This window comes from Mustelus asterias, chromosome 18, assembly GCF_964213995.1.
Source record: "Mustelus asterias chromosome 18, sMusAst1.hap1.1, whole genome shotgun sequence".
NCBI lineage: Eukaryota > Metazoa > Chordata > Chondrichthyes > Carcharhiniformes > Triakidae > Mustelus > Mustelus asterias.
In genome coordinates, this window is record NC_135818.1 from 3,890,699 (window position 1) to 4,179,056 (window position 288,358).

Here is a 288,358-nt window from a genome sequence, read left to right on the forward strand (position 1 = left end):
ACCTATGCCCTCTAGTTTTAGACTCCCCTACCTTTGGGAAAAGATATTGACTATCTACCTTTTCTATGCCCCTCATTATTTTATAGACCTCTATAAGATCACCCCTCAGCCTCCTACGCTCCGGAGAGAAAAGTCCCAGTCTATTCAGTCTCTCCTTATAACTCAAACCGTCAAGTCCCAGTAGCATCCTAGTAAATCTTTCCTGCACTCTTTCTGTTTAATAATATCCTTTCTATAATAGGATGACCGGAATTGCACACAGTACTCCAAGTGTGGCCTTACCAATGTCTTGTACAACTTCAACAAGACGTCCCAACTCCTAGAAAGAACCATAGGACCATAGAAAATTACAGCTCAGAAACAGGCCTTTTGGCCCTTCTTGTCTGTGCCAAACCATTTTATGCCTAGTCTCACTGACCTGCACTTGGACCATATCCCTCCACACCCCTCTCATCCATGAACCCGTCCAAGTTTCTCTTAAATGTTAAAAGTGACCCCGCATTTACCACTTTATCCGGCAGCTCATTCCACACTCCCACCACTCTCTGCGTGAAGAAGCCCCCCCTAATATTCCCATTAAACTTTTCTCCTTTCACCCTTAACCCATGCCCTCTGGTTTTTTCCTCCCCTAGCCTCAGCGGAAAAAGCCTGCTTGCATTCACTCTATCTATACCCATCAAAATCTTATACACCTCTATCAAATCTCCCCTCAATCTTCTACGCTCCAGGGAATAAAGTCCCAACCTATTCAATCTCTCTCTGTAACTCAGCTTCTCAAGTCCCGGCAACATCCTTGTGAACCTTCTCTGCACTCTTTCAACCTTATTTACATCCTTCCTGTAACTAGGTGACCAAAACTGTACACAATACTCCAAATTCGGCCTCACCAATGCCTTATATAACCTTGATGTGGAGATGCCGGCGTTGGACTGGGGTAAGCACAGTAAGAAATCTCACAACACCAGGTTGAAGTCCAACAGGTTTATTTGGTAGCAAATACCATGGTGAGACTTCTTACTGTTATATAACCTTACCATAACACTCCAACTTTTATACTCGATACTCCGATTTATAAAGGCCAATGTACCAAAGGCACTCTTTACGACCCTATCCACCTGTGACGTCACTTTTAGGGAATTCTGTACCTGTATTCCCAGATCCCTCTGTTCAACTGCACTCTTCAGAGTCCTACCATTTACCCTGTACGTTCTACTTTGGTTTGTCCTTCCAATGTGCAATATCTCACACTTGTCTGCATTAAATTCCATTTGCCATTTTTCAGCCCATTTTTCTAGTTGGTCCAAATCCCTCTGCAAGCTTTGAAAACCTTCCTCACTGTCCACTACACCTCCAATCTTTGTATCATCAGCAAACTTGCTGATCCAATTTACCACATTATCATCCAGATCATTGATATAGATGACAAACAACAATGGACCCAACACCGATCCCTGCGGCACACCACTAGTCACAGGCCTCCACTCAGAGAAGCAATCCTCCACAACCACTCTCTGGCTTCTTCCATTGAGCCAGTGTCTAATCCAATTTACTGCCTCCCCATGTATACCTAGCGACTGAACCTTCCTAACTAACCTCCCATGAGGGACCTTGTCAAAGGCCTTGCTGAAATCCAGGTAGACAACATCCACCACCTTCCCTTCATCCACTTTCCTGGTATCCTCCTCGAAAAACTCTAATAGATTGGTCAAACATGACCTACCACGCACAAAGCCATGTTGACTCTCCCTAATAAGTCCCTGTCTATCCAAATATTTGTAGATCCTATCCCTTATCACACCTTCCAATAACTTGCCCACCACCGACGTCAAACTTACTGGCCTATAATTTCCCGGATTTCTTTTGGAACCTTTTTTAAACAACAGAACAACATGAGCCACCCTCCAATCATCCGGCACCTCCCCCATGAATACTGACATTTTAAATATGTCTTCCAGGGCCCCTGCAGGTTCAACACTAGCTTCCCTCAAGGTCCGTGGGAATACCCTGTCCGGTCTTGGGGATTTATCCACTCTGATTTGCCTCAAGACAGTGAGCACCTCCTCCCCTTTAATCTGTAAAGGTTCCATGACCTCCCTACCTGTTTGCCCTATTTCCGTAGACTCCATGCCCGTTTCCTCAGTAAATACGGATGCAAAAAAACCATTTAGTATCTCCCCCATCTCTTTTGGTTCCATACACAGTCTACCACTCTGGTCTTCAAGAGGACCAATTTTATCCCTCACTATCCTTTTGCTCCTAACATACATATAGAAGCTCTTTGGATTTTCCTTCACTCTGTCTGCCAAAGCAACCTCATGTCCTCTTTTAGCCCTCCTGATTTCCCTCTTAAGTAGCTTCTTGCACTTTTTATACTCCTCGAGCATCTGATCTGTTCCTTGCTGTCTGTACATTTCATACAACTCTCTCTTCCTCTTAATCAGTGTTACAATCTCCCTCGAGAACCAAGGTTCCTTATTCCTATTTACTTTGCCTTTAATCCTGACAGGAACATACAAACTCTGCACTCTCAAAATTTCTCCTTTGAAGGCCTCCCAATTTCCATTTACATCCTTACCAGAGAACAGCCTGTGCCAATCCACACTTCCCAGATCCCTTCTCATTTCATCAAATTTGGCCTTTTTCCAGTTCAGAACTTCAACCTGAGGACCAGATCTATCCTTATCCATGATCAGGTTGAAACTAATGGCATTATGATCACTGGATCCAAAGTGTTCCCTCACACTCACATCCATCACCTGCCCTAACTCATTTCCAAATAGGAGATCCAATATCGCATCCTCTCTAGTTGGCACCTCTATATACTGATGTAGAAAATTCTCCTGAACACATTTTACAAACTCTACCCCGTCTAAACCTTTAACAGTATGTGAGTCCCAATCTATATGTGGAAAATTAAAATCCCCTACTATCACAACTTTGTGTTTCTTGCAGTTGTCAGCTATCTCTCTGCTGATTTGCTCCTCCAATTCTTGCTGACTATTGGGTGGTCTATAATACAACCCCATTAATGTGGTCATACCTTTCCTGTTTCTCAGCTCCACCCATAGGGCCTCTGTAGACAAGCTCCCTAATTTATCCTGCCTGAGTACCGCTGTAACATTTTCCCTGACCAACAATGCCACCCCCCCACCTTTTATCCCTCTGCCTCTATCCCGCCTGAAACATTGGAACACTGGAACATTGAGCTGCCAGTCCTGCCCCTCCTGTAGCCAAGTTTCACTAATGGCTATAATGTCATATTTCCATGTGTCTATCCACGCATTCAGCTCATCTGCCTTCCCCACAATACTCCTGGCATTGAAATAGACACACCTCAAAAGATTATTTCCACCACACTCTACCCTTCCATTTGTGATTTTGCTTGAACTAACCTGTCTTTTTACCCCTGCTCCCCTATCTGCTCTGGCACTCTGGTTCCCATCCCCCTGCAAATCTAGTTTAAACGCTCCCCAATAACACTAGCAAATCTCCCTGCAAGTATATTGGTCCCCTTGTAGTTTAGGTGTAACCCGTCTCTCTTGTACAGGTCCCACCTGCCCCAGAAAACGTCCCAATGATCCAAGAATTGGAAACCCTGCCCCCTGCACCAGTTCCTCAGCCACGTGTTCATCCGCCCAAGCATCCTACTCCTGCCCTCACTGGCATGTGGCTCAGGTAGTAATCCTGAGATTACTACCCTCGGGGTCCTGCTTTTTATCTTCCTTCCAAGCTCTTTGTACTCACTCTTTAGGACCTCCTCACTCTTCCTTCCCACGTCATTTGTACCGATGTGTACCACGACATCTGGCTGATCACTTTCCCACTTTAGAATGCTGTGCACGCGATCAGAGACATCGCTGACCTTGGCACCTGGGAGGCAACAAACCATGCGGGAGTCTCTGTCCCGACCACAGAACCTCCTGTCCGTACCTCTGACCATTGAGCCCCCTATCACTACTGCTCTCCTCTTCTTCATCCCACCCTTTTGCGCTGTAGAACCAGACTCAGTATCAGAGTTCCGGCTGTCGCAGCTTGTCTCAGGTAAAGCATCTCCCACAACAGTATCCAATTCAGTATACCTGTTGTGGAGGGGTATGGCCACAGGGGAACCCTGCTCTGCCTGTCCTTTCACACTGCCATTTCCTCTCCTTACAGTAACCCAATTTCCTGTGCTCTGCTGCTTAGGTGTAACTACCTCCCTAAAGCTACTGTCTATATACTTCTCATTCTCCCGAATTAGATGGAGGTCATCAAGCTCCTTCTCCAGTTCCCTAACACGCTTTGCTAGCAGCTGCAGCTGAATGCATCTTTTGCAGGTGCTGTCGTCAGGGATACCGGCGGTCTCCCTGATCTCCCACATCCTGCAAGAGGAGCATTCAAACATCTTGCCTGGCATTTTTTTTTACGCTGGGGAAAAACAGGAATAAACTTTCTGAAAAAGAAAAAATCTACTCTCGCCTCTGCCTGTTCTCGCAGAAGCCCGTTTTGAGATAAAGCCCTTCAGCTCTCACTCCTGTATTCAATGTTCTGACCGATGAAACTAAGCATGCCGAATGCCTTCTTCACCACTCTGTCCATCTGTGACTCCACTTTCAAGGAGCTATGAACATGTACCCATAGATCTCTTTGTTCTGTAACTCTCCCCAACGCCCTACCATTAACTGAATAAGTCCTGCCCTGGTTCAATCTACCAAAATGCATCACCTCGCATTTGTCTAAATTAAACTCCATCTACCATTCGTCAGCCCACTGGCCCAATTGATCAAGATCCCACTGCAATTAGAGATAACCTTCCTCACTGTCCACCATGCCACCAATCTTAGTGTCATCTGCAAACTTACTAATGATGCCCCCTATATTCTCATCCAAATCATTAATATAAATGACAAATAACAGTGGGCCCAGCACTGATCCCTGAGGCACACCGCTGGTCACAGGCCTCCAGTTTGAAAAACAACCCTCTGCAACCACCCTCTAGCTTCTGTCAATTTAGATACCTCACCCTGGATCCCGTGAGATTTAACTTTATGCAACAACCTGCCATGCGGTACCTTGTCAAAGGCCTTGCTAAAGTCCATGTAGACAACATCAACTGCACTGCCCTCATCTACCTTCTTGGTTACCCGTTCAAAAAACTCAATTAAATTTGTGAGACATGATTTTCCACTCACAAAGCCATGCTGACTGTCCCTAATCAGTCCTTGCATCTCTAAATGCCTGTAGATCCTGTTTCTCAAAATGCCTTCTAACAATTTACCCACCACAGATGTGAGGCTCACTAGTCTGTAGTTCCCAGGCTTTTCCCTGCAGCCCTTTTCAAACAAAGGCACAACATTTGCCACTCTCCAATCTTCAGGCACCTCACCCGTGACTATCGATGATTCAAATATCTCGGCTAGGGGACCCGCAATTTCCTCCCTAGCCTCCCACAACGTCCTGGGATATACCTCATCAGGTCCCGCAGATTTATCTACCTTGATGCGCTTTAGGACTTCCAGCACCTCTTTCTCTGTAATATCTACACTCCAATATGATATTTAAATTAATCACAAATCAAGACAAGTCACGCTAAACTGTGAATTCCTCCATCAGTCAGTCAGTCAGCTTGTACTTGTTTCCCTTCCCCTGTGTCTTCAGTGTTTATTTACTGTGGTTATTGTTCTATGGCACCAGGTAATCCACAGTACTTTATCCGAATGGCAATTACTCATACATCCGCCTTTTCGGATGGCACGGTGGCACAGTGGTTAGCGTTGCTGTCTCACAGCGCTAGAGACCCGGGTTCAATAGCGGCCTTGGGTGACTGTGTGGAATTTGCACATTCTCCTTGTGTCTACGTGGGTTTCTTCCAGGTGCTCTGGTTTCCTCCCACACTCCAAAGATGTGCAGGTTAAGTGGATTGGCCCGGCTAAATTGTCCCATAGTGCCCAAAGATGTATAGGTTAGGTGGATTGGCCATGCTAAATTGTTCCTTAGTGTCCAAAGATGTGTAGGTTAGGTGGATTGGCCATGCTAAATTGTTCCTTAGTGTCCAAAGATGTGTAGGTTAGGTGGATTGGCCATGCTAAATTGTTCCTTAGTGTCCAAAGATGTGTAGGTTAGGTGGATTGGCCATGCTAAATTGTTCCTTAGTGTCCAAAGATGTGCAGGTTAGGTGGATTGGCCATGCTAAATTGTTCCTTAGTGTCCAAAGATGTGCAGGTTAGGTGGATTGGCCATGCTAAATGTGTGGGGTTATGGGGATAGGGCGGGGGTTGGGCCTGGGTAAGATGCTCATTCAGAGGGTCTGTGCAGATGTGATGGGCCAAACGGCCTCCTTCTACACAGTAGGGATTCTATGGTTTGCAATCACTACAGAACTTGCACTCATATAGCATTTTTAATTCAGTCCCAACTTAGTCAAATACAAGGTAATCACAGTCAAACCCACTGCAGTTTTCCAGCTGGCATCCATCCTCCAGCATGGGCAGAAACTCTGGCAGATTTTTCCTCTCTATAATTCACTTGGCACTTAAGTCATTGTTGACCTGAAACAACACTGACTGCGAACCCTGTGAATTAAACCCAAGGCAACTTTTTCTGATGCTCTATTGCTGCGCTTGCTAACCTGCCTTCAAAGGAACACAGATACTTTTGAGAATGTTCACAGCCGAACAACAGGGAATTTTGAGGATTCTGAACCCTGGGAGCTGACAGAATCAAACTTGTTCCTACAGATGAAAATATTAGTGAGGGTTTGTGATGCAGATCTTCATATAGTGCTGAAGGAAATGTGTAATGCAGATAAAAGCAGATTGTTGGAGATTTACCAGGATGCTGCCTGGTTTGGAGGGTACGTCTTATGAGGAAAGGTTGAGGGAGCTAGGGCTTTTCTCTTTAGAGCAGAGGAGGATGAGAGGCGACTTAATAGAGGTTTATAAGATGATGAGGGGGATAGATAGAGTGGACGTTCAGAGACTATTTCTTCGGGTGGATGTAGCTGTTACTAAGGGGCATAACTATAAGGTTCATGGTGGGAGATATAGGAGGGATGTCCGAGGTAGGTTCTTTACTCAGAGAGTGGTTGGGGTGTGGAATGGACTGCCTGTTGTGATAGTGGAGTCGGACACTTTAGGAACTTTCAAGCGGTTATTGGATAGGCACATGGAGCACACCAGAATGATAGGGAGTGGGATAGCTTGATCTTGGTTTCGGACAAAGCTCGGCACCACATCGAGGGCCGAAGGGCCTGTACTGTGCTGTACTGTTCTATGTTCTATGTTCTATGAAATGATGAGGAGACTGAGAAACATGAACATGAAATTGGTAACCGCTGGAAAAGAGTCGAAATTGGAAGAAATGTTTTGAAGAGAATATGGAATCGGGACTCATCAAAAGTAGTTCATGAATTAATTAATCAGAACTCCTTAAAGAAACTAAATATTTGAGTGAGAATAAATTACCGTTTGAAATATCTTGTTGGAAGGAGAAAACACATTAGGTTGAATGGGAAGAGAATAGAGCCAACGTTTCAATTCTAAATGATCTTTTGTCAGACTCTGAAACTACACTTGAAACATTGGCTCTGTTCCCTCCCCACAGATGCTGTCAGACCTGCTGGGATTTTCCAGTGTTTTCTGTTTTAGTTTCAGATTCCAGCACTTGCAGTATTTTGCTTTTATCTTAGGTTGAATGGTATCGTTCCATAGTTTCGTACTTGGTTGAGACTCAATATGTTTTACACAACAGTCCCAAATTCTATTTCCCTTGCACACTGCAATCATGACTAGTGTGCCGTACATATGGATTGACATTGCTACAGCTCAGTGTTACTTCATGTGCTTTTGGCTGGTTCTGTGTGAAATGCAGGAACCTCCCACCAGAATTAGGCAGGAATTTTATTAAATTATGCCAATGGCTGAAAGGGATGTCATTGAGTCTTGAGTTCTGTTTTATGAATTTTACATGCGAAGTACACTTAAGTTTATCAATGTCATGTCAGCTATGACTCACCAACTTTTACAGATGCACCATGGAAAGCATTCTTTCTGGTTGTATCACAGCTTGGTATGGCTTCTGCTCTGCCCAAGACCGCAAGGAACTACAAAAGGTCATGAGTGTAGCCCAATCCATCACGTAAACCAGCCTCCCATCCATTGACTCTGTTGACTCTTCCCGTTGCCTCAGCAAAGCAGCCAGCATAATTAAGGACCCCATGCATACTGGGCATTCTTTCTTCTACCTTCCTCTGTCACAAAAAAGATACAAAATTCTGAGGTCACGTACCAACCAACTCAAGAACAGTTTCTTCCCTGTTGCCATCAGACTTTTGAATGGACCTACCTGACATTAAGTTGATCTTTCTCTACACCCTACTATGACTGTAACACTACATTCTGCACTCTCTCGTTTCCTTCTCTATGAACAGTATGCTTTGTCTGTATAGCACGCCAGAAACAATACTTTTCACTGAATACTAATGCATGTGACAATACTAAATCAAATCAAGTCACATCAAAATCAACCTAATTTCGTCATCCAAAAGTTGCTATTTTGTACCTTTTTAGAATTTAACAGAGCAGTTGAATATTTTTCTGTCCAATTGGTTTTTGGTATTCTGTGATTTATATGGCTCAGTTCTGTGGCCTGAAACGTACTTGTGGGATGGATGTTAAGTTAACAATTTGTTAGTGGGCATGACACCTACAAAATAGGACAATGGATGATGCTACGGAATCTCTCTTTTTTTGTAACCTATGTACAGGAGGAACATAAAAATATCAGGTACATCAAAACAGCAAACCAGCCCGAACACCACCACACCCCTCCCCCAAACACCATAACCCTCCAAACAGGCACAAGTGTTTGTATCTGGGGTAAAAGGAGAAAATGCTGGAAAAACTCACCAGGACTGGCAGCATCTGTGGAGAGAGAAACAGAGCTAATGTTTCAAGTCCATATGACTCTTCTTCAGAACTGACTACCTCTCCTCAACTCTGGGGAAGAATCATATTGGACTCAAAATCTTCACCCTGTTCTTCTCCCTCCACAGTTGCTGCCAGATATGCTGGTATTTTCCAGCATTTTGATTTTCATAGAATCATAGAATCCCTACAGTGCCAGAAGGAGGCCATTCGGCCCATCAAGTCTGCACCAACAACAATCCCACCCAGCCCTCTCCACGTTACCTCACCTATTTACCCTGCTAATCCCCCTGACACTAAGGAATAATTTTGCATGACCAATCAACCTAACCCGCACATCTTTGGATTGTTTCTGATCTCCAGTATCCACAGTGTTTTGCTTTTACTGATCATAGAATCCCTACAGTGCAGAAGGAGGCCATTTGGTCCATCAAGCTTGCACCAACAACAATCCCACCCAGGCCCTATCCCCATACCTGCATGTATTTACCCTAGCTAGTCCCCCTGACAATAAGGGGCAATTTAGCTTGGCCAATCAACCGAACCCATACATCTTTGGACTGTGAGAGCACCCGGAGGAAACCCACGCAGACACGGGGAGAATGCACAAACTCCACACAGACAGTGACCTGAGGCCAGGAATCGAACCTGGATTCCTGGCGCTGTGAGGCAGCAGTGCTTACCACTGTGCCACTGTGCCGTTGATCTTGCCTGGCTGAGGAACTCTGTAGGTGTGGGCTTAGGTTCACCGGGAAGCTGTGACAGAGATGCACCTCTTTAATGACCTGAGAGGCAACCAGACTCCAGGACTGGTTCTCACATCCGTTTCAAAGCTAATTTTGTTATGTCCATGGCTCAATCCAGGCTGCCACAAGGGACATCAGTTAATATGCAGCTGGTGAATGATGCATTGTTTGCCAGAGGTAGCATTTCACATTCCCTGAAGACAACTGGCACAGCATGAGGAGGGGGACAGCAGTTTTTCAAATAGCAAGGTTACACAAGGTCCAGGGAGTTATTGATGGCACCCAAATGGCCCTGTGTGCTTCTATTGTTCATTCATGACTGCAAGGATTACTCCTCTATAATGTGTTACCATCTGCACAGGATCATACAGGTGAGTGAGTGCTGCCCACACAGCTATTCCAATGCCTTTGTATTAAGCTAATCAATCATGCCACCATTACTTGACCCAGAAAGAAGAGTGTTTGGTTCCTAAGAGACACATCCTATCCTCTGTAATTCCAGCTGCATACCTCAATAGCAAATCACGCTTGGTTATTTCTGTGCTACATGCAGCAACCTAAGTTGTTATCAAACACAGTACAGATGTGTAAAGACCTAAACAGGTCAGATAACCTCTTGCTATACCATCCAGCCAAAGTTTCCTGCCTCATCACAATCTGCTACACAACATTGCCATCCAACAAGGTGTCAACTTGAGGCAGCCAGAGAAGGAAAACCATGAACAGCAAAGAATAACCTCAAGGAGATGCAGGATGTTGAAGATGCTGGAGTATATTTGCCAATAGGTGGAACATTTCATCATGGTCTCATTGAGGTACTGACATTCGAAGTACCTATCGACACACTGCAGGAAGAATCCTCTATATTCGATTATATCCTTCTGAATGTGTCTTCATCCACACGCAGCTCTTAATGAGCTGCTGACAATGCAAAGCCTGCTGCTGGCTTTTATAGCATCCAACATCTGGACAAAGTACAACTTCAGTGCAAAGAGGCCTTATTTCCCTAAATGTGATCTGTTCTGTGCTCCTTGGTGACAGTGTGAGACAGGTGTCTTCTCTCTCCCAGTTATGCACTTCTCTACGATTCTCCAGTGACAAGTGTATGTGAACTGCTGCATATCCACTTTCTGTCCAGTTACTGTTATAACTGAAATAATGGAAGAAACCACCAATAGTGCCATTAAGAAAGACTGGCATTTATATAACATCTTTCCTAACCAATGGATACCCCAAAGCACTTTGCAGCCAATAAAGTACATTTTGAAATGTAGTCAATATTGTAAAGTAGAAAACGCTGCCAGTTTGTGCACAGCAAGCTCCCATAAACAACAATGTGATAATGATCAGATAATCTTGTTTTTTTTTGTATGTTGCTGAGGGGTAGAAATGACCAGGACTCGGAGAATAACTAGCCTGCTCTTTGCAATGGTGTCCTCCTAAGAGGCAGATAGGGCATTGCTTTAATGTCTTATTTCAAAGGTGGCACCTCCAACAGTGTAGCACTCCCTCAGTACCGCTCTGCAGCATCAAGCTTGATTTTTGTACATAAGGTCTGGAAAGGGACTTGAACCCATGATCTTGAGGCTCAGATGACAATACTATCATGATTGACACAGCATCAAGTGATGCTTGTTCACCAGTTAACCTGCTTGCTGATACATAGTTCAGGATTGTTTAGCCCCAGATTAATGTACGGCCTTAGTGAATAAATTGACAAAACAACAAGATGGAAGAGAGGGGTGAGTAACAGCCTTTAAGATCAAGACAGCATTTGACCAAGTGTGGCACCAAGGGCCCTCGAAAATTTGAGGTCCATGGGAGGTGAGGAGGAAACTTTCCAATGCCTGTTCAGACCTGACACAACAATCTTGTATTTATATAGAACCTTTAAAGTAGCAAAACGGCCCCAAGGCAACAAACATTATCCAACAAAATTTGACACTGAGCTACATAGGAGGATAATGGGGCAGATCGCTAAAAGCTTGATCAAAGGTTTGAGAGGAGAGATGCAGATACTTTAGGGAGGAGTTCCAGAATTTAAGGCCCAAGCAGGTGAAATCAGAGTCGTTAACATTGGAGAGATTGAAATAGAGAATGCACAAAACGCCAGAATTGGAGAGTTGGAGTACAGAGAAATCAGAAGGTTATAAGACTGGAGGAGATTAGGGATAGAGATAGAGGGGAGTGAGGACATGGAGGGATGTGAAAACAAGGATACAAAATTTAAAATGGAGACATTGCTCGAACAATGCGACACGGCGGCACAGTGGTTAGCACTGCTGCCTCACAGCGCTGGGGACCCAGGTTCAATTCTGGCCTTGGGTCATTGCCTGTGTGGAGTTCTCTCCGTGTCTGTGTGAGTTTCCTCCGAGTGCTCTGGTTTCCTCCCACAGTCCAAAGATGTGTCGGTTAGGTTGATTGGTCATGCTTAATTGTCCCTTAGTGTCAGGGAGACTAACTGAGTAAATACGTGGGATTAAAGGGATAGGGCTTGAGTGGGATTGTGGTCGGTGCAGGCTTGATGGGCCCAATGGCCTTTTTGTGCACTGGAGGGATTTAATGATTCTATGAATGTAGATCAATATGCCTAAAGGTGATGGCTGAACAGGATTTGGTGCGAGTTAGGATGCAGGAAACAAAGGTTTAGCTAAGTTGAGAATGTTATCTGCTTCAATGAGATCATTCCTCATTGTTCGACATTTTGGAGAATCTTTGGTCTACTCAATTTCTACTCAGTGCAATCCTTACTTATTTCAAACTCAAAAATTCTATCAGGTCTTTCCTTCATAAATCCATATTGACTTTGCCCATATTGACTTTGCCCAATCATATTATGATTTTCTAAATGTCCTCTTACACATCCCTGACAATAGATTCTAACATTTTTCCGATTGCTGATGTTAGGCTAATGAGCCTATAGATTGCTGTGTTCTTTCTCGTTCCTTTCTTCAATAGTGGGGTTATGTTATATTTCCTCCCAATCCATAGGAACTGTTCTCAAATCTTGGAAATTCTCAAAGATCAAAACAAATCCATCCACTTACCTTTTTTAAGGTGCCCGGTTACGGCCATCAGGTCCTGTGGATTTGTTGGTTTTTGATCTGTTTTTATGTCTCTTGCTGATTTAACCTCATACTCTGCTTCCTCCTTCTTTATCAGTCTTTGGTTGTCCTTTGCTGAATTCTAAAATCCTCTCAATTCTTAGGTTTCCTACTATTTTTGGCAGCATTAGAATTATCTTCCTTTAATCTAATAAATTATCCAGTTAACCATAGTTGTGTCACTTTTCCCATTGGGGTTTTTATTCCTTATATTTGTTGTGAGTGTATGAATTGGCATATATATGTTTAAAAAAGGTTACGCTGAGATTCCTGCTATAAGGAAAGCTCCAATAAGAACCATTATTGATGCCGAGAGAATGTAAATTAGTCTGACCGTGGAAATGGAGGCTGGGTCAGCACGCTAATGGTCAGATGTGTGCTAATGAAATGTTGCTAAAGTGAAGCCTTATGGAAACTTAACTGAGAACAGGATTTTTTTAAAAGAGATTCCAATTTCCATTGTGCGAACATTATATATTTATTTGTTTTAAGCATTGGTTAAACCCAAGTATAGATTCTAATTATGTAATAAAGCTTTAATACAGTTGTAGGACTAATCCAGACAAATATAAATCTAAAAAAGAAATTGCTCAGCACCTTCCCACAAAGGGATTTGAATGAGCAGATAATTGTAAATAATTTTGTTAAAATCATATTTAATGATGTTTTTGGGGAGGAGGTATTAAGTGGTATTTGCAGTATTATTAATTATACTTGCGTTCAGATGACAAGAAGAGCTGGATCAAAGAGGGAAGAGCAGGCACACAGCAAAGTGATGAGTGACTCTGAAGTGATGACAGTGATCTTAGCGAGAAAATAGAGCAGGGAAACATACCCGTACTTCCTGAATACCAGCCAGCTCTGTAGTGACCAGATTAAGTTGCAGTGGGCAAGGAATGTTCGGCATGGATCAAACTGGATTATATTTACGAAACCAAAGGTCATTTGCAGATTGGCAGGTGACCTTGAGTGAAAAGGTAAGGCCTGAGCTGGTTTTTCAACATTCTTGCTTACATCTTCTGCAACGCCACCCCCCACCCCCCTGCCACCCCTTCCATGCCTCTACAAGCACAGTGCTCAAAGTGAACACAGCATTTTTGAGATGAAATTAAGTATAAGAGTTAGGAAAATGAAAATCAAATTCTGGGGGAGGAATATCCATCAATGAGAGTCGTACAGACTTTCATTTTAACTAAACGGGTTAACTTTTCAACATTTATTGTGAAATGAGTATCAAAGGCAGATGTTTTGGAAGTAGTACTCTGCAACAAAAAATATGTAAAGGTATCCAGAATTTTGATAAATCATTCTGTTTGTGTTTCTTTCTTTCTCCCGCTTGTTTATCAATCCTTCCCTCACCATGGTTCAATAGGTGGCTTATGTGAGCAAATCACTGGCCAGTTGTTCAAGCTGTTGGACTTTTTACTCCCAAACAGAAAGTCAAAAGTTCAAATCACAGCCAGCCTGTCACTCACAGTTTCTCACCTCAGGAAGTGACTTTGGTCAGTCTTCTGCCTGATGTCCAGACGAGGTTTCTCTGGGGTTTCACTTTCCCTCCCCAGGAGCCAGTGATTGGGCTTGGGTGGTTCAAGAGATGGAACAAATGGGGTAGGTTCTGTATTGCCAACTCTTGCCTTTTCACACTTTACTTTTTTTAACGCAAGATTGTAGGAGGTACACAAAGGAAAGGGTTCCATTTACTGTTGGAACAAGGATGATAGGAAAGGAACAGCATTCTAAATCTTATCCCACTGAATTCCTGTCGGCTGCCAATGGACTAACCTGGCAGCCATGGTAGCTCTATGACATCTCTCCTTCCAGTTGGAAGGGAGTGGCATTGATGCAAAATGGTCAATATGTGGGAGAGTAAAGTTAAAAGTTAAAAGTTTATTTATTAGAGTCGCAAGTAGGCTTACATTAACACTGCAATGAAGTTACTGTCAAAATTTGAGTAAATATATCCTCAAGACTAAAAAGAAATGAGTGCATTATTTTTCCCTAAGGAACATTGCTTGATGGACCTTTGCACAATATATCAATATACAGGCAATGGCAAATTAATTAAGGTTTTCAATTAAATATTTCTGAATTTTATCTTTTGTATGTCCAATGGCAATTGAAAATGTAATTGTCCACTCAAACGTGCTCCAGAGCTGTTTATAATTTGGATCATAAACAAGGCAGAATGAAAGTATTGAGCACAGTGTTCGTTTAGCTGACATTCCTTATAAATGCATTCAGTACTTTCGTGCCTTTTTTTCCAATTTCTAGTCAGTTCTCATATATCCTTATGACATAGTCATTTAAGATTAACTTACTGTAATACCAAAATTAATGGAGCTATGGACAGCGTTGCTTTTCATGAATGGTAAGCTATCCTCTACCACTAACTGTTATTAGAAAAGTATATATTGCTGTCAGCTGCATCTCTGAAGCTTTAAAAAGTTCCTGTCACCAGCTATTGCTTTTCAGCACCAATGCTTCCGGCAGCTAATTGGGCCTCTTCGTTGCCAATGGTGGCTTCCCTTTAAAACTCTGCTTTCTCTCAACTATTTCCAGTGTATTAATTAATATCTCTTGCTGTTGTGGCGGAGGGTATGGTACTTAACATTGCTACTCAATCCTTGTAAAACATCTTTGAGATTTTCTTGTGAAGTGTCATTGACATTGAAACATCTGAGCCATTGCTTAATGGCTCATCATTGCTTCTGAATCACACAGGTTTATTTTCACCATTGAAGTGTCTTTTTTATTTTGTGAATGAAATATTCTGATCTCCTGTGCTGTTTAGGGCTCATGTCTGGATAGGTAAGCAGTCAGGTAGATTTGTCCTTTCCTCAAGGCGCCAACAAGGTTTCCAGTGCTCTGTTTAAATTTCTCTTTGCCTAGTTTATGTGTTAGCTCCAACTTTGTAAACTGCTTACACAGGCTAAACCTCAAACAGATCAAAAATGACTCTGTGGAATTCAGATATGCAAAGCAAGTAGTCTAGTTACTCTGAATTACATTTGCCACTGAAAGGTTTTGGCTTATCCTTTTTGGTAATTGCAGTATCTCAAATAACCTACAACATTTTAATCAACTTTCTTCCCAATGATACGATCAGCATTGTAGTAAGATTTTAAATATCACACTTACCTTCGCCTCCCCCCCCCCCCCCCCTCCTCAAACCATTCTCCCCTCATAATTTCAATTCTTCAAAGTCTGGTATAATCAATTCTCTGAAATCATTTCTTCCTTTTTACTCCCCCCCCCCCCCCCGCCCCATGTTTAATTCTTTCGTCGGTTTAGCATTTGTGATTTGAGTAACATCCCCTTTGTTTTTGCTCCAGATTCACTCTCATCTGATGTGTGACTGATGGGTTAATAATTTTCAAACAATTCTGACACAAGATTCGATTGTAAGGAGCTCCCACCGTCTCGGCGCAAGTGAATGATTTAAGTTTGATCTTGGCAAAACATTTCGGGGATCAAAGTTTAAAAGGTTGGCCATAACATTTTACAGAACGGTGTTTAATAATGCTTATTTATTTTCAGGGGGGGAGGGGGTGGAGGGTGAGAGGCCGGCTCGGCGCAAACAAATAAATGCAACACGTTTGCTGTTCAAATCTCTTGCTATCTCGTTACTTCTTGCATTCTACTTAATGTGGATTATTTCCCGAATACTGTATTCCCCGACAAGCCTCTACAGTTACTGCGTAAACGATAACAAAAGAATTTACTGGCTGTTTTTTTAAAGACGGGTATGGACAGCATTGTGAGTCGTTCAGCCTTAATCTGAGCGAAGATGGTGTTAAATGATCACAACGCAAGTGAAGGGCTTGGCTTAATATTTAAACGATAGAATTCTGATAATACCCAGGATATTTGCATAATGTTCACACATTGCTCGCCATTATATCAGAAAAGGGGCTGACGCCCTGCTTTCACTTTCTGCTTATCAATAGAATTGGGTGGGTCCTTTTGTGTTTTTTAATTGAATTTAACTTAACGTGTGATCTGACCATTCATTTGCCTCCGAGTGTCAGATGGAACCTGGAATCCACTCTTGTTAAGTTTTAAAATTTAAGTGAGTCTGAGAACCCATCATCTCCCCCTCCCCTAAAACACACCACCTTCCAGATATTAAGAAGTCTCAGGGTTGTGTCAGGTTGGATTTGTTATTGGTGAATTGTGTTTGAATTAACTGCAGGTAAACAGGCCACCCCCAGGAGACTGCCTGCTGCAATCTTCCAGAATATTAACTTTCCTCTGCACGGTGCCACTAACTTTCCTTTTGCCTTTTCCTCCTTCTCAGAAGCAGCAAGAAATCTTTGCTGGCGTTTACGGTAAATAGAACACGTTGCATCCCCTTTCTTTCCCAAGCCTTGTTTCCTTTCGGTTTTATTGCTTACAGGAATAAAAAAAACTGCACATTTGATGAGCCGCATTCTAATTTTCCGCCGCGTGTAAAAAAATAAATATTTAGCAATTGCAGAGCCGAATGCTGGGGGTTGTTTAAGCAGAAACATAGCTGCGGGGATAGGCTTCTTAGTAATATGATCAGATTGGAGGCTGCATTGTCCTCCCCGCTTGTGTACATATTCCAGTGTGTGTGTGTGTACATAATTGATGATTAAAGCTGTCCTGATTACAAACATTCTGCAAGAAGGGGGGGTTGCTCTTGTCTCGGACTCGCCCCCCACGTGTTGGGGCCGCCGCTCAGTTTCAGCCTGTTGGGGGCGCTCGGATGTCGCTCCATCCTTTCTGACCATCAGCCACGGTCTGTCTGATATCCACCCAGCCAGCACCCACCCAGACAGACAGCACCCAGCCATTCACCCAGCCAGCCAGCACCCAGCCAGACAGACAGCACCCAGCCATTCACCCAGCCAGCCAGCACCCAGCCAGACAGACAGCACCCAGCCAGACAGACAGCACCCAGCCATTCACCCAGCCAGCCAGCACCCAGCCAGCCATTCACCCAGCCAGCCATTCGCCCAGCCAGCCAGCAGCCAGCCAGCCAGCACCCAGCCAGACAGTACCCATCCAGACAGACAGTACCCAGCCATTCACCCAGCCAGCCAGCACCCAGCCAGACAGACAGTACCCAGCCAGCCAGCACCGAGCCAGACAGACTGTACCCAGCCAGACAGACAGTACCCAGCCATTCACCCAGCCAGCCATTCAGCCAGCCAGCCAAACAGCACCCACTCACCTGGACAGCACCCAGTCACCCAGCTAGCACCCACTCACCCATTCAAACAGCACTCACCCACTCAGACAGCACCCACTCACCCAGGCAGCACCCACTCACCCAGCCAAATAGCATCCACTCACCCAGACAGCACCCACTCACCCAGACAGCACCCACTCACCCAGCCAACAGCACCCACTCATCCAGCCAAACAACACCCACTCATCCAGCCAAACAACACCCACTCACCCAGCCAAACAGCATCCACTAACCCAAACACCACCCACTTACCCAGCCAAATAGCACCCACTCACCCAGACAGCACCCACTCACTCACCCAGCCACTAGCCCACTCACTCACTCAAACAGCACCCACTAACCCGGATACCACCCACTCACCCAGCCACTAACTCACTCACCCAGCCAGCACCAACCAACCCACCCAGCCACTCACCCACCCACTAACCCAGACACCACCCACTAACCCAGACAGCGCCCACCCACTCACCAAGCCAGCTAGTACCCAGCCAGCCAGCCAGACATACAGCACCCACTCACCCAGACACAGACAGCACCCACTCACCCAGCCAGCCAGACATACAGCACCCACTCACCCACACAGACAGCACCCACTCACCCAGCCAGCCAGCCAGACAGACAGCACCCACTCACCCAGCCAGACAGACAGCACCCACTCACCCAGCCAGACAGACAGCACCCACTTACCCAGCCAGACAGACAGCACCCACTCACCCAGCCAGACAGACAGACAGCACCCACCCACCCAGACAACTCCAGCCAGCACTCAGCTTTCTCAATCCAACACTGTTACTTACAGCTAGCATGAAATCTTTATGCAATTAATACCCACATTAGCCCTGAACTACCCGCGGGATATTTATAACCTTTCCTCCCGCCCCCCCCCCCCCTCCTTCTTGAAGAAAGAGGGGAGTTAAATATTAATGCTTTGGTGCGAAATAGCAACAATCCGTAAGGATAAATTATCAACATTTTTGCGCCTGTTAGTTCCGCTGGTTCGCGCACGATTTATCTGCGGCTCCCGGAGCGATGGTGTGTTTTATTTTTGTGTGTTACAGAATTGGTTCAAAGTTAACCTCCCCAACACCATAAAATCTGTGCTGAGAAGTTAATGAGGGGGGGGGGGGAGATTAAAAAAGGGGTATTTATTGGAGCCCGGGGCTTCTAATTAAAGTCCCAGTAGATTGAAAAATAGCCAAGATTCCCGAGACGAAAGCTCCAGGAAAGAACTTTATCAAGTTTTTATACCTTTGTTTAAAAACCCCCTTCCCTATTATCCAAGCTAGGTGCAATGCTCAAACTTGGCCGCCGTTGGGAGAAAGGATCTCATGGTCTTGCCTTTAGCGAATGTGATTTACTAATTAGAATATTTACATCATTAAATTGGAGGAGAGAGAGGGGGGCAATATCCGTCAGTCATTCTTCTAGAAGATGGGCATTGTGGAGAGTGTGGAACCGTCTCTAATTCAAAAAGCAGTCGGGCAGAAAAGGCTGTGAACATTATCCAGCTAGTTATTAATCAGAGCTTCTAATAGCTCGGCTCCTCTCCTTGTTACAACAGAATTTAATTTTTTTTTGCAATCGTCCATATAATATTGATAGTGAGTATTCTACAAATCAAGCCGCATACTTCTTTTTTTTTTGACTGGCCATGCGTATTTGTAAATCAAATTGCTAATGGGAAAATGATGCGCATTTTTAATTTTATTTGCATTTCTTTTTATAACAAAATCATCCGCAACAAGGAAAGGGAAAGGCTGTGAGACATTCACAAATAAGGAGGGAGTTTAGGGACGGGTTTGGATGGTGGTCGTTTCTCTCTCTCCTTTCTTGCCCGAGTTTGCTTTTCAAATCGGAATCTTCGCGAACCGCAAATCTTAACGTTTCAAGGTGGAAAAAAACATGCTAACAAATGATAAATAAGATTCATTTCACAATTAACCTCTCCCTGGCTGTGGGCAGTTATGCATCGGGGGATAATTGTGCAAAAATCAAAGAAATTCTCGGGAGCTTCCTGCGGGAATAATGTGTTGAGGCTTAATTTCTATATACATAATATATATTTCTAAAATGCTAGATTCGGATCGGAACTGAGAGCTGATTTGTTGAGATCCAGGAACCTGATTTTGTGTGGCTAAAAAGTACACATTTGCTAATGGAGCACTGATTGTCCAGAGTGCGAGGAATAGAATCCCCCTTTTAATCCAACCAACTAGCCGTTCCCAAATGATAGCTGGTTGCAAATTACAAACTCCGGCATGCTGCTTCATATTGTACACATCCCTATTGCAAGGTCATGTATAATGCCTGCATATATAATCCGTTAGGTAAAAGTCACTCAAGCTTTCTTCAGTGGATAGAGGAGAAAGAAAAGGCATGGCTAAAATCAGATCTGCTCTCCCCAAGCCTGCAATGAGCAGTGTGGATGATCTAAGTTTCCTTGTCTGGTTTTGAGTGTTATTATACGCACTGCCTACATGTACAGAGAAAAAAGGTGACGTCTTTATAGACTGATATTTATTGACGTCGCTTGTATTTATATATTTAATAATATTACATTTCACCTCACTTCTAACTGGCACTTTCCCCTTTATCATTTGCTATCCTGTGACTATAATGTCCCCAATACCCCGATATTGGCCGTTCTCTCAATAAGATCGGACGGACCCAAATTGTAAGCGGAATATTGTTTCCAACCCGATACAGGAAAAAAAGTGAGTTTTGTTTTTGCAAGGAAAAGACAAACACGTAAGTCGGATATAAAAGACATTCGGGGGCGCCCGGGGGGTGGTGGGAGGAAACGAACAGGAGATATTAACTAAGCTTCATCGCACTGGGCAGAGTAAAAAACCCGAACCAAGCGATAAATCTTCACCGCATAACTTGAATAAATATCACACCCATCCACAGATTGGGTCAAAAATTTGTTTTTTAAAGTACATCAGCTGGGGGGAAGCTGAAATTTGGATTTGACAAAAAAAATGTCAACCATCCCAATTCTCCCGTTGCCAATTTTCTTTTGATCCAACGGCTTCTGATAGTGTTACATGTAACTGCACAACACTTGCAAAAACTTACAGAGACCCAGGTCCGTCATTCTTCCCAAATTCATTCAGTTTTACCACAGGGGAAGATAGAGGTAAATTTTCTTTCTGCAGTTTTGCAGAGAGACAGAAAGTGTTCCAAAATCTCACGTTAAACACGTTTAGGATCCGGATCCTAATTGCGACGCATTTATTTTGAAGTGTTGAGTCATTAAATCAAAACGAATCCATCTCTTTAAATCGTTGAGAGATCCGCGTTCGTTTTTAACTGGTTAATATTTTTTGAAAGGTTATAAAAGGTTGAAAAATAAACCTTCTGAAAAGAAAAATCAAAAGAATGGACAAAAAAATAAATAAAACGCAAGACAAATGAGCAAATCAAACCTGGCAGATTCAAAGCCAAAACCCCAGAATGTGTTTTGAGCTGTTTGTATACAGAGACAGAGGCAGAGACAAGAGCATTGCCGACATTTATTATTTGCATTGATTCATTTGGCGATGAACTGAAAGCAAAGAATCCCCAGAAAGCGTTCACAAGTAATTTGTCATAACTTCCGCGAGAGACACAGTAACACAATCCGAATTGATTCCTTTTTTAGTTTTCCCCCTCCTGTTCTTATTGGGATCTTTGTTTTGTTTCAGGCGTCGGGAACAGTAAACCTTCCCGAGGCTTCGAAAATAAAAGGTGACCGTGGTTAAAAAAAAAGGCAAGAACTCAAATCGAGTTAGTTTCTGTTTGGAGGAGGGTGGGGAGGGGGGGGGGGGGAACAAAACTATCTTTTGAAAAGGGTCCAAGAAGTTTTTTTTTGTTTGGAAATGTTTTCTAATGATCCCAAGCCTGGCTGCCGTTTTCATTGATCATTCTATATGAGATAATGCAATTATAAACGGCAATAGGAGGTTGCTGCGGGAATCATTATCTCCTGACAGTGATAAATGATCTCCAGAAATAGCGGCGTTTTTTCTGACCCACACTGGGGCTCTAGGGGCTGGGATACACGCAGTCTCCATAGTAACATATTTACAACTAAAATGGTTGGTTAAAAATTCCAAAATGTATAAATGTTTGAAAGAAGAACTGGACCATTCAAATGTTGCTGCTTTTGCCTTCGCTGGTGTTATTCAATGCGAAAGGAGTTCGCAGTATAAAGAAATGCACCGCCTTGCCATTCATTTGGCCAGTAATTTATCCAGCCCGGGTTCCAGTAATCAAATCTAAAGAAATGTGATGACTTGTCTTGATTCCCCCCTCCCCTTATTTACTGCGATAAAAAAATATAGTTTTGCATTTGCAGTTGTCAATTATGCAAATGGAATTTTTGTTGGGCTTTGATTTTTTTTTATAGATTTTCACCCTTAAATTACTTTAGTGGAACTGTTTGTTTCATTGTAATCAATTTCCCCAAGAATGCATTGAACAGGGGAGTCGATAGCAAATCTAGGCTAAACTTTTCAGTATAACCAAAGCAAGGATATTACTGCCGTCAGCACAAAACACCGTCCCCCCCTTTTTTTGACTTCTCCTTAATGTGGGGTTTACTTTCTTAAAGCAACCTGAGTTTGATGTTTACAATGGACAATTCGCAAATCTCTCTCTCTGCACTTTAATGGGAGGGGGTGAAACATTGTAAGACCCAGATATTACATCAGGTTACATTTCTGTAAGAATTGGGTTAGGAAGGCTTGAAAGGGACACAAAAGGGGGAGGGGGGCTTGCAGCAAACTCGCTAGATTTGAATCATCGCTCTTTGTGATGTTATTCGAACGCAACGGGTCAAGAAACCTTTTCAGTTTTAAACTGCAACCCAGTTGCTCATTTTGCAACCGCAAACTAACAATCCCGCGGAAAGACCTGAATGTAACAATTCACCAGGCGAATAATGTCCGACCTTAAAGAACACACGGACAAAACTAATACAATGTATTGTTCGAGTTTAATAACAAGTATTTAACCCCCCCAAAAAACCCAATCTTCTGATTAATGTCGATTGTTGTCAATAAAAAAACGTCCACATGGATTTCAGTGCCCGGGTTAACGGCAAGAACATTTTCCAAGTGGTATTTTTAAAAAAACAAAAGTTTTCAGAACTTTTTTTTAACGCAGGACACAAACCCTTTATTCAGTAGAAACTCACACAGCCGCTGTACTGCACCCAGGCGCAAGTTACAAAGTTCAACATGCTCAGCCCAATATAAATGCTCGGCTGCAGTTTATCAAGGAGCAGAGAGACTGGGGGAAAAATACAACCGCTCTGAGTTTGGATTTGAGTGGGGATCTGGGGTGAGACAAACGGCAATTCGTCAATCAAAATGAGCGAGTGCTTTGGGAAGAGACCAGGAAAAGATGAAAAAAAACCGACTATTAAGTTTGAATATTGGAATCAAAGTTTAACTCCCTTGACAAATAGCCAGGTTTGGACGTAGAATGCAGCGAGCACCTTTCACACTTGCAACAGATGCTGGAATTATCTACAGCAATGCGGAGAAAATGCATCTGTGGGTGAAAGTGAGACCTGTCCCCCAAAAACGTTCCCATTAAACGCTTCAGATGGTCCAAGTGTTTGGTATTCGGAGCTCTTCAGTTCTCACAGTACAACATACATGTCCCACGTTCAAATTATTCAACATACTGAAACATGCCTGAACCCTTCAAGCCATTACTCACTGTACATAACACAGTCTAATGGTATGAACCCAGGCTCTTTTTTTTAAATAAACTTTTATTAAGAAGTTCTGTAAACAAAAAGGAGAAACCTCCAGGATTTTAAATACAATATAACTCACTTCAAATGCTGCCCAATCTGATTTTCCACATTTCTATTAAATAGGTTTATTCCCCCCCGCCCCCCCCCTCACCAATCCTGCCACCATACTGACTTTGCAAAAACTCTGGGAAAATTCAGGCTGGTCGATTTAAAGATCAGAAACACTTGTTTGAAATCAGCTGTTACTTGACAGGCTGGTTTGGGTGGGAGTCCTGTAGAAATGGAGAGAACTGTGTGAGGCATTGGCTTATTCGAAACCAGTGAAAACACAAATTCTGGGCATTGGCAGGCATGTAAACATCACGAGACGTAGATAGAGAAAGATTTTGTAAAGTTGGATATGGTGGCTCATCATTTTTCAAATTTATTTAAACTCATTACCTACTCATAAAGTTGTTCACTTGAAAGGCTGGATTTCTTACTCTCTGGGTGAGTGTTGGTGTTTGAAAACACTGTACAACGTAGATTTTTTTTTGTAGAGAAGTTACCCTGTTTTTTTCCCCCTAACGCTGTTAAAATACTCCACACGCTTCCCTTCCTTTGAGCTTATAGTTTCCAGGTGCTTTTCTGCTCATGCTACAGAAAGAAAAAAAATAACAAAAAAAAAAAATTCTCCTGCTTTTGTTTAAATTAATGGCCACATCTGAAGAAGTGACAAAGATCCACATCTTTCAAATATCACTCGGTGGTCTGGGATCAAATATAAAACTTCACATCTCAATGGATTGATTAAATGTGAACCGTACAGGACTGAACTAACCAACAAGAAGAAAAAAAACCAAAATCTTTAGCCGCAGACATTTCTGGAGGAATCTGTTTTTAAATCCCAAGAAAGTTGAAGCGATTACAGGTGTGTTATCAAACAGAAAAAAATCTAAAAATGAAATATTTATTACGGCATTTTGTGACTGAACACCTTTTAAACATACGTCACAGTCCTCATACAAGTATTATTGTAATCTGACAAAGCTCGCAAGGGGAAACAGCATTTTCCTCTTGTGACAACGTGCTGATAAGAGTAAGGAATTCATTGACATACAATACCAATTCCACAGCAGATTTGATACTAGCAAAACATTCGTTATTTCTCATTGAGGTAAACACATAGATATCTAACATGTAACAATTAATATACTGAACTCTCTGTACCAGGTATGTTACAGGATTTGTTTTGTCATTGCTTGTTCCAAGCAGTTTGAGTTCATTTAAAAAGGTCTCTATTTTGGTGCAAGACCAGCAAAAAGCAAATTTCATTAAGAAAAGTCTGCCCAAGAGCATTCGGTGTTGTTTTGTGTGACAACATTTTCTCAATGCTGCGGCCCACAGGCATAGCAGGAAGCTGCTAATACGTCCTCAGGTTCCCGTCAACGAGCTCTTTGAAGAAGAGTCGATCCAGAAGCATGATCAGACATAGGCCCCTTCACGTGGACCAAGTCGGATTTGTCACTACAGGCTGCATTGTTCCAGAAAAATCAGGTATGTTAGTGCATTCTTAAAACCTCGTGCCTGTGGCCGTATTCCAAAAAAAGTCTCCATCTTAGCTTCTTCCTCTATGGCAAGTTGGCCGGACTCGGGCAATCTGGTCTGAAATGTGGCTCCATTTGCTGTACAAGGACAACCATTTTGAGAACAACACACATAGTGTGGAAAAAGGATAACTTTCTTTCTAAAAACTATTGGAAGCAACAGAAATAGAGTGATCAACAGAAATGTACAAGTTAACTTAGTTCCTATATTTATGCTACAGTAGTAATAAATCTTTCAGTCTTTGTTTCCAGAGGAACTTTACATTGGAGTTAATTTCAGGTGAAGAAAGCTTTTGGCTTCATGTTAGCCTGGTCTTGCCATTGGTCCTCTGCTGGCATTGAGTGAAAACAAAATCACAGCTCATCTGGAATTCCATTAAGTGTCAACATCTGTTCAAAGTTTAAAAGTCTTACAATTTTTCTCATTTTTTTTCCCTTATACTATTGGGCGTGGATGTCCATAATCTGTCCCCCCACATTGGGATCTACAGGATTTAACATTGTGGGGCTTTGTGCTGAAATTGGCATTCCAGGGTGAGGTGCCGGTCCTCCATGCATCATCATGGCTGGGTGATGTGGATGACTCGGGAGATAGGAATGCATTGGGGGTCCGTGTCTTAACTGGGCAGGGTGTGGGGTCATCTGGGGAGGAGTGTAACTTGGCTGTGCCATACTCATACCCATAGGACCACCCTGAGATACATAGTCCCCTGGCATGCCTTGTAAACCTGAAAAGACAAGAACAAACTATTACAATGTGTTAATATTTTCAAAAGAAAATGCATTCCTTAAGAGCTTATTCTTATGTCTCATTAGTGGTTTTCTTATATAGTCGGCACATTTATCTCTGTGCAGATAGAGTTACAGTATTATTGATGGATAAGTGCTATTACATATTTGCAGATATTTCATAATTATAAATCAAAGGCACTAGTCACAGTGATTAATTCAATAACCATGCGTTCAATCTTACTCATAGGTCACAGGAGATACATCGGTTCATGAAAGAAAAAAGATCAAGTTTCAGGCAAAGAGAATACAGAGCCCGATAGAAAAAAAACTAAAGATTAAGCAGAACTAGAGAAGATATTGTTAAAAGAAATATGGCAAGGGACCAAGAAGACATCTATATGCAAGAAATCTGATGCGATGAGATCTCTCCCTTTCACACACACATACAGTTTATCCAGGTAAAGAAAAGTGCATAAAATTAATAGTCTTCAGGTAAAATGGGAGAATGCTTCTCAAGGCGTTTTATGGTTCTTTTTTTACAGCTGTCGTGGGACACTCTCCTCATACAAAGCTGAAACTCGAAGCAGAAAAGGGAAAGAAGAGGGTCAGGGGGTACCTGTTGCTCTAAGAGCGTGGCATGTGGGCTTTTATTGGGAAAGGCCAGTAAATATTAATCAGATCATTGATTCCATCCATCTGACTAGAACTAATTTCAATACAAAATAACTCAATATGGTTTACAATGCAGAGCTAAATTAGAGGGAATTAATTTTAACTCCATTCATCCACTAGCACTTACCTACCTAATTGCTGAACAGTTTTTAGTGACACTGTAAGCTAGTAATCTAAAGACCTGTAAGCCGTTGTCATTGTTTTAAGTAGATCAGCAGTACATTAGTAGCCACAGTGGTAAAACCATACTGAGACAATAATACTGTCTGCACTGTGTAATAAGTCTAACTCGACTCTGTTTATTCCAGCACAGCGGCATGCTCACTGGATGATGATAATTAAGTACCAAATATACCATATTGTGTGGCTCCATAATCAAATAAAAGGAGGATAATATTATCTGTATTAAGCCATTAATGTAATTGGTTATGAAGCATAAAATATGTTATGTAATTAAATAGGCCAGAAATTATATGGCCTATATTAAGAATTATCCAAGCTGAGAAAATGTTGTCTCAATGACAGTTTTAGGGAACACTGCTTTTAACATTTATTTGACTGCATTGGCATAGAAAGGAAGACAGGATATTGAGTCCGTCACTAATGTAGTAAGGCAACTCCCCATAAAGATCTCTCACAAAACTATAACCATCATTTTAAATAATCTGAAACAATCCAGTGGCATTAAGTGACTGCCGGGAAAGTCATTTTTTGTGGGTAGGATATACAACTTTGAGTACAAAAGGATTGAAGATGATTTAATAATGAAATAGTCTGCCATTCTTTCTCAAATGTAAGCATTAAGCTCAATGGTAGCAAAGAGTTTCGGTTATTAAATAAAACCTCATGCTCCGATGCTTCAGTGATGTGATGTATTGCTGTTTGCTGTATCTGAATTCCTGAAACATCGCATACATTGGACACACTCCAATTGATGGATTATTTAGACTGCAGCCAATCGGCTTCTCTGCTGATTCCATTCCTTCACTTTTAGTCATCTCATAATGTCTGTTACTGTTTAGTTTTACATTTTCTTTTCTTTTTATTTTCATCTCACACAGAAGGCGATGAATATACTTTCAGCCGTCGGGTTGGGGGGGTGGGGGCTCCCAGTTGAGGAATGCACTGTATCACCATATATCGCCATCTATCTCGGCTGCAGATTGCCAACTGCAACATTTCATTTTTGCATATAAGATCATTCATGCATCAATCGTTTCCTGACAGATTTATGTCACTCAAAGGACAGTCTCACTTCTCGTTTTTATCGCTTCATGAAGCCTGGTTAATTTCTCTCAAGTCAATTGCTGCCCTGAAGATGTTTCTTTTCCCTTAAATGTCCCAATTGTTCATTTGCTGCTTGAGTTTGATTCTCAAGGCTTCATAATTAAACAGAATTACTCCAGACCTAATTTGCTCTGTATACTGTAAATTAGTTAGCTGACCTTTTGCAGCTTGCGAAATGGTGTCAAATGTCATGCGATAAATCATTACAACTGGCCCTTTATTGGAATAGCATGCAAATAGGGGCAAGGAGGGGAAAAAAAATTGGAGTGGGGGGGGAATTTAAAAAAAATTGCACTACAGTAACAGACAGAATAAACAGCCTGATCGTACTTACTTCCCCCGTGCTTTGCGATTGGTTAACTAGATGGAGGTTACATGTAGTGCCATTGCCCATCCATGCCCATATTCATGCCCATTCCACTCATAGGTCCTAGAAGGGAGATAAAATCCAAGAAGATGCCAGAAAATCAGCAAGGTCGACTACTCGATAGTGAAAAAGATCCCTTATAATTTTTTTTTTGTATTTTAGGATCCGTGGGGTGGATAAACTCCTCACAAATCTCTTGTCTGAAGGATTTGTTTCCCCGTGGGTGCAAAGAAGACAGGCAAGGCAGGCAGCAGGCAGAAAGGAAAACCCTGTGATGGTGGGGCATGACAGGTGAAGTGGATGTGAACGATAGAGAGAGTAATGACGCTACATTGAGGGCAATGGAAGGACTACACTGGCCTTACCGGCTGGTCGGATTCCCATATGTTGCTGACCATCCAATACAAAACTTCCCATTGGTTGGCCCTCTGGACTGTACGCTGCTCCTTGGCTTACTGAAGGATCAAGAAGAAAACCTGATTGTAGTCAAACGTAGACACAGAGGAGAAAGAAAAGACATACCAAACAATCAGCAGTTACTCCTGGAACAGCAAACACAATACGTTGTCAAACACCAGAAATGTACGTGGCAAATGCCATAATTAAAGAAATAGCACCCAATACATTCACCACCGCCCCCTCGCCTTCTGCCCCCACCTCAAAACATCCCCCTTGACAGGTGGAAGGATATCAAAGCTGCAGCCATCTATTGCAAAAGGACAAACACTGTAGGAACTCATGTAAAAACTTCCCTCCCAAAGCCTAGATTATTTGGAAACTTATACAAGAATAAGACATTTCTTGTGCTTGTAGAGTCCATGGCTGCAGTTCTCCAGGCCTGCGCACTCCTGCGCAAAGCGCTGGGGCCACACAGATGCAGAGAATTGCAGAGGAGGGGGCACAGCCCAGTTAGCACCGGGAAGAACACCCTTTGGGATTCTCCCAGCCCACTGCATCAAGATGTAATCTGGTTCACATAAAGCAAGGGTGTGAACCAGATTAGTATCTTTCAATAATCATTGCCAGCGGGGCAGCGGGAACCTGCTGAGAAACACCACAAATGGAGACCAGTCATGATGGTCTTGCCGGGGGGGACTCGAAGGCCGTTGAAGCCCCCAGGTGGTTGGGGACATGGCTGGCAGTGCCCCAGGTGACTCTCATTCCTGTGTGTTGTTGGGGGTAAAGGGAGGGGGGGGGGGGCGGTGTGACCTGGACATTTAGTGATGGGGGGAATGTTACCTCTCCAGGATCAAGGGTTGGTGGTATTCCCCATATCTGCGGGGGTTGCAATGTCCATGGGGGATCTTCAACTTTACTTTGGGATCACCCTGATCTCTGAGGGGGTGGTTTTGCCAGCATCTTTAGGTCCCCACCCCAGAAAGAGTTCTAAGTGTGGGAGAAGAGAATTTCCCCAGGCATCAGAACATTTTCTAAGTGTGGTTGAATTGTGAACTGAATCGCACCAACCCTCCCAGTGGGAATTTCACTGGTTTTCCCACTGGGGACGATAGCCGGGATTCTCCAACCTCGTCCGTGGCTGGGATTATCCGGTCCCGCTGCTGTGAATGGAGTTTTGGTTAGGTGTCAAATTCTCCATTCTCGCTGGCAGCTGTGGCAACATTGGAGAATCTCGGCCAACACTTAGAAATGTTTTGGGAGAATTACGCCCCATATCTTTTTATTCAAAGGTTACAAAACGGGGCATTGTGCCCAGATTATACGTAATAGATTACCGTGACTAATTGTAAGACTTCCTTTAATTGCATTCTAAGTATAAAGACTTAATGTGGAATGTATTTATTTAAATATTAAGTTACGCAAGACTGTGTTGCACAATGCCTATAATTTCTGTGCAACAATTTAACATTGCGGTCACCAAATATAATTAATCTGGGCAGCTCCTCAGCTCCTGCACTTGTTAAATGCATATCTTTCATATGGGACTGAATTTGAGGGTTCCAGGTTCATAATAGTTGAGAAATTACAGTACAGTGAAAGGCTATTTGGCCCATTATGCATGTGCCAGCCCTCTGTTCCTATCCCATATACATTAAAATTATCTTCTAAAATATAATTAAACACTTCCTTTTAATGTCTGTTAAGGATTCAACCAATAGTCTATGTTGACCCAGGTGACCTGAGGCAAGTAAGAGGCACTACAAATGGTTTCACTATGCCTGAGCTAGGGTGAAGAGGAGAATTTGTTAAAAATTCAGCCAAGCCTCCCAGTCTTAGTTTCTTGGCAATAATACGTTTTTATGTATATGTAGATCCGGGGAATGAAAGCATTAGGTTTGACTGCGATGCTTCATACACCCGACACACCCTCTGTATAGATTCCCGCATGGAAAAAGCCACTTGGGCAAGATACTTAGCAAGCACTTGTGGATCTAAGAGGTCTTATGGCGCAGTGGGTAGCACCCAACCACTGGATCAAAAGTGCCGGGTTCAAGTCCAATGCCAGGACTTGTTGGCCACGGAAGGAGCATTCAATGTGGTTCAATGGGCTGATAATCGGCTCAGGAATCCTTCCCCCACCATTCCCCAAAGGGTAATAAACAATAAGGGTGTGAAGATACGCCAAGACCAACTTGTGCATCTATACCCCAGCTGGAGTCAGTGCTGTCAGCAGGGGGAGCGCAGAAAACGTTCTTACACTGTTTAGAATTCACTGATCTTTATTGCACATCTTTGAGATTAATTTTTAACCTGCCCAATAAAATCAGAACTCTCTCTGACTATCAGAGCACTTAAGGCAAGTGCTCTGGTTTTCCTGTTCCGTTTCACACTATAGTACCATCCCTGATCCCAGCAGAGAGGCATGTTCAGCAAGCTGCACACGATTCCCATGAATAAATAACAGCAGTGGGTGCAAATCAACATCAAATCAAAACAGTGTGAGTGAGAATCAAAACTTCAATAAAGCTTATCCCAAACCAATGCAGAAGGACAGAACTCCATGGTCAGCACAACATGCCCTTGGATTAAATATTGTGAATAAGCCAAATTAAAAACAAATCAAATTGATTTTCACATTTTTTCAATGGGGATTAATTTGCAATATATGTCATCCTGGTTAGAATTTTCATTCAAACAAATGTAACAACAAACTGGGGACTGAACTTGAGGGTTGAGGGTTCATATAATTGTGAAATTATATTAGTGAAAGGCTATTTGGCCCATTGATGAACTTTGGGAAAGGTATAAGCAGACACATTATACACTGCTTTATACTCATGCCTACATTTTCTGGGAGAATTACTGAATGGAGCAAAAGATGTTCCTGATGTTTCACCCAACCAGCTGGTAAACAGTGAGTACATTATGGTGAACTTTAATTTTTTTTTGCAAGCAATCCATGGCTATCACTAATGGGGAAATAAGTAAGCACATTCACCAAGAGGTCCTGAGCCATAGGAAAGCAATAATGGCCGGGGAAGACAGCCAGAGTGTCAGTCGCTATATCCACTTGGCAAGCTGTCTGTGGTGCAAGGCTATTAACCCAGTTACCAGCTGCTTCAGAATGCCAGGAACCCGAGTTCGATTCCCAGCTTGGGTGACTGTGCGGAGTTTGCATGGATTTCCTCCAGGTTCTCCGGTTTCCTCCCACAGTCTGAAAGACGTGCTGGTTAGGTGCATTGGTCATGCTAAATTCTCCCTCGGTGTACCCATAACTTGATTGCGGTGTTAATGGTCAGCCTACTTGTGATATTAATCAATTAACATAAATAAGTAAGTAAATAAATAAAAGCAAATTCCGTGAGAGTGAGGGGAGTCCAGTTGGCAGCAGTTTAGCTGAGATTGCATTGGGATTCTGAAGTGAAAACTCTTCCAGAATGCCAAGCTGTCAGTTTTATTTACCAGGTGAAGGAACTTGTCAGGAATAATCCGAATAGAATTTGTGCTGGCGGGATCTGAATCTAGTTACTACTTGGGACTTGCCTGCTCGATTTGATTGGTCGATCATGGGTTGTACTATCCTTCTCCTGGCGTTAATGAACCTGGAACAATAAAAAGGGTAAATTTTAATTCCTTAGTCTGAAAACTCAACTTCAGAACCCACACTTTTAATTTGTTGAAGGTGTTAAAAAAAGACACCTGCACACAAGTACATTTTGTCATCTGTTGATTTAAAGGTTACTGACATCAGCTCTTTCAAATGTTAGTGTTTAAGACGGAATGTCTGCCTGTACAAGAGTCACAAACATAGTAAAAGTTCATTGCCTTAAATAGGTTGCTTTCTCCTCATGGGGTGGTGGTGGTGGGGGGGGGGGGGGGGGTGGGGGGGGGGGGGGGGGGAGGGGGGGGCGGTTGGTGCAACTCCTGTTCCAGCTGTCCATAAATGAAGACCAGGCATTTGCCACTCTCTACTTTCACAAGGTATTGTTATGTCAGAAAGCCCATCAATTAGGCTGTCTGAAGTTTTATCACCACAGCAGCAAGTAAGTGCTGGTACAGAAAAGCTCATGCTCATTCGCAGCTCCTGCAGTTTTAGACTGTAAAGTCAAGGGGTCATTTAGAGGTTAGCGACTGGCAACAGTGACCTTTTCAACCAAGATTTCCACACCCAGGGCAGGGGGGGAAAAAAAGACAAGATGCCCTTCAGGAATGTGGGTACTAAAAGACATTTGAAAATAGATGACTTCTTTCTACAGGTCAACACAAGGTACCTTTTTATTTTTGAGGTTAACGATGCATTCAAGCACTTTGCCATTTTTGGGTAACAAATATTGGAGAAAGATCAAAAAAATGGTGTTGGTGTCATGAGTGTCTTGAAAACTAAAATTAAATAAAAGTTGGACAATCATTATTCTGGAACACCATCAAAGTGCTGCAGTTAACCTTGGATTTCAGTTCTGATTTGTCAAATTATAATGCACCTTGATGGTTCTTTAACTGTTAAGAGAAAATTGCCACTTCCCCTGCCTTCCCAAACAGCCAGTTAAAATCATTCTATAAAAGCTGAGAAATTAATCATCTCAGGCCTGTCTTTAATTTATCGGCACAAGCTAACCCTCCATCCAAAAAAAAAATCCCTCACATTTTTTGCTATCTAAAATGTTAGCAATCTCTGTGTGGAGCCAAATGTTTGCATTTGAAACAGGGCCAAGCTACTCCACTGTCTTTTATGTCCAAGTAAGTGCAAGAAAGAGAACTCATACGAATGGCATGTAACAAATGTCTCATGGTTGTGACACTGGGGGATGGGGAGAAGTGAACCAGGAGCCCAAAAAAACCCTCCTGGCCCCTGACAGATTTCTGATGCAAAATAGCCATAGTCAAATCGCTTATTATTCTAAAGAAAGCATTCCTATTTCAGAATGCACCTTCTAAGAGGATCCGCAATAATTTTGCCAATGCTTTAGCGAGTGAATTATGAATTATTTCTCAATCTATACTCAGGTTATTGGAAGGGAAATCCTCCAAAGATCTGCATTCCGCCTTTGTTGTCAACAAGATGTCACCCAACGCAATTACTTGTCTTGCCTAAGCTTCAGTTCAAAAGCTGCTCCCGGCATGAAAACTAGCTAAGCAACCGAAGAAAGAAATGTTCTTCAGGGAGATGGCGAGAGGTTTATAACAAGCAGCACTGCTATCATTAAATCAAATCGTCAGTAAACAAAGCTCTGTTCCACTGTCGGAATACACACAGTGACCCTGTTCCGAATGGGAGCCAGTTCACTTTCTGATTACGAGATCCAAACTGAATTCAATTTACCCCAATGTTCAGACTTGCCACCACACTGAATTGCATGCGGTATACACACTCTGCTATCAAGTTGCGCCGGTGACATGACTTTGTGCAGATATACTTTTGATTTCATTCAATGGACTTTAAGTTCATGTGCACTCTGAATGCATTTCACTTTTTATTTCAGCTTTTAAAACATTTCAGTTTTTAAAGAGACTTTTCATGGGTAGTTTTCAAACTGCAATTTTCAAATAAAAGTTTTTAGATTATTTTTTCCCCCCATCAATGTGAGGCATGTCACTCCAGTAACTTGTCCGGACCTTCTGAATTCACAAGTCTGAAACCTGTCTTTGACTGATACTTAAAGTGGCTGTCAGTTCTCAGGCAGGCCAGTAGATGGTGGACTTTGCAAGAGCAGCATTTAGTCACTCATCTGGAAGAAAAGAACGAGCAGGTCACGTCCCACCCACTGAATTGTGTCTCCCGTTGTCCAGCCGCAGATCAACATTCATGGCCGCAGTGGAGAACTCTGCATCTCAGTATTCTAACTCTCTTGGCTAATGGAGGAAGTGTCACACAGGTGACAAAGGGGGCCAGTCTAAAACGGGAAAAGGATAGGCAGACACTGACTCGTGTTCAGTGTCCTGCATGCAAGAGGTTCACCTTCTGAACCGAGAACCAGTAAGGAGAATCTGCACTGTCTCCCTACTGGGGGAGGGAAGATGAATGGTGAGTCCTCTTGTCCAGTTGAAACATTCACTGCGGACCCACAAGCAGGAATGATGATCTTGTGGGAGTAAGCAAACACACCCACTTTCTCAGTCACCCCGGAGGGTTTAAAGATCAGGTGAACATAAACAAGTGGTACTTATCCAAGCCACAACAACCTGCACTGATTTGGGATGTTCTGCCTGAAAGGCTGGTGGAAGCATAATCAATAGTGCCTTTGACAGATACTTAAAGAGGAACAATTTTCAGAGCTATGGCCAATGGAACGATTGGATAGTTCTTTGAAAGGTCAAGCAATCATGATGGGCTGAATGGCCTCCGACCACGCTGTATGATTCGATTATTTATTTCAGAAGAAAGAAGTTTTGGGAATGACTTTTTGTATTAAATGTCAGTGGGTATCACTTGATTTTTATTTCAGGCTCTGTATCTGTTCCTGCCAGTATGTTACCCTGCCCCAATTTCTCTCTTTGCAAACAATCCCAGACAGTGTCTATTGTGTCCAAGAGAGAAGGCTGCATCACTTGCTCCTTGCCCATTGCTGATGCCAGTTCTGGCAGAATGACTTAGCCAAATGAGGGATTAAATCTGTCTTATTAATACTCACTAGCACCAGACTGTGTCTAACCTGGAATACACTATAGCATCACTGAAACTCCTTCATTTTACTCAGCTAACATTGTCCCATTAGTGGGAATGCTAACTTCTGAGACTAATCTACCCAGTTACCAATATCATGCCACCTCCTCAGCCTCCTGACAAACTGAGCTTAAAGTGACATGACAAGGTGGGTGTTTGTATTCTGATCTAACATTGGAACACACTCACTTACATTGCCTATACTTAATAATTTGATTTTGATTAACAGCAATAGGAACGCACATCCAAATGTAACCAGTTGAACAAGCCTAGAACAAATGGTATAAAACTTGACAGGATTGCTGCATTGTAAACATTGTCCTTTCATTTCCTTTGGTTTTTAAGTTTGCATTTAACGTTTAAAATTTGTGGGTTCCTTTTCCGGATTTCAACTGGGAAAAGGTTTTGTTAGGTGTAGTGTAAATTATGCTTCAGATCTTTCGGTGTCCATACTTGCTCATTTTGAGCACTGTAACCTTCCCCATACTAGACTCACTGGCAGACTAATGTGTTGCGTCCCTTTGGGAGTTGGTTCAAAGCTCTGTAGCTACACTCCCTTTTATCAATCAGAATACGGCCAATTGAGATTATCAGACCAAGCAGATAAGACTGTTTTCTCTCCTCCCAAGAGTCGCTAATGGTGTATGCACATGACACACAAAAAGAACTCCAGAGATGAGAAGGAGACTTCATGTGCTCCTGTATCACATCACAGAGTAATGCACCCTCCTCCTTCCCTTCCCCCATTCATTTCACCCTGCCGCTCTCCAAGTAATGGGCTGGACTAAATTACTAGGTTTTTCTTTTTACCCCCAACCATTTTTATTATTTACATCTGGTAGTCTCCTTATTATAAAGTCTCTCCTGCTCCTCTCGCACACACTTGCACATAGAACTGTGCAGAGCTGCAAACCATTATAGTCCCTCACAGCATGGGAACTCCATACTGTCTTCAAACAAATAATTACAGGCAAGGTTAAGGGGTCACATGGAGGTCATATCTTTGGATACTCATCAAAATGTTTACATTAGGGTGAACAGTGGCTCATTTAACATGCAGGGATTTTAAAAGTGTTTCCAGGGGTTTAAAAAATGGGAAATGGGCACGTTAAAAGGCAAAACAGTAACGCAAATGTCCAAATAAATAACCCTGAAAGTTGAATACTCTTAGGTTTAATGCACTCACTAACTGATCCCAACAAAATCAGTAGTAATCCCTCTGCATTTACCTTTAAGAATTACACAAGACTTTATGTGTGTGTGTGTGCTTGTGTTTATGTCCCAGTTTAATGGAACTTAGTTCTCCCTTTATGCGTACCACCCTGTTTTTCTGCCTCAATGATTCAAAACCACACCTGGCAACGTCGTCCTATTTTTAGCATTCTTGCCATGAGAAATCTTAGTGCCAAATCCTATTTATCTGGAACGCAGCCCAATTCAGATCGTCACTTCTACTTAAGCAAACTATCCCCGAAAACAAAGTTGCTTAACCGGTTTGTGAAACCTTGTAGCTGATAACTGGGATTGGGCCTATTCGCTGAGTAACATGCCTATTAGGGCCTGTCACAGATACAAAAATCTTACCCAGAATATGCTGATGAACTTTTAACACTTTAAAAGAGTAAAGATTAAATTTATTTATTAGTGTCACAAGTAGGCTCACATTAACACTGCAATGAAATTACTGTGAAAATCCCCTAGTTGCCACACTCCGGTGCCTGTTCGGGTACACTGAGGGGGAATTTAGCATGGCCAGTGCACCTAACCAGCACATCTTTCAGATTGTGGGAGGAAACCGGAGCACCCGGAGGAAACCCACACAGAGAGAACTTGCAAACTCCACACAGTGACCCAAGCCGGGAATCGAACCCAGGTCCCTGTTACTGTGAGGCAGCAGTGCTAACCACTGTGCCACTGTGCAAGATGTATTTATATAGAATTATACTTCCTTTGGCTGGCTTGGATGCTGTGTGATCTGATATCTCCCCATATCAAAATATAAATGTTTGAAGCTTAAGCAAGCAGCAAGGATTAATAACCTCTGTTGAATCTTCTATTGAGTAGATCGTAACAAATACAGTTCAAACTGGAATAACATGTAATTAATTATTTACCACCAGTTCAGCTACTAGAGCTACAAGGCTCCTGTAAACTGATGGGCTGGATTTTCCAGTTTCTACTCCCAGGTCGTTTGGATCACCTGGACACAGGAAGGAGGGCTGCAAACATAGAAACCTCCCCGTAAATTAACAAAAGGAAATTTGGACAACCATCTTCAGAAAGAGAGTTCCTGACTTCTGTTTTCCTGGATTTGCTGTATCCACATAAACCAATGGCCACATTAGCCTGCTATCATTAAATGCCATCGGAAATCATAGAATCCCCACAGTGCAGAAGGAGGCCATTCGGCCTATTGAGTCTGCACCGACCACAATCCCACCCAGGCCCTATCCCCGTAACCCCATGTATTTATCCTGTTAATCCCCCTGTCGCCACGGGGCAATTTACCATGCCCAATCCACCTAACCCGCAGATCTTTGGAGTGTGGAGGAAACTGGAGTACCCAGAGAAAACCCACACGGACACGGGGAAAATGTGCCAACTCCACACACACAATGACCCAAGGCTGGAATTGAATCTGGGTCCCTAGCACTGTGAAGCAAGGTGCTAACCACCATGCCACCATGTCCGGTATACCCTTGTAGTTTAGAAGGGCTGCTAAACAAAGCACCTTGGTTATCCAGATAGGCTAAAAGAGTTAGGACTCACCACTTTAGTGAAGCATCGGTTTAGGTTAAGAATGATCTGATTGGGGTTAGTAAAATGACGAAGAGAGTAGGTTGTGCCCTAGTTGGTAGCTTGGTGTAATCTTTTCTGACACTGGCTGGATAATCCAATGAGGAACCCACAAGGGATGTCTATCCCTTGAAAGGATTTACTTTATCTTGCACCATATTGCTTCCGTTTCCCAGCCCGAGCACCCTCATGTGGCCTCTCTTTAGTTATTCTGACCCAGGTAGCATGAGGTTATGTAAAAATAAGAATGGATTGAGAATGGATTTAAATTTTCCTGTTTGCTAAGAAAGAAACCAATTTCCTGCATTAACCAATTTCAGAAAATTAATAACGCTTTGCCCATAAAATTCAGATTTTTGATTTTGATTTGATTTATTATTGTCATATGTATTAGTATACAGTGAAAAATATTGTTTCTTGCACGCTATACAGACAGAGCATACCGTTCATAGAGAAGGAAAAAAGAGTGCAGAATGTAGTGTTACAGATTCCAATTTAACATAATAAATATTAATGAATAATGAATAAGACATTCTCAGCAGACCTAAGTTTAGAGAATATTCAGCAATTAGAAAGGAATTTAATTCTACTTCTTTTCCAAGTGTTATGGATATACGGTTTGTCAGCTCATTATGCCCAGGGACTGTGACTTTAAATTCAGGTTAAAATGGAGGAGGTCATGTGACCTGCGCTGAGGTTTTCCCAATAACAGATCTTGTTGATGAGACTGCTGGAAACTAAAGGAAGGTCCAGACTGTTTTACTGGGAAGAAGGTACAAAACGAAAACACTCGGAGACATTGGCAGCAGCTACAGTGTATAGACTGTGGGTGGGATTTTTGGGTCCCGCTTGCCCCAAAACCAGAAAATTCTGCCCAAGGTCAACGGACCTTTCCATGGTCCGCCCCTCGCCCGCTACGATTCCCGAGGCGGGCAGAATGGGAAAATTCGTCCCTGTGAGTCTCCAAAATCCCAGAAAAGTGTTGGGAATGTCAGGTTATAAAATGCTGTACTTTATATTGTTTGCCTAGTTCCAAGATGGAAGAGAGTTGGGCCCTCAAGGATAGCTAATCAGCATTTCTGCCCAGATACAAGGCCCATGAGATTCACGTTGTGTCTCTTCCTTTTAGAGAGGAAGGATTGTTACTATATCCCCCCAAAAAAGAGACACAGTCTTTCAGGGTTTGAGTGAGAAAGAGAGCAGCAAGAGGCCAAAAGTCTCTATAGTCCACCATGTATGCAAGTTCACACTCAGATTGAAAAGATCAAATTGGTGGAAAAGATCAAACAAGGCTGGAAGATTCATCTAGCTTGTGCTAGAGGGATTATCTCTAGGAATACTCTCACCATGATGCATTCTTCTGTGGTTAGAAGTTATCAGACTGAGAAAGGAAAAGAACAGAAATTAACACTCAGGAGCTGAGAAGCATTTTGGGAGAACTGAATGTTTACTTAAAGGACGGTGTAAACATATTACTGTGAAGTGTGTTTTTTTGGTTGTGCTAAAAATTCTGTTTTCTGTTCTGTACTTTAAAGCATCAGTTGCCTACAAAGGTAGTATTTTGTCAATAGTGCTTTTGTTACAGTAAACGTCTTAAAAAGTGAAATCGCACCACCTCATCCTTTCAGCTTCTGGAAGTTTGAATTTCTTTTTAAAAGTTATTGGTTTCTTCGGGATTCATAACAAAAAGTGAATGATCTTCTTTCTTGTTAATGTTCTCATATATCATATGCCATTTATCAGAGTAAAAAGATCGTGCCTCGTTAGGATCTGTGGCGGACAGAATTGCAACCCCTTTATTTCCTTCAAAACCCAAGAACAGCAAATGTCAGATGAGAGAAGTGTGTGCACGCCAATGAGATGGTTCTCTTCGTAGAGTTTGTAACTTAACCAAGCTTTTTGCAAAACCTTTCCCTAAACTACAAGAAATGATTGCGCTAAGTTGCAGAATATTAATCCAACATTAAAGAAAGCACTGCTTCCATGTTAAAATCAGCACTTGTAATCAGAATGATGAAAAATTAAGATGAGGAATTCTTTCCCTGCTTGTTGAGGTAAAGCTGGAGTTATTAATATACCCTTTCACGTTTTTTTAGTTCTTTTATGGGACGCGGGTGTTGCTGGCATTTGTTGCCCATCCCTAGTTGCCCTTGAACTGAATGACTTGCTGGACCATTGCAGAGGGGCAGTTGAGAGTCAACCACATTGCTGTGGGTCTGGAGTCACGTGTAGGCCAGACCGGGTAAGAACGACAGATTTCCTTCCCTAAAGGACGTTCGTGAACCAGATGGGTTTTTCTGACAATCGACAATGGTTTCGCGGTCATCATTAAAATACAGGTTTTTACTGAATTCAAATTTCACCATTTGCCATAGTGGGATTGGAACCTAGGTCCCCAAAGCATTTACCCTGGGTCTCAGTGACAATACCACTCTGCCACCACCTCCCCCATCCTGCTATTGACATTGAAGACATAATCAGGGTGAAAATTCTGGGGCCAAAGGTGTGAATCGCTCTTCTAGTCTGGGCTGTAATGGAATTTGCACAGGATTTGACCACACTGGGCTCTTGCACCATTCCTATTGCATCCATTTTGTGTCTGGATTTTATACTATATTACACAATAATAATTGGAACAAGTGGGACAATGACATCTTCTAGATATCTTACAATTTCTGTTGCTGTTACCTCAGTACAATATATGAAGTAGACATCCTGGACACCACTGGTTTACACTTGGTGAAGGTGCAATTGACTGATTCCTCAATGTAAACTACTGTCCAACACCACAAGAAACCACAAAGGGTTATGAACGTAGCCCAATCCATCACGCAAACCAGCCTCCCATCAATTGACTCCGTCTACACTTCCTGCTGCCTCGGAAAAGCAGCCGGCATAATCAAGGACCCCATGCACCCCGGACATTCTCTCTTCCACCTTCTTCCGTCGTGTAAAAGATACAAAAGTCTGGGGTCACGTACCAACCGACTCAAGAACAGCTTCTTCCCTGCTGCTGTCAGACTTTTGAATGGACTTCTCTTGCATTAAGTTGATCTTTCTCTACACCCTAGCTATGACTGGAACACTACATTCTACATTCTCTCGTTTCCTTCTCTATGAACGGTATGTTTTGTCTGTATAGCACGCAAGAAACAATATTTTTCACTGTATGCTAACACATGTGACAATAATAAATCAAATCAAATCAAAGACAGAGTGACTGCCATTGGGGGAAAATAAACAATTAGTTGTGGTAAGGTGTTGCAATAATATCACTCCCCTCTCATCTCCATTAGCAGATGGAGACATGGGTACCTGCCTAAAGTATACTCAATTGAAATGGGTTGAGGGTACATCAGTGGAGAAGGGGGTTCCCAGTTCCCAAGAGATTCCCCCAGATATCTGCCGCAGAAACATCTGGGTTTGCCTTGTATTTTACATTAAGTTTCAGCTTCAAGCTGTTTACCACCTTGGTGTCACGTTTGACATGGAGATGAGCTTTTGACCAGATAATCCTTTCCATCACCAACACCACCCACTTCCACCTTGAATCACAGAATGGTTACAGCAGGGATGCTGGGCATTTGGCCTGTATTCTCAGTGCTGGCACTCCTGAAGAGCACCTCTGCTCACTCATCCCAGCCGCCTCCCCGCCCCTCAGGAGCCCTGCAATCTTATTCCCTTGGGTTTCTTTTGGGTGCTCCGGTTTCCTCCCACAATCCGAAAGACGTGCTGGTTAGGTTTAGCATTGGCCATGCTAAATTCTCCCCCAGTGTACCTGAACAGGCGCCGGAGTGTGGCAACTAGGGGCTTTTCACAGTAACTTCATTGCAGCGTTAATGTAAACCTACTTGTGACACTAATAAATAAACTTAAACTTACTTTCTCTTTCAATAGCTACAGCATAAGGGTCTGGCACATAATGGGCTAACATGGAACTGGGTCCAGTGCCACCCACAAAGTGATACAGAACACATGATTTGCACCTAGGGCTCAGAGTAATGTTGCGCAAGCAAGCGTGGAGACAGCTCCTAGTGTGAATCCTTTACTGTACCAATGTACACAGTTTCTAGTGGTCAATAAATACTTGCTGCCTAAGGCTACAAATAACTGAGTCAGACCCACCCAACACCTTACAACATGGTGGCAGTGAATGAAACAATTCAAACCTCAAAGAGACTGCAGAAGAAAATTAAAATTCTGGAGAAAAGCTCATTAAGCGAAGGCGCAGAAAGAAATCACCAGAGAAAAACTCCAAAGAAAGGCTTGGAAGCTGAAGGCAGAAATTAAATTCCTCAGTGCAGCAGAATCACACTGAAGTCCAACTTCAATACCCAGAATGTGCAAACTCAGCAAACCTATCAGGGGTGAGCTAAACATTTAAAATTCCTGCAAGTCCTGAAAAAAATAAAATACTGAAGTGGTCAGAAATTCTGTTTAAGTCACAGGGTTGGATTCTCCGACATTGCCCACAGCTGAGATTCTCCAGTCCCGCTGCCGTGAACGGAGATTTGGCTGAGTGCCAAATTCTCCATTCTCGCCGGCAGCAGTGGTGGGGCATGAAGGGTCGGAATTCTGGCGACAGTCTGGGAGACCCGATTTCCAAGTTGGCACCTGAACCCCCGGCAGCCGAACATAGATTAAAAAATTGTGAATTAAAAATTAACAGCAACTGAGCAGACGGATTTAAAAATGTAGGAAAATCTGGGATTGGAAGCTTCCAGAACCTGGGAGCATTGCAGCAGAGCAGGGAAAACTCTGACCAATCAATCCAGACAGAGAGGGTTGAAAATATTTAAATGCTGCGAGCAAATGCCATTACCGTGGGAGCCCGCCAAAACCATCAAGCATGGTAAAATCCTTTGTGCGGTGTCACCATCTGGGAGTTTTAGAAACCGCTTAAAGCTGAACCTGCACTTTAAGCATTTTAACTGTGGACCAGAAATCGACTCTTCCAGAACAATCACAATACTGCGACTTTGAAGAAAGGAATTCTTTAGATACAGGATTGCTTCAGGTTTAATAAAAAGACAGAGATAATTGAGTTCGTAGAATCCCTACAGTGCAGAAGGAGGCCATTCAGCCTCGAGTCTGCACTGACCACAATCCCACCCAGGCCCTATTCCCATAACACCACATATCTACCCTGCTAATCCCCCTTACACTAGGGTCAATTTAGCATGGCTAATCAACCTAACCCGCATATCTTTGGACTGTGGGAGGTAACCGGAGCATCTGGAGGAAACCCACGCAGACATGGGGAGAATGTGCACACTCCGCAGCGACAGTGACTCATGGCTGGAATTGAACCTGGGTCCCTGGCGCTATGAGGCAGCAGAGCCAATCACTGTGCCACCGTGCCGCCCACGGTGGCACAGTAGTTAATGCACCCTTTGGTAGGCCTGATAACCAATGATATCATATCTAGAATCAGTGAATTATCCGCAAAATTTAATGAAGTTTTAAAATAATTTGACATTCATTTTAACCTCAGAAGTAACAGAATCCCTGTAAGGGTTAAATTCAATAAACATTTCCAGCAGCCAGGAGAACCTGTCGACTCCTTCATAAATGAGCTATTTGGACTGGCTGAAGGCTGTGATTGCAGTGACCTGAAATCTGAGTTACTCAGGGATAGAATAGTTGTAGGAGCGGCGGCGGACAATGCTCTCTCAGACATGCTGCAAGCGAAGGATGGTCTGACCCTTGAGAAAGCCAACCAGATAGTCAGACAATCTGAAATTTGCTTGCCGCACAGATCCAGGTGAAAGGGGAGAAAGCAAACTGCGGTACAAAATAAACCCCAACATCCAGTTAGTGAAACAACACAGAAACAGAGTAGCTCTGTGGGGCGGCACGGTGGCACAGTGGTTAGCACTGCTGCCTCACAGCACCAGGGACCTGGCTTGGGTCACTGTCTATGTGGAGTCTGCACGTTCTCCCCATGTCTGTGTGGGTTTCCTCCGGGTGCTCCAGTTTTCTCCTACAGTCTGAAAGATGTGCTGGTTAGGTGCATTAGCCATGCTAAATTTTCCTTCAGTGTACCCAAACAGGTGCTAGAGTGTGGCAACTAGGGTATTTTCACAGTAACTTCATTGCAGTGTGAATGTAAGCCTTATTTGTGATACTAATAAATAAAACTCCAGGCCAAGGGAAGCAACACCCCAACCAAACTATAGACCAACCATGTGGAGCAAGGTGCCCCCACAGGAGTGATTAATGTCCAGCAATTTCAGCCCATTGCTTTCAATGTAACTGTACGGGACGCTTTACAAAGCTGTACAAACATCAAAATACACAGAAGATCCCAAGAGGATTCATGAGGTTGAGACTGCCAAGAGGACACACAACAATAACCTCGGATGAGGTCAAAGATCCTGGATTTTGATTTTGGAATGTTGCATCCCTGCTGCTGTCCCTTTCATTCCGTGGGCTTTCCCTTAGCTGCAAGCTTGTTATGTGGCACTTTTATCAAATGTCTTTTGGAAGACTGCATACACCTCATCCATCCTCTTGGTTACCTCTTTGAAAAACTCTAAAAGATTAATCAGACATGACTTCCCACGGGCAAAGCCATGCTGACTATTGTTAATCAGACCTTAACTATCCAAATGTTGGTATATCCTGCTCCTCAGAATCCCCTCCAGTAACTTTCCCACCACTCATGTCAGGCTCACCGGCCTGTAATTCCCTGGCTTGTCTTTGCTATCCTTCTTAAACAATAGAACATTAGTCACCCTCCAGTCTTCTGGAACTTTGCCAGGAGAAAGAGATGAAGCAAAGATCTCTTCAAGGACTTCTGCAATTTCTTCCCTAGCCTCCCACAAGATCCAAGGATGCACTTGATCAGGCCCCGGGGATTTATCCACCTTAGTGCGCTTTAAGGCTGCAGATACCTCCTCCCTAGTAATATGCCTGTGGCCCAAGACATCACCGCTCGTTTCCCTGATTCCTTTAGCACCAATGATTTTCTCATCAGTAAACACCGAGGAGAAATTTTCATTCAAAATCCCACCCATCTCCTGTGGTTCCACAGACAGACAGCCATGCTGATTTTACAGGGACCTATTCTCTCTCTACCCACCCTTTTACTCTTCATATACCTATAGAACCTCTTGGGATTTTCTTTAACCTTACCTGCCAGATCCAGCTCGTACCCTCTTTTTGCCCTCCTGATTTCCCTCTTCCATATTCAACCTAAGCATTTTGATACAGTGGTCATTGTCGACTAAATGTTCCCCCTAGAGACATTTGAGACAGGCATAGACACTTGGGTGACTATCTGTGTGGAGTCTGCACATTCACTCCGTGTCTGCGTGGGTTTTCTCTGGATGCTCCGGTTTCCTTCCACAGTCCAAAAATGTGCCATGTTAAATTGCCCCTTAGTCTCAGGGGGATTAGCAGGGTAAATACGTGGGGCTACGAGGATCAGGCCTGGGTGGGATTGTTGTCATTGCAGACCCTATGGGCTGAATGGCCTCTTTCTGCACTGTAGTGATTCAATGATATTTTGGTGTGAAAGGTGCTATATAAATGCAAGATATTATACACTTGATTAAGCAAAATCAGACTGAAGTACAGATTTTGTAGAATGTCAAATTAACCTCCAAACAGCTATAATTTAATTTTCACCAAAATTTCTCCCAAAAGACCAAGAAAGGACATCCAGTCAGATTGCAGAAATCCCAGCATGCATTCTCTGGCCAAAGAGGTTTTGAAAAATGACTCTATTCTGTCAATAGTGAAAACAGACTCGTGATGTTGTAATAATGGTATTGCCCCCTTCTTCTTAATGACTGTACGCATGCTGCCTCTCACATGGGTTAAACACTAGGCTGGCGACATCCAGGTTCTTACACAAGAGATTTGCATCATTTGAAAAATTCTGAATCAGTGCTCAGACACGGAAACATTGCGATGCAGTGCCAAGGACCTTGTCCCGATGGTGGTGTCGGCTCACGGAACTAGCCATATAGTTCATGATATTACGCACTGCAGGGCAATCAGCAATGGGCAACAATGCTGCTCTTGCCAGCAAAACCCACATCTCAGGAATGAATTAAAAAAACACCAGACCCTCTGATGGTGGGGACTGCATTCCACTTGATCTTCAGCGGGTTCGTGAAACAGCAAAACCTGATCTCTGTTATACTCATTGCTTGATGCAAGATCCTGACCGACCCCCTCCCCCCCATCCCCCAGCAGGGATGGTGGATATTGTTCTGCTCCTGCGACTGTATCATGACTCATCTCCCTTGATAAGTGTTATGCCTATGTGACCACTGTGTTAAAAGTGGTAATCTTCAAGTTTGCCTTTAGAAGGTTGTGATGCACTACTGTCATCTCGTCGAGTCCCCGAGGTAGAATCTCAGGCACCAGGTTGACAGAATTACAGCTACGGGCTATTATCCATCACAAAGTTGCTTGCAGTAATCATTTTCATAATGTAAGTTACTTTAAAAGATCACCACAGATTCACGGGCGCCCTGTGAGAGGCAAAGTTATACATCACGGGCATACAAGGAGATGACACACTTTGTGAGGGCAATATGTGTACAGAGCAACATTCCAAATTTGTTAATGGTCCAGATGTTCCCAATGATTTCTGCTGCATTTACCAACATAGTGACTTCAAATTAATCCATAATGGATGCAGCACTTTAGAACAACCCAAGAGATGTGATAAGGTGCTATATAAACGCAAGTTCTTTCTTCATATAACCTTGGTTTATGTTGATCCAGGAATGAAGATGACTCACACATTCTGGTCAGGTCCCAGCTTGTTGCTAATTTGTACTGGTACAGTCACTCCTGTTCTATGCAAATCTACAATTAAGCAACGTTTTTGTCTGTGCTACATGCGGGGTGTGGTGTGAATCTATTATATTTCAAAAACTTACAGATTTTGTAATAATGCTACTTGATTAATGGAAATAATATTGATAATGAAGTTATATTTTGTGATCACACACATTCGGAAAACAGCTAAAGTGACCCCAAGATTGAGGTGTTTCCAACTAAGTATTTAAAGCATTTAAACTTAGAGTCATAGGATCCCGACAGTGTAGAAGGAGGCCATTCAGCCCATCGAGACTACACCGGCTCTCCAGCACAGGCCCTATCGCCATAACCCCACAAATCTACCCCATACATCTTGAGACACTAAGGGACAATTTAGCATGGCCAGTCCACCTAACCTGCACATCTTTGGGCTGTGGGAGGAAACCAGAGCACTCACTCAGAAGATGGAACCCCATGCTGTAGAATTTACCTGATAATAATTCACCTACTCAGCATATAGTATAGCCAATCATAGTTACAAATATAAATGTTAAATTAAATAAAATTAAAGGAAATTATACTTATCCAATGCCATAATGAATTATCAATATTCCTATATCAACAATATTATAAAGCTCCTGTGAAAGTGATGTTAACATGTAAATGCGTTATTGGTTATAGATTATTTTTTCACAGATGTGAATTCAATGTTCATAGAATCCCTACAGTGCAGAAGGAGGCCATTCGGCCCATTGAGTCCGCACCGACCACAATCCCAAGGCCATATCCCCATAACCCCATGCATTTACCCTAGCTAGTCCCCCTGACACTAAGGGGCAATTTAGCATGGCCAATTCACCTAACCCGCACATCTTTGGACTGTGGGAGGAAACCGGAGCACCTGGAGGAAACCCACGCAGACACGGGGAGAACACAGACAGTGACCTAAGCCGGGAATCAAACCTGGTTCCCTGGCACTGTGAAGCAGCAGTGTTAACCACTGTGCCACCGTGCCCACCCTGTCCTGTTTGTAATTGAGAAAAAGAGTGGCAAGTAGTCAGAACAATATGAATGAACAAATAATATTAATGTTGAGAAAGAATGATATGACAGAGGCACACAATGACACTGATGTTAATAGTAAGAACTGTGAGTAAACATATACTAATGTCAAAACATCGTTTGATTGTGTCATATTTTGAGCATATTGCAAATCATATTAGATGAAGAAGAAGTCCAGTGGTCCTGGTGGCTCAGGGGGTGATCTAAGGTATTTAGTCAGCAAGGTAGCCAGAGTTTCCACTTCCGACTGTTATCCAGTGATCGCTCCTGGTAAGTATAGGCAAAGATCCCATCTGAGGACAGGATTAGATTTGGCAATGTTACCCTTCATCTTAGATAAGCCCATTCATGAATAGTCACTTGGATGAGGTAATTCAACACCCATTGATCATGCTCCGTCATGAGGCAATGGCTCCACCTATCAACACGATTCTGCCAGAGATTGGAAAAGGGATTGACACCATTGGGTTGCTGCTTCCCTACCAGGAAAAAGCAAATCTCTCTGGTGGTACGAGGGACGGGGGAGGGGTGGAGAGTGGCGGGGTGAGATGTGCACTTCTTTTGCCTGCCCTGGTTAAGTCCCACCAGTGCTTCAGAGGGGCATGTCTGGGTGTGCTCTCTGGCTAACCTGGGAATCCTACCCCACTGGTTGTCCCAGCCTACATTTGCCCCCCCCCCCCCCCCACAACAACAGGGTTTATTGCCAATGCAATGGGGGATCTCATGTCTTCATCTGCAGGCCTTGGGGTACTCTACACAGCAGGTGCCTCAGTTACACCACAACAGCCAAGAGTGAATCTTGTCTTTATTCCAGGATCTCTGTCCCTGGTATTTGGGATGGGATCGAGTGACCTCTCTGCCAGACGGGAGGACGCTCTGGTCTGCTATATTTCAAATGGTGAGACGTCACTGCCCGATTTTTAAGCTGGACAAGTTTAACTTGTGAGATGTTAGAATTTTCACAGATTTGATACGGAGACAATATGTTCTCCAGTCCCACTGGCAGCGCACCTCCACCTGTGAGTGTCCCGTCAGCGTGGAGTGACATTAATGGGAATTCCCTTTGACAGGGGTGGAACCAGAGAATTCCACCGTGAGCAAACAACGGGCCACCTCCCGCTGGCGGGAAGCACGCGCTGGAAGACCGGAAAATATCGCCCACTATTTTTAAACAACAGCTATATTGATATATTCAAACAGAAGTTTGTGAATAAATATATTTAATTTTATAAATAGGACAATTCATCAATTCAAGCTCATTTATCCTGTCTTCATATTCATTCATAAAGTAATTTTGAATCTCCCAGAAGTAATATTCATGAATTAAATTAATCAACTAAATTCACCCTGCCTTATGGAAGTTCCTTCGTTTCTTAAAAAGAGCGTTATTTCATTGATCTTTTAATTAAATGTGTTAATTACTTTTTATGTCTTTTGAATTTTGCCATGACTTCGATTTTAAATGTACTTGCATTTTAATTTGTAGATGATTACAGTTCTAATGCATTAATCAGACTTATATTTAATAAACATTCGGTGCTCCAAAATGTAATAACATCATGTATAACACCACCGCAACGCAGTTAATTAAATTGTTGCCACAGCTTTTTGTGTTAATTATTTATACGTTTTCAAAATTAACAATATATTCCAAAACTGCGGATACAGCACTAAAATGTGATGGGATCCAGCAAACCGTACCTTATAATTTGATAGGAATGGTTGAAGAATACTCTGCTTTAGCCTATTGGTGTTTAAAGATAACCATTTGTGCGGGGAAAGTATGTATTTTTTAATCCGTACCTTAGATAAGCAAGGATGAGACACAGTAATTACAGTTGTAAGGGATACAACAAATTAAATGATGTCCCGACTGGGAAAGCGTAGGTGTCCATTGAGGAGTGAACAAAAATAAAATAATTTAAACCTGAACATCTTTGCGCTAAAGGTGAATTTGATGGGACAGCACTTACGTCTCGGCTCGATAACACAAGAAGCACAAATTAGCGGATAAAGTTCCAATGTAGTTCAGTAAATGATTAGCAAGAGGAGGTAATTTAGTTCCTCCAAGGTTTGGCCTTAAAGTAAAGGCGTTTGCACAATTTAATACTTTCACTTTTCCTTTAACTATTTTTCCATTTCAAATCATGATGAATTTCCTTATTAATTCCAAACAAAAAAATAACAGTCATGGCTCAGTTGGGCAGCTGGTAGCTGTCTATCAACCACCTGAAGTGGACATGCAGACCAGGAGCGAGAATGTCACTCCTTTGATCTGGCAAAGAGCAGCTGCTGATTTATGTACCAGGACTTTGTTCTTCTGTTCTATTTTGCTCTCTTTCCTAAGGCAGAACCACAAAATCTGGTGCAAAACTGCTCTGTTCACTGCAACATCAACAAGCTCTGACAACTGCAACAGGCTTTCGTTGGCTGGGAGACAGCTCTTAGGCATCTCCTCTGATGCTCACCTTTCGAGATTCAGTTGTTATTGTTCAATTTAACTTCTGTACATTGAATGGACTGTGGCCAACACGCCTGGGGCATAAACACACCTGTATGAAAGGAGCCTTATTGTGGCAACCATCTAGTCCAACCTGCGCACACTATCCATTGCAATACCATGAAAGAATGCTCAATTCTCCCCAATGGCAAATTTTGCCTGAAGTATACTTCATTTTTCCGTTGACCTCTCAAGCCTGATTCGCAGTCAAGAACATTTTTCCTTTTTTATTTATTAAGGCTATAAGACCTAAAGAACATGGATTAAAGAGGTTATTTTATATTTGTCTACTTGTCAGTCAGAGGGGAAAAAAAATCTCTCAGGATCCCGGGAACAAATCAGAATGAAGATCCCTATTCTAGGGGAAGCTCCATTAACCCGAGTCCAAAAATGTTGACATTTGATATCTTGACATGTATATCGTTGAAGGAAAATCACCCTCTTCACTACTGCCAGATGTTACCATGTACATCACTCATTTTAGCTCGTAGCTTCCAGAGTATGGCATCAATAGATGGTTTCCATGAAATAATTTTGGATGACTGAATGTGTATCATCCCTTTATAGATAAATCTGATGTGGCTAAGATACTTTGCTATTAATCATCCATGATAATAAATGCTAAAAATAATAATCAATGCTCTACTTTCATTCAGTCGTGTTGAGTTACTCGATTGGATTCAAGATTATATTAACAGATTTAAATACAACAAATCCAGAACTCACAATTTTTGGGATGGTTTTCAATTCTTATATTTAATTTTGAGATAGGCATGATTTAACTTTGTACACAACAGCAGCGCAGGGAATGGTTTCTATTTTAATTGCAGCCTTTCATATTTTGCAACAGTAAATAATATATTTGCTTTTCCTTTGTACCTTACAAACCTTTAAAACCACCAGTTCAGGTCAATAAACTGAAGTGCCTGACCTCCAAGTACTCCTGCAAGTGTCATTTGGAATAAGAGCAGTGAATCAGGGGGCAGAGTGGAAAATATCTCAATTATGGGACTGATTGACTCCACAGAGAGTTGTTGCTCTGTCATTACAGTAGGCAGCTCAGTGCGTCGGCAGAGTTTTGAATTATTATTTGCCAGCAACAGCGGCAGGGCAATTCCATACAAGACCAGGGTAAAGTGATAATTGTTTGATCAATAACACCCAACATCATTCCCAAGCCCAACAGCCCCTACTCAAACTTCATTTTCAACATCCATTCTGCCTGAGCCTCTGTAAGTACCTCCTATACAAGGACACATCTACACAGCTAGCTAGCAAGCAATGATCATCAACAATCAAATCAAAAGAAGTACAATTGCGTCGCGTCAGAATTGAGGCTGAATTTATTCGCTGCTCCACTGTAAAATATACTTTAGGCTCTGAATGCAGAATTAAATACAAGCGTTCAACATGAAAGTGGGATCAGGAGCTATATTTGTACCTGCTGGTATAGCGCTGGGTTGAAACAACAGACCAGTCAGACTGCTCACAAATCCCAAGGCAAAAGTCACAAAGCCTAACTGTCAAGAAAGTACAAATGAAAGCAGATACTGGTTGTAGAGCTGGTGTGTCAGGTTCGTCCCGAAGGCCACTGAATCAAGTTTTCAGAGTCTTACAACATTGGTGGTGTACACTCCTCTCCAAGTGCTAACTTGTTTTAATTCACATTGAAATTCAAGAATGAGCAGCATTTGTAGGAGGCATTTAAAAAATATATATATATTCTGATGATGAGTCACTCCTCATTAACTGAGGTACCCAGACTCCTGGAGTTGATGTTAGTTTGTAAGAAACATAGTTTCTTACAAAATGATCCCCTCTCGCTCGCCAATCTCTGTCATTGAAACCAAGGTTTTGAAATTGATAGAGGAAGCTTCCTTGCTGTTAGTCTGAATGATCTGCCCAGCCATCGTGGTTTTTGAGCAGAAGAATAAATGTGATGTAATGAGGCAGTGCTGAGTCACTAACATGACTGATGGGCACCATTCAAATTGGTCTCTTCGCCACTTGCTGAAGTCACACACAGTGGATTTACACAACCACACCAGATATCAAGATTATAACGTGTGCCTGTACATCTCAGCGTCATCAAATAATGTCAATAAATTAGCTCTTTTCAATACGGCAAAATCCACTGATAATTTGTGCAAGTTTAGTCAAGGTTAAAGTGATAATAGCTGAAATATCCTAAAGGGGGCGATATTTTAGTCTTGTCAATCGCACCATGAATTCTCCTACAGGCTTCAGCTGTCCTGTAGCTGAGACTATCAAACAAATGACTTATCTTTCAGCATTTAGAGAAAAGCGAAGAAGTTGACCTACTTTGATGAAACTCTCATATCTGAGTAAAAGATAAAAGATAATGGACAACCTTGAAGTACTGAAGTTCTAAATTTCTCAATATCTTTTTTCCCAAGAAGGGATCTGGGTACAATGACAGTGCCAGCGAGTACAAATTCTAAAACAAATTCTAAACTGTAGTTAAGCATCAGAAGAGAAACTAAGCCACATTATAATTTGAGTGGTTTCCATCTTTTTTCTTGCACTGGACAAGTAGTACTTAATTTTGAATATTAAATTGTTTCTTTCCTTCTATTAATTCATTATTATCAGAGGCCAAATTTTCACACACAAGGGATCAGAAACTGGTGTCTAGACTTAACCACACAAGACAGGTGACTATTAGTCCTAGTCCCCACGGTAGTAGCTTGTTACCTAACTATCTAGCAACTCGTCATTAATATTTGCACATTTTCTCCGAAACTCTGCTCAGTCGACAATTTAAACTCAATCAGGATTATAGTGCATGGCTTCAAAAAGCCGACTGCAGTAATTTAGCAAAAAATAAAAGCCCCTGTGACCAAAAGTGACCTGATTTTGTCCATGTACGTGGTCCCCCTACCTGAATGTTGGAAATCTATAGGCAGCACTCAAGCTCAGGAAGGTTTTAATTAACACATTCACAACCCGCAGCCTCTATCAGAGTATCTGATCAGGTTTGATAACATCAGACCTTTTGTGGAATCCTCTTTAATTCAATTTATCTTCACCTTTTTGCCAAACATGGTGTCCCAGCTTAAATGCCTGCTTGCTACAAGCTGACTATCACTGGCGTCACCAATTACTCTGAAATATGCTCTCGCATGCGAAACCGGCAGGTGCTCTGGTACACAAATGCAAGCATTTCAAATTCCTTTTAGACTCTGCGCTCCTTTTTCTTTCCAACAACAGCAGGGTTGATTATTTTCCTTCCAAAATACAACACTTTATGCAATTGCTGTAGAGTATTATCTTAAGAGCAGTGAAAATATATAATGGCAGGAATCTAAAAGTGAATTGATCTGTCTGGCAATTCTATCCAATGGTACCCCGGGAGCAAAATATGCTTGAAAAGTTGCCAACTAGAACAGGTCAGCAGTTGTTTCTGGCCTGACAGGCATAAAAAAGTCTTGCTGAACTCCCAGGATTGTGACGATGAGCACTGGCTCGGAAGAGGTTCTAATCACACGGGTACACTAACCTAGAAAATCATATCCCTTCAACACCTCAAACTCGTGATGCCAGCAATACAGTTTCATCTCAATTCTGGCGTGGTTTGGAATTGGAGCATTAGGAACAGTAGTCGGACCAGTTACCCCCTCCTTGAGCCTGCCCCATTACTCAAGTTGATCACACTGCCAATCTGTACCTCAACACCCGTTACCAGACGTAGCTTCATAATCCCTTGACGCCCTAACCTATTAAAAACCTTATCAATCTCTATTTTCCCAGGGCCAACTGAGTGAGAGCCCACTGCCTATAGGTGGGAGGGGAAAACTCCAGATTTCTAATACTCTTTGTGTAATCAATCACTTCATTACGTTGCTGAATGTTCTAGTTCTAATGTTATGTCCTTGTGTTTCTAATGAAATAGGGATAAAGGATATGGGGAACAGGTGGGGAGGTGGATTTGAGACCAGGGAGAGAGCAACCATGATCTGATTGAATGGCGAGCAGGCTCAAAGGACTGAATTTGCCGACTTCTGCTCCTAATTCCTATGCTCTTGATGCCAGTAGAGGAAATATATTTTTCCACATCCAGCCGCTCAAATCTTTTCAGAATCACAGAATTCCCTACAGTTCAGAAGAAGGCCATTTGGCCCATCGGGTCTGCACTGACCACAATCCCACCCAGGCCCTACCCCCTATAACCCCATGCATTTACCCTAGCCAGTCCCCCTGACACTAAGGAGTAATTTAGCATGGCCAATCCACCTAACCTGCACATCTTTGGACTGTGGGGGGAAACCGGAGCAGCCGGAGGAAACCCACGCAGACACGGGGAGAACATGCAAACTCCACACAGACAGTGACCCAAGCTGGGAATCGAACCCAGGTCCCTGGCGCTGTGAGGCAGCAGTGCTAACCACTGTGCCACCGTACCACCACAAATCTTTTTACATTTCAATCAGAGCAGCCTTCAATCTTCTATACTCAGGGGAATGCAAGCCAGGTTTATGTAACCTATCCTCATTTTGAGGATGTTTAAGCACATCTTAAAAAATAAGAGTTCCACTGAAAATAATTCACAACCATCCAATGAAAATTTGACTTCTGAAGTCAAAGTCCTTTTTTTTTGCATAGGTCTGTTCAAGATCTCATAACACCAGGTTAAAGTCCGACAGGTTTATTTGGTAGCACGAGCTTTTGGAGTGCTGCTCCTTCATCAGGCACTCACCTGATGAAGGAGCAGTGCTCCGAAAGCTCGTGCTACCAAATAAACCTGTTGGACTTTAACCTGGCGTTGTGAGACTACTTACTGTGACCACCCCAGTCCAACGCCGGCAACTCCACATCCCATTCAAGATCTGGAAGAGGATCAGGGTTGAATGCGAGATTCCACATGTGAAGAAGGCCTATAGTGTGTTAGCTATTATTAACAGGGGGTTGGAGTTTAAGAGCCGTGGGGTTATGCTGCAACTGTACAGGGCCTTGGTGAGACCACATTTGGAATATTGTGTGCAGTTCTGGTCACCTCACTATAAGAAGGATGTGGAAACGCTGGAAAGAGTGCAGAGGAGATTTACCAGGATGCTGCCTGGTTTGGAGGGTGGGTCTTATGAGGAAAGGTTGAGGGAGCTAGGGCTGTTCTCTCTGGAGCGGAGGAGGCTGAGGGGAGACTTAATAGAGGTTGATAAAATGATGAAGGGGATAGATAGACTGAACGTTCAAAGACTATTTCCTCGGGTGGATGGAGCTATTACAAGGGGGCATAACTATAGGGTTCGTGGTGGGAGATACAGGAAGGATATCAGAGGTAGGTTCTTTACGCAGAGAGTGGTTGGGGTGTGGAATGGACTGCCTGCAGTGATAGTGGAGTCAGACACTTTAGGAACATTTAAGCGGTTATTGGGTAGGCACATGGAGCACACCAGGATGATAGGGAGTGGGATAGCTTGATCTTGGTTTCAGATAAAGCTCGGCACAACATCGTGGGCCGAAGGGCCTGTTCTGTGCTGTACTGTTCTATGTTCTATGGCATACTCTGTGGGAAGTGCCAGCTGAGACTGCAGTTATACTGCCTCAGTGATGTCAGTGTGCCCCCTAGAGGAGAGTGCATGTCGCTGAGTATGTGTATTTGGATGACACACCAGCTAAAACCTCTGCTGAAGCAAACTTTGTTGTCTGAACTACAAATCTCTGTGGATTGAGGGTGGGGGGATGGGGGGTGGTGGCGAGGTGTCGCTGTAGTGACAATTGTTGAGGAACACTTCAGCGGTCATGGGCATTCGGCCTCTGATCTTCGGGTAAGCGTTCTCCAAGGCGGCCTTCATGACACACGACAGCGCAGAGTCGCTGAGCAGAGACTGATAGCCAAGTTCTGCACACATGAGGACGGCCTCAACCGAGATCTTGGGTTCATGTCACACTATCTGTAACCTCCACGACTTGTTTGGGCTTGCAAAATCTCACTAACTGTCCTGTCTGGAGACAATACACATCTCTTTAACCTGTGCTTAACCCTCTCTCCACTCACATTGTCTGTATCTTTAAGACTTGATTACCTGTAAAGATTCGCATTCCAACCATTATTTTGTAAATTGAGCTTGTGTCTTTATATGTCCTGTTTGTGAACAGAACTCCCACTCACCTGACGAAGGAGCAGCGCTCCGAAAGCTAGTGGATTTTGCTATCAAATAAACCTGTTGGACTTTAACCTGGTGTTGTGAGACTTCTTGCTGTAGTGACACCCACACTCTGTATTTAAAAAGGAAAAGCTGGCAGCTCGTGAGAGCAGGACTATTTATTCAGTCAATAAAGCATTTCTCAAACTCGTGTGCCATATTCCACAAAGACTTCTGGTAATGCAAGTGTCATTAAATGAAAGAATATTTTATTTTACAAAATGTAGCAGATAACGCAGCAAGCCAAACAGATGCTCTTTCACCCTGCTTGAACAGTGTAAAAGCATAGCCTGCTACGCCGTTCCCCGTATCTGGTTTAGCAAGTTTTATTTTGACATTATTCCTACAGCTGTTAGTTCCAAAATATCAGCCTGACTGCCTTCCCCCACTCCCCCTAAATTGTCCCTTTTTATAGCCTTCGATGGCCTTTTCATCTGAGTGATGCACTCCTTGGTCACAAATCTCACTGCTATTCCACTATGTGACATCTTCACTCGTTTGCTGCTACTCATTAACAAACAATACTGCTGTGAAATTGGTTTAATGACAAAGTAATAAAATTGCTATTCAACTCACAGATTGCCCGAGGCTTTTTGAGCTCCTACAAGGCTTACACTGTGTGCCAAGATGCATTAAGCTGCTTATTTGTGTACACTGCATCCTTCACTCTGTTTTACTCTATTTTTCTCTGTCTATATTCAATACCGCTTCCTCGCTGCCACCCACCTTAAAATTAAAGTTGATTTATGCATGAAAGCTATGTGCCACATTGACTCAGTGTGCTCTATCATACAACTGCCGCCACTAGATATTAATAAGAAAAAAAACTTGCTACCTCAAAGACGAGAGAGAAAATCTAGCTTTAATATACAATTCCCTGCACAGATATAATAATATTGCGACATTAGCCCATAATTTTGACCTGCCTTTAAGCAACTGAATAATTTTTCTGGGTTCACTATTTTTTTAATATCATGATATAGTACTCACAAGTATTAAAGGGCCGCTGCATCGAGGTATTACAGGTTTGCAAGTCGTCACAGAACATTGATATTGCCACACTGACAATGGGAAACAGTGTGGTCTACATACAAGCAGAAATGTGCCCTGCGGTGTACAGTAAAGAAATTCGAACAATTATTTTTTTTCCAGAGCAAGTTCAGATCCAACCAGTGAGATTGTTGCCCGATAGATACTGTCATGCAATCCTTGTGGTAATGGAGGAGCATGATGTAAGCTGCCCCTAGCATCATATCAACCTCCCCTCTTTCCACCAGACCATTCTGCTGCTTGAAGTATCAGTTTGCCTTTTTTGCTTGGGCTATTTGAACATTTTATTAATGCAAGCTGCTCACGCATACCTACAAAGCTGCTTGCTTGCCACCTGTTTTTCATAATGGGTGCCCATTTCTAAAAGTACTTGGTTACCATTTCTGCAGGCCACAAACTCCCCCTGATTTACTGTTCTTGGACACCAGTGAAATAACAAAACAGCTATGTAACAGGTGGGTAATTCCTGCTAATTATAAGCAGTCAACGTTTTTATTGCTGTGACGTACAGAGAACTGTAAGTACTTTAGGGTTTTTTTTTGGTGTGGTTTCACGAAATAAGTTTTTTTTTGCCTTTCTTATAGTGGTGCCTTGCATTCGTAACAGCACTGCCCGTGGACAGAAAGGATAGCTTTTCACCTGCTTTGCAGTGGAATACAACACACCAGGAGGCCCTGAGCAAGAGGGAAATTGGTCAGGGTGAATGGGAGGGGAGGGACTGAGCGGGGTGGGCTGGCACACAGTTGAAGGGAAGGGTCTTTAGGAGACCCTTTAAGACAGGAAAGGGTTGTCATTTCTGGTGAGTGGGGTTCGTTCTTACCCTTGTATCTGAGTGAGGGTTCAGCCCCCACACCAGAGATCTGCACCCATAACCCAGATTGACATGTCCAGTGTAGTTCTGAGGGAGTGCTTCACTGTCACTGAGATGTGAAGGCATAGGACCCTTAAAAGGTGAAGGGGGAAAAGTTTGTGCGGAACTGTTAGAAATGGCGGAGCTGCTTAATGAATACTTTACCTCGGTATTCACGGTGGAAAGGGATCTGGGTGGTTGTACTGCTGGATTGCGGAGGACAGAAAGGATCGAGCATGTGGACATAAAGAAAGAGGATGTGTTGGAACTATTGAATGGCATCAAGGTTGGTAAGTCGCCGGGACCGGATGGGATGTACCCCAGGTTACTGTGGGAGGCGAGGGAGGAGATTGCGGAGCCTTTGGCGATGATCTTTGCATCGTCGATGGAGACGGGAGAGGTTCCGGAGGATTGGAGGATTGCGGATGTGGTCCCTATATTCAAGAAAGGGAACAGGGACAGCCCGGGAAATTACCGACCGGTGAGTCTAACCTCAGTGGTTGGTAAGTTGATGGAGAGGATCCTGAGAGACAGGATTTATGATCATCTAGAGAAGTTTAGTATGATCAAAAGTAGTCAGCACGGCTTTGTCAGGGGCAGGTCGTGCCTTACGAGCCTGGTTGAGTTCTTTGAAAATGTGACCAAGCACATTGACGAAGGAAGAGCGGTGGATGTGGTCTATATGGACTTCAGCAAAGCGTTCGATAAGGTCCCCCATGCAAGACTTCTTGAGAAAGTGAGAGGGCATGGGATCCAAGGGGCTGTTGCCTTGTGGATCCAGAACTGGCTTGCCTGCAGAAGGCAGAGAGTGGCTGTGGAGGGGTCTTTCTCTGCATGGAGGTCAGTGACCAGTGGAGTGCCCCAGGGATCTGTTCTGGGACCCTTGCTGTTTGTCATTTTCATAAATGACCTGGATGAGGAAGTAGAGGGATGGGTTGGTAAGTTTGCTGACGACACCAAGGTAGGTGGTGTTGTGGATAGTTTGGAGGGATGTCAGAAGTTGCAGCGAGACATAGATAGAATGCAGGACTGGGCGGAGAAGTGGCAGATGGACTTCAACCCGGATAAGTGTGTGGTGATCCATTTTGGCAGATCCAATGGGATGGAGCAGCAGTATAAAATGAAGGGTACCATTCTTAGCAGTGTAGAGGATCAGAGGGACCTTGGGGTCCGGGTCCATAGGACTCTTAAATCGGCCTCGCAGGTGGAGGATGCGGTCAAGAAGGCGTATGGCGTACTAGCCTTCATTAATCGAGGGATTGAGTTTAGGAGTCGGGAGATAATGCTGCAGCTTTATGGGACCCTGGTTAGACCCCACTTGGAGTACTGCGCGCAGTTCTGGTCACCTCATTACAGGAAAGATGTTGAAGCCATTGAAGGGGTGCAGAGGAGATTTACAAGGATGTTGCCTGGATTGGGGGGCATGCCTTATGAGGATAGGTTGAGGGAGCTTGGTCTCTTCTCCCTGGAGAGACGAAGGATGAGAGGTGACCTGATAGAGGTTTACAAGATGTTGAGGGGTCTGGATAGGGTGGACTCTCAGAGGCTATTTCCAAGGGCTGAAATGGTTGCTACGAGAGGACACAGGTTTAAGGTGCTGGGGGGTAGGTACAGGGGGGATGTCAGGGGTAAGTTTTTCACTCAGAGGGTGGTGGGTGAGTGGAATAGGCTGACGTCGGTGGTGGTGGAGGCAAACTCGTTGGGGTCTTTTAAGAGACTTCTGGATGAGTACATGGGATTTAATGGGATTGAGGGCTATAGATAGGCCTAGAGGTGGGGATGTGATCGGCGCAACTTGTGGGCCGAAGGGCCTGTTTGTGCTGTGGCTTTCTATGTTCTATGTTCTATGTCATAGAATCACAGAATCCTGACAGTGGAGAAGGAGGCCATTAGGCCCATCGAGTCTACACTGAATCTCTCACAGAGCATCTCACCAGGCCCTATCCCCATAACCCCACATATTTACCCCACAAATCCCCCTAACCTACCCACCTTGGAACACCGAGGGAGAATTAAGCATGGCCAATCCACCGAACCTGCATGTCTTTCAGACTGTGGGAGGAAACCAGAGCACCCGGAGGAAACCCACGCAGACACGAGGAGAACATGCAAACTCCACACAGACAGTGACCCAAGGCCAGAATTGAACGCAGATCCCTGGCGCTGTGAGGCAGCAGTGCCAACCACTGTGTCACTGTGAGAGGTGCCATTGTTTGAATGGGATGTCCAATCACGGCCCCTTCTGCCCTTCAGGTGAATATAAAATGTCTGAAGGAATTATTAAATGGGGTTCTCTCTGGTGTCCTCACCAATATTCATCACTCGACTGACATAACGATAAAAACTGCTGCACTAATCATTGTCGAATTGCTGTTTGCGGGAATGTGCAGATTGCCTGCCATGTTTGCCAAATTACAAGGGTGCTAAAAATACTTAACTGGCTGTAAATTACTTTGTGACATCCCGCGTTTGTGGAAGATGCTATATAAATGCAAGTCTTTACTGGGCATCGAGATGACGGGGGAGGGGGAGGATTAGAGAAATTGTGATTAAAGTTGTGAATTAGAGTTTTTTCCAACAGCAGAGCTGTGTACGGTCATGGAGGTGGAGAGAGGAATGTTTGCGAGAAAGGGAGTTCTGTAACCATTTGAACAGCGGCCTGGGTTCCACACCTCTGGATCTGCCCGAGGCAGAAGAAAAAGCGAAGGCCGAGCTTGCAGTCACAGGCAACACCCAAAGACTGTTCTGTTGATGCTGCGCTTGGCTGGGAAAAAAAACATTTGCCTCATCAAAGTCTTAACTTTGGGTGAACAATTGAAACAACAGCCATGGTTTGGATGAAGGAGGGTGAGAGAGAAAGCAAATTAGCAAATGGAAAAAATAAATAATAAAAATGAAACCAAAAAAAAACCAATGGAAAAGATTTGAAAATTCCTTACGGGTTGTCAGGCCTTTGACAGGTCAGAGGCTCATGTCCCATTCCAGAGATTTAGGCTGGAGATCTCCCATCCCGCCTGCCACGAGAATTGTAACAGGACGGGCAGAAAGTTCAACGGATCGTTTAAAGGTCCGTTGAGCTCGGGTGGGAATTTCTGGTCTTGGAGCATGCTCAACTGGAAAATCCCCCCCGCCTTGGGGACATAATCCTCTCAAGGTCCCCATGTGACCATTCAAAGCTGACTCGGGGAGGTCTCCTGTTAAAACTGACCAAGATTTATCCATCAGTCCATGTCATTGAGATCGATTATCTGGCCATTGATCTCATTGCTGCACTGCCCACAACTGACTGCCACAATTTCCTCCGTCATAAAGCGTCAGGAGTAACTCAATGGCTGCAGTTCTCTGGCTGTTCACGGTGGTGGGATCTTCTCCCACCAATGGAGCCTCACCCCCCCAGCCAGCAGGCTTGCGGAATCAGTGGGAAATCCTACTGATAGCGGTGGGACCAGAAGCTTCCACGCACAGCGAACTGCCTCGGCCCTCGAGAAACGCATGGTGGGCAGGACGGAGAATCTCCCCCATTTAACTGCAGAATGCAAGGGGATGTTTGGAGGTTTTGAGATGCAAGTTCCCTTTCTTTCTTTGTACCTCTATGAAGCGCACACTGGACTATGTATCAATATTAAAGATGCTCAACAAATGCAAGTTGTTTCAAATGTGGAGGGAGGGTTCCGATAACTTTGAACTTTCTTTGTTCTCTGCATGTTGTGTGGCAGGTTTTGCTGCTTCTGGATTGGCTGCACAGCAGAACAATAGACATCGAGTGTCCCTAGAGGGCCAAGCATGCTGGGCTTTCCTGCATCACACCTGAATTATGCCTCTTGTTTGTTCGCTATGGTTTATCATTGGAAAAGTAATGGTGCTGGACTTAAACAGACTGAGGGAAGGCAGAACAAAAACTGAATGATCTATCTCAGCTCAGCCAATCAAGGGCCAGACGATCAATTAGTGGCTGCCTAGTGGAAGGTAGCCAATTAGTGGTGTCAAAGGTCAAAGGGAGCTTCATGCCCAATTGAGCATCTCGGGTGGATGTCATGAGTTGAGACGGGGTTAGGCCGTGAACCCCAAAGGGGCTCATGGCCATCAATTTAAAGACACCTTTCCCTCTCAGCCTCTATTTATGTCTTAGGGCAGGCTCAAGACATGAAGTCACATGCAATGAAGTCAGAAGACATTCAGACACTTCCCATTTCACCACCAGACTCTGCTGCCATGGTCCAATTGGAAGGCCTTTTCGTCCCAGCTTCGTGCCACCTCCTCATGTCAGTTGTACAACATTTCCAAACATCTTCCCATCCAACGCCCATAAAATGGAGTGGGCAGCACAGGGTACAACCAGCTCCTTAACAAGCTCAATCTCACTGTATCCCAATACATGTGGCAATAATAAATCAAATCAACTCAAATATCAAATCAATCGCTTGTTACTTAGTTATTTCAAAATAACCGGTGGGATTTTGGTTTTTGCACCCACTGTCCGTAATTTCAGGTTTCCGACTTGCTGTCAACACACCTGCACTGGGGGGCGGGGCGGGGGGTGGGGGGGGGGGGGGGGGGCGGAGTGTGAAATTGCATAGAGGGGATTTCCTCTGGGTTCTCCCCGCATGCTCCAACCTCAGAGTGATTTTACGCTGGGGCAGCCAGAGGGGAAGTTTGCCCTTGCCCAAATTAAAGTCTTGGGCAAGATGCTCTTTCAGAGAGTCAGTACAGACTCACTGGGCCGAATGGCCGCCTCCTGCGCTGTAGGGATTCTACGGATTCCATCAGAGCCCTTTTCTGACTGGGGTGCACTTCCCTTAAGGCCCGATGACCTCTGGACCGCCCTTCCCTTATCCCCCGCGGCCCCATCCAGACACCCCTGGCATTACCTACCCTCCACACCTTGGAGTCCTGCCTCTTACCTGTCCTCCAGTTTCTGAGACTTAATGCCAGGCAGCAGTGCTGCAGTGCTTCTTCCGGCCACTGCAGCGCTGTTCCTGGAAGGACTGGCGGGGCTGGCGGCTCTCCAAGGTGGGACTGCCTCCTGAGTGAGGAGCAGAAGTCCCATCTGATGCCAATAATCGCTGTTTAGAGCCTAACATGGCATAGGGGCTGCTGGAATTGGTGGGGACCATAGGATCCCTACAGTGTCGAAGGAGTCCATTAGGCCCATCAAGCCTGCACCAACACTGATGTGTTCCAGGCACCAAGCCCACATCATCCTGAAAATTCAGGCTTATCTATTTCCCCAATTCAAGGGAGGCCTTTGAGTGGATTGGGATGTGTGGGTGTTGGGTGCAAACATTATGTGAATGTAAGGACATAAGCAGAGTAATATTGATGGTTAACATGCAATTCAGACTGTGCTATTCAAAAATAACCTGTATATAGCACAGTGTATGTGTGTGTGCACGTGGGTATGTGTATGTGTGTGTACATGCATGTGGGTATGTGTGCATGTGTGTACGTATGCATGTGTGTGCACACGTGTGTGTGCATCTGTATGCATGTGTGTGCACTCACGTATGTGTATGTGTGTGCATGCACCCAACATCTGAGTTTTATGGATGGAAAGCTAAAGTCTTGGAGGAAACTTTAACATGGATGACAATGGATCAAAATACAGAGTACATGATGGGGTTTGAGCTATCGGCTGTCAACATATAGCAAAGATTTTGGTACCAACAATGGTTGACAAGGGGTGCAGAGGAATGTACTAACATACTAATCATCTGGCCTGGCTAAGATGAGGTGTTTCAGTTTCTGAATAATGACACTTTAATTACATCAATTCAGGTAGAAATTATAACAGTAATTGGCAGCTATTTCTGGACCTTTTTTTCTGTAATTTACTGCTAAGATGCCATTTTTCAAAGTAATGATTACCGCAATATTAGAAGTGTATTTGTAATAGTTTTGCGGTAAAAGGACTGGGTTAACCTGAGGACTCAGCATAACGACCTAACAACAACGCAATCCCCTAATTAGCTGTCAATTAGCATTATTAAAATGAGGCAGATCATTTCATCTGCACAATGTTTCAATTTCACTGAGTGACTTTAGGTCAACTAAGTCACTACTGTAGAGTTAAGACAGTTATTATAACCTTTCGTGGCATATCCTCTCTCTCTCTCCACACACACACATACATATATCTATATGTATATCTTTTATATATATATATAGGCTTCCCACTTGGTTAGTTCTTCAGTTACTGCGAAGATATCAGTAAAGGGAATCCAAGTGCTATTTGCATCATCACAAGTTGGAGATGTAGCAGATTGTAGTCTAAACACACTGGGGTATAAGTCACTGAACTCGAGAGTTCCCCTCATAGCAAATTGATAGAATAATTTTATTACGCTCTGAACAATGACTACAGGGAATGTGGAAGATCTGCACAGCCCTCTACATATAATCCATTTGACTAAATGTAACACTTCCATTAGATGGGTGTATAATGAAAGCAGTACTAGATGCCAGCAAGGACTATAACATTTCAGTTTTCAGATCTTGTCAAAAGGGCATACAATAAATCATACATATAGCTTATTAAATGTCATAGGCAGGTGATCCAACAGGGGAGCACAAGGAGGGTGCTTATATTGCAAGATGACTTCTCCGTCATGTGATATGTATTCTTCAGAGCGATAAGGTCAGAAATTCTTTCCATGGATTTTAATAAGCTACTTATTACCGTCTTTCAATGCTAATTATTTGATATATCCTTTTGGTAACAATCTATTAATATTGAAGTGGTAGCCATATTTTAGCAATGATTGGGTAATAACAATCATTGTTCATTTTTATATAATTGATAATGTAATTCTAGTGGAAAAAATGGGAAGAATCTGTTGTCCGGGCAGAATAAAAAAGATCTAGAAAAAAAATGGTGATTAATTCCTACCCCCTATTGCAATATGTTGTGGGGATAAAATGGGACTTTTTACAATTATGATGATGTGAAGTGCTTTCTAATAACCAGGCCCTTAATATATTAAATCTCAAAAGAAAACTGTGATTAATTACCATATTAAATCTTAAAATTAAGGTTTATTATAAATATCTACGCTCCTTCACTGTCACCTTGTGTAGAGTTTGAAAAAGAGCGAATATTAGGTAACTCAGAGGCATATATTGCTGACAGGTAAATATATAAAATAAACTATCGTCAGGCACATTAGCAGGAAAGAACAATCTCATTGTACCATATTCAGCCATGCTGCACAACGCAATTTAGAGCATTAACAGTTCTGTTAACATTAACAAAGATGCATTAAGTGACCAGCTTTTTAAAAAAAAATTTGATGGCACAGTTAGCAGTTGAGACTATATACTAAGCACAGATAAACCGAATCTGTACAGGCATGCAAAATTTGGTATCTGTCATCATTCATCATATATAAGGATAAGATAAATTTGACACCATGTTGCTATTACACACGGATTCTCGCCAAAAGCCACTGCAATATTTTCCCATGAGTCATAATTGAATCTAAAGATGTTTTCACAACAATCAGATAAACTCAAAAAGAAACAGTAATTTGACTCTGTCTAGCAAAACCTCAGTATTCAGGTATCACGTGATTTAAGATCCCATCCAGTACAAAAATTCCCCAAAGTGAGCACACCCTGCAGACTTAAGTAAATCTTTCTTTCTAAATTGTGAACTGAAACAGAAGGTAAATAAGGTAAAACTGCATCTCATTATATATAAAGTGCAATTTCTTTTACCTCGGTATGTTTTTGCACAGAATCCTCCACAACACTGCTCACTTCATTTTGCCCAGCACAGTCTAAACATTGCTCGCTATCCTTTAATTGCCTCTAACAACTGAACATTAGGTAAATTCCAAGGAATCCCGGAGCTAGTGTTTCAGCTGAGCGAGAATGATGCGCTGCTTGCTAATATCAAAAACAGAGTATCCTTGTGGCTTCTCCAAGCCTTGATTGTACTGCGGAAACAAAGAAATGATTCAGCATCTCTCTTCATGTGACTGCAGGAAACTAGAAGTGACTGCTACAGTCCACTGTCACTGGCCATTAATTTGCCGATATCAAAAAAGGAAGCTGTTCAAATTGATTACAGCACTCCTGCAAAACACCCTTCAGCTTGGTAAACATGAATTTAATCCATGTGTATTTTTAGCTGCCTTTCTCATGTTTTGAAAGTGAGTGTGTGATCCCTATACCTCCGTGGTGTCCATTGAGAAGACATTCAAGTACATGAAGTGACCTGTCCAATGTTTACAGTGTGGACCCTTGCATCACCTTTGACCTTCAGCTTGCCAACCTATTCCAAATCGCTGGATGTCCCAAGTTTTTTTCTTTCGTTCAAAAATCACAATGTCAGCTGGTAAACGTGGAACCTTTAATGTTTGAGGAGCTGAGCTCTGAACGTTGCCAGTTCTTTAGGATATGCTGAATTATTAATTTGGTACAAAATGTATCATATCTAACATAATATAAACTGGCAAAATTAAAAGACTTAATGGAGTCAACAGCTTCAACTGCTCCTGAGCTCGGTCCGTTTATGAAACCTTTTCAAACATAATCGTTGCATTTTATGATTTTTAAAAAAATGTGAAACAACACAGTATTTTTTTTTGATCTTTGGTGGCGCAGTTTATTTCTGCATAAGTCACCCTGTCAGGAGCTAAGCAACTCAATTTTCTGCTCTGTAGCTAGGCACATTGCTTTCTACATAGCACTAGCATGAAAAGGCCGTGGCTAAGCTGTGGTTACTGGTGTAATTGAAATGCTATCCACACTATAGGGTGCATTAAAGTCAGATAACAGCAGTTCCTGTGGCCAATTTAAGTAGCTTGACTTCCCTAGGAAAAAAAAATTGCCTGACAGATAAGGCAGACAAACTGGCTAATTCTCCAGGCATGTCTCTCATTGTGATCCTAGAAAAATGAGAAAAAAAATGAATCACAGAACCACAAAATCAATTGACCCTCAGGTTGCTCATCAGGCACAGGGTCCGATAAACCTAAAAGCTTCGTTAACGTCTGTCTGCCTGTATCCCACAGATAGAGCACTTTGTAAATGAACCTGCTTTGATAAATATATTAAGGAAAGCTGCGAATAAAAGGAAAGTCTTCTCATTTGTAAATACAACCTCTGCTACATGGAATTATAATGATAAAATGGGGTTCCATGTAATTAAGTTTGTATAAGACCTGAAATCCGTGCAAATACCTTCCCTGAATTTTGAAAGGAAACTGTCAGTTCAATTAATCTGAACATCACCCAAGAATGTTCTGAACAAAATTAAGCTGCTGATAAAGCGCGGGCCAGTATTTTGATAAGTAATTCCTGTATCATTTCTTTGGTACTGTGATCATTTTATTTAATCCAACCTCCACATTCCCCTTGCTACCCCCACCCCCTCCATCATTCAAAGTTATGCGCTAAGCCATCTACAAAGGAACAACTAGGCTGACTGCAGTGGTGGTAATCCATTACATTACACGTGTAAAATAGGAAAAATATATATATATTTTTTTTAAATCAAAAAGGAATATCAATATCCTTTTCCGAGTGCCACTGCATTTTAAACTGAGACTATGAACACGTGTCCAGCATAGAGCCGAACTTTATTTATTTTTGTCACAAGTAGGCTGACATTAACACTGCAATGAAGTTACTGTGAAAATCCCCCAGTGCCCACACTCCGGCGCCTATTCGGGTACACTGAGGGAGAATTTAGCATGGACAATGCATCTAACCAGCACGTCTTTAAGAGTGTGGGAGAAAACCAGAGCACCCAGAGGAAACCCACGCAGACATGGGGAGAACGTGCAGACTCCGCACGATCACCCAAGCCAGGAATTGAACCCGGGTCCCTGGCACTATGAGGCAGCAGGGCTAACCACTGTGCCACCGTGCTGCCCCTTTTTGTGCATGTGCAGAATAGGCTTTATTCACCTCCAAAAAAAAAAGATGGGGTTAGTCACAAATCGAAGAGTGGCACCAAGATAGCAAAAGGCAGCTCATTCACTCACTCACCAGTTGTTCACTTGTAGGATTGTGAGTCCCGTGTCCTGGGCTAGCTGTTTCTTCTGCTCTTCTGACGGGTACGGATGCTGCGTGGAAAAAAACCCCATAAAATATCAAGTCAAGACATTGTTGAGAGCCACAAAACAAGGATTGACAGTGATTAAATTCGGTCTAACTGGAGAAGACGGCTGCTTCATTTAAAAACAAAATCTGCGCAGAGGGGGAAAAAAAGTAATGCTAACCTAATATGGATTTTTTTTTTGAAAAACGAAATAAGTTATTTTGATTGCTGGGTGTTGGCACTTTTTTGGAATGGTCTGCAGCCCTTTGAAAGGCCTGTAATTGCAATAGGCTTTCCTCATCTTACCCTGTCCATATTAATAATGACCCCTTGCTACTACTAAACCATTAATAGTTTTCAGCAGAGGCAGAAGAAATGAATAGGGATGAATCTAAATTCACAGTTGGTAATTTACATTGTATAAGGCTGCCTTATCCACTTGGACTACCCCTGGTCATCAATCGTTGGCTGTCAGGCGCTGCACTATGCCACTGTGATAAATACGCTTCCTAACACCAGAATTCATCCAAACAATGTAATTGTCCTTTATTTTCTCCTCAGTAATGAAGATAATTAATGGTTTAGACAAACAAAAAGGATGTTTCATCAGGATGAGCAGTGGGTGAAATCAAAAGACCTAAACGATCATTTTCAATGGCTGAAATATATGTTGTGGAATAATTTCTCCGTATATCTCAAGTGGCTCAGCACTGTCGCCCCAAACATATTATTTACCATACATCACCAAGAGACGTGTTTACTTTCCCTGCGCTGTCTGTCAATATTAGCTGCTTCTGTGCTGAAGCCGGTATTTCAATAAAGATGACAATATAGATGTCATTGTAAAACCAAAACTAACTATTTGTGGGGAGGGGAGGGGGGGGGGGGTTGGAGAGGGGGGAACACACCTTCAGGTGGTGAAGTTATGCTATGTATATGGCCGTTTGAAATCTCTAACTCGTTCATTTTCTGGCACAGCCATCCTGTAGCAATTGAGCTTTCCCAGTGGAATACATGCTAGAATATAGCAACAATGATGATGGATCACTTCATCACTGTGGAACCAGACTGTGGTGAATTAAGGACACAGGTCATAGGTTTGGCTGTCCTGAAACCACTCGGCACTGATGAAGCTCTCAGAGGTGTGAAATGGTAGCTACACAGTATGTACATTTTAACTAGATACTCATTTTCATCTCCCCCCGTTGCAAACGTAATGCTCTGCCTCTTTGTACTGTGGTCAATAATAACCGCCAATGATTTAGCAGTGAATACGTTCCACTGTACGGGCTTAATTATTTTAACTCTCAACTGGCTCCGTCAATTTATGCTGCGCCCGTGTGTGTTACTATTTCCTGACAACAGCCAAAGCAGGCAGGAATGCTGCCTGACTCACTTGGCCTCACAGACTTGTGCTACTAAACATGGGAGAGCGAGTGCAAAGCATTCAGATTGCTGCAAATGCCTTCACTTGCTTTGCTGTCTCAACGGTGCTTACAGGCTACAGAATAACAATGGCGGAAGCTCCAGTGAAAGGCCTCCCTGATTGAGTTTGGAGAAATAAAACAGTTATCATTTCGTACACTTCAAAGGCCAGGCTCAAAACTCAGTAGCTATGGTCGTGCTAAAGTGAGCAGGGCTCCCCCATAGAATACAGTGCTGCCCCCTCAACAATAGCTGGCTTCTCTCCTGTTCTGGCTTGGCTTCCAGCCAGATGCCTATTTGCTGCACCATTAATTTATGTTCACTGAATTGGTGCAAGGTTCTAGAGCAACATTCTTATCAAGTTGAGCCACAATTGGAGAGGTCTGAGGCCTCGCTCTGAAATCTATTAATACTGGCGTGCCAGGTTAAGGTGTGCTTTTGTCATTTCCAAGTGTGTTCATGCATGTGTGTTATGGGGAGATTCAAGTGTCCAGTTATTGTCCTAATCTAAAGTTTTAACGCAAGCGAAATTTTCACTGAATCTAGGTAACATTATCTAAATTACTTGTACTACCCTGTCATAAATTTGTAGAAAAGCACAGTGCACTCAATCAGCAAGTCCTCAGAATAAACATCAACATTAATTTAATGGCTCGTGCACACATTGTAAACTAGAGAATTTCAACAGAGGCAAATCAGATAGATCAAACAAACCCTAGCTCACACAGGAAAGATTTGTCCCTGACAAAGCTCTGACACGGGTCTCCTCATTTCCCAAAACAGTTGAAACTTTTTACCATAAGAATTTGAAAAGTGTACGCAATAAATGTTGGGGTTTTCTGATTTTGGAGGTTAACATGTTCAGGACATGTTCAGTTGCAATTTTAACAAATGGTGCTTGAAGTGTATTTTATTGTAGGTGACAACATGTTTTATTTTAAGCAATACATTCAGACATAGCAGGAGATGAAGTTACCATCGACATAAATGATTGCAACCACATACCTTATGCCCCAATTATTCTGCGTGTTTGATGTTGATGCAGTGCAATCTACTGCGCTACACCAATACCAAATGTGTGGCGGAAGTCAGCCAATTCTGCAGAAACTGCCAACTCAGCATAAAGCAGCAAATTCACCAGGGCAACCGCAGGACAAGTGGAGGGTGTAACCGCAACTGTCCATTACAATCACAGTTAAAACGCTGCACCATTTTGTGCACTTGGTATGTGGCTCCCCACCTCAAAAAAAAAACCCTGCGTTAAAACTGTCTCTCGCCAGTAAGAAAAAAAAATAGTTGCAGCGGTGAATATTACCCGCAGGAGCAAAGGAAAGTTTAAACCACCTACTGCTCGTCACTTTAAACAAAACTGATAAAAAAAACACTCAACAGAAAGCGCCAGCATCATAGATCCCAAGCACTGATGACTCGAGATGACAGTTCCATCCTGTACCCTAAATTACTGGATCAGTGTAGCCAGAATTTATGAGAGTCAGACAGTGGACCTCACATAGCTCACATATTAGACCATTAGGCATCTAACTACCTCTGAACAATTTCAATGCATTATCTCTCTTTCTCCCTGGGGCACAAACTTCACTCTTCCATACTTTTAATATATTTTGTCTGCACAAAGCAGATCGAGTTATTACATGCCAGCAGAACACAGCAAACACTAGTTCCTGGCTGTGAATGGAGGGGATGTGATTTCAGCATGCCTCCTGCACAGACAGTAAAACAGGATAAACACTGACACAGCAAACTTTATCTGGAGAAGGCCATTTTACTCCAGTGCCGTGGTTCGATTTGTCATCATTCTGACTGTAGATCAAACCTTTTCCTCGAAAGAGGGCTCATTATTTTTATTTACAAGTCATGCACACAAGGAATCCACTTATCTTAATTTCATAGAAAAACCTGCAGCAACCACAAATAGAGGAGTGGTTTCCACATGAATTATCTCAAGTCAGTGGTTACAAGGCCTTTCATCAGAAACCTCTGCTTACAGCACATCGAATAAAGAGCAAAACAGAACAATGGATTGTCAACATAAAGGATCAAATCATTATGCATCATTGTGACGACATCTTGGGTGAGGAATGTCAGACTCTGAACAACCGAATAACTTCCCAGTAAAGCTGCTCTTGACTGCCTCTCAATTTATTGAAAAACAAAATGTTTCTTCTAAAAACATCTACTGACCACAAATATAATTCTCCAGCCGCACCTGTTTTCCAAATCAGATGCCTTTAGGATTATGGCCCAAATTCCCCGGCCATTCACGCCAGCAGGATTCTCTGATCCCTCCAGTAGCGCATCCCGCCCGCGTAGGGTGGCTTCAATGGGAAATCCCATAGACAGCAGTGGGACCAGAGAATCCTGCCATCAGCGAACGGCGCGCCACCTCCCCCAGCTGAGAAACACATGGCTGGGAGATCGGAAAATCCCACCCAATATCCCAACATCTGACCGCAACGCGCAAAGTTTAGATTTGTGGGCCGGATTCTCCAACCTCGCCTACGACTGGGGGTTCTCCAATCCCGCTTCTGTGAATGGAGATTTGGCTGAGCGCCAAGTTGACTGTTCCTGCTGGCAGTGATGGAAGGGTGTGTGAGATCGGAGAATTCCGGCCTATTTTTTAAGTCAGATATTGGCCTGGCTGTACTCCTGGGGCAGAATTTTCAAAACAAAATGGCAAAGTGTCAGGTTCTGACTGCAAACTGATGTGTTTTCTTCCCAGAATCACAGCCAGTTTCTTACTCCAGATCTCAAAGAACAAAGAACAAAGAAAATTACAGCACAGGAATAGGCCCTTCGGCCCTCCAAGCCTGCACCGACCATGCTGCCCAACTTAACTAAAACCCCCGACCCTTCCGGGGACCATATCCCTCTATTCCCATCCTATTCATGTACTTGTCAAGATGCCTCTTAAAAGTCACTACCGTATCCGCTTCCACTACCTCCCCCGGCAACGAGTTCTCCTGACATATAGTAAAAAAAAAAACAACAGCAGGCGCCAGAGGGGGGGGGGGGGGTGTTTTGTGCCATGAGGGGCAAGGCCTAAATACACCGACAAGGACAGTTCCACAAGAGATAGGGGTCCCCTTTTAAAGTAAAGAGATGGACCCCGGTTCCCTCCCCCTCACAGACACTGGGACAATACCCCCGCCACCCTCACTGGCATCAGTCCCACCCCTACAGCCCCATCATCAACACACCCCCCCCCCCCCACCTGCCCAAACATAATGGGAATCCCCCTCACTGAAGTTCCTCAGAGGTCCCGCCGCCCCCCCTCTGGGCCCACTCCTTGGCAGTGCCAACCTGCCCACTAGGGGCTACACCGGCCTCCAACTCCCGGCCTGCGTGGTCATCTTGACTGTCAGAGATCAGTAGTGATTCCCGTCGGCATGATGTGACGCCACCGGAAGCAATGGCATCAAGCCATTTAAGAATATTAAAATCCACTAAAACTGATGGAAATCAGGCTCAGGCCTCTTGCGAGAGGTTGCGGCCATAACAGGATCTGCACGCCCGCGGCGGAGGGGCCCTGAAAATACCCCTCCGCCCTTCTGGGTCTTTCCCCAACAAGTTTAGCCCTCTGACATGACAGCACACCAGCACTTGATAAAGAGTCCATCCTTCTGACTGAAGAAATATATGAAATGGTGGGCCGGTGGAACCAGGAGAGGGGAGGCGAAACCCAAGGATAGCAACAAGATTTTTGATTTACTCTGGATCATTTTCCTACATCAAAGGTGCTACGCCAATGCAAGTTGTTGTTGATTATGGCAATAACAATGTAACATTCGAGCATAAACTTTGGAATGGAATACTTGGGCTGAATGATCTGTTTTTATTTGATGTGATTTAAAGAGGCTCTAACTTAGGCAACCTGGGATAGTGAACAGGCAACATGAGAGGCTCTTCTTCATCTCAGTGGGACGCAAGATTGAAATCGGGCTTGTTCACTAACTGTGACCCAATGAATAAGATTAAATACATTTAATATACGCCGAATATTTCATAATGAGTTGTAGAAAATGCTTTCTCACAATGGATCATCCAAACTTGAAACATTGGCTCGATTCTCTCTCTACAGGCCAGCTGAGATTTCCCAACATTTTCTGTTTGTGTATAGAAAATGCTTAATCATTTATATTTTAATATAGCTGTCATCAATTCAAATGGTGAAAAACAAAAGAATTATTGACACTTTGGACACAGAGGGATCGCACGGCTCTCACAGTCAATGTTGTGAGCGATCGGCATGCACATCACTTCAGCTGCCCTTGCTTTACGTGTGTATCACCTCAGCCATACTGGCAGGAAAAAAGCTACGTGGATGGAAATCAGCGAAATGTGGCAACCCTGTGCATGGGCAACAGTCAACAAAATGTCTCGTGGGGCTGCACTCAGAACCGTGATGGGCCGCATGTAGCCCCCAGGCTGCAGGTTACCCGCTGCTCATCGAACTCTAATATGAAATAAGTGCGTCAATATGTATATGGCTTGAACAATGGTTCAAAACCCACTTTGCTACTTTTATGTAAATATTTGCAAGGCAATCAACAAGGATCAATTTGTTGGATATTTGCAATAAAGTTGAAGCAAGTTGAAGGGTTCAACCTAATCTGAGTTAGAAAAATATTAAATTTAATCAAATGCAGACCATTCCAATTTGGAAATAATTTTGTCCCTTTGAAATAAAAGAAATCTAGCATGATTTGCAAGTCAACTACTTATTTATTGGCAGTATGATTTGTAATCCATTAGTCTAGAACCTTGGAATGTAAAAATCCTGCAATTTCAGATGTGGCAAGAAGGTACAAATGAAGTTTACACCATTGCTGGGAATAACACTGACTTAATGCTTTTACTAATTGGCTAGGAGCCAAAAGGAAAGAGGTATGGGTAGGTGCGAAAGGTGGAAGCAAGGTGATAAAGAGAAGAATTGGGATAAGGGATAGAAAGAGAGGGAGAGAAAGTGAAAGAGATCAGTTTAGAGACATTGTGATACAGGCACAAGTGACAGAAGCCCGGGTGCCTCTGTATATAGAACCTGGGTGAGTGTGGGGAATATGTGTGGCCATCAGACTTTTGAATGGACCTACCTCGCATTAAGTTGATTTTTCTCTACACCCTAGCTGTGACTGTAACACCACATTCTGCACTCTCTCGTTTCCGTCTCTATGAACAGTATGCTTTGTCTGTGCAGCGTGCAAGAAACAATACTTTTCACTGTATGCTAATACATGTGACAATAATAAATCAAATCAAATCAGATATAATAGAGGAACCAGAATTTGTAAGCCTTGGAGTCACTGGTGAGTGTGAGCAGGAGACAGGGCAGTACAAAGCTCACTGTCAACTTAAGGACTACAAGAGGCAAATTATTACAGCAACTGTTTTAAGTTGGAATGGCATGGTGGCACTTCTGCCTCAGAGCGCCAAGGACCCGGGTTCGATTCCGGCCTTGGGTGACAATCTGTGTGGAGTTTGTTCATTCTCTCCCCGTGTCTGTGTGGGTTTCCTCCGGGTGCTCCAGTTTCTTCCCACCGAATGAAGATGTGCAGGTTAGGTGGATTGAATATGGTAAACTGATCCTTAATGTCCAAAGATATGTAGGTTAAGCGTATTAACCATGGTAAATGTGTGGCGTTACTGGGATAGGGCGGAGGGTTGGGCTTGGGTGGGATACTCTTTTGGGGAGTCAGTGCAGACTCAATGGGACGGAGGGCCTCTTTCTGCACTGCACTATCTAAGTACTGTTACATTATGCTCACTGGATAGTGTCATCCTTGATACTTCTCTCTGGTAATGAACCCAGTGCTCGTCGACATGAATGAAATAATCAGAAAGCAGCCTCAGAACAATGACCAATAACAATTCCAGTCACTGTGGGCGGAATTCTCCCACATCCCTGCACCCCCCACCCTCACTGCTCCATAACAGATTCTCCACATCACCGGCAGGGACACACGCTGGTATGAAACACGTTTGTACAAAGGGGTGTGCAGGTGTCGGGACGCATCGGGACAATGCTTGCGGCTGCCTCTGGAGTTCAGGGTGGAGGCCACCTGCGGACCTGGACCCTGAAACACCACAGCAATGGGTGGGGGGGTGAATCTGCAGGTGGGCTTTCTAGATTCAATCCTGGAGGATCTATCTTCCAGCTTCAGAACATTCCTGGTGATCCACCTTCTTTCTCAGGAGGTCAATCTTCTGGTTTTGGAATGCTTCCAGAGATCTCTTCATTTTCAGAAGGTCCACTTTCTTTCTTCAATACTAGGCCAGTGATGTCGGACGCCTTTTCAACATGGGCATCTGGATCCGGCGGCAGACTATGCCACTGAGTACGGCGTGAAGTGCCCGGGTGAATAATTAGTGAGGTAGTGGGGGGAGGGGGGGGCAGAAAATTTGGCAGCCTCCACAGTGTCATAGAGGTTTACAGCATGGAAACAGGCCCTTCGGCCCAACCTGTCAATGCTGTCCCCTTTTTTAACACAGTAAGAGTTTTAACAACACCTGGCTAGACCCAATTATCCGCGTTTAGCCCATATCGCTCTTTCCCCATCTTACCCATGTAACTGTTTAAACGCTTTATAGCGGGAAACACTCCACGTTCCTGCCCTTGCCACTTAGGTCAGAATTCTCCGACCTTGCCCACGGTTGGGATTCTCCGGTCCCACCGCCGTGAGTGGAGATTTGGCTGAGCGCCAAATTCTCCGTTCTCGCTGGCAGCGGTGGCAGGGCGTGCGAGAAGGAGATTTCCCTTAATCTCAAGATGGGAGAATTCCGGCCTAAATGTGCAAAATGTAGTTCCAAACTCCAATCGTCACAATAAAAACCTGGGATTGCAATCCGTGCACGGTGTCATTGTTGGTGTCCCATAATTAGCTTTGTGTGAAGGAATGAGGGAAGAGAACGCCCTTCCTACTGGTGTGTACTATTCAAATCTGAAACCAGTCAGTCTAATGGAAGGGTAGTATTTGTTCTTGTGGTTGGGAGGGAGCTGATTGCTATTGTGTCAATGGAAGGTGAGGAGGGTTACGTGGTATTGTGGAATGTAAGTCTGTAGTCTTGTGCTGTGGAGATCTGATCCTTCAGAGACTCTTGAAGAGGATATACATGCAGCACAGTCCTTGAACCTTGAAGGTTAAATCAAGACTTAAATTTCAGAAGATTAAATTGTGGATTCCAAGATGTTAAAATCCTAGATTGAACCGAGCACTATTCATTGCGGGAGCAAAAACTCCCACCTCATTCTTAGCTTTCTGTAGCTATGAAGCAGAAGATCTGTATCGCACATCTTCATCTATTGCTGTTATCAGGTGCAAAGTGGAAATTCAGCACCAATACTGGACACAATACTTAACACCCTCCTCCCTACTGTGAATTGACTGAGAAATGCAATGATCAGCTCTTGGGAAAGGGATTTACTTTGGATGAGCCATACTAACAGAGGTCTCTGTGGATCTATAATTGTAAATGGGGATTATGGTGTAGCTAAAACAAATGTAATGTTGCACAAAGCTCATTTCTGTATCGTGCAATTTAATATTTAAAAACAAAAGCTCGTGGCACACAAAAGCTAGTCACGATAAAAAAAGTAAAGCATTTTAGGCATCAAAGATTCTTTGGGCATATGTGCATGGCACATATTTGAGTTCTTACCAATTACCTGACCACCGAACTACCAGCATTTGCTTGTTTTCTTTCATTAACTGTTTTCCCAGTCTAGTCGAACAGGAAGTCTAAAGTGATCTTGACTCCTCCCTGGAGACACTCATCAGCTAGTTCAGCTTACAGCAATGAAAAAAAAATGGTGACACGCCAGAGCTCTGACCCTTTGGTTTCTATCAAATTATCCTTTATTACAAAGGATAATAAAAAGAGCAACTGTCCCGCCATCCCCTTGCTAATGCTGCTGGTCACTTATGTTGCTTTGTTATTAGCATGACAATACTGATGTTCAACCATTGTGGTCATTGCCAACTCCCAGTAACGCTGAGTAAATTGTTGAGCACACCAGCAGGTCATTAGCCTTTGAGCTGGATATATAATAGGTCTGAAACAGATTTGATAAACCTCAAGTTCTTTCCTGTTGACAAGTATCTCAATTCTTTTCAACAACTTTGGGAATCATACAGGAAGAAAGGAACAAAACCGGCACCAGAGGTAGCCCAAGTCGCACAGACAGCATATGCCGAACTGCGGTTGACTAAAAGTAGAAGCCAGCTGTCGGTTTTTACTTGACATCGGAATAATTAATGAAGTAATCAAGCAATCAAACTGTAGACTATAACCAGCAGACACTGGCTTCGCTAATGCCTTCAAACCAAGCACCAGTTGTAACGGCCCCTCATGATAATAACTCTTTTCTGACGTAATAGAGTAGGTGTGCATAAAGGAAACTCAATTGTCTGAAAGTGTTATTCCTGTTTTTTTTTATTGTCTGCCTGCTGAGTTGAACAGCATTTACTGCCCTTGTAACTGCGAGCAGTTACCGTACTGTACAATATTCTGAGGTTACTAGACAGGATTTGTTGCGTTTTGATTTCTACCCATCTTGGCCTGAGCTACAGTCAGACCTGGCTGTGTTTAATTGTCATGTCTAGTTCTCCCACAAAACATCTTCTTGCTTCCTAATCAACATAAAGGTGCTTGTTATTCAAATCTCCGCATCCATCAAAAGCTATTTGAAAGATATAGTGAATTGAAAACTAACAGCAATAGGTACCGGCATCATTCATCTAAAGATTTTAAATTTGTATGCAAAATCTATCTCCGAAGGCATACTTTCATGTCATTAAGAATGATTCCCAAGCATATATTGTCAAAATCCAATGCTAATCTGATTTACAAGTCCTTTGGAAGTGATGATGCTATGCAAAGAATACTCTGCAATGGAGTGCTGTTAATTGTTGTGGTCAGTAAGAGTCTTTACATGCACCAAGGCGAAAGCTGAGCTAAGGGGAATGGTGCCTATTGTAGAATATCTTCAGGTTGTCTGGAATTGGGGCAAGCCAGCTACCACACTGCAACACTACAATGTCGAGTAGGAAATCCACGTTTGACTCTCAGTGATGTCTGATGTCGGGCGGCACGGTGGCACAGTGGTTAGCCCTGCTGCCTCACAGCGCCAGGCACCCCGGTTCGATTCCTGCTTGGGTCACTGTCTGTGCGGAGTCTGCACGTTCTCCTCGTGTCAGTGTGGGTTTCCTCCGGGTGCTCCAGTTTCCTCTCACAGCCCAAAAATGTGCGAGTTAGGTGGATTGGCCATGCTAAATTCTCCCTCAGTGTATCCGAACAGGCACCAGAGTGCGGTGACTAGGGGATTTTCACAGTAACATTGCTGCAGTGTTAATGTAAGCCTACTTGTGACTAATAAATAAACTTTAAACTTTTACTTTTATTTGAACTTGGGGCTTCCCTAAGGGGCAGGTTTGCAAGTCTTGGCCATTGGTCCACAAAAGGAACGCAAGACTGCTTGGGCAGGGAATTCCTTCCCGCTTTCCACCCTGTCTCTCCTCGTGAATCAACCAGGGAGAGATGCTGATAATGTCTGCGCCACTTCATCCTCCTGACCGTGTGTGCGTGTGTGTGTGTGGGGCGGGGAGGAGAGAAACATAGAAGATAGGAGCAGGAGGAGGCCATTCGGCCCTTCGAGCCTGCTCCGCCATTCATCACGATCATGGCTGATCGTCCAACTCAATAGCCTAATCCTGCTTTCTCCCCATAATCTTTGATCCCGTTCACTCCAAGTGCTGTATCCAGCCGCCTCTTGAATACATTCAATGTTTTGGCATCAACTACTTCCTGTGGTAATGAATTCCATGGGTGGGCAGTCCAGCAGCAAAGAGTTTTTCTTGCATTTTTAAAAAGTAAGTTGAAAATTTGTGTTCTGTGCAGACACAGAAGGTGCTGCACTCTTGGCACAATCACACAATCTCGTGTGTTCCAGAGCTAGGCAGGGCAGATTTCAGGTGATGGAATTTCAGTCAGAAAGGTCTTCACAGTTCCCCGTAACATTAGAGAAGGTTGGTTGATGCAAGTTGTCGAATCTGGGCAGGAGGAAAAGAAGCACTTGGGTCCGATAAAACCCAGAGCTGTCTTTTTTTAAAAAACTTTTCTCTTTGTCGTGTTCTTTTGTGTGACGCTGATCACACACCGTTGTAATAGGATCTCGCTGAGATTCTCCCCTGGAATGTTCAATCCCCACCTGAAAGGCAGCTCCGCTCAGTATCTCCGTCGGTGCGGTGAAGCTAAGCTAAGAGCAGGCACACAAATGTTCAGTTAGCACCCGGCAGCCCAAAGCACTCGGTGTGTCACTCGATTACTGTGCGGCTAACGCAGCAAGCAGACCGGGAGCTAAAAGTATAAATTACAATCGCTTAATGGGTTTACCTGCATGCAAGAGATAGCTGTGATTACCACCCCCCCACCCCCCCAATCCCCCTCCCCATCCACCCACCCCTCACAAAACAAACTGAACAGGGTACACACCAGGAGGCTGGAGGATGGCGAATTGCTCAACCCTACCTCACAGGCCAATGGCTTTCTGTCTTCATGTAAATCAGTGCCTGTCACTGCATGCATGATTCACTGCTCAGAGTGTACTGTTCTGTGACGAATGAGTCCTGCTTAATTTGGCAGTGATTATGCAGGTTACTAGCCTCCTAAACCCCTTTGAACTTGTAATTGCTGCTTTTTTAAATAATGAACATTAAGGGGGGGATTCAGAAAAGTGTGGATAATTACAGGCTTTTTTTCTCTCCCTCATCGCTGGCAAAGGGTTGCTGGGGTGGCTGTGAACGGTGTCATAACAGCCTGTGCAAGCTTGCTTTTGACATCAGGAAATCTCAAGAGCCTTAAGAAAGGAGGAGTTGGCATCATGAATATTCATAAGCAGTCACCTCTGTCGTTGCCCTGCTTCCTATTTTATTGGCAAAGTAAAAGCGGCCCACAAACCGGGACATACAAAGGAGCGGTTCAGCACTCGCACCACATTCCAGCCTGGATATCAAAAGTGATGTTACCGTTAAAAACAGAACCCTCGGAACAAATTCAAAGTCGGAGGTACATCCTTCAAGGTAACCGGAAAGACATTGCCAGAACCGATACGGAATGCGTCCGAATCAAAAATAGTGTCAATGCAATAGCGCAGAGTTTCATTTGGAAGTCAAAATGGTGAAGATTTATTGCAGCCCTGGCAAACCCAAACTTTAAGAGTCCCGGTGTCTGTTTTTGATTTTAGTAGTTTTCCTCCTTGCCAGAACCGCAACTCCCCCACCTCCCGCCTCTCTATGACCCTTCCAGTTCTTTGTCTGTTTGCACTTTTGCTCTGGATTTTCTTTACCCTGGTGTGAGATGAATATCAAAGGCCTGGGCTGTTTGTAGGCCTCCAGCACATAACAACATCTCAATGGTACATTTTTAGAACCTGCGTCACAACATGGCAGCCTATGATTAATGGCAACTACATTGAAAGCAGCAGCCCGTCAACAACGCCCTCCAGCAGCGCTCACAAGAAAAAAAGTACGCAATCCTGCTTTGCAAAGGTTGGCGCTGCCACAGAAGCTGGATTGTGTGGAATAAAACACCCCATCAAACCATTCCTTATCCAAGTACTTTTTACAATCTCCCTGGGATTACATCCCTTTTATCTGTGCATTATATTGCAAATAAGCAATTTTGATAGGACGCACGTGACTGAGAAATGAGTATAGATTTAGCAGTCTGGATTGTCAATGCAGATAAATGGGAGGGCCTTCATGGGAAGGTGGCTATTTGTGGGAGTCCACGTTTTTTAATCCATTGAATTTTGATCTTGCAATGTAGGAATATTAAAGAGCAGGTGCTAATTGGGAGATGCTGAGGGTTTGCAAAAATATAAAGTATTCGGTGAAAATCTAATCCTGGGAAAATACGTGGTACGGAATCGCACTTGGGCTGAAGTTTACAAAGCTCTTCTCAACATATTTTTTCAGAACATTTTTAGCTGGGATTAGAATGGGACCTCTCCAGGAACTGTGATTAATTCAGATAGATGGTTACAAATATTAAGCATGTGAAAAACTGAGATTAAAATAATCTGCGCCCTACACTTCCAAACACTTGTCTGCTTGTTTGAGAGACACGGAGTACTAAACGCGGAAAGTGCAGATTATTCTTTTCATTTCTCAAGCACTCTAAAGCGAGCCTTAGTTTCAAACATCTCCCTGAAGAAAAACCAATTGCTTGCACCGTTCCAGTCACCTTTTGTGTTTTCCAGATAAAGTCATCAATAAGCATTGTGTTTGACTTCTGCGAGTTCAAAAATATTTATGCCCTTTGAAGTGTAGCTAAGCTGGATTTGGGATTTACCTACAGTAGCATTTTAGAAAGAAGGTGATCTGTAAGGCATGAAAACATCTTAACATCTTACTATTAGATGAGAAAGAAGTATTCAAGACATGCTAATATTGCCAGCGGTATTATAATTCAAGCTTCTGCCAATCTTTGCTACTAGTCACTGTCTAAATGATTCACATACTGTACTCCGTGCATTCAAAACCAAGCTAAGGCATTAGCTGTTTTAAATGCACCTCTAAATCTGCAATAAACCAGCCTTTCCTCTAAGAGTGCATATTTATACTTTTATGGTGATCTGCTGCTGAACATTAGGATTAGATTTGCAAGTAATACTGAGAAGATGTAAGACGCAGCCAATTTGGTTTTGCGTTTAGGCTAAACATCTCCCATGTTAATTGGAGAGGCAATAGGTGCTTTCTACAGGGTGTCAGGAACATGCGGCTGGACGTTTTGGGAAAAAGCAAAATGAAAATAATGTCATTGTCTCATAAGCACCCAGTGACACACTGAAATCCTTTGATGCTTCAGCCTTGGAAAAACTACAGTAATGCTTTCTTTCTGACAATGTTAGGTCGATGTTGGCACTCATTTATTTTCAGGCAAACTTAACCTGATGGTTACATAAAGAAATATTGGGCTCAGTGGATTGTACTCACTCTGTGAACAAATCCTCCCAGCCCTACTGTGAGAAAAAGATTAAAAGTGCTGGCATGACAATTTGGCGGAAACGGCAGTCTATCACCACCTGAATATTCACAGAGCTCAAAACAATCGACAAACACTGTTTTCTGTGATGGAGGATGAAGAGGGTTTACACAAGAACATAGGAATTAGGAGCAGGAGTCGGCAAATTATGGCCTTCGAGCCTGCTCCGCCATTCAATCAGATCATGGCTGATCTCTCCCTGGTTTCAAATCCACCTCCCCACCTGTTCCCCATGTCCCTTTTTTATTAGAAATATATCTACCGCTTTCTAAAGGTTGCGTGATTGCCGGTCTTTATTTGCCTCGATAAAATATCGCCCTAAATTCTCTCCCATAATGCTGGCTGATTTCAAACAAGTGTAACTGGATTCAAACCTGGAATTTAGAGAATACATTTGCCTTGCTGTAAAGAAAAGTTGTGTTTTATACCCCGACCTGACCTAAAAAAAAATGTTGGTTATCGCAATCCTGGAGGGGTTAATATCTCCATCTCATAGCTTCATTGGCTCATGTGAGAAAGCAGGACAAAGACAACAGATGGCAGACAGTGTTGACTTCTGTCCTTTCCATTCTACAGAAAAGGCTGCGGAGAACCTTGTTTGATAAAAGCAGAGGATTTGGTGGCCTTTGCCATAATTATCTGATAGCTCTGTGACTGATGAGCTCTGGAACATTTCGTTTTCTATGGGCGCAGTCTGTGACAAGTGAACTGTCCTCCAGGTTGCTATGGGTGACCAAAGTGCTGACATCGAGTCCCTACAGCAAACAAGCACATGACAAATGAGGCTAGGAGTCTCAGTCAGTTTTGAATCTCAGTAACCCCCCACCAACACCAATCCCATTAGATAAAAAAAAAGATTCTCCAAAGGACCAGAAGGGGTTAAACCGAATTAATTCAAAATTGGAAAAAATATTGGAATTTGTATTAAAAATACACATTAAGAATAACTCAAAATACTACCGCTTTTTAAGATCTGGCTCAGAAGGTAAGATCCAGTCTTGTTTTGATGTATTATTTTCCTTCACTGAAGGGCTGATGACAGTGCAAAACGTAACTTTGGCAATTCTTAAAAAAAACAATGAACAGATGTGTCTGGCTGCACTGGCCAGCGAAACTCTGCCAACTGAGCTGCAGTGCATTCTACTGCAACAAGGCTGAATGTAATCGAGGCCCTACAGAACTTACTGCTGGAAAAACAAGGGCAGTGTCTCAAACAGGGTGCGCTCGCACCCAGGTCCACACTATAGTGGGTGGACTAGCCTTTGTGTTGAGCAAACATCCTCTCCTACGATGAGATTGCCCGTAGCCATGTGTAACATGGTTTACTGTTAGCCTAACAGCTCAAAGGCCATGTGTGTTGTCTCAAACTTAATGATAATTCTCATCACCTGAGTGTTGCCATGGTGATAGAAACAAAATTTTGCCGATGACCAAAATTTGTCACAATTTATAAATTCAAGAAACGTCAATTATTTTTCTCTTTTGGAATGACCAACTTTGCATTCTAGCAATCTTCCGGCTCACATCCTCTATGTGCAGGTGAATGAAATGAGCAAATGTATCGTGGCCTTAATATATAAACTTGTGGCTTTGCGGAACGGATTGAGGGTATTTCATTTGAGGAGACTTTCTTAAGAAAAAAAAATCCCAAAAAGGTAATGTTTTTATTCCATCAAAGTCTGTCACATTCTAATGAAGGTCTGAAAGCCTCCACACTGGAATAAAAGCCACCTCAATGTGTTTGTTGTAGCAAAGATAAGGACATCTCTCTGAAAATTGATGGGTACATTTATAGGGGAGGGGGGGGAGGAGGTCTTTGTGCACGAGCACTTCCTGTTTTCATTCTGTGACCAAATATATTCTTTGCAAACCATGCAGGAGAGTCCTTGAGAGGAAAGGCAAAGGAAGCTGAAGGGCTAATTGAATGATCTAAGGGCTTCTCAATATATCTAGTTTAAAGATCCTTCCTCTGCAGTCAATGAAAATCATTGCTGGGTCAGTCCCAGCAAGATATCTTTACATTGGGCTTTGGAGTATTTTTTAAACTCGGTCAAATCAATAGGAGTTTTTGTTTAACTCAATGGTAATGTTGCCGGGCAAAATGGGTAAAGAATGCATCGGCCTCAATGATGCTTAATTCTGCTTTCATTTGCGTGAAACAACTAGAAGGGGAATGTTAGTGTAAAATTCCAGCATCTCCTGCATCTAGCGTTAAAGCATTGCTATGTGATCCAGGCTATTCACACAACGGGGCAAAACCCGCATCTCAAAGTTCGGAAACCTGAATGGTGAGAGATCTGCATGCTTTAAAAAAAACACACCTTCTGCATATCATTACCTCCCCCGCTGCAAAACTAAAAAATCCTCTCCACACACACACACACAGTAACAAAAAAAAACTATTAAAAAAATGAACACCACTAACCCACAACGAGTGGAAACGAGACTTTGCTTTTTTGCCCCCTCTGCCGCATTAAACTAACTGCTGGGAATTACTGTGGCCAGTCTTTGTTGTTTTGTCCTTCCAAGTTGTTCAGAGGAGGTGACAATAGCCCCGGGTTGAGAACATATGTAGAAAGACCCCTGCGGTCGATGAAAAAGTTGCTCCATGCTGCTTGCTTGTTTAAAAAAAAACAACCAATGTTCCTTTCTCCCGACAAAGCTAATGAATGCATGAATGCTAGAATGCAGCATTGACCCATTCAGAGGCAAAGTCTGAGGACCCTCCCTGCAAGAGCACATCCTGCGATGATGAAATACATTTGCTTAACAAATTAAATTAATGAGATAATTCAATTAGTCTTTTTGATGTGAAAAACAATACTGCTTAAGGAAGGGATTACTGTTGTACAAGAGCAGTTTGGCCTTCACAAAGAGGGAAGCGAAAAAAACGCTTTAAAACAATGTTATTAAAAAATGGGAGGACAATGAGGAGAACTTGCATTGAATTCTACAGTGGTTTTAGTTGTAGACTTGCTTGAATTAGCATAGCCAGATGGGAAAATTCTCACATTGCTCCAGTCGCACGGTGGCACAGTGGTTAGCACTGCTGCCTCACGGTGCCAGGGATCCGGGTTCGATACCCGGCCTGGGTCACTGTCTGTGCAGAGTCTGCACGTTCTCCCTGTGTCTGCCTGGGTTTCCTCCAGGTGCTCCGGTTTCCCCCCACAGTCCAAAAGACATGCTGGTTAGGTGCATTGGCCATGCTAAATTCTGCCTCAGTGTACCCGAACAGGAGTGTGACGACTAGGGGATTTTCACAACAACTTATCATAGAATCCCTACAGTGCAGAAGGAGGCCATTCGGCCCATCGCGTCTGGACCGACCACAGTCCCACCTAGGCCTGATTCCCACATATTTAACCTGCTAATCCCCCTGACACCAGGGTCAAATCATTGCAGTGTTAATGTAAGCCTACTTGTGGCACTAATAAATAAACTTTCTAAAGTTAAAGTTTATTTATTAGTCACAAGTAGGCTTACATTAACACTGCAATGAAGTTACTGTGAAAAATCCCCTAGTCGCCACACCCCGGTGCCTGTTCGGGTACACTGAGGGAAAATTTAGCATGGCCAATTCACCTAACCAACCTAACCGTTGGACTGTGGGAGGAAATCGGAGCACCCGGAGGAAACCCACGCAGACATGGGGAGAACGTGCAAACTCCACACAGACAGTGACCTAAGCTGGGAATCGAACTTGGGTCCCTGGCGCTGTGAGGCAGCAGTGCTAGCCACTGTGCCGCCGTACCGCCCCCTTTCAACTTTCGCAGGGGGAAACGCAATCATTTGTCAATAATCTGGGAAATGTCAAGGCTGAGTACAAGATGAGCAAAGTGAAACTTTTGACTTGCATGTGGAAGGAAGGGCTGGTCTGGCTGGGCGCTCCCACCAAGGATTTTACACTAAAACACAACCAGGCCCCTGCAGGACGGGGGAACGAGAACCTCCCAGTTGCTTCTCCAACAAAATTCACTCGACTCCAAATTAAAAGCATTTTACAGGTTACTAAATCTCCAGCTGAGGTGATGTAGCAAAGAACAGCTGTGAAGTAATTTTGATAATGATGAGAATAATAAGCACATGGCAAGGTTCAGGGCTTTTCTGTTGCAGCTTCAGTGCTCCTGAATAGATAAAAGTGATTAAATACTCCTGATTATCCCTGACCAATATGTAATGGATTTACAGCCCTTTCAATTAGTCAGTATTTGCTTAGGACTCATTATTTTGTCTTTGGTTAAGTAATCAGCCTACAGACGCATGTTCTGTCTAATTCCTCTGTGCAAATGGGCACAGGGCACCTGACCTCCAAAAAGGCCATAGCTGTAAGGCAGAATACCCACTGCTTCAACAGAGCAGTGACCATTCTGGTTAATCCTGACCCTGGAGCCACAATCAATACACCTTCATTTACTAATAATGTCTTTACATCAAAGTGACAGTTTAGAAATGGGGATCCAATATTCACCTTTCCTGCGCTATCTTCCTGACTTAGGGTTTAGAAGTCTCGAGCATCAGAAAGGGTCTCGATCGTATTATAACTGTCGCTGAAACTGGAAAGTAATTTTGCCCTTTTTTTAAAAAAGAGTTGTGGCTCAGTCTCGGTTGGTGTGTGTGTTGAAAGGATTGAACTGGCAACCTTGCAGCTGAAGGGGTTGCGGGAAGTAAACAAATCCTCTGAGTTACTTGTTCCCTCCTTTCACAAAGGTCTCCGGAAAGAACAAACATTGGCGAAGGGGAAGGGGCACTGTGCTGATCTCTCCAGTGTTAATAAGGGAAATATCTGTAGGCCTCTCTTCCTCACTCTTTAGAATTGTTGATTAGAGGCAGCTCAGTTTATGTGTATCTGTTTCTCATGTGAGGCCAGGACTCTTCACTCAGGTGACATTATGAATGGATAATGTTATCAATAATTTGCTGAAACCCATCGCGTCTGGACCGACCACAGTCTCACCTAGGCCTGATTCCCACATATTTAACCTGCTAATCCCCCTGACACCAGGGTCAAATCATTGCAGTGTTAATGTAAGCCTACTTGTGGCACTAATAAATAAACTTTCTAAAGTTAAAGTTTATTTATTAGTCACAAGTAGGCTTACATTAACACTGCAATGAAGTTACTGTGAAAAATCCCCTAGTCCCCTAGAAAAATCCCATATCGTGAGAGGGGGCAGTTCCACAGGCTAGTCCCACACTCTTTCTAATCAACTGTGTTAAAGTGTAAAACAGGATAACAAGAGAAGAGTGCAACATAGTTACCTCTTGTTTCATCACTTAGGATTACAGGGCAATTAGTACAAAATACAACGGATTAAGATTTGCATGCAGGACAATTATCAAGGACATAAATGCTTCGGAAAATTTTGATTCAACAATGATGTGCATCAGTGCCATTCTCAGTGAGGGCCTTCCTTGCACAGTGAGATCAGAGCCCGCTTTAACTCCTTGTGAAATGAGCGGGTGGATAAAATGTGTACCAAAGAGATGGTGGTCGCAATATTTACTGGGAAGATGGGTGCAAGCAGGGGAAATCGGGTAGGATGTGCGTCCTGGCCGAGGACACAGAGGTAGACAGATTTCTAATCGACAATATGAGTCCAGGGTTACAGAAGACAGGCAAGAAAATGGCATTAAGGCCACAGTTAGATCCATCATGATCTTATAAAATCATGGAGGGTCACACTCGATGGGCTGAATGGCCTACTCTTGCTCCTATGTCTTCTGATCGTATTAGCATCATATTCTGAGAAATGTAGCAATGGGATCTCATTCTAACTTGCTTTTTCTCCTGCACAGTAGCAGGTTGAATCAATCGGTTTGTTAAGTAGGAGAATCACTGACAGGAAGAGGGGGCCGGGGAGATTCGGGGGTTGCGCCCAGCATTTGAGAGAGAAATGGGCATTTGGAGGGGGTGGCTGAGGGGTGAAGGGAAGCGACTACGAAAGGAAGTTGCTCAAGATCGAGGCGGGGAATGTGGTTTGGGGGGAGGAAGGAGGAGGAGAGAGATAAATGAGTAAGGGGAAAACGAGATACAGGTGCCCGAGGTCAGGGGAGGCCAGGAGAGAGAGACGTTCGGGATTCAAGGGAATGCTGGAGAGCTGTACCTGATGGAAGAAAAGCTATTGGGAAAGGGCAAGGCCAGAGGTCGTGACCTGGAGGGTGAGGGGGTGGGGGGGGGGGGACAGGACAACAACCGTAATTTCAACATAGCATGGATGTCAATGTTTACAGGAAGCTGGGGAGTTGGGAGCTCTGCGATGGAGGACAGGGAGGCTCCACTTGGCAAAGGAGAGGCTGAAGGTTTCCAAGAAAGGCTGGTGGAACCACTCCTGTGCCTCTTGGACCACATGGAGCACTTGAAAAGGCACCTACCTCATCAGCTCCCACTTCCATTCCATTGCTGCCTTTCCCAAGCCACAGGAAATCATAGAAATCCTACAGTGCTGAAGGAGGCCATTCGGCCCATTGAGTCTGCACCGACCACAATCCCACCCAGGCCCTACCCCCATATCCCTACATATTTACCCGCTAATCCCTCTAACCTACGCATCTCAGGACTCCAAGGGGCAATTTTTAGCATGGCCAATCAACCTAACCCGCACATCTTTGGACTGTGAGAGGAAACCGGAGCACCCGGAGGAAACCCACGCAGACACGAGGAAAATATGCAAACTCCACACAGACAGTGACCCAAGCCGGGAATCGAACCCAGGTCTCTGGAGCTGTGAAGCAGCAGTGCTAACCACTGTGCTACCGTGCCGCCCATAGGAACCCAGGCAACAACTGTTACATTTAAATCAACCAATGGCATCGCAGGAGACTGATTTCAATATGTTAATGCCATGTGCTGTGACACCAGTCATGGTAAAAATGGCAGCGAGTGATAAGCTACACATTAAAGACATGATCCCCATTTTAACATGACCCCCATTTTATCCCCATTTATGGGTGACACGGTGGCACAGTGGTTAGCATTGCTGCCTCACCGTGCCAGGCACCCAGATTCCATTCCTGGCTTCGGCCACTGTCTGTGCGGAGTTTGCACATTCTCCCCGTGTCTGCATGGGTTTTCTCCAGGTGCTCCGGTTTTCTCCCACAGTCTGAAAGGCATGCTGGTTAGGTGCATTGGCCGTGCTAAATTCTCCCTCAGTGTACCCGAACAGGTGCCGGGGTGTGGTGACTAGGGGCTTTTCACACTAACTTCATTGCAGTGTTAATGTAAGCCTATCTGTGACACTAATAAATAAGCTTAAAACTTAAACAACACATGAAGTCCTTTTGAAGTGTAAGCATTGCTGTACTTTAGGAAATGTGGCAGCCATTTTGTGCACAGCAAGCTCCCACAAACAACAATGCAATAATGACCAGATAATCTTTATTTTGTGATGTTGATTGGGTGATAAATATTGGACAGGACACAGAGAAAACTCCCCTGCTCTTGTTCGAATTAGCACCATTGGACTGATTACATCCACATGGAAGTGATATGGCCGCACATTAATGTCTCAATCAGAAACCACCATCTCTAACAGTGCAGCACTCGCTCTGTACTGCCCTGGAGCTTGAGTCTGCACTCAACTCTTGGGAGTGGGATTTGAACCCAAGACTCTCTGACTCAGAGGTCAGAGCACTGCCAATTGAGCCACTGCCAATCTGGCCTCCTCCCATTGTTCCTCCACCACCTCACCAGTCACCCTCGGCACTTATCAGAGGGTTGATGCTGGAAGGACGACTGTCCTGAATTAAACCCACTCACAGTTGGCCAGCGGCAGCTGGAGACACAGGAAAGGCCCGATCTCGGGTGAGCCTCCGAGTTGCACGTCATTGGTTAGTTGCCGCAAACCAATTTCCGTCCCAGTTTTATTGTTAAGTTAAACTGGGAATGATGCCACAGTGCAGACCCACCACTGGGGACACTCCTCATGGCCAGGCCCAGATGCTGATCAGCTCTGTCTGAACAGGGAGATGGGCAGTGAATTTGAATAATTAAAAGCTGAATTAGTAATGATTATTCCAGGCCACCACCCCCAACATGTGGGCAAGGTGTTAACTTTTTGGAGGGCCGAAGGGCCTGTTTCCTGTGCTGTACTGTTCTTTGTTCTTAACTTCATGTCAGTAGCCTCCCTGTGGCTGTCTGAGGGGCTACAGGAGCAGAACAATCCCTGTCGCAAAAATGGGCATGGGCAGGGAAGGTGCTGTCCCAAATTCATCCAGATCAGCCTGTCCGCTTGACCCCGCTGATCTGAAATATCTCTATTTACCTCTCCAAAGGGGCTGAGGTGCCCTCTCCTGATCCTTGACCTGCATCAGCAGTGTCCACTTCTCCCGGTGAGATTGCTGAGGTGACAGGACAACAAACCCAGAATCTACATTACCCTCCGGATACTGGAACCTGAAACAAAATCAGAAAAATGCTGGAAAATCTCAGCAGGTCTGGCAGCGTCCGTGGAGAGAGAATAGAGCCAACGTTTCATGTCTTGAGCTCTGAAGAAGCTCTGATGAATGGTCATCCAGACTCAAAACGTCGGCTCCATTCTCTCTCCACAGATGCTGCCAGACCTGTTGAGAGTTTCCAGCATTTTCTGGTTTTGTTCTATGTTCCTCTGATTGGCTGACAGGATCTACAATTCTGCCTGAAGTTCCTGAATTGGATGGCAGTCCTGGAGATGATTAATTAGCAAATCATCTCTGAGAAAGTGTCTAGGACGGTCCTGCTGTCCCTAGTGCTCGTGACCCCCACTTACCCCTCGTATCTGAATACCAGAAATCCAGACCATTGACTTACATAGAAACTAGAAACAGGAGTAGGCCATTCGGCCCTTCAAGCCTGCTCACCATTCATCTTGATCATGGCTGATCATCGAATTCAATATCCTGATTCCCCCTTCCTCCCATAACCCTTGATCTCTTTAGCCCCAAGAGCTATATCTAATTTCTTCTTGAAATCAGACAGTTTTCGCCTCAACTATATTCGATGGGAATGATTTCCACACATTCACCATCCTCTGGGTGACGAAAATTCTCCTCACCTCAGTTCTAAAAGGTTTACCCCATATCTCAAACTATGACCCCTAGTTCTGGACTCCCCCACCATCAGGAACATTCTTTCTGAATCTACCCTGTCTAACCCTGTTAGAATTTTATAAGTTTCTATGAGATCCCCTCTCACTCTTCTAAACTCCAGTGAATATAATCTTAACCAACTTAGTCTCTCCTCATATGACAGATCTGCCATCCCAGGAATCAGCCTGGTAAACCTTCGCTGCACTCCCTCTATAGCAATAACATCCTTCCTCAGATAAGGACACCAAAACTGCACACAATACTCCAGGTGTGGCCTCACCAATGCCCTGTATAATTGCAGCAAAACATCCCTATCCCTATACTCAAATCTTCTCGCTATGAAGGCCAACATACCATTTGCCTTCTTTACAGCCTGCTGTACCTGCACGCTTACTTTAACGTAGAAGATTCTTCTCTCTCCCAATCACCTGCAGAATGTCTTGCTCTACACCCACCTGTCTGCTGTTCCTTTCTACCTTCTCCTTAAGTCACCTCCATCGTGCATTGACACCCAGAATACAAAGGAGAGACAATGCAGGATATGACCCGCAAACCCGTTTCTGCATCCCATTCCGGACTGATTTCTTTCTCATTTCTGATCTTGTAGCTCCTGACTGTAAAACTATAAAATCTCCGACACAAAACACTGACAAATTGCAGCTGGTAGTTAAAGTGAAGGGTTGTTACTAAACAGTTCCATTGGTTGCTAAAACAAGTGCAAGGTTCTGCCTTAATGGGGGAAAGTACAGTGCTCTGTCCACACGGCACCGTCATTAGTGCATGTGCAAACTGTGTCTGGAGACCATTTCAATGAAAGTTTTTTACTTCACACCAACTGTGTAACAGTAAAAATCCTGTCGGAATGGGTTGATGTGGATTTTTATTGCCGTACAGGCATCGTGTGATTGTATTAATTGTATGCACGCCGATACTTGAAGTACCGATTCTAAAATTTAGCACAAATGTATTCCAGGCTGACTGATGCATTGACATATTTCATCTCTTTTCTCTGCTGAGGCAGCAGTTCATTGCTCGAGTTTGGCATCGATGACTGGCGCACCCCCCCCCTCCACCACCGCCCCCCCACTGCCCCCCACCCCCCACCACCCCCACCCCCGCCATCCTCCCGCCGGGTACCTCATCCAAACTGGCTGTTCTTCATGTGTGGGAGGTGGCCATTGTATTAGAGGTTGGGGAAGGGAACTTGGGGATGGTAGGGGGTGGGGGAGAGAGATCGCAGCTGATTCTGTCCTCACTGAATGTCTCCACATGTGCTCCATCCAGCAGGGGTTACTGCATCAGTAATCAGGAGAGGAATCCCTGGCATGTTCCCCCCACTCCCCATGAAAACCTCAGGATGTTGAAGTCAATTGGAGTGCCCTGAACACCAGCCTGCCCAAGATAAAACAAGCTCAGTACAGCCCGCAGGTTTCTCAGTGTCTGAAAGCTCGGTGTCACAAGCACACGGTGCACTATTAACCCTACTCTATTCTTAGAATTCTCCGTCATTCTTTCACAAATCGCACAAGTATTGGTCCATTGATCCTGGATTATTCACTGCAATCGCCTGAATGTTTACGTTGCTTTGTGAGAAATGATCACATTGAAGGCCAGGTCTTACATGTGGGATTCTCTGGCCGCACTTGCCCCGAGACCGGAAAACCCCACCCCAGGTCACCAGACCTTTCCATGGTCCACCCCTCGCCCGCTCCCATTCCCGTGATTGGCAGGATGGCAAATTCGCCCCTACACCTTCAGCTACTCAGCATTAAGAGTCCACAGAGAACACACATTCTATTTAACCTTCCGTTCAACTGGAGAAACTTTTTTTCAAGTTACTGATTCGCTAAAATTTGTTTGTGTGACTGTAGCTTTGCCTAAAGGTTTATCTACCAAGCTACAACACAGCGCGTTTAATTTTGCAGGTGGAAAGTACTCTTGGCAAAGTTTGGTCGCTGTAGGAATGAAAATAATTTTTTTTGATTAAAGGTATTCAGGTGATGACAGGGGCTGCACACTTGAGTGCACATGCTGTTACAGAGGAAGCAGCTGTTTACCAGCTGCAGGACTGGACTCACATACTGTACGAAGCATCTCCCAGCTTAAAGTGTGCACAAAGGCATTACGGCAACTCAACAAATGCCTCTTAGTTTGCATCTACACCTTATCTTCGTGGCTAAACAAATGTGTCAAAAACAAGGGGTTATCAGAAGGGGACAATTTTTAAAATACATAACTGTTAAGTCAGCCATGATCTCAGCACGAAAGGTTTTTTTGGTTAACTCTTTAAGCGCCAGTCGTAAGTACACTTAACAAGGTTTCCAAAACCCATCTTCTAAATCTTTAGGGTTTTTTTGCATATATTAAAACTAAACAGCAAAATACTAAAATACAGGATAAATAACAATACTACTCCTGGCTCACTGGGAACAGTGGCGTTCTGCAGAATACAGATTCCCTAACCTCGCTCGCGGCCGGGATTCTCCAGTCCCGCTGCAGCGAGCAGAGATTTCGCTGAGCGCCAAATCTACGTTCTCGCCGGCAGGGCGTGAACAGCCGGAGAATTCTGACGTTCTTGCAACCTGGGTAAAGGCGTTTCGCTTATTTACACCAATTAATTCTTTCACACGCATTATTGATTCATGTCCTTTTCCCTTCTTGACGAGTGATCAGAGCTGAGCAAGTGGAATGAAGCAATGTGGATATTGAATAAAGCCAGTCTGTTCCTCCTCCACCTGCTTAATACTGTCCCCCCTCAACAATATTTTTGACTGAGGCAATTACATCTCAGCTACAGCGGAAGCTTTAATTTGTGACATAAGACTAGAGTTTGAGACCTGCGATGACGCTTAAGGTTTGACCTTGACTAAAGCTACCCGGAAAGATCTGGCAATTTCTGTAACTGGAATTTCACTTTTCCCAATGTTAATTTGAGTCTGGGACTGAGCCAAGGGGATCTCCAGCAACCGTGATGTCGCCACATCAGTTTTTCGGGGCCAGAGATGTCATTCAGTAGTAGTTATGATAGTACATCATTAAAAAAAACCACTTCCATTTCATTAAGAAAGCATAACTCTCCGGAAGGTTTCAACTGCGATATTACACATAAAAGGGGAAGTTCTTGTCAATTCAGTGATTTCTAAAGTGTGTTGTAAAACACATCCTAAAGCACGGCCTCTCACTCTCTTAAACCTGGGATAAAAATTAAGTCTGAGCTATTAGGTAATATCTGTATAGATGAATGACATAAATCAGTGAAATATCTGTGAGTGTCCTACCACAAGGCTACAGTTAGTAACCCTGTTAAGATATAATGAAATCAACAAAAAAGAAGTTTGTATGAATTAACAAATCTGAATTGAATATTCACATTAAAACTGTACCAATAACCAGCAATGGTTTAAAGACCAATAGATACATGTACACACAGCATGTTGTAGGAGAGTATGCTTTAATTCAGACACATGGGACAGGATTTCCCACTTTAGGAGCAGGACCTCAACGTCAGGGTCAGATGGGGTCCCGACCTAGCACTGTGTTGGCAGCAATAACCTGACATCAATTTTAACCAGACTGACCAATTAGTGGCCAGAGGGCATGCGAGCCATCCAATTAAGGATGGCGGACATGTGCCTGAGGTTGGAGGGCCAATAGGAGGCCCTCCAGTCATGACGCATCACAGCAGCTCCCACCATTCAGGGTGGGAGCTGCCAAACTGCTGATACAGACAGGGAAAGAGTGAGAGAGACAGAGACAGCAAGAGAGAGACTGAGAGAGACAGAGATAGCAAGAGAGACAGACAGAGAGAGAGAGAGACAGCAAGAGAGACACAGAGAGAGAAAGTGAGAGAGACAGCAAGAGAGACACAGAGAGAGAAAGAGAGAGAGACAGCAAGAGAGACACAGCTAGAGAGAGAGAGAAACAGCAAGAGAGACCGACAGAGAGCGAGAGATAGCAAGAGAGACAGAGAGAGAGACAGCAAGAGTGACAAAGAGAGAGAGACAGAGACAGCAAGAGAGACAGAGAGAGAGACAGCAAGAGAGACACAGCAAGAGAGAGAGAGAGAGAAATAGCAAGAGAGACAGACAGAGAGAGAGAGAGAGACAGAGATAGCAAGAGAGACAGAGAGAGAGAGAGAGACAGAGACAGCAAGAGAGACACGCAGAGAGAGAATGAGACAGAGACAGCAAGAGAGCCATATAGGGAGGGAGAGAGACAGGGACAGCAAGAGAGACACAGAGAGAGAGTGAGACAGAGACAGCAAGAGAGACAGAGACAGAGAGAGAGAGAGACAACAAGAGAGACACAGAGAGAGAGAATGAGAGAGCTAGAGACAGCAAGAGAGATACACAGAGTGGGAGAAGCAGAGACAGCAAGAGAGATACACAGAGTGGGAGAAGCAGAGACAGCAAGAGAGACACAGCGAGAGTGAGAGAAACAGAGATAGCAAGAGAGACAGAGAGAGAGAGAGCCAGAGACAGCAAGAGAGACAGAGAGAGAGAGAGACAGCAAGAGAGACAGAGAGAGAGAGAGAGCCAGAGACAGCAAGAGAGACAGAGAGAGAGAGAGCCAGAGACAGCAAGAGAGACACAAAGAGAGACAGAGACAGCAAGAGACTCACAGAGAGAGAAAGGGAGAGAGACAGAGGGAGAGAGTGAGGCAGCAAGAGGGAGAGAGAAAGAAAGAGAGAAGGGTAAAAAATGTAATTGAATAAAAGGCATTGGCTGCCTGGCCATGATGCCGGTGGAGCAATATCTCCACCGAATGGCCAGTGACACGCCACCATGACAGTTTACAGGGTAGCCCCACACACGACGAGTCCAGACCAAAGAAGGATAGCAGATTTCCTTGTCTAAGGGACATGTGTGAACCAAATGTGTTGTTACAACAATCAATGATCAGTGCCAATTTGTTGTAAACAAATTGAATTTAAATTCCACCAGCAGCTTGGGTAGGATTTGAGCCCCTTCAGCATCAGCCTGGGCCTCCGGATTGCTAGTCCAGTACAACACCACGAACCCACCATTTTAAAGTAAGAGATCTCCCTTTTAAGGCAGAGATGAGGAGAATTTATTTTTCTCTCCGAGGGCCATTAGTTGGTGGAATTCTCCACTTCTCACAGGTCATCACCTGTGCCTGGTGAGGCTACGCTGTTGTCTAACCCATCACCTGTCAGACAGTGACCCATTCTCTTCCCAGAGAGCAGTGGAGGCTGGGGCATTGAATTGATTCAAGGCAGAGTTAAGACAGATTTTTGTTAGAATCGAAGGTGATGGGGTGGGGGTGGGGGTGGGGGTGTGTGTGTGTGGTGGGATGGTGGTGGTGCGGGTAAGAAAGTGGAGCTGAGACCACAACCAGATCTAGCATGATCTTACTGAATGGTGGAGCAGGCTCGAGGGACCAGATGGCCTAATCCTTCTCTGATGCCCCATGTCAAAGTTAAAGTTTAAGTTTATCTATTAGTTTCACAAGTAGACTTACATTAACACTGCAATGAAGTTACTGTGAAAATCCCCAAGTCGCCACACTCCGGCGCCTATTCGGGTACACTGAGGGAGAATTTAGCATGGCCAATGCTCCTAACCAGCACGTCTTTCGGACTGTGGGGGGAAACCGGAGCACCCGGAGGAAACCCATGCAGACATGGGGAGAACGTGCAAACTCCACACAGACAGTGACCCAAGCCGGGAATCGAACCCGGGTCCCTGGAGCTGTGAGGCAGCAGCGCTAACCACTGTGCCACCGCGGTTGATGTTTCACAAACATCGATATAGTCAAGCACACCAATATGAGTGGAACACCTAAGCACAATGGAGTGCACTGCTCACAGATTAATGAAACACTTTCTCATGAACTTTGGACACAATCTACATTAACATCAAAGCAGCAATGCTAACCAACACAAGGGGATCTCTTTCCACTGTACGTACCGTGAGGTGCTGGAAGAGCCATGCTCTCATAATATTTGTAGCTACTTTGGGGAAAATGCCTCTCTTTTTCTGTCGCTTCTTATCCTTATCTGGATCGTCGTCATCACCTGTGCCTGGTGAGGCTACGCTGTTGTCTAACCCATCACCTGAGATCGTGGAACAAAGAGAAACAAAAGATTACACATTGTGAGCATTCTGCAAATAACAAACAAGATCAATCAAATTTGATTCGCAGTGATTTGGGATAATGCAAACTGATAAAATCTCTCATTAAAATACTGGATTGTTATGTGAATAATATTTAACTCAAGGCACCATATCCCCCAATCCTGTTTTGATAAACTTCACATGAACACACATGTATCATTAATTCAATTATTGCTGTGCTTTTGACAGAGAGAAGTAGCCTTCTGTCAACCAAATTTATATTCGGTTTAAAAGCTGCAATGATAATTTTGTTTTGATCTTATTTTGCTTGCTAAGTATATGGGATGGCTTACGAGATTTCCGAACTAAACACAGACGGTGACTTAAAAAGAATCTGAACGTTGCGGGGATTTTGCATAAGGTGTAAGTAACTATGGCATGGCTCATTGCACAGAACAGAACACAGTTCATCATCGCACCCCTCCCCCAATGCATTTGCATGGGATGACACCCTCTGTCTCCCTGCATCACTGCTTTCGACTCTTATATTTACAAGAATTAGGTACATATCAAGGCAAGGTGCCTTCTTTAAATCAGGAGTTACCTCCATCCACTCTCACCACTGTTCTGTCTTTCCTTGCATTAATTGTGCATTAGCAAAAATCATTTACTTTTAACAGTCATAGTTATTTTTCTTTACCCTCCGGCAAAAATGCCTTGAAAGCCTGCCCAGAGGGCATCTAAATTATGTATCTAAAAAAACTCTGCACCAAGGCAATCCTGTACGCGTACTTTCTTAAAATTCATACGTGCTTGTCCTCCTGTTTTTGAGAGGCATCAATCAGGCACCTATATATACCATATTTCCCCATTAATATTTGAACCAATAACATTAAAAAGAAAGAAGAAAGAAAAAAGCCAAAGTATAATCAAATGCAAAATAAATGAAGGATACTGAAACAGCATCAGGATTTTTTTTTATTCAACCGGCCATGTTTCTCCCTTGCACATCATTAGCCTAAAGCCACACGAAACAAGAAAACAGAGAAGTGTAGAGTTTATGCTCCCTGCTGTTGTTTAAGAAGCTGAGGTCCTGGCAGAACATCTGGAAATTGCGCTGAGACTGTGGGTTTTGTAATTTAAGAATAGACATTCATTAGCAGTAAATGCCATAAGTCCCATGCTAAGTAAAAACCTTGTTCAGGAAAGCTTAAAACAATAAACTTCGGACTCAGTGTAGCCAGAGCCACAGAGCTTCCTGAGGAATGCTACAAGCGCAGAAGCTAATTCTACTACTGTCTTCTAGTTATATGATTACCAGGGGGTTGGTGGGACTGAACAATTATGTTAAACAAGGACTCTCTCCTTGGCAACTTTTACACACAAGTTAATTTCTCTTTTACCTTGCCGGCCACAGAAGCTGGGGAGAGAGAGAAGAGAAAAAAAAACCCACAGCAAAGAGTTGGCAGATTAATTTTATTGACATTTTCATTTTCACTGCAATGTGATACCCTCCATCATGACGATGAGGCGACCCCAGTATTTACAGACTGACAAGCCACTTCATTATAGCCAGTCAGCCCCAAGGCAGCGCAGCACCCTCCATCTGCACAACCCTTCATCTACCACTAACTTTTGCTACCTCCCCTCGAACGTGAACCATGACGGGGGGAGCCAAAAAGGTGGAAATAATCATAAAAATGATTCTGGACCAGAAACATTCTCCACAGCCTCATTACGGTTGCCGAGCGCAGAGGGCTGGTGAGTTACACCCTGCTTCCACGATGCCAGGAAGGAATGCTGCAGGGCAAATTTTCCCAAATGCTAATGGCTTCTGACTGTTCCTTGGCAACTATGGCATTACAACCTGTGTGGATGTGCACTCCAGAACAGAAACTGGAAATGTCTTATCATCTATCCATGTGACACAGATGGAGAGTGGCTATTAGGAGCCAGGCTCTGGCCCTTGGGGATCTGAGGTGCTGCGTTATAGCCTCCGGCAGCCCTGGGAAGCTATGCCTGGGGAGAGGAAAATCTACGCCTTTAAAAAAAAAAGCTGGCATCAGAAGTATGTGTGCATATTAGAAAATAAGATGAGGAAGAAAGGAAAATGAGCTCACAAAAATAAGTGTTAGGATTTAGTATTTTCACCAAAATTGTTTGCTAACTGAACCTTTATCTCCTTTGCAATTAGGCACTAATTTAATAGAATTGGAAATATATCAAATCTTAAATTGCGGTAAGTGGGCATTTTACTGTTGCATTTTCTAACGTGATATTTTTTCCCCTGTTATTTTCTTACCATGCTTCATTTGCGACACTGGGGTTAAAAATTGTTCAAAGTGTTGTTGCATTAAAAAATGCGTTACAATCCTCTTAATTTGTCTGCAACAAGCAGTACCTGAGCCTCTAATTACTGGGCTCTCTTTCCGCCCCGCTGTGCCGCATGCTCTCGCATGTTAAAATTGAATTTTTTGTTAAGATTTATTTTGAACTGACCAGATATTCAGCGGGGCAGTGGCCCCGCCGCGCTGGAGTTCTGTGTAACAGCTGCACTTTTCTTTTGTTGCATGCAACATTTACAAACTGCGTGGGCTTTCCTCCGTTAAAGAGGAGACAGTGACCCATACCACCTTCTTTACACTCAAAGGAGCACTAAAAAACACTCCTCATAGGCTTACCTCAGGCTTCTTTGGCCCAGAACAACCTCCCTCTCCCTGCAACCCCCCCTTCCTCCTCCTCCCTCCAGGCAAAAAGCAGAGAGCAAGAGAGAGCGAGAGAGAGAGAGAGTGAGAGAGAGAGAGAAAAAAGGGATTTTATGTTCCTTTCTCCTCAACTTTTCAGGCGGCATAAGCAGCATTTAGCACATTCAACCCCCAAATGGCTCTAAATGCTCTGAGCTGCAGGGGCTCATCTTTTGTTAGGCTCCTTCTATTTACTCAGGATTTACACAGGGCTCTCCAGTGAAGAGACCACATGTTACTGACAGAAAGCGGCTTCATTCACAACACATCAGACAACGGGGCTGGAGCCATTGCTGCTTCGTGCTTAGGCTGGATTAAGACTCCAGTAACACTGAGCCTAAAGACTCTGGCTAAATGGTAAACAAAATGTACCGGTTACTACTTAAACCAAATTAGGCAGACATAGATCATAATATAAACAGGCCAGCGCTAAAAAAAAGTAGATTAAGGTTTTACATCCCGTCTTTAAGCTTCACCTTCAGCTTCCAATGAAGCAATGCAGCACATCTCACCTACTTATTTATGCAAATTTCCTCCCGACTGCCTTCCCACGGCTTATTTATATCTCGATAGAGTCAGAAATGTAGACTCAATGACACAAAAATCTGCTATATTCGAGCTGTCCTTGAAGTACACCAAATGTTCTCTTTTATCCAGCAAAGGGAACAAGACAAGCAACAGATTTGGCCAATATTATCATCCACTGATCCCTCAGCTACCCTGCTTACACTTACCCCGTCACCCCGCTCCCCATAAAGTCTCCATTCCATTCTCCCAGTTTTCCCGGCTCTGTTGCATCTGTTCGGACAATGGCACCTTCCTAACCAACCTTCCCTAGGTAGGGACAGTGGTGATGTCACTGGATTAGTAACGCTGGGGCCAATGCTCTAGGGGTACATGGGTTCAAATCCCACCATGGCAGCGAGTGGAATTTAATTCAATTAATAAAATCGGGAATTGAAAGCGAGTCTCAGGCCCTAAGCACTCATCATTGATCAGGGATGGGTGATGATGCTGGGCTTGCCAGCGATGCCACATCCCATCAGAGGATGTTTTAAAAATCTTCCCCTCTGTGCCCTTTAATGGGGTCTTTAACTACCATCAAATCCCTACAGTGCGGAAGGAGGCCATTCAGCACATCAAGTCTGCACCGACTCTCCAAAAGAGCATCTCACCCAGGCCCACTCCTCCCCTGCCCTACTCCTGTAACCCCACACATTTACCATGGCTAATCCACCTAACCTACACGTCTTTGGACATTAAGGGGCAATTTAGCATGGCCAATCAACCTAACCTGCACATCTTTGGACTGTGGGAGGAAACCGAAGCACCCGGAGGAAACCCACGCAGAAACGGGGAGAACGTGCAAACTCCACACAGGCAGTGACCCGAGGCCGGAATTGAACCCGGGTCCCTGGCGCTGTGAGGTAGCAGTGCTGACCATGTCCATCAATTTTGCTCTTACCCCTTCCCATCATTCCCAAAACTATGATGGGCTGCCCCGTCCTCACCTTTTGCTCCGCTTTCAACAGGTGAACCTGCACCAGTTCTACCACCTGCAGCGTGATGCCGCCACACAACAGATCTTCCCTCGCCTCCTCCTATCAGCGTTCCAAAGGGAGCTTTCTCTTCACGACACACTGGTCCATTCCTCAATAATCCCAACAGTCCCTCCCCTCTCCACAACACCTTCCCATGCACGTGTAGAGGATGCAACACATTTTACCTCCTCGCCTCTCCCTATCAAAGGTCCCAAACTCTCCTTCATGAGGAAACCATGATTTCCTTGTACATATTATACTTTATTCACTGCTGATGATGTGGTCTCCTTTATAACAGGGGACCACGTAGACTGGGTAACTGATTTGCAGAAACCTCTGTTCGGGTTACAAACAATTACCCCCAGTTTCTAGCCGCCTGTCTTTTTAATTCTCTTCCCCACTCCCACACCGACCTCTCTGTCCTTGGTCTCTGACACTGTTCCAATGGAATTCAACATAAGCTCGCGAGGAACGGAACTGGATTTTCCAACTGGGTACTTTATACAGTTTTAGAAGTCTATATATCGGGAATAGGTAAGATAGAAGCAGGGAGGTTGTTTCCACTGGCGGGTGAAACTAGAACTAGGGGGCATAGCCTCAAAATAAGGGGGAGCAGATTTAGGACTGAGTTGAGGAGGAACTTCTTCACACAAAGGGTTGTGAATCTGTGGAATTCCCTGCCCAGTGAAGCAGTTGAGGCTACCTCATTGAATGTTTTTAAGGCAAGGATAGATACATTTTTGAACAGTAAAGGAATTAAGGGTTATGGTGAGCGGGGCAGTAAGTGGAGCTGAGTCCATGAAAAGATCAGCCATGATCTTATTGAATGGCGGAGCAGGCTCGAGGGGCCAGATGGCCAATCCTGCTCCTAATTCTTATGTTCTTAAGAACCAACATGAAGTTTAACAATTTCACATCACAACCTTAGATTGCTGACACAAGCTGTTGATGACCATTTTTTTGTTCCCACTTCACCTTCTCTAAGCCCATGTTTCGTTCCTTTACTTGTCCCATTATCATCTCTTTTTGCTCGGCACTACCTTCCCTTTTGTCACTTAATCTCGCCCGCCATCCACCCTATCATACACCTCCCCTTTTTGTCCTCCTGTCATTCCCTCCTTCCCAGCTTTGTTTTTGCTTAAAACCTGTCACATTTCTAACTTGTTCCAGGTCGCTCTTGGTGGAAATGTTAAGATTTCTTTCTCTTTCCACACAGGCTGCCTGATCTGCTGACTATTTCCAGCGCTTTCTATTTTGCATTTCTGCTTTTATATCATTGAGTCGTACTCACCTGTTCAAATGCTAAACATTTTCCAGTGCTCAATTCTTCCCGCATACATTTATATTTGGGTTGTGAATACGAGGAGTTTCACTTTTACATTCTCATTGGGTTGATACTAATTTCCACAGAAATGACTACTCAATGGCGTTAGGTCAAAGGTCAGACATGGGTCAGGTCACAGATGCCATAGTAATTATTATGAGTGAGAAGATGTTGAGAATGTGTTTATTTGTAAAGACGAGAAAAGTCTATTTTTTCAATATGAAATGATAACCAGCGCTCAGTGGGGCTCTGCTCACTTCCCAGAGGACCAGAACCTGGTCCAATTGTTTCACAGCAATATCTTGGCCAAGGCTTTAATGTCAAGTTTGCCACCAAGCCACGCATGGGTCACAAATTCTTCCCAATGAATATCAAAGGAATCAAAGCTACTGATTTGAGCCTTGCCACTATCTCCATCTCACTGCCTGCCTAGTTAAGGCTAAACCCAGACTAAGCAAAGTCTTGCCCTGGTTGACTTAGAACCGAGCTTCATTCCCCATCACAAGTCACCCCTGCAACACTAACCGTGTCCATCTGTACCTCAGCCTTCCTGTTACTAAAACCCTAATCAATGACTTGGTTACTTCTAGACTTTTCTTCAAAGTCCCTTGCTGCCGACCTCCCATACTCTACTGTTCAAAATCTCTAACTTGTCCAAAGCATGGCAGCCCAGATCCCATCCTGCACATCATTCCTCCATCCTGAACTTCACTCTTTCCTGGTTCCTCAATGGTTTAAAGTTTAAAATGCATTCTTGTCAATGAATGCACAACTTCCTCCCCACTGCTCCCCCCGCCACCCTCCACCGCCCATCTCTGCAACCTCCTCTGGCCTCACATCCCTTTCTTTTCATATATTTTACTTTGCTTTATTAAGAAAGGCATGGAAAAGAAGAACAAGCAGGACGTGCTAGAATGGTACAAAGCACTGGCCAGGATTTTTAGGTTGGACGGGTTTCCCTTCTCGCCTCCGAGCAGTCGATGGAGAACAGAGAACACATCACTGCCTTTCAACACTTTAACAAGCGTCAATTGGCTGGTGATAGGACGTCTGCCCCTCACTTGGAGGAGGTCCTGCCTCAGAGAGCTGCCAGCCAATCAGCTGCAGTGGACAGGGTTGACCCAGCAACTGATCCCCACAGGCCAAGTCCCAGGAGTCCAGGACCAGGTAAGCGTGGGGGTCTCAGGGTGGAGTGAGGTGGTGGGCGGAGGGGGTTGAGGTCTTGGTGGAGCGGCCAGGGGGAGATGGAGCACCTGCAGGGACCAGATGTTTCGGGGAGTGTGCTTGATGTTAAATGGACACTGCTGATAGATAAATAAAGCCCCATCCTTTTCCGCCCATAGCCTGAGCAGGGGCACTTTTTGGGCTTCCCCCTTTCCTCTGAACTCTTCGTTCCAGCCTGAAACTTGAGGCTGGGCAGGGAATGGCTCTCATTTGGTCAATAGTTGGTCATTTAAGGGCTTCAATTGAGGCAAGGGAGGGTGGGCTGGCCGAGGCTTCACTGTCTCAGTGTGGAAGTGCAGAGAGGTCAGAGCAGGCACGAGCCTGGTGGGAATGTTATGGCCACCCCCTCCCTACAAACCAGCCTTTGAATGAACATTAAATTCTGCCAACAAGTTTGAGCGCAGCTTGGGGACTTCCCACCAGGCTACTGCCCACCCACCCGGCCTGACCTCTTTGCAATTTTACAGTGGCACAGGTGAGGCCGAGGTCAGCCCACCCACCCTTGATCCATTTGAGGTCCCTATGGGTCAATTGTTGATGACCTAGGGGCTGTTTCCTGCCCAGTCTTTTTTCTGGACTGGCGTTTGGAGTTACAGGCTGGGCAATGCTGCTCAGGCCTTGGGTAGGAAGGGGTGGGGGAACATCCATCAGCAGCCTCTTTTTAACAATGGAGTCCCCCCCCACCACCACTTTTAACATTGCCCCCCCCCCCCCTCACAAATGGTCTGGCCCCTGCAGGTGCACCCCCACCACTGGCATCTCCACCAACACCCCAACACTCTCTGTCCTCCCCTCCCCACCACCGCACCCCCCCCCCCTCCACACCCCCAAACTCCGGCCTCACCTCATCACCTCACCCTGAGATCCCACATTGACCTGACCCTGGACCTCCCGGAAGGTAGGTTCTGGGGCCTGTTTGCACTCCCAGTCCTGTCCACTGTGGCTTCTGATGCTTCTACTAGCTAGTCAGATTGAGCAGTAGCTTTCTAAGGTGGGACTTCCTCCCAAGTAAAAGTGGGGGGGGGAGGTCGAGCTTTCACCAATTAACACACACTGACTGGAGCATGGAATGGCTGCGGGAAGGCAGTATTGGTGGGAGTTTGCTCTCCGCCAATCCCTTGGATGGCTGGAAGCTAAACTCCACCTTCCTAAAATCTTGCTTTATGTTTCTCCGCGTGGGTATGTTATGCGTCCACCCACCCCCCCATCTTGAGCGCCAAGTGGACCCATTCTACCTTGAACTATTCTCCTCATCTTCAACTCCCCATCTCTTTTCAATAACTGCTCAAAGTCCAACCTTCCACCGCGCTTTTAGTGCACCTCCCCACCCCCTGCCATCCGCCCCCCCCCCCCCCCCCACCACCACCACCCACCCCCTGCGCAGTGTCTGTCCCTTGGCACATTTCTCATACTGAAGGTACTCGATAAATGCACAGTGGTGTTGTCAAACTAGTGTCTGAACTGAAATTTTTTTTTGACAAAAGCATTTAGAAATATTCACTTTGTTGAGAGTTTATTTCCACTGAAGGAAGCTCGTGTAGTTTAGGAACATGAAGAGGGGTAAGTTATTCTACCCTTGTGTTCTACAATTCAGTTAGATTGGGGTTCATTTGGATCTTAACTCCAATTATCTACTTTGGTTCTCCATCCCTTATTCAATACTCTTAACCAGAAAAATAAACCCAACATTCTCAGTTTTAAGATTTTCAGGTGACCTTACCTCACCAGCTTTTTGGAAGAAAGTGTCAGATTTCATTGACATGTCCTGCTATTGCCTCCGAATTGCCAAACTTTAATTTGATGTCCTAGACACCCCAGGTTTATTCACCAGTGTCCACCTGTCTGAAACTGAAGTGACTTTTTCCAGCTCTGCTGTGCATATTTTTCTACATTTAAAAAAAAAACTTTGATCCTTGTATTGCACTCGTGAAAAGTTAACCTTAAATGGTTGGCTCCATTCAGTTGCCATTTTGGTTCCGGTTTTCAACCCTCTGTTTGAGTTAAAGTCGGCCTTCAAATAAGAGTGGACAAGGTTTGGAGCAGGAAGAGAACATCAGGTGCTCCTGTTTCCTCCCACACTCCAAAGATGTACGGGTTAGGTTGATTGACCATGCTAATTTGCCCCTTAGTGTTGAAGGGCATTTATACATAAATAGATGGGGTTACGGGGATAGGACCTGGGTGGGATTGTTGTCAGTACAGGCTCGATGGGCTGAAAGGCCTCCTTCTGCACTGTAGGGATTCGATGATTTTGTGGTAGTTATTGTTGGTGCAGACTCGATGGGCCGAAGGGCCTTTTCTGCACCATACACTCTATGACTATAGTGCTCTGAGGTATGGAGGAGGCGGCTACCAACTAACATCAATTGGTGGCACAAGTGAAACACATCATTAATCCTGGAATTGCAAATAAAGCCAGCGAGAAATGGGAAAGGTAACGTCATTTAATCTTTGGCCGTAGACACGGCAACATCTTTAAGTGGCTTGACACCATTTGCAGTGCGTTCTGCTTACACTGCAATGGGCTTTCCTCATTTTGTGACGGCCGTCACAGAATGAATGAGTTGATAACACTGCGTGTGCGTTGTGTCGATTCAAAATTACAGGGGAGGGGCCCCTGCGCAATAATAGCTCTAAATGTCTTAAAATTCCCCTTTAACGTAGCTCAGTGCCTAATCAGTGCCTCGGACCGAGGAACAGGGATTTTTGCAGTTTGTGATTCTTTAACAACTCCACCCCGCTCCATTCTGAGAGATGAGTGAACAATCCTGCCAATTCTACAGAAATTATACTAATTGGCCCCAAAGGTTATCTAGGTCTGCCTCTCAAAGACACCATTGTTTCCATAGCATTCAACTGAAACTCCAATATTCCAAATCTGGCCAAGGGCCCTAAAAAGCAGGTACTCTCCTGAGTAGATACTTGTGTCATCAAGTAGTGCCGTCTAATATTGGTTTTGTCATCTGATACCCTGCTTTAGTTCATAACCCACTTAGATCTGCATTTCTCCAGTGTTTTCTTTAAATATGGTTGATTCTAGGTGTTACTCTCCTAATTAGTCAGAGCAAGCCGGAGGAAGGAAATCTGGGTCATGTTAAATTAATTGAAATGAACATGAAAATTAGCACAGCAAAATGCCTCAATTTTCTGGAAAGCATTCTTGGTTCCTGCGAAGAAAAAAAGAATTGGGCATTCTGAGAAATATTAAAAGAGCAGCAGCACACACTGTGGGCTCAAATTGCTCTCTATCTGTGGTGCCAGCTATGAATCAGCAAGCAGTTTTAACCGGAACAGCCCAGTTAAATGCCAATCAGTTCTGCAAATTATGGAGCATAGTTCTGTTTTTCAAATGGTTAATAATCGGTCCTCTCCCAGGCATCTGTGAGCGAGTTATCACTTCCAAATGACTGAAATCAGTCCAAAGTAGATTTATAGACCACTGGTGTAAGTAGATACGAAGGCTTATTAATTGTGTAATTTCCTTGAAGAAATAAGGGATTAAAGTGGAGAAATAATGAATTAAGGGGTTTACAAATCAACAAGTCAACCATCAGATTCCAGACTCCAGCCTCTCTCCGCATATTCTCATCAGTTCCTGCCATGAAGTTTTCAAAAATGTCCAGAGGCAGGAACAAAGCGAGCAGAACTGATTACAGCTATGTTCACTGCTTTGCTGTCTAAACTCTGTTTGGCTTCCTAATGAGCTCACTAAAAAACCTAATTCATCTCCCATAACCCCCTCAACCCGCCTTGAAATTCACCATTATGGAAATTACAGATGAAACATTTACAGACTGTGTTCAAATTACTGTTTCTTTAACAGGCAGGTCTCTGACCCCGGAGTTGTACAATAGAGGTTTGTCCGGCTTGAAACCAATCAGTCCAGAGCCCAGTGAAAAGGAGTGGAAGAAGGTTAAGACTTTTTTTCTCATGGTGCTGGCGACCGCAGTGCTCAATCCTTCCCCTGCAGTGAACGCTGGAATGTTTTGTGGAAATGGTACGGCTTCGATAATTTATCAGATGAAACCGGCGAATGCAGAAAGGTTAAAACCACTGGCAGCGATAATAAACAGATTGAAACAGACTAATGCAAATTCCCAGACCGTTCATGAGGAGACTCCCTCAGTTCCTCATTACTTGAAGCCAAAATGATCCTAGCAGCACCTAAGCTGTAACTGAAAGATTATGGAATTGACGGCTCCTTGGTTTAAAATGCGGCTGTTTTATTCTGTTTTAGTAATTAATTCTTTTTCCAATACAGTATTGATTAAGCGTAGACCCTGATAAAGTTCAAACTGCGAAGTATCTCCAGTGGCTTCCCCAGTTGCTCGAGAGAGTCAATGAAAACTTCCTCCCATTCCACCTGCCTCCTTAGAGTGCTGATCGAGTGAACAGCACAGTTTTTTTCTCATAAATTAGTCAGGCTGTGTGGAGCTGTGTTAGCCGATCACTGCTTTTGTCTCTCTTTGCTTTTCCTACTTGCTTTTCTGTATCACTGTCCTTTGTGTTGTCAAATACAAAGTCAGTGTGCAGCTGCTTCTGCGAGTCGGAACCAACATGAAGAACACTTCATACAAACCACATTCTATCTTCTGTAGCTGCATTTCCCCCAACAAACCCCCTCTCCCCCCCCCCACCCCACCCCCCGATCAATTCAGAGCTCAGGAATACCTCAGGGGCCTCAACTAGGGCCAGAATCAGTGCTTCAGCAATGCAAGGGCATGGACAGCACTGGAAACAGTGGCCAGTGCCTTGTTACGACCCTTCACTTATCAGCCCCCTGTCACACTGGCTGGGGGAGCGAATAGCTAATATCCCTTTTTTCTCCTGCCCTGCTTTAAACTTAAAATATATATTTTTTTATTCATTTGTGGGACATGGGTGTCACTGGCTGGCCAGCATTTATTGTAAGAAGTCTCACAACACCAGGTTAAAGTCCAACATGTTTATTTGGTAGCACAAGCCGCAAGCTTTCGGAGCGCTGCCCTTTCATCAGGTGAGGGGCAGCGCTCCGAAAGCTTGCGGCTTGTGCTACCAAATAAACATGTTGGACTTTAACCTGGTGTTGTGAGACTTCTTACTGTGTTTACCCCAGTCCAACGCCGGCATCGCCACAGCATTTATTGCCCATCCCTAGTTGTCCGAGGACAGTTGAGAGTCATCCACATTGCTGTGGCTCTGGAGTCACATGTCGGCCAGACTGGGTAAGGACAGCAGATTTCCTTCCCTAAAGGACATCAGTGAACCAGATGGGTTTTTCCAACAATGGTTTCATTCTTAATTTTAGACATTTTTTATCGAATTCAAATTCCACCATCTAAGAACATAAGAAATAGGAGCAGGAGTAGGCCATCTAGCCCCTCGAGCCTGCCCCGCCATTCAATAAGGTCATGGCTGATCTGACGTGGATCAGTACCACTTACCCGCCTGATCCCCATAACCCTTAATTCCCTTACCGATCAGGAATCCATCCATCCGCGCTTTAAACATATTCAGCGAGGAAGCCTCCACCACCTCAGTGGGCAGAGAATTCCAGAGATTCACCACCCTCTGGGAGAAGAAGTTCCTCCTCAACTCTGTCTTAAACCGACCCCCCTTTATTTTGAGGCCGTGTCCTCTAGTTTTATCTTCCTTACTAAGTGGAAAGAATCTCTCCGCCTCCACCCTATCCAGCCCCCGCATTATCTTATAAGTCTCCATAAGATCCCCCCTCATCCTTCTAAACTCCAACGAGTACAAACCCAATCTCCTCAGCCTCTCCTCATAATCCAAACTCCTCATCTCCGGTATCAACCTGGTGAACCTTCTCTGCACTCCCTCCAATGCCAATATATCCTTCCTCATATAAGGGGACCAATACTGCACACAGTATTCCAGCTGCGGCCTCACCAATGCCCTGTACAGGTGCATCTGCTGTGGCGGGATTTGAACCCGTGTCCCCAGAACATTAGCTGAGTTTTTGGTTTAATAGTCTAGTGATAATACCACTAGGCCATCACCTCCCCCTCTTATTTAGGAAGAATGGCCTTTTCTACTCTCTACATCCCCCATCACCATTTGAAGACAGCATCAAACAGCAGGGCAAGTACGCCACGCAACACTGACTGACAACCAACTATTTTCTCTTAATGGTCCCAGTCTGGGTCAAACGACATTGCCCCTAAGAGTTCTCAAAAGTAATACTCCCGGCAGCTACAAGAAAATAACCTTGAGTACGGTCGGTAATGACTTAAGTAATGTTCGGCAAGAATGTAAATTCCCTAAAGAACAGGAACAATTTTGAGTAAACGTGTGCGTGTTTTAACTTGTGTATCTTTTGCACTAATAGCCATAAAGAGTGCGCATTTGACTGAGAGGCAAAAAATATTTCAGACTAAAAAGCAGGTGCCCAAATTTGCTGTAAAGCTCGTGACGTGGTTCACCTCTCACCCTAGCCATCTTCTGAACTTTAACCTTTCAATTTAAGAAGACTTTCAATTCATACGGACAAGGTTAACTTGAAAATAACCTCAGCACCAGGTATAGACATACCTCACTTTCAGAAAAAAAACTGTGCTTGGCTTATTCAGTATTTAGCCGTTTGAGAATTTTAGTGGTTTCCTCCTGTATATTATTCAATCTCCCCTCTAGGCCATAAAAAGTACTTAAATTCCCTCACCTCCAGAGCATTCTTTCCAGGTCAAAAGGTCAACATTCACAGATGTCTCCAGCAGGCACCCAATTGTCTACAGACTGTACCCCAGGATACTTGCAACTGCTCTAACCCATGGAGTATCCTCTGTACAGACGTCGCTTGATCCAAACATGTAAAATCTCACAATGTATTTTCCAAGATTTAGCAATCCTTTCTGCATTTCTAAAGGGACAGTTGAACTCACTCTAATTATTGTAATCACCTAAACTTAACCAGGTGTAAGCGTTTAAGGGCTTAATCTGCACATTTTGCTGTCAGTTAATCATTTAGTTATAGAAACAAGTATCTCCATTTTTGATTTTCTTGTGGGATCTCACGTGCTTTAAGCTTTTGAGAAAGTTAAGCTCTGACCGTTGTAAATGTAAACCAAACTCAACAGGATTTGTGATTCCTTTATACCTCCTCAACTTCAAATGGTTAACCACAAAGACTGAATGGCTGGAATTTTGCTCCAGTACATCCATGAATAAAGAGAAAATTCCATTCATAGTTCTCCTGTGTGTATCACTCAGTAGAATATTTCATAGTTTCTATAAACAAAATGCATGCAGTTGGCACTTACAAATGTTGTGCTGCTATTAATTAGGTCTTCCGAATATCTTTTGTTAGAATTTCTAGACACTTGCATGCCAATGTTTCATTGTTAAAACAAGACAGTGGGGGTGTTCTTTTTAAAAAGTGAATTCATATACTAATTAAACCTCAATAATCTAAAATGTAACACTATTTATTAAATCTGAATCTGGTGAACATCTTCTAAACACTCAAGGGTATAATTTATCACAGGTTGTTTCAAAAACACACACTACATTGTCATAAAAATGTGGAGGTTTGATTCAAAATACTTGTATACTTACAGATAACTAGGTATTGATTTATTGATAGAGTTTCTTAATGTGCAACTAAAGCTGGAGGGCTTACTTCGCATATGTAATAGGTGATTCTCAGTAAATCATAATCAAAAAGTTTGTTTTAAGTTATATGTTAACCATTATTAACATTAAAGTTGTGAATTAATTTCCATATTCAGGGTTAAAAGCACAGTGGTTAGCACTGCTGCCTCACAGCTCCAGGGACCCGGGTTCGATTCCCAGCTTGGGTCACTGTCTGTGTGGAGTTTGTACGTTCTCCCCGTGTCTGTGAGGTTTTCCTCCGGGTGCTCCGGTTTCCTCCCACAGTCCGAAAGACGTGCTGGTTAGGTGCATTGGCCGTACTAAATTCTCGCTCAGTGTACCCGAACAGGCGCCGGAGTGTGGCGACTAGGGGATTTTCACAGTGACTTCATTGCAGTGTTAATGTAAGCCTACTTGTGACACTAATAAATAAACTTAAAACTAAAAGACTGTCCATGTTGTGGTGTGAAAGATATTTTGACCTCAGGGTTAAGTTGTGCCACAGAGAATAGGAATTTACAGCGAGCTGTGGTCTCTCAGCGTATCTCATTATTTTACTCATTTAAAAAATCTTCATTTTCAGGTGTTCAATGAAATAATTTTAGGAGCCTCAAGAAGACTGGCTTATTTTCCTTTCATTAAAATTGTATCATCTTTCATTTTCCATACCAAGAAACATAAAACCAATTGCTTGATTGGATAAAACAAAGAGTACACACTACTCCAGGCAGCCTAAACTGGGCCCAAAATCATCATAGAAAGTTGCAGCACCGAAGGAGGCCATTCTGCCCCCTTATGCCTGCTGTGTTGTCCCTTTGGTAGACTCATCCAATTCGTCCCATGCTCCTGCTCTTCTCCATAGCCCTGAGAATGTTCCCCCGTCAAGTATTTATCCAACTCTCTTTCCACAGTTGCCAGTGAATCCGCTTCCACCACTCTTTCAGGCAGTGCATTCCAGACCACAATCCACTGCTTAAACAAACATTTCCTCATGTCACCTCTGGCTCTTTCCACTAATCGCCTTAAATTTGTGACCTCTGGTTACCAGCACTTTTGCCACTGGAAACGATTTCTCCTTATTTACTCCGTCGAAACCCTTCATGATTTTGGACACCTCGAACAATGCTAAGATTAATCCCACACTTCCACAGCTAGCGCAGAACTTGTTCTATTTTATTTGCTTATGGTTAAGATCACCAATATCGATACTGAACAATACAAATTCCAGTACACCTCTTGCTATAAGTTGTTGCTTTTTGTCACAGGGGACAGGAACGTTTGAGCTCTTGACTTTCTATTAAATATATTTTGCCTTAAAAATGAATGTGTGGTTTTTTAAAAAATAAATACAGTTTCTTTGAGAAACTCACTTGTTGGCTGTGACACTGCCATTGTTAGAGGTTTACAGCATGGAAACAGGCCCTTTGGCCCAACTTATCCCTTTTTTTTGGCCCATATCCCTCTATTCCCATCTTACCCATGTAACTGTCTAAATGCTTTTTAAAAGACAAAATTGTACCCCCCTCTACTACTACCTCTGGCAGCTGGTCCCAGACACTCACCACTCTCTGTGTGAAAAAATTGCCCCTCTGGACCCTTTTGGATCTCTCCCCTCTCACCTTAAACCTATGCCCATTTGTTTGTCGATCATTGTAAAGGTGGTGATCATACAAAAAAAAGAGATTGAATTGGGGTTGTTAACACACGCTAGTTAATTTTACAGTAAATACAAATGCCTCGCTCACATATGCCACCAGTTCTAACTGCACTGAGTAAAATTTCCTAGACTGACACAGTGACAAAGTAGAAATGCTGAATTTGCAAGAATGCAAAACTTTATCAGTCCCACGCAATTAGGTTTAGTATCTTTCCAGAATGCCAATTATACTCTTATTGATCTAAATAAATGAGCACCGAATGTACCAGTCTTATTTTCATCTGCAGTGAACAGCCAGTGAATTTATTTGCTTTCAGGTTAAAGCATTATCCCAATGCAACATTCTCTTCCCTTGCAAACAATATCAGTGTACTACTGTTCCCCGTTTGGCAATTCTTACAGTGTAAATTTACAATTCTTTCTGACACTCAGGAAGAAAGGCTATCTATCCTTTGAATGGTCTGTAAGGTTAGACAGCAGAAAAGGGTGTGTGTGTGATCTGGTTCCATTCAGACTGTTGCCTCACCGACTCATAAAAATTACTGAAGCAGAAATTGTTTGGGCATATTAACCGGGCTAAAGTCAAATGTGTTTATGTTTGGCTGTGCCAAAGGGATGGATTCACATCAGCTCAAGCAGCGTGTTCTCAGTGAGAGGGGGGGGAGGCGAGAGCAATTGGGTAAAATAAGCTGTTAGACTGCCCAATTTTAGGGTGGCTTTCAGCTGTGAGCTGGGGCTCGGAAACATCTACCTCCCCGGGTAAGAATCCGATTCTAATAACTGTAATCTCAGGAGGATTTCGTGTCACTGGTCAAGCTGTGGTGAAAAGGAGTCCAGAAGACTTGAGAGCAAAAAGAAAAAAAAAAACACAATTTCATTTACAACTGAAGGCTTTGTCGGAGGGTAGACAGTGTTACAGGAAGAAGCCCGGGTTGTAAGAAGGGATCTGAACAGACAGATCTACGCTGCGTAGAAAATACGGGCATAGATCAGCTAGATAGTCAACATCTTTTCTCAAAGGTAGGGGAGTCTAAAACTAGAGGGCACAGGTTTAAGGTGAGAGGGGAGAGATACAAAAGGGTCCAGAGGGGCAATTTTCTCACACAGAGAGTGGTGAGTGTCTGGAACGAGCTGCCAGAGGTAGTAGTAGAAGTTTGTCTTTTAAAAAGCATTTAGACAGTTACATGGGTAAGATTGGTATAGAGGGATATGGACCAAACGCGGGCAATTGGGACTAGCTTAGGGGTTAAAAAAAGGGCGGCATGGACAAGTTGGGCCGAAGGGCCTGTTTCCATGCTGTAAACCTCTATGATTCTTTGACATGAGATGATAGAACAGAGTTCGCATCTTAGGTTTTGTTCTTTTGGTCAAAAGGATTGTCTCTCATTTTGCCCATTTGTGAACATTTGATATTCAGAATTTCAGAACTGTAATCGAGGTTAAACGCACCTCCACAAATTTAAAAAGCAGTTCAGGCATTAGAAAGTAAATATGGGGCCATTAATTGCTTTCACTGTGGCCCTGATTCACCCTCTGTATTGATGCATGCAATTTCTTCACCATTAACACATGCAAACACGATTCTACACAGGACTAAGCACATTCTGAAATCAATATATTGTTATTATTATTTAGACTTTTGTAGTAAAGTACAGCTAAAAATCAAATGAAAAAGATCAGGAGGAAGAGCATGCAGCAGACATTTGTTTTACTTAAAAATAGCAATCAACTTTTTCACAGATATATATAAATATATATATCTTCAATAACTAGAAATATGCTACACATTTATTTTGGATTGTTACATGCATTATTATCACACTGTTGGGTATAAAACAACTGACCTAGTAGAAGATGGCAAAGATGGCTTTTCCTTTGCAGAAGGCCGAATTTATCTATCGAGCAACCAAAAAAAAACATTGTATTGGAACTCATCCTATTTTGTTAATTTTCTAGCAATAAAAATAATTCGCCTGATCATTTTTGATTGTTAAGTGACCTGGTTTGTTTCCTCAAGAGTTGCATTGCGTGCTGACTTACTGCCACTTTGCATTATTATTCTGTACAATAAGACTTAAAACACCGCAGTGGCCTTCTCTGCCAGTCATCGCACCGCCCCCCCCCCCCCCCAAAACATACTCCACAAAGACTGTTGTGGAATGGGCAGGCTGGGTTTAACTTCAGCCTGCAGGTGTTTCCTTGAATGAACTGGGCTTCTCATCCCTAACAAGGGCTAATGGAGCCCCATCAAGACATTAGAAGGCAGGTTGCCCAAGATTAGAGTGCAGGGAAAGTCTAATTATGAAGCTGGTTCTGTTTGCTCAACTGTTATCTGGAGGGACACAAGTTACATGCGGTACTAAATTTACTTGTATCACACTGTGGTATCAATTCTACTTCCTAATTACCAGCTCTGCTGAAAGATATTTTTCTTTCCCCCCCCGAAGCAGCCAAAAACCTGTTTTATTTTACTTTCCACAATACTCAAGCTCAGCTCAAGTCTTCTAAAAATATAGATTTGAATATATTATCAAATGTTTCCATTAAGCGTTCTTCCGTATAACTGAACCAGACACATATTAATTTGGCTAGCTTTTCACAAATAGATATACAACCGAGGCTTTGTACATTTTATCCCCAAGAGTTTTCTGTCAAATTAATTTCTGTCTGCATTCCCTTTTGGAGCTTCTAGAACAAATTCTAGCCACACCCCTCACAGTCTAGATTCCACCCCCCCAAGCCTGTTGTAAGAATAATTCTGATATTCTTCCCTCTGTCTAATGTAGCACAAGGGTGACCTAGTTAACATGAACTGCACTATTCTGCACAGCTACTGAGAGGCCATTTATGCAACCTGTTCATGATTACAGACCATACGGATACAAAGATGGCACAGAAGCTTGTGGGCCATCTGAATAGTGCAAAAAAAAGGATGACGTTAGCGCCTTGGCCTCAAGTCAAATGTGTTTTTCTTTTAATCCAGAGTTTTGGACATGTGACATGGCAACTAATGCTGATCAGTTTGTTTAATCACCTTTTGGAATGCGTCCAGATGGTCTCTGTTGAGAGCTGCACTAGCGGGATGAATCTCAGTGTTCACAGCACCACTGGTTTCTAACATGCCACTGGAGCTTTCTGTAAACGGCTGAGTACTGAATGCAGCAGGAGTTCATTCTCACAGCAGAGAGGAAGAGAGTTAAAAACTATATGCATTAACTTTACTTCTCCCCATAGGGTCACGTCATGAATAATTGAACTTCTCTTATGCTAATGGGATCATGAAAGTATCCTTCTCTTCAGAGTCACCACTCTCGGTATTCACCAGAAACCCCCCCCCACCGCACCAACCGCCCCACCCCCAAACCATTTTCCTTACTAGAAAGGCCAACTTCTTGACACAAAGTGGAACTCTTTTTATGTGAAGTACATTTCCTAAGCTGCTGGCTTGCATATTAGGAAATACCAGTGGTGCGGCTTCACAGCTCAAAGGGGTTCTGCAATGGATTGCAACTCGGAGAACTCAGCAGTCTCACAGCTTGTTTATTCTGAACATGGACTTTTTTTTTGGTACGTTCCCAGCACAATTACAGCAACCGGGGAAGAATGAATAGCGAGCAGTTGTTTACTCTGATCAAATTTCAGAGTGGAAAAAAAATCCACTCTGCCTTTTTCTTTCTGGCCTAGAAGACAGCTCACCTGGGGCAGGCGGGGAGTGTGGGGGGGAGGTGGCGGGGGGGAAAGACAGCTCACCTGGGGCAGGCGGGGAGTGTGGGGGAGGTAGGGGGGAAAAGACAGCTCACCTCGGGCAGGCGGGTAGTGTGGGGGGGAGGTGGCGGGGGGGAAAGACAGCTCACCTGGGGCAGGAGAGTAGTGTGCGGGGGGGGGGGGGGAGGCGGCGGGAAGGTGAGGTTACCACAAATCTCTGAAACTGGAACTTCAACAAGAAAAGAGCAATAGCTCTAGTACTTGTGTGGCGCCTTCCATGACCTCAGGGTGCCCCAACATGCTTTACAACCAAATAAAGGCTGGGATTTTCCGGGCGCTTACTCCCCACCGCCCGTGAGGACAGAGAATTTGGCACTCAGCCAAATCCCGGTTCGCTGCAGCGGGACTGGAAAATCCCTGCCCGCGTGCACGGCTGGAAAATTCCGCCCAAATATTTTTCCAGCATAGTCATTGCTGTGAGGGAAGAAGCAGAGCAACCAAATTGTGCACAGCAAGATCCCACAGACAGAAATGTGACCTTGACCAGATAATCTCTTTTGATTTTACTGATGTGTTAACAGTAATAGTGGCAGGGTGGACTTTGAGTGAGGGCAGCCTTAGTCTTGGTCATGAGGGAATCCATGGCGGAAATGACTGGCAGCGCATTGTTCCACATAAACTTTTGTGGATCGGTTTAGCTCAGTTGGTTGGACAGTTGGTTCGTGATTCAGTGTAACACCAAAGGCGTGGGTTCAATTCCTGTATGGGCTGAGGTTATTCACAAAGGCAACATAAGAACTAGGAGCAGGAGTAGGCCATCTGGCCCCTCGAGCCTGCTCTGCCTTTCAATAAGAACATGGCTGATCTTTTCATGGATTCAGCTCCACTTACCCGCCCGCTCACCATAACCCTTAATTCCTGTACTGTTCAAAAATTTATCTATCCTTGCCTTAAAAACATTCAATGAGGTAGCCTCAACTGCTTCACTGGGCAGGGAATTCCACAGATTCACAACCCTTTGTGTGAAGAAGTTCCTCCTCAACTCAGTCCTAAATCTGCTTCCCCTTATTTTGAGGCCAGGCCCCCTAGTTCTAGTTTCACCTGCCAGTGAAAACAACTTCCCTGCTTCTATCTTATCCATTCCCTTCATAATCTTGTACGTTTCTATAAGATTCCCCCCTCATTCTTCTGAATTCCAATGAGTATAGCTCCAGTCTACTCAGTCTCTCCTCATAAGCCAACCCTCTCAACTCCGGAATCAACCTAGTGAATCTCCTCTGCACCCCCTCCAGTGCCAGTATATCCTTTCTCAAGTAAGGAGACCAAAACTATGCACAGTGCTCCAGGTGCGGCCTCACCAGCACCTTATACAGCTGCAACATAACCTCGCTGTTTGCCCCTCTCTTGAGCTGTGGTGATCCTCAGGTTAAATTACCATCAGCCTATGGTCATCTGGGACTATGGCGACTTCCGTACATTTCCCACAGTGCAGAAGGAGGCCATTCGGTCCATCGAGCTTGCACTGACCACAGTCCCACCCAGGTTCTATCCCCGTAACCCCACGTATTTACCCTGTTAATCCCCCTGCCACTGGAAGGGGGGGCAAGTTTACCAACCTAACCCACACATCTTTGGAGTGTGGGAGGAAACTGGAGCACCCAGAGGAAACCCACGCAGACACGGGGAGAATATGCAGACTCCGCACAAACTGTCACCCAATTGAACCGGGGTCCCTGATGCTGTGAGGCAGCGGTGCTAACCACTTGTACTACCGAGCCATCCCTTTACACATAAAGAATACTCACTAGGGTGGGATTGCAGAGGTCTGCCATAACCAATGGGAGCTTTTGAAAGGGAGGGAATGGAATTGGCACAAAACAAAAAACTTGTTGCAAACCTGAGCAGGGGAAACAGTCTATGTTGTATTGTTATATTATTGTCATGTGAATATACACCCCGGGCTGCGACAGTCAATGCCGCGTTGGAGTCACATGTTGAGTAACAATGTATCAGTAACATTGACAGCAGGAAGAAATGCACTCGATTAGAGCTCCTGGCTCTTGAATCTAAAGGCTCATTATTTCGAACTTATGGGAACCAGCAGATATAACATGGTGGCAGAGGCTGTCTCTGAGTAAAGACCCACACATTTCAAACACATTTAACTCTGAATTAGGCTGAGAAATCAATCCACATTAGTGCTAAAGAGAGAGAAACCCAAGTGAATTGCGCAAAAAACAAAATGGCTGCCGCCAAAGCAATAAGCACATAGTTCCAGCCCCCAATGAATTAGGAGGCGAATGATCTTGTAGAGGCATTTGAGAAGTGTAGACAATAAGGCAGGATGACAGCCAATAGTTTACTAAAAGGCACTAGTTCGCCTCATTTTTTGTGGGCAGGAAAGGTTTTTTTTAAATAAATAGCTGGGAGTTGAGTAAGGATGATAGCAGAAACCCAGACAACATTTTTGAAAAATTCAGCGCACATTTCCAGCTGAAATCAAATCATCAGACCTACCATTATGAATTTCAAGACTTGAGACAGGAATCAGGTGAGCCTGCCGACAATTTTGCATTGAGAAACACGGCCAGAAAATGTACAGTTAAGGACACAGACGAAAATCTGCTGGATCAGCTCATTTGGGGCTCTGCACACTCTTGAGTACAGGAGGATTAATTGGAAAGGACAAGTTCACAAGACCAAGCTGCAGACATTGCCAGAGAACATCTGGATGGATACATGAATAGGGAGGGAATAGAGGGATACTGTCTGAGTAAGGGCAGTGGATTCTTCTTTTTAGTTTAGTTAGGGCATCATGATCGGCACAGGCTTGGAGGGCCGAAGGGCTTGTTCCTGTGCTGTGTTTTTCATTGGTAAGCAGTCTCACAATACCAGGTTAAAGTCCAACAGGTTTATTTGGGAGCACAAGCCTTCAGAGCGCTGCTCCTTCCTCAGGTGAGTACTTTTCTTTGTTCTTTGTTCTAGACATGAAGCCACAAGTAGACGGATGAAGGCACTGATTTCTGAAATGACTAACTTCCAGCTGTCAAGAGTAAGGCAGCAGGATTGACACAGTAAAAAAGGACGTGCAAGAGCTGTGGGTGATCATATGAGTTCACAAATAGAAGAAAATGACCGGCATACAGATCAAACTGCAGAGCTTGGAACGCCAAATCACTAAGAAAAGACATGCAGAATGAAGAAACACGATGGTAAAGGAATTATCGGAGACAGAGCAACAGGACGAATGAGAAAATAAACCAATATATCTATACCTTGGAAGATGACAATGATGTTTGAGGAAATGACAGACATTGGCCGAAATCTTCGGTCCTCGTTCGCGGCTGGGATTCTCTGGCGCCGCTGAAAGTGAATGGAGTTCTGGCTGGAACATCAAATTTTCCATTCTCGCTCGCAACAGGTCCCGCCACAGACGGGTCTGGAGAATCCCACCCACGTGAACCACCCGGCTGCATGATATGGTCGGATGTGACAGTTCCAGGTAAAGTACGAAAAAAACTAAAAGGAAAGCTCAAAGCATAACTCCGGGAGAGGGAAGAAAAGAAAGTGATCTCCAGAGTCACTGAGCCTATGAACTGGATAAATCCTATCACGGGGAGAGACCCATTTCTTATTACAGTCCAAAGATGTGTGGGTTAGGTTATTGGCCAGGCTACATTGCCCCTTAGTGTCAGAGGGACTAGCAGGGTAACTAGGGTTTGGGTGGGATTGTTGTTGGTGCAAGCTCGATGGGCTGAATGGCCTCCTTCTGCACTGTAGATGTGATATGATAAATGATATAACAGCCAAATGGACGGATTAGAATTTGCCTGGATCCCAAAGATTTTAATTAAGCCGTAAAAAATGGATCATTACCTGATTCCAACACTGGCAGAGATTGCCAACACTGGCAGGGGCCAAGGTTTTCAGCAAAATTGGTGTGAAAACGGGAAGCTGTGCCTGACAATGCAGCCTGACGGTTGACAACACTGAACACACCTTTGGCCAATACAAATTCCTGCATCTACCTTTCAGCTTGAAAGTGAATCAGGGTCCGTGGAGCAGGAAGTAGCTGAGATGTGCCGAAAATGCAAAGGAGCAGTCGGCACAGCTGATGATATCCACATCTACAGTATTGATGGAAAAGAACATGACCATCATTTACTTGGAAGTCATGGAGAGAACCAGGAAAACTGGGATCAGGCTCAACACAGACAAATGCACCGTGAAGGTGACAGAATGCCAGTTCTTCGGAATGGGGTACACACCTGACAGAGTGAAGCCAAATCCTGGAAAAGGGAGAACTCTCTCTGAGATGGAAGCTCCAAATGACACAATGGAGCTGAGAAGTTCCCTTGGTTTGGTTCAGTAGATGTTCTTTCGTACCTCACATGTAAGAACACTCAGCAATTCTACAAGAGCTGATGAAAGATGTCGTGTACCAGTGGTCAGAAACACATAAGAGGAGTTTCAACAAACTAAAGGAAGTAGTATGCAGAGAGACAAAGGCAGCATGGTGGCGCAGTGGATAGCACTGCTCCCTCACAGCGCCAGGGACCCCAGTTCAATTCCAGCCTTGGGTCACTGTCTGTGCGGAGTTTGCACATTCGCTGAGTGGGTTTCCTCCGGGCGCTCTGGTTTTCTTCCACAGTCCCAACGATGTGTGGGTTAGGTGGATTGGCCATGCTAAATTGCCCCTTAGTGTCTCAAGATATATAGGTTAGGAAATTAGCAGGGTAAATACGTGGGGTTATGGGGCAAGCCTGGGTAAGAGCTGGTGCAGACTTGATGAGTCGAATGGCCTCCTTCTGCACTGCAGGGATTCGATGGTTCTATGAAGTTGTGTGAGAAAGAAAGGCTGACATCAGCTAGGCCAACATAGAGAGAGAGCTTTTGGCACTCGCATATGGAGGTGAAGGATTCTGTACATATCTCTGGGAGAAAGTTCACCGTGGAGACAGATCATCTGGAGCAAATCTACAAACAGAAATCTGTGTGGAGATCCAGAAAGAGCTTAAGGTTCCTGAGGTATGATTTCATTCTGAGGAAAAATCCGGGAAGAACGATGGTGCCAGCACCATAATAAACATGAGACAAAAAAATCCAGGTACACAGATCCATCACTGAGTCGATGTAACACCACTGAAATGGAGTCAAATTAGCAATAATAGCAGCAAAGACAAAGAGTTACAGATGCTCGCTTAGCAAACGATCCAGGGATGGCCTGATAAAATACAGCAAACACAGCCAGCAATATGGCACTACTGGTCTATCAGAGATGGCATCTTGTTAGAACTTGGTGTTCTGCTAACTGGATCCAGGATAATCAGACCAAAACTATGCAGGAAAAACCTCACCCAAAAATGCAAGACGACCAGATGGAAATGAGTAAGTGTAAACTCAGAACCAGATCAGCTGCGTATTGGAGAGGCATAGACACATACATCTAAAGAATAGTGTCTGCATGTTATGTATGCAGAAGTGCAGAAATACACAGTAGAAAAAGGAGATGATAGCTACTGATGTACCACCCAGACCATGGCATTCTCTGGCAGCCAATTTATTCACACATTATCAAGAATGGTATCTCATAGTTACAGACTGTTACTCAAAATTTCCCTTATATCCAAAAGATGAAAACTTTGAGAGCAACAACATTAATCTCAGCATTACTAATAACACGAGACATGGAACCCAATTCACCTCCACAGAACAGAGGAATTCACTCAACAGAACGGGTTTAACATCACCACCACGTTACCCAAGGGGACATGGGTTTATAGAAAGCCCTCATGAAATGCTGAGAGACAAAGGGCGACACAAGTTTTGCCGTTTGTCACTCTGAGTTACACATCTCAAGGCTGACATGAAATCACCTGCACTGCTGTTCAATGGAAGAGAGTCTGAGACAACTCCACCAACTTCCTCCCAGGGACCAGGAGAAAGTAAGACAACTCACTGATTCACAGGCAGAATGAGGTCAACACGTCAACTCGCAATGCCAAATCACTGGCTGAGTTGTTGAAAGGACAAACGGTACATGGACAGGATCCAATCATGAAAAAATTGGAACTTAGCAAAAGTGCTGACGCAGGAGGATGCAAGGTCATACATCATTGAGAGTGAATCCGGTAAGCAAAGGAGAAGGAACAAGAGTCCATATTTGACCTACGCCTGATATTGGGAAAGCAGAAAGGATTATCAACAACAGCAGCATCACTCATCAGCGGGACAACATCGACAGCGTAACTAACAAACGGTGAAACATCACCAACTTCACCAGCAAGTGACAGAAAATCAGCAACATCAAGCACGACTCCAACACCAAGAACAACGCAGCGTGCTAACTCACCACTCAGAATAATGAACGTATCATCGAAGCAATACCATGAATAATATACTGAGTAAAGTAAACTATAACAGACTGTTCAGGGGTTCAGACTATTTATAAAAGTTTATTACTAGTCTTTTGGAGTTGAGAAAAAACATTAACGATTGGAACTATCTTGATCAATTGGGCTGATGAATGGCAGATGGAGTTTAATTTAGATAAATACGAGGTGATGCATTTTGGTAGATTGAACCAGGGCAGGACTTACTCAGTTAATGGTTGGGTGTTGGGGAGAGTTATGGAACAAAGAGATCTAGGGGTACATGTTTATGGCTCATTGAAAGTGGAGTCACAGGTGGACAGAGTGGTGAAGAAGGCATTCAGCATGCTTGGTTTCATTGGTCAGAACATTGAATGCAGGAGTTGGGACATCTTGTTGAAGTTGTACAAGAAATTGGTAAGGCCACACTTGGAATACTGTGTGCAGTTCTGGTCACCCTATTATAGAAAGGATATTTTTAAACTAGAAAGAGTGCAGAAAAGGTTTACTAGGATGCTACCGGGACTTGATGGTTTGAGTTAAAAGGAGAGGCTGGATAGACTGGGACTTTTTCCCTGGAGCGTAGGAGGCTGAGGGGTGATCTTACAGAGGTCTATAAAATAATGAGGGGCACAGATCAGCTAGATAGTCAATATATTTTCCCAAAGGTAGGGAAGTCTAAAACTAGAGGGCATAGGTATAAGGTGAGAGGGGAGAGATACAAAAGGGTCCAGAGGGGCAATTTGTTCACACAGAAGGTGGTGAGTGTCTGGAACAAGCTGCCAGAGGTAGTAGTAGAGGCAGGTACAATTTTGTCTTTTAAAAAACATTTAGACAGTTTTATGGGTAAGATGGGTATAGAGGGATATGGGCCAAATGCGGGCAATTGGGATTAGCTTAGTGATTAAAAAAAGGTGACATAGCAAAGTTGGGCTGAAGGGCCTGTTTCCATGCTGTAAACCTCTATGACTCTATGATACAGAACACTTTATTTTTTTGCAGAAGGAGAGGGTATTTTATTGTTATATTATTTGTAAAGAGCTCCAAGCGAAGTGTCATGTGAAAACAGGGTTCCATGTTCAATATCACACTGCAGTCATGAGCTGAATGGGAGGGAGTTCATGGCCTCGCTCGAGTGAGACCGAAAATTCCCACCCGAGATCAACGGACAATTCCTTGACAGTATACTCAGTGAAGTTCCAGAATTTTCTCATCCCACCCGCCACGGGAATCGTAGTGGGCAGGACATGGACCAATGAAAGATCCGTTGACCTTGGGCGGGAATGTCCAGTCTTGAGGCGAGCGTGGCCGGAACATCCTGCCCTGTGAGTCTAAAGTGCGTTATTTCCAACTTCTGGTAACACGAAGAAAATGGCTGTGATTCTCCGACCTCATCAGTGGCTGGGATTCTCCAGTTCCGCTGCAGAGAGTGGAGATTTGGCTGAGCGCCGAATTCTCCGTTCTCGCTGGCAGCGGTGCTGGGGCGTGTGACATTCGGAAAATTGCGGCCATAAGATTCGATAAGTGGAAAGATTCAGTTCATGTGGTCATAGCCCAAAGAGAATGAGATTAAGCTTTTCGAAATATGTGTGGCTTTTAATATTTAGAATGTTTATAGAAGAATTATTTATCATTCCAAATACAAAATGTACTTCAGTACAACTCAGCATAAGAACTCAGTTTTCCTATTTGTGGATATACTGGTAGTATATCAAAGTGCATTATCTAATACATCAGGTGTTTCATGTATGGTCACTGGTCCCCTCGTCAAAGCCACCCGATCATGTGGTCATGACTGTACTCAAGGTTGGTATCTGGACACAAGTGCTCTGTTCTGTCACATTCTAGGGGATTCTCAGGCAGGACAGCAGAGGAAGTTTTAATTCTATGTCGGTTTAAGACAACAGACACCAGGTGAAGAAGGATAATAGGTCAGGATGAACCACTGCTGGTATGTCTGTGCCAATGCTCCCACCCTCTGCCAGTGTGGTGGAGCCTGGGAATTTATGACTTGCAATCAAAGTGACCTGGAATCCATATCCTATCAATTGCCAATGAAGGGTCTAACTGCACAGCATATAGCAAGTTAAAGATTAACTTTCCTGAGGTCTTTATGATTTGCTCTTTGCAAAAATGGTGGTGAAAATGATTAGCGTGTTGTAGACCTGAATGTAGAAAAAGCCATCAGGTAGATTTCTCCCATCTGGGACAAAAGCGGGATGGGAATGTGGAGAATTTCCCACTGTGGAGGCCGGCAAGAAAACACGCCATCTTTTCTGACCCCGACCTCATTAATTGTGCCATCGGGTGTTTTGTGCTGTATTCCACCGCAGGGCAGTCCCAATGGTGCGCTGTTCACCATCCTAACTGACCGCCATATTGGAACAGCGCCTAGCATCACTGACCCACGGCAGAAGAACGAGGATGGAGCTCCTGAAAATGAAGGTGAACCTCCAGGATCACTCTGAGGGTGGGAGATATACCTCCTCAATGAGACTGAAGCATGAAGATCCACCTGTAGATGTTCCCCCCCGCACTGGTGTTCCAGGGTCACTGGCAGCCTCTGGCCTGAACTCTGGAGGCAGCCTCACTCATTGTTCAGGTGAACAATGTACACACCACATTGTTCCAGATGTGTGTTGCACTGGCGTGTTTTCCCACTGGCGTTGCGGAGAATCAAATGTGGCTGAAAGAAAGATTCCGGTTGGCCCTTAATCTATCAGTTTCACGCTGACCTCCAGCGGGTTTCCCGATCCACCATAGCTGACACCAGCGGAGGATCCCATGGGAAATTCACACTGCTGTGAAACTGATTTTTGTACTCCCATCAAATTCTTCCCCTCCCCTGCCCACCATTGAATCCATCACCCAGGCGATGGACGAATTCTGCCCATCCCCCCTTAAAGAACACACCTGTCGAAATTCTACCATCCCAACCGCCACGGAATCAGAGCAGATGAGGAGCAGACAATGGAAATGTCCGTTGTCCTCGGGCAAGATTAACCGGTCTCGCTGGAGCAAGGCCGTAAAATCCCACCCACTCTCATCCGAGGTGGCATGAAGTAGTATGGAGCACAAACTCAGAGCTGTGAATCCCTCCCCACATACTAGTTTCCCATTTCAATTAAGAACTTCTGGAAATGCCATGCCAGGGTCAAGTGTGTCCTCAGAGAAAGCGAGTGGAAGTGTAAAAGGAGATTGCCAGCAAATAGATGCAAAACACCAAAGTTGTGTGGGTTAGGTGGATTGGCCATGGTAAATTACCCCTTAGTGTCAGGGGGACTAGCAGGGTAAATGCATGGGGTTACGGGGATAGGGCATGGGTGAAATTGTGGTCAGTCCAGACTTGATGGGTCGAGTGGCCTTCTTCTGCACTGTAGAGATTCTATGATTCTATGAAATGGGCAAGTGTTGGGAGAGAAAGAACTTCAGAGGACAAAGCTTGTGTCTTCAAAGAAGAAAATTCTTCAATTTGTAACTTCCAGTATTAACGTATGTGCAAAAATGAATCGCCAGTCAAATTAACATGTTATCTGCAATTGATTGACAATCCTAAGAAATATATGAGGTAAAAAGGAAGTACTTCCCTACACCTTACTTTCTGTCAGTATATTTTTGTCACACTATCGTGGAAATCTTTCCATTGTGCAGCAAGTTGAATTCTGTGGAGAATGGGAGGGTAGGAAGGAGGGTATTGGAATAATTATGTTCAGAGATGATAGACGCAACGTGGGAAGGATGGTTCCATTAGTAGGAGTGAGTAGGATCCGAGGGCACAGCCTTCGAGTAAAGGGGCGACCGTTTGGAACTGAGATGAGGAGGAATTTCTTCAGCCAGAGGGTGGTGAATCTGTGGAACTCATTGCCACAGAGGAGGCCAGGTCATTAAGTGTCTTTAAGACAAAGATAGATAGGTTCTTGATTGGTAAGGGGACCAAAGGTTACGGGAAAAAGGTGGGAGAATGGGATTGAGAAACTTATCATCCATGATTGAATGTTGGTGCAGACTCAATGGGCCGAATGGCCTAATTCTGCTCTTATATCTTAACAACAGAGGAACTGGGGTCGGGCAACAGCATGTCATGATGCACTGGAGGCAATAAACATGTTTGCTGACAGGCAGGGTGTAGGGTTTGAAACTGATGGGGTTGAGAAAACAGGGCCCACCTAGCACCAAGCACCTTGTTAATTGTTGCCATGTCCGCTGATGGCGTCACTGACTGGAAGTGTGTGGAGGAGGAGCGGGAGGGGAACCAAGAGAGACTTTGTGGCTTTAAAAGGTGACTGTGTGGAGTGAGAAGAGAAATGACCATTAGAGATCCACCAACTGTGTTTGTATAGATGGGATGGAATCCTGTTACAGCAATTTCACAGAGCTTGACAACAGAGGAGGAGGATGGCGTGACCATCATAGCTCAACTGTGAAGGGCACAGGGAGGACCACAGTGATAGTCAAGGAGGAAATCATTTGCAACTTTGGCCAAGCTCACCTTGGTTCATTAACAGGGGAGGCAATGGCCTAGTGGTATTATCACTAGACTGTTAATCCAGAAACTCAGCTAATGTTCTGGGGACCCAGGTTCGAATCCCGCCATGGCAGATGGTGGAATTTGAATTCAATGAAAAATATCTGGAAGTAAGAATCTACAGATGACCATGAAACCATTGTCGATTGTCAGAAAAACCCATCTGGTTCACTAATGTCCTTTAGGGAAAGAAATCTGCTGTCCTTACCTGGTCTGGCCTACATGTGACTCCAGAGCCACAGCAATGGGGTTGACTCTCAACTGCCCTCCAAGGGCAACTAGGGATGGGCAATAAATGCAGGCCCAGCCAGCGACGCCCATGTCCCACAAATGAATTAAAAAAACAGGGTAAAGCAGGACTGGAGAGGTTCACACAGAGAACTTTGAGAGAGTTGGATGTGAAGTTGAGAGGCAAAGATGTCACTGAGGATCTGAGAATTGGAATGGAAGTTAGATCTGGGCTGAATGTTGGGTGAAAATGGAGGGACAGAGGGTGAGGGTGAGGTCAATGACAAGATCTTTCTCCGGGTGTTTATGTCACCTGATGAGAGCCAGAGAGTGATTGGGAAGGGGAATAAGGAGAAAGGAGGCACATTCTTGGGAGTAAAGCATTAGTGAAGGAATGAGGGCTCGAGTAGGCAGAAGGCTAGGGAGGCGGGGGAGAGGGGAGGTGGAAAATGGTACAGCAGATAGCTGTGTGGAAGGTCATAATCTAATCATAGAATCCCTACAGTGCAGAAGGAGGCCATTTGGCCCATCAAGTCTACACCGATCACAATTCCACCCAGGTCCTATACCTGTAACCCCACATACTTACCCTGCTAATCCTCCTGACACTAGGGTCAATTTAGCGTGGCCAATCAACCTATTCTGCACATCTTTGGACTGTGGGAGGAAACCAGAGCACCCGGAGGAAACCCACGCAGACACGGGGAGAACGTGCAGACTCCACACAGACGGTGACCCAAGGCTGGAATTGAACCTGGGTCGCTGGCGCTGTGAGGCAGCAGTGCTAACCACTGTGCCACTGTGTGCCCCTAATTTGTCATCCTGGTATAAAACTCTCGGAGAAACACTACCTTATTCACTTGTAAGTTTGATTAATAAAACATGAATGAGAAAGGAAATTATAAAATAGTCACAAATGTAAAATGTTTTTCTGTTCCCCTGGGGAGGGAGCATTTAGGATTAATTACAGCCTTGCTAGAACTACAGAAAGTCTTATTGCCTGCAATTCAGTGCATCTAAAATGAAGCTTCAACAGGACAGGTCATTTTAATGTGTGATAGTTGATAAGCTAGATTATCAGCTCTTTGCACGATAGTCTCAGCCTGACACCAGTCTCTGTCCATTCACAGTACGAGGGTCACTCAATTGCCACAAAGAGTACAAAATGACCTAACAAAAAAATGATTCGTAAAAATGTCCCTTTACAACAATCGAACTCCATCCCTGTCAACATCGATTGTTCTCCCATGCATAGCTAATGATTAACTAGATCTTTTTGTTTTACTATTTGTCGTAGAATCCTAAGTTCAAATTGGTGTACTGAACTTGGGGAGCAACTCCAACAGATTCCAGTATAACTATTTACCGCTACTGTCGTGCATTCACCCACCAAAATAAAACATGAAAGGATTTCACAGAACCAGACCACAGTTATCTAAAATATCTGCGCTGTGCATCTCCAGGGCTCTTATTTAATTTAAGTCGGAGGTGTTTACGTTTTAAATGTATACACACTGTGGGATTGGAGTCGATGTAAAGCATTACTGTTCGCAAATACTCAACTCAAAAACAGAAGTATTTTTTAAAGAGCCCTGTCCCACACAAGAGTTCTAAACAGAGGAAACGGACTTAAACCCAATTTTAACTTCAATAGCTAGATTTCCTCAATTTCATAGAATCATAGTCCAGTATTCATAGAATCCCTACAGTGCAGAAGGAGGCCATTTGGCCCATCGAGCCTGCACCGACCACAATCCCACCCAGCCCCAATCCCCGTAACCCCACGTCTTTACCCTGCTAGTCCCCCTAACACTAAGAACCCTGACCTGATGTCAGTGTGACCATTACGATATTTAACACTCCGCGTGGACCCAAAGCCACCTTCCCTTGCCTATAAAAAGCTTCCCCAATGTTTCAGGTCAATTACCTTTCATCAACCAAAAACATTAACTCTGATTTAAACGTTAGTTTATTTAAACAGCTTCACATTAAAATGGTGAGCAATATGGTGCTATATGAATCCGTTACAGGACCAAAAGGAAATAAATGCATCTGTAGTAATCCCCTTTAACATTTCGCAAAGATCTACACTGGAACTGTAACTGGTACAAATGACAAATACTTTGTTTGTCCAGTTGTGCAAAATTTTCACACAAGTGTTTCACAAAAATGTTTTTAAAATGCTGATTTACCCACATGGCTCGGTGTTAGAAAAGGAACATTTCTGATTCCTGCAGTTTTAAAAGAGGCTGTTCCTTAGATTGCATTTATCAATCGCGAAAAACTCGATGGCCCAGTGATGCACATGTTGTAGTCATTTAAAAACTTCAAATGTATGGCTGCAAATGTCATGAGTTTACTATTATCTGATCAATGGCGTTGGGATCCTTAAGCTTTTAAGGAGAAGGTAATCTCAGAAGACCGATTAACAGGGTAAGATTACACATAGAAAGATGATGTTCATTTTTAAAATTTAAAGTAAATCAGATCGAGCCACATCTCGAACCACTTATGGCATCGTAATAGTTGCAAATATTATGTTTTCCTGTAAGTCTATATATTTATGAAAATATTTTATTATTTGCACCAGCCTTCAACCCATAACTCAACAAATACAAACACTCGAGTCACAAATGGTACACAGAACGCTTCAATTATAGTGAGCTTGTGTATTCTCCAATTCGCTAGTACTGAGTATAAGGAATCAATGGGATCTAATGTATTGTAACAGTCCCCACCATGTTAAACTAGGATGTAAAATTGATGTTTGAAAATATGCAATTGAGTGTTGCAGTTATTTAATAAGTTATCTGGATAATGTTAATGTTGGACAAATATTCATGTCAGTGTTTTGTTTAAAGACTAACTTATCACCCGTAGCGCTGTTCAGATTAAGTTGAATAATAAAAATGTTTTCGGGCTCAGGGCTATTATATCATGAAATTCAGAAGGTAAGATTCTGCTTACTAAAGTGGATCTGTGTGGAAGTTGGCTTGTTATGAATCAGTACCGTTCGAATCTTATTTGGTCAAGAAATTTTGCAGATTGTGCTTGTCAGTTTCTGGTTGGTTTCCATCTGTAGTGATGTGTGATAACTTTGTATTCAAGTACCAATTTTAACGTCTTTAAATATATTTCCCTTCTGTCTTAATAATGTATTGCTCCTAGCCCATCACGCAATAATCAAAAAAATTATTAAGTGGATTAAGCCAGCTCCTGGGAAATAATTTTTCATTAGTTCTAATAAGTACTCAAAGATGTTTTTACTGAAGAATAATAGAGATTCAGAACGCATGCATATCTGATCATCTCCACATGCTCATGTTTAGAAATTTATAATAGGATGAGATCATGAATGACTTTTCAGTCTCTTGTAGATATTTCTTTGTCCAGATAGAATTTGATTTTGGTCCAAAGCTATGATTGTATCCCCCAGGTGCAATCAACTTGTTCCACATAGTTTTAGCTTGGAATGGAAGGCGAGCGGTTGAACTGCACAGGACATGAACTCTGTAGCAACAGGGCACAGAATAATGGTCACCACATTGCGAAGGACAATTAACCTCTCCCACAATGGATGTATTACACAGATGGTGCTGGGAATCTCTCGCTCCCAGGTATGGTAAGCAATTCTACAGAAAATTAATTTTCATTTTGGAGTTATCTTTACTTAACTTTGCATGAACATCCTGTTAGAAACAGGAGAAACTGAAACCTGTCAGGTGTTGTGCTGCACCTGAAATCATTGTTATGTTAAAGACATTAGCCGTGTTCCGTTTAATTTAGATAACTTATATGGATATTTATTCATAAAAGCACCACAGTTAGTGTATATTTTTTAATTCTTTCATGGAATGTGGGCATTTGTTGTCCATCCCTAATTTCCCCTAAACTGAGTGGCTTGCTGGACCATCTCAGAGTCAACCACATTGCTGTGGGTCTGGAGTCACATGTAGGCCAGACTAGTTAAGGACGGCAGAACTAGATGAATTTTTACGACAATGATTCCGTGGTGATCATTTTTAAATTCCAGATTTTTACTGAACTCAAATTCCAACATCTGCCATGGGATTCGAACACGGGTCCGCCGAAGCATAATCCTGGGTCTCTAGATTACAGGGAAAGTAATCAATGATCAATGGGATATTCACCGTTTCAGAGGAGGGAGAGGAAGATACAGTTCTATTCAGATTTTTAATGGGTTTTCGAGGTAATTCATTCCACGGTTTCTAACATTTTCGTCCAGTAATTTGCAGAAAGACAGAGCATGCAGCATTGGATGTGGCAAGGCTGGTGGCCTTGAAGAAAGTGTATTCCTTTCCTTCTCTTTTTATCCTTCACTCTCTTGCTCACAAAGTCAGTTTATGAACCTGGCCGTGCACTGCACTGTCACTCATCTGCTACTACTTACATTTTTCACTAGCTGTTAATCCTTGTTCCACAACCTCCTTTTATAATTCCCATTAGCTCCCTTAGGCTTAGCTGCAGTAGACGGAGTGGAGGAGAGACAGTCACTTGTGGTGGCATGGTGGCACAGTGGTTAGCATTGCTGCCTCACAGTGCCAGGAACCTGGGTTCAGTTCTGGTCTTGGGTCACTGTCTGTGTGGAGTTTGCGCATTCTCCCCATGTCTGCATGGGTTTCCTCTGGGTGCTCCGGTTTCCTCCCACACTCCAAAGATGTGCAGGTTAGGTGGATTGGCCATGCTAAGTTGTCCCTAAGTGTCCCAAGATATGTAGGTTAGGGGGATTAGCCATGGTAAATGTGTGGGATTACGGGGATAGGGTGGAGGGGAGGTTCTGAGTAAGAAGCTCTTTTGGAGAGCTGGTGCAGACTTGATGGGCTAAATGTCCTCCTTCTGTACGGAAGGAATCCTATAGTTCTATGGGCTTCCTGCTGGGTTCTTGTCTGCCCTGACATCTTGGCAATTTTATGCTGAGACACATGAGGCCTGGGATAGCCGTTACACGCCCCTCTGCCAATTGAGGCCCTTAAGTGGCCAACTGTTGACCACAAGGGCAGTTTGCCACTCAGCCTTAATTCTACGACTTGCTCTCACACTTCAATGCAGCAGTACAAATCATTGCCCTATTTTCGATAGATCCTGAGATAGAGTGAACTGGAATGGGTTAATAACTGGGCACCAGTGAGCGGGAGCAAGTGTAGGTGGAAAGGTTAGCCTTGAAATAAAACACTGGAAGGTCAGTGTGAAGAGGACGAAGACAGAACATGAGACCTTTGAAAGACAGGATACTTCCTTTGGACCCACTTGTTCAAAAGGGGAACCCCTGCCAGGGCACTTTGGCAGTACAATGGAGTGTGGGGAGAGGTTGTGTGGGGTACTGGCATGGCATTGACACTCTGCAGACATTCAGGGAATTTACAGTTCTCTCAATGAACAGATCACCTGTGCAATCCTCATGCAAGCCTGCGGGAGCCTGGGAGGGTGTCTCCAGGAGAGTGTCTGCGGCAGAGTGTCTACGGGAGAGTGCCTGCTGGAGAGTGTCTACGGGAGAGTGTCTACGAGAGAGTGTCTATGGGAGAGTGTCCACTGGAGAGTGTCTACAGGAGAGTGTCTACGAGAGAGTGTCTGCGGGTGAGTGTCTACGAGAGAGTGTCTATGGGAGAGTGTCTATGGGAGGGTGTCTACGGGAGACTGTCTATGGGTGAGTGTCTACGGGAGAGTGTCTAAGGGAGAGTGTCTACGGGGCAGTGTCTACTGGAGTGCGTCTACGGGAGAGTGTCTACAGGAGAGTGTCTACTGGGGAGTGTCTATGCGAGAGTGTCTACGTGAGAATGTCTACAAGAGAGTGTCAACAAGAGAGTGTCAATGGGAGGGTGACTACGGGAGGGTGTCTACGGGAGAGTGTCTACAGGAGAGTGTCTACGGGAGAATGTCTACGGGTGGGTGTCTACAGGGGAGTGTCTACGGAAGAGTGTCTATAGGAGAATGTCTATGGGACAGGATCTACAGGTATTTAGAGATGCAAGGACTGATTAGAGACAGTCAGAATGGCTTTGTGAGTGGAAAATCATGTCTCACAAATTTAATTGAGTTTTTTGAAGGGGTAACCAAGAAGGTAGATGAGGGCAGTGCAGTTGATGTTGTCTGCATGGACTTTAGCAAGGCCATTGACAAGGTACCGCATGGTAGGTTGTTGCATAAAGTTAAATCTCACGGGACCCAGGGTGAGGTATCGAAATGGATACAAAATTGGCTTCTTGACAGAAGCCAGAGGGTGGTTGTAGAGAATTGTTTTTCAAACTGAAGGCCTGTGACCAGCGGTGTGCCTCAGGAATCAGTGCTGGGTCCACTGTTATTTGTCATTTATATTAATGATTTGGATGAGAATAAAGGGGGCATGGTTAGTAAGTTTGCAGATGACACCAAGATTGGTGGCATAGTGGACAGTGAGGAAGGTTATCTCCAATTGCAACGGGATCTTGATCAATTGGGCCAGTGGACTGACGAATGGTAGATGGAGTTTAATTTAGACAAATGCGAGGTGATGCATTTTGGTAGATTGAACCAGGGCAGGACTTATTCAGTTAATGGTAGGGCGTTGGGGAGAGTTACAGAACAAAGAGATCTAGGGGTACATGTTCATGGCTCCTTGGAAGTGGAGTCACAGGTGGACAGAGTGGTGAAGAAGGCATTTGGCATGCTTGGTTTCATCGGTCAGCACATTGAATACAGCAGTTGGGACGTCTTGTTGAAGTTGTACAAGACATTGGTAAGGCCACACTTGGAATACTGTGTGCAATTCTGGTCACCCTATTATAGAAAGGATATTATTAAGCTAGAAATAGTGCAGAAAAGATTTACTAGGATGCTACTTGGACTTGATGGACTGAGTTATAAGGAGAGGCTGAATAGACTGGGACTTTTTTCTCTGGAGCATAGGAGGCTGAGGGGTGACCTTATAGAGGTGTATAAAATAATAGAACATAGAACATAGAACATTACAGCGCAGTACAGGCCCTTCGGCCCTCGATGTTGCGCTGACCAGTGGAACCAATCTAAAGCCCCTCTAATCTACACTATTCCAATATCATCCATATGTTTATCCAATAACCATTTGAATGCTCTTAATGTTGACGAGTCCACTACTGCTGCAGGCAGGGCATTCCACGCCCTTACTACTCTCTGAGTAAAGAACCTACCTCTAACATCTGTCCTATATCTCTCACCCCTCAATTTAAAGCTATGTCCCCTCGTGCTAGCCAACACCATCCGAGGAAAAAGGCTCTCACTATCCACCCTATCTAATCCTCTGATCATCTTGTATGCCTCTATTAAGTCACCTCTTAACCTTCTTCTCTCTAACGAAAACAACCTCAAGCCCCTCAGCCTTTCCTCATACGATTTTCCCACCGTACCAGGCAACATCCTGGTAAATCTCCTCTGCACCCTTTCTAACATTTCCACATCTTTCCTATAATACGGCTACCAGAACTGTACGCAATACTCCAAATGCGGCCGCACCAGAGTTTTGTACAGTTGCAGCATGACCTGCTGGCTCCGAAACTTAATCCCTCTACCAATAAAAGCTAACACACCGTACGCCTTAACAACCCTATCAACCTGGGTGCCAACTTTCAGGGATCTATGCACATGGACACCCAGATCCTTCTGTTCATCCACACTACCAAGTATCTTACCATTAGCCCAGTACTCTGTATTCCTGTTACTCCTTCCAAAGTGAATCACCTCACACTTTTCCGCATTAAACTCCATTTGCCACCTCTCAACCCAGCTCGGCAGCTTATCTATGTCCCTCTGTAACCTGCCACTTCCCTCCGCACTGTCTACAACTCCACCGACTTTAGTGTCATCCGCAAATTTACGAATCCATCCTTCCACGCCCTCATCCAGGTCATTAATAAAAATGACAAACAGCAGTGGCCCCAAAACAGATCCTTGCGGTACACCACTAGTAACTGAACTCCAGGATGAATATTTCCCATCAACAACCACCCTTTGTTTTCTTACAGCTAGCCAATTCCTGATCCAAACCACTAAATCACCCTCAATCCCATGTGTCCGTATTTTCTGCAAAAGCTTACCATGGGGAACCTTATCAAACGCTTTGCTGAAATCCATATACACCACATGAGGGGCATAGATCAGCTAGATAGTCAATATATTTTCCCAAAGGCACGGGAGTCTAAAACTAGAGGGCATAGGTTTAAGGTGAGAGGGGAGAGATACAAAAGTGTCCAGAGGGGCAATTTGTTCGTACAGAGGGTGGTGAGTGTCTTGAACAAGCTGCCAGAGGTAGTAGTAGAGGCGGGTACAATTTTATATTTTAAAAAGCATTTAGACAGTTACATGGGTACGGTGGATATAGAGGGATATGGGCCAAATGTGGGCAATTGGGATTAGCTTAGGGGTGTTTTTTTTTTAAATGGCGGCATGGACAAGATGGGCCAAAGGGCCTGTTTCCATGCTGTAAACCTCTATGACTCTATGAGAATGTCTATGGGAGAGTGTCTACGAGAGAGTGTCTATAAGAGAGTGTCTACAGGAGAGTGTCTACGGGAGAGTGTCTACAGGAGAGTGTCTACGGGAGAGTGTCTACAGGAGAGTGTCTACAGGAGAGTGTCTACGGGAGAGTGTCTACAGGAGAGTGTCTACGCGAGAGTGTCTATAAGAGAGTGTCTACAGGAGAGTGTCTACGGGAGAGTGTCTACAGGAGAGTGTCTACGGGAGAGTGTCTACAGGAGAGTGTCTACAGGAGAGTGTCTACGGGAGAGTGTCTACAGGAGAGTGTCTACGCGAGAGTGTCTACAGGAGAGTGTCTACGGGAGAGTGTCTACGGGAGAGTGTCTACAGGAGAGTGTCTACGGGAGAGAGTCTACAGGAGAGTGTCTACGGGAGAGTGTCTACGGGAGAGTGTCTACAGGAGAGTGTCTACAGGAGAGTGTCTACAGGAGAGTGTCTACAGGAGAGTGTCTACAGGAGAGTGTCTACAGGAGAGTGCCTACGGAAGAGTGTCTACGGAAGAGTGTCTACGGGAGAGTGTCTACGAGAGAGTGTCTACGAGAGAGTGTCTATGAGAGAGTGTCTACGGGAGAGTATCTACGGGTGGGTGTCTACAGGAGGGTATCTACGGGAGTGTGTCTACGGGTGAGTGTCTGCTGGAGTGCGTCTACGGGAGAGTGTCTAAAAGAGAGTGTCTACAAGAGAGTGCCTATGGGAGAGTGTCTACGAGAGAGTGTCTACGAGAGAGTGTCTACAAGAGAGTGTCTACGAGAGAGTGTCTACGAGAGAGTGTCTACGGGAGAGTGTCTATGGGAGGGTGTGTACGGGAGAGTGTTCACAGGAGAGTGTTCACAGGAGAGTGTCTATGAGAGAGTATCTATGAGAGAGTGTCTATGAGAGAGTATCTATGAGAGAGTGTCTACGAGAGTGTCTATGAGAGAGTATCTATGAGAGAGTGTCTACGAGAGTGTCTACAAGAGACTGTCTATAAGAGACTGTCTACGGGAGAGTGTCTACGGGAGAGTGTCTAAGGGAGAGTGTCTATGGGAGAGTGCCTACGGGAGAGTGTCTACGGGAGAGTGCCTACGGGAGAGTGCCTACGGGAGAGTGCCTACGGGAGAGTGTCTACGGGAGAGTGTCTACGGGAGAGTGTCCACGGGAGAGTGCCTACGGGAGAGTGCCTACGGGAGAGTATCTATGGGAGAGTGCCTACGGGAGAGTGTCTACAGGAGAGTGTCTACGGGAGAGTGTCTACAGGAGAGTGTCTACGCGAGAGTGTCTACAGGAGAGTGTCTACAGGAGAGTGTCTACGGGAGAGTGTCTACAGGAGAGTGTCTACGGGAGAGTGTCTACAGGAGAGTGTCTACAGGAGAGTGTCTACGGGAGAGTGTCTACAGGAGAGTGTCTACGGGAGAGTGTCTACAGGAGAGTGTCTACAGGAGAGTGTCTACGGGAGAGTGTCTACAGGAGAGTGTCTACAGGAGAGTGTCTACAGGAGAGTGTCTACAGGAGAGTGCCTACGGAAGAGTGTCTACGGAAGAGTGTCTACGGGAGAGTGTCTACGAGAGAGTGTCTACGAGAGAGTGTCTACGAGAGAGTGTCTACGGGAGAGTATCTACGGGAGAGTGTCTACGGGAGAGTGTCTACGGGAGAGTGTCTATGGGAGAGTGTCTACGGGAGGGTGTCTACGGGTGGGTGTCTACAGGAGGGTATCTACAGGAGAGTGTCTACGGGTGAGTGTCTACGGGTGGGTGTCTACGGGAGGGTATCTACGGGAGAGTGTCTACGGGTGAGTGTCTGCTGGAGTGCGTCTACGGGAGAGTGTCTACAAGAGAGTGTCTACAAGAGAGTGCCTGCGGGAGAGTGTCTACGAGAGAGTGTCTACGAGAGAGTGTCTACGAGAGAGTGTCTACGAGAGAGTGTCTACGAGAGAGTGTCTATGGGAGAGTGTCTATGGGAGGGTGTGTACGGGAGAGTGTTCACAGGAGAGTGTTCACAGGAGAGTGTCTATGAGAGAGTATCTATGAGAGAGTGTCTACGAGAGTGTCTATGAGAGAGTATCTATGAGAGAGTGTCTACGAGAGTGTCTATGAGAGGGTATCTATGAGAGAGTGTCTACGAGAGTGTCTTCAAGAGACTGTCTATAAGAGACTGTCTACGGGAGAGTGTCTACGGGAGAGTGTCTACGGGAGAGTGCCTACGGGAGAGTGTCTACGGGAGAGTGCCTGCGGGAGAGTGCCTACGGGAGAGTGTCTACGGGAGAGTGTCTACGGGAGAGTGTCCATGGGAGAGTGCCTACGGGAGAGTGCCTACGGGAGAGTGTCTACGGGAGAGTGTCTACGGGAGAGTGCCTACGGGAGAGTGTCTACGGGAGAGTGCCTGCGGGAGAGTGCCTACGGGAGATTGTCTACGGGAGAGTGCCTACGGGAGAGTGTCCACGGGAGAGTGCCTACGGGAGAGTGTTTACAGGTGATTGTCTAGGGAGAGTGTCAACATGAGAGTGTTTATGAGAGAGTTTCTATGTCCATCTGAAAGGGGAGATGTGGCTGTAAGACGAGGGAGTGCGGGTTAGAGTGGAAGGAGGTACTTGTTAACGTGGCGGGGGAGGATTGGCTGGAATGAAGCTGCCCCACGAATGGATTAACCTGTTGAAAATGTTCAAGATGAAACATCTTGTCTTCTCCCCAATATTTTACATCAAAAATTTATGAATTGTTAAATAAAAAGTGTCACTAAATTAACTCGGATGTATAATTTTTAATGGAAATAGGGAGGACTTAGCTGTTTGGTGCAGGAGAAGTAGGGAGTAGTATGTGAAAGGAGCATGTCCAGTTATTTTAGTTTTGTGTACATCTTTGATATAGTGCTTGATCTCCTGTTCATTACTATGTTTAACATTAAACTTTACACAGAGAGCATTTGATGTCTCAGGAAAGAGAAATGATAGAATAAACAGATGTGAATCATGTAATGTCATTGTTCTATAATGTCAAAATGTAATGCATGTTCAATACTTTTGCCGGTTTTATGAATATCACACTGTATCTAATTTTGAATGAAGGTGCAACGTGCTGGAGTCCCATGATGCTGCAAGCGCCTCATGGGAATAATGTAATTTATGTCTTCCATTAAAAAAATGTTTTGAAAAAAATATGAAACAGTGGCCTATGTATTATTCCACAGATCTCTGTACAGAAACCCCCACTTGGAGAGGAGTATAAAGCCAGTAATAAATGTATAACTTTTTCAGATTTAAAACTGGTTCCTTTTGATTTCCTCTTAAGTCTGTCCTGAACTTGACAAGTGTTTATCACTCAATCCATGTTGCCACTTTTTGCCTTCAAGCTTATAATATGCAAATTGCATTGTGTAGTAAAAGTCTTGAGAATCTAAATGATTACAACAGAATCTGACAAGCTTTTATAAGACTTGTTTACATTCAAATCCAGCACGGTTAGAGTGATTCACAATAAATTTGTGACAATTGAATCAATATTGGTCCAAAACTTCTGTTTTTGCTTTGACTCTCACACATGCAATATACTTTTGAAAACTATTCCCGCTTTTATGGTGCCACAAATGATTTTATCTCTGAAACCCATTGAGCGTTCCATGTTTACGGTATTCTTCAAATAGGCGCAAAACTCTGATGTTGGCTTTGCCTCACAAAATAAACTTTGCAAAATTAATTTAGTTTGTTTAAGAGGAGAGTTGCAAGGAACTATTAAAATCTGAACATCTCTGAACAGGAGAAATTGATTACACACGCACACACACACATGTACACAGACATAGACACACATACTCAGTGAAGCACCATTCCACGCCAACTGCACCCCCCCCCGCAACTCCCCCGCCCCCACCCCTACCACGGACTATCTCCACCATGGTGCAGTCTGCATCTTGCCAACATAACTCACATCAGACCCATTGCAACCAGACAGTTTTGAATTTCAAGCGACCTGCTAATGAAACTGCAGAAGGATAAGAACTCACAGTGCTGAGTTATGCCTGGTGTTCCAGGCAGACTCGGAGTCAAAAATGCTTCAAGCGTTAACATAATTGCAAGAATGTGAAAAATGAAGCATCAGGCTCCTGAGCAAAGCAGAAGGTCAAACCCGAGACTCACACAAAACAGCTCTGTGGAAGATGGCCTCCCCCTTGCTATTCAATCAGCCCCACTCTCTGTTCCCTCCATAATTTTTTAACCTATTAAAAAAACTGCAATTAACTTAAAAAAAAATACACTCTGTCTTCGATAAATGACATTCACTAGCTTTCCATGTTAAACATGATCTGTGGCATCTATGAAAAGCACTGCACTCAGCCCTGAAGACAGTCAATAAGTGCTCAGCAGATTACAGGTCACTTGAACTTATGCATATTAAATAATCAATACTTCTCAAAGATTAGGTTTTCAGGATCTTCAGAAATGACAGAGAAAACAAATGTATAAATACCAACACGATAGGAATTTTTTTGTTTCCAAACGGAATTGAATTAAAACCATGGCTTTAACGGTGCCACAGTTGCACAGCATTTATTAGTTTCAACATCACAAATAGCCGCAACAGCCCCAATACTACAATAATTTGTGTACCAAGCTGCTCATAGAGTAAAAGCAAACTGGACTGCTCTGAAAAACAGCTAAATGTTGCAAATATATATATATTATACACGTGACTTCTGTCACCCAAATATACTGGGTCTGTGTTACGGTAAAACATTATCCAGATTAAAAGACAAAAGTCTGTCATATCACTTGTCACATAACCAGTGACCACTACATTCAAATTAACTGCTATACCGTTTTCTCCATGCAACTTAGGTCACTGACTTTCTTTTAATGAAAAGAGTTGCTTTCGCTGACAGCTTTTTCTGTGATTCTGCACCCACCCTCCGATACTGGTGTTTGCACCGTGGTGCAATGTCACCAGACCGGGGGCACGGGGGGGTTTGTTCCGTCATGCCTACTTTTGGGTGAGGAGAGAATGAACCCTCTTACCTTGCTCGCTGCTGTTGTCCCCACTTTGAGAAGCATGGCCCCCACTGGAGGGTCCGGGAGTGCCGGCAGAGTGCGTCGATGTCGCGTCGTCATGGTCTCTGTTCCAAGACGATGGATTCTGATATGAAGATCGGTGCCCCCAAGGATGGTTTCCAGTTGGTATTTCCAAATCGAGTAAAAACACAGAAAACAAGAAAAGGAGATAAATTAACAAAACAAAATACAGGGAGGCAAATAATTTCCAATTGACATTTGTTTTCTCAATATCTTAGAAATAGTTGTTGAATGAACATTGTAAAGAGTTCTGTGCTGAAAGTTAGATCTGGCCTTCTCTGTAGGACCAATCTTTTTTTAATAAAAATTCAGCATAAGTTATCAAGTTTTTACTGCCAAATTAATAGGCACGGATGGTATTAGGGTCTCCAGTGAAGGCACACACACATTTACTTTTCCTTGTTTTACTGCAGTTCTTTTCTCCTTTGAGAAAGGAAGTTATAAAGTCTGTTGTCAAATGGATAAATGCGTAAGCCTGAAAGTTACAGCTCAGGGCTTGGCTGCAAAGCAGAATGTTTTCTCCTCCTGGTTCCCCTCCCCTTTCCTGGTCGTTCCCAATACCCTGCCGCTACTTAAAGGAAAACAGGATTTCTACTGTACAGGAAAGGCTTTATCAGCACCACATGAAGGCAGGGAAGAGATGGAATTTCCTCTCACAGAGGAAAAGAAGAGAATGGACACGTGAAACAGATCAGCCTTTGGGCTAGATTTGTAATACTCGACACCTGCATGCTATCACTGCTGCCAAACAGACAGTTTGGCTTGTGAGGCGCCCTGGTGTGTCAGCTCATAACAATATTGGGTTGGAAAATTAAAATAAATCAGCAAACCAATTCAATTTATAAAAATATAAACATCTTAACTGTTATGTAAAGCCAGACACTGTTAGAGGTATTCAGAACACCAAACCAAGTGCAGGAGCAAAACAGACAAATTTACACAAATCAACAGTTTTACCATTGAGCAGTTGATTGTAGAAATATAAACCAGATGAATTTGCGAAGGATGAATGTTGACTAGACACAGAACGCCTTTACCTCAGCAACAAATTAGTACAGACTTTAAAATAAAAGCAGAACCACCGCGCTTCAGGGATGCAGCAACCTCTGCCTGGGTTCTGGGTTGGTGCCTACGAGTGTCCCTTTTATCTCTGAGCGGGGAAACCACTCAAATAGCTCCAAGCTGAAGGCAAACAGTAGGCAGAGACTCTTCAGCCCACTGCAGCCTCTTAGCGTCAGCTGTTTGCCGGATGGTAATCAGATAAAGAGCTAAAAGAATTAAATGAAAAAAAGAGGAGAAACAATAGCTCCACGTGAAATTTGTCCTGCAACAATGCAGAGCTAGAACCTTTCTACAGAACCAAGACAAATGCAACACGTTTACCTCGATGATGGTTTAACGGACACACAAGGCTGGTTAATTTTATGCACTATAAGCTATTTTAAGTTGTCCATTGCTACAGCTCCCCTCTGCAGATATAAAATTTATATTAATTAACCACTAATATCTCCTCTATATTAACAAAGCTCACCATATCTTTTTTTGCAATTAATATTGTTATTTTCCTTGATTAGGATACTGGATGCAAGGAAAGGAAAATAGCTTTATTTCTACTAACAATGAGAAATATCATTTCAGAATAGGTAACTCCACATGTCAGTCTGAGCTAACTCTTACCATCAATAGGCACGGGTTCCCTTTTGCTTTAAAACACAGTAGTAACAGTTGCCTTGATACTGCATACAACATGTAATCTAAGGGTGTACAGTTCACATGTAGTAATTCACAACATTAACAAACAGCAGGCAAGAATGGCGCTCCCAACTCATTCCAAATTGAGTTAAAAAGCAGAGTTAAAGAGAAAAAGCCTTGCCAAAGAGTGAGTGCAGCACAATAATAGGGGCACAAAAATAGATACAAGAAGCTAGGTCTCCAGGGGCAGTATTTTCTATTTGCTGGTCTACAGACTCACAGCTGATAATGCAAGTTGTAATTAATATAAAAGCAGGAGACAATATGGACAAAGCTTGTACTAGCTGGGCCACAGGAGAACACTTTGCCACTATACAGTCTCTCTCATTTACACACGATATCTTCCATGGCAAATACAATTTTGCCACTGCTTTCTCTCTTCAAAAACTAGAAATTGGTTTAGCCCTGTCGCTGAAATTTTCTGAAGGAAAATTTGAAACGAAGGGGAGGATAAACTCGAGAGAGGAGAGAGAGAAAGAGAGAGCAAGTAAGAGAGAGGAATGACAAAGTCTCAGGCCAAATTGTTAAAAACTCTTCTTTAGGGCCTTTGTCAGTGCAGTGTATCCGTCTCAGTGAGAATCTGCTGCACTTTTCGGGAATAAAAAACTATCTCTGTCAATGTCTGCATCATTTGCCAATTTTTCTGATGGGACAGAATGAGACTCATCCACATTTTATCAGCCTGTGTTTCCTCTATCGTAACATTTGAGTCTACACTTTTCCAATATATCTTTCCTTTCTAATACTGATAGCACAATCAGGAATTCTGTCTTGTTCTTTACACATTTGGTAAATTCTTATTTGGCGTGGTTTTTGGAAAGCAGGTTGTTTTTAATTAAACATCTGGACAAAAGGTTACATTGGAAAAACGTTTAACTATACAGTGTAACATATTTATATACACTCTGCAGAAAAGCACCCAGTGATTTATTTCATTAACTGCTGGCAATCCTTCCAAAATAATATCAACTTCAAAATGCAAAATAGAAAAGAAATTAGCTCCGGAACCATAGAGCAGGCCTATGCAGTGCAAAGTATTTCCATCAAATGTTTAAATGTGTGAACCATTAGATGTACAGAAACTGACAAAGGACAATATATCAGTCCTTAAATAATTTTCAATCTCACGCGAATTTTTTGATAATGAATTAGCATAATACACAACTTGCCCCTAAATTACTATATGTAGTTTATATCTTACAGTAATCTCCAGCCAATAAAATATTGGTAGTACAGCACTAAAGTATAATCACATATGCCATATACATTCAAACTTTATCTGTGTTGATTTTTCACTTAAAACATAACGTCAGTGCAATGCCCCATAAAGCCATTAATAATAGTAAGGAAAGTTAAAAGTGATCTTAGGTATGCACAATATATTACAAAGAATGATTATCTGGCAATGATTTTAAGACAGTATTTCAATCTCGGGTTTCTCCAGATACTCATGAACTGTTCAAGCTTTACTCTGTGTTTATGATGTCATCATAACTATGCGATAGAATTACTGCTTTGTGCCAGTCATTTATTACCCTCGCTCTATTTTATTTTGGGGAATGGGTAGATGCTTATTAGTAAATAACACTTCTTTTCTCTCAGCCAATTTCAGTATTTAAGATGCTATCAAAATTAATAGTGTGGCAAAAGCCAAGGGTAGTTGAAATTCTAGTCCACTAATCTACATTCTTTTAAAAATTTACTTTGTCCTAATTTAATTGACTGACACTTCTAACAGTTCAAGAGCACGACAGGTAAAAGTTTTACTGTACAAATCAATTCTGATTTAAACGACATGGAACAATAATACTCTCCATGCCAAATAAGCACTTTGCTTTTGTAATTGTTAGTTTCAGCGATTTAAAGAAAGTTTAAAAAAGTTATGAATGAAATCTAACTTACAATGTTACAAATAAAAAACATTAAGTTATTTTTCTTTTTGCCTCATGCGAATTTTTTGATAATGAATTAGCATAATACACAAAGTGCTTATTAACAACCTGCCCCTAAACTATTATATCCATTTTATATCTAACAGTAATCTCCAGCCAATAAAATATTAGTCGCACAGTACTACAGTATAATCACATATGGCATGTATATTCAAGCTTATAAGTATTATCTGTGCTGCCTTTTCACTTAAAACATAATGTCGATGCAATGCCCTATAAACCCATTAATAATGGTAAGAAAAGTTAAAAGTGATCTTAGGTACTGCATAACGTAATGCCACCCCGCTCCCCCCCCCTCCCCCACCCCCAATAAAGGATATAAAATGGGGAATTTTGAAAGGTAGGTAGATTCAACAGCTGTACTTAAAAATGATCTCCAGAACATGCACTGCCCCTCCTACAGAGCACTATTTGCTGACTGCTAAATATTTCTGCTTCAGTTCTTGAATGCAAACCTGTTTTACCTTACTCAAAACTAAAGCAACAAAACTGAACTGCAACCTGACTGGCTTGGACTTTTGCACAGGGAAAATTAAACTACATGATTACAAATTCTGCTTTGGACTGTTTATTGCATTCATCCTGAACTATTTGACATTAGTATACTCTAAGCTACTCAGGAATTGAAATACAAATACAAAATTATTTACCTACATTTCTTTTTTTATATAAAAGTAACACTGTCCATAACCATGCAACAAACCTTCCTTTGCAGGTGATTTGTTACGTTGCTCCCATTTATCACTGCTATAATAAGTATTCATGAGATGAATAGTGTGGAACTCATGATCAAGCGAGGCAGAGAAAACTATTACTTTCACAGTTAAAAAGCTCCGGGAAAAACCATTTGCTTCTCTTCTGTCTACAGTGGGAGCAGCAGTGGTTTAAGCATAACCTAAACTGAACTCCCACTGCTCAAAACTAGAGTTAGCTCCAATTCCGACACAATCTAGACAGCTGCTGCCATAGACACTAATAGCCAGAGCAACATGGTTTCCCTAAACATGGCTCGGCAACTATTTTTCTTCCATTCTGTCATTTCACAAGCAACAGAACCGCCAGGCAAGTTTGCTATTTCTATCTATGCCAGTGGTATCTCTGTCTACAGTGTTAGCAACTTGGGGAGAATATGCACTGGCAAACTTTCAAAGGAATGCTACCATGCAACAGATGATTTCATGCACAACAAATTAAGTGTGTCAAGATATGCATGATCATCATCTATCTCACAGAGATTTTCATCGGTTTTTCACTGTTTAAAACAGTTTCTTGTTCTACCAATTCAAAGTTATTGAAACTATGTCTTTCAATGCTCTTTACTGATGGTTAAAACAAACATTTTCTCATCAGACTACATAAAGGTTTCATGTAATTTGAGCATGGACATAGAGAGTGTAAGCAAATTGCAATTTTACTATTTTCCTTGCTTTCAGGATTGTAAAGTGACAAGCAAGATATCGAATAGGTTGCTCAAATTAGATTAAGACCCGCATTTTGTCCCACAGGTAGAGGTTGCATTTCTCCGAAAAATTTAAGCACCAATTTTATTTTGCAGTTCTCCTGTATTTAAAATATTTTGCGATGCCTGGGTTCACTATATTGTTTGAAATTACATTGTGCCCCTCGACAACTAAATATAAATATGTATTTCAATAGTTGCACCACCCAGCATTTGATGTCCAATCAAAAGGTTACAAGTTCAAGTATCAGGGCTCCCTACTCTTTGAACTCTGCCTCTTTTGGGTGATATTTGTTACTCTTTAGGCAGACCACTAGATGGGGCGCTACATAAATCAGCAATTTATTTAATCAAAGGGAAAACATTGCTTCAAGCTTGGTGCAATCCACCTGAATCACAGAACCTGCCAAATATCAATGATGTAGCAAGGAGAATGGTTATGGCTGAGTCTGTACCCCACAAATCATCTCACGTTTCCAACTCGCACCGAATAGAACAGTCATCAACACTTCACTAAACGTTGAAGATTTTATGTCCCCCGTTAGCTCAGCTGGTCAGGAGCTGGACCATACAGTTCTGGAAGACTCCCGATTTTACCTCTGGCCAGTGATAATTAGTCAAGCTTACTGCAAAAATGTGCGCTAGGTAAAGAAGAAAAATCACCCAGGGTTCAAGTGCCTGATCTCCAACAGCGATTTTAGTTGGCAACGCCAACTAAATGTATGGATTTTGAGAATGACATGAATGGTCTTAGCTTTGAATGCCTACCATATCAGATAGCCTACCATTATGCAATATCTGGACATGTTTACGGGGAACTAGCATTTAGATGAAGGACCAGAGGATTTTAGTGACAATGGAACCTTAACCTAGCAAGGATTCAGTGACTTTAGTGGAAGAGGGCAGCAGAAATAATTAGCAGAGAAAGAGAAACAAATGTACAGATATTCTGTATTTATACTTAGACATTTATAAAATATTTCCGTGTGGGGTTAAAATTGCAGGTGAGTGCAATACCAAGAAATTACATTGATGCATAATCTGCTGTAATTGCAGACTAAAAATATTCAGATTTTAAAATACTAAGAATACTAAATAAATTGTTAAACTATTATTCAGTATATATGTAAAATTGTGTCAGTACGTGCAGTAGGCTCACATATAAGATAAGTTAATTTACTAGTATACAATTTCAGTTTACACAGTTACTGAACATTCTGAGTGATCTACTTCAGCAACAATATTATTCACCATGCTCCATTCACTGAGTTCCACAGTATTTCCCACATGCAAATCAGAGGCTGGTTAAATACAAATGGTGGGTGGAAAATGCAAAGCAAGTTTTGTTTCAAAGGAATAGTGAGCAAAGGCGACTTTTGGGATGAAGGTAGTTTGGATTTAGATGCACGTTTCTTTGGTGGGAAAATGTGGAAAGGATATTTGGAAAAAGCTCTGTTTTGCTGTTCTAGCTTAGAAAGACAGAGGAGTGCACAATTCTGTGCCTTTTATCAGGAAGTTCATGGATGAATGTACACACAATGTGGGAGCTGGGAATTAGAATTACAAGCAGTTACTTTAGGAATGCATTTCCAAAATACTAGGCGGATCATGTCTTCACCACAGTGCACAGAATGCGCTTATGCACATCTTGTGCAGAAGGTAATACAACCAATACCTCCCCATCAGTTGTAGTTTACGTGTCCACTTTATTCTTGATTGTAAAAGACAAAAACGCAGTAATTTAGGAGTGTGCGAATAATGGGAATTTGTCAATAATACATTTGAACTGCCTCTCAAGAATGAATTGATTATGAACTTATTTAAATCAATCTGTAAACACACTACATTTTTGTGGTTACAGGTCAATACTTTTACCTAAAAAGTGAAAATCAAAGCTCAATTTAAATAAAATCAAATTAAATAGAACTAAATGCAAATTTTAGCCAACACATCAAAAGTCCAGCTCAGTTGCTGCCAGGCTTGTAGAAAATATTTTTATCACCTAAGGTGTTGCACAGGCAGATGAGGATATTAAAGTTGAAATTAATAAAGAGCAAATTGAAAAGTTTACGCTTGCAGGCCAAGTATAAAGTAACAAAATAGAAGTAAAATCTCGACACTTGAAACTGAGAAATGCAATTTTACAGATTCTAAAGGGCAATGGATCACACAAGCCACTGCTTCACAACTGTGCAATAATACTGTATGTATATGCTCGCTTGTAGCTATCCCTACCCCCTCACAAAATATCTTCATAGGATTTAGTACCCATCAAGCAGTTATATCTTTCTCCCCATGTGGCAGATTGACACTGCTGAATAGGCAAGGAGAGGTGTGTGCTTTCTGGGTGTCAAGCAGCTGTCACAGATCTGTCACTTCTATAATGAAGGCAATCCTGGCTCACAACAAATTAAAACACATTTCCTTTCAATCGGCGCTATTCAAGACCTAAATCAGTTCAAACACTCTAGCCATTTCATGTGCAAATAAAACAATGCAGTACATGCATGGATAAGAATGGCTACACCCCAGGTAAACAGGCTGCCTTGAATCCTTTGAAATACTTCATCACCATCAATGCACCAACTTTCACCAATTGAGATCTAGCCTTGGGTTATGTAGTGAAAATCCATATCAAAGCATAAAGGGAGTCAAACAAAATAAATTAGCATCTTCAACTATGTGCAGTGCCCCTTTCTGTGACCGAGAAGGCACAAGAATTAGTAACAAAGAGGGCCAAAGATTTCTATTCTTTATTTGCTTTTATCTCCATTTCTTTATTGGTTTCTCTCCCCCCACCCCTTCCCTTCCCTGATCTGACAAGAGGGTCCCAGGAATTAACGTAAAACGTGCGATTAGCTTAAATGTAAAAACAATTTACAGCAAAGTGCTATGATCATCACCTTGACACCAAGTAATTTCAAAAGGTCCAAATCCAAATACTTAACCGTAAGAGTGCATATAGGCAGAACTTTAATGATATGGAGTCAAATGAGCAATGCACCAGAAATGCATTTCATCGAAGCTAGTTGGGAATAATTTTTCATAAGCTTTTCATCTCCCTGGCCCTTTGGATGTTCAAATTAGTGCCCCTTTGAAAACAAATGGCAGGGGGTTTGATGTAAAAATGTTCATAGTTGAAATCACCAGGAAATAAAGGCTCTAAATTATAATACTTAATGAAGTGATAAACTCAAACGGGTGCAAGATAAATGGGTTGTTATATTTGGTCTGTTTTGTGTTGAGAATGTTGCACTTCTGTAAGTAAAACTACAGTTATCATATTATCAAAATGTTAACCTCCCAACCCCATTCCATTATAGTGTGTAAATTAGAATTTTTTTAATGGAACGCAGTAAATTGACTATAGCATCTGCCATCTGCCAGTAACTTAAACAGGCAAGTTTATCTAATCTCCTCAGTATAAACACTGCTTCATTTCTACACATCAACCTGGAATGAAGTACACACCCCCCCCCCCCCCAGTTAAAACACAGCTAATTCCATTTTGGAAAAGCCCAAATCTGATTCCCTTCTCAATGATTATAGACTGGGAGGGGATACAAAAATTAGAATAATTTCCATGGGACATAAATTCACAATTGTGATTGAGATAAATTGTTCAACAGTCTGATCAAGTTTTGTAAAATAGATCCTGATAAAAGATTATATATTTTTTAATCATTTGATTGTTTGGTACGAGTCTTCCCCACTCTATTGTTGGAAAATAGCGAGTGCGGTTATGTCGAATATCACCGCAATGCTTTGCTGCGTTACGAGATACTGGTGAGTTTGAGAAGTGGATTTGGACTGCGGTCTCCCCTGTGACCAAGGAGGTTTCGCTAAGTACAATAACGCGATTTCCTCACCTAGGGCCTTTTCCCCAGGTAGTCTTTCAAATGCAGTTTGGAAACAGTGAGATTTCGGAGCATTGTTGCCCTGTCCGCCTCTCTGGGGAGTGTGCCTTAGCTTTCGTGGGTCGGATGTACCTATCAGTGGTGTGTGTCCCTGTGTGTGTGTGTGTGTCCAATTGCCAGTCTCACGCCAGATATTTCACATTTGCTTGCGCCTCTGCTTCCAAACGCGAATTGGAATGCGAGTGCTTTTAAAAAAAAAGAAAACCCGCCAGCTCTTTCTAATCGCCCCCCACAAAAAACCGTGAACCTTGCAAACTTCTCCAGTCACTCAACTCCGGCACAATAGAAGCCAGCACGCCGCAACCTGCCCAATGCAACCGAGCGAAAGGCAACACCAACAAAGTATCTGGCTGCAGTTTAACTTGATCCAGTATTCTTCCAGCGGCCCCCCTGTGCGGAGACTGTCAATTCCATCACTACATCCTAAAGACATTGGCCAGGTATCGATCGCTTTGGATAAATGAACACGGGAAGCATTTCAATGCCCGTCTAAACTGCTTCCAAATACTCCCTGCTCTAACCACAATCTGCACCAGAAAACACTGTGAGTGATTTAGCGCTTGCCAACACCTCCATAATGACAGATATTGTGCCACACCGCCTGTGCCAAGCTGATTTCCTCCTCCCCTTGTCAAATCCCTGCTTTAGGAAGGAATTGAGAGTTCCCCAAATCAGTGCTACCAATTCCAAAGTCTGACTCCACCTTGAGCAGTGCAAAAACCACTCCGCCTGCTAGATCTTACAATGTAAAAGTTCACAAACAGCGCTCACTCCAACAGGCCTGGCTTAAAGCCCCTTCACATTTACCTCAAACACCAACACTTGGCCAAATGTAACAGGGACACAGCACAGGTAAAAAAAAACAACGGCGACAACAACACCAAATCCAATTTCCGAAACAGCCGCTCCGAGCAAAGCAGAAAGTTGCACTCACATGTTCTGCGAGGTTGGTCGATGATCCGGACAACTCTTCGTGGTCGGATTTCGAACTTCCATCTCGCTCGTCGATGACTAAATCTATCGGCATTTTCCCTTTTAAACAGCTAATGTACCGGTGGCAGAAGTTATCACAAAGTTCGTGGACCTGTGGCGGGGGGGGGGGGGGGGGGCAGAGAATCCCAACAAACAAATCAGCCTCGGCAAGCTTGGAGAGAGAGAAAGTCAGGGATGTGTGCGGATGGGGATGGAGGTATTAGCAAGACAAGGAAACAATAGTGAAATTGTTCATGCACTTATTATTCTCCGGGGACTTGCAGCAACAAGTATTTGAAAGAGGGCAAAAAAAATGCAGTTAACATGAGCAAAAAGCTCTCCAGATGAAAGGATCCCGATCACCTTGCTGCTACTGTCTCTTTATTCCGAGTGAAATCTTACACATAGCAGAGTGGTGCCTTCAAGCGAGGCACCTATCTCTAGATTATCACCCCTACTGTAACGGGCCCAAAACCACGTGTATGTGTTTCACAGTGTTTAATCTGATTGCTTTCAGAATAATCTACGCTCCCTTGATAAAAGATTTATCCCTGGACCGTAAGCAGTAACTATTGCAAAGTGTTCGCGCTCACAGCCCTGGGAATTGGATTTGAGGCAGCGAGTTCAACGCTTCGGTTGCGACTGTAGAACAAGTTTGCAACGCTGGAGAATGATCCAACCTCTTAATTCAAAGCCACATCAAAGAAAACACTGCGATCTACAACTTGAAGCCAAATGCTTACAAACCAAATGTCCTTTTACAAAATATATATATATATATATCTATTAGGAAGGCAAGTGTGTGCAAGCCGAGAGCAATCCTTCCGAACCTGCCTGTATCAGCGGCGGCCAGAGAAAGACGCTCTCTGCATTAACAACACTGTCACTTTCTATTGTTGCAACACATCTTCCACTAATTGAACAGATAGGCTTTTGGTTTGTCTGGTCAGCAATGAAGCATATTTCTGTGCGCATTTCTAAACCATGAAACGCAGTGAGATCGAACACAAGCAACAGAAAACTTTATTTTTTTTACCTTTTCTAACTCCAAGAGGTGGAACCTTAATACTTGTATTGCTTGGATCATCTGCAAATGTATTACAAATGTTAGACACGCCGGAGAGAATTCTCAAACATCTCTGTCCAATTCCGTAGCAAAAACTCACACCAGAGACCCTGGCAAACTTTAAACAAAACCCTGTACAATCAAGTGAACTTCAAACTGTTTACTGACATCTTTCTATTAAATTGGCGGTGTAATATTTCGCGTTGTTGTAAGGTATTTTAGGGAGCACATAATGCTGAGGGGGAGGGGGTTTAAGAAAGTGAAAGCTTGGGTTGTGTAAAATAGATTTTTGAGGGAAGTTGGAGAGGGGGATTGCCAAATCTCAACGCTGCTTTTGGGATCTTTTAAAACCCAAATCACTGGCAATTTGCAAAGCGGTGGCGTGGAAAGATCTCTTCCTTGCTAAGCAGTTATTTCCAAATGAGCCCCCTCCCCACCCCCCAACTCCCCCCGCAATCCGCCCAGCTTCCTGCGGCTGGGGCACCGGGCTTTGCAAAGTCCCAGCCGGCCGTGTTAACCTGGCGTGGAGCGCCGCACAAGAAGTAAAAGGCGGCTGGCTATATTTTTTTTTGCAAGAGCAGCATTGATTAAAAAAGCAGGGGGGAAAAAGGGGCTCATCTTAGTCCTAATTATAACGGCCAGAGTTTTCTGTGTACCAACGTGCGAGAAAGATCACAAAATCGCGGCTTACCAAGTTATCCAATTCTGGATTTGAGGAGAATAGTGGCTTTTCTGCACGAACCTAGACAACATGCGAGAGGAAAGGGACTCAATGCACTGCACCAAGAGTTGGAAAACTAGCTTTAAACACTTGAGAAAAGTCTTACTGTCCCAAAAGGCACGGTGTGCTTACTAAATAAACAGCATGCGAAACACAATTAGTGCATAAATGATATGTAATTACTTGTAATTTGACACATTTATTAAAATGCTAGTGTGTTTCACCTTTGAAGACTTATTTACTGATTACATTTAAAAACAAGACTGCTTGCAAGACTATCGTCGCAATGTATTTTTCTTCCCCCCTCCCCTCCTCCTCCCAGCATATTGTAGAGAGAAGATGAGAAGAATTGTAAGACCTGCTTTGCGAATACTGCGATGTCCTCGTTAAAAGAGTCGGACGAGCAGACATCGCCGCCTGCCACGCCGGGTTCTCGGGGAGTGCAGGTCGCTAACTCACATTTTTCAAAGACCAGCGCTAAGAGAGGAAATAGAGGGTGCCTGGAAGACAAGGGAGGGGGGGTGGGGGGGTTCGGTCAATTACTCTGAGCTCTGGAGTGCACGAAAACCTGAAAAGTATGTCTGAATTTTTTTGTGCAATGAAAACAGTCTGCCTCTATCTATCCCTGTGTATAAGACAACTTCATTATTGCAATTGCCCCCAACATTTGACAAATAACAACTCTGGCCTCTGGACTGTTACTGACACATGCATCTCCAGCTAGTAACTAAAATTGGGATTTATCTTTTTATTTTTAAAAACAATTCTCTACAGTTATTCCCCCCCCCCCCCCTCACACACACCAAAGCTAAGCAACAAGACAGCAGCCATTTTGAACTAAAACATAACTTAACAGAAAACACTGCAAAGAGGGGGAGAAAAAAAGCTGCTGCTTCCGGTCACTTCACAGAGCTGTGGATGGCAACAACAACAAAACAAATATATAATGAGAAAAGCACCACTTTCACATCCAAACCCAAATGCAACAATATTCCAGCTTCCACAAGACAGTGGCACAAAGTTGAGCGTGCAGAGTAAACTTTGTAAAACACTTGCTTAGCCCCCCATTCACCACCTCTCTGAAGTTGCCAGTTTTATTTGGCTTAATATTGAGTTGCTTAAGAACTGTTTCTCTCTCTCTCTCCCCGCGGAACGTGTCAGTTTGTTCTTTTCTTTTCTCTCCCACCCCCTACAATTTTTATTACCTACCCATAAATTGCATCTTTATCTCTCTTCAGGGCATCGTTGACAGCGGATCCCATGCTGGTGGGCATGACATTGGGGTGAGGTGTATGTGGTCCGTAGTGCTGGCTGTGTAGCGGCGGCCCGTGATTGAGGTGGTGCACGGGGGGGATCGGCCGGGGAGCATGAGGGTCTCCGTACATGGACGCCGGTACCCCGACTCCATCCATCCCACCGTAATGAGGAAGTTCATCGTACTGCATCGAAGAAATCAATAGAGGAGAATGGAGAGGGGGGGAGGAGGGGGGGGAGAGAGAGAGAAATGGTAACAGAATCGCGTTAAAAATAAAAAAACAGCACAGCTACAAGAAACATGTTGGTATACACTCTAGTTGGCTAGAAAACATTCTCCTGTGTCTGTCTGTTGCTGAATAGGGCCCGCCATCAACAGCAGCAGATGAAGTGTAGCAGGACAGGCCCCATCGACACAGGATTACCCGATAGGTGAATTTTTTTGCAGATTGAAATAAAGAGACCTACCCTTTGCGCCATCAGTCTGCGCTCCCACACTCTTGGATGCTCCGTCTCTCTCTCTGTATCCCCACAAGTCCGCCTTTAGCTGTGATTCTCAACGAGATCCCTTGTTATTTTTTGGGTGGTGGTTGGGGGGGTGGGGGGAGGGTTGTGTGTGTGTGTGTGTGAGAGTTTTTCACAGAGACACGCAGTGCCCCCAATCCAGTCTCCGACTCCAGCTGTATCCTCCACTATCGCAGTCTTTAAAAAACCGGCCCAAGCAGAAAAGGAGGGGGGAGGGAAGGAGGGTAGGGGAACTTTGCCTTTTCTCTCTCTCTCTGTTTCTCCCCTCTCTCTTTTCTTTTCCAAGCTGGGGAGAGAGAGAGGGAGGAAGGGGGGAAGAGGAAAGAGAGGGGGAGAATTGTCAAGCCACCAAAAGAAAAGAAAATAAGAGAAGAAATTGTACTTGAAGATTACTAGCGGCTCGTCAACAGCCCGCTTGGCACAAAACTGTCGCCTCTCATGGCTTTTGGGACTCTCCGGTTGTCAATCAAGGCAGGATTGTCAAGATACTGAATGAATGATGTTCTGTCGCTGCAACAACTCCGCTTGCCTTTGGACCGCTATCTTACTGTGGAAAAAAAAGCGATGAGAATGTTGACCCGGAGTTAACAACAAGACAACACAAGACAAAATGAGAATAATAAAAAGCAGATAGAGAGGGAGAGAGAGAGGTGGCGGGGGAGGCGAGGGGGGGGGGGGGAGCAGCCTCGGCTTCTTTCGTAGCTTTTTTTTAGGGGGGGTTGTTTGTTTGAGTAAGTGGCTGTCAGTAAGTATTGAGGAGGTGGCTGGTTGCTTGCTTACACAGTGAATGTGTTGTCAGGAATAACGCACTGGCGGCGGCAGCGGCGGGACAATGACGGAACCCGGAAGTAGTGGTGAGCATAGCCACTCGCACGCCAAGCAGTCTCTGATATGTAGAGTATGCAATCCGGACTGCTGCAAGTCATGGGAGGGGGGGGGGGGGAGGGAGAAAACTGCGAGTGGAAATCACTCCAAACCCTCCCCCCCCCTCAACTCCCCTCAACAACCCCCTCCCCTCCCAACACACAGAGAAAAAAAAAATCAAGGTTATAAAACTAATCTTTAAATCAATCAACATTTCCCAGGCTAGATTCACTCTCTTTCTGGGTCTGTTTAAGTAGAGAGGGGAATCTTTCTCTCTCTCTCTTTCTCTCTCTCTCTCTCTGTGCCTTTCCTGTCACAACAGCCAAAAAGGAAAAGTTCTTTGGTACGGTTAAGGTTATTTCAGAACTTGCCAAAATGAGGTAAGGGCTAGAACATCCTTTGTAACATCCTTTGCTTAATATCAGCCTTCTCGCAATCTTCAGAGGTTAGGCGGTGGAAGAATTTCTGACTTGATTCAACTTCACAAGTAAAGTAGGGAACTCGTTAGTGAGACTCATCCATAACTGGTCTCCCTCCCTCTCTATAGAAGCATATATTTACATGTAGATGTGTGTGTGTGTGCTGGGGAGAATTCTTCCAGAAAGGCAGTTTTATTTAGTTAAGAAGTTCAACAGGCTTCGAATGATTATCTTTCTCGCCAGTCAGTGTGTGTGTGTGTGTGTGTGCCCCCGGTTTACTTTTGCTAGCTTTGTTGCGGTTTGCAGGGCAAAACTGAGATATTAATCGCAGTAATTCCTGATAATGATGCGTCTAATTGCATGGCGTTAACTTGGGAGAATTTAAGTGTGGTCCCTCGCACCCCCTTGAGCGAGAATGAACTTTTCCAGCGGAAAAAAAATCCTTTTGTAAAGGGGAAAGTAATTTTTTTTTGTGCACCCCGTCCAATCCCTTCGCCGCAGCCAAATTCATGCACCCAGCCGTACATCATGGCACTCAATTATCAGGCCTTCATCTGATCATCAATCACTGGGGGGGGGGGGGGGGAATGCGAGAAGTTAAGGGGAGGAGCATTGGTCGATCCATCGATTGCAGTAGTTTTCTCCCCCCCCCCCCCTCTCCCTGCACCCCCCCCCCCCCCCCGCCCCCCGTTCACAGTCCCCTGCTCACAAAGGCCAAAAGCGGACTATTGCCTTTAATATTTCGCCTTCATCAATAGACACACCGGCTTCTGTGCATGTGACATCCACATATCGATGGTTCCACTGAAATGGCAAAACACATTGTCTGCGGGATATTTGATTTCCAAAAATTAAACACGAATCACGATTTTCTCAAGGCAGACAGAATGTGTAGAGTATTTTTTCTCCCCCCCCCCCCCCCCCCCCCCCTCCTTTTTTGAGGACACATGGACACAATAATGCAACTTCAGGGGTCAATAAAGCAAAAAAAATTGAGTGATTCAGAGGATGCTGGTGATAGTGATAACCACTGCAATTAAACAGTTTGATTAAACGAGGCATCATAACAACAATGATGTTTGGGAAAACACCCCTCACATAAAAAGTAAGATAGTGCTGCGGCAGACAAATGCCGCTGGGCATTCCAATATGTTCCAGCCTCTAATACCAAGGACTGCTGACAATGTAGGAAGGACAGCATCGAAAAATCGCTCTCAAATATTTTTACGCACTGTTTCCCCCTTCTCTGTCTTAAAAAAATTGAGACGTACAACTACTGAAGATCTGCAGACTTCCCGAGACGGTCTTCAAATAAGTATTCTTCTGGTATACTCCACTGGCGACTGGTACACAGAATGATAAGTACAGCCGAGTCCTTCGCATCAAGTAAGTGCGTTTCACTAACAGGCTTTTATTCTCATACAGTGTGCAAACGGCAACGTTGCCATGGTTTTGCCTAACCGATGTAAACCACACATTTTTTTTCCTGATTGTTAATTTGGGGTGTAAGAAAAAATGGGACAAGGCAACGGACGGTGTCTGGGAGCAAGAGCGGCAGTGAGTATGAAAACAGACCAGTTTTAATTCGAAGCGAGAGCCGGCCGCCATTCCTCGTCCACAAACCCGCGAATAAAAGCCTATCTGTCGGGAGAGAAGCCGAGTTTTGGACGCTTTTGTAAATTGTGAACCCCCCCCCCCCCACCCCCCCTTACTCCGAAGCAGCAGAGCGACGAGTTGGCAGCGGCGATGAGTAGAGACTTTCTAAAGTGATAAATAAAAGGAAATGTTGTGTGACTGTCATCGGTGACTATTGAAAATGCATTTGTTCCGATTCGTTTTTTTGTGTAAATGGGTATTGCGCTGTAACTATCTCCTACTGTAAAGTGGGCGCCGGAAAATCGTGCACCCTTCTAGATTAAATATTCTAACTGTATATTGACCATTTTGCTTTGAATATCTCATCTTCGACTGATAGTCCCCGAAGTAATACGCATTGTGTGTTAAATATGTCAAATTAATTCCAGTTTGTTTTATAATACAAAGCAAAGTGCCCACTCGGATTTTCTGTGCTTTAAAAGTTTTTAAAAATTATCTCCTGCATTTGTCGTCAATATTATTAGCAAACAATTGTCGACCAAAGCGCCATTTAAACTGGGCGGCAATCAGCAAGCAAGGCACGAATTCTGCTGTGTTACAAATGATAGTCACCTCGCATTTTTATCAATAGAAATCTATTTAATAGTTAGAGTTCTTCTTCTGAATACTTGAATGTAAAACACGACGGTCTACGGTTCAATAAAGATTCGCAGACCTAGAGTACAAAATTACAGATTTTCCAAAGACAGACTGTCAGACCCAGAAGGGTATTTCTGTAAAGTGTCTCTCTGGGTTTCGCTAAGATATCAATTCCATTTCTATCTTTTAAAAAATATATATAACAATCTTAGCAGTATGATGTGCATGTCTTTCCCCCAACTTGCTTTTAAGAGGCGATTGATTTGTTTTATGTAATTTGTTTGGTGTGGGTTTTTAAAAAAGTTTACAGTTTTCAGTTATCGGGATTAACTATAGGCCAGGCTCTCCGCACCATCTACCTTCCTGAAATTCAGCCTTTTACAGGGGATTTCAATAGGGAATCAAGTCGCTGCCGTTCACATAAAGGCAAATGTGTGTCCGGTTGTGGAGTGCATCTCCATCAACAAGCAGATAGTCGGGGCTAGCCGAAGATTGCTTTAACAGCTGGTAAAATTTCATCTTCTGGTGTCAAATTGGGGTCAACTTGGGGTTAGAGCTATCAATGTTCAGAGTAAGCAGTCCAGCTGTGTTGAGATTCATTAAGAGTTCAGTATCTTTTTCAAGGAAAACAGCGCTAAGATAATCAGAGAACGAAGGATCCCGTTCCTCTTCCTGCAAGTGCAACTTACTGGCGCGAAATGGTGAACAGATCAAAACTTTAAGATTCACCCCGAGAAGCGGCAGAGACGCGCCTCACTCCTTCCCTCCCTCCATCGTGCATGTCTATACCCCCTGCACCCCCCCCCCACCCCGCATTCATCCCACAGCAGAGTTTAAAACATTGATGAGATTCCATCCTCATTTACTGATGCGAACTCATTCTGTTCAAAGTAGACACCCTTCCTGTGCAACTTGCTTTTGACACAGAAGGAGGATTGCCCGAATTATTCACCAAAAGATGAATTAAAGTGAAACGAACTCCTCCCAGAGTAGCTTTCAGACACGCGTTTAGTTGTTGGTTTAAAAACTTCGATTTGTGAATATAGAAAATGCGCAAACCAATCCCAAAATAATCCCAAATCGATTGATACAAGTTGCCGGGCTATGATCGCTCAGTTAGGAACAGACATATATAAAATCTGAATGTTATAATTTGTTTTAAATTAAGGTGTCAGTTCCCCTATGGAATGATGAAATGTGATACATAGAATAAAGCGAGGCGATATCATCAGAGGCTGCAGTTATTTGCATGTTTTGGTTATAAGGGAAACCGCGTTTGAATGTTCCTGGCTCTCACCACATTTAACCATGGGTTTTGTTTAAAACTGGTTGCCTTTCAGTCTAAGTTTGTGTGTGTGTGTATACCTTTATTCAGTTTTGGGAGCATCTCACCCCTCCCCTCCCCCCCCCCTCCACATCGTGTAAATTTGTGTAAATGTATTTAATTTGCTAACTGCAAAAGTTTTTTAAGTCTCTCTCATTGTTCGGGGAGTGAGGTGAGGCGCGGCTGCGACACTTTCGCAATGTCTTTCACCAGATTATTAATTCTTCCCGAGAATCCTATCTCCCAAAACCGACTCAGTCTTGAATTTACAGGTTGGTTTATTTGCTTTTAAAATCATGGGCTCCCAATAACCCTCCCAAACAGACCCCTCCCTCCCCAAAGAGGAAGATTTAGGGCGATTGTGTTGAACTTTTCCTGACCCCCTCCACCCCACATCCCAATGTTACCATAAAGCCCTTAAAAAAACACTTAGGTGTTTAGTGGTTACCTGCAACGCATGGAAGATTAAAACCCCTCGGATTCCCCTTCAATGTCCACCCCAACCTTGCCGCGTTACACACAAAAAAAAATCCCCAAACCGGTGGTGAACTTTGGGGCAGATGTTGAACAGCCAGATAGCTGTTTGTACAGCGGCCCTTTAGCGCTACCTGGCGGGAGTCTGGCTATAGCTTTTCCACTGCTGAGAAAACACTGTATTCAACTCCCCCCCCCCCCCCTCCCCTCCAACAATCCACCCTCTAAAATAGATCCTTGCAAAGCCGCCCTAAGTTCACCTACCAGCAGCACCGGGTCAGTGATCTGGTTTTAAATGAACACATTAAATGGTGCCAATAGAATTCATTTCAAAGGAAAACTCAGTGAGATAACCCAACGTCCAATGATCTCATTTGATTATAGAAAGAGTAAACTTTTTGTCGCCTGGCCCTCCCTGCCCAGGAAGGCTGAAAAACCACCGCCATCATCCGCTCGTTATTTCTAAATTCTTTTATCTTTCTTTCCAATGGGATCGATTTCAAGACTAATACATTTGATTTCGGGAGCTAAGGGCGGCTTATCGCTAAATTGTCACAACTGATCGCCTGCTTGTTCCTTCTTTCTGATCTGCACCTTGTTATTTTTTGATGTAAGCTATCACTCCGATGCCTATTTATTTTTGACCGGCTTGGCTGCATTTGTTGGGGGGGGGGGGGGGGAGTGGGATGGTGGGAAGAATCATCCACAAAGCCGGGAACCCGCAAGTCACCAAGCCAGAACTTCTTAATGACCGGCGCTGTTGTAGAAATGTTAATACAACACCTCGCCCACACAAGACATCTCCCGCACGCCAATTGCACACGGAAGCATTTGCAAGAACTGTTACTTTTTCGGAGATGTGTGCTAATTTAGGAACATGCCTTCTCCTTGACACATTTTAGCCGGGTTTTGTTTGAGCCAGGACGGCGTTTGCAGGCATTTAAATCGCTGATAATTCAAGCAATTTCGCCGCACACAATTTATATTTGTTTAGCCGCTCCGGAGAAAGCTGGCTTTCTAATTTTATTTGGGGGGGGGGGGGCAATGTTATTTACATTCACCGAACAATGGCAACAAAAAAGAAATCCCCCAACAAATCAGGCCGATTTAGGTAGTTATTTTAGATGTTAATAGACTATGCTTCTCTGCTTCTTAAACACAAACGAGCCATGTTTATAAGTAGTGGAATCATTTAATGAGTGTCATTAAAGCGTGTTTCATTGCAATTATCCCTGGATTAGACGCACCAAAACCAGGTTAATTTGAGAAAAAGCAATTAGTGGGTGCTGTAACAAAGCAAGGGTAAATCTTCCTCGACTTGATTGTAACAGTATCGCGATAAATTTCACCCGTTCGATATCTTATGTATCTCACCCCCCTTGAATCGCACGCGAAAAGGAAGCTTAATGTTTTTTTTCTCCATAATAGTGTTAACGCCAAGACAGTCCCCAAACAGCAGTTTTGTGATGTCCCTCGCCTTACTGATGGCTTTTATGCACACTCTGATCTGCAACAAAGCAATATTTGAGCCGTTATGTTCTGGCCGTGATTAAATGTAACTTTTTATAGGAGCGGTGTCTCGGATTTACACTGGAATTTGGTTGCTAAAATTGGGGAATAAATCGAATGCCTCCCACCCCCCCCCCCCCCCCACCTTCGTCTTTCTGCCCTCTCCTCAAAGGGGAGGGTAAGACTTCAATTAATGACACAGTCTTGAAAGGATTCTTTTCTTAAATTAAGACCAGCAAATAAGATATCGGAAAAAAATATTGTCCAGCTAGAAATATTGTGGGAGTATTCTGGGAGCAGGAAATTCGCTCCATTTTCTACCCCTGTCTCGCCTGGCATCTTTTATTACGGGCAGCACCTTTCTGGCACATTTGGATTATGCGCCGTTTCTATTATTTAAACTTAAAAAGGATGATTTCAATTGGAAGTGCTTGATCCTTAGAAGCACTGATGAAAATTAATTTTGCATTAATGATAATTATTCACTTGTTCAGTTCCATTTAGCGGTTAATGTGACTGTGAACAATGGAATCTCACTTGACTAAATTACTCTGCGGGTAACAGAGCAAGGGGGACATTACTTATTTTAGGACTGGGTTATTGACCTAAACGGGAGTGAATGTTAACCATTAATTTGCGCACCTTTTTTGGGCGATTTTATTTCCTCCGTTTTCAAAAAATCCAATATAATTTAAATAAATTTGATTAGCCACGGTATTCAAATAATAAAATGCATCACAACTTTTACAAGGAGACGAATTTGCCATTGGGGAAAATATACGCCGAATTTGCACATTGTGTGTGTGTGCCTGTATTCAATCATTACCTTTTCAAACCTGATCCCCAACTTTTTTCTTTAGACTGTGTGTGTGGAAGGGGATAGTGGCGAGCACTCGACAGCGGGGGAGCAGCAGACCTGGGAAGTCCCCCACTTTAGATGGAGAGGCGGCTTCCCGATAAAACGCCGTTAAAGAAGGAATAATGAATGTAGAGGAATGAATGCCAGGTTGTCGGGAATAAGCTACAAAGCAGTGGGCGAACTCTTGTTTTGTGGAGGTCAGATCACGGGCGAGTGTTTTTTTCGCCCGCAGATCATTAGTCATAATTGAGTATGGTTTCTGTGGACTTGGGACTTAAAAGTTAATAACAATGACCTTCTTGCGGTTGTCCTAACATTATTCATTTTTATTTTTGCCAGGACGATTTGCAAGCGATTCCCACTGACCGGAGAATACAATGACATCCTGGAAAAGTCATCACGAATGTGTTGTTTGTTCTTTAATATTATGTAAACAGATAACATTTCATCTGTGTCTCGGTGCGAATCAATCAGATTAAACCCAGGCTTCAGCGGTTAATATATTGATTCACTGAATTGGTGGGCATGGTTTCCAGGGTGTATTGTACTGCACTGGAGCAGAAAGTTAAAACATTTAAAATAAAAAAAACATTGCTGTGTTTTACCATTCGAATTTGAACCATATAGATTCATTCCCTACCCCTCCCCCCAAATGCAGATTGACATTCGCTATTGATTTAATTACTAGATGAATAAAAAATAACTTCACAAATCAATGTCTCTTTGTGTGGCACATCTCTTCCACTTGTGCGAGTTTCATCTCGTTAAGTGAACGAAATAGAAACGGAACGGCGCAAATTTACTAACATTTTCGTAAAACATGACCTCTTTAGCGTGCAATTCGTTGCAAAAGTAACATATCCGCAATTTCCCTCTTTATTTAAAGGATTTTTTTTCAATATCGCAGCACGGATTGTAAGGTAGCCCCAACGATATCTGGATGTTTCAAATATTGTGCCTAGGCAGAAAAGGGGTTAAAATACCTTTACACTAAGTTCAATCGGCTTCATTAGCTTTTAAAGATTTTGAGGAATTATTTTAATCGATTGGCGTTCTCTGTCCATAATTGAAAAAAAAACATAACGCATTATTAAACACGCTGCCGTGCCATCTGATTCTACAAATAAGAATTGGGAAACAATATCCAGTCTCACCAATGAAACGGGATTTAAATTATAAGGTAAGCTTTCACATCATTTTCCAACAGTAGCTCAATATCAAAATAATGATGGGACATGCGGGTGGAAAAAGAGACATGAGATTGTTTGGGTTTTATTTGTTAATGAGGCGGCAGGTTTTTCTTTCTGGACGTCAGCCATCCTCTCATATATTAAAGCCATCCTGGACCTTGTGAGGTTTGCTTCAGGGCGTTACTTTGCAGCCTGAGCGGGGATTGGGAAAGGGGTTGATGTTACAGTGTGCTACAGACTAACTGCTCTGTCCTGCCTCGTCACAAGTCCCTTCCCACCTCTTCTCCCCAGGAGGCTGTCACATTTCTCTGCTCCTTGCCCTGGTTATTTCCAAATAGCCCTGTGAATCCACACTCCTCCAACCACCTGTTTGTATCTTACACTGTGGCCCACAAATATCGCCACAAACCGAGAAGGGCATTTTTTAATGTTTATAAAGTTTATTTATTAATTTCACAAGTAGGCTTACATTAACACTGCAATGAAGTTACTGTGAAAATCCCCTGGTCACCACACTCGGCGCCTGTTCGGGTAGACTGAGGGAAAATTTAGCATGGCCAATATACTTAACAAGAAATGTTACCTATATCTATATCCCTAATATACCTCACAATGAAATAAGACAGGGGTAAAAATAAATGGGGATTTTTGAATGTGTTCAGTTGGTGTAAGATACATTTGATGTAAAACAATGGCAGAATTTGAGCTGTACAGGAACCGTCTGAGCCACCAGAGCTATTTCTATCCCAATGCCAGTACCCAGACACCAGGGATTGCAGCTCACATGTATCATTTCTTGTTGCTGTTGCTCTGGCTTGACCCCCTGCTCGGCAAGGCATTTCCCCCAGTTGCTGTGGTTGAGGGGTCGCCAGGCTGCAGGTCCTCCTTTGGGAGCTTCTTTCTGGAGCCAGGGTCAGGGACCTCCACCCACTGCCACCCTCCCGTCCCTCCAATGCCATTCACAGCCACTGCCACCTGCCCCCCTCCCCCCCACACCACCCTCCCCCCACCGCTCCAACTCTCCAAAGCCGCGGCACCTTCTCTCTCTCGCGCGTACCCGATCCTCCCCATTGGGAGAAAGCGGCGGCAGAGCGCGCCCGCGGGTCAGAGTGAGCGAGTGTATCTGTGTGTGTGTGTATAAGTGTGAATGTGTTTGTGTGTGTATGTATCAGTTTGTGTTTATGACTATGTGTGTGTGTATGCAGGTTTATGTCTGTGAGTGTGTGTAAATGTGGGTGTGTGTATCTGTCTGTATATGTTTGAGTGTGTGTATGTGCATGTGAATGTGTATGCATGTGTGTTTCAATGTGACTTTGTGTGCGTGTAAATGTGATTGTGTGTGTACCTGTGTGTGTATTTGAGATTGTGTCTCTGTGTGTAAGTGTGTCTGTGTGTATATTTGTGAGTGTGTGAGAGTGTGCATGTGTGTGTAAGTGTCTGAGTGTGCATGTGTGAGTGTATGTGTGTATCTGTGTGTGTGCCTGTGTGTTTAAGTGTATGTATGTTTGTGTGTGAGTGTATGTGTGTGTTTATTTGTGTTTGTGTGTTTGTGTGTGTGTGTATATGTGTGTGTGTATATGCGTGAGTGTGTGTGTTTGTGTATGTGAGTGTGTTTGTGTGAGTGTATGTGTGTGTGAGTGTGTTTATTTGTGTTTGTGTGTGTGTGTGCGAGTGTGTGTGTATGTGTGAGAGTGTGAGTGTGTGTGAGTGCATGTGTGTGTGTGTGTATTTATTTGTGTTTGTGTGTGTTTGTGTGTGTGAGCGTGTGTGTTTGTGTTTGTGTGTGTGTTTGTTTGTGTGTGAGTGTATGTGTGTGTGCGTGTTTATTTGTGTTTGTGTGTGTGTCTTTGTGTGTGTGTGTGAGTGTATGTGTCTGTGTGTGTTTGTGTTGAGTGTGTGTATTTGTGCAACAGGAGCTGTTAATGATAATTATCTTAAGTGTACCTGCAGCAGTATGTACAGGTGAATAAGATGCTAGGTGTTTAAGGGATTAGATAGATTTGGCATGGGATGTGTAGCCATTGTTGTATGTATGATTTATGTTTAAGTTACTAGATTGAGGAATTGTACCGTAATGAGATTTTAACAATTTCCCTGATCTGTGTAACTGCTGGGTGTTGGCACCAATTTATTTATGGTATTTTGTGTGTTCCTCCCTTCAACCTGCTTTCATATCTGACTCTGTCACGACATGCCTTTTGCTGCATTAACGGGTTGCAGCCAGGGAGGCAGTCCTCAGATCTCTGACGCAGTTGGTTCCTGAAAACCGCATCATAAGTCAAAACATCATAAGTTGGAACTGGTTTTCCCGTGGAAACAACGTTATAAATGGGGGCTCAGTTCCAAAACCAAGGCGCGAAACCCAGTTTTCACAGAACAGTGAAAAAGTTGTGGGATCTTGCTTCAGTATAATTGCCTCACAGTAGTGTATTTCCCATGATATAACAGTGCCTACACTTGCAAAGACTCTTCTATCCTGTATTTGAGAAGCAATTTGACCTTCCTGAGGTTGTGAGAACAAAGAACAAAGAACAAAGAACAATACAGCACAGGAACAGGCCCTTCGGCCCTCCAAGCCCGCGCCGCTCCCTGGTCCAGGATTGAATCCTGAATCCAGGATCCCCGCCCAATTTTCCAGCCTATCTACATACCAATATCCTATCCACCGAGCTGTCCCTCACAGCTACGATGCTTTGTTCATCACAACCTATTAACTCACCCCCACCCCCCCATTCCAGACCATGTGATCTCCAGGGAGAGGCGAAAACCCAGAGTGAAAAACCCCAGGGCCAATATGGGGAAAAAAAAAATCTGGGAAATTCCTCTCCGACCCCCTGAGGCGATCGAAACGAATCCAGGAGAGGCGAAACAGAAAGGAACATAACAGTTGGTAAACTGTTTACTGGCACGGTGCCGTGAAGTCAAAAGTATGAAGAGAGATTGAACAGTTTAGGCCGATACTCTCTGGAATTTAAAAGAATGAGGGGAGATCAAATTGAGGTATACAAGATGATAAAAGGTATGGATAAAGTAGACGTTGAGCGGATGCTTCCTCTTGTGGGGCATTCTAGGACGAGAGGTCATAGTCTTAGGATAAGGGGCAGCAAATTTAAAACAGAGTTGAGGAGAAACTACTTCTCCCAAAAGATTGTGAATTCACTACCCCAAAGTGTGGCGGATGCTGGGGCAGTGAGTAAATTTAAGGAGGAGATTTTTAATTGGTAATGGGTTGAAGGGTTATGGGGAGAAGGCAGGAAAATGGGGATGAGGAGCAGATCAGCCCTGGTCGAATGGCGGAGTGGGCTCGATGGGCCGAATGGCCTAATTCTGCTCCTATATCTTATGAACTTATGAGGGTGCCGATGTATAAACATAAGTGCCATTTGCCGTGGCTCAAATGTTGTAAAGTTGAGGACTGCTTGTATTACTATGTTTACCCTGTCTGACTCGAATTGTGTAGGACAGAACTCTACCTGTGCATGGTTACATACATACATACATGAAATGACTCCCCTTGTGGACAGTGCAGACAGAAACCCGCCCAAACCATGTGATTGAATTCCAGGTGTAAAATCCCCAACAGGCTCCAAGGGGGTTGACATTGTGCTGTAGTTATACCTGATGTGTCAGACCATCGCACAGTGCTTCCTCTGGGCAACCTCACCCTTCCTAAAATCACACCCCAGGATAGGCCAATCCCAGACTCGTACTAAAATAAAAGCAAAACACTGCAGCTGCTGAAAATAAGAAATAAAAAAAACAGAAGATGCTGGAAAGACTCAGCAGGTCCATCAGATTCTGTGGAGAAAGAAACAGAGTTAATGTTTCAAATCCGTTTAATACTTCTTCGAAGAAGAGTCATACGGACTCAAAACATTAACTCTTTTTCTCTCTCTACAGAATCTGATGGACCTGCTGAGTTTTCCCAGCATTTTCTGTTTTTTATTCCAGATTTGTACCACAACTTTAGTGTAATTGTGACCTCTCACACCAGCTTTTGTGCAACAGCAATATGTTTTCTGCGGAATGATAGTCAATGTAGATTTTTGCCATTGATCTCAACAGATCAGATTGGATTTGCTCAGGTAAAATCCAGGAACAGTGGAATTGCATTCCAAAATAAAGAGCCCTGATCACAATCCAGGGAATGCAGATCATAGCAAAGGTACAGCAGCAACCTGGAAACATTGAAACATAGAATATAGAAGCAGGAGTAGGCCATTCGGCCCTTTGAGCCTGCTCCACCAATCATTTTGATCATGGCTGATCATCAAATTCAATATCCTGATTCCACCCCCCTCCCACAACCCCCCCACCCGCCACCACCCCCCCCGCCCCCCATATCCCTTGCTCCCTTTAGTCCCAAGAGCTATATCTAATTTCTTCTTGAAAACACACAACGTTTTGGCCTCAACTACTTTCTGTGGTCATGAATTCCACACATTAACCACTCTCTGGGTGAATAAATTTCTCCTCACCTCAGAGGGGTAGCACGGTGGCACAGTGGTTAGCACTGCTGCCTCACCGCACCAGGGACCCGGGTTCGATTCCCGGCTTGGGTCACTGCCTGTGTGGAGTCTGCACGCTCTCCCCGTGTCTGCGTGGGTTTCCTCCGGGTGCTCCGGTTTACTCCCACAGTCAGAAAGACATGCTGGTTAGATACATTGTCCATGTTAAATTCTCCCTCAGTGTACCCGAACAGGCGCCGGAGTGTGGCGACTCGGGGATTTTCACAGTAACTTCATTGCAGTGTTAATGTAAGCGTACTTGTGAGACTAATAAATAAACTTAAACTTAAAAGGTTTACCCTCAAACAATGACACCTAGTTCTGGGCTCTCCCACCATTGGGAACTTATCCAACACCCAAGAATAATAGAAACTTAATGAAATATCTCTGGGACTTTGATTGTTACTTCCTCAGAAAATAGGAAAGAAAAATGTTTATTGCTCACAATTGTAACTGACTGTCATGTACACATAAGTTGTAATGTCATTCCACACATGTCATGATAACATCGATGGTCTGTACAGCCTTTAAACCCGAGAATTAAGATTGGTTTTTGGTGGAGCTAGCATAAATAAACTGTCCCAGTTCAAGGTAAATTTTGGAGAGGTTTGCTTCCGATAATCTAAATGATTTTAATCCCTGTATCTTTGTATTTCACTGCAAGGCTCTAAAACAAGAAACATGTTGTAAGTCATATTTTAGGGCAGCACTGTGGCACAGTGGTTAGCACTGCTGCCTCACAGCAGCAGGGACCCAGGTTCAATTCCGGACTCAGGTCACTGTCTGTTGGAGTTTGCACATTTTCCCCGTGTCTGCTTGGGTTTCCTCTGGGTGTTCTGATTTCCTCCCACAGTCCAAAGGTGTGCGGATTGACCATGCTAAATTGACGCTAATGTCAGGGGAATTAGCAGGGTAAATATGCGGAGTTATGGGAATAGAGCCTGGGTGGGATTGTGGTCAGTGCAGACACGATGGGCTGAATGGCCTCCTTCTGCATTGTAGGGATTCTATGAAGTCTGTGTAAAATTTTAGCTTGTTAATATCCAAATTGTTGATGAGCGTTGGTATGGAGTTACTGTTACAACAGAGAGAGGACATATACAGTTATCGAATGACATTAGCTTGCTTTTCTGTGTTTTAAAGGTTTTATTTTGTATCTTTTATCTTTAATAAAACATTTTTACTGTAAGATATGAGGAAGACATTTCTTCCCACTTAATAAATCATGTCTCTACTTTGCACATACTTTGCACATCTTTTTAGTGATTTCTGTAAGCAAGACCTGCATGCAAGAAGGTGATACTGTTCCAATCAGTGTTTCTAGAAAGTTTCAGACTTAAGGTATTCTTTTGTTAGGAATCTGTAGGGGTACACAGATCAGAACCACTGTTTGATAAGAGTGTGAAAAGTTGATTTGAGTATCGGAATAGGCATGTTTTGCTGCAATTGTACAGGGCATTGGTGAGGCCACACCTGGAGTATTGTGTGCAGTTTTGTGTCCTTATCTGAGGAAGGATGTTACTGCTATAGAGGGAGTACAACGAAGGTTTACCAGGCTGATTCCTGGGATGGCAGGTCTGTCATATGAGGAGAGACTAAGTCAGTTAGGATTGTATTCATTGGAGTTGAGAAGAGTGAGAGGGGATCCCATAAAAACCTATAATATTCTAGCAGGATGAGATAAAATAGATTCAGAAAGATGGTGGGGGAGTCCAGAACTCGGGGTCATAGTTTGTGGTTAAGGGGTAAACCTTTTAGGATAGAGGTGAGGAGAAATTTCTTCACCCAGAGAGTGGTGATTCTGTGGAATTCACTACCACAGAATGTAGGTGAGGCCAAGAAAAAATTTCAAGAAGAAATTAGATATAGCTCTTGGGGCTAAAGGGATCAAGTGATATGGGAGGAAGGGAGATCAGGATATTGACTTCAATGATCAGCCATGGTCAAAATGAATGGTGGAGCAGGCTGGAAGGGCTGACTGACCTACTCCTGCTTCTAGTTTCTATGAAAAGACTTGGATTTAGCCAGATCATTTGCATGGATATTCAGTAAATCATGTGAAATATCAACTGCTCATTCACAGGTTGAATAAAAAAAAATGTTTTAAAAAAGTTTATTTATCAGTCACAAGTAGGCTTACATTAACACTGCAATGAAGTGAAAATCCTCTAGTCGCCACACTCCGGTGCCTGTTCGGGCACACTGAGGGAGAATTTAGCATGGCCAATGCACCTAACCTGCACATCCTTTGGACTGTGGGAGGAAACCGGAGCACGCAGACATGGGGAGAATGTACAGACACCACACAGATAGTGACCCAAGCCAGGAATTGAACCTGGGTCCCTGGCGCTGTGAGGCAGCAGTGCCAACCACTGTGCCACTGTGATAAAACGGCTTGCAAAAATTTAGCTTCATGTACCCTTTGTTTAAAGGAAAATGTAAGGTATGATTGTTGTACAGCAAGCTCAGAGATCCTGTATCATATGAGTAATTGTTTGAATATTCAGACATAATGCCTGACGGTGTTGATTCCCTGATCTTTTTGCTGTATTAATATTGGCTTATTTTTATAAATTGGCAGAGGAGTGGATGATTGGGATACTGAATTATTGCAGGAGTGAAATGGAAGGAAAGATCGGAAAGCCTCACTTGCATTCATTTATTGGCAGATTCATGTAACAATAGATATTGGAAAAGATGGAAAACTAATGGCTAAAATGCCACCATCATACTGTGTAGAACAATGGCTGAAATAAATCACATTCAGAATAGGATGGATTGAATTGGAGCCTTTTTTTGTTAAAGTGTCATTGCTAAAGAATTATTTGTCCTCAAATAAAGGATATCATGGCTGGGGAAAACAGAACAGTTTTTCAATTCTTGTACTTTTCACTGGCACGTAGAACTCTGAATTCAAGTTTCTCACAAGTGTGGCAAAGCTGCAGTAACCTCCAGTCATCTGCTGCAACTTTGCCTGAGACGAATGTTCACAACTGCACCAGCGTGCTTTTTTTGATTTTTCTTTTGCACTAGCTATCCATATGGCCTCTCGAGAGTGAGATTCTCAATTATGTACTGAATTATGAGTCATTTTTGACACATTTCCATTTCCATTACGAGCTAGGTGTATTTCACAGAGAAGACTTGTACCTAGCACAGCAGGAGAGAGGGGGAGGAATCTTTAATCCCATCCCAGTTTTGACTGGCTTTTGAGTTAAATCCCAGCGGTGAAAGGACACAACCTGATTTTCCACATTGGCTCCTTTATAATTTTCAACAGCCGGATCCACTAAGATTTGTGCAATAAATAACTGAGATATGCAATTAAGGAAATAAAATTGCAGCCAGTTCTCTTCTTGCATTATACAGACTAATAAGGACTGAGTTTGGTAGCTGGAGAATGATTGTAAACATGAGAGTGCAGCCACTCTACATATATTAATATTCAAATTAGGTTATTGCTCACAATCAACAATGGGAAATGTACAGTAAGTAGGCAGGATGTAGCACCACAAAGATAGACTCATTTCCTGTCATAACGAGGATTATTGAAGTGTACAATGTTTATTAATTCTGAGCTAGTTTTTATAAGTAAGTTGGATAGAGGTGTTAGCACTATTCAGATATTCACCCTTACACACACAATCATGCATTAAGAAGTCTCACCGCAAAACCTTATATGCCGTCAAACTTATTAATATAATTGCAATTCTCTGTATGGTTTCCTGTGCAAACTGTTTTCAGCCACGGCATGTCTTCAGCTGTAAGCACCATGCAACAATTTTCAGAGGTAATGAGTATTTAAAGGCACAAAAGCATTTGATCATCATTTTTGGCCATTGAGGAACGGAGTTAAGGAAAAGGTCTGTATCATATTCTGGCAAGGCTAGTACTGGATTTGGAATCAGACTTGGTTTACATAGGTTTTGCAATGTGAGTTCTCTAAGGGTTGGCAACCGATCTACCCTATTACTCTTTCAAAATATTGGATTTTGTAATAAAAAGCACGCATGGAAAAACATTAAAAGTGCCCCATTTGGGAGTTATATCTCTTGGTGTATATTTTAATGGTTGCAATATATAATGTGAATATTATACTGAAAGTAATTAATACATTTTCATGTCACATAACCTAGCATGTTGACTAAGAACCAGCTGACCAAATTATTAAGACAGTTTTATGTTGCAGGGACATACCTGTGCATTGTAGCATTATTTGAAACAAGGTTTAAAGATTAAAATTTATTTATTAGTCTCACACGTAAGCTTACATTAACACTGCAATGAAGTTACTATGAAAATCCCATAGTTGCCATACTCTGGTGCCTGTTTGGGTACACTGAGGGAGCATTTAGCATGGCCAATGTACCTAACCAGCATATCTTTTGGACTGTGGAAGGAAACCAGAACATCCAGAGGAAACCCACGCAGATATGGGGAGAACGTGCACGTTCTGCACAGATAGTGATCCAAGCTGGGAATCGAACCGGGTCCCTGGTGCAGTGAGGCAGCAGTGCTCACTATCCGCTTGGCTCAGTCAGTGGTGCACCAACTTCTGAATCAGAAGGTTTAGCGTGGGCGGGAGAAGGGTGGTGGTATTGGTCTAAACTCCACTTCAGGACTGGAGATAATCTGGGTTTATACTCCAGTGCAGTAATGAGAAATGGTAGATATGCAAGTTTTCAGTGAAATGTTAGACCGAGTTCCCACCTGTTGGTTTAAGGAAGTGTAAAAAGGTTAATTGGGGCTATTTGAAAATGTGTTTGGAGTTTCCTATTCTGAGCCAAAGACTGTCCCTTAATCAACATCACCAAATCACATTCATCAGTTATTTTAGTTTGTAAATTTATTGTTGAGGTATGGCAATTGCAGCAATGCTGTGCTTATCTCTCTTGCAATCAAGCTATTCATCAACAATGATCCTTAAGATGTTAGTGGGAAGCCATTTCCCCCATGTCACTCCATAACTCCTCACGTTCCCCCAAGCCACCCATGCCCCTATACTCCCTGATAGTCTCTTGTCCCCCTCACATTCCCTCATGCCTTTTCACATTCCCTCATGCCACCTCAACGCTCCCCATGTATCCTCCATAGCCAAGCACCCAGTATGCACAATCTGTGGTCCTCAGGTGCCATCCAATAGCAATGGGAATTATTTTAATGTAATTGGAAAGTCTTCAAATGCCTAATGATGTACAAAAGCCCTGAATTAGAATTCACTGTGATTGATTCTGGGCCAAAAAATAACCCGAGTGGAAAGAAATTGTGGGCCCTTAAGTTTTAGCTTTGTAAACAGATATTATCTGTTATTATGGGCTTGTAAAGGTTTTGATAGTTTTTGGATCACATTGAGCTGAAGTTTTTGAAACACAGCCAAGCACTCATAATGGAACAGTGGTTATAAAGGAAGATTTCAGCTCCACTGGCAGAACAGATATCACTTACATTTGAACTCAGAGTGCCTGTCAATCCATGGAGTGGGGCCAGGTGCAAACCATTTCTCCTACCTTCATAAGCAGGTTATTTTTGAAAAACAGTTTGCTAGATCTGCTAGTTTACTTAAATCAGAGTACCCAATTATGACAGACAAGGACTTTTCTTTTACATTTCTGAAAACATTATGGCACTTTTTCCATTGGAAAAGTACTGTAATGCTGGTCAACGTAGGGGTCATTTCACCCTTAAAGAACAAATCTCGACAATGAATCACTGAATAACAACACAACACAGCACTGGATAGCGACATTTGAAGGTGCCAAAATATTTTACAGTTATCTCTCAGACTATTCCAGACTCTGCAGCAGGCATTCCTCAAACATTCAGACATGGTGTGGTTTCAATTGGTTTCCAAAACCCCACACCACCGGATGACAATGGTGTGTGGGCAGAAATCTGATTTTTTTGCCCCATTTAAAATGGAGAATCTGACATCCGTGGTGTTGGCTGAGAGTAATGACTCAGGAAGCTCGGCTGGAAAGGAACATAGTTTATTACAGAATGCAAAGTAAAACAACAATTATGGTCTACACACACTAGCCTCTGCCTGGAATTATAGTTCAGCAGGCCCAGTCCTTGGCCTGCTTTATAAAAGGCTCAGGTAACGAGCTCCAGCTGGGCAGGACACTGCCTGTTACCAGGGGAACTCATACTCAATGAGTCCCATAGGGAGATCAACCAGTGATTCCCCATGGACCACATGGGGGTTATCACAGTGTGCATTTAAGGGTGAGAAATTTTAGGATAGTGGGGTTTCCTTTCCCACCATCTGAAGCATTGGTGGGGAACACATCCACACCGACATTGTTTGCCCATAGCAATTTCCCCACTCCAATGAGCTTTAATTGGCTGGTGGCAGGATTTCTGCCCCTCACTCAGGAGGAAGTCCCGCCTTAGTGTAATAAGTGAATTCTAATTCAGGGTTTTAATCGATCGTTAGGCGTTTGAAGATTTTCCAATTACTTTTTAAAGTAATTCCCATTATTATTGGATGGTACCTGAGGACCACAGATAGTGCACATTGGGTGCTTGGCAATGGAGGATACATGGGGAGCATTGAGGTGGCGTAAGGCAGAAATCAGCCAACCTGATTGGTCAGCATCTCTCTAGTTGCTGCAGCACCAGAAGCAGTAGTGGACAAAACTGGAACTGCATGCGGTTCCTGGAGCCAAAGTCCCAGGATTCCAGGAAAAGGTAGGTTTTGATGGATCTCAGGGTGGACAGTGGGAGATTGACATATTGGCAGAGAGGCCGGGTTGGGTGGTATAAGGGAGGTCTTGTGGTTACCGGACTTTAAGTGGGTTGGAAGGGGGGGGGGCTGAAGTTTGGGGGCAGTTGATGAAGGTACACCCCACCCCACCCCTTCCTATCCAAGGCCTGAACCCGATTATTTTTGACCTCCCCCAAACCTCAGAACTACGTCAACCTGATAATTAAGGCTGTGGGAACCTACCCTTAAGTGGCCAACTGTTGACCACTTTCAGGAGAGGGGCGGCTGTCCCAAGTTTCACCTGCTTCAGCATAAAATTGCCAAGATGTCGGGCTATTTGGGAACCCAGTGGGAAGTCCATAAAATCCATAGGATCCCTACAGTGCAGAAGGAGGCCACTCAGCCCATCAAGTCTGCATCAGCTGTCCAAAAAGCATCTTACCTAGGCCTTCTCTCTACCCTATCCTAATCCCACGCATTTAACATGGCCTATCCATCTAACCTACACATCATGAGACACTAAGGAGCAATTTAGCATGGCCAACCCAACAAGCCTGCACATCTTTGCACCTTGGGAGGAAACCGGAACACCTGGAGGAAACTCACGCAGACACAGGGAGAATGTGCAAACTCCATTCCCAATCCACTAAAAGACTGGAGGAAAATGACACAGGGTCATTAATGTGGAGGAAAATCAGATTTCATCGAAAAACAAATCAAAGTGAAGCCATTTGTGCATCAAAATGCTCCTTCACACCCAGATGGCCACTTGGCCCCAGAACTTCCATGATGAAGACAGGTTGTATTTGCTTCAGTGCAGAAGATTGGAATAAGACGTTGAAAATGATGAAGAGATTCAATAGGGAAGAGACAGATGAACTATATGATCTTGTGAGGAAATCTAAAACAATTGGTATAGTCTTGAAATTAGAAATGCGTGCAAATATAGAAACCCAAAACACTTGCCCCAAATGGTTGTTATTGCTTGGCGAATTGAAATTTTTTAGACTGATATCGACAGGCAACAGTATCAAATGATATGAAGGAAAGGAAGATAAATGGGACTGAGGGGCAGAGAAGCCATGAACTTAGAATCATAGAATCCCTACAGTGCAGAAGGAGGCCATTCAGCCCATCGAGTCTGCAGTGACCACAATCCCACCCAGGCTCTACTCCCATGACCCCTCATATTTACCCTGCTAACCCCACCTGATACTAGGGTTAATTTAGCATGGCCAATCCACGGGTCCCTGGCGCTGTGAGGCAGCAGTGCTATCCACTGTGCCACCGTGCTGCCCCCTTATTAAAATGCAGCGTGGCATTAAGGAGATGAATGGCCTTCACTTGTTCCTATGTAATCTGTGGGATAGGAGCATAAAAATAATCACGCAAGTCCTGGATTGTTCCAGAAACATAAATGGTTCACTAATATTCTTCGGGGCAGCGAGTCTGTTGCCCCTAAATTGTTTGACCTACTTGCTTCCAATCCCACGTTAGGCAATTGCCTCTCATTGCCTGCTGAAGTCGTCTGGCAAACCACCCAGTTGTAAACAATTGCTTCAAAGTTCAATAATCTAATTTGCTGTTTATGGGACCTTGCTGCATATAAATATTGGCAATTTGCCTACAAAACAGCCAGTGCTTTAATTAGGCAATTTTTAGTATCATCCTATTGATCTGATTACAAAAGGCTATCTTGCTGAGAGTTACTGCTGGCTAAAGACAGAATTAAAACAAATTTATCTTCTTTATCTGGAATGATATAAGGACATGATACTTAAAATCTCCGCCATTTTGTCTTGTTGTTTTCAACTTGATTAATGACCTTGCTATATTTTACCGCCACATTTTTTTAACGCACCTCTGCATTTCTTTGTACCCTCCACTTCGGGTTACCAATTGCAATTAAATGGAGGTTCCATCACATGACTTTCACCCACATGCTTGCCGTTGGACGGCCAACACATCCACCCGTGTGATGCACTGCCTTCCTACACCAACTGGAAAACAAAAATACTCCTTATCCAATGGAATGATGCTGGATTGTAAGTCAGACAGACTTTTTCTCATTTTCAGTACTTTTATAGCTGGTAAAGAGAAATATTCAATGAAGATTACAAAAAAATAATGGATGTCCCTTTGACATTTCTGCAGGGTTGTACACAGCAGTGTCTTGGAGATTGGTCATTAGTTTCTGGAGACTCCAGGCCAATCCCGGAAGGTTGGCAACCCAACTTCCACTTTTATGTCCTGCACTTACAATCTTCCATCTGTGCCCTATGACAGGTCCCCTCACTCCAGTCTGCATTGTGAGCAGTGCTTCAGCTGACGCACCCCTGCATTGTGGAACCATCTTACTAAACCTGAGGCTTTGTGACTTTTCACCTCATTGTGGGATGTGGGTGTCACTGGCTGGGCCAGCATTTCTTGTCCAATCCTGAGGCCATTTAAGCATCAAGCACATTGCTGTGGCTCTGGAGTCACATGTAGGCCAGACCGGATAAGGGCGGCAGATTTTCTTCCCAAAGGACGTTAGTGAACCAGATGGGTTTTTACAATAATCGACAATGGTTTCATGGTCATCATTAGACTTTAAATTCCAGATTTTTATTGAATTCAAATTTTACCATCTTTCATGATGGGATTCGAACCTGGGTACAAAGAACAAAGGTCAAAGAAAAGTACAGCGCAGGAATAGGCCTTTCAGCCCTCCAAGCCTGCACCGATCATGATGCCCGAAATAAAGTAAAGAACATTCAGCCCTTACTCGGTCCTTATCCCTCTATTCCCTCCCTATTCATGTATCCACCCAGATGCCTCATTAATGTTGCGAATGTGCCTGCTTCCACCACCTTCTCTGGCAGCGCATTCCAGGTACCCAATACTCTCTGCGTGAAAAACTTTCCCCGCACATCTCCTTTAAACTTTCCCCCACTCACCTTGAACCTGTTCCCCCTTGTAATTGACACCTCCACCCTGGGGAAAAGGCCTCTGACTATCCACCCTGTCTATGCCTCTTGTCATTTTGTAGACCTCTATCCAATCTCCCCTCAGCCTCCGTCTTTCCAATGAAAACAATCCTAGTTTATTCAGATGAGTGCCCACAGAATTACCCTGTCTCTCTGGATTATGAGTCTAGCGAGAATGCCGCTATGCCATCGACTTCCCTTCTTCAACCTCTAGCTCTTCCAGCATGCCTTTGCAATTGCTGCAAAGTGTCTTTTGGTCTATTGTGAATTGGCTTGGGCAGTAAGTTCTATGGAAGAATCTATTTTAAATGCAGGTTGCTGCTCTTTCATTTCCTGGCTGTGTTCTGCCCCACGGACAATGGACGTTTGATTTTTGCAATATTTCCTTTTCTTCCAAATTTCAGAATTCACCGTTCTGTTCCCAGCGCCACGGCAACACATTTGTCAAAGATTTAAGCACAGGTGGGGATAGAATATCATGTATTTTTTAACAATTCGACATGTAAAGGGAGATTGATACTAACACTTGTAGTCTTGTCTAAGTGAAGGTTGTGGCAATAGAAAGAGAAGAAAAAAGAATGGTTTGATGGATTGATTCAAATTATGGATCAGTGGGACATGGTAAGCAGAAAATAATTTTTAATTTAGTAACTGTGGATTCCAATTGTGGGACCCATTGATGTAAAATTTAATGGGGAAGATTGAGAACAGAGAACTGGATAGACAGAGGATTATGGGGTCGTACAATACATTGAGCTAGAATGTCTGTGGTAGCTTTCAAATTTCCCCCTGTAACTTTGGTGGAAAATGGCTGGAGACCCTAAAGACAGGAGTCTGAGTCAATTTTCTACTGAGGTTACAGTGCGATATCAGGTAAATCATTGCAGGTTAAAGCTAGCATGTTTATGGTGGTGTGTGTTGAGAGGAATAAAAACTGGCTCGGACAAAGTGACTTGGCCGAATCTCTCATTCAATTTGCTCTGGCCTTTTATGCCCCGTGAGAGAGAAGGCTATGCCTTTTAACTTAACATCATATCCCAAAGGTAGCATCTCGGACACTGTCGCACTTCCTCTGAACTGCACTGAGGTGCAAATCTAGATTAGATGCTTGCGATTTTCAGTGGGGCATGGACGCACGCATTTCTGATTCAGCAGTGAGATTACTGGCACTAGGTGGTGAAGTGGGGAAAACCTAAAGATGGGGACCTGGCACATAAAAAAGGTTACCTGGGAAAGAGATATTAAGCAGGCACTGACTTTTAGCTCAGACAGCGACTTGAAATTAAAACATGCAGGACAGACAGTTATTTAAAGTTAAACATGCAGGAATCAGATACTACGGGAAGCCAATGAGGGCTTGAGGCGCTTTAAGATAAGGACAGACCTAGGACAATAAGGACTGATAAAGAGATTAGCCACAAATGGGAACATGAATACATAAATGCAGGAAAACCAATTACTGCATGTATAGACCGAAACTAAGTCACTGACGGAGGAAATGCATCCATTCTATGAAACAATGCGATGCTAAAAGCCAATGTCTGGATATGTCTGGCTGTAACGATGTGTTAAACTATCGATCCTACTCAGCTATAACGATGTGTTAAATGGCTAATGTCCGGGCTATCCATTGTCTGAAAAGTATAAAAATGAACCACTCCTATTGTATAATTGAGAGAAGGTAGCTGCCTAATGTACTGCGGAGTGTCAGTGCCTTTTCTCCACAAAGCTTCGTTAAATAAAACTGTATTGTTGAACCTCCAGTCTGACTCCGGTGGCAATTTTCCCACAACAATTGGCGTAGTCGGCTAGGATCCTATTACTTGCAAGTTCCGATCGATTGGCCACGATCGGAAAGCCGGGGTAGAGATCACTGAATCTGTGGGAGTCAGACAAGGTCAAGAATACAGTTTGAAAGGGGTTAAAACTAAGGGGTATTTGTAGTAACAAGTATTGTTGTATACGGTATAGTGATAAGTACTTACTGCTAATAGTGATAAGTAACTGTGACTTGTGCTGACCGACAAGAGGACAAGGTAGTGCCTGTCTCAAACACCCAGCCTTAGACCGGTTGTTAAGAGGGGAAATCCCCCACGCGATGGTCAGGAATTGAAGTGGGCAAAGAGACACCAAGGGCACTGAGGATTGTGAAGCACAAGTAGCAGAGGTCGGTTAACATCAAACTCTGTCGTGGCGAACAAACGCAGAACTGCCATCTGATTGCATGAAAGTTTGTAAAGTTGGGTACTGGACTGTCAATGTTGTAAAAGCGGCGCGGAAAAGGAGCTGATCAACTCTGACCTAAACCGGACTCCGGTGGAGAAGCACATTGTCGAGGTGGTAATAGTGGAAGCCGTGAGTATAAATTGAAACCCTGAGATGGTCGTGAAACACGGTGCTTGGGTAGTAATAGTGGCCGGGGGTAGTGAAGCACACTTTACTCGGGGGTAATCGTGGCCATAAGGTGCCTAAAACACGTTGCCAAGGTGGCAATAGTGACCGGGGGTAGTGAAGTCTGCGAAATGGCAGATAATGAAGTAAAGAGGGGATCTGCAGGTTCTCTCATTGAAGTGTACATGACAGACAGGCAAGCATTAATAAAAAGGATGCAAGGGGATGGCTGGGATACTTCTCAGACCTTAGAACAGCAGAGAAAGTGGATAGATAAAGAAAAGAGAAACAAGACAAAGAAGATAGGAGTAATGTTAATTCACCAGTTAGCTGGTCTATTTGAGCAAGTAGTCGCCTCTACTAAGAAGTGGAGTGAAGATAAAGAAAAGATTAGAGAATTAGAATCCTGAGTGAGGGAACTGGAGAAACAAAACCAGGTATTAGAAGAAAAGCAATGGAGAGGGGAAACTGTTCCTCTACCTCCTTATAAGTCCACACAACAGGGACCAATTGCTCCTCCAGAGGAGTGGGAAGCGCTAGAACACAACTTAGCGCCAGTAACCCGAGGGGGAACAGATGCGCAGCCAAAGGCAAATTATAAACCCTTCACCCCAGGTGAGAGACAGCAAATAATGGCTTCCCTGGGTAAATTACAACCTAGAAGCGCAAACACTAAATTCTGGGAAGAATTAGACACAATCTGGGTAGGACACCAATTACACCTGAGAGACGTACACCAGCTGGTCAGGGCAGCCTGTCCAGCGGATAAGTGGAGGCAGGTAACAGGTGGACCCGCTGCTCCTCCAGCTCAGGATTATAATGGGGGACGGTGGACACATGTAGTCGCCCTAACATCAGAGATAGATGCCCAACAGACACCCTTCACCTAGTTTAAAGCAGAGATTCAGAGGGTATTAGGGAATGCTCCCACTAACTGGAGCAGAATTACCACAACAAAACAGTTAAAAGGGGAAGGAGCTTCTGAATACGGGGAACGGTTATTCCAGGTACATCAAGAGTGCTCAGGACAAGGGAACCCAGGTCGAGGAGATCGAGCGTTCATCCAGGCTTTTAAGGATGGACTCTCTAGCGCTCACCGAGTCATCCTAAAAATGGGAGTGATTATGTCCCAAGATTACGATGAGTTGGTAGAGTGGGCTAACGGTGTACCGGGAGAAGAGAAATCCCAGGCAAGAACAAGGCTAGAAAGAGTAGCAGCTTACAGTAACGGGAATGGAACAAAGTCTAAATTGACTTGCCACAATTGTGGCCGGCAAGGACACTTTGTGCGGGATTGCGGGACTCCACGGAAAGGAAACAGATTTGGGAACAGTGGGAAACATTGCAGCCACTGTAATAAATATGGACACACAGAAGCAGTGTGTTGGAATAAGCATGGGAAACCCCCGACCCGATCCATGAGCACAGCAGAACCGGAGGAACCACAGGACCTCCGGGGTCAGCAAGATTGACGGTCTGCAGCCCCCATTCACAAGGATAAGAAGGGGGGAAGGATTTACGAGTCAACACTAGTAGGGGGCAGGCAATGTGAGATGCTAGTGGACACAGGAGCGTCCATATCTGTCACCGACCTACCCTTACCCACTACAAATAAAATGATTTACCTGACCGGGATAGGAAGGAACAAAACACCCACCTACCTGAGCGAGACCACGTTAGTAGAGATAAATAATCTGTATATACCAATGAGGTTTTATGCGTGCAAAAATAACGAGGGTACAATAATGGGAAATGATCTGATGAAAGAATATGAGATACTGATAGACTGTGGAAAGGGAGAATTAATCTGGCCAAGACAGGACGGTCGGAAAACTAGAATAGGGAAACTTACAAGTCACCTTGAAGCCATTAAGGTGGCCACAGTCACCACCAGAAATTGGGAATTAGAGACAGGAGGGTTCGGAGCCATCTGTGCTTCCGTCCCCGGAGTATGGGCTAAAACAAAGTTAGATACCGGTTTGGCTAAAATGGACCCAATAAAGGTACAGGGACCGGAGCATAAGCCACACCGACAATACCCAATAAAACCAGAGGCAGAGAAAGCTGTAGTGGAGATAGTTAAAGGGTTAGTGGAAGGGGGATCCTGAGAGAAACCACAAGCACAACTAACTCCCCAACGTGGCCAGTGAGCAAGCCTGACGGAAGCTATAGGCTCACGATAGATTACACCGGACTCAATAAAGTCACGTCCAAGTTGCACCCCATTGTAGCAAGCCCTTCGACAATCCTGAATGGACTGTCACAGGAGCACAAAATATTCACAGTATTGGACATAGCCAACCGATGCCATTGGAACCCGAATCCCAAGACAAATTCGCCTTTACAGTGGGAGACAGACAGTACACTTGGACTCGTTTACCACAGGGATTCCACAACAGCCCCGCTATATTCCATCGAGTAATGAGTGACATCCTGAACAGGGTAGAACTGCCAGAGGGTAGTACGATCCTACAGTATGTAGACGATATCCTAATAGCTTCGGAGTCCAAGTCAGGACATCAAGAAGCCTTATATTTAGTACTGAATCAATTAAAAACCGCAGGGTTAAAGGTGAGCCCCAAAAAGGCACAAATCGGGAAAACACAGGTCCTACACCTAGGACACCTTATATCCCAAGGACTTAAAGAAATGCCAATGGACTGAAAGAAGGCGGTACAACAAATGCTGCGACCCATCACTGTAAGAGGGGTCAGAAAGGTGCTAGGACTATTCAACTATAGCCGGAGTTTCATCCCAGGGTTCGCAAAATTAGCAGAACCCATACAAAGACTAGTCAAAGGGGGAAAACCAGCTTTAGATCCCATAGAATGGGGACCCGAGCAGGAAGAGGCTTACAATAAGGTAAAAACAGAACTGATATCAGACCCTAGACTAGGATTACCCAATTTTAATAAGGACTTCCATATCCATTGTAGCAATGAGGGAGGGTTCTATTCCATAGTGGTAACACAGGACCATGGTGACAGAAAGAGACCCATAGGATATTATTCCACCGCAGAAGGGCTGGTAGTCACCGGACTGCCAAGGTGCATAGCCGCCTTGGATTGCGCCGCCTGGGCTGTAAAGGTTAGCGAGCCAGTAATCATGGCAGGGAATATAACCCTTCACACCAAACACACCTTGGTGGAAATGTTGAACACGGGAAAACTAAGGTCAGTCTCAAACATGAGAAGGGCTAAGTGGGAAGCTGTCCTCCTACCTCCAAGCAAGTCCGTGATAATAATAAGGGATACAGGGAATAACCCAGCAGAGGGATTTTAGACGAAGGAGAGCCACACAATTGTGAAGATATAGATATGGACGAAGGAGAGGGTAGGATAAAGGATATGCCCTTAATAACAGTTGAGGGTTCATAACCACGGGAGGGACCCCTATTAAACACCAGTAAAGAACTGAGGCATTGTTGAGAGCTAGCGAGAAACCTCGAGAAGCCGCAGTAATAAAAATTAAATCGCACCAGAAAGAACCAGGAAGAGATAACCCGGGCTGGTTAAATTTCAGAGGGAACTAAGCCGCAGATAGGGCGGCACAGTTAGCCTTAGGACAGGAGACAATTGGCGAGCTGCCAATAGCAGCGATAGAACAGACAGGAGATGAAATAGATATTCGGGACTTACATGAGGATAATTCAAAAGAGGAAAAGGAGAAATGGGAAGCACAGGGAGCAGTCAAAGGGACTGATAACGTTTGGAGACGGGAAGACAAGGTAATAGCACCAGAGTGCATACAAAACACCCTATTGGAACTACACCATGGACTCTCGCATACAGGTAGAGAGGCCATGATAACTAATATAGGAAAGGAATGGTGGTGGAAAGGAATGGGAAGAGACATAGCCCGACATTGTCACCGATGCATGACGTGCGCGCAATACAACCCTGGTAGACCCATAAAAATTAAAATGGGATATCAGCCGAGACTAAAGGGACCCTGGGAACATCTGCAAATAGATTTCACACGGCCACTACCACAATCCCATGGCAAAACGTATTGTCTGGTTATTATAGACCAGTTCACCAGGTGGGTAGAAGCGTTCCCTACTACAAATTGTACTGCTGCCATGGTGGCTAGGATATTGGCAGAAGAGGTAATCCCTTGATGGGGAGTACCCCTACAAATCGATTCGGACCAAGGGACGCACTTCACCGGAAAGGTGGTAAAAACAGTATGCCAATTTATGGGGATAAAACAAAAATTTTACATCCCTTACCACCCACAGAGTTCTGGAATGGTGGAACGTATGAATAGAACACTTAAGAATGCACTAGCTAAAGCCACACAAACATCGGGAAAAATGTGGACAGAGGTATTGCCCACTATACTAATGAGATTAAGAGCTACGGCAAACCGGACAACTGGATTAACCCCTTATGAACTAATGAGAGGACGGGGTATGCAATTACCAGAAAGCATCATAACAGGTGGGACCGATGTAGTTCCACTAAAAGATAAAATCAGGAGATATGTTTTGGAACTAAGCACCCAACTAAAAGGGATGCGCAAAGTAGTAAAAGACAATCAGGAAATAAGAGACGCAGAGAGAGAGCTTGAAATGCTCCCTGACGTCCCAACAGCGGGAAGTCGCATCCGAGTGAAAGCATTACCTGACAAACCAGGGTTTGCACCAAAATGGAATGGGCCATATGAAGTTGTAATTAGTGGAGACACCTGTGCCTGTATAGACATAAGAGGGAAAGGGGTCTGGAAACACTGGACACAGCTAAAATTTCACAAGGGAATAAATGAGTAACTGAATTGATGAATTAACAGAACTGCTTTCCTCAACACAGGCAAAGACTGCAAGCAAGAACAACTGGCGTGTGCAGGTTAATAGATAATATAACTTTTGAAGATTATATAAATTATAGTGTTAGGTTTGATATTTGATCATTGCGAATATGTATGTAATCGCGTATGTAACTGTACTACTTTGCGTTGTCGCGACTGTAAGTTTGACTGGATTGGAGGATAATCCGTTTTACAAAGCTCACATACATTTACACGGGAATCGAACTGTATGTTACCCGTTAGCACAATCGGTAGAAGCCCTATTTGTAGCCACCCCTGGGTGGACCCCTCATGACTTATATACAGTAGATACATCAGATACACCCTGTAAGGGACAAATTGGCAAATATAAAAGAGGTATACAGGGGAGATGTGTGGAACTTGTAAACCCCACAGATCCTGTGTGCAGGGGGTTCCAACAGGTGGGAGGAAAAGCTTGTTCAGATACTGCAAGCTATCCGCTTTGTTTTACGGGGCAGGGATGAGGATGTGTCTATGCCTTGTCCCTAAGAATGATTCCTGCGTGCAGACGCAGTGTGTCCGTCAACATTGTCGGGTTTTAAGGGACAGTTCACTTGCACTTGTGATGAACAGAAATGCCTGAATATAACCGCGGGAAGACAACTCATTTGTGGACAATGCAATGGAACTCACGTAAGCTCAGCCGAATGGACATACCCATTTGATACTTACCAGGTGGTGGGATCAAACGGGGAGTCAAGTAAACCGAACAATTGGCAATATGAACAAACTCATAATCAAGACACTAAATGTTACCGGGCTAAGAAGGGATATGTGTTCCTCTTCAATGGTACTTACACGACAGAAACACCAAACCTCCCAAACCGTTTTGCAGTAGGGACAATAGTACCACTGACTGTTCCATGCCCTCAGAAGGGGCATATTCGGAGGAGAATAGTAACTCGCGTTATCAGCAAAGAATTCTGTGCTGATTGGGAAGCCCCGGGCACAATGGGATCCTCACTGGGATATGGGTTCCTTGGAGCCTTATCTCTGGGAGGGGCAGCAGGAGTGATTAGTGCAAAGAATAGAAATCACATTGTTTGTGGACTAACAGTCCTGGGAAACACTTCAAAAGCACTGGAGGCTGTCAACCAAGAAATGGCTGAACTGAGACTATATGCACAGCAGACACGATACGCAGTGGACTACCAGTTAGCACAACAAGGGGGAGTGTGGACAATTATAGGCAATAAATGCATAACCCATGTCACAGACGAGTCTTATAACATTACACAAGTCATCAACAACATCAGAGATCAACTTGATAGCTTCAGACAGGGACCCAAGAAAGGAAGTAACTGGCTGGAATGGCTAGTGGGGGGGTCCTGGGAATCTTACTTATTACATGGATTGGTCATACTCATTTCAATTGTAATTGTCTGTTGTCTAATTGTTGGATGCCTAAAAGTCTGCTGCAAGGTTATGGTAACGAGAATTGTGCCAGGAGCCAGAGTATCCATCGAGGAAGAACCCATGATGAAGATCCCCGAAGACATCAGAAGAAATGAAGGAGGAAAGAAGAAGATTGACTTATATATGTGAATGTATAATTGTTGGTCTAGGGATTATTAAAGTCATAATCCGGGCCAAAAGTGGGGACTGAAGTGGGGAAAAACATAAAGATGGGTACCTGACACATAAAATGGCTGCCTGGCACATAAAAAGGTTACCTGGGAAAGAGACATTAAGCAGGCACTGACTTTTAGCGCAGACAGCTACTTGAAATTAAAACATGCAGGACAGACAGTTATTTAAAGTTAAACATGCAGGAATCAGATACTGCAGGAAGCCAATAAGGGCTTGAAGCACTTTAAGATAAGGACAGACCTAGGACAATAAGGACTGATAAAGAGATTAGCCACAAATGGGAACGGGAATACATAAATGCAGGAAAACCAATTACTGTATGTATAGACCGAAACTAAGTCACTGACGGAGGAAATGCATCCATTCTATGAAACAATGCGATGTTAAAAGCCAATGTCTGTATATGTCTGGCTGTAACGCTGTGTTAAACTATCGATCCTACTCAGCTATAACGATGTGTTAAATGGCTAATGTCCAGACTATCCATTGTCTGAAAAGTATAAAAATGAACCACTCCTATTGTATCATTGAGAGAAGGTAGCTGCCTAAAGTACTGCGGAGTGTCAGTGCCTTTTCTCCACAAAGCTTCGTTAAATAAAACTGTATTGTTGAACCTCCAAGTCTGACTCCGGTGGCAATGTTCCCACAACAGTGGCTAAAGGACAAGGGTGGCACAATGGTTCACACGGCTACCTCACAGCGTCAGGGATCCGGGTTCAATTTCAGCCTCGGGTGACTATATGGAGTTTGCATGTTCTCCCCGTGTCTGCGTGGGTTTTCTCCGGGTGCTCCAATTTCTTCCCACACTCCAAAGATGTGAGGGTTAGGTGGATTGGCCATGCTAAATTGCCCCTTAGTGTCCCAACATTTTAAAGTTAAAGATTATTTATTAGTCTCAAGTAAGGCTTACATGAACACTGCAATGAAGTTACTGTGAAATTCCCCTAGTCACCACAGTCCGGTGCCTGTTCGGGTCAATGCACCTAACCAGCATGTCTTTCAGACTGTGGGAGGAAACCGGAGCACCCAGAGGAAACCCACGCAGACACAGGGAGAACGTGTAGACTCCACACAGACAGTGACCCAAGCCGGGAATCGAACTAGGGTCCCTGGTGCTGTGAGGCAGCAGTGTAGGTTAGAGGAATTAGTGGGGTAAGTACGTGGGGCTACGGGGATAGCGCCTGGGTAAGATGCTCTGTCGGAGAGTCGGTGCAGATCTGATGGACTGAATACCCTCCTTCTACAAAGAACAAAGAACAAAGAAAATTACAGCACAGGAACAGGCCCTTCGGCCCTCCAAGCCTGCACCGACCATGCTGCCTGACTTAACTAAATCCCCTACCCTTCCGGGGACCATATCTCTCTATTCCCAACTTATTTATGTACTTGTCAAGACACCCCTTAAAAGTCACTACCGTATCCGCTTCCACTACCTCCCCCGGCAACGAGTTCCAGGCACCCACTACTCTCTGTGTAAAGAATTTGCCTCGTATATCTCTTTTAAACCTTGCATCTTGCACCTTAAATCTATGCCCCCTAGTAATTGACTCTTCCACCCTGGGAAAAAGCTTCTGACTATCCACTCTGTCCATGCCTCTCATAATCTTGTAGACTTCTATCAGGTCTCCCCTCAACCTCCGTCGTTCCAGTGAGAACAAACCAAGTTTCTCCAACCTCTCCTCATAGCTAATGCCCTCCATACCAGGCAACATCCTGGTAAATCTTTTCTGTACCCTCTCCAAAGCCTCCACATCCTTCTGGTAGTGTGGCGACCAGAATTGAACATTATATTCCAAGTGCGGCCTAACTAAGGTTCTATAAAGCTGCAACATGACTAGCCAATTTTTAAACTCAATACCCCGGCCGATAAGGTAAGCATGCCATATGCCTTCTTGACTACCTTCTCCACCTGCATTGCCACTTTCAGTGACCTGTGCACTTGTACACCCAGATCCCTTTGCCTATCAATACTCTTAAGGGTTCTGCCATTTACTGTGTATTTCCTATCTGTATTAGACCTTCCAAAATGCATTACCTCACATTTGTCTGGAACTGTGGTGATTCTATGATTCTACTCTATGAATAAAGAAATGTTTGAATGGAGGGGGTTGGATTTGGGCTGCTGCTTGTGTGGAGGATAAATATGAACATGGACTGCATGGCCTGTTTCCAAGTTGTCATTTTTTGGTGATAGCAACAAGTTCATTCTCTGTTATCATTGTGGGTCTTACTTCAATTGCCTCCGGTTAGGATCAATAGAGACTGCTGGAGGCAAGGTTGTTGGTAAACCTTTCCTTTAATTAAACATTCCTCCAACTATATTCAGTGCAAGGTTAAGCACAAGGCTTCATGCTAAACCATCCCAAACCAGAACCAAGGAGGCTCTGCTGTCATGTGATCTTATATCACTGATGATGTCCACTTTCCATTTACATATTTAATGTTAACCCTTTACACTACATCTCCCCGTCAAGTCTCTGACTCTATCCAATACATTATTTACATGATTTTACGCATATGTATAGCACAGATCAAATGCAAAATAAAGCTCTCGCCTCACCATCTAATGAAATTTCTTCTCCCGAATCTGACACTTCCTGAAAGGAATTCCAGTTTCCACACTTGGCAATTTGGTGCTGATTGAATGCTGCGCTAAAATGTGGATGGAGACTGTCCTCAAACCTGCCACTTCTGCCCAGCAAAGCTGCTGCTGCTCTCTCTCTGAATGAAGATTGAGCTTCAGACAGACTCAAGCTTCCTCCTGTCTTCAACATCTGGACCAGTGAAGGCTGAAGATCATTGAACATATCATTGAGGGGACAAATGAGTCAAGAGTTATGGGGAAAATGGAGAGAAAGTGAAGGAGTCATCAAGATATTAGAAGAGGAGAAATCACTGTTTTCCCTTACAACATATACAGCTAAGAAGATTTTGGCCTCATTATTTTAGTCTGGATTTGATTTGATTTGATTTGATTTATTATTGTCACATGTATTAACATACAGTGAAAAGTATTGTTTCTTGAGCGCTATAAAGACAAAGCATGCCGTTCATAGAGAAGGAAATGAGAGAGTGCAGAATGTAGTGTTACAGTCATAGCTAGGGTGTAGAGAAAGATCAGCTTAGTGCAAGGTAAGTCCATTCAAAAGTCTGACAGCAGCAGGGAAGAAGCTGTTCTTGAGTCGGTTGGTGCGTGACCTCAGACTTTTGTATCTTTTTCCCGATGGAAGAAGATGGAAGAGAGAATGTCCGGGGTGCATGGGGTCCTTAATTATACTGGCTGCTTTGATGAGGCAGCGGGAAGTGTAGACAGAGTCAATGGATGGGAGGCTGGTTTGCATGATGGATTGGGCTACATTCATGACCTTTTGTACCCATGGATCTAAAAGTGTTGTGACAGTGTGGTAATCCAGTGAGGAACATTTCCCACAGCAGTGGCTGGTGGGAAGCCACGCCAAATCTCCAATCCCCGACCTCATTATTTAGCCCTGTCCTCTGTGGCGGGCGGCCATGATGGCATGAGTCCTGCCACCATATCCAGGCACCATATTGAAAAGGTGCCCAACATCACTGACCCACTATTGAAGAAAGAAGATGGATTTCCAGGGACACTCTGAGGCTGGAGGCCAGACCTCCTCAATGACACTGAACCTGGAAGATTCACCTAGTAGATGCTCCTGCCACCCACTGCTGTGGTGTTCCTGGGTCCAGGGTCGCTGGTGGCCTCCACTTCCTGTGCTTACATGGACAGGTGCCGTAGGAAGGCAAAGGGATTTTGGGAGTGAGTGTGGAGTGGACCGGGGTGTCATGGAGGGAATAGTCCCTTTGAAACACTGGAAATGGAGGGGGATGATGTGGTTGTTGGTGGCGTCATGCTGGAGATGTCAGAAATGAGGAGGGTAATCTGTTCAATTTGGAGGCTGGGTGGGTGCAAGGTGAGGGCAGGGAGAATCCTGCCATAGTTCTGGGAGGGAGAGAAAGGGCGAGAATGGAGGTGAGAAATGGGTTGTCAGCCATGTTGGGTGAGTGGGGGTGGGGGGGGGGGGGGGGAGCGGGGGCAGAGTGTGGGAATATCATTGGTTGAAGGAAAAAGAAGCCCTATCAGAAGGAGTGGTGCAGAGGGTTGCATCGTTGAGCAGGCGAGACAGATGAAGATGGGGAATGGGATGGAGTGTTCCCCTGTCTTAGTTTGCACATGCACTGCGCTGTAATTTCCAGACAGGGATGTAAAGCGATGTCCCGCTGAATTGCAAGAGTGTATTGACCCAGTTTGGAAACCTTTGTTGAAGCCTCCGCTGACTAGAGCTGCGTGGAGCCTGCAACAACACAGTCTCAGCAGACCCCAGCAGCCTGGTGCAATACTGCCAAACGTAGGGGGGCCGTGCCCCCTTTTATGCTGAAATGGCTGCCAGATAGCAGCTAGGTTTTAAGGCCAAGTGAAACGGACAGGCCAGGGAGACAGCCAACATCCAGGTAAATGGATGGGATTCAGTGGGTTGAGCGGGGTGGGTAGGGGGGTGAGTTTGGCAGGTGGGGGGTGGGGGGGGTGGGGGTTGAGCCGGGAGGAGTTGGGTGTCGAGTTAGAGGAGTTCATGTTGGTGTGGGTCTGATTGGGTCAGATGATGCAGGACATCTTAGAATAGGGTATGTAACTCAGAGGGGAAGGGGAAAGTCCCGTGCAGCTAGGGCTTGAGGTTGGGGGGAAGGGAGATTGGGAATACCTTGAGGGATGATTACTCGGGAAGTGGGGTTTCTGGAGCATGGCGGATGTCCCATGCGGGGCTTGTTCTGGATGTTGGAAATAGTTATGCTGAAATTAGAAGTGATCTTCCTTCTTCCAACTCTTTCAAAGTATTGGTGTAAAACTGGCAGCACCATCTGAAGTTCGCGATTTAGATCCCTTTGTTGGATGGTTCCTAGCCCAGTGTAATTGTCCAGGGGAAGTTAGCACTTCTGGACAATTGCTGTGCAAACCCTTATCTAGGAACTTCCAAGTGGGATCCCCTGGCGAATCTTTCGGGCGCCCCCAAATCTGATACTGGAGAACTAGAATGTTATGGGCCAAACTCACCTTGGGTACCATCTGTTAAGCTACCATGTTGCTGTGTAGAAAATAACAGTTTCATCATAGTTTGTACATATTTGCTATAAAAAAAGCCCTAATTCATTCATGCAGGGCAATTTTCTCCTCGATTCCACTTGGTGCTTTTTTGAGAAATGAGTGAATTTAAGAATGACAAATGATGAAATTATCTGAATTTTCCTTCCAGCAAATTTGGCTTCTTCCATCACCTGTTGCATTTAAAAATAGTAAATTTGAATAATCCAACAGCAAATATTCGAGTTCACATTGTGAATTGCCTGAATAAACCAAAAATTTTTATTTTAAAAAAGATTGCTTTCAAAATACTAAAACAATATTTCCATAATCTCTGTTAATAAAATTGTAGCCTAACATGAGAAACTATGTTCTTAAAAATGATTCTTCTTATACACATTTTTAAAGCTTAAAGTTTATTTATTAGTGTCACAAGTAGGCTTACATTAACACTGCAATGAAGTTACTGTGAAAATCCCCTAGTTGCCACACGCTGGCGCTTGTTTGGGTACACTGAGGGAGGATTTAGCAGGCCAATGCACCTAACCAGCACGTCTTTCAGACTGTGGGAGGAAACTGGAGCACCCGGAGGAAACCCACGCAGACACGGGGAGAATGTGCAAACTCCACACAGCCAGTGACCGAAGCCAGGAATCAAACTTGGGTCCCTGGGCGCTGTGAGGCAGCAGTGCCAACCCCTGTGGGTACTTGCATTTTTTTTTCTTATGGCGCAATTAAGAGGAATGAATAAATTCATAAAGAATTGGAAGCGTTCAAAACTGGGAAGGTTAACAGGTCATTATATTCTTATTCCTTGCTATGTGCTGCAGGGATGCAAGGAGAAAGAAACAGAGTTTGAAAAACAGGAACTAAAATGTTGGTGACAGAGCTTTAGTGCTAAAATATTGATTGGAGGGCATAAAGTCACTATATAGCTTCAGTATTTCATGGTTATGTGTGTCCAAAATCACAGTTTTGTTTTCAATTGTAGCGTTGCAGCCAGCCATGAAGTGCCATGGTTACCAGGATCACTTTTGAGAATCAGGCTGCATAAATTCCAGACGTGGCAACTGAAGTGAAATCACTCCATAGATCTTTAAAGAGCAGTTTCACCCAACTTGGAAAGCTGGGTTAAGAACTACTAGACCACCAGGGATAAAACAAAGTGATCAATACAAGAGAAGGAATAAAAAATAACGAGACAAAACAATTATCTTCCTATATTTACCAGAACTAGGGGGCATGGCCTCAAAATAAGGGAGAGCAGATTTAGGACTGAGTTGAGGAGGAACTTCGTCACACAAAGGGTTGTGAATCTGTGGAATTCCCTGCCCAGTGAAGCAGTTGAGGCTACCTCATTGAATGTTTTTAAGGCAAGGATAGATACATTTTTGAACAGTAAAGGAATTAAGGGTTATGGTGAGAGGGTGGGTAAGTGGAGCTGAGTCCATGAAAAGATCAGCCATGATTTTATTGAATGGCGGAGCAGGCTCGTGGGGCCAGATGGCCGACTCCTTATGTTCTTATACCTGGGAATGCCACCACATGGAGGTTCTTCACCAAGTCACTCATCATCCTGATTTGGAAATGTGTTGCCGTTCCTTCACTGTCTATGGGTTAAAATCCTGCAACTGCCTCCCTAACAGAACTCCTGTTCCTAGTTCTTATGTTCTTATTTATTGGAACAGGATATTGTGCAATGTAAAATTATGGGTGAAATTCTCCGGCCTCCCAGTTGTGTGTTTCCCGCCGGCGGGGGGTGGTGTGTTGTTTGCTAGTGGTGGGATTCTCCAGTCCCGCCGCTGTCAATGGGAATTCCCATTGATGTCACTCCATGCCAGCAGGAAACCTGCTGCCGACGGAACCGGAGAATCCCCTGGCCTGAACGGCCAGAGAATTCCGACCTCTGACAAAGGTCATCAATGTGTTGATGAGTTGATTTTGATTGGATAAAAAGGGATGCAGTTTTGCATTAGCCAGTCACTGCAGCATCTTGGCTGGCTGAAAATGAAATTACCACCCATTGAGCTAGCCTTCACTCCTTTCATTATTCTATCTACCCTCCCCCGACTCGTGAACAAGATAACTTAGATAGGCTGGTGCCAACTCCAGCATGATTGAACGGGGGTGATTGAGAATTCCTCGTGCTTGGTGTAATTGGAGCTAGGGTGAAAACTGACTCAATGTGCTGATGATTATCCAGCATACTTTGCTGTGAGAGACAGTACGACAAATGCATTAAATATCTTGCAGATTTGTTGTTGGCGCGGCGAAAATATTTGCACCAACGTTTGAAATCAGTTGGTTTATTTTCAAGTATGCTGACAACACCACCGTAGGATCTCAAACAATGACGAGGCAGAGTACAGGAATGAGGTAGAGAATCTGGTGAACTGGTGCGGCAACAATAAGCTCTCCCTCAATGTCAACAAAACAAAGGAGATTGCCATTGACTTCAGGAAGCGTAAAGGAGAACATGCCCCTGTCTACATCAATAGGGGCAAAGTAGAAATGGTTGAGGGTTTCAGGTTTTTAGGCGTCCAGATCACCAACAACCTCTCCGGGTCCCCCCATGTCAACACTATAGTTAAGAAAGCCCACCAATGCCTCTACCTTCTCAAACCACTAAGGAAATTTGACATGTCCGCCACGACTCTCACCAACTTTTACAGATGCACCATAGAAAGCATTCTTTCTGGTTGTATCACAGCTTGGTATGGCTCCTGCTCTGCCCAAGATGCAAGGAACTACAAAAGGTCGTGAATGGAGCCCAATCCATCACGCAACCCAGTCTCCCATCCATTGACTCTGTCTACACTTCTTGCTGTCTCGGAAAAGCAGCCAGCATAATTAAGGACCCCACGCATCCTGGACGTTCTCTCTTCCACCTTCTTCCATCGGGAAAAAGATACAAAAGTCTGAGGTCATGTACCAACCGGCTCAAGAACAGCTTCTTCCCTGCTGCTGTCAGACCCCCCTTTTGAATGGACCTACATCACACTAAGTTGATCTTTCTCTACACCCTAGCTATGACTGTAACACTACATTCTGCACTCTCTCCTTTCCTTCTCTATGAACGGTATGCTTTGTCTGTATAACATGCAAGAAGCAATACATTTCACTGTATACTAATACATGTGACAATAATAAATCAAATCAAATCAAAGCAAATTATCAGTAGCAAGTGGAATTGAAAAAGAGTGGTCAGTATTGTGTACTAGGCATCCCAATGTCTCAGAGCCAGTCTTTTCTAACCCATTAAAAGGTTACCAGAAGGAGGATGCTTGTGAGAAATAGTCAATGGGCAACTTGATCTGTGCCTTCCACCACTTAATGACAACAAGGCAGGCACTATATTGTATACTCCCATTGATGTTCCAATGGGGCAGCTCTTGGTGCGATGTAACCAGGGCTTAAGATGTTTCAATCAATGTTCAGCTATAACAGAGGAAATAGGAAGATTAGATTTCAACAGTCTGACGCTGTTACTTGTTTCAAAGTAAATGATCCATCAAGCCTACCTGTGACTTGTCTCCATTCCTACCCCGTTGTAGAAATATGCCCCTCATTCCTGTAAATGTACCACTTGGTTCTTTCAAAAAGGTCTAATCTTAAAAGATGTCAACTTTAGTTAGGGCCAATTAAATTAGCTGGTTAAAATGTTTGTTTATTAGTGTCACAAGTAGGCTTACATTAACACTGCAATGAAGTTACTGTGAGAATCCCCTAATCGCCACACTCCAGCGCCTGTTCGGGTACACTGAGGGAGAATTTAGCATGGCCAGTGCACCTAACCAGCATGCTTCTCAGACTGTGTGAGGAAACCGGAGCACCCAGAGGAAACCCACGCAGACACGGGGAGAACGTGCAGACTCTGCACGGAGAGTGACCCATGCTGGGAATTGAACCCGGGTCCCTGGCGCTGTAAGGCAGCAGTCGTAACCATTGTGCCACCGTGCCGTCCATTGTGGTTCGCAAGAAAAAAAGAGTAAAAATGTGGAACAATGAGCTTGCAGTGAGATGGGGAATGAACAAGATGATATAAAGCTAAAGTTAAAACTCATTTATTAGTGTCTCAAGTAGGCTTACATTGGCTCTGCAATGAAGTTACTGTGAAAATCCCCTTGTTGCCACACTCCAGCATCTGTTCAGGTACACTGAGGGAGCAATTTATCATGCACCTAACCGGCACATTTTTGGAGTGTGGGAGGAAACCGGAGCACCAGGTGGAAACCCACGCAGACACAGGGAGAACGTGCAAACTCCACACAGACAGTGACCCAAGCCGGGAATCGAACCCGGATATAGAGGTAAGGATATTGCAATTCAGCCTAGCATGACCTGATATGTTCCTTCTGCACAAAATCTAAGCTCCATTTCTCTGGTGCTTGGACTTACAGAGGCAGGCAGGTTAGGTTGGAAAAATAAGTTGGAAGGGTACACCTGGGACAGGTGCAAGAAAGCAATCACTTGATACAATTAAATTCTATCCGGCTAAAATGGAGCCCGAATGACTTCACATACAAAGGAACATGGAATGCTTTCACAACAGACAAAATTGTTGCCTTCTCAAATCACATTGAGTCAAACTTTGTTACAGTAGCCGTTATCGTGTTCTTTGTCATATGATCATAAATTGAATAATAAGGATCTGACATATGTGCCTGGGGGACAGGTAATAATAAATCTGTGTCTGCTGCCACATATTTTTGCCTGTCCAGGACAAGTGAGTGGGTGTTTATTTCTCTCGCTGATGGTGTTCACTGTACCTTCATTGTCAGGAGTCCATGGAGGGTGTCACAACATTAGACGATGTCTTGTTTGACATGACAAAAACATTAGGACTTGGCTATGGGATTTAGTTGGAGAGTTGTGGAATTGTTGAATCATACTGTGTGGTAGTAATGATTAATCTTGCAAGAAGTACAAAAGAATGCAACTACAGTAATAAGACCTGAAACTAGGTGAGGAAATGTGTTTCATTGTTTTCATATCATTATCAATGTTTGAAAATGGCATGCCTTTTTTATCTGTTCCATTTGTACTTTCCTCTCCCCCTATTGATGCTGCACTGCAGTTTTTTATGCAAACAGCATGTAGCATTCTCTGGATAGCAGGCATCATTCACATATTCCAAACCATCTTATTATTTTTTTTCTTCCCATGATTGAATCTGGAGCATTAATCCGGAGAAAACTTGGTACAAATGCACCTGGGACTTAATTTAAAAGGTTCGAACTATTGCTTTTATTTGTGTGCTGTTTACTTTGGAAAATACACGTTTTAAGAATAAATACCAGCCCCACGGGAGGTCTTGCAGTGCAGAGGGTAGGCTCCCTGTCTCTGAGCCAGAGACTGCAGGTTCGAGTCCCATTCCAGGACTTGATCATAGAATTACTACATTACAGAAGAAGGCCATTGTCCGCCCCTCGCCTGCTCTGATTGCCGTGGTAAAATTCCAGCCATAGAGATTTACAGCAGAAAAGTGGGCAACTAGGGATGGGCGATGAATGCTGGCCAACCAGTGACACCCATGTCCCACGAATGAATAAAATTGCACATTTTTAAATAATTGATTCTCAAGAAAGAAGAGCTTTGGGGATGAAACTTGCTGTAATTAGAGATCACCCAATGTGTGGAACCTGGGTACTAAACCCTCTCGCTAACTGACAAACCTTTCACTCAGACACAAGAACAAAAGGAAGCTGCTTGTCTGATTGATCTTTCTTCATCATTTTTGTTGTCTCTAATTGTCTACCTTTTGATTTGATTTGATTTGATTTATTATTGTCATATGTCTTAACATACAGTGAAAAATATTATTTCTTGCGTGCTATACATGCAAAACATACCGTTCATAGAGAAGGAAACGAGAGAGGGCAGAATATAGTATTACAGTCATAGCTAGGGTGTAGAGAAAGATCAACTTAGTGCAAGATAGGTCCATTCAAAAATCTGACAGCAGCAGGGAAGAAACTGTTCTTGAGTCGGTTGGTACGTGACCTCAGACTTTTGTATCTTCTTCCTGATGGAAGAAGGTGGAAGAGAGAATGTCTGGGGTGCATGGGGTCCTTAATTATGCTGGCTGCTTTCCCGAGGCAGTGGGAAATGTAGACAGAGTCAATGGATAGGAGGCTGGTTTGCATGATGGACTGGGCTACATTCACTACCTTTTGTAGTTCCTTGCGGTCTTGGGCACAGCAGGAGCCATACCAAGCTGTGATACAACCAGAAAGAATGCTTTCTATGGTGCATCTGTAAAAGTTGGTGAGAGTCGTAGCTGACATGCCAAATTTCCTTAGTTTTCTGAGAAAGTAGAGGTGTTGATGGGCTTTCTTAACTATAGTGTCGGCATGGGGGGGACCAGGACAGCTTGTTGGTGATCTAGACACCTAAAAACTTGACGCTCTTGACCCTTTCCACTTCATCCCTGTTGATGTAGATAGGGGCATGTTCTCCTTTATGCTTGCTGAAGTCGATGACAATCTCCTTCATTTTGTTGACATTGAGGGAGAACTTATTGTTGCTGCACCACTTCACCAGATTCTCTATCTCATTCCTGTACTCTGTCTCGTCATTGTTTGGGATCCGACCCACTACGGTGGTGTCATCAGCAAACTTGAAAATCGAATTGGAGGGGAATTTGGCCACACAGTCATAGATGTATAAGGAGTATAGTAAGGGGCTGAAAACACAGGCTTGTGGGGCACCAGTGTTGAGGATGATCGTGGAGGAGGTGTTGTTGCCTATCCTTACTGATTGTGGTCTGTGAATTAGGAAGTTCAGGATCCAGTCACAGAGGGAGGTGCTGAGGCCCAGGCCACGGAGTTTGGAGATGAGTTTTGTGGGAATAGTAGTTGAAGGCTGAGCTATAGTCTCTATAATCTCTATAATCTCAACGTCCTGTATTTCATACCCTTGCTTCTTATTTGTCTGCCTTGTAAAAACTTCAATTGACTGACACACTTATTGTCTTTTGTGCTGGTATTACACGCATCCTTTGGGGAGTTGGTTAACTCAGTTAGCTGGATGACTGGCTCATGATGCAGAGTGACACCAACAGCATGGGTTCAATTCCTGTACCGGTTGAGGTTATTCAAGAGTGCCCCACCTTCGTAACCTTGCCTGAGGTGTGGTGACCTTCAGGTTAAATCACCACCATTTAGCTCTCCCACTCAAAGGGATGAACAGCCTATGGACATCTGGGACTATGGTGACTTTATTCACATTAGAATGTTGGAGTGCAGAAATATTTCCCTGGGACAAATTGTAAAATGATATCCCTTTATTCTGACTACCCTCACCCGAATGAAGAGTCTTTCCAGCTTTACCCTTGCAATTCCTTTGGAATTGAAGTTTGGAGATTAAAGTATGGCCCAATTAAAAATGGTGAAATAAAAGGAATTGCAAGGGTAAAGCTGGAAAGACTCTTCATTCGGGTGAGGGTAGCCAGAATAAAGGGATATCATTTTACAATTTGTCCCAGGGAAATATTTCTGCACTCCAACATTCTAATGTGAATAAAGTCACCATAGTCCCAGATGACCACAGAGAATCCATCTTTACCCAATCTCTAACTCAGTTCCTTCATCCCTGGCCTCATCCTCACGAATTGTCCTGAACTTTCTCCAAATTTGGTGGCCTCAATTTTTCAGATAGGGGGACCAAAAGAGAAAATGCTGGAAAATCTCAGCAGGTCTGGCAGCATTTGTAAGGAGAGAAAAGAGCTGATGTTTTGAGTCCAGACAACCCTTTATCAAAGCTTTTTTCAGGTAGTGGGGTCTTGCTTCACATCATCTGCTGGTAAGAATTATACCTTCAACTGGTAACAGTTATGCTAATTCATTTTGCTATATTTTAATAACGCTGTTAAATAAAGTTTGTTTTAATAAAAACTTCTTAATGTGTCGATCGAATCTTACCAGGAGTGAAACACCTTATGTTCACCATAATGCCAAAATCAAGAAAAGTTGGGCTCCAGGCTAATTTCATAACATACCTTCGAGTTTCTGATCTGGTCCCTAACACCATCCAGAACAAAGCAGTCCACTTGATTGGCACCCCATCCACACACATTCACTCCCTCCACCATCAATGCACAGCAACAATAGTGTGTGCCATCACAAGATGCACTACAGTAAATCACCAAGGTTAATAGAAACATAGAAACATAGAAGATAGGAGCAGGAGGAGGCGATTTGGCTCTTCGAGCCTGCTCTGCCATTCATCGTGATCATTGGCTGATTGTTCAACTCAATAGCCTAATCCTGCTTTCTCCCCATAACCTTTGATCCCATTCACCCCAAGTGCTGTATCCAGCCGCCTCTTGAATACATTCAATGTTTTGGCATCAACTACTTCCTGTGGTAATGAATTCCACAGGCTCACCACTCTTTGGGTGAAGAAATGTCTCCTCATCTCTGTCCTAAATGGTCCACCCCGAAACCTCAGACTGTGACCCCTGGTTCTGGACACCCCCACCATCAGGAACATCCTTCCTGCATCAACCCTGTCTAGTCCTGTTAGAATTTTATAAGTTCCTTTGACAGCACCTTCCAAACCCATGACCACTTCCATCATGAAGGACAAGATGCAGAGCAGAGCAAAGTGTGCAGAGGATGCTGAAAGTCCGAAAGGGATATAGATAGTCTAAGTGAGTGGGCAAGGGTCTGGCAGATGGAGTACAATGTTGATAAATGTGAGGCCATCCATTTTGGTAGGAATAACAGCAAAATGGACTATTACTTAAATGGTAAAAAATTGCAGCATGCTGCTGTGCAGAGGGACCTGGGTGTCCTTCTGTATGAATCACAAAAAGTTGGTTTGCAGGTGCAGCAGGTAATTAAGAAGGCAAATGGAATTTTATCCTTCATTGCTAGAGGAAAGGAGTTTAAAAACAGCGAGGTCATGTTGCAGCTGTATAAGGTGCTGGTGAGGCCACACCTGAAGTACTGTGTACAGTTTTGGTCTCCTTGAGAAAGGATATACTGGCACTGGAGGGAGTGCAGAGGAGATTCACTCGGTTGATTCCGGAGTTGAGATGGTTGGCTTATGAGGAGAGACTGAGTAGACTGCGGTAATACTCATTGGAATTCAGAAGAATAAGGGGAGAATCTTTGATTCTTTCTTTGATCTTATAGAAACATATACGATTATGAAGGGAATAGATAAGATAGAAGAAGGGAAGTTGTTTCCACTGGCAGGTGAAGCCAAAACTAGGGGGCATGGCCTCAAAATAAGGGGGAGTAGATTTGAGACTCAGTTGAGGAGGAACTTCTTCACACAAAGGGTTGTGAATCTGTGGAATTCCCTGCCCAGTGAAGCAGTTGAGGTGACCTCATTGAATGTTTTAAAGGCAAGGATAGATAAATCTTTGAACAGTAAAGGAATTAAGGATTATGTTGAGCGGGTGGGTAAGTGGAGCTGAGTCCATGAAAAGATCAGCCATGATCTTATTGAATGGCGGAGCAGGCCTGAGGGACCAGATCTCCTACTCCTGCTCCTAGTTCTTATGTTCTTATACCTGGAAACGCCACCACATGGAGGTTCCCCTCCAAATCACTCATCATCCTGATTTGGAAATGTGTTGCCGTTCCTTCACTGTCTCTGGGTCAAAATCCTGGAACTGCCTCCTTAACAGCACTATGGGTTTCCCTACACCACATGGACTGCAACAGTTCAAGAAGGCAGCTCACCATCACCTTCTCAAAAGGCAATTAGGGATGAGCAATAAATGCTGGCCTAGCCAGCGATGCCCACATCCCATAAATGAATATATGAGATGCTGCAAATATAATGCGCTAAGAAGAGATCCAAAACTAAAAGAACAGAAAATGCTGGGTATATCCAGCTTTTGTTTCCTTATTTTCCATTCATCATTGGCTTCATTTTTTTTTTTTAACTGGTCGGTGCAACATCGTGGGCCGAAGGGCCTGTTCTGCGCTGTAATGTTCTATGTTCTATGTTCTATGTTCATCCCCTTTTTCACATGCACCATCATTTTGTTTAGTTATTGAGTCTCTCCTTCCTACACAAGCCTGCCCTTTAGTCTTACTTCCCTGAGCCCCATTCCCTACCTCTGTTTTACACACATTGTATCTCTAACCTTTTTCCAGTTCAGCTAAAAGGTCACTAACCAGAAATGTTAAATTTGTTTCTCTCTCCACAGTTGTTCCCTCATCCACGAATGTTTCCCGCAATTTGTTTTATTTCAGATTTTCAACAGCTTCAGTATTTTTAAAGTTTATTTATTAGTGTCGCAAGTAGGCTCACATTAACACTGCAATGAAGTTACTGTGAAAATTCCCTAGTCGCCACACTCCGGCGCCTGTTCGGGTACACTGAGGGAGAATTTAGCATGGCCAATGCACCTAACCAGCATGTCTTACGGACTGTGGGAGGAAACTGGAGGAAAGCCACGCAGACACGGGGAGAACATGCAGACTCCATACAGACAGTGACCCAAGCTGGGAATCGAACTCGGGTCCCTGGCACTGTGAGGCAGCAGTGCTAACCACTGTGCCACTTTGTTATTAAAGTAAAAATAAATGTGAAGTGGTGGAGGTGGTGGCAGAATAATATTGTCACTAGTATTCCAGAGACCCAGATTAATGATCTGGGGACCTGAGTCCGAATTCCACCATGGCATATGACAAAATCTGAATGTTTGAGGTGGCACGATGGCATAGTGATTCGCACTGCTGCTCCACAGTGGCAGGAACCTGGGTTCGATTCCAGCCTTGTGTCACTGTCTGTGTGGAGTTTGCATGCTCTCCTTGTGGGTTTTCTCCAGGTGCTCCGGTTTCCTCCCACAGTCCAAAGATTAGGTTAGGTGGATTGGCCATGCTAACTTCTCCCTTAATGTTAGAGGGATTTATTGAGTAAAAACATGGAATTGTCAGTGCAGCCTCAATGGACCAAATGGCCTCCTTCTGCTCTGTAGGGATTCTCTTCCGTGATTCTAACAAAGGAAGGATGTTATTGCTACAGAGGGAGTATAGAGAAGGTTTACCAGGCTGATTTCTGGGATGGCAGTTCTGTCATAGAAGAGACTAAGTCGGTTAGGGTTGTATTAATTGGAGTTTAGAAGAATGAATGAGGATCTCATGGAACATATAAAATTCTAACAGGGTTAGACAGGGTAGCTTCAGAAAGAATGTTCCTGATGGTGGGGGAGTCCAGAACTAGGGGTCATAGTTTGAGGATAAGGCGTAAACCTTTAAGAGTTGAAGTGAGGAGAAATTTCTTCACCCAGAGGCCAAAATGTCTGATTTCAAAAATAAATTAGATATAGCTCTCAGGGCTAAAGGGATCAAGGGATATGGGAGGAAGGGAGGGATCAGGATATTGAATTTGATGATCAGCCATGATCAAAATGAATGGCGGAGCAGGCTCGAAGGGCCGAATGGCCTCGTCCTGCTCCTATTTTCAATGTTTCTATGTTTCTAAACACTTGATTAAAAATGCAACAATGGAGAAGCAAAAGGTGGAAGGAAGGAAGCAAGTTATAAATATTGACAACAAGGATAATTGGTGGGTCTGTAATTTTGGGAATTAGAAGAATGCAAGGCTGGAAGGGAAAGGCTACACCCAGAAATTAGCACTGAGTTGGAAAAAGTTAATAAAAAGGAGTGTGAAACAATCAGAACTTTGTTCAACATATTTGCTGGATTGGTGAGGCTCAACTAGACTTTGCCAGCTAATGATAATTGAGGAGAGTAAATTGCAGAGAATGTTTTGGTCGAAGAGAAGCTATCCAAAATATACAGAAGAAATCCTACGTTGCTGTTTCGCTGCAGAGTTAAGTTACAGATCACAAGGGCGTACACTCGTAATCACTGAAACATTAACTTCTCTTACAGCGACACAGTATTTGTAAGCGCACGACTGGTCCATCATCTTACATCAAGCAAATCCGGCACTTACAAGTAACAAAATGCATTTTTGTTTCATTTCAAGTGCACTTTAGTGTCAGCATTCCGAGATAAAATATTGTGCATTGATTTGGATTCTGTTTCTTTTGGAAATAAAATTGTGAATGGCTGGTTCGCAGCCAGATGGTGGTGGTGTTCTCGAGAATTCTCGAGTCGTCTGACAGTCCAGTCTGTTTTCCTCTTGTCAGATTTTGTCAGTTCTCAGCTGGGATGCCAGGTGCAGCATTGCAAGAAGCAGAATGGTCTATCTTGTTGGAAGCTATAGGGGGTTTTTCTGTTATTCTGAGCAATGGCCCTGTTACTTACAGAATATTCTTCAGTGGAGATTGTCCTGTTTGACCTTGTGAGTGACTTTGCATGGTGGCAGCAATGGCTGGAGTAACATGAAAAGGGGAAACGTTATGTGGTTAAAATTGATTCAGGTAAACCACAATGTGGTTTCTCCCTCTCCGCGGTGTGTTTCACGGTGGCGGGTGGCGGGACCTGCTTGCTGGCGGCAGGATCTTATGGTCCCGCCATTGTCAACAGTGCATCCTGTTGAATGCACCCCTCACTGCTGGGAAATCCACGGTGAGGGTGCGCTGTCAGTGGGACTGTCACATCCCGCTGGTGTGAATGGCAGCAAGATTTCGGCGATCATTTTTAAACTTAGGCTTCATTTCCTTTTCTGACCTACACTTGCTACTGGGCCAGCAGTGCTTCAACTTAAAATTCTCATCCCTGTGTTCACTTTTCCCCATGGCCTCACCCCCTCTATCACGGTAACCTCCTCCAGCCTTAAAACCCTCTGGAAACTGTTCCTCAAATTCTGCCCTATTATGCATCCAGGTTGTTTTTTGCCCCACCATTTGTGGCAGCACAGTGGCACGGTGCAAGCCCAGGTTCAATTCTGGCCTCAGTTTCTGCTTATGTGGAGTTTGCCACGTTCTTCCCATGTCTGCGTGGGTTTCCTCCGGGCGCTCCGGTTTACTCCCACAGCCCAAAGGTGTGCAGGTAAGGTGGATTGGCCATGCTAAATTGTCCCTTAGTCTCCCAAAATCTGTAGATTAGAGAGATTAGTGGGGTAAATATATGGGGTTACAGGGATAGGGCCTGGGTAGGATTGTCTTTCGGGAGTCGGTGCAGACTCGATGGGCCGAATGGTCTCTTTTTGCACTGTAGGGATTAGCTGATTCTATGACTTGTGGCTATTCCATCAACTGTTTAAGCCCCAGGGTTTGAAATTTCTTCCCAAAACTTCTCTGTCTCTTTCTCTCCTTTTTAGATTTTCCTTAAAAGCCACCTCTTCGAGTGAGTTTCTCGTCACCAGTTTTAATGTGTTTTAATCTCCAATTTTGTCTGATAACGTTTTCTTTGAAATACGTTGGGCGGTTTAACACATTAATTCCCTGTATAAATGTACATTTTGTTGTTGTCTTCTGTTTCAAGCTCTTTCAGCAAAATCTCTGTCGAGACCATTAATGCTTAAAGAGAAATTCGAATACCCAGTGTTTACCTGCAAGTAATTAAACCCACAAGCATTGATGTTTTTAAATCAAAAACCAACCTTTACTGCACTAATTAAACAAAGCAACCTAACACTACAGTTTGCCAAGACTTAGGCCGGAATCTTACGGCTGTTCCTGCAGGTGGGATTTTCCCATCCCGCTGCAGTGAACAGAGATTTAGCTGGGCGCCAAATTCTCTGACCTCGCTGCAGTGGGAGCGTGGCGTGAACAATTGGTAAGATCGTGCCCTTAGAGTATAAATCCAGTTTCCTCTTTATTTCCTAATTCCCCCCAAGAGGTTCTTTATTCATTACAATCTCTTGATAGTTCATTAATTTATCTTTCAGGAATTCAAACCAAGTCTGCCACAGCTCTCCAGAATTCACTTGGATTTCTCCTCAGTCTTCCAGTTATTCTCCGAGGAATGAGATTACATGGAGATCCTTCCATTAGTTTTTGGCTAAGCAACCCTCCAATTTTCCTTCAAAAGCCTCAAGACTATGGACTTCTCAGCTCAAGCTTGGGCCTCAATGCATTCTTGCTCAGTGATTTAAAAATCAGGGATACAACTAGTTCCCGATGGCTGCTACACACTTTACCCTGGCATTTGATAGACAGCAACTCCGGGTCTATTCCTGTAGCTCCTACACAGCTCTTAGTTTGGTCGGCACTAAAGGACAGTGGCATTGCAGCTCCTGGCACACCCAGTGGTTAGCACTGCTACCTCACAGCAGCAGGGTTCCGGGTTCAATTCTGGCTTTGGGTGACTGTCTGTGTAGAGTTTTCCCATTCTCCCCGTGCCTGCGTGGGTTTCCTCCGGGTGCTCTGGTTTCCTCCCATAGTCCAAATATGTGCAGGTTAGATGGACTGGCCATGCTAAGTTGCCCCTTAGTGTCAGGGGGATTAGTGGGGTAAATGCATAAGATTACAAGGATGAGTGGGATTGCTGTCGGGACAGGCTCGATGGGCCGAATGGCCTCCTTCTGCACTGTAGGGTTTCTATGATTTTGCCTCCCTCTCTCTGCCTGTTTCCAAGCTGAACCTTTTATGAGGAAACACAGAAAAACAAGCAGAAGGGTGCCTCACTGAATGGCCTATCTCCATAGCAATGCGGCACAACTGGGATGTTCCCAAACAGAAATGTAAATTAATTTTCTTTTACCTTCAAAAGAATCCTTTGATTCTGGGAGCCACATGAATATTTTTTCATCTCTAATGGAGTTCATGGCTCTCTTTGCAGAATTGCCGATTCCACAAAGAAACCCCAAAGTACACAACGATGCTTTTGTCTACTTTAATCTGGGAACAACTTGAAAACATGACATCCTTTATGGAAACAACACAAACCATCTGTGCCTAGCAATAACTCAAAGAAGCCTCATCTATTGTTTAAATGTTCTCACTTCCAATTCTAATCTAATTAAATAAACAGGGGTTCCCCTTTGAAATGTAATTACCTCAGGCCTATTTGAATCACGCTGACTTCAGGGTTATTCACCAGTTTCCTAAGCAGATGTTTCAATTTATCTACGTTTAAATTCAATTCCTAAACAAAAAATCATTTTCTAGGAACTTTCAAGCGGTTATTGGATGGGCACATGGAGCACACCAGAATGATAGGGAGTGGGATAGCTTGATCTTGGTTTCGGACAAAGCTCGGCACAACATCGAGGGCCAAAGGGCCTGTCCTGTGCGGTACTGTTAAAAAAAAACATATGAATTATGGAATCAGATAATTGTAACATGAGGCTGATGGCTAATTTGGGCCAAAGTACCCAGTGAATATTTGCCTTTGTAACTTTCCTTGCAGTTTTCAACATAATCTAACTTTCCAACAGGAAATGGTAAAGTTTTACAAACTTCCATGATTGGCTGATAGGAGATGCAGCTGATGTGATCAAAATGCAACCTCGCCACAAAGCTTCGAAAGAGATTTTTTGGTTGAATTTTTGTGTCATGGAGAAAGCTTCTGCAAAATAAAATAAATTTGACCATTTGCAGGGGCAGGAGGGTGGTTTATTTTAAATGGATCTGCGACAGTTTTTATTGCTTTCCTGTCCAGAACAAAGTCCATCTTTGAGTCAGGTTAAATGTTTTTGAGCTGAAAATGGAGCAGAAAAGTCCATGTATTTGGCAATCAAGGGACGTGCAAACAACGGAACTCTGGAATGAGGCAGACACATGGCGGTCTGTGCCACTAAACCATCCATTGGCCTTTTTCCCTCTTATGTGAGCTTTCCTCTCAACCATTGGTTGAATGTGTGGCATCATTCAATTCTGGGATGTTGCCCAAGTGAGCAGAATTCATTTACGAGGTTAGGCTTTGAGCGTTGGAAAATCTAATCGACTGAGACAGGCATCTCAATTGATCCAGATCATGTCTGCATTTCTTTCCCTAATCCCCTCTCTTTCTGTCTCTCTTATACATATTCACACTTTTAGGATGAGTTGGTGGATAATGATCTGAACACAGCTCTAGCCTACTTTTCCGCTTGCTAGACTGCAGACACTGGCGTCCACTGTAGCAGCATCTTGTGTGGAACACACATTATCCCCGGTTCAATTCGGAGAATTGCCTTTGCTATTGAGCATATCATTGAGGATTCCCATTAGACACAGGGCAACCAAACAAGAAAAAGGAATCTCCCTCCCTTTTGCTCCGATAAGTGACTTAATGATAACTCCGGAATAGGAACACCGATTAGACCAGTTTGATACTTCCAATTCCCTCGCACCTTGCGAAGAAAAAAAATGCCTAATTAATGGCAGTTCCTACAGAATTGGTCAGTTACTGGTTGTACCTGTTCGGTCCAGCCAAAAGCTTATTTCCTTGGGTCACTTCTGTGCTATGAGTATCTGTTTCAAATATTTTCCTGGTTTTTTTTGTTGAAGACAGAAATGACAGTAAAACACACAAATCTAATTTCATGCTGTTTTAATTAGTTCGATTAACTATTGTGTGCCAGCGCTACAGTGGTACTTGCTGATTTTATGGCAAGGTGCATAAAAATGCCAGAGAGACATGCGATGCCTAGGAGTTATAAACCGTCACTTGACAGGCAATGTCTAAAACCCTTGCTTACAAAAGGAATTTTAACAAAAATACTTGGCACGGTTGAGATACAATATAAATTGCAATGAGTATGATAGTCACTGAATATAGTGGCATTTCACTAGGGACTTGATGTTGAAACAGACGATTCCTTGGGGGGCCCCGTGCACCTACTTGACATGGCACACAACATGCATGTGACATTGGTATGAGAATCTAATTCAGAAATCTTTTGAGCTTTACTGCAGATCAAAACAAACTAAAGCACTGAAGGGTATCAAGAGACATAATTGGATGTAAACAGATGAAAGGAATACTGTTATTCAATTTACAAGCCACATTTGCCATTGTCTCATTTCTAAAGCTCTCCAGGTTTTCTCTTTTTCTGATGAGTACAGGCTGGTCCCCACTGTACGGGATTATTTTATAACGTGAAATTGTCTTCTCTGTGGACTCTTCTGTGTCCATGAGCACACACAAAAATAATTACTGTTTCATCAAAGTTTAATTACGTGATGCTATTAAAACCTGACAAAGGGCTGAATATTCATTTTCAGAAGACACAGACTGTGTAGCAACCTGCACAGCAACCAACAATGCATGGCGTATGTTTGAGAGTCTTTGACTTGACACAATTCCCACGTATTTTATCGAAATGCTTATTCTCAATTTTATTTCATAAATTTGATACATCAATGTAACAGTGGCTAACACAGCTGCTTCACAGCACCAAGGGATTTGGGTTCGAATCCAGCCTCGGCTGACTGTCTGAGCGAAGTTTGCACGTTCTCCCCGTGTCTGTGTGGGTTTCCTCAGGGGCTCCAGTTTCCTCCCACACTCAAAGATGTGTAGGTTAGGTGGATTGGCCATGCTAAATTGCCCCTTAGTGTCCAAAGATGTGCAGGTTAGGGGGATTGGCCATGCTAAATTGCCTCTTAGTGTCCAAAGATGTGCAGGTTAGGGAGATTGACCATGCTAAATTGCCCCTTAGTGTCCAAAGGTGCGCATGTTAGGGGGATTGACCATGCTAAATTGCCCCTCCGTGTCCAAAGGTATGCATGTTAGCAGGATTGACCATGCTAGATTGCCCCTTCGTGCCCAAAGGTGTGCATGTTAGCGGGATTGACCATGCTAGATTGCCCCTTAGTGCTCAAAGATGTACAGGTTAGGTGGATTGGCCATGCTAAATTGCCCCTTCATGTCCCCAGATGTGTAGGCTGGGAGGATTAGCGGAGTAAATACATGGGGTTATGGGGATAGGGCAGGGGGTGGGCCTGGATATGATGCTGAGTCTGGGCAGACTCATTGGGCTGAATGGCCTCCTTCAGCACTGTAGGCATTCTACAGTTTTATTCTATAATGCACCCCAAAGCAAAAATAGTGAAGAGGAAATACTTAATACAGCAAAATTTGTATAAACATTACACAGTTTCTCAGAGGACATCGGGTATACTGAATGATGTAAAGATGTTTGGTTAAACTTAATAAATGGGTTTAGATGCAATTTCCCAGTGAAATTATAGGGCAGGATTTTATGGCCTCGCTCATCCTCAAACCGTAAAATCCCACCCAAGGTCAATGGACCCTCCCATGGTCCGTCCCTTGCCCGCTCTGATTCCCGTGGTGGATTGGGCGGTAAAATTCTGGCCATGATCTTAGTTTCCTCATATAAATAGATAGAAGACTCAAAGGTCATTGCCTTGTTAGTGGGATTTTAACTCTTTAGTTACATTTAGGATGGCACTGCGGCACAGTGGTTAGCACTGCTGCCTCCCAGCGCCACGTATCCAGGTTCGATTCCCAGCTTGGGTCACTATCTGTGTGGAGTCTGCACGTTCTCCCCATGTCTGTGTGGGTTTCCTCCGGTGCTCCAGTTTACACCCACAGTCTGAAGGATGTGCTGGTTAGGTGCATTGGCCATGCTAAATTCTCCCTCAGTGTACCCGAACAGGTGCCGGAATGTGGCGACTAGGAGATTTTCACAGTAACTTCATTGCAGTGTTAATGTAAGCCTACTTGTGACACTTAAACTTAACTTAAATTTAACATTTACTGGCACCCATGAACGGAAATCACAAGATTTCTTGGGGTTGGTCGGTGTAATGTATTGGAAAATTGTCTTCTTTTACGAGCTAAATTGGAAAGAAGCCCATGCTGACATGAAGAAGTTTCCACTTTCAGCTGAATGCTGCATTTACAATAAGCTTAGACTGTCAAAACTTAATTGTTGGGCACAAGTCCACTTCACACAAAACTGCCCACGATTTAGAAAGAATTTATTGACTACCAGAACTACTTAAAGGGAAAATGTTAACATGCCACATGAGTAGCATAGAGACTGTTGCGAAAGTTCACATGAATGTTTAATGTAAGGAGAGATCTGAATAGTCTACATCATCAGCAAGCGCATGCGCTGATATCAGCGAGTAAATCCATTAATCAGCGCTGGATCCATTATAAGTTTAAAAATCCGTGTGAGGTTTAATCACGGATTTGTTCCCATGGCTCTTCGCATGGTGAATTCTTATCAAACAGGAACAAGAGAACCACACCTCTGTTCTGGCAGTTCCAAAGCCAAAGCGCTGGAGAAATAGAATAATGCACACACATTTCATTTTGGGTATAATACTGGTGCAAGAATGATTACTGAAAGGCAGAATTGATAATTAAGTAAAATAATCACTGCATCATTTAAAAAAAAATTATTCAGCATTAAAGGTTATAATTTTATAAAAACACACCAGTGAAAATGTGTTTGTTTATTAGTGTGACAAGCAGGCTTACATTAACACTGCAATGAAGTCACTGTGAAAATCCCCTAGTTGCCACACTCTGGCGCCTGTTCAGGTACACTGAGGGAGAATTTAGCACGGCCAATGCACCTAACCAGCACGTCTTTCAGACTGTGGGCGGAAACTGGAGCACCCGGAGGAAACCCACACAGACACGGGGAGAACGTTCAGACTCCACACAGGCAGTGATCCAAGTTGGGAATCGAATCCAGGTCCCTGGTGCTGTGAGGCAGCAGTGCTAACCGCTGTGCCACCGTGCCACCCCCTGTATTTTATTAACAAATAGAGAGAAGGTTTTTTTTAAAAAAAGCACAAACATTGAACATCATTTCTGATTCATTCATTTTTTGCTGGCAAGTGTAACCAGAAACTTGCAAGGGGATTACAAAGTTATAGGCAGGTTCTTTAATGTTAATGTTTCTTTAATACAAAACACTTGGTAACCGGTAGCAGTTACACCAAAGCAGGGCTGTATCGGTCGATTTGAGTGCTGTTGAGAAGATCGGTTATGTCAAGTATGAGCTCTTTTTACTTCAAGAGCAGAATTTTTTTGTCAGGTTTTATTCGCTTTGGAGGGTGGTTGTGGGGTGGGGGAGTTGGGGGTAAAGGCTACATTGTCTAATTTTGCCCGTCTGTCAAAAATAAGTCACGAAACGGTGTTTGTGTACCCAAATCCAGCAAAACGTATATGACAAAATTCAACAAAAGTAACTGTGGCACTAAGAAAGCTTTTGTAATCCTTGCTACATCCCTGTTAATGCCATTGACCCTTTTTAACTTATGTGCATATTTTTGACAGATGATCAGTCTTTTCGTGGGTACTTTTGAAGTCATTAAAAATATTCTGGTGTTCGCTGAGGTTTTTTTTCCCCGTTTGTCGGGGAAATTAACCCTCTCACTGCCAGTGCTCATCATGACTGTTGATGACATATGACACACAGGGGGCACACTGAGGGGTCGGGACCCCATTGCCTATGCCCAATTAAGTCCAGGGCAGTGAGCTTTGTAGATGACCTTCTTGCCCCAGTGCCTATTAAGTCTCTGAAGTGGGCAAGTAATGCCTTTTTTTTAAGGACCTCATCCTTGTTACCATTGGTATCCAAAAAACGGCAGGCAGGCAGTCACTACATGGGGGACCTGAAAAGCAAACACAGCCCAGGCGGCTGAGCATTGAAGTGGGCTGGTTGAAAGACTTGCCTCAGTTCCCCGATACTTCATCCCAGTTCTTTCCTTACATCTTAGGCTTTCTATCCTCATCCCTCACACCCATTTCCTACAGCCCTTCCATGCGCCTCATACCTTCCATGCCAACTCATGCCTCTCCCAATGGTCCCTCATGCACTCCATGATAACTCATGCACCCCCAGATATCTCCAATAGCTCCTCACACACTCCATGCCAACTCATGGCACGTCATTGCCCATTCACCAGTATACATAATTACTGAGAAGTGAAAAATGTTCTTGACTGACAGCTTTAGGATGTTATAATAGGCTATTTCTTTGCATCTCATTTGTTGATGGCTCAATGTTTATTTGCATAAGATAATGAGGCATCTAGCTTCTGATATTGCTACTCCAAAATAAAACCAAAGTACTGCAGAATTTGGAAATCTGAAGTAAAAACAGAAAATGCTGGAAAAACTCAGCAAGTCTGGAAGCATCTGTGGAGAGAGAAATAGCATTAACGTTTCCATTCCAAGAGTCATACAGACTCGAAACGTTAACTCTGCTTTTCTCCCCACAGATGCTGCCAGATCTGCTGAGTTAATCCAGTATTCTCTGTTGATACTTTAAAAGTCCAATTGAATGACACTCTAATGGCATTGGAGCAACAAAAACTGTTTTTAATGAAATTTTTGAATGGGAACGGGGCTTTCTAAGCAATTCCACACATGTCCTAGTTACCAGAAGGTTCTATGGTCCTGTAGAGTGTGTTATGGTGAATGGGCATGGATGTGTCATGAATTGACATGGAGGTTAAGAAGAGCTTGGGGTTGGGTGAAGGGGCATGAGTTGGCATTGAGTTAGAATGGTGGAGAAAATAGGTGCTATCTTTTGAATCTGCCTTTCAAAAAGTTCCCAAATCCAGATTATGGTTCACAATTCCTCGAAGGGGCTGGAGAAACTGACCCGACTCCATGAGAACTGCGAGGGACGAGGGGGGTACCTCCCCCCTGTAAAGGAACTGGCCAGGTCAGGGGTCGCACAATGGTTAGCGGTGCTGCCTCACAGCGCCAGGGACCCGGGTTCAATTCCGGCCTCAGGTCACTGTCTGTGTGGAGTTTTCACATTCTCCCTGTGTCTGTGTGGGTTTCCTCCGGGTGCTCCAGTTTCCTCCCACAGTCCAAAGATGTGCGGGTTAGGTTGATTGGCGATGCTAAATTGACCCTAATGTCAGGGGGATCAGCAGGATAAATATGTGGAGTTACGGGAATATGGCCTGGGTGGGACTGTGATTGGTGCAGACTCAATGGGCTGAATGGCTTCCTTCTGCACCGTGGGGATTCTATGATTCTATGACTCTATCAGGCTACGGGCTTGCTATCTCCACCTTTATCCTTGGGGCCGCCGAGAATGGGGATGGGAATACCAGAATTGGGTTCCAGTTGACATTTTTAATGACTCCAGAGTCCTTACAACTCTGTGAAAATCCAACCCTCAGTACCTGTTGAAGGGACCCAGCATTGGGTTGGCGGGGGGGGGACCTCCCTCCACCTCATCCCAATGCCGCCCCCCCGCCCCCACTCTACCTTAGCCATCGGCCCCTCCCTGCAATCCCCATCCAGTCCTGTGGCCTGAGTCCCTCACTTGAACTTCGGCCTCTGGCGGGACCATTGCCGACAGCTTTCAGTGGTGATGCTTGCCATGGAGATCTGATTGCCTGGCAGATCCCGGGGGGTGGGCGGGGGGGCGGGAGCACTTAAAATGGTGGGCCTTCCTCAAAGGAAGTGATGCAAGACTCTCACCAGCTTTCCAGCCGGTACGCGAGATCCCATTGCCTCGGTTAAATTCCACCCACAGAGTTGATTTTTTGATGTCAGAAGGAGGATTGTTTTATGATTTCCATCTAACATACTGGCTCAAATGTGCCTAGTTACTCAGTGTAAGAAGGAAGTAATTTGGCCCATCGAGTCAGCACCGACTCTCTGTAAGAGCATCTTAACCAGGCCGTATTTATTAACAACTGATGGAATAGAAAGCGGCAAAACCAGATTTACTGTTGGCACAAAAATATGTCAGCAATGTCAGTGGATAAAATTGCAGAGAAATATTGATCAATCAAGTGAATTGCAAAGTTGTGGCAAATGCATTTCAATGTGGACAAAAATGAGGGCATCCACTATGGACCTAAACTGGAAAGTATAGGCTTCTTCCTAAACAGTGATAGGAATGAAGAGGAGATGCCGGCGTTGGACTGGGGTGGGCACAGTAAGAAGTCTCACAACATCAGGTTAAAGTCCAACAGGTTTATTTGGAACCACGAGCTTTCGGAGCACTGCTCCTTCATCAGGTGAGTGACCTGAGGAAGGAGCAGCACTCCAAAAGCTCGTGATTCCAAATAAACCTGCTGGACTTTAACCTAATCTAGGAATAGTGGAAGTCTAAGGAAACCTGAGGTTCAGTTAGATAATTAAATTGGGGTGAACAGATACAGGAAATATTCAAAAAATCTAATTGAATATTTCCCATTATGGGTGGGATTTTCCAGCCACGCTAGCCCCGAAACTGGAAAATCCTGCTCGAAGTCAATGGACCTTTCCATGGTCCACCCCTCACCCACTCAGACTCCCGTGGAGGGCAGAATGGGAAAATTCCCCCGATATATCAAGAGAAGCAGAATACAAGCTGTTCTGACTATACAAAGTCCTGGTTAGATCAGCACCTTGGGTAAGCTGAGCAGGTCTGGGTACCACACCTTAGGAAGAATATATAGGCCTGGGAAGTAGTGCAGCATAGATTTATTGGAATGATACCAGGACTGCAGGGATTAAATCAGAACAAGAGATTGCATGGACTAAGGTTTTATTTCCAGGAATCCCTAGAGGTGGTTAAGATGAGATTTAGTCAAAGTTTTTAAGTGGCACAGATAGGGTAAAAACACAGGGCAGGATTTTACAGTCTCGTTCGTCCCGAAACCGTAAAATCCCACCCGAGGTCAATCGACCCTCCCATGGTCTGCCCCTCGCCCGCTCCAATTCCTGTGGTGAGCGGGATGGTAACATTCCAACAATAGAGACTATTTCTGATAACTGGGCAGGATGGTGGGAGGGGGGGGTGGTCCCGGATGCAGGCATAGGCCGGGATTTTCCAGCCCACCCCTAACAAGTTTACTGTGACGGATGCTGCCAGCCATTGGCTGCCGGCAGGATCTTCCAGTCCCGCCGGCGGCTGTTGCATGGTTCATCCACCTTGCTGCCGGAGTACCTGCTGCAGGGGGCATCAGCTTTGGCGGGACTGGAAGATTCCACTGGCCGGGGGAGCTAGAAAATCCCTTCCATTGTCTAAAAATTAAAGCAAGACATTTTTAAAAAGTGTGAAATTAGGAAACACTTCTACGCACAAAGAAGAGAGGAAGTTTGGAATCTCCTTCTGCAGAAGGTAGTTTTGAATCTGATGTTGACATATTTTTCGCACCCAATGGATAAGGGACAGAGGCAGGTGAATGGAGTTGAGTCGCAGATCAGCATGGTCCGGAACTCTCCAGAATTCTCCATCCTTGCTTGAGAATTCCAGACCATAATCTCATTGAATGGCAGAATAGCTTTGACGGGTTAAATGGCCTCCTCCCGTTGCCATGATCCGATGTTCCATTTCTTGTTTTTCTAACCAAACTGTATTTCCTCACACATTAAGTTAGAACTGCCGCCAGACCACCCATTCTAATGACCTGTCTACATCGTGAAATCTTTTACACTGAACCTCACTGATTGTCAAACCGCCAATTTCAATGTTTCACTCAAGCCTGTGACTTGGTTGCACAAAAAAATATTCACATAACCTAATGACAGGAACCGTGTGGCAGTAATGATGGCGAAGCTGTCAGCATTCAGCGTCATTGCTGCTCTCAAAGTGACAGCACCTTCTGGGCATGGATTGTACGCTCCCCCAATGGTGGCTTTGAAGGCAGGGAGGGGAGGGACCCAAAATCCAGCAGGTGGCCTTCCATCCCATCCACCCACCCGCGCGTGACCTGTCCAAGATTTTACGGGACACGGGACAGCTGTTTGGGGGGGGTGTTGCTTATACCTGGGCCTATTGAGGCTGTGAAGTGGCCAATTAATGACCATTAAGGGCTTCATTCCGCTACCATCAGTATTTCCCCATGGCGAGCAGAGGCTCACACCATCCAGCAACTCTGGCAGCTTTAGCTGTGCCGGATGGTTTTGGGCAAGGCGGTGCCGAGGGCCCCTCAGACCATCGGAGACAACCAGTGGCACGGTGGCACAGTGGTTAGTACTGCTGCCTCACAGCGCCAGGGACCCGGGTTCAATCCCGGCCTTGGGTGACAGTCTGTGTGGGGTTTGCACGTTCTCCCCATGTCTGCGTGGGTTTCCTCCGAGTGCTCCGGTTTCCTCCCATAGTCCAAAGATGTGCAGGTTAGGTTGATTGACCATGCTAAATTGCCCCTTAGTGTCAGGGAGATTAGCAGGGTAAATATGTGGGGCTACGGGGAAAGGGCCCGGGTGGAATTGTTGTTGGCGCAGGCTTGATGGGCCAAATGGCCTCCTTCACTGTAGGGCTTCTATCCTTCTCAAGGGCAGCTCCCCTTTAACCCTCTTCCCCAGGGTAATGATCTTGCCCCCTCCCCATTCCCTTGGCCACCTCTCCTGATGGCCGACCATCTGATTGGCTGTCAGTTCTCTGAGGTGTGACCTCCTCTTGAGAGTCTAGTTTTGCAGAAGTTTTGCCTTCAAGTAATTGGCACTGCTCCCGGGGTTAAATTGCTGATGGGCAGCCATTGGGAAAGTGGGTGGGCTTCTCCTCAGGAAGTGCGAGCCCTGATGGCCCTGGTAATCCTGCCCCTGGAGTTTGCAGAGTTACAATTAATCACGGAACTTTGGAATTTCCTGCCAGTGATTCTACACTGCTTCATAGTGTGTGCTATGTCAAGAGCAATCAATTAGAAACTGATGACAACTTGCTCTTTTCACTTTAAAGACCCTTGATAAAGTTACACCTTGTTGAGTGAGGTGTGAATGGTTTCTAAACAGGGTATCAGGTAGACAATTACTTCTGAATAACCTCTTTGGTCCTGAAAATCTACATTTCAATTTGTGGAGTGTTAGATTTCTCCATTGCGATAAATTCCGCTTTTTAATTATTTTTAAGGATCATGCTATTTCAGTTTCTACCTTAACTTTCCTCAGTTTGTATATCCCAATCTTCCTGTAGATTTATTTTGAAAAGTGAAAGGCAATCAGTGCTCATAATCTCTTGCCTGCGTGAGTTCTTCAATGTGATTGGCTGCTTACTCTGCTTGGTGATGCCACTGTTGATGAACCCCTTTGACTTGGGAACCAGTTTCATGTTAACGCAGTGAAAGGTGGAATCCACATCATAGAGGGCAGTTTTCTTTGAAGTCAATTGCAAGCTGATCATCTAGGCTAACGACGTTTTCAGTTTCATGGGCAGGCCCATTTGGCAACAGGGCAAACTTTCTAACTGCAACTTAGAACTAGAACTATTGTGGTAGAATGAACAAAGGTCTAATGTCTTATGCCCTCAGAACAGATTCAGAAAAAATGTTCCCGATGGTGGTGGAATCCAGAACTAGGGTGTCATAGTTTGAAGAAAAGGGCCTTTTAGCACTGATGTGAGGAGAAATTTCTTCACCCAGAGGGTGGCAAATGTGCGGAATTCACTACCACAGAAAGTAGTTGAGGCCAAAACATTGTGTGATTTCAAGAAGAAATTAGATATAGCTCTCGGGGCTAAAGGGATCAAAGGATAGTGGGGGAAGGGGGGATCAGGATATTGAATTTGATGATCAGCCATGATTAAAATGAATGGCAGAGTAGGTTTGAAGGGCCGAACGGCCTCTTCCTGCTTCTAGTTTCTACGTTTCTATTTTTCTAACAGGCCAAAGTAGTTTACAATCAATTAGTTCTTTTTGAAATGTAGTAACTGTAATGCAGGTAAATAAGGTAGTCAATATGTGTCCTATAAGGTCTCACCGACAGCAAATGAATAGATGGTCAGATGATCTTTTGTTAGCCGAAGGAGAAATACCAACCAGTATGCAGAGAAAATTCACCTGTTCTTTTTGACTAGTATTATGGAATTATTTATGCACAGTTGACAGGGGCCTCAATTTAATGTCTCGTTCTTATAACATCTCCGACAACGATGCACTAAGGTGTCAGCGTACATTACGGAGTGGGCCTTGAACCCACAACCTCTGTCTCAAAGATGAACGTGCTAGAAATGAGCCAAACTGACACGATTAGCATCTTTTAAAAGCGAGTCCACAGGCTTGAAACAAAAGCTAGCTGCAGGGTCCATGTTCATTCATCCACACCCAGGAATGCAGGACGGGGCATGCACATGTCACTGCTTTGTCTTTCACTGGATATACTCTTCAAAATATCCAGCATCTCAACATTTCTACTTTGCTTGTCGGACAGGCTGGCACATTAATGGGAGCCCTCTCCTGATCTTTTGAATACTTCTGTCGGAATTACTCTGCAAATCCTGACATTTAGCTGTGAGAAGCCTGAGGGTGTCCCCAAAAATCACTTTTTTCCCCTTCTGCTCTCTCTCTTTCTCTCTCTCTCTCTCTCACACGCAGGTGCTCCAACCACAACCCCTTTCCACACCGTATAAAGACGTACTCCTTTGGGTGTTTTGCAACTGGCATTCTAATGCATGTTTATTTTTGTTTCTTTAGGCATCTCGACAAACCAGTTGTAGGTTCCAGTTCCACACACATAGCAAGGTCCCTGTGTTAATTGCTTCACCCATTACATCCGTCACATTTCATCCCGTTTCTCACCCACAGTCTTTCTTTCTGCTCCAAAAAAACACTGGAGAATTCTCATTTTAATCATTGTCAGGAACAATCCTCTAAACAAGATTCAGGCAACAGGAATCCAGCAAGCAGAAATTAATAGAACATATAACAGTACAGCACAGGAACAGGCCCTTCGGCCCACAATGTTGTGCTGAACATGATGCCAAATTAAACTCATCCCATCTGCCTGCCCTTGGTGTATACCCCTCTATCCGTTGCATATTCATGTGCTTATCTAAAAGCCCCTTAAACGCCCCCCATCGTATCTGCCCCCACCGTCACCCCTGGCAGCGCATTCCAGACACCTACCACTCTGGGTGGAAATTGTCCCTCTCGCCTGCAACAGAAGCCATAACAGGCAGCGCAGGCGGGGTGGGGAGGGGGGAGGGGGGGGGGGCGAACCATGCAGACGTCCGTTGACCTTGGGCAGGAATTTTCACCCTTGGGGCAAGCATGGCCAGAAATCCCCACTCATTGTGTAAACAACTTGCCCCTCATATCACCTTTGAACTTTTCCCCTCTCACCATAAGTGCATGCCATCTAGTATTAGACATTTCAATTCTGGAAAAAAGATTCGGACTGTCAACCCTCTCTATGCCTCTCATAATTTTATAGACTTTTTTTTTAGATTAAAAAGATCTAAAATAAAACTACGTCACAAGAAATCAGACTATCAGAAATGGTCAGTTCAATATTTTACCCCCTCCTGCGCCTATTGTAATCTTTGTTGAGGGGGGGATCTAATGTCATGGATTCCACCGATGATCTGCCTGACTTGTAATCCTGTGACTGATCCAGCCAGATGGGAAATGTATCTTGTATTTTCAAGCCCAACCTCAGAAACACAACAAAACTTTTGGCTTTCACTGGAAGTTAATCATTATGTTCATAGAATCATAGAAACCCTGTAGGTGCGGAAGGAGGCCATTTGGTCCATCGGAGTCTGCACCGACCACAATCCCACCCAGGCCCTATCCTCATAACCCAATGCATTTACCCTACCTAATCCCCCTGACACTGGGGTCAATTTAGCATGGCCAATCCACCTAACCCGCACATCTTTGGACTGTGGGAGGAAACCGGAGCACCCGGAGGAAACCCATGGCAGACACAAAGAAGAATGTGGCAAAGTCCACACAGACAGTCACCCAAGCCGGGAACCGAACCCAGGTCCCTGGCGCTGTGAGGCAGCCATGCTAACCACTGTGCCACCGTGCCGCCCTAACTGTTTCCAACTTCAAAATACTTACTTTGCAAATTAGAGCATATTTCCCCAATAAATTCTCAAACCAGGATTCCCATTGGAAGCTTTCTAAAATAATCTGTCAAATCTTAAAGAAAAATCCATACAAGATCCAAAACTGAGAATTGTGTTTTTCCGTTAGTGTGAAAATAGCCGCAAAATTCACCAAAGTTTTCGGAGATAGTTGGTGCAGCAAACAGTTGAACTGAATCAGTTTCTCTGTGAAGTAAAGCTGGAACAATCGTGTTCTTGGGAACCGACACCTACTTTTCCTTTTTTTATCTACTCATAGCGTTTGTTCTTTGTTGTTCTTTGTTCATAGGCTGGAATTTTACCGGCACACCGGCCCCGATTCTGGGGTTGGGCGAGGCTCGGAGAACGGCACTCTCCATTGGCCTCGGGCAGGATCGTACGAACCTCGGGCGGACGTGACGGTAAAATTCCGCCCATAGAAACTTCTCTTTTCAGTTTTTGTATTTCTTGCTGGCTTTCTCTCTTACTCCAATTTCTCCCTCTTTCTGGTTTAGTTCTCCTGGGCTGATTTCCAAAATGTTCCCAATTTCCTGGCTACCATTAACCTTTTCTTCCAATTTGACACCAGCCTTAGCTCCCTTAGTTAGCCACAGGTGGGTGTGTCCTTGAATAAAACAATCCTATCCCGACTTTGTCCATATTTTCTGGTACACCCTTACGTTTGCACTCTCTGCCCTTTCCTATGACATTCTGGTTTTCATTACTGGCATCACTATCCTGCCTTGTCCTTTGTTTTTACAAATCTCTCCTCACATGAACCCTCTCTATTTAGTTTAAAGTCCTCTCTGCAGCCCTAGTTATAGCACACACCAGGACACTGGTCACAGTGCGGTTCCATTGAAGGTCATTCAACGGTATAGCTCCTTCTTTCTCCAGTACTGGTGTCAGAGCCCAGTGAATTGAAACACATTTCTCCCATGAGCTATGCAAGTGTTTCTCTAATCTTATTTACCCTTGAAAATTTTCTTCTGGCTCAGGTAATACCTTACAGTGCAGAAGGAGGCCATTCAGCCCAACAAGTCTGCACCGACTCTCCGACAGAGTATCTTACCCAGGTCCTCTCCAAATCTTATCCCCGTAACCACACACACTTACCATATCTAATCCCTCTAACCTTCACATCTTGGGGCAATTTTACTTTGACTAATCCATGTGGCCTGCACACCTTTGGACTGTGGGGGGAAACCTGAGCACCCGGAGGGAACCCATGCAGATACGGAGACATATACTCTGAGCAGAATCTCTATCTTAGTCCTACCTATGTGGTTGGTACCCACATGGATCATGACAACTGGATCCTCCCCCCTTCCACTCCAGGTTCCTCTCCAATCCCGAGGACATGTGCTTAACCCTGGCACTGGGCAGGTAACACAGCATTTGGGATTCATGCTCTTGGCTGCAGAGAATAGAATCTATCCCTGAAATGCTACTGTCCCCTACCCCCACTGCATCCTTTTTCACTCTCCTCACTTGAATGGCTCCCTTTACCAAGGTCAGGTTGCTCCTTGCAGTCCTTCTCAGGTCTACACAAGTTGCAAGAACTTAGAAGCCGTTGGATAATTGTATGGGCTGAGGTTTCTCCATTGCTACTTGCTGGACCCCCATACCTGCTGGACTCACAGTCACACCGTCTTGTCCCTGTCACACAGTCCAGATCTGAGGTACCTAGCCTAAAGGGGTGTGACTGCCTCTTGACAAAAGTGTCCGGGTAACTTCTCTCCCCCGACAACGCACCGCAGCGTCCGAAGTTCAGACTCCAGCTCCTCAGATCTGAGCCAAAGCTCCTCGAGTGACAGACACTTACTACAAATGCAGTGAATCGCACTGTTGGCCACCAGCTCCCACATGCTACAGCTGCAACACATCACCCTACACGCTACAGCTGCAACACATCACCCCACACGCTACAGCTGCAACACATCACCCTACACGCTACAGCTGCAACACATCACCCCACACGCTACAGCTGCAACACATCACCCCACACGCTACAGCTGCAACACATCACCCTACACGCTACAGCTGCAACACATCACCCCACACGCTACAGCTGCAACACATCACCCTACACGCTACAGCTGCAACACATCACCCCACACGCTACAGCTGCAACACATCACCCCACACGCTGCAGCTGCAACACATCACCCCACACGCTACAGCTGCAACACATCACCCCACACGCTACAGCTGCAACACATCATCCTACACGCTACAGCTGCAACACATCACCCCACACGCTGCAGCTGCAACACATCACCCCACACGCTACAGCTGCAACACATCACCCTACACGCTACAGCTGCAACACATCACCCTACACGCTACAGCTGCAACACATCACCCTACACGCTACAGCTGCAACACATCACCCCACATGCTACAGCTGCAACACATCACCCCACACGCTGCAGCTGCAACACATCACCCTACACGCTACAGCTGCAACACATCACCCTACACGCTACAGCTGCAACACATCACCCTACACGCTACAGCTGCAACACATCACCCCACACGCTACAGCTGCAACACATCACCCACCCTGTCATCCCTATTGTGTTGAATTTAACTAATGAGGTTTCAAGTGAAGAAATATCACTCATCTCTTGTCTGTCATTATACCCAATAGTTTAGCGATAAGTTGAGCGATAAATTTAATTTGATATTTACATTTCCCAGTACCAATTTAAACTACTGCCCGTGCTTAGAAGGATAAACTCTGATAAACTCATTAAACTATCAGCTATCTGCTTATATGATTAAACTTGGTTCCCTCACTAGCAGATTTTTTACACAGAGAGTACCTGGAACTCGTTGCCGGGGGAGGGAGTGGAAGCGGGTACGGTAGTGACTTTTAAGGGGCGTCTTGACAAGTACATGAATAGGATGAGAATAGAGGGATATGGTGCCCGGAAGGGTAGAGGGTTTTAGTTAAGTTGGGCAGCATGGTTGGTGCAGGCTTGGAGGGCTGAAGGGCCTGTTCCTGTGCTGTAATTTTCTTTGTTCTTTGTTCTAGCTTCTGGAGGCTGAAGAAAATAGAAAAAACAGTATCTTCTTCCCCCCACACCTCCTCCCCACTGCACCTCCTCCCCTGCAGACATCCTTCCCCCCACACCTCCTCCCCCCGCATCTGCTCCCCCCCGTACCTCTTTCCCCCGCATCTCCTTCCCCCCTGCACCTCCTTCCCCCTACACCTCCTCCCCCCTACCCCTCCTCCCCCCTACATCTCCTTCCCCCCTACACCTCCTCCCCCCTACCCCTCCTTCCCCCTACACCTCCTTCCCCCTACACCTCCTTCCACCTACACCTCCTCCCCCCTACACCTCCTTCCCCCTACACCTCCTCCCCCCTACACCTCCTTCCCCCTACACCTCCTTCCCCCCTACACCTCCTCCCCCCTACACCTCCTCCCCCCTACACCTCCTCCCCCCTACACCTCCTCCCCCCTACACCTCCTTCCCCCTACACCTCCTCCCCCCTACACCTCCTTCCCCCCTACACCTCCTCCCCCCTACACCTCCTTCCCCCTACACCTCCTCCCCCTTACACCTCCTCCCCCCTACACCTCCTCCCCCCTGCACCTCCTTCCCCCCTACACCTCCTCCCCCCTACACCTCCTTCCCCCCTACACCTCCTCCCCCCTACACCTCCTTCCCCCTACACCTCCTCCCCCCTACACCTCCTCCCCCCTACACCTCCTTCCCCCCTACACCTCCTCCCCCCTACACCTCCTTCCCCCTACACCTCCTCCCCCCTACACCTCCTCCCCCCTACACCTCCTTCCCCCCTACACCTCCTCCCCCCTACACCTCCTTCCCCCTACACCTCCTCCCCCCTACACCTCCTTCCCCCTACACCTCCTTCCCCCCTACACCTCCTCCCCCCTACACCTCCTCCCCCCTACACCTCCTCCCCCCTACACCTCCTCCCCCCCTACACCTCCTTCCCCCTACACCTCCTCCCCCCTACACCTCCTTCCCCCCTACACCTCCTCCCCCCTACACCTCCTTCCCCCTACACCTCCTCCCCCTTACACCTCCTCCCCCCTACACCTCCTCCCCCCTGCACCTCCTTCCCCCCTACACCTCCTCCCCCCTACACCTCCTTCCCCCCTACACCTCCTCCCCCCTACACCTCCTTCCCCCTACACCTCCTCCCCCCTACACCTCCTCCCCCCTACACCTCCTTCCCCCCTACACCTCCTCCCCCCTACACCTCCTTCCCCCTACACCTCCTCCCCCCTACACCTCCTCCCCCCTACACCTCCTTCCCCCCTACACCTCCTCCCCCCTACACCTCCTTCCCCCTACACCTCCTTGCCCCTACACCTCCTCCCCCCTACACCTCCTCCCCCCTACACCTCCTCCCCCTGCACCTCCTTCCCCCTACACCTCCTTCCCCCTACACCTCCTCCCCCCTACACCTCCTTCCCCCTACACCTCCTTCCCCCTACACCTCCTCCCCCCTACACTTCCTCCCCCCTACACCTCCTTCCCCCTGCATCTCCTTCCCCCTACACCTCCTTCCCCCTACACCTCCTTCCCCCCTGTACCTCCTTCCCCCCTGTACCTCCTTCCCCCGCACCTCCTTCTCTCCCACTCTGAAATGCCCCCGGCTCCAAATCCCACCTGCACTCAATTCCCAAGTTATCAAAGAACAAAGAACAAAGAAAATTACAGCACAGGAACAGGCCCTTCGGCCCTCCAAGCCTGCACCGACCATGCTGCCCGACTGAACTAAAACCCCCTACCCTTCTGGGGACCATATATCTCTATTCCCATCCTATTCATGTATTTGTCAAGATGCCCCTTAAAAGTCACTATTGTATCTGTTTCCACTACCTCCCCCGGCAACGTGTTCCAGGCACCCACCACCCTCTGTGTAAAAAACTCGTACATCTCCTTTAAACCTTGCCCCTCGCACATTAAACCTATGCCCCCTAGTAATTGACTCTTCCACCCTGGGAAAAAGCTCCTGACTATCCATTCCCTCCATGGCCCTCATAATCTTGTTGGCTTCTATCAGGAAACAATCACTCGAACCTTGCTGCATTTGGGTCGCGTTGTGCTCTGCGCTCTCTCTTTTTCCTATACAGCAACATAATTCAAAATCAGCCATCGGAGTGAAATGTGATGTGAATGACACTTGTGGTAGCCATTCCCTATAGATATTTGAGATTATTACTCCCAAGTGCGAGTTCCATGTGCTTCCAGCTCCTCTTTCAGTGCGTGTCCTTTGTACATGCGCTCCTCCTCATTCCCTGGCCATGTACAGCAGTTTATTGCTGTGATTTACATCCTGAAGCGGTGACCAAACTGATTGAATTTCTGAAAACATCCCTGACTCCTTTTTACATCTTTGAAACTCGCTGGATAGCATTCTCCCAACTGTGCTAATAAATACCTGAAACAAATCAAAGAAAGCTTCAGAAGTATGATTATACAAGTCTGAAATCCCTTGGGGATCAGTTGAATATTTAAAATATTTAACTTGTGACCTTCAAAACCCATTCTGACTTTAGCTCTTAGCAGTTGTGAGATCAGATCACTCGTTAGCATAGCTTGCTCATTCAACAGGTTCCCAAAGGAGTTCTCTTGTTTATTCAATAGACATCATGTCCAGAACCACTTGGGATATCGTGTTAATTGTCGAAATAAGTGATAATTCCACTCTTGTGGCTTGTGTTCAGTTTGGTTATTTTCATGTGTGCCAGTACGGTAATAACGTTTAACATAGGCTTATAGTTACTTTTACCGAAAAGTAAATTCAATAAAAAAACTTCATATACAAGACTAAATAAAGTCTTACCTATTTAATTCATCATGGAAGATTTGGATAAGGTTCTGATGGCTCAGGTGGATATAATGTCCCAAATCTTCTTGGAATCACCGCATTCAATGTTGAACAGATAGAAACCTGCTCACTTACCTGGAGACATTTCAAAAGGACAGGCTGTGTTGCTCATTCTCACATCACTAATGCACATTGGGAAAACACTTTTCATTTCATGCTTTGTGTCAACAAACAATCATATTGAAAATTAATGACCCATCATGCTTTGTATGTGAAACGGAGACTGAGGATTTCATAGAAACTTTACAGTGCAGAAAGAGGCCATTTGGCCCATTGAGTCTGCACCGACAACAATCCCACCCAGGCCCTTTCATCATAATCCCATGTATTCACCCTGTTAATCCCCCTGACACTAATGGACAATTTAGCATGGCCATTCAACCTAACCTGCATATCTTTGGACTGTGGGAGGAAACCTGAGGAAACCCACGCAGACATGGAGAGAATGTGCAAACTCCACACAGACAGTCACACAAAGCTGGAATTGAATCCGGGTCCCTGGCGCTGTGAGGCAGCAGTGCTAACCACTGTGCCACCATGGAGACCATGCCATGGAGACCATGCCATGGAGACCATGTTCAGAATGTGGGGAGCAGTGTGGGTTTTGTGGTCACAGGCCTCCAGCATTCAGTTATCAAAGGAGAGGGGCATTGATGGATGTTTTATTGGATATGCCACATTTATCAGAAAGATCTAAGCTGATCCGCTTGTACTCAACTGAACATGTGGTAAGAGGCACCTGACCATTATAAGTAGCTGGTAATCTGAGTCTCCCCAACTGTATGTCTGTTCAATAGGTCTCACAAACAGGTTCTGAATCTTGTTTGGTTTAAATTTTAAGCATTTATTGATAACACGTAACTATGAGCTGACTCCATGCTTGCTTCTACACAGGTCTCTGTCCAGCCCATAACTGACTCTAGTGTCAGGTCTTTACATCAAACTGTGGGCTGCATTGTTCCCCAGTCCCACATTAACCCTCGCTATACCAGATTCACTTATTCTACATGCCTTAGATTTATAACTGACAAATATATGAAATGAAAACAGAAAACATTGGAAAAACGCAGCAGGTCTGAATAGCATCTGTAGAGAGAGAATATCTCTTTAGATATTTTGCTATTGTCGAGGTGCCAATAGGACAGCATGTGGAGATAGGCTGATGGAAGAATTTGGAAGTATTCTGTAGCAGTGTAAGTGAGTTAACTTTCACTGGAGTTTAAGTAATACAGTTGGATACTGATTTGAAATTTGTTAGTTTGACACCATTGCTTATATCTCCTCGTTAAGTTTTGATACACCACCCAATTCTGTGTTAGGAAAATCACATTCATTCAAGTGTTACGGGTTCGATAAGACATGGCAGTGTCTGTGTGCTTACAGACATCCTGTGCAATTTCCTTTGGAAAATCAAAGTTAGAGTCACATTGGACTTGTAACATTAACCCTGGGTGGAATTTTTGGGTCCCTTCTGCCCCAGGACTGGAATTTCCTGCTTGAAGTCAATGGACCTTTCAATGGCCCGTGAAATTGTCTGACCCGCCCACGATGATTCCTGCAGCAGGTGGGATCAGAAGGCTTACCCCTCTATTTCTCTCTCCACGGATACTGTCAGATCTGCTGAGTTCTTCCAACGTTTTCTGTTCTTATTTCGTATATTTGTCAGTGATTTTGTTGATTCTTATACTCTTCCTTCTGTAACCAGGTACAAAAAGTGCATGCCAAAGATTACAGGAAAACAGAGGTAGTTTTAAGGGATTTATATCTGTATGGTTGAATAGCAGAAATAAGATATAATTTCAGTGGCCAAAAGAGGAAATGCTGGAAAATCTCAGCAGGTCTGGCAGCATCTGTAAGGAGAGAAAAGAGCTGTCAGACAGAAGGCAGAGAGTTGGGATAAAAGGTTCTTTCTCAGAATGGCAACCGGTGACAAGTGGTGTCCCGCAGGGTTCAGTGTTGGGGCCACAGCTGTTCTCTTTATATATTAACGATCTAGATGACGGGACTGGGAGCATTCTGGCCAAGTTTGCCGATGATACAAAGATAGGTGGAGGGGCAGGTAGTATTGAGGAGGTGGGGAGGCTGCAGAAAGATTTAGACAGTTTAGGAGAGTGGTCCAAGAAGTGGCTGATGAAATTCAACGTGGGCAAGTGCGAGGTCGTACACTTTGGAAAAAAGAATAGAGGCATGGACTATTTTCTAAACGGTGACAAAATTCATAATGCTAAAGTGCAAAGGGACTTGGGAGTCCTAGTCCAGGATTCTCTAAAGGTAAACTTGCAGGTTGAGTCCGTAATTAAGAAAGCAAATGTAATGTTGTCATTTATCTCAAGAGGCTTGGAATACAAAAGCAGGGATGTACTTCTGAGGCTTTATAAAGCACTGGTTAGGCCCCATTTGGAGTACTGTGAGCAATTTTGGGCCCCACACCTCAGGAAGGACATACTGGCACTGGAGCGGGTCCAGCGGAGATTCACACGGATGATCCCAGGAATGGTAGGCCTGACATACGATGAACGTCTGAGGATCGTGGGATTATATTCATTGGAGTTTAGGAGGTTGAGGGGAGATCTGATAGAAACTTACAAGATAATGAACGGCTTAGATAGGATGGACGTAGGGAAGTTGTTTCCATTAACAGGGGAGACTAGGACGCGGGGGCACAGCCTTAGAATAAAAGGGAGTCACTTTAGAACAGAGATGAGGAGAAATTTCTTCAGCCAGAGAGTGGTGGGTCTGTGGAATTCATTGCCACAGAGGGCTGTGGAGGCCGAGACGTTGAGCGTCTTCAAGACAGAAATTGATAAATTCTTGATTTCTCGAGGAATTAAGGGCTATGGGGAGAGAGCGGGTAAATGGAGTTGAAATCAACCATGATTGAATGGTGGAGTGGACTCGATGGGCCGAATGGCCTTACTTCCGCTCCTATGTCTTATGGTCTTATGGTCTAAAAAAGCTGACATTTCGAGTCCAGATGACTCTTTGACAAAGCTTGTCCAAGTGACAAAGGGTCATCCGGACCCGAAACGTCAGCTCTTTTCTCTCCTTACAGATGCTGCCAGACCTGCTGAGATTTTCCAGCATTTTCTTTTTTGGTTTCAGATTCCAGCATCCACAGTTATTTGCTTTGATATAGTTTTAGTGGGTTTAGTTAAGTGGTTCTGTGTCAGGAAGGGAAAACATGTCGTTAGGTTCATGCGAGACAAAGGTGTTTATAAGTGCGGGGATTTGATCAGTTTAAACTGTGCTTCTATTGTGCTGAAAGAGGGTTACAGCTTGAAAAATAAATAATCTGGCCGAAGCATAAAGTCATTATTTACCAACAGTGCATTTTTAGGATAGGAAGACTTTTGTGGTTGCATTTTAACTGAATTCATTCGCAGTTGAAAGTCGGAATCCAGGGAGTGAATGTCCCTCAGTTTTGCCAGAGGAAAATCTGAACAGGACAAGGGGGCTACAGAAAGACTTTCCAAAGAACCAAATAAAAGTCCAGACAACCAGGGAACTGAGACAGAAAGAATGTCTTAGGAAGACTGAAGTTAAGAGGACAGAGATCAAGAAGTTGAACAAGGTACAGTTCAGGAGAATTCAAGGGAAAAACAGATAAAATGTTCTTAAAGAGACAGCTGCAGTAAAACAAGTTTAAAGAGGGAAAGCAGACTTCAGAGGTAAATCAAAAGTTTGGTCCCATCTTAATAGAGCTTGGGAATGAATAATTAAAGCAATTGTGAAGAGTTGAACAAAAGAATCCTGAAGGGTGAGGTGTAAAACCTGAAAGTGAAACTTTGATGGAAGCAGCTGAGGGAAAACAGTGTTTAAAAAAAGATTTGTAAGTATGTATTTTTGGAAGCGTAATTTGAAATCACTCATGAGGAAGTTTGCTCATCACTCATGGAGTTCAGTGAGACAAGGTGACTCACAGCGTAAGAAGCAACTGGGGGATTTTGAGGAGAAATCCACAAAAATTCAATTGGGTTCAGAGTGGAGTGTGTCTGTCCACAGCCAGCCTGTGTGTCTAAAGGGGCTGTATGTTACTGAGATGATTATAGCCCAAGATATACTTCGTAACCTGTGTTAACCTTAAAATCTGTGCAATTTGTGAAGATAAGTGGGAGTAAAGGAGTATTGTATCATGGTCAAACTTTTCAAGTTTAATAAATTTGTTTTTTCTTGTTAAAATTGATTACCAGTCCTGTGACTCTGTTTCTCCATGTTTTCTAAAAAGACATGTTCTGATCTTTTGAGCCAGGGTTCCATTCTGGGATCTTCCCATCCAGTTATAACATCAACTGGGATCGTAAAATTCCTTGTGTAAAGAAGCCAAATGCTGGGAGACTGAGTGACACAAATCACAGGATAAGTATTACACTTGATGAACAGACAGATGATTTGCAAAAAAGCAACCAATGGAAACCTTATGAAATTCTTTTAATATCTCAGATTATTAATAAATGATTTTATCTTGTCAAAACATCGCAAAATGCTTCCGAATGAAATACTCTTGAATGTGATAATTATTATTTAGGTAAACGTGACAAACATTCTGAGCCACAAACACCCCAAAATCAAGCTGGGTCATCGTGCAAAAATGTATAATAATCTTTTTATATGGTGTCTTTGTTGGAGGAGATGGGGCAGTGAAAATCTATTTTTTATATCAGACATTGTGGAACATCAGTATGGAGCTAATGTAAGCAGCATAGTCATTACGTTATTGAATTAATAATATTGAGGCCTGAACAGAGGGGAGGCGATGGCCGAGTGGTATTATCACTAGACGATTAATCCAGAAACTCAGCTAATGTTCTGGGGACCTGGGTTCAAATCCCACCACAGCAGATGGTGGAATTTGTAATCAATATAAAAAAATCTGGAATTAAGAATCTACTGATACACGAAACCATTGTCAATTGTCGGAAAAAGCCCATCTGGTTCACTAATGTCCCTTCGGGAAGGGAATCTGCCGTCCTTACCTGGTCTGGCCTACATGGGACTCCAGAGCCACAGCAATGTGGTTGACTCTCAATTTCCCTCTGAAATGGCCCAGAAAACCACTCAGTTGTATCAATCAGGGGCAATTAGGGATGGGCAATAAATGCTGGCCAGCCATCGATGCCCATGTCCCACGAATGAATAGAAAAAAGTAATAATTCAGCAGTTGTGGAATTTAAATTCAATTAATGAAATAACCATGGAATAAAAAGCTAGTATCACTGATGGTGATTATGAAATTACTGGCTTGTGGTTTCCTTGTGGGAAGGAAATCTGCCCTCCTTACTCAGCCTGGCCTACATGTGACTCTAGATCTGCAACAATGTGTTTGGCTCTGAAGTGGACTAGCAACTCACTTAGTTGTTTTTTTGGTAACTAACAAGAGCAAAAACAGATGGAACACTCAAATATCAACCAAGAAAGTTAACAATAGCTGCATGAGCTGGCTATTCTGCGGGGAGTAACACACCTCCTGATTCCCAAAAGCCCTTTCCACCATCTACAAGGAGAAAGTCAGGAGTGTGATGGAATATGAGCCACTTGCCTGGTTAAGTGCAGTCTCAACACCACTTGAGAAGCTCGACACCATCTCGCAGGCCGCCTGATTGGCACCCTATCCACCACCCTAAACATTCACTCGCTCCACCATTCACTAGTGCAGTGTCAGCAGTGTGTACCATCTATGTGCAGCAAGTTGTCAATCCTACTGTGACAGCACCTTGCAAAACTGTGACCTCTCCCCTCGCAATGAGGTATAAGAGCAGCAAGCTCAGGGGGTGGGCGATGGCCGAGTGGTATTATCGCTGGACTATTAATCCAGAAACTCAGCTAATGTTCTGGTGGCCCGGGTTTGAATCCCGCCATGGCAGATGGTGGAATTTGAATTCAATAAAAATATCAAGAATTAAGAATCTACTGATGACCATGAAATCATTGTCGATTGTCGGAAAACCCCATCTGGTTCACTATGCCCTTTAAGGAAGGAAATCTGCCATCCTTACCCGATCTGGCCTACATGTGACTCCAGAGCCACAGCAAGGTGGTTGACTCTCAACTGCCCTCTGAACAAGAGCAACTAGGGATGGGCAATAAATGTTGGCCAGCCGCGACACCCATGTCCCATGAATGAATGAAAGAAAGCATGTGGAAACTGTACCACCTTCAAGGTCCTCTCCAAGCTGTACACCATCCCGACTCAGAAATATATTGATGTTCCTTCTTCATCAAGTTCATGGAACTGCCCACCTAATAGCATCGTGCGGTGTACCTTCGCACAAAGATTTCAGTAATTAAAGAACTTGACTCGTCGTCACATTCTTGACCAGTCAGGGATGGGGAATAAACGTTGACCTTGTTAGTGATGCCCACATCCCATGAATGATTTTTAAAAATACTCACTTTTTGTGTGACTACCGTGCGGCTGAGGTTGATATTTCAGAGACAAACACCACACCAGACTGGGTTCTAGAAGTGAATATATAGCCACAAAGGGAACTAATCTTATGGTTGGATGAATTTTGTCAGTTCTCAGCAAGGCCAATGGATGAAGCACAGGGCTTGAAATTAAAAAGGAACTAATTACTCCCAGCACAGAGGCAATAGGTCTTTCACGTCGCTCCTGGAAAACTAAATTTAGATCAACAGCAGGCTTTAAAAATACATTGATATACATATCATCTTGTAGAAGTTTTTAATGCTATCCATGTATTAGCTATTAGTGGCAGCCTTTTGTAAATTAATCCTGACGATCAGGTCTATTTCACACACAAAGATATCTCAGATTGGAGTATAATTAAGGGGAAAATAATCCCAGGTCTGTTCCTATCTCCACCACCCCAATCGAGTTCTATCTCTCCTATTGAGAAGTGCCTTGAAAGAGCGACAGCATAAAGCTGGTCTTTCAGCTGAACACAGTTTCATTGAGATAAATATCATCGATATAAGAAAAATGAGGAGGTGCAAATAAATTTCCATAATTCTTCTTTAAGCATTATGTACCGAGAATATTATGATACTTGCTGCAAAATCTAAGGTCAACCTTCACAGGATTGTTGATGTATAATGGACGAGCGACGGTTTTGTATTTTGCGTTCAGCATTTGAAAGCATAGTGGCATGTTTAATTTTTTTTCAGCGTTGAGTGTGCCACAAAAATTAGGTTTAGAAATGCATAAGAAATGAAATATAATAGTTAAATTGTTTGATTAATTGGTTGACGGTGTCAGGTATTCTTTTCAATGCTTTATGATCATTTTAAAAATAGGAAATGGAAAGCATTCAAATACTACAAAATAAAGGAGCATTTCATCCTGGAAGTGATGAATTTGACACATAATGTAGCCGAAATAATAAGCTGATCTTCTGCATCAAAGGACTGCCACTCAGGGAGAAACCCTGCACCTCCTTTCACCACCCCTCTTCTTAGCATATGGCAGTCAGTTTTCATCTCATCCTTGTTGCTCTTTGCACCGAGGTAATCTAAAGTCATCAGGAATGACACAGTGTCTGTTTGCATTACAGCGGGTGCAACTTAACAAACAATTACAAAAGTAGCTCATCTCAGAAGAGAAGTAGTGGTCATCAAGATGGCAACTTTGACACCACACAAACAGCAGAGCTGTTCATTATGGCGTGGTAGCACAGTGGTTAGCACTGCTGCCTCACAGCTCCAGGGACCTGGGTTCGATTCCCAGCTTGGGTCACCGTCTGTGTGGAGTTTGCACGTTCTTCCCGTGTCTGCGTGGGTTTCCTCCGGGTGGTCCAGTTTCCTCCCACACTCCAAAGATGTGCAGGTTAGGTGGGTTGGCCATGCTAAATTGCCCCGCAGTGTCAGGGGGACTAGCTAGGGTAAATGGATGAGGTTATGGGGATAGTGCCTGGATGGGATTGTGGTCGGTGCAGGCTCAATGGGCTGAATGGCCTCCTTCTGCACTGTAGGATTCTATGATTATTGTTAGGCTATTAATCCAGAAACTCAGCTAATGATCTGGGGACCAGTGTTCGAATCCCGCCACAGCAGAAGGTGGAATTTGAATTCAATAAAAATGACCAGAATTAAGAATCTACTGACCATTAAACTGTTATCGATTGGATCCGGGTTGCATTCCAGCCTCGGGTCACTGTCTGTGTGGAGTCTGCATGTTCTCCCCATGTCTGTGCGGGTTTCCTCCAGGTGCTCCGGTTTCCTCCCACAATCCAAAGATGTGCGGGTTGGCCATGCTAAATTACCCCTTAGTGTCCAGGGATGCGTAGGTTAGAGGGAATAGGGGGCTAAATATGTGGGGTTACGGGGAGAGGGCCTGAGTGGGATTGTTGTCAGTGCAGACTCAATGGGATGAGTGGCCTCCTTCTGCACTGTAGGGATTCTATGATTCTATGATTATGGGTTGCATGAACATCGACACTGTTAGTCACAGTTTCCTCAAATTAATGCGTGTTCCGTTCTCCTACCCAGCTGATGTCCAGGCAATATTAAGAATTAGATCGGTGCACATGAGTGCCACGAGTATGAGAAAGCCACGGTTTCTTTACAGGAAGTTGTTGCATCCGATCTGACTATTTGCTAGGTCCATCGAGTGCTGTCCGATCCACCATTTTATCCTGACTGTACTGAGCAAGATTCCCGAAGAAGGATCTGGTGACGCACTTCCTTAATGGATTGTTGAATCAGTTGCGAGCACTTTGTGCATCAACATGAGGCGAGGTCTGGGAGGGCACACTCTATACTGTGTCTGGCAGTTTGAAGAAGAGCGACACTCCGAAAGCTTGTGCTACCAAATAAACCTGTTGGACTTTAACCTGGTGTTGTGAGACTTCTTTCTCTGGCAGTGTGGACAGAATGTCCTGCGAGCACTTCCTATGTTCCTGTCTCAGATGGCGGAAATTGTATACTTGGGAAAAGGAACTGGATGCAGGAACAGTTGCAAGATTACCTTCCTGGCTAAAAAAAAAATCCTTACTTCAAGGCACATTTTAATCTGATTTCTATCCTTCCTTGTCCTCGCTTAAGAAACATATTATTAAGAACGTTTACATTGTGTTGTAGTTAATCAGCCTGGTTAAAAAGTGTTGGAGAAGAGTGTATTGTGTGCATTCAGCAAAAAGAAATGGAGAACTGTTGTTCAATTGTTGACCCTTTGTGCCTCCCTCGGTATTATTTTTCAGAAGTAAAGTTGAAAGTGATTCAGGGCTCCCTGCGAGAGCTTGTGGTTAAGTGTACCACATGGTGCGGTGTTGAACCATAAACAACAGGAAAGACCTACGGTTCACTCCCTGAGCTGTGCTGAGTAAGTTGGTCTCAGCTGGGCACGTCTTGGAGCTGTTATAATTGGCTTCAACATCTCCGAGCTCAGAAAGAGAATGTTACTTAGGTTCCCCATTCCTGATCATTATGTAATGACCTCGCTGCAGACATGTCTACGGATGCGGGATGAGGAGAACTTTGAGCCATAAATATGCTGCTTTCTGAAAAAGTTCCCACTCTGAATCATCCAAATGATCATCCAATCCTGAGTGGAGTTAGTTGGATCTATAAGGATCAGTCGACTAAAATGATAGTTCTTTGCGCACTGTGCTCATCCTCTTGATACTTGTGTTGCCAAAGGAGGGAAGGAAAGGGACTTTCTAAAACCTTTCTCAATTGGTGCCTGTTCAGTCAGTTCTTTCAGGCTGAGGCTTTCAACTCAATCTTTTCCAAACTCGGGTCACAAATTGCACTCAAACATTTTCAGTGGAGAAAGCGAGGCATGCAGCAAAGTGTTTCATAGCTGTCATGTGAAAAAGTTTTACAAGGAGATTACATTGCCTTGAATTTCTTTCTTTCCCATCAATACAGATACCCATTGAACTAGACTCATGAATTTGTGCAAGGATGCTGCCTTGCCAGAATGGCTCTGGTGAATAACATTCTGGCTTTCTGAAAATGTAACCTTTATTATCTCGGTGATGGGTTTAACTATAGTTACTTTAATTGTTTATTATAGAGAAAAGCAGAAAGAAAATTGTGATTATCATGGGTTTTAGGGAGGATTGCTTCAGCTCAGACACATCGCTATGAATCAGAATTATCTGTCTACACTCTGCAGCCAATATTCAACACAACTTGAAACTGATTAACTTAATATTGAATCTGGAATTCATCTCAAATGTAAAACATACATTTTAGCCTTTCCTTACACCCCAAGATTTAAGGTCGTTTGGACCTAAAGAAATAAGTAAAAGTGAAACGATTTAACTCTTGTCAGATTGCTAAATTAACCTCTTATGTGTGTACGCAGTGAACTTTTATTGTTAATACAAGACGGAGCAGAATCCCACTGTCGCACTGATTTCCCCCTCAGAGACTTTTTTAAAAAATCACGCAATACAAAGGTGGTTTTTGACGGGAGAAAAATTAAAGTATCCACTTATGTACAATTTTGCAATAAGATTTTTTTTGTCAATTTTTTGCCCCAGAACATTTGCTGCTTGTGTCCCCTCTATATCCTTCTCTATTTATATTTTAACAGTAGACATTTTGACTGCAGTGTGCCTGAATATCAGTGCATAATCTTCTGAACATTTTGTTTTTAATATTCGGTGGTAGTTAATTATTAAAACTAGGTATTTGAATTATAAATATACTAGTTATGCAGTAGTAGGAAAAGCAGTTACAGAGCCTCAGGCAATATTCTTCCAGTATCCATTATCCTCCTGCCTTCATTATGCTGCCTCCTATCTTTATGTCTTTTCTAAAAACACAGAGACATTCCTTCAAACTAACGTACCCTCCCCCCCCTCTGCCCTCTACCACCCAAAACCACAAAACCCTCCCCAATATGTATGGAGGCCATTTCCTTGAAGTGGGATGTCATAGTTGTCCTAAATATAATAAATTGCTGTCTTCAAGGCATTTCTGCATCTAAAGTACTCCCCCAGAAACCTGCCTGGTCCTTTTGAATCTGTTGGGCTGGATGTCAGAAATCATACTGCAGAAAGCGATATACAAGGAATTATTAACATTGTCAGGAACGAACCAAATAGAGAGAGAGAGAGGAAAAAAAACACTCACAGCAACAAGGATAGAAAATGTTGTTGATGTAGCAGAACCAAGAAGCGGTTAGTGAACAGTAACCTGAACCTGGCTTGCTTTATCAGACTCTCCATCACAAATCTAAAGAGGCAACAAAAAAGCAAAGATTGTAGAAAGCTTATCAGGTGGTAAAAGAAAGAGCACTGATAAATTCACTCTCTTCGGGGACCCATGCGTGTATCGATTTCACGCTGTAATTTTTGAAAATTAGGATAGGAATTTTGGGGATGTCCAAAATTCTGGGTCTCTGGACAAGCACCACATAATCAAACAATGACAGAGCACCATGGCATCAACCTTTGTGAAAGCTTTCCATCTTTCTCCTTGACGGCACGGTATGGGCTTTATGGGGGGCACGGTAGCACAGTGGTTAGCACTGCTGCTTCACAGCTTCAGGGGCCTGGGTTCGATTCCTGGCTTGGGTCACTGTCTGTGTGGAGTTTGCACATTCTCCTCGTGTCTGCGTGGGTTTCCTCCGGGTGCTCCGGTTTCCTCCCACAGTCCAAAGATGTACGGGTTAGGTTGATTGGCCATGCTAAAAATTGCCCCTTAGAGTCCTGAGATGCGAAGGTTAGAGGGATTAGCGGGTAAATATGTAGGGATATGGGGGTAGGGCTTGGATGGGATTGTGATCGGTACAGACTCGATGGGCCAAATGGCCTCTTTCTGCACTGTAGTGTTTCTATGATTTTATGACTATAACGTTCTTCAAACTGTAACAATACTGTAACTGTAACAATCGTAACCCGATTCAAATTGCACAATTCTGTATTATGCAATATTTTTTTCTTTTTGTGGAAAATCTGTTGAAACATCAGTTTTAAAATACAGGAAAATATGTCACATTTCCCCAGTTGTAAGCTCTTTATAATGTATCGCTGAACTCATTACGTTCTTTCCAAGCACTGTACGATTTTAGATATGGAAATAGATATTGTAACATTTTACAGTTTCTTGAGAATGCTCCCAGATCATTTCTATGCAAGACGTACGATGTTTTATAATCTGAGGCTTTTATGAAAATTGTAAAGGCTGCAAGTGCCTCCCATGCTTAGAATTAGCTTTATTTATTATTGCCACACGTGGCCTTACATTAACACTGCAATGAAGTTACAGTGAAATTCCCCTAGTTGCCACACTCCGGCGCCTGTTCAGGTACACTGAGGGAGAATTCAGCACTGCCAATCCATCTAACCAGTACGTCTTTCAGACTGTGGGAGGAAACCGGAGCACCCGGAGGAAACCCACACAGTCACGGGGAGAAGGTGCAGGCTCCGCACAGACAGTGACCCAAGCTGGGAATCGAACCTGGGTCCTTGGTGCTGTGAGGCAGCAGTGCCACCGTTTAGATTTGAGATGGAGAGTCTGATAAGAAATTGTCTTTTCCACTTGTCCTTTTTACCATCACTTTCGAACTCCACAGTCCAGCTAATGCTCTGCCTTAACCTCACCCAGCTGAATCCAATATTAAATGGAATTCGGGACCCCCAAGACCCAAGATTTGATGGGATCATGAAGTACTTACAGATTAATTGCTGGATTATAGCATCTGGCTGCTGCTGCAATTGTATGTGCCTTTGGAGCTTGCCTGCTTGGCTGATGTTTTCAAACTCTACGGGGAGTGAACCGACCAGGTCTGAAGCATTTTTTCTGTTCATTTAAAAGCTTGAGCTGGAATAGGATTGCTCCTGGACATGGGGTAGCCCTGCCTGCCACTGGCAAATAAGACATTGAAGAGGAACTGAAGGGCAAAAGGGAAAATCTTACTTGACCCACTTGAATAGGTTATTTTGAGGATGTAATAGAGAGAGTAGATAATGGTAATGCAATCGATGTAATTTATTCCGATTTTCGAAAGGTCTTTAAGATGCCCCATGACAGACAAATAAAAATAAGGTCGGAGAATATAGGGTCAAGGGCAAGTACAGAATGGATTGTTAATTGGCTAACAGAGAGTGGGAATAAGGCGAGTGGCGGGATGTGGCGTGACACACGGATCAGTGCTGAGAACACTGCTGTCCACAATTTACTTAACAATCTGGAATCAAAGACAGAGGGTGGGATCCTTTGGCCATTCAGGCTGGCGGGATTCTCTGGTTTCACCGGCAGTGTAGCCCCACCCGTGGGTTTCCCGGCAACGTGTGTTGGTTTCAATAGGAAATCAAATTGACAGCAGTGGGATCAAGCCTCCCGCTGCCAGCAAATGGCTCGCTGCCTCCTACCACCAGGAAACACGCGGCTGGGAGGCTGGAGAATCTAGCCCCGAATTTCTTAATTTACAAATGATACTGAATCATGGAGAGAAGGGTTGGGAGGGGACGGTGGGGGTTGCAGGGTTGGGGGTACTTGGGGACAGTGGAGATGGCCAATACTAAAGAGAACTATGACAAATTACAGAAGGACATTCATTAACTTGCAGAATGGGCAAATGATTGGCAAATTAAGTTCAATATTTATTACTTGGAAGGTGCAAGTCTCAGTGGGATCAAGGATCAAAGAGATATCTGAGTCCAAGCATACTGATCGCGAAAAGTTGTGCCAGGGGTTAGCAAGGCAATTAAAAAGCAAACCAAGTACAAGGCTGTATCTGAGGATAGAATTGAACAGTACGGAAGCTACGCTGAACCTCGACTGAATTGTTAGACCACACTTAAAGCTTTGCATGTAGTTCTAGTTTGTCATATTATAAAAAGAGTATAGAAGAGTGAGACGTTGGATGGGGGGGGAATTTTCTCACCGCACCCACCACGGGAATCATAGCGGGCGCGGGGCGGACCGTGCATAGGTTGGGATTTACTGGTTTTGGGGCGAGCACGGCTGGAAAATCCTGCCCCGTGATCTCATTGAAACCCAAAATACTTGAAGGGATTCCTTCAAATGTTGCCCATATCAGCAACACCCACGTTTATTTATTTATTGTCTCCTATGAGACTGATGTTTCTTCTTTTAGCAGAAGAGTTAATTTGGAGAAGTTTAATGATGACTTGGTGCTTAGTGCGCAATTAGATGCGGGTAAGATGTTTCCCCTGGTTTGAGAGTCTAGAGCCCTGTTTGAGAGCAGATTTCCACTCCATCTGACGAAGGAGCAGCGCTCCAAAAGCTAATGGTATTTCCTACCAAATAAACCTGTTGGACTTTAACCTGGTGTTGTTAAAACTCTTACTGTGTTCACCCCAGTCCAACGCCGGCATCTCCACATCTTGAGAGTCTAGAACCAGGGGACACAATTTCAAAATAAAGGGGAAACCAGATAGGACTGAAACGAGGAGACATTGTTTCACTCAGAGGGTTCTCTACCTCAGAAGGCTGTAGAAGCTCAGTCAATGAGTGTGTTTCTAAATACCAATGACATAAAGGGATATTGGGGTAATGTGGGGAAAAGGCAGAGGTGGATAATCAGCAATTGTCGCATTGAATGGCAAAATAGGCTCAATGAGCTGAGTAGCCTATGCCTGCACCTAAGTTCCTATGCTCCTAAATGGCATTTCTACCTGGATACATGGCCCATATGATTCTATGTCAAATGTTGCCATGGAGATGTGCTTTGAGAGGGGAATAGTCCATAATTTGCCAATGTTGAACCTTGTTGCAGGTTTTCCTCAGGTATCCCTGAACCTCACAGGCACACTCAGTCCGCAAGACAGCAGGAAGCGAGAAGCAACCAGTCTGTATTGTTCATCTTGCAGAATGTTTTGGGAGAATGCACTTGCATGGAAGAGACTAAGTTCGTGAGGATTTAAATGAGACTGGAAGATTGGCCAACTTTGGCTAGAGGGAGGAATCTCCAATGTAAACCTCACCTTGGGGATTAGAGGTTACCCAGCTGGAAGAGATAAAAGGAGCTCAGGAGCTGAAAATAGCTCTGGACAGGTCTCTGGAGAGAAAAGTTCATTTAAGGGATAGAATAAAGTATAACCATGAAAGAGGATTTTTGGTTGCTTTATAAGTTAAACTGGAAGTGTTTCTGTTGTTGAGAATATAAGTTGCCCCACTGAAATAGAGTTTAGTCAATGTTACTTTTAGGTTGTTTGTTACAGTGGTGGTGTATTACAGTTCACTCAGGAAGTCCAAGTAGCCTTGGTAACACACGCTGTTAAGTGCATTTTGTAGTCTGAAGCTCTGGATATGATGATAGAAGTTCCAACTATCTTTCCATCACATCGCTACCAGGAATCTCTCATGTTCTTACCTGCCATTGGCGTGTGTTGGAAGATTATTACTCAACCTATACATCCGTGCCGTAGATGCACTATCAAAGACCAAAGAACAAAGAAACTTACAGCACAGAAACAGGCCCTTCAGCCCTCCAAGCCTGCACCGACCATGCTGCCTGACTGAACTAAAACCCCCTACCCTTCCAGGGACCGTATCCCTCTATTCCCATCCTATTCATGTATTTGTCAAGATGCCCCTTAAATGTCACTATCGTATCTGCTTTCACTACCTCCCCGGGCAGCGAGTTCCAGGCACCCACCACCCTCAGTGTAAAAAACTTGCCTCGTACATCTCCTTTAAACCTTGCCCCTCGCACCTTAAACCTATGCCCCCTGGTAATTGACTCTTCCACCCTGGGAAAAAGCTTCTGACTATCCACTCTGTCCATGCCTCTCATAATCTTGTAGACTTCTATCAGGTTGCTCCTCAACCTCTGTCATTCCAGTGAGAACAAACCAAATTTCTCCATCTCTCCTCATAGCTAATGTCCTCCATACCAGGCAACATGTTGGTAAATCTTTTCTGTACCCTCTCCAAAGCCTCCACGTTCTTCTGGTAGTGTGGCGACCAGAATTGAACACTATATTCCAAGTGCGGCCTAACTAAGGTTCTATAAAGCTGCAACATCCTGGGGTGGGACTCGAACATGGAGCACTGGCTCTAAGGTAAGGACGCTACCTACTGTGCCTCAGGACCTCCACTTTGTTACGGTAAAAGTCTTAGAACGTGAGGCTATGTCATGCGCTCCTTCCAGTCTGTCACTGGAAATTCAAATATGTTTCTCAACATTATCAATATCTACGGGCATTACAACAAATTATGAAAGGTTTTGATAGAGCGGACATTAAATAATGTCTCTTCTTGTGAGGAACGGCATAACCAGAGACCATCAATGTTAGATAGTCACGAAGAAATCCATCATGGCTACCAAGTAATTCAGTTGGCAATTCAGAAGTAACTCCTTCACCAAGGAGCAGTGAGAGTGAGGAACTTGTTACCACAGGGAGTTGTTGCATCAAATAGTATAGATGTTTTTTGAAGGGAAATCTAGATAAATGTTTGAGGGAGAAAGGAATGGATGGTTAGCAAGATAGATTGCAATGAGATGCCCATGTCCCACGAATGAATAAAAAAAAGGTTCCAGCCCAAACCTTGTTGCAGGATCAAGCACGTAGCACACATCATGTCAAAATGGATGTGATCGTATTTCTACGTATTTCTAGGTTCAACTGTCTCCGTCATCTGTTGACCAAGATGGACTTACTCAGCAAAGGTCAAAAGATATTGCTGAGACTTTCTTGGTCTGTATGACTAAGTAACACAGCACTCCATTGATTTCCCTATTGTACTATCAAGGGAGCAAACTGCCGGCGTTCTTTGCAGTAAATCCTGATGGCAAACTACATTTCCTATCATCTAAGAGACTAGCGCTGGCTAGGAGAAACTGATAGATAATGTTTGAAGACAATCATACATTGCAGAACACAGACAGATATACAGTGGGGAATATCGAGCCAAAGAGAGTTAAAACCACGTACTACCTTAATTAGGAAAAAGGGGACTTGTTTTTTTCATGATGAGGGAAATTCCAGCAAAATTATTTATTTAAAAGCCAATTTAAAAAATCATTAGGAATGTTCACCCCGAAAACATCAATGGTTATTTTGCTTTACACTGTGCAACAGAATTCTGTTTAAATTTTAATGTAAACTTTATTTTCATTTTTGTAAGGATGTAATCAATGTCATGGGTTTGCTTTAACACACAGACCACTTGAGACCACAATTTTCCTACTTGGATGAATCCAACCATCTAATTTGTTTCCCTTACAACAGACACATAGAAATTAGGCTTGAAACCACAATGAAAGGAGCACTGCTGCCACAAACATAAAAATTAGGAGCAGAAGTAGGCCACTCGGCCCCTTAAATCTGCTCCGCCATTCAGTAAGATCATGGCTGATGTGATTCCACGTTTTGATTTGATTTGATTTATTATTGTCACATGATTTAACATACAGTGAAAAGTATTGTTTCTTGTGCGCTATACAGACAAAACATACCGTTCATAGAGAAGGAAAGGAGACAGTGCAGAATGTAGTGTTACATTCATAGCTAGGGTGTAGAGAAAGATCAACTTAATGCAAGGTAAGTCCATTCTAAAGTCTGACAGCAGCAGGGAAAAAGCTGTTCTTGAGTCAGCTGGTATGTGACCTCAGACTTTTGTATCTTTTTTCCGAAGGAAGAAGGTGGAAGAGAGAATGTCCGCGGTGCATGGGGTCCTTAATTATGCTGGCTACTTTTCCGAGGCAGCGGGAAGTGTAGACAGAGTCAATGGATGGGAGGCTGGTTTGTGTGATGGACTGGGTTATATTCACGACCTTTTGTAGTTCCTTGCGGTTCCGCCTACTTGTGACACTATAAATAAACTTAACTTAAAACCTAGAACTAACCCATGCAAACTACAAACTTCCAGGTTCAATGAGATTACCAACCTCAGTCAGGGCTGTATGGATGTTGCAGTAATATGGGCACCATTGAGTCAAAGTGGGACATAATTTGAAGCAAATTATTCCACTCTTGACTTCCATGCGAGCTCTGCTGGAACTTGTGCATGCGTGGACAAAGATATTCTTGGCTGTGGTCTGGGTTTGCAAAATCCTACTAACTGTCCTGGCTTGAGACAATTTACATCTCTTTAACCTGTGATTATCCTTCTCTCCACTTGCACTGTCTGTACCTGCAAAGACTCACATTCCACCCATTCTTCACATTCCAATCTGTAATTATCTTGCAATTGTGTCTTTGCCGATATATGCCGTGTTTGTGAATCTAACTCTTCACTCACCTGCTGAAGGAACAACGTTCCGAAAGCTCATGGCCCCAAATAAACCTTGGACTTTAACCTCGTGTTGTGAGACTTCTTAAAGATATTCTTGGCTGTGGTGGCCTCCACAGTAAAAGTCTCCTGAATAAAGATCATGCATATAGAAAGTCTGTTTGGGTTATGGTACTGTTGGTCTCCATATGTCCATGAATCTATGCCCTTAGAAGAGGCAAAGAGAGAAGGGGAGAAAACTGATACTGACCCCAACAAAAGTGCTCCCTGATGTATTTGTGTGATTTTATATTAGAATTCAGCCGGTGTTTCATTGTACTTGTTTTTGATACTTGGGACTTGATTAACATTAAAATGGAGTGAAATAAAGGGGTAAACCATATAATAGAGACTCCAGTTCCTACATTCCTGAATTTTGTGAAGGGGAGGGGCATAGCAGTGTTAGAATCCTGGACACATTGGTTGGAATTTTCCCAAATTTGCCTCTTGATGTCCCAAGGTGTGTAGAGTGGGTGGATTAGCCATGGTAAAGGTGTGGGTTACGAGGAGAGGGCCTTGGTGAGATGTGCTGTCAGAGAGTCAGTGTAGACTCAATGGGCCAAATGGCCTCTTTCTGCACTGTAGGGATTCTATGAGATGCTCACATGATCTATGCAAATATCCTTCACCCTGGAAAATGGGATGGGTTTATGAGTAAGGCTGGGGCATTGATACTTCATTGGTGTACATGCCTCTCTACCTCAGATCTATCGCCAAGAGGCAGTGAAAATATCTGGGACCTCTCTCACAACTAGAGTCACCTACTGAGTTCAGCAGAAAAGTTTTACAGAGCCTGATAAAGTCACAAAGGGTCATCCAGATGAAGGGTCATCCAGACTCGAAACATTGGTTCTATTCTCTCTCCACAGATGCTGTGAGATCTGCTGAGATTTTCCAGCATTTTCTGTTTTTTTGTTTCAGATTCCAGCAATCCGCAGTGTTTTGCTTTTATCTGATAATGGTCTGCTTTGGTTGGAGGGTGGAAAACATTTTGGGACCATTGTGATTAATATTCGTAGAATTAACTTGAACCCAGTTTGTGGTGCCAATCTGCTCTTGTTGATGGCTGGATGTTAAGAATCAGTAATGAGACCCTTCGGCCCCTTGAGTTTACTCTGCTATTTAATATGATCATGGCTGACCTCCAGCTTTAACTCCACTTTCCTGCCTGCTCCCCATATCCCTTTGAATGTCTGCTATCTTCTGTAATCTGATGCTTGAAGATGGCCTTTCTTGGGTTTTGTTTGAACTTTGTTTACAAGACTTTATTGCGCAGCATTTAATCCACAATTTAATTTAAAAAAGTACACAAATGAATGAGATAGAAACATGGAAACATGCATAGAAACAAAGAAGACCGGAGAAGGAGGAGGGCTTTTGGCCCTTCGAGCCTGGTTCACCATTCATTACGATCATGGCTGATTGCCCCAACTCAATAGCCTAATCCTGCCTTTTCCCCATAGCCTTTGATCCATTCACCACAAGTGCTACATCCAGCCGCCTCTTGAATATATTTGTTTTGCATTATTTTTGAGATTTGTTTTAAAAATAAAGTCCTTTATTTTCACCAAGTGCATCCTTTGGCTGAATTTGTGTTTCTACTATGCTGAAGGAGAGTAGTTAAGAAAGATATTAATTCTCCGGCCGTTCATGCCGGTGGGATTCTCCAGTCCTGCCAGCAGAGCACCTCCGGCTGTGGGTTTTCTACTGGCATGGGAATTGGAATTCCCATTGACAGCGGCGGGACCAGAGAATCCCACCGTAGCAAACAACGTGCCAAATCCCGCTGGCAGGAAACATGCGGCTGGGAGGCTGGAGAATGTCACCCATTGATTGATATAATTCTTTTTGTCTAAACAAGCCAACATTTCCTTCCTTTATCATTGTGGCTCTCGCTGCCGGGATAGCACAATGCTGCAACAATTAAAGTGGTAAAAATCCAGAGGAACGGAGCGAATAATAAAAATATCCCTTAGTGGTATCTGTCCCTGAACTGAGTCATATTTTAATCTTGGCAAATAAGCTCCAAATGGACAAATTTAGGATCATTGAAGGTTTCAGATTCAATTTGATATTCATCCCTACTGATTATATCATGATTGGATAGGTTATTCATTCATGTAATAGGTTAATATTTCAGTTTATCAAACTTGTTCTGAAAATGTTATGACTCACTCATCAAGCCATGGCTTTATGTGAGAGTATGCTAAGCTTACACTGGAAGAAAGCCAGATTGTTCATACACATGTGAAATCTAGCCTCTAAATTCTAATCCAATGTGCATTCGTTGTTTTGTTTCCAGAATAATGTGAGGAGACTTTTGCAGAATAATATCTGATTATATGATACAATATATTTGGATTTCCAAGAGGGATTTGATAAGTAACCAAGTAGTAGACTCGTGACTTAGGCACAATAGGTGGAGTTGGGGAATACATAGCAGAACGGGTAGCAAACTAGCTCCAAACCAAAAAAATGTCAGGATTAAAGGTAATTACTCAGATTGGCAAATGTTAGGAAGTGGTGTTCCACAAGGGTTGCTACTGGGATCAGTATTCATTCATGTAAAAGTTTTGGATTCAAGAATCGGAATCATGACATGAAGTCAGGATGATGTGTGACTTAGGGAGGGGAGTTTGTGGGTGGGTGCTGCTCCCATGTGTCCGTTGCCCTTGTTCTTCTAGGTGGTGGAGGTCATGGGATTGTAAAATGTGGAGGAAGCCTTGGTGAGCTGCTACAGCGCATCCTGCAGATGGTACACACCGCAGCCATGGCATGCCAGTGGTGAATGGCATGGCGCAGATTATGACGGGCATGGACAGAGTGGATAGTCAGAAGCTTTTTCCCAGGGCGGAAGAGTCAATTACAAGGGGGCTTAGGTTTAAGATGTGAGGGGCAAGGTTTAAAGGAGATGCACGAGGCAAGTTTTTTACACAGAGGGTGGTGGGTGCCTGGAACTCGCTGCTGGGGGAGGTAGTGGAAGCAGATACGAAAGTGACTTTTAAGAGGCGTCTTGACAAGTATATGAATAGGATGGGAATAGAGGGATATGGTCCCAGGAAGAGTAGGGAGTTTTAGTTCAGTCAGGCAGCATGGTCGGTGCAGACTTGGAGGGCTGAAGAGCCTGTGCCTGTGCTGTAATTTTCATTGTTCTTTGTTCTATGTATTGTTGACTTCTGCCCTGTATATGGTGGACAGACCTTCGGGTGTTAGGAGGTGAGTTAATTGCCATAGGGTACCCTACCTCTGACCTGCTCCTATATCTACTGTATTTATGTGACTCGTCCAGTTAAGGTTCTGGTCAGTGGTAACCCGCCAGGATATTGATGGCGGGAGATTCAGCAATAGTGATGCTGCTGAATGCTGAGTGATGGAGTTTAAATTTTCTGTTGCTGAAGATGATCATTGCCTGGCATTCATGTGGGGGTGTGGACGTTACTTATCATTTATCAGCCCGAGACTGAGTTCACATCTCGTTGCAGGTAGGCATAAACTGTTTGCTTATCCAAGGAGTTATGAATAGTCCTGAACACTACTATCTTCAGCAAACATCCGTACTTCTGACCTTATGATGGAGGATAGGTCGTTGATGAAGCAGCTGAAGATGGTTGGGCCTCGGACATGACATCGAAGAACTCCTGCAGTGATATCATTGGACTAAGGTGATTAATCTCCAACCACCACAACCATCTTCCTTTGTGCCGGGTGTGACTCCAACCAACGGAGAGTGTTTCCCTTAATTTCCATTGACTTCAATTTTAGTAGGACATCCTGATGCCACACTCGATCAAATGATGTCAAGGGCTGTGTTACTTTTGCCCCACCCTTAGAATTGAGCTCTTTAGTCCTGGCGACACCCAGGAACATGTGTGGAATGTTAGAGAATAGAATGGAATCACTACAGTGCAGAAGGAGGCCATTCGGCCCATCAAGTCTGCACCGATCCTCCGAAAGCGAACTCTACCTCGGCCAACCCGCCCAGGGGACGTAATCCCACATTGAAAATTCTGCCCACAGTGCTTGTATTTAACTAGAAGTGTATTGTGTCATGATATTTTGTTTAAAAGCTTAATTGGAGAGAATAGTGAGTGCAAAAATAGTTAGCGCTTTAAAAATGAAATCGATGTGAATCCCTGATTAGGATTATTGCAATCTGATTTCACAACAGCAGGAATTTCTATGTCCAGGGTTAATTTTGCTCTGTTCTTATTTCACTTTTGTAATTACATCAAATTACCTGTATGCATTTTACCCAATTTAATTTGCTCATGAATGATAAATTGCACTCAGACTTAACAACAACTTGCACTTATCTTGTTCTTTGATACAGATAAAATGTTCCATGATGCTTCACAGAGGCAGAACGGAGAAAACAAAATGGATGCCATGTCCATGAGGAGGAGGAGGAGGTTTTTATGTATGATTTTAAAGGTGAAGATAAAGTTTATTTATTAGTGTCATAAGTAGGCTCATATTAACACTGCAATGAAGTTACCGTGAAAATTCTCTCGTCGTCACACTCCGGTGCCTGTTCGGGTACACTGAGGGAGAATTATGCATGGCCAATGCACCTAACTAGCATGTCTTTCGGACTGTGGGAGGGAACCGGAGCGTCCAGAGGAAACCCAGGCAGACATGGGGAGAACAGACAAACCCAAGCCAGGAATTGAACCCAGGTCCTTGGCACTGTGAGGCAGCAGTGCTAACTACTGTGCCACCGTGCACAGGTAGATGCAGGGAGCTTTAGGAAGAGAATTTCAGAGCATGTGGCCAAGGTGTTGAAAGGCATGGAAAAGGAAATGATCGGCAGGAAACTGCAAAGTCTGGAGGGGAAAGGAACTGCCAAAGATTAGAGATGGGGGGTTTGGGGAAGGACACAAAGTAACTCAAATTTGTCTAAAAAGTTCTACAATTATTGGAACGTATTCACTTATAAGCCCTTAAACTGAAGAATAATTAAAGCATAATAATTAACCCAAGTCAACATAAGCAAATTATTTTACAGATAAAATTATTCTTGCCTCCAGTAACTGAAAAGGATTAAACTTGTGCAGAACACGGTGAATATATTTTATTCGTATTAGTCTGGACAACATATCAGGAAATTATATTTCATCCAGAATTTACTTCTAAACTTCAGTTGATTGCAAAGTAAACTTCTTTTACTCGTAACTCAGATAGTTTAATCGCCAGCTACAGCAGAAAAATATTTATTTTGGCAGGACTTTGTTATGTTCATGTGAAAGTCCCTGACAGTTGAACTGTTTCAATTGCTTTGATTGTTAAAAATTCCAGTTGTGATAAGGAAGCACCGATGTTTTATTTTCATCAGTTACATGATGCGATATATCAATTATACATCGAAGTACATCAGTAACATAATACCCCTCTGCTCTGCCAATATGAAAAGAGAAACATGTAAAATAGAATGTTGATCTACGGCAAAGTTCAATCACAAAATGATATAACAATATGAAAAATCCAGTTATCAAGATAATGCCTCAAAGTATTTACTGAGGGAAAAGCAACCCGTGCCGATGTATACACCGTAATATCATAGAGTCAGAGAATCATAATATCTGTTTCAATTTTACAATTTGCGAACAATTGTCAAAGTGCACTGATTAGAATCATGGAATATCATTGGCTGAATTTTCAAGCCATTCCCCTGCCGTTGGCCAATTGTGGGCTGGCTCCACTACCAGTAAACATGCCACAGAGTGGGGGTTGCGGGGGGGAACTCCTGCCCCACATCTTTCTTGGAGAACATGTTTTCTTTATCCAGGTGACCATACCATGGGTGGCACGGTGGCGCAGTGGTTAGCACTGCTGCCTCTCAGCGCCAGGGACACAGATTCGATTCCTGGCTTGAGTCATTCTCTGCGTGGCGTCTGCACACTCTCCCCATGTCTGCGTGGGTTTCCTTCGGGTGCTCAGGTTTCCTCCCACAGTCTGAAAGACGTGCTGGTTAAGTGGATTGATCATGCTAAATTCTCCTTCAGTGTACCTGAACAGGCACCGACCGGAGTGTGGCGACTAAGGAATTTTCATACTAACTTCATTGCAGTGTTAATGTAAGGCTACTTAAGATATGAATGAAATGAATAAATATCACATGAAGAAAATATTAAGTTATGTATTCTTGCACTAGAGGGGGCACAGAGGAGATTTACCAAAATGATTTGATTTGATTTATTATTGTCACATGTATTGGTATACAGTGAAAAGTATTGCACTATACAGACAAAGCATACCATACAGCGAGTACACAGGGGAGAAGGAAAGGAGAGAGTGCAGAATGTAATGTTTTTAGCCATAGCTAGGGTGTAGAGAAAGGTCAGCTTAATATAAGGTGGGTCCATTCAAAAGTCTGATGGCAGCAGGGAAGGAGCTGTTCTTCAGCCGGTTGGTACATGATCTCAGACTTTTGTATCTTTTTCCCAATGGAAGAAGGTGGAAGAGAGTATGTCCGGGATATATAGGGTCCTTGATTATGCTGGCTGCTTTTCCTAGGAAGCGGGAAGTGTAGAGGGAGTCAATGGATGGGAGGCTGGTTTGCGTGATGGACTGGGCTATGTTCACAACCCTTTGTAGGCAGCACAGTGGCACAGTGGTTAGCACTGCTGCCTCACAGCGCCATGGACCTGGGTTCGATTCCCAGCTTGGGTCACTGTATGTGTGGAATCTGCACATTCTCCCCATGTCTGCGTGGATTTCCTCCGGGTGCTCCAGTTTCCTCCCACAGTCCGAAAGATGTGCTGATTAGGTGAATTGGCCATGCTAAGTTCTCCCTCAGTGCACAGGCGCCAGAGTGTGGTGACTAGGGGATTTTCACAGTAACTTTATTGCCGTGTTAATGTAAGCCTATTTGTGACACTAATAAATAATATTTAGTTTCTTGCAGTCTTGGTCAGAGCAGGAGTCATACCAAGCTGTTATCCATCTGGAAAGGATGTTTTCTATGTTGCATCTGTAAAGGTTGGTGAGAGTCATTGCGGGCATGCCGAATTTCCTTAACCTGCTGAGAAAGTAGAAGCTTTGGTGGGTTTTCTTAACTATAGCGTCGGTGTGGAGGGACCAAGACAGGTTGTTGGTGATCTGGACACCTAGAAACCTGAAACTCTTGAACTTACCACTTCATCCCTGTTGATGTAGACAGGATAAGTCTCACAACACCAGGTTAAAGTCCAACAGGTTTATTTGGTAGCAAAAGCCACAAGCTTTCGGAGCGCTGCTCCTTCGTCAGGTGAGTGGGAGTTCTGTTCACAAACAGGGCATATAAAGACACAAACTCAATTTACAAAATAATGGTTTTACAGGTAATCAAGTCTCAAAGGTGCAGACAATGTGAGTGGAGAGAGCATTAAGCACAGGTTAAAGAGGTGTGTATTGTCTCCAGACAGGACAGTTAGTGAGATTTTGCAAACCCAGGCAAGTCGTGGGGGTTACAGATAGTGTGACATGAACCCAAGATCCCGGTTGAGGCCGTCCTCATGTGTGCGGAACTTGGCTATCAGTCTCTGTTCAGCGACTCTGTGTTGTCGTGTGTCGTGAAGGCCGCCTTGGAGAACGCTTACACGAAGATCAGAGGCCGAATGCCCATGACCGCTGAAGTGTTCCCCAACAGGAAGAGAACACTCTTGCCTGGTGATTGTCGAGCGGTGTTCATTCATCCATTGTCATAGCATCTGCATGGTTTCCCCAATGTACCATGCCTCGGGACATCCTTCCCTGCAGCATATCAGGTAGACAACGTAGGCCGAGTTGCAAGAGTATGTACCATGTACCTGGTGGATGGTGTTCTCACGTGAGATGATGGCATCCATGTCGATGATCTGGCACATCGTGCAGAGGTTGCTGTGGCAGGGAGTAATTTATCCTGCTCACTTCTAAACTTCCTGTGGTGATTATTTTTGCCCTTCTCTCCTGAGTCTACACCGCATTGCTTAGTTGGCAGGGTGGATAGGGGTCTGCTGCAAGACCTTTTACCGATGCGATACTTCAACCTGCCATTGACATGTATGGGAGAGAAACTTGAGGTATTTTGATCTTTCCCTCCTTTCCTGCTAAGACTGCTGAGTCTTTGCGTCTCCCTCTAACAACAGAGAAAATTTAAGACATTTACTCTTAAATACTATTGTGAAAAATTAAATACTTGCACAATTCTTTGCATTAATCCTCACAGGAGTTCAGAAGAATGAGGGGGACCTCATAGGAACCTATAAATTCTAACAGGACTAGACAGGGTAGATGCAGGGAGGATGTTCCCAGTACCAGAACCAGGGGTCACAGTCTGAGGATCCAGTGTAGGTCATTTAGGACAGAGATAAGGAGAAATTTCTTCACCCAGAGAATGGTCAGCCTCTGGAATTCATTACCACAGAAAGTAGTTGAGGCCAAAACATTGAATGTTTTTAAGAAGCAGTTCGATATAGCACTTGAGGTGAAGGGGATCAAGAGATATGAGGAGAAGGCAGGATCAAGCTATTGAGTTGGATGATCAGCCATGATCATATAAAATGGCTGAGCAGGCTCGGAGGGCCGAATGGCCTCTTCCTGCTCCTTTTTTCTATTTCTCTATCTCCTGAAATATTCTCGCAAGTAATTATGGCATTATATTTATGCAGTGTGAACCCTCAGCACATTTTTCCTGATGATGCCAAGTGTTGAAGACGGTGTAAATATTCCCGTCCTGCCCACCATGGGAATTGTTGCGGGCAGGACGGAATATTTGACAGACCATTTAATGTTTGTTGACCTCAGGTGGGAATTTCCGGTCTCGGAGCAGAAAGTCCCGCCCAATGTGTAGGTTCGAAGTACACAAACACCAAACTTCATTTGTACAGCATTTTGAAAGCAAAATTGCAATGTGACACTTCCAGTATTGATTACTTTAAAAATAAATGTATTTTATTCAGCATTTATTTTATAGTAAATCACTTCGCAGTGATCATGTTGCCATGCCCGGTAAAGGTATGTCATATTCACAACAACACGTGGACCGAGCTCGTATATATATAAATGATTTGGAGGAAAATGTAACTGGTTTGATTAGTAAGTTTGCGGACGACACAAAGGTTGGTGGATTTGCGGATAGCGACGAGGACCATCAGAGGATACAGCATGATATAGATCGGTTGGAGGCTTGGGCAGAGAAATGGCAGATGGAGTTTAATCCGGACAAATGTGAGATAATGCATTTTGGGAGGTCTAATACAGATGGGAAATATACAGTAAATGGCAGAACCCTTAAGAGTATTGATAGGCAAAGGGATTTGGGTGTACAGGTACACAGATCACTGAAAGTGTCAATGCAGGTGGAGAAGGTAGTCAAGAAGGCATACGGCATGCTTGCCTTATCGGCTGGGGTATTGAGTTTAAAAATTGGCAAGTCATGTTGCAGCTTTATAGAACCTTAGTTAGGCCGCACTTGGAATATAGTGTTCAATTCTAGTCGCCACACTACCAGAAGGATGTGGAGGCTTTGGAGAGGGTACAGAAAAGATTTACCAGGATGTTGCCGGGTATGGAGGGCATTAGCTATGAGGAGAGGTTGGAGAAACTTGATTTGTTCTCACTGGAACGACGGAGGTTGAGGGGAGACCTGATAGAAGTCTACAAGATTATGGGAGGCATGGACAGAGTGGATAGTCAGAAGCTTTTTCCCTGGGTGGAAGAGTCAATTACTCAGGGGCACAGGTTTAAGGTGCGAGGGGCAAGGTTTAAAAGAGATGTACGAGGCAGATTTTTTACACAGAGAGTGGTGGGTGCCTGGAACTCGTTGCCGGGGGAGGTAGTGGAAGCGGATACGGTAGTGACCTTTAAGGGGCGTCTTGACAAGTACATGAATGAGATGGGAATAGAAAGGTATGGTCCCCGGGAGGGCAGGGTGTTTTAGTTAAGTCGGCCAGCATGGTCGGTGCAGGCTTGGAGGGTCGAAGGGCCTGTTCCTGTGCTGTAATTTTCTTTGTTCTTCATTCTTTGTTTGGAAGTTAAATAAAAGCAAATTACTGCGGATGCTGGAATCTGAAACCAAAAGAGAAAATGCTGGAAAATCTCAGAAGGCTTGGCAGCATCTGTAAGGAGGGAAAAGAGCTGTTGAACCGATGCTGTCAAGGGGATCAGATGACTTTTCCATATTCAGCATAGATTATCAAGCTTCTGGAATGTTCCAAATTGAATAACCATGTGTGAGGGCGCACCTCCAGAATGGACATATCAAGATGAATGTTATCTGTGGAATTCAAGCCTGCCATTGTTTGAACTCACTCAAAACACAGTCACTGGGTTTATGTCTCCAGGTTCACAATTCAGCAAAGGAAAGATGATGAGACTAGTTATTTACAAGGTCAGTGTTGAAGACCACCATTTATCTCCTGTTGCATACTGATGGCCTTTTCACTTTAAGCCGTGCTGTGTAGACAACAGTCATTGACCATGTCTGGCTTCTGATATTGAGAATCTTTATTATCCCAAGACACAGGAGTGATCTGGGCAGTCTGGAGAAGAACACTGGGGACAAGGCAACAGCTTCAGAGAACGACTGTGCCACCTTTGCCTTTCAGAACCATCAGTTGTCAGCCAGGCCGAGAACCAGACACTGGAGCTAGCTGCAAGTCATCAATCAACCAAAGTACATAACCGGTTCCAGCTTCAAAGTTCACCTGAGAAACAGTCTCCTTGACATTCGACTACAAGAAATTTTGCAACCTGCTGTGAACCCTTTGCCTTACAAGACCCTCACTTCAACTGGGAGACTGGAAATCATAAATCAGAGCCTGAATTAACTGTATTCCGTAAGCGTGCACTGTCGTTATCTGTATCCAATCTTCATCTGCATACTTGCATTTGAGAGACCGGGTGTGTGGCTTTGCATTGTGTGTGATATTGTGTAAGTGTGAGAATAAGTAACCTTTCTTATTGCAAACGCCCAAAGCTTGCTGCTGAATTACTTAATTGGGATACAACCTCCAAGTGGGCCCCATATCTAAGGAAGGATGTGCTGGCCTTGGAAAGGATCCAGAGGAGGTTCACAAGAATGATCCCTGGAATGAAGAGCGTGTCGTATGAGGAACGATTGAGGACTCTGGGTCTGTACTCGTTGGAGTTTAGAAGGATGAGGGGAGATCTTATTGAAACTTACAGGATACTGCGAGGCCTGGATAGAGTGGACGTGGAGAGGATGTTTCCACTCGTAGGAAAAACTAGAACCAGAGGGCACAACCTCAGGCTAAAGGAACAATCCTTTAAAACAGAAATGAGGAAGAATTTCTTCAGCCAGAGAGTGGTGAATCTGTGGAACTCTTTGCCGCAGAAGGCTGTGGAGGCCAGGTCATTGAGTGTATTTAAGACAGAGATAGATAGATTCTTGATTAATAAGGGGATCAGGGGTTATGGGGAAAAGGCAGGAGAATGGGGATGAGAAAAATATCAGCCATGATTGAATGGCAGAGCAGACTCGATGGGCCGAGTGGCCTAATTCTGCTCCTATGTCTTATGGTCTATGGTCTTATGTCAGAAAGGATATATTTAAAATTCAAAGTACTCATCACTATGATATTAATTTTCAAGTAGCTTTTCTTCCATAACAATTTGTTGGTTGATACTTAATTTGTCAGCTTCATGGAGGCTTCCAATCAGAATGTTGCCTTTATTTTGAATGTTTTAGCTCATTCTTAAAAAAATAAGTGAACGACATCAGCCTCAATGGACTTTGTGAAACTCTCAAAGAACTTGTTTATCACCTGTGGTGAACCATAGATGGTTACCACTATGGGTACTGAACCATAGATGGTCAGCACTATGGGTACTTGTACATATGTTACTGTTGTCACTGTTGGGGTTAGGGTTGGGGTGTTCTACCTGTTGGTATTGTTCTGTGGTACACTCCGGTTGGCTCCGCCTACCTGTAGGAGTATAAAGGTCACTGCACTGCCAAGTGACCTTTTAGTCTGGGATTGTATTGTTATATAGTATGCTCCATTCTTGTTACTAATAAAAGCCTTTATTTCCCGGGTACGATCCAGCCTCCCGAGTGATTTAATAGCGCATCATCACCCTCGCTAACAATCTCAATTCAGGCTGTGACATACCTGGGAAGAAACTATGATCTGCTGTCTGGACAATTCATCATATTCCCCGTGGTTGCATTCACACACAAAAAAAAACATCTGTTAGACCTCATTATATAAATGATGACCAATAAACTAATATACCCAGGAGGCCTTTAATACAGGCGCTGTTAACAATATATAATAGATATATAGATCCTACCTCATGGTCCACAGAGGCACATTGGCAAAGCTTGGCTTGTTGAAAAGGATTTTCTGACTCCCTTGCACAGAAATCCTGCTGAACTACGTCACGTAAAACCTGATGGGTAAACCCATATAGCCTGAGAGATTTTACTTTAGGCATCAAAAAGTAGATTGACCTTGCCACTTAGTGACACAAGAACATTGGTTGCATGTGGTTGTCTGCCAGGGTTGGGGTGGTTGGCAGAGAGGCCTCAAAGACCACCCTCAATAGACCGGGAGCAAATGATCAGGGATGTCTTGTTTCCCGATGTCTGGATCTAAGAACCTGACAGTATTGCCACAAAACGTCTAATGACCACACGCCGGTGACCAAGAGCAGTGAACGCTTCATTGTCTGACATCTCTGTGCCCACTGCTCCACCAACCTCTCATGCTACTTAATGCAGCACAACCCCCATCTTGTACCCAGAATCACTCCCTGACGTCCAGGACTCACCTAATCCAGATCCTCCACCTGACCCTCACATAGTTACCAATTCTGTCAGCCTCACACCCTCTTCTGCCCCCATTTACTTCAGCTGTTCAGCTGTGGCAGGCACAATCTCTGACATTCTTCCCCCTCTCTGGCAGGACAAGGTGGTACTAAAGGGAGGAGCGAGGAGCTGGAGGGGATCTAGTCCTCCTGCCTTCCCAAGTCTGAGCGAGGAGATTGTTTTCCATAACTGGGCTGCAGCAGTTCAAGAAGGCAACTCACCACCACCTTCCCCAGGGCATTTAGGAATGGCCAAAATTTGCTTGGCTAGTCCACAATGCCCACATGCCGGGTGAGGCTGTTACATGGGGCAGTTCACCAGAGGAAGAGGTCACAGATGAGTCCTGTTACATGGGACTCTGATGAAGACTTTGAGGTGGTGACAGACAGGAGAACACTGATGGCCACGTACACTGTGCTGCTGCATGCATTGGCTGCTATGCAAGATAAACTTGTGTTACTGTCAAGGAACGTGTTGGGTTCTGGCACAAGGCACCACACAGATCTTGCTTTCTCTGCAGCCTCTGAGTGCATGGGAAGTCTATAGTGCCCTGTAGCTTTCTCCATGGTAACACCTTGGCCAATCAGGAGGATGTGAAGATGTTCGCCGATGATTGCACAATGTTCAGCATCATTCCTCAGATACTGAAGCAGTCCATGTTCAAATGCAACAAGATCTGGACAATATCCAGGCTTGGGCTGACAAGTGACAAGTGACATTCGTGCCACACAAATGCCAGGCAATGACCATCACCAATAAGAGACACTCTAACCTTCGCCCCTTGAAATTCAATGGTGTAACCATCACTGAATCCCCCACTGTCAACATCCTGGGGTTACCATTGACCAGAAACTCAACTGGACTCACCACATAAACACAGTGGCTACAAGAGCAGGTCAGTGGCCAGGAATACTGCGGCGAGTAACTCACCTCCTGACTCTGCAAAGCCTGTCCACCATCTACAAGGCACAAGTCAGGAGTGTGATGGAATACTCCCCACTTGCCTGGATGGGTGCAGCTCCAACAACACCCAAGAAGCTTGACACCATCCAGGACAAAGCAGCCCGTTTGATTGGCATCACATCTACAAACATTCAATCCCTCCTCCACCGACGCTCAGTAGCAGCAGTGTGTACTATCTACAAGATGCGCTGCAGCAATTCACTAAAGATCCTTAGACTGCACCTTCCAAACCCATGACCACTTCCATCTAGAAGGACAAGGGCAGCAGATACATGGGAACACCATCACCTGCAAGTTCTCCTCCAAGCCACTCGCCATCCTGACTTGGAAATATATCACCGTTCCTTCATAGTTGCTGGGTCAAAATCCTGGAATTCCCTCCCAAACGGCATTGTGGGTCAACCCACAGCACATGGACAAGAAGGCAGCTCATCACCATCTTCTCAAGGGCAACTAGGGATGGGCAATAAATGCTGGTCTAGTCAACGACGCCCATGTCCCACGAAAGAATTAAAAAAATCAGAGTTGAATTGCCAACCAATCAGAACTATTTTCTCCTGTAGTGCAAATTGTTGTGGTTGTTTGAAGCTTGCTTTTATCCTGATGAGTGCGAGATGAAAAGATTCTGCAACATGCTTCTTTTCAACAACCTTGAAAAAAAAGTTATCTTGTTCAACAGTTGGAGTCAACATTGAGTGGAATGTATTTGAATTCACAAATATCCAAAACAAAATTGTACAGGTAGAAGTTATAACGATGGAGTATGATATAGCAGCTATTACAGTTGAGTGACATGGGTTCGGAAAGAAGTGATTGTAAATCCTGCAGGAAATCGTGAATGGAGGTACAGTAGGAGAAAGGAATAATGGGACAATATTAGTAAAGGATCGTGCCACAATACCAGGAAAGAATGGTGTTGGATTAATATGGAATCGATGTGGATGAAGTTAAGGAATAGGAAGAGAGACGGTACAGTTTTTAGTGTCTGTTATAAGCCACCAAATAGCAATAGACAGTTCAGAGATATCTAAGAGTGACAGGGCAATATGGATGATTTATTATCCCAAGATGGACTGGCATAAAATTAATATATGCTGTCAACGGGCAGAATATTTTTAGAATGATTCCACACCTGTTTCCTAATCAGTGGGGTCAGAATTCCTTTGTATTTAGCTGAGTTTTTCAAACCAAGATCCTTATTCTACTTCCCCATTTTCCTGTCTGACTTTGCATGCCAGAAATGTACACAAGATATGGATGGTCACTGCCATATCACTTCAGGCAGATATTAGGCATCTCTGGCAGTCGCTTGAACTGAACAGAGGCTTTAGTAAAATCCATTAACAGGGCGGCACGGTGGCACAGTGGTTAGCACTGCTGCCTCACAGCCCCAGGGAGCCAGGTTCGATTCCCGGCTTGGGTCACTGTCTGTGCAGAGTCTGCATGTTCTCCCCTTGTCTGGGTGGGTTTCCTTCAGGTGTTCCGGTTTCCTCCCACATTCTGAAAGATGTGCTGGTTAGGTGCATGCATAATTCTCCCTCAGTGTACCCGAACAGGCACCGGAATGTGGCAACTAGGGGATTTTCACAGTAACTTCATGGCAGTGTTAATGTAAGCCTACTTGTGACATGAATAAATAAACTTTAAAAAACTTTAATCTGAATTCAGGTCTGTCTTGGAAATGTTTGTCTCTGAGCATTTCATTCACTCCACTCGATCATCAGCAAAGTGATGGAAGACTTGCTTCGAAAGCATCTTCCAAACCCACAATCTCTAACCCCTAGAAGGATGAGAGCAGCAAATGCTTGGGGACACTGCCACCTGCAAGATCCCCTCCAAGCCACACAGCATTTTCACTTGGATTTATATCACCGTTCCTTCACCGTCACTGGGTCAAAATCCTGGAATTCCCTCCCTAACAGAACCATGGATGCACCTACACCACATTGACTGCAGCGCTTCAAGAAACTGGCTTGCCAACACCTTCTCAAGGGCAATTAGAGATGGGCAATAAATGCTGACCTAGCATACAGCAACCACATCCTATAAAAGAATACATTCAAACATGTACGTTTTTGCACCTTCTCTCAGTGCCTCTGCACCCTTTTTATAAATATTCGTTGCATTCTGAGTGTGATCTAATCAAGGTTCTGTTGTCAATCAAGTTTAATAGAATGTCTCTGCTTTTCAATTCTTTACCTCGAATGTTGAACGCCGGTAGTGAGGGATCTTTAAAATCACTTTATTAACCTGCGTGGTTATTTTGAATGATAAGTTCCTCTCGACTTATTTTCCAAGGAGTATGTGTCTTCCTTATTCCTCCAATCAAAATGTACTGCTTTACACATATCTATACTGAAGTGCATTACCCACCCATTCTGTCGGCTGATCCATTGCCTTCCTGTATTTATCACCGTCCTCCTTCGTATTAACCACACCCTCAACTTGGCATCATCCACAAATTTTGAAATTGTAGCGATGGCTGTTTTAATTCAGAGTCTCAGTTCAGGAGCCAACAGCTAAGGACATGCATTTAAATAACGCCTTTAATGTAATAAAATATCCCAAGGTATTTCACAGATATAAGAAAGGAAAATTCAACTCTGAGACACAAAAGGAGACATTAGGATAGGAGATCGAAAGTTTGGTAAAAAAAACACAGATCTTAAGGCTGCACAGTGGCACAGTGATTAGCACTGTTGCCTCACAGCGCCAGGGTCCCCAGGTTCAATTCTGGCCTCAGGTCACTGTCTGTGTGGAGTTTGCACATTCTCCCCATGTTTGTGTGAGTTTCCTCCGGGTGTTCCGGTTTCCTCCCACACTCCAAAGATTTGCGAGTTAGATGGATTGGCCATGCTAAATTGCCCCTTAGTGTCAGAGGGACTGGCTAGGATAAATGCATGGGGTTATGGGGATAGGGTCTAGGTGGGATTGTGGTCGGTGCGGACTTAATGGGCCGAATGGCCTCCTTCTGTCCTGTAGGATTCTATTCTATGGTCTTAAAGGACGAAACAGAGGGAGAGAATGGGAGAGGTTCAGGGAGGGAATGCCAGAGCTTAGGGTCTAGGCACATTAAGGTATGACTATCAAATGTGGAGCAATTATAATTGAGAATGCACACGAATTAGATTAATTGAAATATCTTGATGGTTGTGAGGCTAGAGGAGATTGTATAGATAGGAAGAGGACAAGGAGGGTCTTAAAACAAGTTTGAAAATTTGAAGATCGTATCCCATGGTTTTTGATTTGGTTTGATTTGATTTATTATTGTCACGTGTATTAGTACACAGTGAAAAGTATTGTTTCTTGCATGCTATACAGACAAAGCATACCATTCATAGAGAAGGAAAGGAGCGAGTATAGCATGTAGCATTACAGTCATAGCTCGAAAAAGATCAACTTAGTGTGAGGTATTGTTGATGGGTAAATGTGGAACTTGGCATGAGTAAGGACACAAGTGCAGAGTTTTGTATGTCCTTAAGTTTACAAAGGGTGAACATAGAAGGTCGGCTCGAGGAGTGTTGTATAGTCAAGTCTAGAGTAATGGATGAGGGTTTCAGCAGCAGATGGGCGATGTGAAGGAATTGGAAATCGGCAGTCTTGGTAATGGCTCAGGTTGGTAGCTCATCTTGAGGTCAAATATGACTTTGCAAGTGCAGGTGATTGAAAATAAATAGCTGCAGTAGTTCAACAGTTGTAACTTTTGTGTTCTGAAAGGCTCATAAATGCATTAAAGCAAAATATTGCAGGTACTGGAAATCTGAAATAAAAACAAAAAATGCTGGAAACACTCAGCGGGTCTGGAAGCATCTGTGGAGAGAGAAACAAGAGTTAATGTTTCTGATCTATGAACATTCACCAGAAACAGTGAACAATAAAAATTTATATTTTTATTTTCTATAAATTGCATTAACTTGTCAGAGAGTGGCGGGTGCAGGAGATGAGTAAGTGGGAAATCAGAGAATGTCTTTCTTCAAGATAATCAATTTTCAAACAAAATGCTTTGAGTTTTGAAGCTAACCAATTATTCCAACCTATTTTTTATTGACATTTAGCAAAGGTCAGTGGCATTGTCTTCGACTCGTGAGATACAGTTTCTCACAATATGAGATGGTGGAGGGATGGATTGGAAAGACAGAAGAATAGAAAAGCAGACAAGCATTTACATTCTTCATTCAAAGTTGGTTCTTTTAAATTAATTGTGGCAAACTTCATTTTGTTGAATTTTGAACATACCAAAAGCTCCTTGAGGGAAACAAGTAGGAAGGGAGGGGGAAGAGAAGAGCGCTGATTGAGAAGGAAGGGCATTGAAATGTAAAGGAATGGTTGAACAAGAGGGCTAGAGAGCTAGAGAAATGAGTTTCAGTAAAAGAGGCAGTGAGGGGCTTGAAAGAACAGGATGAGATTCAAAGGGAAGGCATTTGTCGAAAAAGAAAGCGAGGAGGACAGTTGATCGAATGAGAAGGAGGAGGTAGAGAAGGAGGGCTGATGGGAAAGATTGGGAGAGAGATGAGAGTGAGGTGATGGGGTTGATTGAGAAATGGCAATTTTGAGAGGTGGTTAAGAAGAGATGGATGAGAGTGAAAATGGAGATAAAAAGATGAAACTATGGGGTTGAGAGAGAAGCAGAGAAGTGGGATGAGAGTTGTGGGGGAGGGGATTGAGTGAGAATGCGGTGAGTTTACATAGAAACATAAAAACATAGGAATTAGGAGCGAGAGTAGGCCATTCAGCCCTTCGAGCTCGCTCTGCCATTCTATATAATCATGGCTGATCTCCATCTCATCCTAACTCCACTTCTCTACCTTTTCCCCATAGTCCTTTATCCAGCTTTTGATCAAATATTTATCTGTCTCTTTCTTGAATCCATTGATTGGTTCTGCATCCTCTGCACTCTGGGGCAGTGAGTTCCATAGATTCACAACCCTCTGAGAGAAGTAGCTTCTCCTTATCTCTGTCTGGAACCTCCCCCCTCTTACTCTACAACTATGACCTCTTGTCCGAGACTGTTCTAGAAAGGGGAAGATTTGGTTAACATTTACTTTATCAATCCCATTGAGTATTTGATATACCTCAATCAAATCCCCCCTCATTCCTCTCGACTCCAGCGAATACAAGCCCAAGCTACTCATCCGCTCCTCGTACGACAGCTCCTTCAAACCTGGAATCAATCCAGTGAACCTTTATTGAACCGTCTCCAGTGCCACCACATCCTTCCTGAAAGAAGGTGACCAAAACTGAACACAATACTCCAAGTGTGGTCTCACCAATGCCTTATAGAATTGTAACAACACTTCTCTACTTTTATACTCTAGACCCTTTGCAATAAATGCCAAGATTCCATTTGCCTTCTTTATAATATTCTGCTCATGCATACCCACTTTCTGAGACTCATGCACAAGGGCACCCAGATCCCTCTGCACAGATGCCTTTTGAATCTGTTTCCCATTTAAGTAGTAATTTGCTCTCTTATTTTTCTGGCCAAAATGGATAACCTCACATTTATCCACATTAAACTCCATCTGCCAGATTCCGGCCCATTCCCCCAGCCTGTCATTATCCATTTGTAAACTTCTTTATTTCCTCATCACAGCCTGCTTTCCCACTTATTTTCATGTCATCAGCAAATTTTGCTATGTTACACTCTGTCCCTGCTTGTAGATCATTGATATAGATTGTAAATAGTTGTGGTCCAAGAACAGAACCCTGTGGGCCTCCACTAGTTACAGATCACCAACTGGAGAAGGACCCATTTATCCCAACCCTCTGTTTTCTTGAGCCAATTTGTCTGGAGTTTGCACATTCTCCCCATGTCTGTGTGGGTTTCCTCGGGGTGCTCCGGTTTCCTCCCACAATCCAAAGATGTGCAGGTTCGGTAGATTGGCCATGCTAAATTGCCCCTTAGTGTTGGGGGGGCTAGCTAGGGTAAATGCATGGGGTTATGGGGATAGGGCCTGGGTGAGATTGTGGTTGGTACAGGGTCGATGGGCTGAATGGCCTCCTTTGCACTGTGGGATTCTAGGATAATGATCTACCTTGCTGATTACATCCTTAAAGAACTTGAGCAGGTTTGTCAAACAAGCCCTCCCCTTCACAAAACCGTGCCGACACTGGTGAATCGAACTTTGCTTTTCCAGATGTCTAGACATCTCCTCCTTAATGATTGACCCACACTTGACCACAGAAGTCACGCTGACTGGTCCATAGTTTCCCACTTTTTGCCTCTCTCCTTTCTTAAATCAGGGTGTCACATTAGCATATTTCCAGTCCATCGGTACCTTTCTGGAATCCAGGGAATTTTTGAATATCAAAAGTAATGCATCCACTATCTCTGCTGTCACCTCCTTTAACACCCTAGGGTGTAGGCCATCAGGTCCCGAGGACTTGTCTAATTCTAAACCTCTCCGTTTTCTGAGTACCTTCTCCCTGGGTACAGTAATTTCACCAAGTTCTACTCTATAAACTGCAGTTTTTGGGACAGAATTATTACCTTCCACTGTGAAAACAGAGACAAAGTATTGGTTTAGAGCCTCCAAGTTTCCCATTATTACCCCACCATTTCCATCCTCTAAAGGGCCAACATCTGCTCTCACTATTCTCTTCCTCTTTATATACTTACAGAAATTTACATAGCTGAAATCCATTCTAATTTTGGAGATGGGAATTTCCATAATCATCATAGAATGATACCATGTAGAAGGAAGCCATTCAGGTCTCTGTATTGGTGCCATCTCTTTGAAAGAGTTATCCTTTTTATCCCACTCCCTGGCACTTAGCCCATGGTGGAGCACTTCCTTTTTCCTTTTCAAATTTATATCCAATTTGTTCTTAAATGTTACTATTGAATCTAGTTCCTTCACCATCTTTCCATTCTTGATCATACCAACTTGACAGAAACAAAATCTCTTTCTCTTCCCTCTGCTAATTATTTTGGATCAGTGTTCTCTACTTATACCAGTGGATATATTTAAATAAAATGGACAACACCTTTACTTTCTCAGAAGACTAAAGAAATTTGGCATGTCAGCTACGACTCACCAACTTTTACAGATGCACCATAGAAAGCATTCTTTCTGGGTGTATCACAGCTTGATATGGCTCCTGCTCTGCCCAAGACCGCAAGGAACTACAAAAGGTCATGAATGTAGCCCAATCCATCACGCAAACCAGCTTCCCATCCATTGACTCTGTCTACACTTCCCACTGCCTCGGCAAAGCAGCCAACATAATTAAGGACCCCACGCACCCCGGACATTCTTCCCCTTCTTTCTTCGGGAAAAAGATACAAAAGTCTGAAGTCATGTACCAACCGACTCAAGAACAGCTTTTTCCCTGCTGCTGTCAGACTTTTGAATGGACCTACCTTGCATTAAGTTGACCTCTCTCTACACCCTAGCTATGACTGTAACACTATATTCTGCACTCTCTCCTCTCTTTCTCTATGAATGGTATGCTTTGTTTGCATAGCGCGCAAGAAACAATACTTTTCACTGTATGTTAATACATGTGACAATAATAAATCAAATCAAATTAAATCAGAATTGATGACTGTTAATCCAGTTTCAAACAGCCTTATAGGCTGCACCTCACGCTTTCCTCCGACTCCTCGCAGAAGAACCTCACTCTTGTGCTTTTCCCTTGTCAGAGAGCGAACCAGGGCAGTGAACCTATAAGAAAGCCATGCTGATGAGGACTCTCGATTTCATATTTGCAGCCACCAGCTCAGACACTAACATTGTGCGCAATTTAGAAGTGAGATCTGTGTCTAATGAGAAACTGGGAATGAGTGATCCGGAGCCAGGGCAGGGGACAAGGATAGTGAAGGTCCCAGCTCCCCAGAGGACAAGCTGGCACAGGAGTTCTGCTGCAGACGTCTTAGATAAGCACTTTAATGGAGGCAGTTTACAGAGTAGCACCAGGAAGGAGGAACAAAATGCATTGGGAAAACTGTGAGAAAGTCTGCAATCAGTAAGGAGTTTGGAAGAGCCCAGCATGTTGCAATTACTGAAGGAACAAGAACCCATTGTCACATTGCTGCAGGAAGCAGTTCATGTTGCATCTTTTATCAGACCAATATATTTGATTTGGAATGACAGATTAACCTCTGAAAGTCTGCACTATGGCAAGAACCCCCAAAAATAACATGGATTCCTGTAATAGAATCGCTCCCCAAAAATTTAGTTCATTACCAGACTGAGCAGATATTAAATGCAATGTCCTTGTAAAAAAATGTGATGTAACAGAAGCAAAGCTGTAGTTTTCCCCATGACAACTGTATCTCAATGGTTCTATCCTTCACATAAATCCGTGATCATAGAATGAGGTGTAGTTCTGAAATTGGACAAAGCGTAGGAGAATCAGGGTGACACTTGCCACATGGGTTTTCAGCTTGTATACAATAAAGCAGCTGGATATAGATTACCACCGATAATGCCTCATGTGTCTCCAATCCCATTTAATCATTGGAAGGCAAATATTACCTACACAGGGAGTGAGAGTTACCCCAATACCAGCCCACGCATACCTCCTAGTGAACAGCTGCCCTCCCCCCATCATTCACAGAGGCTGAACATGATGAGAGAGCCATCAAAAGCAGATTTACATTCTTGCATAGCAGCTTATTGGGTCCTCACGATGTCCCAGAGCGCCAATGTACCTTTATTTATAACTCTAACAGTGGTACACAGAGTGCTGGTAGTTATCAGTCCATCTCCGGGGGGGGTGTCAGAGGAACTGACACTCCCAGTTAATTACAAGGCAAAGACTCCCTGATTAGCCCATCAATTGGATCCTTAATCAGGGAGTTCATACTCCAATAGGCCAACCTCAATGGCCTGATTGAAGTCATTACAATCTCCCCATTGAAACTGACAGGTCCTTTCAATCAGAGTACTTTACAGATGTCAGGTACCACATGGAGCTGATGAAATTAACGAAGGGCAATCCCAACTGCAGAATGGGGTGCTGCTATGATTTTGAAGGTTCCCAGGTGTTCAGGGGACATGGATTTTAATGTGACCAGGCCACTTCAAAGGTTTTACAGATCACAATGAAATAAAGGCAAAATACTGCAGATGCTGGAATCGGAAACAAAAATCTCAGCAGGTCTGAACCTTTGAAGGGCCATCCTGACTCGAAATGTTGGCTCGATTCTCCCTCCACAGACAATAATGAAGATCTTTACCAGAATGGTGTCTGAAATCACCATTCTGTTTCCAGGACAATAGGAGAAGTCCAGCCATGAGACCACCATCCCAGAGAAGACCCCCGAGGTGAAGCCCTTCCCCCAAACCTGAGCCCCCCCCTACCCCTAGCTCTCTTGAGGGACCCCCCTCTGCAACCTGGCAATGGTAGAGGGACACATGGGCACAGTTGGAGGCTGGACTTACCTCCTTGCCCCCCTTCCCCACCGCCCCTTCCCCCTCAGAGTCCATGGCATCTGGTCCATGCTTCTCGGGACCTGTAATGTTTGGCACCCCATGGGACGTCCAGGAGGGGTGGAGGGTGGGGAGGGTGGGATAACACCGGGAGGCCGTAGAATCAGGCCTCCAGCCCGCTGGTTATATTAAAATGTATTTAAATCAGTTCTCAATCAGGTTCTCGCCTACTCTGGGATCGATGCCCAGCAGGAATCCCAATTTGGCCCTCTTGTCCGATTCATTTTCCCCCCACAACTCGCACCCTCCACCCCCCCCCCACCCCCACCCCCACCCTGGTATCTTTGACTATGACTGGCTGTGGACGTGGGCAGCCCATCTGCTCCCACACCTTTTGCATTAATTCCTAGGACATGCATAACCTTGGCTGGTGCCCGCTTGCTGTTGATCCTTCTCTGTGCGGCAGCTCCTGCCCTCTGCTTCGTAACTCAACCCATGAACGAATGACCAAAAAAATCAGTTCATGTTAAAGCCGACACGCTGTTAGTCTTCGCAGAGCACACAGGAGCGCGGAATGCAACACACCACAGCGCTGGCATCTGCCTTTGTGGTTATAACAATGGGCATTTATATGTCTGGACATCCACTCAGTCTAAATAACCCAACTAAAGTGGCGAAATGTGGTTTGTGCATTGGCACCATGCTTACTGCCAGCAGATTGTCGGGGGCTGAGACTGTACCATAATTCTGTTCATAGTCTAACTCTGAGGGACGATGACACATTGCTGAGACAAATGTTGCAGCATTGATAGGGGTCGCTGCACGATTTTAAAGTGGAAGTTCTGTAAGGATTGGAGAAAAAGCTTCCTATAAAATTCTGTGCAGACCAATTCTCCATGAATATCTGTGTAACTTCTCCTTACACCCAGCTTGTAATTGCTGTCCTTTCTCATTGGCCTCATTCACATTTCACCGGCTTGTGCGTGAAGTCAACAAATCTCATGGGAAGCTTTTTAAAATCTCTAAGTGCGTATCACTTGCCTTTCCGATTCTACATCCTGCATTGCCTATAACGCCAGCACTTAAAAGTTCTTATACCCCTAGGCAGCAGAATTAATCACTAATTTTAAGTGAAGGAAAGGTTGTCCTGTGGTCATTGTGGCCATGTTAAAGTTGGAGGTTTGAGTCTGCGGGGTTTGGATATTAACAGCGGTGGGTTTTGTAATTGGAGTGTGGAGTTTCTTTTTCCATTTTACTGCAGGGTGGACATGGCAAGCCCAAATCCATCTCCTCATTTGCTCCCAATAACCAAATTCAAATTGAATCCAATTCATGGTCCCCACAGGAGAGACCAACAAGATCCAAGCTGACAAGATATGGCATTACTCCCCTCCACACTCCCCCCTCCCCCGTCTTGGGCTTAATCCAATGCTTGATCTGAGCCAGAAGGCCAAGAAGTGATGTTTGGGCAGGAGACCACAAGTCAGCTTTTCCCTGCATGTTTTGGGCGGCACGGTGGCACAGTGGTTAGTATTGCTGCCTCACAGCGCCAGGGACCCGGATTCAATTCTGGCCTCAGGTCACTGTCTGTGCGGAGTCCATATGTTCTCCCCGTGTTTGCATGGGATTCCTCCGGATGCTCCAGTTTCCTCACATAGATGTGTGGGTTAGGTGGCTTGGCCATGCGAAATTGCCCTTAGTGTCAGGGGGACTAACAGGTTAAATATGTGGGCTTATGGGGAAAGGGTCTGGGTGGGATTGTTGTCAGTGCAGGCTCGATGGGCCAAATGGCCTCCTTCTGCACTGTAGAGATTCTATGATTCTATGAATTATAGCATTTCTCTTTTGCCAAGGACAGATTCCCATCTTGGAGATGAACCCACTGACAGGTTTGATTTCCTGTTGACTAGGGAACACTCTTGAGCAAGCTGCAGGGGCAAGATGATGGGATCCAGTCTCGGGGTGGAGGGAGGCTCAATTCCCAAGCTGGTGAGGCTTGGTGGTCATGCTCCAATCTCATAGTTCTTGTAAGTGGGTGCTACTTGGGTATGTGTGGATTCTGATGGAGGGGAGCTTGGGCGGGGAAGGGGAGAAGCTTTCCTTTTTCTCTTGGCTCCCAAGAAGTGCTATAAAGTCACATCCCTTTTCCCTGAAGATGTCTGACAAAATCCGGCTGTCCACTGTAAAACCAGCAAAACAGCTTAATCAGAAGCTGCCCGTCTCATTAAAATATTTACATTATCTACCGACCGCCTGGGGCAGCTTAGTTCTCTTCTACTGATTCTGCCTATGCTAAACTTGGGAGTGGATGGCTTGGGGATTGGTGTGAGTCAGCTTTTAATGTTAACTTAAAAAATTTATATTAATGTCAAAATTTTATGTTAATGTTAAAATTTTATGTCAAAATGTTATTCGCTGTCCCCACTCCAAAGCACCTGTTTTGTCTGTTGAAATTAGTCTCTCAACCCTTTCATAAGTTCCTTTATATTGTTGAGGAAACTTAGATTTTATCAACTTCTACCCTCACATAAACTACTTGGAAACTTTCTAGTTGCCAGTTATCCCAAACCATGATTCTACTGCCTTTCCTGCAAGCAAGCTGACATAGCAAATGTCTTTTATAAGCTCGAGTCCACTACTTTGAGATATTTGAAGAATTATGTTAAACCATAAAGCATGGTACAGTTTGTGTAACCACTTCTCAAATTACCATAATTCATACACGTTTAAAAGAAACCAAACCTATTTATTAGAATGGGCATCATCAGTTATCTCTTCAGATTATCTACTAAACAGAAATCCCCTTGAGACTGAGTTTTATCCAGATAAATTCCCCCACTTTTATTTTAAACAATACCCAATCCTGTGATGTTTTTACTGACAAGATATTATGAGCCAAGAGATAATGGGCCGAATTTTAGCATTTGGAACTTCCTTGCAGTCGTGTCTGGAGATTTGAGCTGTGGATTTCTCATTGACTGTTGAAGCCTCAGCATTGAAATAGGACCCTGTGAGGGTCAGTATAGAAATATTCTACAGATGCCAAGAAGAGCCAGTTACTTGTCAGATGGGGGAACCAACAACAAGGGAAGACTGCCAATGGAAGACCCCACCACACCTCCTGGTTCTCCGCGACATTGGTAGGTGATTAGGGATTGATGCGCGTCTGGTAAATAGACAAAGCTGATGTTGCCAGAAACAGAAGGCTTTTATTCACTAAAAAAGGAACGATGTGGAACAGACAATAAACAGACAATACTGAGCATGTGGACCTCCCGACTGAAGGCCGGAGGGGGAGGGCTGCAGCCTTTATACCCCCTGAGGGCGGAGCCTCTAGTTAAGGGTGCAGCCGAATTAAAGGTGTCAGGCAGTGTCTCATATACGAACAGTAGTGGCAACAATATATACAGCTCAACCGTGCCGAAGGCACGACAGTGGTTTACCACAGGGATTTCGCCGCTATCCAGCGAAATTCATACTTTGCATCCGCGACAGACCAGATTAACCTTTAGGTGTTTTAGAACAAAGAAAGTTACAGCACAAGAACAGGCCCTTCGGCCCTCCAAGCCTGCGCTGACCATGCTGAACTAAAGCCCGCTACCCTTCCGGGGACCATATCCCTCTATTCGCATCCTATTCATGTATTTGTCAAGATGCCCTTTAAAAGTCACGACAGTATCTGTTTCCACTATATCCCCCAGCAATGAGTTCCAGGCACCCACCACCCTCTGGGTAAAAAACTTGCCTCGTACATTCTCGTTTAAAGCTTGCGCCTTAAGCTTATGCCCTCTAGTAATTGACTCTTCCATTTTAAATCAGCCTTTATTTAAGCTATAGCAAGGAAGTCTGTCTTCCACAAGGTGGTGTGCAAACTTGCTGAGTGATACATGGCATGAACAATTATACCTTTGCTTATCTTACAAGTAATTATACTAATCACAAGTGTACATTTGTTCTGAATTCATTGATATCCAATTACAACTAATAATTCTGTTCACTTCTTTTATGTCAGGTACAGTTGCTATATACTTGTCTAGTTATAATGATAAGGGTCGCCTACATGGTTACACCATCCAAAGATCCACACCTACTGTTATGGCTATTACCTTGAGGCTACCAGAGTTCTCACTCTCTTGTTCCTTGGTCAGCTTGTTTGTGCTGCCCACCTGTAATTGCGGAAACTGCACTAAAACATCTTCCCAGCAGCTTTCCAGGGAACTGTGCTGTACTTAATTGTGATGTGGAGATGCCGGCATTGGACTGGGGTGAACACAGTAAGAAGTCTCACAACACCAGGTTAAAGTCCAACAGGTTTATTTGGTAGCAAATACCATTTGCTACCAAATAAACCTGTTGGACTTTAACCTGGTGTTGTGAGACTTCTTACTGTACTTAATTCACAGGGGAACTCTACTGCATTCAATGATTTTAACCTCCTCAGTAGACATCATGCTGCAAGCTGAGATTGCATTCACAGCAGCCGGCAGGTACCTCAGAGACCAAGCAGCATGGCACTGGAGGTCAGAAGCAGTAGTGTGGTGCCTCACTCCTAGATCCAATGTCACGAGAGCTTCAATGTCCTCATTCGAGCAGAGAAAGCTGAGACAATATTCAAGTGTCAATTCCATCACTCTGATTCTCTTGCGTAACACTCTTCAAGCCAACACACCTTGTAGCTGCAACCTCTCTGCTGAACCTGAGAGGTTACCCACCACGAGGACATTTTGGGGGGAGCAACAGAAGAGATGTGAAGTGCTGAGAATTTCCAGAGGGAATGCACATGATTGGAGAGAGATTAGAAAACTCCTAAGGTAAGGGGACCAAAACTGCTCACAGTGCTCCAGGTGTGGTCTAATCGTGGTTCTATACAATTGAAACAAGACTTCACTACTGTACTCAAATCCTGTGACAAAAAGGCTAACATTTCACTATCCTTTCTAATAGCTTGCTGCATCTGCATAATAGCCTTCACTGACTTATGAACAAGGACACCCAGATCCTTTTGTACATCTCCACTTTCTAATCTCTTACCATTTAAGGAATAGTCTGCACATCTGTTCCTCCTACCAAAATCTTACATTTTTCCACATTATATTCCATCTGCCATGTTCTTGCCCACTCACTCTGCGGAATTTTCCCGTCTCACCCACCACGGGAATTTTAGTGGGCGGGACATGGACCATGCAAAGATCTGTTGACCTCAGGTGGGATTTTCTCGCCTTGGGGTGAGTGCGGCTGGAAAATCTCGCCCACTGAGTCTGTCCAAATCCATTTGTTGCTGCTTTGCATCTTCCTCACAACTCACATTCCCAGCTAGCTTGGTGTCATCCGCGAATTAGAACAGTGACATTTGGTTCCCACATTCAAACCATTGATAGATATATTGTGAACAGCTGGAGACCAAGTGCTGATCCTTGCAGTACCCCACTGGTCACAGTCCCAATATCTCACTGTTTAAAGCCTTACCAGCCTGTCAACAACTCAGTTCCGCCAATCCCCATTCTCCTCTCCTCTTGCTCATTCTGGAGAGTTCCAAGTAACCAGGGAAATCCATGCATTGACAGTTAAAGACAGGGTTAACAATCCATTTAATTGTCTTTTTGTAGGTATAACACCAGTCCTGTGATCAAATGGCTTGGATTGAGGCATGGAAGCAACTGTTGTAGGAACACCGGAACGTAGGAGCAAGAGTAGGCCATTCAGCCCGTCTAAATCAATTTAATTGCCTTTTTGTCGATATAGATTCCAGGCCGCCCTGTTCCACAGGCTGTCCCACATGTTACCAAACATGCACAGATTAAATACTGAAATGAACAGGTTCCAGCCCACTTCCCAGAACCCTGGCAACTTTTGCCCTTCTAAGCAGCTACCATATCAACCTTGTCCATGCTGGCTGGTTAAAATCCCTCACAATGTAGGCAAGGGGTAAACACAAAGGAGCGAATGTCCTTACGAGGTCTTCCGCTACACAACCGTAACTTGGTCATGTCGAGTGGGAGAAGGCCCATGGAAATTCTCGTCAGCGTGCTTTGGAGGTAGCAAAGTAATTCAACGTGAGAATTTCCGACATCAGACTTCATTAGTCCTTGTGAGTTTTAAGTTTCTGAGTTGACAGTCAAACTCCGAGCCACCAGTCCATTATCATGATTCATGAATGCAATTTCAATTTAATCTGAATACGGTGGTTCACCACCTTTCTGTTCCTTGCTTTGGAAGCCGCTGTGCAATTCATCTGTAAATGGACTGTGGGGTAATTGCTCTTTCAGTAATGGACTAAAACTTTGGCAACAATTCAGACCTGGGCCTAAAAAACCTGTATTTGTGCACCATTTTGCCATGATTCAGAGAAACATCTCAGAGACTTTCACCTGCAATAAACTATCCAGTTATGCAGGTAACATGGCAGCCATTTGGTACATAAATAGAAGTGAAATGGATCAATCTGCATTGGTAGAACTGGTTAAATTTTGAATGTTAACCCAAACACCGAGACAGCTCTTTACTCTATAACCAATGGTACCATATGATCCTTAATGTTCATCCGGCGGTCAGTTTAGCTCAATTGGCTGGGCAGATCATAGAATCATAGAATCCAACAGTGCAGAAGAAGGCCATTTGGCCTACCAAGTTTGCACCGACCACAAACTCACCCAGGCCCTATTCCCGTAATCCCACTTATTTACCCTACTAGTCCCCCTGATACTAAGGGGCAATTTTATCATGGCCAATCCACCTAACCCGCACATCTTTGGACTGTGGGAGGAAACCAGAGCACCCGGAGGAAACCCACGCAGACACGGGGAGAACGCGCAAACTCCACACTGACAATGAACCAAACGAGGAATCGAAATCGAGTCCCTGGTGCTGTGAGGCAGCAGTGCTAATCACTGTGCCATCGTGCCGCCCCGAAGACTGAGGAGGAACAGAGAGATCTTGGGGTCCATATCTACAGATCTCTGAAGGTTGCCACTCGAGTGGATAGAGCTGTGAAGAAGGCCTATAGTGTGTTAGCTTTTATTAACAGGGGGTTGGAGTTTAAGAGTCGTGGGGTTATGCTGCAACTGTACAGGACCTTGGTGAGACCACATTTGGAATATTGTGTGCAGTTCTGGTCACCTCACTATAAGAAGGATGTGGAAGCGCTGGAAAGAGTGCAGAGGAGATTTACCAGGATGCTGCCTGGTTTGGAGGGTAGGTCTTATGAGGAAAGGTTGACGGAGCTAGGGCTGTTCTCTCTGGAGCGGAGGAGGTTGAGGGGAGACTTAATAGAGGTTTATAAAATGATGAAGGGGATAGATAGAGTGAACGTTCAAAGACTATTTCCTCGGGTGGATGGAGCTATTACAAGGGGGCATAACTATAGGGTTCATGGTGGGAGATATAGGAAGGATGTCTGAGGTAGGTTCTTTACTCAGAGAGTGGTTGGGGTGTGGAATGGACTGCCTGCAGTGATAGTGGAGTCAGACACTTTAGGAACATTTAAGCGGTTATTGGATAGGCACATGGAGCACACCAGGATGATCGGGAGTGGGACAGCTTGTTCTTGGTTTCAGATAAAGCTCGGCACAACATGGTGGGCCGAAGGGCCTGTTCTGTGCTGTACTGTTCTATGTTCTATGAATCTCTCTGAAAGCACAAGACTGTTCCCCTGTCTCCCACACCCATCAAGTCAGTCACGCCTTAACATTCAATTAAAGTTTAAAATCAAACTGAGGGGATCAGATACCATTTGGAATTGCAAAATGTAGCCTCCCTATTATTTATTTTCACAGTAACTTCATTGCAGTGTAAATGTAAGCCTACTTGTGACACCAATAAATAAACTTTTAAACTTAGCTGGTTCCTGATGCAGCATGATGCCAACAGCATGAGGTTCAATTCCCGTACCGGGTAATTCAAAAAGGACATCAGGCGGGAATATATTCTTGCTGAAATGACATACATTTACACGTATGAACCTGTTCACTGCAAAACAAAAAAGCTAATGTTTAAGACTTGCATTTGTTTTTGAATTATCCAGGAGTTTGAGGAGCCTATTGTTCCTCCATCGCAACACCTCAACCAATCAGAGTCAACCTGCCAACCAATCAACATCCTCTTCTCATACAAATTGTGGTCATAGAAATCATAGAAACCCTACAGTGCAGAAGGAGGCCATTTGGCCCATCGAGTCTGCACCGACCACAATCCCACCCAGGCCCTACCCCCACATATTTACCCACTAATCCCTCTAACCTATGCATCCCAGGACTCTAAGGGGCAATTTCTAACCTGGCCAATCAACCTAACCCGCACATCTTTGGACTGTGGGAGGAAACCGGAGCACCCGGAGGAAACCCACGCAGACACGAGGAGAATGTGCAAACTCCACACAGACAGTGACCCGAGCCGGGAATCGAACCCGGGACTCTGGAGCTGTGAAGCAGCAGTGCTAACCACTGTGCTACCGTGCCGTAATTGTGGTGATTCTTTGAAATTTGGCATTCTTGTGTTTGTCCTGATGAGTGCAGGATGGAAAGCTTCAGCAACCTGTCTCTTTTCAGCAATATAATTGAGAACATTACACGATCCAACTACCAGGTTTACAGTAGGCAAAGCTTAAAAAGCTTGTCGAAATGAAGAGGATACCCCATTGTTTATGCTATCCCATGGGCTTTCTCATGTTCAAAAATTGATAGATGATAGCTTAAAGCTTTGTTCCATTGGTATTCATGTTGCAAATATATATATATATATATATACATATATTTTGCACTCCAACAGAAAGTAACTCAGTGGGGGAGCACCCTCTGCTGTCAAGACAAAACCATATCGAGAAACCTTTACAGATACACCATAGAAAGCATTCTTTCCGGTTGTATCACAGCTTGGTATGGCTCCTGCGCTGCCCAAGACCGCAAGAAACTACAAAGGGTCGTGAACGAAGCCCAGTCCGTCACTCAAACCAGCCTCTCACTCATTGACACTGTCTGCACTTCCCGCTGCCTCAGAAAAGCAGCCAACATAATTAAGGACCCCACGTACGCCGGACATTCTCTCTTCCACCTTATCCCATTGGGAAAAAAATGCAAAAGTCTGAGATCACGTACCAACCGACTCAAGGACAGTTTCTTCCCTGCTGCCATTAGAATTTTGAATGGACCTACCTCGCATTAAGTTGATCTTTCTCTACACCCTCGCTATGACTGTAACACTACATTCTGCACCCTCTCCTTTCCTTCTCTATGAACGGTATGCTTTGTCTGTATAGCGCACAAGAAACAATACTTTTCACTGTATACGAATACATGTGACAATAATAAATCAAATCGAATCAGTTTGGAGTTGAACATTATTGTCCAGTAGCTCATATATTCAACTTCTCTTTTTCTCAAAACTTCCCTGCTCCACAATGATACAGAAAATGTATTTCCCAGGGGAAAGGATAAATAAATAGGATTGGAGACCAGAATCCAAATCAGAAATCTTGGTTGCCTTGGGTGCTGAAATTTCACTAAGTTACGGGACGACTGGAATACTCAACTTTGAGAATCTTTTAGGAAATACACCTTCTGTCAACACTGTTTCTTAAATTCAAGAATGACTGCATCAGTTTGGTAGCTTCTCAGTGTAGTGTAAGTGTTGATCTAATAATATTATAAGTCTCAGCATTTCACATTTTAGATTTTTCATTTTTGTACAAAAATCAATATAAAGTCACTATTATAAAGTTATTTCATTAATGCTGTGGTGGGGAGGGGGTGAGTGGGGGCTCTGGGAGTTGTTGTGGCAGGGGGGGGCGGGATGGAGGGGAGGGGGGGCTGGTAAATTGGTAGGCACCACATTGGGCTGACTCCCAAATACAGTCCTCCCAGTGGGAAATTTTCCCAGCTACGGATAGCCAGACGAGTTAGCTGTCCTCTCCAAGGAGGTGAGTAGCCAGTTGGCATAACTAAGGGCCCAGTTAGGGGCAATTTTATCATCATAGAATCCCTACAGCGCAGAAGGACGCCATTCGGCCCATCCAGTCTGCACCAGCTCTCTCTGACATAGTACCTTACCCAAGCCCTTTCCCCCACCCTATCTCCATAACCCCACACAATGGCTAATCCATCTAACCTACACATCTCGGGGCAATTTAGCATGGCCAATCCACCTAACGTGCACATCTTTGAACTGTGGGAGGAAATCGGAGCACCCAGAGGAAACCCACACAGACATGGGGAGAATGTGCAAACTCCACACAGAAGCCAGAGATTTTTCACCTCGCCTGCCCCAGAATCGGGGCGGGCAAGGCTCGCAGAACGCAAATCTCTGTTCGCCTCGGGCGGGATGTTATGATCTCGCCCGAGCGAGGTCGTAAAACCTTGCCCAGACATTCATCCAAGGCTGGAATTGAACCCAGATCCCTAGCCCTGTGAGGCAACAGTGCCAACCACTGTGCCACCATGCCATTCGATCTTCCAGTATTTTGCTGAAGGCTGATAGACTCCCGCCACTTGGGGAGCGCTATAAATCAATGGAGAAGGCCTTCAGTGGTCGTCTGAGGGTGCTGGGAGTGTGGGTATCCGAGCCCCTGTATTATGGCCCCTGAATTCAGCCCCTTGTTACATTGTCCTCATAGTTTACATCACACTTTGTGTGTCAGGGTAACTTCACTCATTGCGTCCACTCAGCAAAACACAAAGTTTAAAGAGAATATGTTTTGGAAAATCAGCATAACAGAGTTCTTGCCTTGTTTCTAACTTGGACACCCTTCAACTTGTGGCCCAGTCGGAGAGCATGGAGCAAGTGTAACCTGCATTAAAAAATCATGACTTTCTTCTCTTTTGGTTTCTCAGCTTCGAGTTGCGTGTTTTTTTCCCACTAAATCTTTCCACTTCAAAGTGTCTTTGTGGAAGCATCAATCGGAATATGTATTTCTATATGGACTTCAATTTAATATGATATAAACATTGGTATCATTGCACTGCTCTATTAATAGAGTCTGAGGGCACGGAGGGAATAAGGAACAGTATTCCAATATTTCACATCAGATAATTTCACTCTGCACTCAATCAAAGCAAAGCTCACAATTTTCTCCAGATATTAAGGGCAACTTGATCATCAGAGAATCCCTACAGTGCAGAAGGAGGCCATTCAGCCCATCCAGTCTGCACTGGCTCTCTCTGACATAGTACCTTACCCAGGCCCATTCCGCCACCCTATCTCTGTAATCCCACACAATGGCTAATCTATCTAATCTACACATCTTGGGGCAATTAAGCACAGCTAATCCACCTAACCTGCACATCTTTGAACTGTGGGAAGAAACCAGAGCACCAGTTACTTTCCTGGCTAAGTACTTGTTTTCCCATGGTTTTATGGACACGATTGAACCGTTTATGGATGATTCTGGGCTTTGCACTGGAACTGCGATGTCAGGGTCGAATAGGGATCCCGACCATGTACTGTATCGGGAGCACTTACCCTGCAGTGATTTTCCCTGAATTGGCCAATTACTGACAAAGCAGGTGTTCTCACCATCCAAATAAGGATGTAGCTTCTGGAATCAAGATATCGAATAGGAGTCCCTTCAGAACCGCCAAAACTGCAAACCACTGTTGCAATTTGAAGAGAGAGGAAATATGCCTCCATCTTGCTGTCGCGACTTTAAAGACTTTTCAACTAAAAGAATGGCTGCAGCTGTCAGGTCACTATTGTGGATGGGGACTCCCTGGACAGGGTGACCTGCAGATGCAGGTATGTTCAGTCAACCAGGTGGGGAGGGCGTCAAAGCCTGCCTGGAGTATTGGCCCCTGGTTCGACATCAGGAGGCTGCTAGTCTGCCCCTGCCCCCATGGAAAAATTCCAGTCAGCTTCTGATAATTGGCCTTAAACTTACCATAACAGATTACCTGCCCCCTTGCGAAATTACCCACCTGCCACCTGTGTTCCTGCCACATATTGGAATGAAAATACTGCCCATTGCCAGCTCCATGCAGATTACAGTTACCATGATGCAACTTCCTCCCAGACCTTTCATCCCAGTGTGTGCGTCAAGGACTTTTCCAAATGGTATCAATCTAGGCCTGTCGGGGCTAGAATCAGAATGAGGACTGAGAAAGGGTTCCCTGTCCCTTGGTATTTTTCAAATAGCTATGCTGGTGTAGATCTAGTTCAATTACATAATTATCAAGTGCTTGATTCCCCCTCTTTTAGGTGCTAACCCTTGATGACTTGGTGACCGGATGGCTTAACTTATTAACAGCATTAACTTTAGACATGTGTGGTATTTTCCAGTGTTCTCACCAGGTAGTAAGCTCCTCCATTTATCCCTGTCTTGCCAGCTGCCTGCATTTCCATAAGACTCACATAGTGCCTCCCATGTCACTGGAGAATACGTGATCCCCCCTTCCGAGTGTAATCTGCCTGGAAATTTTCCAACACAGAGTGAGTCAGTTGAGAGGATTGGTTTCATATTTTATCACTTTTGTTTTAAATAATTGTGAGAGAGAAATAGATTTGGCCGAAAAACTGCAAATGACCAGTTTAAAGGATTGTTCAGACCGGCGTCTGGGCTAAATATCTGAACAGTTAATATAATCATGGTTCACGGACCAGTATATTGGCACTTTGTGTATGCAGTTATAACTAATCCAGAGAAGCCTTTGATTAAAAGCTGTAACACATTTACTGATAGCATGCAGATTAATGGCTCTATCTTTGGCGTTGCTTTTCCCAGTTAAGGCAGATCATTAATCTTGCCCAGTGACAGCAGTAGTAAAAAGATCCAGGAGAGAGTCCCCCTTCATAAAATGACAAAAGGACTCATTCAGAAACACCTGTGAAAGGGGGACAATTGCTGATATTAGCGACAAAATAATTTGGGTCAATGAACCAAAAAAATCAGTTAACGTACTCTTAATCTGGGAGTGCTTATTAGAGATTGGGAAGATTCTATTGAATCGAAATGAAAGTAATAGCCAAAGTCATTGAGAGTTTTGCATAATTCAGAAAGCGCAGTTAGAATCCTTGTTGCAAATGTCTGAATGTGAGAACCAGGAGCTATATTGCTTATGGGATTCACCTGGACATTCACATCATAGTCACCATAATGGTCTGCGAGATTGATTTAATACCTGACTTTTAAAGAAAAACTTAAAAGATAAGCTTTCGCTGTTCAGTTGCAACATTCATCACTTGCTTAATCATATAATTGACAATCGCCTTTTTCATTTTGTACATACTTACAAACAATAGGGCTTGGTGGAATGTCCTTTAGTTATAATGGCTCCAGGGTGGATATAAAAATCATTTCCTTCAAACCATTATTAAGCAGTAAGGTTTTCCCGAGAATGGCAAAGTTAAAGTAAAACCCTTATCACAATAAATCCAAAATGAAAAATGTACCAGCTTGCTCTGTATCTTTAAGTGGACCAAACACACTCATAATTCTCTTGGTTTCATTCACTGCTAGTGCATTATCATTGATATGATAAATAAACCATAAATCACCCCAGTAAAAATAAACCCACTGCAACTGTGAAAGTTCACATGGTCAGAGAAGAAGATAACAACGGCTATCCAAGCAAAAACAAAACCATTCCAATCTCTATAACTTCCCAGCGCACTCATACCCATTCTTCAAAAAAATAAAGACATTTCAGAAAACAAACCCATAACATAAACGGAAGGTTGATTTAAATTGAACCCAGCCCGGATTTTGACCGGGTTGGCACTCATGGGGAATTCAGAATGCCCTTACTGTCCTTGCTGTTGGAACTGGGGCACTTTTAACTTCCTCATCCAAGTTCATGGTTGCTGTTAATTGGAGATTGGATGGCTAATGGCCACCCACCAGCCTCCAAGATGGGATGGGTGGATTTGGGGGAGAGTCAGGGGTGATGATTTAGGGTCTAGTATAAGGAAAGGTCCTGGTGTCCGGTGAGAGGTGGTTGCGATTTTACTTTTGGGGCCCAAATGTTCACTTGGCCCCACAGGAAATATTTCTAATCACGCGAAAGGACACTGTCATGTTTCCTGCTGAGTCTCGGGAAGATACGGCACAAATGCAAGTTTTTCTTTCTTGCAGCCTAGTGCAATAGCTGGCGTCTTCATTGCTAAGTGCCTGTAAGCCCTTTCTTTTATTCATTCATGGGATGCAGGCATCAGTGGCAAGACTAACCTTTGTTGACCATCCTCTTGAGATGGTGATGAGCTGGCAACTTAAGCCACTACACTTCATCTGCTCCAGGTACATCCACATTGCTGTTAGGGAGGGAGTTCCAGCATTTTGACCCAGTGAAAGTGAAAGAACGGCGACAGTCAAAACTTTGGGAAAGTATTTCAAAATATATATCCCCCCATCCATATTTTGAAATATTTTCCCAAATTTGTGACTGTCAGGTTTTTAGTTCCTGCGATTATAATTTTGACATTATCTTCCAAAGGGAATTCCTCTGATTCTGTGCAATGTTCAGATGAAAACAAGATGACAGAAAGGATCCAAGGCTGCTCCAGAGGCAGATTAGCGGTACCCAATGTTGCTCATGCAAATCACATTCATAAGTAGGGGCACGTCTGCCATGGAATGAGAGAGAAGAGTTGCCAATACAAACTTCTTTTCACTATGGTTGATTTCCCAGATTTAGTAATCTCCTTGAATCTTATTTCCAACCAAGTTCCATCACGGGGACAATTCTTCCAAGTTCACCACATGACTCTGAACATTTGAGCACCTGGCTCATGGCTACAGGGACATCAACAATCCGGTTACAGATCACAAATGTATTATACAGGTCACTAATTGCTCACTAGCACACTGTAGTTTAATTACCTTTCCCATAGATAATTAGGCAGCACAAAGAAGATGCTACATTATTTTCAGTTTGCAAGACACTCCCAAGTCCATCCTCCGCCTCCCCCAACCAGAGATCCATCTGAGCCCGCCCCCCTCCTCCGGCGGACGCCAGCGGAAGGCCAGGAAGGTGCTGCAGGCTCTCGAAGGACTGCAGGTCGGAAGGATGGTGGAGGGAGACCAGCGATCGAGGTAGGTTGGGGGCGTGCTCTGCCAAGGGGGGCCTGCCTCCCACAGGGTCCGAACCGGGGGGGGGGGGGGGTCTGCCGGGGGGGCCCGCCTCCCAAGGGGTGTCGATCCTGGGGGGGGGGTCTGCCGGGGTGGTTAGTGGGGGGGTCTGCGAAGGATGGTCGAGAAGGATGGTGACTTCACAAGGGCAGAGAGGGCTTCAGAGGTTCCCCTGCAGAATAGAAATCCGCTTCGGATTTTTATTCTGCAGGTCGCTTACAGCGCGGATCCGGGACGGGCCAGAAGACGGTAAAGTGGGATTTGGCGGTAGGGTTGGGCGCGCGGTTCATTAAGTCAATTTAAATGCATGCTAATGCGTTTAAATCGTCGGGCCGCCCGATTCGGGCGCGGACCGGACCCGCGCCCAAATCGGGTGTCGGTAAAGCCGCGATCTGCTCGGAATCAGGTGCAGATCGTGGTATAGGCCTGACGCCCAACTTTACCGCGATTTCGCGCCTGTTTTTGGGCATGAAGTTTTGGTAAAATCGGGCCCTAAGTCCTGTGGCAGGTGCGTGGATGGGGAGTGTTTCTAGCCACAGAGGCCGATGGGAAAACACACCATATCTTCCGGCCCAACCTCATTAATTATACATCCCGGGGTTTAGCATTGCATTCCGTGGCAGGGTGGGCTTGACTGCGCATCTTCCACTGTCATGTCTGGGTGCCATATATAAAAGGCGTCCATCATCACTGACCTACTGTTGGAAAAGGAAGATGGACCCCCCCAAGAAAGAAGATGGTTCTCCAGGAACAATCCGGGACTGGACCATCTCAATGACACTAAATCAGGAAGATCTACGTGATAGATGTTCCCACCACTCACTACTGGGCTCTTCCGGGGCCAGTATCACAGACGGCCTCCATCAAAACTCCGGAGGCAGTCTAGGAATTGTTCAGGTGAATCCTGACTTCGGCACACCATCTTGCTCTGATGTGTTCCGGGCCAACGTGTTTTCTTGCTGACATCGTAGAGAATCAGCCGTGGGAGGAATGATTCCGGTCCGGCCATCATCTGCATCCCATCTGTGAAACCATGGAGGGAATTGTAATGTCTTTGTTCATTTCAATGTTTTTATGCAATGGAAGTGTGTGTACATATATGTGTATATATATATTTTTTTTGATTTGATTTGATTTAATATTGTCACATGTATTAACATACAGTGAAAAGAATTGTTTCTTGCGTGCCATACAGACAAAGCATACCATTCATAGAGAAGGAAACGAGAGAGTGCAGAATGTCGTGTTACAGTTATAGCTAGGGTGTAGAGAAAGATCAACTTAATGCAAGGTAAGTCCATTCAAAAGTATGACAGCAGCAGGGAAGAAGCTGTTCTTGAGTCGGTTGGTACGTGACTTCAGACTTTTGTATCTTTCTCCCGACTGAAGAAGGTGGAAGAGAGAATGTCCGGGGTGCGTGGGGTCCTTAATTATGCTGCTGCCTTGCCGAGCAACAGGAAGTGTAGAAGGAGTCAATGGATGGGAGGCTGGTTTGCGTGATGGATTGGGCTACATTCATGATCCTTTGTAGTTCCTTGTGGCCTTGGGCAGAGCAGGAGACATATCAAGCTGTGATACAACCAGAAAGAATGCTTTTTATGGTGCATCTGTAAAAGTAGGTGAGAGTGGTGAGTATCAGTTAGCTCTGTTGGACGGATGGCTGGTTAGTGATGTGGAGCCACGCCAACAGCGTGGGTTCAATTCCCGTACTGGCCGAAGTTATGAAGGCCCTGCCTTCTCAACTTTACCCCTTGCCTGAGATGTGGTGACCCTCAGGCTAAATCACCACCAGTCAGTTCCTGGGGTCATCTGGGAATATGGTGACTTTACCCTTTATGTAAATATACATTGGCAATTAACCCTTTCAATAGCAAGCTTTACAGAAGTCATGTTGTTGGAAGTTCAGTCTTGAAAAATAAAGGTTCGACAGCTGACCGCGTGATTGTGCTCTCAGTCTAGTGCGAGGCTTAACAGCCTGGGAGAGTCTCAAACTCAACCTTTGTTCTGACAGAGAGCAAAGATTCTTCAACTGGCTTCAGCACCACAGGGAAATAGATCTCAGCCTGGCTTCTTGTTCCATGTGCAGTTTTGTTAGAAATAAAAATTGGGAAGATGCAGGATCTGCACTGCCGATTAACTCGCCAGGTGATGAGAGTGAAAATTATCCCTTGTGGTCCACAAACAAAGAATGTCAACTTGGAAAATGTATCAGAGTTTGGCCAGCAGCTATGAAGCTGCATCTCATTGGTCAACAGAAGGAGAAAAGAGAAGGAATGAAATAGGAAAATAAGTATTACAAAAACAAAAGCATATAAATAGTAATAAATAGCTTTTTTTTTTTACGTCTAACAGCCTTTGTTTGAAGCCAGCAAAGTTGTCACGTCAGCAGGATTTTGATGTTTGACATCTGACTTTTAATTATTTCATGGGTGGCATGGTGTCACAGTGATTAGCACTGCTGCCTCACAGCGCCAGGGACCCGGGTTCAATTCCCGGCTTGAGTCACTGTCTGTGTGGAGTTTGCACTTTCTCCCCGTGTCTGCGTGGGTTTCCTCCAGGTGCTCTGGTTTCCTCCCAGAGCACCTGGGATGTGCGGGTTAGGTTGATTGGCCATACTAAATTGACCCTAGTGTCAGGCGGATTAGTAGGGTAAATTTGTGGGAATAGGGCCTGGGTGGGATTGTGGTTGGTACAGACTTGATGGACGGAATGGCCTCCTTCTGTACTATAGGGATTCTACGATTCTATATCTAGATGTTTAAAATATTAGAAAAGGGACATTTGTTTAAAAAAAGACCTGAGATTGCACAATATAAAAGTTTCAAGTGAGCTGCAGGAAATTTCCAGACTTGGTTCAGCCATAATCATTTGCACCTCAGAGTAAAAGATAAATATTGGATAAGTACGCTCGCCACTAATACTCGGACACAAATTGTCAATTTTATCTCATGCGTTTGGACATTATGTAAAAGTAACCCGTTCATTTTCTGTCAGCTGGCTTAATATTTGCTTTAGTGTTTTATCTTCAAGCTTTTTTCCGTGCTCTGTTTGTCAATATAGGGGAGGGGTAGGCAGAAACAAAGACAGCCATTTACTTAAGGAAGCAGAACTTCTGATTGGCAAGGCCTGCGCTCAACATAAATTACTCCAATGTTACAGGTAGCAGATTGTTCTTCATTAATTGAGAGTGCCTGTACCTGTTCCAGATAAGTGAACCCTGGAAGCCAGATTGTAATGAATCTTCTAATGATAGAACACATGACTGAAAGCTTCTGTGATGACCAATTCATATGCCAGTGAATGAAAGGGTACTGAATAAACAAATCACAAGCAACGAAAAAATGTCAGAGAAACATAAAGAAAAAATGTGGATTGAAAACTGGAAAGGTGATTTTTGTATGCAGTTGGTCGAATGCTATTATTCCCTATTGACTGAAGTTTGATGAAGTTAGATTGAATCACTGCTCATTCTACCTTCCTTTGCATTTGACTATCAAAAATAAAATTGTCGAATTTTAAAAAAAACTTATTTTCTCTGAGGAATTTGTTTGCAGAAGTTACCCGCTGGCAATAACCAGTCATCAAAGTTCAAATGGAAGTATCAGTTGGGGGAAGGGGAGAGAACGCACGCATGGCGGCACAGTGGTTAGCACTGCAGCCTCACAGCACCAGGGACCCAGGTTCGATTCCCGGCTTGGGTGACTGTCTGTGTGGAGTCTGCACGTTCTCCCCGTGTCTGCGTGGGTTTCCTCTCACAGTCCGAAAGATGTGCTGGTTAGGTGCTAATTTCTCCCTCAGTGTACCTGAACAGGCGCCGGAGTGTGGCGACTAGGGGATTTTCACAGTAACTTCATTGCAGTGTTAATGTAAGCCTACTTGTGACACTAATAAATAAACTTTTTAAACTTAAAAGATTGTTTAAGTCATCACCAATGGAAGTCCAAAAGGCTGAAAATTCCATCCTATGGTAAGAAGCTGCCAAACCTTTCCCTAACATTGCACGCAGAAATATATTTAATTTCAAACTGGATGACGTAGACATTAAAATTTCTCCATTGTTACAAAATTGTGAATGATGTCGACAACTAACAAAATGGATCAAAATTGATTGCATACCAGGAATGAACTATTGTGCCAAATCATCCCAACACAAAAATGGCACATTGGAGGACTTGTGAATTTTTGGAATTTCAATGCAGCAGCTAAATTAACTATGAAATGTGCAAGTGATTGAGTTAGTGTATTCACAGAGGTAGTTTATTACGTTTAATTCTATAGATGGTAAACCTATTT

General features: G+C 43.9%; 1 protein-coding gene and 1 long non-coding RNA gene across 9 annotated transcripts; one reads left to right on the forward strand and one right to left on the reverse strand.

Annotated features, from left to right (window-relative positions):
• Positions 1-23,728: 23,728 nt before the first annotated feature.
• On the reverse strand, positions 23,729-156,630 carry meis2a (Meis homeobox 2a). 8 transcript variants are annotated; one of them, XM_078233291.1, is made up of 14 exons: positions 156,304-156,591; positions 155,791-156,020; positions 154,940-155,081; positions 154,552-154,602; positions 153,831-153,881; positions 152,757-152,906; positions 142,689-142,806; positions 116,215-116,265; positions 98,147-98,292; positions 68,618-68,694; positions 32,304-32,362; positions 28,727-28,816; positions 28,329-28,424; positions 24,253-26,031 (listed from the first exon to the last, which is right to left on the reverse strand). In XM_078233291.1, the coding sequence occupies exons 1-13, from the start codon at positions 156,313-156,315 to the stop codon at positions 28,366-28,368; spliced, it is 1,236 nt and encodes a 411-aa protein (XP_078089417.1). In that variant the 5' UTR covers positions 156,316-156,591; the 3' UTR covers positions 24,253-26,031; positions 28,329-28,365. The 8 variants fall into 8 exon arrangements, with proteins under 8 accessions (XP_078089412.1, XP_078089411.1, XP_078089415.1 ...); XM_078233290.1 differs by having other exon boundaries at positions 28,727-28,837; positions 156,304-156,445; XM_078233286.1 differs by lacking the exon at positions 28,329-28,424 and having other exon boundaries at positions 23,729-26,031; positions 156,304-156,513.
• A 660-nt stretch (positions 156,631-157,290) lies between these two features.
• Positions 157,291-164,753, forward strand: LOC144506917 (uncharacterized). The gene is made up of 3 exons (XR_013499975.1): positions 157,291-157,604; positions 158,909-159,029; positions 164,384-164,753. It is a non-coding gene; the product is annotated as an uncharacterized LOC144506917 (long non-coding RNA).
• Positions 164,754-288,358: the final 123,605 nt, after the last annotated feature.

What these genes read in the sequence shown, in the direction of transcription:
- meis2a (XM_078233285.1), bottom strand. An exon ending in ACCTCTTGGAGTTAGAAAAG is followed by an intron (nt 152,907 to 153,830) that starts GTAAAAAAAATA and finishes CCCCCGCCACAG; the next exon opens with GTCCACGAACTTTGTGATAA. An exon ending in ATCCTACAAGTGAACAACTG is followed by an intron (nt 32,363 to 68,617) that starts GTGAGTGAGTGA and finishes TTATTGTTCCAG; the next exon opens with GTTCATTAACGCCAGGAGAA.